General features: G+C 40.3%; 2 protein-coding genes and 1 pseudogene across 6 annotated transcripts; 1 reads left to right on the forward strand and 2 right to left on the reverse strand.

Moving 5' to 3' along the window:
* Nucleotides 1–768: 768 nt before the first annotated feature.
* On the reverse strand, nt 769–142,716 carry ush2a (Usher syndrome 2A (autosomal recessive, mild)). Its single transcript, XM_077624061.1, has 94 exons — nt 142,102–142,716; nt 140,969–141,547; nt 140,039–140,253; nt 139,478–139,708; nt 136,969–137,137; nt 128,875–129,010; nt 126,479–126,542; nt 125,915–126,016; nt 125,644–125,833; nt 125,280–125,488; nt 124,083–124,304; nt 123,267–123,360; nt 114,718–114,913; nt 114,362–114,492; nt 113,394–113,601; nt 110,292–110,575; nt 109,756–109,972; nt 109,527–109,649; nt 109,268–109,448; nt 108,159–108,322; nt 107,886–108,044; nt 107,569–107,797; nt 107,358–107,481; nt 107,107–107,254; nt 105,824–106,105; nt 105,028–105,203; nt 104,798–104,945; nt 100,978–101,084; nt 99,992–100,115; nt 94,670–94,800; nt 91,536–91,662; nt 90,811–90,912; nt 90,484–90,672; nt 89,989–90,119; nt 89,625–89,904; nt 88,773–88,997; nt 86,817–86,897; nt 85,485–85,673; nt 84,263–84,397; nt 83,105–83,180; nt 82,638–82,723; nt 81,112–81,271; nt 77,880–78,042; nt 77,664–77,811; nt 73,906–74,063; nt 72,744–72,891; nt 71,124–71,279; nt 69,503–69,650; nt 68,401–68,543; nt 62,485–63,047; nt 62,237–62,403; nt 61,789–61,955; nt 61,640–61,728; nt 58,313–58,647; nt 57,539–57,694; nt 56,541–56,704; nt 55,794–56,003; nt 54,849–55,051; nt 54,673–54,785; nt 54,356–54,584; nt 54,024–54,192; nt 53,724–53,945; nt 45,212–45,435; nt 44,272–44,572; nt 42,081–42,278; nt 41,832–41,986; nt 38,274–38,472; nt 32,575–32,682; nt 31,399–31,582; nt 27,410–27,567; nt 25,370–25,528; nt 25,110–25,272; nt 24,334–24,551; nt 24,124–24,260; nt 14,250–14,331; nt 14,028–14,173; nt 13,034–13,375; nt 12,154–12,515; nt 11,222–11,591; nt 10,826–11,107; nt 10,490–10,659; nt 9,607–9,937; nt 6,150–6,359; nt 5,959–6,051; nt 5,082–5,227; nt 4,897–5,015; nt 4,511–4,609; nt 4,263–4,439; nt 3,884–3,967; nt 3,487–3,628; nt 3,272–3,359; nt 2,640–2,705; nt 1,435–1,629; nt 769–1,351 (listed from the first exon to the last, which is right to left on the reverse strand). The coding sequence occupies exons 2-94, from the start codon at nt 141,233–141,235 to the stop codon at nt 1,265–1,267; spliced, it is 16,458 nt and encodes a 5,485-aa protein (XP_077480187.1). The 5' UTR covers nt 141,236–141,547; nt 142,102–142,716; the 3' UTR covers nt 769–1,264.
* On the forward strand, nt 138,525–139,340 carry LOC144091579 (myosin light polypeptide 6 pseudogene; annotated as a pseudogene).
* Nucleotides 142,717–155,239: 12,523 nt separating the features above from the next.
* Nucleotides 155,240–220,549, reverse strand: esrrga (estrogen-related receptor gamma a). Of its 5 annotated transcripts, none has more exons than XM_077592927.1 (9): nt 220,189–220,549; nt 211,639–211,797; nt 198,333–198,757; nt 193,406–193,522; nt 183,606–183,716; nt 180,751–180,912; nt 160,278–160,384; nt 160,024–160,186; nt 155,240–156,783 (listed from the first exon to the last, which is right to left on the reverse strand). In XM_077592927.1, the coding sequence occupies exons 1-9, from the start codon at nt 220,242–220,244 to the stop codon at nt 156,539–156,541; spliced, it is 1,545 nt and encodes a 514-aa protein (XP_077449053.1). In that variant the 5' UTR covers nt 220,245–220,549; the 3' UTR covers nt 155,240–156,538. The 5 variants fall into 5 exon arrangements, with proteins under 5 accessions (XP_077449053.1, XP_077449034.1, XP_077449044.1 ...); XM_077592908.1 differs by having other exon boundaries at nt 180,751–180,933; XM_077592918.1 differs by having other exon boundaries at nt 193,394–193,522.
* Between the last annotated feature and the right edge of the window lie 67,809 nt (nt 220,550–288,358).

Consider the following 288,358-nt stretch of genomic DNA (forward strand, 5'->3'; position numbering starts at 1 on the left):
AGTTTAACAACATATAAATTGAATACGTAGATGTGCAAAATTTCTTTTTGCAGATCCTAAAAAAGTAATTCAACAACCATTCCCACTATACAAATGCCATTTTTATTTTGTAACAGATTAATTTAAATGAACTTCATATTACCATGAAATAAGAAAATAAGACTGTGGAGTATTGCCACATGACTTACAGTATATTTGACTTGAACTATAAATACACAAACATAAATAATACTGACACAGTAATAAAATATAGTATCAATACTTTTGTATTTTGTTCGGAATATCAACAATTCCATCTATTAAATACTGAAATCCAGTGTACACTGTATATAATATACGTAACACAAATTAGATTTAACTATGCACACCTTCCATAACTACAAATTCACACATCTGGAAATAAAAAAAAAAAAAAAAGACTTCACTTATACATCAATGAAATCAATGCAATAGTGCAGTTTCCAGTTACTCCATTGTGTGAGTAATAGTTGGCATTACATTAAAAAAACAACATAAGAGGAAGGCCTTTAGAAGTCAGGTCATTCAATTGAATGACTAGTGATTATTTAAATGAGGCACACGGGGAACACCAAGGACATCCATTTAAAACTATTGCTAAAATATACAATTATGTTATTAAGATTAGATTGAAGACCCATACACAATATGGTTATTTTCTACGAGCACTATAGTTCCATGTGTACATAAAAACAACCATTACGTTCTCTATACTGAACAGGTAAAATATTGATAATCTGCCCCTTAGATTGAAGACCCATACACAATATGGTTATTTTCTACGAGCACTATAGTTCCATGTGTACATAAAAACAACCATTACGTTCTCTATACTGAACAGGTAAAATATTGATAATCTGCCCCTCCGATACTGCTTTTACCCTTTAATAACTTTTTGTGTACATGTAATTATTCTCATTATGTCATTAAATGCCTTTAGGTCCCAGTGAGGCATTCATTTACATATTGAACAATGATCTTGTAATATTTTTTGGGGGCGGATTTGCATTGTTTTAACTCCTTAAATAATCTAAAACAATATTGCCTTGATGCAAATGTTAATTTATGAGCTGAATTGGGTAAATAGCTGCCACTTTAAAAAAATAAAAAATAAATAAAGCCTACTGAAAAATATGATGGCAGATTGTAGGCTGCATTTGTATATACCAAATGTTAATATTGTGGACTTCGGGTCTTGATGGGGTTAAGTTTTAACAACCAGAGTAGTCACTTGCCGTATAAAGGGTTAAAGATGTGTATCAGTGAAGGTAGCGTGTTCTTTCCTCACACAGCTTAAAGACTTGATAGTGTCTGCAAAGTCTTCTTCCACATACTGAAACATCAACATGACAAAACATTATGGGAAAAAAAATTCTTAACTTTTTATATTTATATCTGTATTATCTGTCATTTTACCATGGCCGGTTCCAGGGGGTTGTCCCAGCAGCCCTCTTCCGTAACAATAGCCTTCCTGTCAATCAGCTGGGTGAGGCTGTGCTGCAAAGGATGATGGGAGTAGGTCTGGCACAGCTCCGTTTGCCGGGGCACCCTCAGGACCGACATGGGGTTGAATGCAGAACCGCTGCCCACAAGCTTTGTGTCTGACAGACCCTGAAATTTAGGTTTAGATTTGAGTGAGAAGTGAAACTACTGTTATTTAAAGTGTACTGTAGATGTGAAGCAGGGTTTCTCAGTGTTTCACAGAAGAAATCTCACAACAGAGCACCAAACAAAAGCATATCCATCATACTGAAATTATGATAATCCACTCAATATACTCAGGAAAAAACACTACTCATTACTTGTTTATTTGAACAAAAGCTATTCTCCAATGACATAATGCCAATCGGTAAAAAACTTGTTCCATTTAGTATGGTCAATGTACGTTGCTGTTCCAAATAAATAAATAAATGTAGTAAAAGAATCGGCTTTTTAAAAAAAATAAATGGACAGGAACTGGATTATTTCACTCAACATGCCTCACAATAATAACAAAAAGTTTGCGTGATACTTTTTTTTGCGTGACAATGCTTAAACTTAACCACATTTTGAGTCAAAAGTTTTTAGACAGTTTAGCATTCAATAGTAGGAGAAAATATCTCAAAACCTTTGACTGGGGGTGTGGGCTATTTATTTTTAACTTATTTTTTATGAATAAAATAATACATTAATAAAGTGTTAAAATGTTATTTAAAAACTTTGATTAGGGCCCACAATAAAACAAAAGTTTTTTCCCTTTTAATAACTCGTTGCCATTGGTAATGATAGATATAATTTTAACTGGGTGGACTGGCCGCAAATACTCAGTGAAACATGAGCTTGCAGCTTTCCCAGTCCAAAGGAATTAGGACATCTAGTACCGTCAATGGCAGCCAATGAGTCAGCCAATGAAGTCTTGATCAGTGTGTACTTACTGTCTACTTGACACACAAAGCATGCGTACACGCACAGAGAGAGAGATCCAGCATGCTTAATTATTGCACAGTACCTCGGTGAAAATAGTGTAACTTTTAAGCGTTACATTGTTGATCTCGACACGGTCTGCTACCGTGTCAAACTGCAGGGAAGGGAAACAATAAAAGTGGACATTTAGGGTTGCCCAGCAGTGGCAGGGGTCTTACTGTGAGGGGATCGGGATAAAGCACAGAGCCGGAATGATGTTTAGAACACAAGTCGGGATAAGGACTCTGAGGGAGGGGACACAGAAAGAAGAAAATCAAGTGAGAAAAATGAAGGATGAGTGAAAAATGGGATCCACACGACACAGTTAGGATGTTTACAGTCACATGACAATGAAACTAAAAAAGAGGAAACGTGAAAATGTGGGATGAGTAGCACCTTTAAAATTCCAGATTTGAAGGAAAACCACCATTTAAGTACTATGTTTTTTTTTTTTACTTTAAAAAAGAAAGCTACTTCACACCTTAAAATAGATTCTATTCTCATCAACATAAAAATAGTAAACTAATGAATAAATTTAAACAAAAGGGAAATCCAAGCATGGAATGATTGACTAGAAATTTGACTTTTTAGGGGTCATTGTTCTCCAGCTTCCTCTAGTGGCAGGAAAATAAACAGGCTAAAATTTGCTATCCTAATGTGCCATTTTCTATTAAAAAATAAAACTCAAAGAAAGATAACATAAATGCATAAATTCTTTCAACCCTCCAACTATGTGGCTGAGATAAAATTCATCCTTCCATGGATTGTTTTCATTTCATCCTGTCAACATGCCAGTCTGTTTTTCTCTTACCGTGTAAGTCTCTCCTCCAGCCTTCTTGTTCTTCTGAAGCCTGACCAGCGGGGGGCGATCTCTGTCTGATGGAGTTTTCCTTAGAGCTCTGGAGATAATGGAACAAAAAATATATATATCACCGTTGTGTTTTTTCCCACTTGTTATCAAAATTCAATTGGAAACAAATCCTAATGATACACATACACACAAACAGACTGTAATGATGAAAACACCTTTGCAATAGAAGCCCTAAAAGGATGGCCAACAAGAAGAGACCCAGGAGCGCAAAGAGCAGAATAAACCACAATTCCGAGTAGATTGGAGCTGCAGACATGCTTACGCCCTCTTTACTTGCATCCTCTGGTTCAACAGGACCTGAAGCGAGAATGGCAATCTATTTGGAGAGAAGTATTAGGACCCCTGATTGAAACGCAAACTAAACCCTAGACTGGTCGCCAGGCGGTCTTAGGTTAGACATAATAACAGACAACCATGAGTTTTCGCCCTAGTGGGAATCGATCCCACACTGCCTGCACCAAAGTCAGGCAAAAGAACCACTGTAGCGGGTGGCATTTATTAATATATGTTACAAAAAATGAATATTAGTGTGTGTGTGTGTGTGTGTGTTACCAAGGCCTGTAGCAGGGCTATATCTGACAGTAGGAGTGGTGGCACTGCCACTGTCTGTCGTACAAGTCACCTGAAATGACAGCGCTGAGGAGGACAAAGGGAGAGAGACAAAGTCATTTGAAAAGACCGATGAATAAAGTGGTGTTTAACAGGTTTGAGAAATGACACGCAAGGTGGGACAAAGCATCCTTATAAAAAGGGGAGAAAAAAAACAGGCCTATTAATGGTAGCATGGTAAATGGAAACAGTCAGACATATTTTCCATTTTTGTTTAGAAGGAGCAACATCAGTCATATCTAATAAATACAATTGAAAATGTTGAATTGATGCTAACAATAGTCTGATGACTAGGGTTGCACTATCACTTAAATAGCCTCACTTTTCTGAGATGTGCGCGGAACATGCAGGTGGCTGTGGAAGCCGCTGTAGATCCTGAGCTGGCTCTCGGTCACCGTATACTCCCTCAGGTAGTCGTTCAAGGCAAAGGAGCCGGTCCAGTCCAGCCAAATGACGGTCAGGTTGCTGCCCACCAAAAGGGGCGACACGTACTGTGGAGCTGTGACAAAAAAATCAAGAGAATTCAATTTACAATAACGCGAGGGATGAGCGTATAGAGAAGTGAAGAACCTTCAGTGAGAGTGACAACGGCGGTCCAGTTGGAGGCGGTGCTGCCCATGTTGTTAAAGCAGGTTACTTTCAGCTCATAGGCAGAATATGGCTGGAGATCTGTGTATTTAAAAAGTAATTTAAAAAAACACACAAATTATACTCAACATAGAAATTAGGTAAGAATGAGCCCACTGGACAGTATTTTCTCATGTTTTCAAGAGGGTTGTAAATCACCAATTTAACGATGTTACGATCTTCAATCTTTTGTATGACATTTGCCGATATCACAAAGTCTGCCACGATTCGATAAAATGGCATTTGATCAATTAAATATGACATGTACTTAACAGTGATGATTGTTCAAAATAGGCTGTATATCTTAGTGTAATGTTAAGAAAAGTAACCTGTCACATTGTAGCTGCGTCTCTTGCCAAAGAATGTGATGTCTGGTGGGCCTTGAACACAAGGGTGGCTCACAGGCTGGGGGGGCTGCGGGCAGCCTGTTCTGCGATGGAGCTCACAGCTACACACAATGACGACCCACAAAATAAGCCTTCAGTTAAATGTGCAATTTGTGTTCTCCCCTCACCTCTCAATGATCCCATTGGGCTCCAGAGGCTCAAACCAGGCCAGCTGAGCAGAGCGTGAGGTCAGCGTGACGGGGCGAGGAGGCTGCTGGCGGGCTGGGGGGGCGGCCAGGGTCCGCAGCTCTACTGCCGGTCCCTGGCTACAACACTACGAGCACAAGTGGATACACGTACAGGGTTAACATGCTGGTCTTTCCGCAAGTCATTGCTCTAATTTGTTTCAGTTTTAGATTGTTCAACAATTTTTAAAGAGATTTTTTTTTGCATACGTTTGTCCATTTGTCTTCAATCAGCATCACATTACTTTTCTAATATAGTTTTGTTACATTGTGTTAAACGTTTAATGCTATTAAAATCCCATTAAGAATAAATATTTCAGCAATCTCAAACCTTATTTGTGCTGACGTTGATCGTCTTTTCAAGTTATTTCAATGTTCTAAAACACATGTCAAAGTGGCGGCCCGGGGGCCAAATCTGGCCCACCGCATCATTTTGTGTGGCCCGGGAAAGTAAATCATGAGTGCCGACTTTCAGATGAAGAGTATAGATGTATATTAAATTTCCAGATTTCCCCCCTTTTAAATCAATAATTGTCATTTTTAATCATTTTTTTCTGTGTTTTTAGTTCAAAAATCATTTTGTAAAATCTAAAAATATATTTTAAAAAAGCTAAAATAAACATTGTTTTAGATCTATAAAAAAATGAACATTCAGGGTTTTGAATCCAGTTCTTATAATCCATTTATAAAAAAATATCTAAATATTATATCTAAATTGTCCGGCCCACGTGAAATCAAGTTGACGTTAAAGCGGCCCGCAAACCAATCCGAGTCTGACACCCTTGTTCTAAAAGCTTTACTCCCTTGTTACATGTATTACCTGGTAACAGGTGCAGGCCTCTACTCCGATCTTGTACTGCGTGTAAGGCAGTAAACCATGGAGTGTCTGTTGATGGGATGTTCCCTCTGAGAGCTGTGCAAAAAAAACAGAACAGAGGCTGTTTTCATGCCACTTCTGGCCTTCACACCTTTAAGGAAGTAGAGAAAGGAGAGTCGTTAATTTTTTTTTACCAGGGCGACGTCATTGTTGCGGCCCAGCGAGAACACCCGGTAAAGGCTGACGACGCCGTTGGGCCGGTCCGGAGGACGCATGTCCACCACGGCCGTGGTGGCCGAGACTCGCCGGAAAGTGGGCGGAGCGACACCCTCGGGTGGGGCGGGTCCGGTTCTCCCGCCGACCCATTGACTGGGAGAACGGCCGGCTGAGTTCACTGCCCACAGCTGTCCAGTCAAAAACAACAACACATTAAAATTTCAAACACACGTTTTGGGCTCTTAATGAAAGTGTCTCTAAATGAGCGGACATGTAACAGGATATAGAAGTCAATGTATCGGCTCATCCATCAAAACTAGCATCAGGCGTGAGAGCGAAACCTTTTCACCATGCAAGCCAACGCTAACATATCTGCATGACAATTACTTTTCACCTTCATCAAGGAGTTACTCACACACACAGTAATCTTATTTGTGTGCTTGTGTTGGCTATAATTAGAGGGTGTACACAGAGCAGGGTCACGCAGGGTGGAGATTTGCATGTGTAAGTCATCTGTAGCCTGTCACGAAAAGTGCGGCAGGCAGATGGATGGGTCGGAGTGGAGGTGTTCAAAGTGTGTATGTGTTGCTTGCGGCCTGAGATGCCAAAACTCCGGCGTGTATGCAAGCGCGCGCATCATGTTAAGAGTTGAATTAACCTCAATAATAGTCAATTAGGGTGTGATCAATCAGAGTGATTGATCTAAGTGACAGCGCAGATGGACTGAGGAGCATGAGGAGGAGGACGGAGAATGGAGAGACTAGGAATGAGGAAGGGGGAAAAGCGGACGGAAATATTGGAAAATTGTATATACAAAGGATCATGTCATAAAACAATTGTTTTTAGTACTGAAAGAATCAACAAACTTTGCTTTTGGTACAGTGTTCTAGTTTTTCCATTGTGATGCAATTGATAGTTCAATGTATGTTCAATAGGGATTATTATTCGAAAATGCAACAAATCAATTAAAAGTCTTACATTATATATTTTACAGGTAGAGGAAAGAGTAGGAAATAGAAATGTGAATGTACTAATGTTGCGACGCAGTGGTCAAACTCTGTAGAAAGGAATTAACCTTACAATCAGATATAAACTAAAGATAAGACACATTTAATAAGAAAATGAATTCCTTGAGCTTGACAGCAACAGTACCTTTGTGCTCAAATTTGACATCAACCCTAATATCTACAGACTTGCTTGTTGCAAGAACTTGAATCTTAAAGTAAAATAAAAAATAAAATAAAAAATAAATAAATAAGCATGTTGGTGAAATATATATATATTTCAGCAACACATTTATTTATTTATATATTTATTCATGTATTTATTTATTAACTTACTTATTACCTATCTATTTATGTCTAAAATGCCTTTGCTATTTCTGCATCCTCCCCCTCTTGCTACTGTGACAACGAAATAACCCGAATACGGGATGAATAAAGTTATCCAATCCAATCCAAAGCACGGAATCATTTTGTTTTTCAGAATGGCCATCAAATCAGAGCGCCTCAATAGTTTGCCCACCAACAACAATGCTCCAAACAAGCCAGCAACACAGCTAAAATGCCTTAGGCCGCAAAAAGTGATTTAAAAAGCTGGTGTCAAGCGGTCATATCGGAGAGAAAAGTTGGAAACTGAAGCGCGCTGAGATCACATTCACCTTGATCCATCCAGTGGTCCTTAAATCATCCAGACTCTTTACTGCTTTCACTCCTCTCTTGTTCCCTCCCCTCTGATTGGGCCATCATTTGGCTTGTTAGACACAAAATAAAAATACATCCCGTTTGCCGCCATGGCAACACACGACTACAAGGAACTTCCTGGCTGAATTTGCGTGTTTTTATTGGCCCGTGGGACCACACGCGCCCCACAAGTGCTCTGATAGGCCCGCGTGGCGACTTGGCGGGTGCATCGAGTTGGGGTGAAGGGGCTAAGTTGTGTGAAAGTGGGCAGTAATTAAAATGACGCATAAAACTGTCAATAGGAGCTTATGACCCAGTGTAATTAGCCTAATATGATTTCTCTCTCTGGCAGGGCTGAACTGAGGCTGACGTATCGCCCTTGTGTCTGCGGCGGAAACACCGAGACAGAGATGGCAACTGCCAATAAACACAACAACAGGGAACCGATTACAAGTGACAGACAAGTGACGGCGAAGGAAGAGATGCAACATCGAAGACAGAAAAAAAGAAACAAATAAATATTTCATTTGTGTTCAATTTTAAGGTGCCACTCACACACACGCACACGTGGACCATCGTCTATGAGTGCATGTGACCATGGACAACACAAACATAGCAACACCTCAGCCCCCCCGTTGGAAAATCCCCAGGGGACGTGTAGCGGTCACCATTAAAAGGTCTTTCCAATACAAGCACTGTTACCAAGGGGACTAACGGCTAATTCGATTGGCTGGCCGGTAATCAGGAAGTGGCCGCCATGATTAATGGCGCCGTTTCCCACCCGTCATCTACGAAAGCTCCTCCCCAGCCTCCTTCCTCCTGTCATAAATTAGGACCCTCGTAAATAAAAACGGCACCACAATCAGGCAAACTCAATCAATTACACAGGTTCTCTGGCCTCGGCTCGTACGTCTGACAGGTGGGGATGCTAATGTTATTGTTGCTTCCAAAGGGCTTGCCTGTCAATTAATAGATCAACGCGCACCACAACAGGATGAATATGAAGCCTTCTTTGTGCCACCTGTCTGAATAGCTCACTTTTGCATTTGTGTGTGGTCCAGTGTTTCACAACTTTTATGGTGCTAAAGCACACACTTGAAATGAGAAAAATGTCATGACAGACCACAGACAAAAAGAGTTATAATATTCTAAAAAAGCAAAAGACAGAAAAAAAGAAATTAAGGTGAGAATCTGGAGAGCAGTGACAGTCAATTAGAAAACTTCCCTCAAGCATTTCAGTGATTGGCATTTCCTTAACATATACGTATAATATGAATTCACATATAGGCCTGTCACAATTTTGTTTTAGAAAGATATAGCTTCCAAACAACTATCACCATGAACAATAAACATACATATCATTGTTTTTTTTCTGCTGGCAGTAAATTATAACATGCAGCAATAATCACAGAAAATGTAGACTTTGTGATCATCTACCCCAAGTATTAAATCCTACATGTCATATCTGTATTGAGAACAGTCTCGTAATAAGATCGCTGCCAAAATATGCATGCGCATGAGTCCATCTTCAGCTAGGGCAAATTTGCTTCCAGAGGGGGAGAAAGAACAAAGCAACGGGAACGAATTTCGACGACACGTAATTAATCGCACCTCGAAAAGCGAAATCAATGCCCAATTTACGTATATATTGGACGATAAGACGATATTCCAATGAGCTACTTACTACCGAATCTTGAAGATCGCACTAAAGATAAACGAATACAACTGTAGAATAAAACAAAGTACACGGTACCTGGTATTGATAAGCAGTATATGGCAGAAGAGCGTCATCCTTGCAACTTGTGGACGACTGATTGCAGATAAGTGTCGCTGTATCACTCAATTGGACATCAGTGGTGTGTTCTAGTCTGCGGTACACCTGGTAATGAGGAGGCCTCCCATTTGGCTGAGCCGGAGATGACCAGGTGAGCAGGAATGTGGTGTGGAGGCCGGTGTGGTTATCTGGCTGCAGGTCCAACAGCGGTGCCCCCTGTCCGGCGGGGGGCGCCTCCGGTGTGAGAATGGAAGCCCAGTCGCTGGAGGAACAGCCCAGTTCTGTGCATGCCTCCAACCTCACCTCATACCTGTACACAATTGGACATGCACTCATCTGGGTGTTGGAAATTCTGCGATTAATGAGATTATAATGGCCATTTTTAGGGATTGTCCCAGTATGATAAGAGTTTTATTCAACATCCCTTAATTTTACATCAATGTCGACTTTGGGAAAGCCCGTATTAAACTTTGCGAGACAGCCTAATGTTGTGGTCAGTGAGTGTGCTGTACATATATTGCAACATTAAATACTTTATATGGAGAACGGCTATAAAATCCACCCAAACTAAGTAGGCGTTAATGAAAAATTAAGCTTGATTCAGCACTTCTGTATGGTCCACATACTATTTTGCATGACTAATTTCATGTTGTTATCCATATCGTGAAGGGCATTCTGGTCCATGGAATTTTCAGTTTAACTGTAATACTGTGGGGAGCTATAACGAAAGCAACTAACTCTAGTCTTGTAGAGAAACGCGAGACAGCTAAGAGACAGACATCATGTGTACAGTTCAAGCTGAAATTCATGTAGAAACACAGAAATGACTGGTGTAAAATTGTGGAAATAAGTGCATGAAAACCTGCGATAGGGAGCGAGCCCCTGAATAGAAGTGCGTCTCTCAGAGAAGGCGCTGTCCTGTGGAGTGTACACAGTGCTGCTGGCACCGAGTTGGAAGGGCTCTCTGTTATATACTGTGTAACTAATAATATCTCCATTAGGACGGGCAGGAATGTTCCACTCAACTTTCACCTGGAAAGGGCATGGAAAAAAGGTTAAGACTGGCCAATTTATTAGATTGAGAACCTGAAGCGGCTCAAAACATCTAAAAAAAATAACTCCGTATAGCACAATGCAATTCTCTTAACCCTTGCTGACGTAGTTTGAACTTAAAAAAAATCAATTAGTTGTGTTCCACCTGATTGGCTGCCAGAGGAGACAAGAATGGGGGTCCGACACCCGAAGGGGCCGCCGGGTGAGTCTTTGCCGTGATTGGAGCGCTGTTCACCGCCCCTCTGCTATTGTTGGCCCTGACAAAGTAGCTGTACTCAACACTGGGCAGAAGAGTGAAGTCATGGTAATGATTCTCAAGGCCCAGGTAGATGAGTTGACCATCTCTGCGGAGTTCATAGCCTGTGATGATGCCATTGGGATTCTGTGGGGGTCTCCAGCTTACTTCCACTGACTCAGGACCGGTGACCTTAAAAGGACAGACCACACCTAGTATAAATGACCTTCCTGTGACAAACGCTTGCATAACGTACACAAATGGTCAATTTTTTTGTACGGGGCTTGAAAATGCCTTGAAACATACCTTGAGCGTGGGAACCGCCATGTCCGAAGGAGGAGCCTCCTCTGTCACAGTGGTAATCGTTGCGCTGGCAGTGCATCCACCACTGGTACAAGCCAAAAGAACCAGCTTGTAGGACGTGTGAGGATGGAGGTTGACCAGAATGGTCTTCATCTCTCCACCACGGTAAGCTTCTTCACTGTTCACTTTGAGAACATATTCAGTCACCTCTCCATTCTGGGTAGCTGGTTTCATCCAGGTGATATTCATACTGCTGGAGGTGATGGAGTTCGCTGTCGGAGGCTCCACCATGCCTGGGGGAGCCTCTAATGTGGTAATGTTAGAGGGAGGGCTTGTGATACAACCCTCGGAAGTGCAGGCTATGACTGAATAGCTGGAGGGAAATAAGAAAAAAACATTTATTCACCAAAATTTTCAGACTTAAGGTCACACTAGCCAAATAATGTACAGATTGAAGAGGAAAAAAATCGTGCTGGACTAACTATAAGCCAACTTTTTGAGAGAGCAATTTTAAAATTTCATCAAAAACCAAAAACACATACATTAAAGTAATAATAGGAAATGTGCTAAATAGGCATCTGTTAACATAACTGGTTTTCAGATATCCATAGCCTAAAAAACAACACAACAGGCTGTCAGAGAAAGAGAAGAAAAAAACAAAAGTCACACTTGAGTATTAGTCGCAGGCCCAGCCACCCTATGAAAAAAGTGTAATTTATAGTCTGGAAAATACAGTAATGTATTGTAGTTTCTTTCTACAACTCACTCACTGTATATTCAAACATAGCAAGTCAAATTTGACAGTGGCTAAAAAATACCTCACAAATTGTAAAAATCTACCGATCGCTTACCTTATTTTCAAAATGTATTAATGATATCTCTGACATTGATAAACATGATTCATTCTTATTTTTTTTCTAACTTTATTGTCTCACCTATATTCTGCAAAAGGCAGAAGATCCTCGTCAGTGTAGCTGAGCACTGTTGAGTCAAAACTAAAGGGGAAGATCAAATTGTTTCTCTGGATTCTGTAAGACTGAAGCACGCCATTAGGTTCCAGAGGAGGACTCCATGACACCAACACTTCACTGGGTCGACCCTGAAGGTGACTCACAGTCGGTGGGGCGAGGCCACGAGGGGGGGCCTGCCTAGTTGTCACGGTTAACCAGGAGCTCTGGGTAGGCCCTGCGGGGTTGTGAGAACGTACGGCGAACTCGTACTGTGTCCAAGGACGCAAACCAGTCACTGTGTAGGAGAAAGTGTCATTTTCTTGTGGAGATGATTCTCTGAACAGCACCTATTTGGGATGAAGTGTGGGGTAACGAAACATAGTAAATAACATGTTGGTAAAACAAATTAAGGAAGAGAATTTGGGCTACTGACATAAAATAAACATGGCTAAGATTGTGACTTCTTAGAATATACTGACTTTCATTCTCAGAACTTTACTTGAAGAATTATGGCTTTAATCTCAGAATCCTGACTCAAAAATCTAAGATTAGGTCCACTGAAGGTTGTGGATTAAGTCAGAATTCTGAACTAAATCTCAGATTTTGAAACTCCGATTTAAATCTGAATTCAATCTTTAAAGTCAAAATCTTGGCCACCTATTTTTATTCACTCAGAATTCTGACTTCTGACTTTAATTTTAGAAGTCTGACTTTATTCTCACAATTCTGATTTCTAATTAATCTTAGAACTCAGACATTGAAGGCTAAATTCTGAGAATAAAGTCACATTTGATTTCTTCACTGGCCCTAATCCTCTTCCATGAGAAATACGACATATAAACCAGGGAGAAATTTTTCAACGTACTTTGTCTCTTTGAACATCTTCATCCCTCCTCCTTCCCCTGCCCGCCTGATCCACACTCCTTCCCAATAAGTAGTACTCGCCGATGGGCCCGTTCGGTTGAGCGGGTGCTCCCCACGTGAGTGACACTTGGTCCGAACCGATGGAAAGAGCCGTGGGAGGGGGCTGCGAGGCCGACGGGGCGGCAGCAGTGGCCACGCGCTGAGGGTGGCTACGCGTGCATCCCGCTGATGTACAAGCTTCAAGAGTCAGAGTGTATGCGGTCCAAGGCTCCAAGCGCCGAAACAGGAAGTTGCGCAAGAGCCCGCTATACTCCAGGTTTCCATCGCTATACAAACTGTACATCTTGCAGAGAAGAGCAAAAAAAAATGGGGTGTTAGTGGTGTTCATCAGTTGGTGAAGCTTTCTTTCAGTCAGTCAGTATGAAAAGAATATTTAACTCTTTCAGTGACACTAACAATGTTTTTTTTAGATCCATCTTTCGTGATTTTAAATGAGTGTATCCCTTGTAAACGCCTGCCGCTGTCTGTTGTAGCCAATGAGTTTTAAACAACAAGGAGTTACTTTCACACTGAAATAAATAGATCTTCATAATGTACATAGTTGACATCAACCTGACAAAAGTGTTAGATTCGATAATACTAGGAAACGTCTGGCAAACAATAGGAATTGACTACAATCAATAGAACGTGACCCACAAATGCCCCCAAAATCAAGAGTAAGTGATCTGATTTAATAGAAAGTGACCCAAAATAGCCTCAAAATTAACAGAAAGTAGTCTGAATTTAAAATTGAAATTTTCTGGAAATTGTATTTTGTTAGGTGTATGTCAATTATTGAGTTTTTTTTTTTTATTTCTATGCAAAAGTATTTAGTATGTTAAGTACAGTGTTGATCATATTTTGGATTCTGCACCCAAATATTAGTTTCAAAAGCAGCTGTCTGACCTTTACCGACAGAATTTGGGTTCCCCAGTGTAATCTATCATTGTATTTACCGTGATGACTCCATTTGGGGAACTTGGTGGATCCCATTTGAGCAGCAACGATCTGCCCTGCTCTTTTTGCTCCACAGTCAAGTTAGCCAATCCTGAAGGAGAAGCCTCCAGGGTGCTCGTGATGACCCATGAACTTGATACACTACCTAAAGGGATAAAAAAAGAAACAAATTCAATATACAGTGTTTGCAGTGGATCTAAAGCCATTTGTCACTATCAAACCTGCTTTATTTACAGCTTCCACTTGTAGACTATACTCTCTGTCAGGGTCGAGGCCATAGAGGGTTGCTTCTAGAGTTGAACCCTGAAGAAGTAAAAGGAAAGGGGAAAAAAAGTATAACGTGATAGTCATGCACGCACAGCGTGAATATTTTTTTTTCCGAGACACAACAGGGAAACACTGAAACAATGACGAACAAAAATGATGTGACATGGGGATTTGTGGTACTATCAACATTACAACATACTGTACTAGGCAGCGACACACTGGCAAACAGCCGTCCCTTAAGGCTGGGTTCAAAGCCTGCCGAGTGTTTATATCACACGTGCATCCTTTCATGGCGCTCTCTCGTACAAATAGAGGCGCAGGGTGTCTGCCAGTAGCTGTCGGCACCGGGAGACAGCCCAAAATCCTGGCACTCGCTGCGACAGCATGCAGAGCGTATGTAACATCATTAACTAATTGATAATAGACGCACTGTTGTCTGAAGAGGGATGAGATGATAATCGCGGATAGACGTGGGATGGAAAACAACTTTGGCAGGTGTGAACGTGTAGTATGAGGAAAAAACGGTGATTATATTTCAGACGTTAAATGTGCATTTAAAAACCAAAACGCTGTCTGTCTTCAGGCTCTCGTATAAAGAGATTAGCCGTTAGGCCAATTCCATGCAGTGGCAAGGGAATCCAAATGGCTCCAATTCAAACGGAATCAAAGGAAAACCCAGACAAATCAGCATGGCGTGGCACCGAGGATGAAGTGCTTGAACAATAAGCCCGACGCATGTCTTGACTGTCTCCATGTCTGCCAGCCAACGTGTTTGCCATACGCAACGCAATAGGATTAATAAATCCCTGGACACCCCGAGACTCGAGCTAAATCCTCCTGAAAATCGCACAAGTGCACGGTGGAAAGAGAGAGGGAGGGACGAGAAAGACAAACAAAACAAAGTATGATAAGGAGCAGTGGTGTCCAAACTACGACCCGCGGGCCAACTCTGGTGCGCTGCCCAGTTTTTATCGGACCTTAGCAAATGATGAAAACATTATTGAATATGGCACGCACAAGAAGCTTAATGTAGATAACATTGCACCTGAAACCTTAACATTTAAACCGAGGCCTCAAAACCTGACGTCATGTTGAAAGATGGCGCTGTTCAAGTGGCAGCCGGCGGCGGTAGCTCCGTCCACTCTTTCTCGTTTTGGGTTTTTGCTACTTTTCTGTCTTAATGATTTGATTTGGTGATTCTTAATGATCCCATTTACTTTGATTTGCTTTGTACTTTGTGTTTTTGCTTTGTTGTTCTGTCTAATCACCCTCTGCTACTGTCACAATGAAATTTCCCGAACACGTGATGAATAAAGTTATCCAATCCAAATGACGGTAGAAAAATGCGTCAAATTTTGGTCTTTTATCTTGCAGAAATAAATTCTCTTTGTTCTCCAAAGTTTGCTTCAGTACTGTAAATAGAAATATTTTTATTTAATATAGACATCCTCATACTTTTGGATTATTTTGTTGCTTGTAGCTCTTAACTCATTCACATTGGCTGTTATAGACTTTATATCCATTTCAACTTGGAAAGCTGATATTGAATGATCATATCTCACTGCCATTGACAGCGATAGATGTCCAGTCTAATTTGATTGATCGGTCTGGCACCAATCAAACGAGTCAAAATGGATTAGGCATCTATTCCGTCAATGCGTTAAAACTTGAAATACATTTTCAAACACAATCTTTTTTTATTGCCTGATTCAGAGTGTCTATTAATGTAGCAAAAATGGAAGGATTTCAAGTTGGCCCGTGCCTCCTTTGATTTTTTTTTCTTTCTTTAAGCGGCCGTTAGAGAAAAAAAGTTTGGACACCCCTGATACAGAGGGAAAAAAAATAGTCGAGAAGGAATGAAAAAAGGGTAAAAGGTGAGTAGGTAAATAACAGGTGAAGCAACTAAAAAGAGGATCGACAGACGGAGGGAGGGAGACTAAACGACTGAGCCGATAAGAGGCGAGCGAGAGAGAGCGGAGAAAAGAGGGAGATAGATGTTACAAAAGGGAGAGACGGATTAAGTGAGCGCGAATGAGAGATCTCTCCACCTTAAAAGCCAGTGAAATATGTGAGGCATGTGGCCTATAAAGCGCTTAACATATGCACATTGTCAATAGCAGCATCTGGCGCTGGCAGCTTTTATAGGAGCGCAGAGACTCTGCTACACGCCTCTAGATGGCAATACATTCAAAGACTTTATCGCTGCGATGCACCGCATTAACGGCCTCCTCGCCGCACACAGGGGCTCGGAAATTGAGCACATCAGCTTGCTAACTGCTCACACACACAAACAGGCTATAATCAAACGCTTTAACACGGAAGCACACTACTATTACATTCCATTAACGGCCCCCTTCATAATAATTTGGCCTTAACACACACAGGCGCGTGGACTTGGGCGTGCACACGCGCTAGCAATTCCACTAAATGAGGTAACGGAAAGTTTTAGGTGTGTAATGGCACTAGAAAATAAATTGACAGACCAAACTCCGCCGTGAAGGACAGCGTCGTGAATGTTGGGACGATGACAAGATGGGGCAGGGGGAGGAAATTGGGAAACCTGCAGAGTTAAAAAGGATAAGGCGTAAATAAGAGTGAATACAATAATAAAAAGTGGCCAAGATTCTGATAATATGGGTCAAACGTAACCCGCAATTGCCTGCAATGTGTGATTAAAGGCATTAAAGTCAGCACTTTACCTGATATTCCCACTGTATGGTGCTTTTTTTTGTATAAATGGAAATCCCACACTCACACAAGTGCTCTAGGTCGAGGTGAAGGGGACAAACAACACGGGTTTATAGGGTATACATGCTTTCTTAAAGCAGCCCCTGAAGAATTGGATCTTTTCATGAAAAGTAAAAAGGAAGTAATGATCTCTCACCCTGGATAAAATAACATGGGAAATGAAGGTCAGGTCATATTTACCATTAGAAGGGATGTACGTACGTATATATTGTGCATCAAAGGGCATAAGTCCGAATTCTGACATTAAAATTTGAATTCTGACTTTTTCCTTTTTCTAATCACACTGAGTTTATTCTCAAAATTCTGACTTCATTCTCAGACTAAATTTAGTCTCAGAATTTTGTATTCTGAGAAAAAAGTGAGAATTCTGACCTTGTAAGTCTGAATCTTGTCCAACTTTTCTTTATCTTCAGTGGCCCAACCTTCTCCTGTAGAATAATCACATCTCACTAAAACTTTATTTTGTCTGGACCTCCACATTTAAGGCTTTTAATAAACAATTGTGCATGTATTGCCAGATCTGCAACTTGTTTTCACATTTATCTCCAGAAGGGAATCTGTGTGTGTGTGTGTTTGTGCGTGCACATAATATTCAGGTGGACCGGCATGGTGCAGCCGGGGGACCATTGTATGATACTAATTAAGAGTAACCATGTGTATTTGTCAAAAGAATTATGCTGATTATCTCACAGAGGCCCCAGCACCGGACCCTACAGAGACACGGGGACAGAGCAACATTAGCATATGGCCACGCACTCGCCAGTGCGCTCTCCCTTTCTCTTTTGTCTCCCTCACTGACACACGAGCACAGGAAACAGACAAGTGAATGATCATACATGAGAGAGCCGTGTCTAATGAATGGTGAATGCGGACCAACTGGTGGGCCTCAGGTATGTCCCGCTCCACAGGCCACCTCTGCCCTCCCTGCGCCATTATATTAAGTCCCGGAGAGATAACAAAGCACCACGCTGTCCCGCCTCTTCTCACGTGTTGCGTTTCATTGTCTACGGTGCGAAGCACGGAACGCATTCAATTTCTTTTCTTTCCAAGTCAACCGCGTCCTGTAGTCGGGTGTGTAAGTACAAGCTGTGACCTGAGCGGTGCGGGGAGAGCTGTAATTGTTTTTGGAGGTTCCTGAGGTGAGCCAAAGCACTGCATGCTGCTATTTCCTGCCCCATGCCAAGCTGGCAAGCAGGGTTCATTTGTGTGTGTGTGTGTGGGTGTGTGCGTGTTCACATATTTATATGTGCATGCCTAATTCGATGTTGCTGGAACAATTGCCCCATGTTTGTTAGCAAATGCCCTGCATGGGTGTCCCTACCAGTCAGTGTGAGTTAGACAAACTGTGACACACACACACGACGGAACCGAAAGAGCGCCGTTGGGCAAATGTTGTGTGGGTGGCCAGGACTGAGGAAGAGAAGAGCTGCAGGGTCCTGGACCAGGAATGCCCACTTTCACACTGACAGCCATTATTAGCTTTGGCCGCTTCCAACCTCGGGAACATCATATTTAGCGTGTACATGGGATCCTGAGTGTGTCCATTTGCCGGTGACATGTGCTTAACTCGTTTACTGCCATTGACATGGATAGGCGCCCCAATCAATTTAGAGTGGGAAGGCTAACATTGTTTCAGTGTCTGGCCGTATATCAAATAGGCACTCCGTCTCCTAATTGCTCCACGTTAAATCCGACTCATGTTCACCGATGTACTGCTAACAACTGACTGTGATGTTAACCAAACAACATTCACCAAAAACCTCTTACATACAAAAAGGTCTGGGATTTCAGAACTTGCTCAAACGAGTGTGGTCACTTTTTCACATATAGGAAATAGAGACCACCTCTCCGGCAATGTTCCCTCTAAGCTGCGCCGTGCGCAATTGCGCACTACTCTCGTCTTCTCTGCGGACAGCAAATCATATGGAGCGCACAAAATAAAATCCCTTTTTTTTTTTTTGCTTGCTGTGAGGCTGTCGCGCGAACCACTCATCCGCCGGGCCGCCCATTCATAGATATTAAGCTTTACATTTTATTATTACTAAATCATTAATGTGTAGTAGACATACACCTGCTTATGGCAGGTGTGATACTGGTGTGTGCCCATAGCGAGCAATGATGATGTTGCTCACACCGGTACTCAGTGTGCTCAGGGAGGTTGTCTTTCTGCCCAGACAAACAAAAAATTAGAGGGAACCGGTTGTTTGCTCTGCACCAGAGTTTGCAGTTTTTTTTAATGCAAAACAGTCCAAAAGTTGCACACCACAAACATTTTGGGATTAGTCCGAAACAATGTGTAGGTGTGAATATGTTCTTAGTATAACGTAGAAGGTCCAACAGAACCCAAAGACTACACAGTGAAAAATATTACATTAAAACACAACTGAGAATTTTACCATAATACGAGAGAAATGTAAAATGCCGTCTTTATGTCCATGCAAAGTGACAATGAGGACTCATCCAGACCTGACTGTTATTCACAAGTATCAGCTTCTTCAAAAAACAAACACGCTCTCACACTTTGAAGTGATGACCATCATATTGTGGCTGCCATTACGACAAGTGGATGGTGTAGGCGCTTCCACAAAAGACACAATAACACACACCCTGTCATTACTGGGAGTTAGAGAGACAGAGAGCGCTAGTAAGAAGGCGACTAAAACCTCTCTTAAGAAATTATCGCTTGCATGAGTGTGCCAGGGATACGGGAGGGACGAAAGATAACTACTGTTATTTGGAAGTGAGGTATAGAAAAGCCAGACGGAAATGCATTGCTGTAAAAGGAGGAGTGGTGGGAAACATGAGAAGATGGAGATTGCGGCAAAGAGGAGCAGCCTGATTATTTGGCTGCTTATGCAAAACGCTGAGAGCCCTCCAATCAGAGTTGGAGACCTCTAACGAAGGGGTCTGATAGGCCGGAGGCCTTAATGAACTCTGCGCGCTAGTGCTCTTATCCCTCCTTCTCCCGTCACCTGTCTTCATCTTCCTCTTCGCAATCCACTCTCGCCTCGCCACTTCTTCTCTCCCCTCCTTTGCGCCCGTGACTCGTTAAAAAAGTAAAGCAAGGGCAAAGCCTGGTAATTCGTATTGCTGCAGCTAGACATGATCTCTGCATGTCTCGGTGGTTTGGCAGCATGAGGCCGGCATTAGCAGAGGCTGAAAGGGTAAATGCAACAAGTGGATTTTTCTTTAAATTTGCAGTGAACGGAAAGATACTCGATTCCCCTTGTTTCAAAACTTAATTTAAATGTCTAAGGTTAAGTGAATCTTTAGATCTTTGAATATAGTTGGGGCTATTTTTTTAATTGGTAAAATACTTAAGTAGCGCATACCGATTAGGGTTCACCAATCGAAACTGTACTGTGGTGAACTGAACTGGACAGCTTGGTAAAAATGTAAGTCTTTGTTCTTAAGCACCCTTTATAGCAGCAGTGGTCTCAAACATGCAGCTTGAGGCCATTTGACATCAAAATAAAGTAAAGCTCAGGCTAGATTTCAAGTAAATTAGAAAAATTTGACCTCCAATTCCAATGTGACACAAAAGTATGTCCAGTCACGTCTTTCTAACAGCCAATTTAGGGACAATTGTGAGAGTTGTTTTTTTGACCACAGGAGTACAGGTATATTTTGAGTGATTTATTTTTTAAACTGCTTTTTGAAACGTTTAATTCCACATAGCATATGTTTACCACTATAGCGGCCACGTATTCCAAATCTTCCGAGGGCATGTGATTAAGTATACATGTGCCATATCTGAAAGCTCATGTTGGCTTGAAACACAGTTGGCTGGCTGGCCCATGCTCTCTGATGGGCCCTTAATGGTAAACTAACAGATTGTAAACATGCTGCTTGATCTCTCTCTGACTCCGCTCCCTCCATCAATCTCTTCCTCCATTCCTTTCTAATTCTCATTTTCCATCACAACTTACATTTCCTTCCTGATCTTTCACCTCTTCCTTCCGCCTTCCATCCATATTTCCCTCTTTCCCCTTTCCCATCCCTCCCTCTCTCTCTCTACTGCATTTCCTGGAGTGTTTTTTAAACAATGTGTCCTTCATGTACGGTTGGTTACGGGGCGTACAGAAGGACATCATTAGCGCTGGTGGTTAAGCTGTAATTTACACCATTACCGAGGTAGGGGCCATTTTTATTGCCTAGTAAATTTCAGCTCTGAAATATTTAGACCATATGGCTCAATTTGTGTAATAACCTTAATTTCCAAGCACCCTTCAGCTCCCTTCCGCACCGGCTGTTGTTGGCGAATGATGTGTGTGCACGTTGCCCGTGTGTGTGCAAGGAAAGCATACACGGGAACGCGCACATATCGAGGCAGGTGCATCGCGAATATGTAAGCACGTAGACTTACACTTAATCTCTAGCATCCACATTAAACAATGTCTAAGACGCACGCGTTGGTTCATACGGACAAGCACGCACCCGTACACGTATGTATGCATGCCGCTAGCAGATTAATAGGTTGTCAGCTTGTGTTTGGGTGAGGGAGCGTCAGGCGTTGGCCAGATGGTTCTTGGGGATGATGACTGTCAGGGGTCCTGCTCTGATCAATGGCATGTATTAATATGGCACACCGAGAGAAAGACACATCCGCGTACTGATTCACAAACACGTGCATAAAAAATGTAATCTGTGCACACAGGAAACCATAACCGCATGGAGCAAATCCACAAAAAGTCGGCACAAATTCACGCGTACTCGCCCCTACCCCAGGGGTCCCGAGGGCCACAGTGAAGCATCTGGACGAGCCGAGGGAGGGAGGGATTTAAAGGACGGGACGGTAAAGAAGAGATAAAGGGAGGGGATGGGAAAAGCAAAAGAGCAGAGAAGAGTGATGCGACCAGACAAAAATGACAAGTGGTGTGACGGCAACTTGATATGAGGAGCTTGAGCTAAAGAATAATAAAAAAAGGCTGATCAATGGTGTATATGCAGGAAAATGGGTAGAAAAACAGGGAAGGTGTAATGGCGACTAAAATGAAGAACGGCAGAAGAAAGGGCCTAAAGCAAGCTCCACTAAACAAATGTGGGCCTTTTTGTCCTCTAAAGTCTACTCTCAGAATGTGGTGATCAAGCAAAAATAAACCTGAGTAATGAGAATCGGTCTAGTGTGGAAATTAACTATAAAAAAAGGAGGGAGAAAAGCTGAGGAAGAAGCAGAATGGCACGCAGTCGAGCCTAGACCTCCGCCAAGGCGGAACAATCCTAAACCTGTCCGTCTCTTCGGACCAAGTGGCCAGCTATTAAACATGGCGTGTTGTTCTTACTCTGCTGAGCCTTAGTTACACTTTGGGGCATGTCGTGACAGCCTTATTTTTCAAAATTTTGAAAAAGTTGACGCATATAAGAAAACTAATAAGTTCGGTCAAACCGTGGTGGACTTCAATGTTACGTCATATCAGCATCTTGAAACATGAGGATAGTCTGCATTTATTTTGCCAAAATACATCAAAACATCTTGCAGTGCTGACAAAAAAAGAGCATAAATTATGACTTCAGTAGTATTTATCCAATACTGCTATAAGACACACTCCCTGAGTGGAGAAAAGAGCAGATCTTAAATAGAATTGAAGCTCTTAGAGCAAGAAAGAGAAGGACCAAAAATAGAACCAGAATACAAGAAAGTAAGTCTGACAGCCATGTCTGAGTGACTAACAGGTCTGTCACTGAATTGCAGCGCATGGCGAAAGAAAACGTGCAATGTGAGTGTGTGTATGTGTGTGAGAGAGACAGTGCCAAGCAGTGTGTCGGGGTCTAGCAACGCAGGCCGCCTGTGCTCTGTACCCTCATTCCGTCCGATTGCCATGACGACCCCATTAATCAGCCAGGCTGGCACAGAACAAGGTTCCCAACTCAGCTCAAGATCAATACACACACAAATGTCCAATGGATACGCCACAGCACGCACACATTCCTGCAAGAAACTACGGAACGAAATGAATAGAAAAGATATATAAAAGTGAGTGTGGTTCTCGGAAGTCTGGAACCCACTTCTGATATACAATAACTTGTTTAAATCTCATATTTTTCAGTCGCACCAGCCAAAGAACACACAACGAAGAGGAAAAATGTATATATAGGAAGACACACTACAGTAGGGGTTTCAAACCAGGGCTGCAGAGGGTGCAGGTTTTCATTCAATTCGAACAAGTGGTCCTTTGGAATCAGTTGATTGCAGGTTGTAACAAAGACCAGGACCAACTGCGGCCCTTTGCGGAATCGGTTTGACACCCCTGCACTAGAGTACAAACTGTATTCTCAAAATAACACACTGTTGGTGGGTGGTCAGAGAGAAAAAAAAACATATACAAGTCGCAGGGCCAGGCAAACTGTGACAAAAGTGCAACTTATAGTCCAGTAAATACGGCACTGTGTGTAAGAACAACTGTTGGTACAAAAGCAGAGCATCTGTGGTGAAAGCATGTATGTGACAAAGGATCAGCACCAAATAAGTCTTTGTCATGTCAATGAGCTTCTGGCTCACACACATACACACATAAACAGTGTTCCATATAAATGAGAAGGTGAAAGGTCTCCATTTACATCTCGTATTAATTATGAGTGACAAGCCAAAGGTCACGGATGGAGAAGAGGCCATGCATTTGGACTGAATGTAGATCCATACTTGTATCTCTTCTCCTCATTTAACTCTCCTTCCTCTTCCTCCTGATCTATCACCCTGCCTCACCCCGGTATTGGTCTGACACGCCTCTTTCACTCCAAGACTGACATTGCTCCTATTCTCCTTCCCACCTCCCCCCTAAATAACTTGATTTATACTAACAACTGCTCAACAGACTTTTGCTTTTTGTCAATGTGATTCCTACAAAACTGTAACATAATTTTGTTGGAATGAAAATACAAACATGGACATTGAAAACTATTAATGTTTGTTTACTCACTTGGGTTGGGTCCCAAGTAAAACAGCACATTTTAATACGTTCTTATATATTCACATACTACTGCTTGTAATATTTTGTTATTTTCCTACTGAGAGCATTGAAAAAATACATTTGGGAGTATGAATGAAGGAAGGGATGAATACATGCACGTGTGCAATTTTACCTTCACTGTAAGTGCAGTGACTTCAGGTGAGTTCAGTGTTGGGTCCGGCTGGTGCTTTTTGTAAAGCAATTTATAATGTGCAATGACTCCATTGGGCTGTTTTGGGCCACTCCATTTCAAATGAATAGAATATGCACCTGTGCGTGACATGTAGGATTCATCACACGATACAAGAATTAAAATAAATCCTATAAAATTCTGGCCACTCACCAGTAGGCGTGGCAGTAGGTGGGCTCAGATCTTTAGGTTCAGAGGTCAGTGTACAGGCTAACGTGCTGTGACTCAGAACTGAGCCTTTTGAGTTGTAGGCTTGAAGCTTATACTGGTAGTGGGTGAAGGGTTGTAAGGAGGAGCTTGCATCGAAAAACTCTAGCGGTCCACTGGACCAGATGAAAACTAGTAGTTCCTCCTCTTTTTCCACTTGTGACCTAAGACAAATAGAGATGAATTATTCCATTTTATTCCGCAATATACCAAATATGACCAAGGATGAAGTTGACTGGACAAAAAAAAGATGCCATAACGCGTAAAAAAAATCCTCTTTGGCCACTTTAATACAGTAAAACCCAGTTTTTCATGTTTTTTCATCTTTCACGATTTTTGCATTTTTGCGGATTTTTGTGATGCAGATCAATCAACGGTGGATTGAGTAGTGTCGCTGAGAATTTGAGTGTGTGACCAAAAATACAAGTACTACTACTTTTGTCGCTGTCTGGCTAAATCCCATCACACCAGGTGTGTCAGTGGGCGTATGTGTGCTCCTATGCTAATGTATGTTTCCTGAGGATTTAAAGGGCTTAGTCCAATCTGACCCTGCATCCAGATCACACATTCTTTGGTCAACAAGCAGAGCATGACCTTCAATGGCGACTCAAAACACACTGCCGTACATGCGCACACATAACCTAATGATCCACTTGAAGAGAGATTTTACCTGAACTTTGAGGAATTTTCTACAATGTTAACATTTAACTCATGAATGGTACCTGTATATGTGGTATGAGGTGATGACGCCGTTGGGTTGTTCGGGTGGAGACCAGCTGATCTCCAAGAAACTTGCACCAGCCCTTGTTACTATGGGGGGCGATAAATGTTTGGGCACACTTTCCAAAGTCCGGACATTCACACCCTCTCCAACACAACACCCTTCTATGTATAATGGGACACAACAAAAGAGTTTAGTGACATTTCCAGGTACGTAATACTTTCCGATCGCACAGATATTAACTTGGCATTAGACACAAACCATTTTGACAAGCTTGCACGTGCATATTGTAGATGGTGAAAGGCTGAAGACCTTTCACGGTGAGATTCAGATCTTGACCTGTGGGATGCACTGTGGCTCCTTCACTTCCAGGATTCAAAAGGATGTTGTAATTTACAGGCTGACTAACGTTGAAGCGGGCTGTGGAAAAAGGAAAACACACAATAAATACTATCTTCAATACAACATCATAATCTGGATAGTGATTTTTTTGGTAATCAAAAAAATAAAAGAAAGATCTGGCGTCCACAATCGTGCTATCACATTTTGGGTCATGTTGGCCACAATATATTTGCTATACAAGTGTGGTTTACATGTCCCAAAATGTGATGTCCATGGCTGCCAGCGATCCCAGTCAAAATGGATTGGACTTCTAGTGCCGTCAATAGGAAGCAATGAGTTCAATTACTTTCCTATAAAGGGTTAAGTAGATGTGGGAATGTTTTGTCTTTCATCCCCATAACATAAATTTACCCCAGGTATTTTTCAACAATATCAGTTCTATATCTTGTGCTGAAAAGTAACTAACTAAATCTTAACTGTGGATTCACAAACAGGCAGAAATAAATTGATGTAATGTATAAAGAAACGCAGTGACCCCACATATAAATGGACTCTGTCAACTTCCTCCCTGGAGGATTTTCCATAATTCAGGCCAACTGTATTGTGATGGGTAATTCAACATTCATGAACTTTAGATATCTTTGAGAGCGAACTGATTACCAGACAAATGAAAGACTTCAATTATTCACCCCTCATACCAACTTACATAGGCACACATGCGGCTAGATAAACACGCCGCACACACTTGAGCAATTCTGGTACAATGGACTTTAAAAATGAGCACCCTTTGTCACATACCCCACACACAGTAAAATTATAATAAAAACACCTCCTCCTCGTTAAGTCTGATGTGTGATTCAATTTTTTTCTTCTTCAAAAACATACATAGCTTTTTGGACCTGTATGCAAGACATAACCACAATTGATTATGTCATTTTAATAGCCATGCATTTTTTTATTTTTAGTATATGCGTATGAATGATGGATATGCATGCACACACAAACAAGTGCACTTCCAGAGAGCGACCCACACATACACACATGCGCACACAGACCCGCACATCCGTCGGAGACACTCCAGACTCTCGGAGTTAACCAAGCGTGAGAACCCAGACGATATTTCCTCACCTTTAAAATCAAGCCATAATGACAATAGAATAGACCTGCCTATGGAAATATCTCCACAGTGTGCATAAACACACACAGGCACACTCCAGCAAAACTGCACACCAAGCCACAAGCACAACAAAGTGAAGTGTCTGTGCTGGTTGGCCCTATAAGCAGTTCACGAGATAGGAAATCATGCTAATGAGAGCTTAATGAGCAGCGATAGATGGGTTAGGGCAGACAATCACTAGCCCATAAGCATGAAACTCAGCCCAAAGTGTATGGCTGTGTGTGTGTGTGTCTGTGTGTGTGTGATCCAGATCCAGAGAGGCCAGAGGGTGACTAGTAAGCTACTTTGGGATATTGTTTGTTGCTGACCTGAGTAAGAGGCAATTCAAATGGGAAACATCTTCTGCTCAGTGTTGAGTTGAGTTAAAAATGGAAATAAATGTGAGATTACTAATGTTAGAATATTAATATAACTCCTGTGATGGTAAAATCATGAAAAAGGGATCCCATTACCAGCGACAGTAAAACTATAAATCATCAGCAATATAAATATTAGGGAAGTCCTGAATCTCATCACGTGATCAAAAATCTAGAAGGATCACATCATTTTTCAGAGGCTTAGAATTGGGTGAAAAAGATTTTTAAAATGAATGTAAACGGGCACTTCTACAAAAATAAGTGTCATCATACACGTGCATGCACACTTAGCTGTCACGATGAGACAAATATGTATTTTATAGTTAATTGTATCATTAAACACCATGACAATAGTGACTAATCTGCATGTCATTTTGATGAAGACACTGTAAAAATGACCATCCATCTGTTTGGACTGCGACTCACCAGGAGGGGTCCAGGCCAAGGAGATGGAGTGGGGGCCGCTGACTGTCACATTGTGTGGAGTTGGGATCCCAGTGGGACATGAGGAGGGTGTTTTTATAACATGTTTGTCACTCAAACCAGCACCGCCACCAGTGATGGCTTCCAGTTCATAAACATATCTAAAGAGAAGACACAAAAAACATTTATGTCTACTGAAAAGGATTGGCTGGCTACTTTATGTACACGTGAGAGTAGGAAATATTTTTTTTGTTTCGTTCTTGGCTTCATTTTAGTAAGAGGTCCCTCGGGATTCTGGTTTTGAGCCTCTCTTGTATTATTTGAAATATTTAATGATTATAACTGGAATGTGTCTAGCTCCGCTTACATCATCGAGATGCTTATTGTACCCAAATTCTCTAAACGGAAATCTGATTTCAGGCAATGACAGTGAAATGACAAAAAATTGCAAAGTATATTCCATTTAAAATATGTCTCAAGAGTTCCATAAACAAGTATTTCAATATTTTCCTCTAAATACTTACTATTACTGTGCAACACTTCTTCCAATGGGGGAGAGGGACATAACAAAAAAATAATTGAGAAGAACTATGTTAAAGAATACGGGGGTGAGGAGGCTTGCTCTCTTTGCAATGGTTCCATACACACTGCGTATGTCATTGTTGACACTGGTTAATAACAATACTTAAGCAGAAGAGCCAAATATACACTGCAAAATGGGCGATGTGAAGTCTTTATGCAAGGTGACCTTAACCATGATCTCACTTCATGGAGAGAATGCATGCCTTGAGAATAAATGTCTAGAACAATACATTTTACCTCAATATTACAGTTAATACACCATTTATTTATTGTTGCAACAGTGTAGATTTTATGGTATATATTATGTATGGTCACTTACTGTAAAGATAAAAAATGGAGTAAAAATTAAGATATTCTTTTACAGGAATGAAACAACATGAAAAAGTAAGGAGGCAGCCTTTATAAAAAAATACAACAATTAATGCTTGAAATAACGCCTATAATGAAATTTCCTCCTTAGTGTGTTTGGCAGCATGACGATACCTCAGTCAGCATGTGTTAAAATATTCAAGTAAATTGGAGCAAAATATAGTACTTTTAACCCGAAGCAGCCTTAGGTCCCACTTTACAGCTGTCCTTTCTTCACTCCACTCACAGTAGAAGTCAGAGTCAATTAGAAGAGTCTGTTCATTACACTTAAGGCATACGTAACCTCACTCTTGCCAATACGACGGACGTTCAAGTTCCTTGCTTTAATCCATTCATAGAGCAATAATTCTTAAATCCTTGTTTGTTAAGATATTTGACAAAAAACACGAATTTGACCTGAATAATTTACTTCAAGCTATTATTTCCCTAGGTTGCTTTGTGCAATCTCTCTCGTGACGAGCAACGCAAACAAAAATTTCTCTCTCCATCATCCTCATGCACTTTTTCAACGGCACCTCTACCGACACGCTCGCTCATGACATCATAAGATAGATTTCCCTTTTAAGAGTGTGCGGCTGGCTGGCGCTAAAGCCTACATTAGCTGTGTAAGTGGTATGCCATTTAACATTAAAAGCCTTTAATTTGCTATAAACTCGGGCACACATGCATTAATAGGTGGCGGTGCTGGGTTATTGTTCCTGGGCTGAGCATTTTAAACAGGAGGCCATTAGCACCTTGGCGGAGGTTTAGAAGGCAGGCAGGAAAAAAGGTATTAACGGCGACTCATATGTTTATACTGGCATGGACATAAAAATATGGAGGGAAAGGGGAAAAACACTTAAAATGATGAAAAGGAGAAATGGAAAGAAGAGAGGAATTAGAGAATGAATATGAGGACAAATTGCGATTTATTTTACGGTACTCGGACGTTTGGTCGACCGGACGTTTGGTCGACCGGACGTTTGGTCGAACAGACGTTTGGTAGAATGGACATTTAGTAGAACGGACGTTTGGTCGCCGGGTTGTTACTGTTGAAACCAGCTCTCAAAATTATAATCATGAGAGAGAGAGTTTAATATCTAAATATCTAATATCAAAATATCAACAGTAAACTCTGTCATAATTTGACAGCGAGCGAACCCAGCGACCAAACGTCCGTTCGACCAAACGTCCGTTCGACCAAACGTCCGGTCGACCAAATGTCAGGTCGACCAAATGTCAGGTCGACCTTCTTGTGTGCATGCTCTGCCCTGCCTGCGTGGGCTTTTCTTGGGTGTTCTGGTTTCCTCCTGGATCCCAAAAACATGCGCAGTAGGAAGGTTGGACAACAAATTCAGGGCTAGAGGCCCTGGCTACTGCTCATAGTTGGCTGGGAATAGGTTAAAGATGTTCAACTACTACTTTCTAGTTTATGTTTTCATTGACTATTGTGACCAAAAAAAGAAAATGAACTGTTACACACTAAACAAAAGTTAAAAAAACTCAAACATCAAACAATTTATGTGCGAGTGTACTATTTTCAAGTGGTCCCTCGCGGCTATGCATGTGTGTGTGTCCTGTGAGGCTTGCCACGGGGAGTAGGTTAATTCTCTCGTCATCTTAGACACTTCCTGCAGTGCCCAAGGAAAGTGACAGCTAATCAACATTGTCATAAATAATCAATGGCCACTTGGAGCGGACTGGTGCGCACGCACAAAGTCATGCCTGGACACACGAGTCTGTTTAGATAATGAGGCCACGGCTCCGGGTGTAATTCTCGGTTAGGGGGGCAAATTGGGAGAAGGAGGCGACGGGTGGGAAGGAGGTGAGAGCGAGAGGATGGAAAGGAATGAAGTGGATTCTTGGAAAGAAGGTGGTGTGGAGGGAGAGATTCAGGACAGTGATGCCCCGTGGCAGACGGTATAGAATTAAGGAAAATTGAACGTCACATGATGGCGACCCGTCTAAGGCAGGGGTGTCGGACTCGAGTTGGTTCGCGGGCCGCGTTAACGTCAAATCGATTTCATGTGGGCCGGACCATTTTAGATATATTTAGATTTTTTTTAATAAATGGATTAAAAGAACTGGATTAAAAGCCATGAATATTAGTTTTTTTTTAGATCTAAAACAATGTTTATTTTAGCATTTTTATATATTTTTTTAGATTTTACAAAATGATTTTTGAACTAAAAACACAGAAAAAAATTGATTAAAAATTTACAATTATTGATTTAAAAGGGAGAAAATCAGGAAATGTAATATACATCTATACTCTTCATTTTAATTTGATCCTAAAACAGAGAGTCGGCACTCATGATTTACTTTCCCGGGCCACACAAAATGATGCGGCGGGCCAGATTTGGCCCCCGGGCCGCCACTTTGACACATATGGTCTAGGGTGTTTCAGCGACCCTCACGAGGATGCACATAATAAATGAATGAATGTAAAAAGTTTTGACTATGGTCGCACCTAGGCCACAAGGGAAGAGCGCTTTGCAATGAAGCTCTGTCATTGTTAAACTATTAGAAGTAGAAGTGGTCGTAGTAGTAGTTTTGTTACTTTATTGATTTTATACATATGCTATACATATAGTATTTACTTTTGGTATAGTCTTGTTTGAGTCAATCGATGCATCAAAGCAAGGGTATAATTTTACAGCCTCATAAATAAAACAGCAAATCCATCTTGGAAAAAGGCAGATTAATAAAGGTTAAACGAAAATAAACAAATACATAAAATTCTCTGCTCCACTGCTGTCTGTAAGCAAAAGTCAGAGCAGATTTCTGCTTTTGCTGTGTGCGTGTGTCAGGGACGAGTGTGTTTGCATCATTGGCAATTCAAATATTTGCACATTAAATGGCACAAACAGACATATAGAGAGTGAAGTCCTCAGAGGGAGACACGGATAAACTGATAGCTCAGCCTTTAAAGCTGGGTCACCCCGATTAAGACGACACAAACATGCATCCAAATCTGGAATTTAATTAATGATGACGCTACAAGTGCAGTGTTTTTTTTTTTTTTGGAGGTGATGTGTTTATGTTCTGACAAGCTTACACACCTGCGGTCTGGCAAGAGTCCAGCGTCGGTAAAATTCCGGTCATGGTGGTCTCCGGTAAAAATAGTGTGACCGCCTCTGCGTAGTCTGTATTGGGAGATGAGTCCATTGGGCCTGGATGGCTGATCCCAGAACAGTTTCACTACAGATGTGTTGACTATCACATGTCTGGGTTTGGACCACACACCTAGAATTGGACAGACGGAAAGGAAAACTATGAATTGCTGCAGATGAGAAAGCATTTGATCAAGCACAACTACATTCAAAAGCAAAAAAAAACTACACTAAATTTCAGTGAACCAATTGTAAAAAGTCCTCATCATGTGTATTCAATGATAAACATTGCATTATTCAGTTTACTACATTTAAAGGGCCCATGGTAGTAAAAAGTTACCCCACCCGAGTTGAAGATTACTACCGTCTTTCAACTTCAGTAATGAATGATTTTAATGTCACAATAAAAGTCATGTTTGCACATCCAATGGAGACGCAGCCAGATACCATTTTTTATATGAAAATTTCCCCAATTGATTTTATTTGACATTTTCGACTGTGACATTTCATTATATACGAAGTGCAGTTTGTTAAAAGACGCAACCAACCATTCGTTATGTTTCAATGACAGAAAAAGACAAGACATTATTCTCCATGAGCTCCAAAAGACAGCGAGTAAATCAAGTCAGTTCCTGAAGGATTTCTGCACTCTTTCAAAAATATTAATTTATGATATTTTCATGATGTAATTCAACTTTTTCAGCTTCCAATTAAAAATGTTTTCCAATAATCAACCCGCACGCGTTGGGTGGAAAATAGGTTACCGTAAATTGCACGGTTTTAATTAATTTAAGTTGACGTGATTGATTTATTTGGCGGCGCCGTCAGTGACGAGAAGACACTGGAATAAATGGAGGGAGGGGCTTAAGGGGATTAACGAGCCATCGAAGGCAGAACAAAAAGCGCTGGCAGAATAGAAGGGTATATAACTAGATCAAAATTCATTTTAAAATGTTCAAAATTCATCCAATGTTGTGTCAGTGTAATACAAAATAGCCATTAAAAGTGTGTGTAAAATGGGAAATTGATGAGAAAGTAGTATGCATAGTAAACATTTTGTTTTTACTTTTTCCAGCTTTATGCCTCTACATGGAAATTTATTGGTGGGGGTGTATGTGTCTGTACCTGTGGGAGAGGCTTGTAAAGTGCGTCCTGTCGAAGGTGAACTGGCACCGCATCCCACAGCTGTGCAGGCCACCAGCACAAAAGTGTAGTCTGTGAAAGGCTGTAAACCTACAAGGCATAAAGAGGATGATTAAGATGTACAATACACCATTTCATGCATACATTCTTCTTTTAAATTTTACTCTTAACAGGGTAAGTGACAATTTTTGGCAAAACAAAAAGCTGGTGTCCAAATATCTTTGGGTCATGTTGGCTATAACATTATTGCACTTCTATAACATAACATTTATTTACTATGCATGTATCTTTGTAATAGATGAGAGAGGAATACATTAAATCACAAGTTAAGAAAATGGTAATCAAAACAATATCAATATAATGAAAAATATAGTTACAGCACCAAGTAACCCTCTGGAGTTGATGTATTTTATTATAAATTTCTTTTTGCCTGCCATTGGCAACAATGGAAGTCCCCCTCATTCAAACTAGAAAAGGGTTTTTTTCTTAATAAATGTATATGAACAAGTAAAAAAGAATGCAGTTTTCCCAACATATGTATTCTCTTGCATGGAGCTGCCCCCACCCTTCATTCTTGCCACTCTCAACGGATGGATCCATATCTGTCTGTGCTAAATTATGCATGCCATAACTCAATAATGAAACAATGTAAAGACGGGCAGCTGCGGCACTGACACGCAATGGAAGCGGTCCGACGCGGTAATGTCATCAGCTTTTGATCTATGATAATTATGATACCTTGGTATGCGTTTAGGCTACGGCGTCCTGACATGATTTATTTATGGGCCCCCTTGCTATGCAGTCTTAAAGAAATCACAAAGCCACTTGAGTGGATCTTTAAGTGCAGGTGTGATTTATTTGTGGCCAAATCTAAGGGCATTTTTTAAATTCCAGGAAATACACTTGAAAAATCACACTCTTTTAGTACTTCCTAGTTCCTGATACACAAGGGTAAAGTGAAAACTAAAGCAAATGCAAATGCTTCAAGGTGTGATGGGACTTGACTGAATGTTTTATGGCTATTCACTTAGCAGGCAAGTGCATACAACAGCTTGCAAATCAAATTCACGACAAACCAAAAGACGTAAAACAGTTTTACTTCAAATGATGAGTCCGACGATACGCTGAGGCACTGCGGGGAGATGCGCCGTTGAAGTATGTATATTACATAGGTGATACATTTTCATATCAAGCAATAAATAATATTGATAGGTCAGAAAATGTGAATGTATTCTTTATTCCTAGGTGGTCAGAATAATGTCCAAAGTGTACAATGTTTCTCCTCCAATCTATGTAGAATATCTCATAACGCTAAAATATCAAACCTTGAATTATCAGAAAATTAAGCCATTTTAATGTCATAATTTAGTCAATGATCCAAGTCTTCTACTGCTGGTTCCCTCATAGTCTATGTTTAGATGCTAGCTAGAGAGACCCTACTGTGTGTGTCAGCTGCGAGTGGTACTCAACCGGCGCAGACACATGGGACACGTATACGCACACAATAACACACATTATGTACAATGCACAGCGGAGAGCATCACCAGTTTCCCAACGTCGCTCTCCACTGCTTAACATGCCTCGTGGCGGGCCCTCTTCCTTAATTAACCCTTCATGGGGCATTTATTTAAATCCAGACGCCCCAACTGTCGGCTGCCAACCCTCCCAGTCAAAACGGATTGAACGCCAAGTGCTGTCAACGGCATTAAATAAAGACCTTTTGTTGAAGTCTGTCGTTGTCAAAGGCAAGTGATGAAGTACGAATAGACAACAGAAAAACATTGAATTATATCCTTTAGTTTTAATGAACTTTGATTAATTTATGTATTCATATTTGAAAGAAATATTATTAATAATAAATATTATGGAAAATTTGTGTGTGTGTGTGCGTGTGTTCTCACGACTGGTTGTTTGGGTAAAATAAATAAAATGTTTCCTTTTGGCCATGTTGCACCATTTAAAACGAGTAAATAAGGATGTATGCGCGCATTGTAGCATCGTAAATGTCTCTACTATTTGTTACGACGTGGCGCGACAGTGAAGCAACTAGATAGTCAATAAAAAAAATGCAAAGATGGAGAGGGGATTCAATGATGGCCAAAATCTAAATATAAGTCACACCTTTATAGGGTAAAGCAAGGACAAAAATATAGAAAACAAAATCATATTACTGAAGTTAGCCAACTTTAATAAATATTTAAATTGACCAGGTTAATTTCTATGCCTTCAACTCAACGCAAACAGATGAGTGACCTATATCACTGCGCCTAAAGAGGGCAGTGTTGTTCTGTTGGTGAATCACTAGTGTGTGTGTGTGTGTGTGTGTGTGTGTGTGTGTGTGTGTGTGTGTGTGTGTGTGTGTGTGTGTGTATACTTTGGGAGGAATGAATATAGAGATGAGAGAGTGCGCGTACATGCGCTCATACATTCCGCGTGTGCTTATATGCCTGATTATGGAAAGGGAGAGGAAGCTTCAATCATTTTAACAGTGATCACCAGCAAGTGAAAAACAGGTGGAGGACATTGTGATGCCAGCGGAACAAGACAAAACTGTCATTCCAAGGTGTGTGTACATGGCAGAGAAAGAGAGCGATTCAGAACTTTGACAGTAGAGTTTGTATAATTAAGACCCCCCCAAAAAAGTGGTGGCATTTTTAACTTATTTTCTGTATGCCTGTGTTTGTTGTGACGGCAATCAAAGTAACTGAACCAAAATGGAATTTTATTGACAGTTTGCCATTGCTTGTTTGCGTCAGGGAATATGATAAGATGATGGGGTCAACTGTCACCGGATACACGGCGCAATAAGACGCGGCCTGACGACGTGACAGTGAAGGCGGCGTCAATGGAGGGACGAGAGAAAGGACAAACGTATGTAAATACTGGATTTGGATGGAAGTAATAGCAAGAAGGTGAAATTGATGGAATGATGAGGGAAGGAGAAAAAAGGAAGCGAGCGAGGAAGGAGGAGGGTGCTTTGATAACACCTCGTCTAAATAATTAAGAGTTTGACTTCCTATCTGTGGTTTTCTGATGTATCTCCAATGGAATTCTGGGATCAGATTCACATACGCACACAGGAATGAATACACATGAGAAGGGGCAGAATGGAACAGAATCTATATATTCATATACTCAAATAAAAAAATTCTAAAAAATAAAACACCTTGCAGTATGTTTTATGGTTATAATGTATGATTTTATGTAAATGTTGGGTTGAATTTGAGGTGTATACAGGAAATAATATAATTAATTGCATACCATTAGTGAATACAACTTTTCAAGGTCACTATTTATTTTCCCTTCACTTGTACAGGTGCGGTAAAATAAATGGGCAGACACGTTTCCATGTCTTCTGAAATGTTGAAAAAGTATTTTTTTCCTTTTATATATATGTCCGTGGAATGCAAATATCTTAATTGTTTTCATTTTATGTTTTTTTAAATGTGTGCAATTGGGCTTGTTAGTGTTTGGAATAAATGTTATTATTTTCACAAATAGTTACATGTTTTCAAAAGAATGGTCTTATTTTTAATGATTTGAACTGTAACATAACATAAAGAATGCTAGGATATATAGCATATTTTCATTAAAAAGTGTAATCTTTGATTGCAATTTGTTTGCACTCAATTGAATGGAAAAAAATGTCATCGTTCCTGCAGTGAACAAATGAATGCACAGCCTATGAAGAGAGCAAGAAAAATAAACCTGCCAGTCATGAGATTACATTTTTTGCACATGTATCTGACAATGATTGGATAGGACTACAACATGAAAGGAAAAGTTCCCAACTGCTCCCCTCCACGTTCACACACTTGACTCATTTACGCACGCGCCAATCAGAGTGCACAAGACGGCCAGTGTTGAGCGAGGGGAAAAAAGATAGAAAGCATGAATAAATAAAAGAACATACTCTATTCCCTGCCGTTGTGAATTAATAATGAGCCTACAAAAGGCCAATTAAACACATGATTAATGCCATAATCTATATAATTGCAGGCAATCATTCATCGCAAGCTAATGATGGCAATGCTTAATATCGATTCACATGGGGTACCTTTGAACAGCAGTGCTTCATTTTGTCTATTAAGTGTCATCATTCCAAACAGCTAAAAATGCTATTAATAAAGGGCCTATTTGTTGCTTTTCCTGAAGCAAATCATTGATCAACACAAGGAAGAAAGATGTATTTTATTTAAAAAAATAAAGTGAAAGGATTTTTTCCCCTATTTGGGTATTTATTGTTTATTTCAGTTTTATTGAGAAATGCTGAGTTTAAGTACATCCAACTTCAGATAGTAATGAATGTTATTGACAATTTAAAATATTTGTATTATGTGTCTTATTTTTTTTATATGCTGCAATTGAAGGAGAGAAAATCTTTTATAAACATTCCTAATTGATATTGTATGTCCTAAAAAGTCCAGATTTATAAAGAGATAAAACAATGTTGAGTGATGCAAAAAAAAATCTTGTCAAGAATGACTGTATATTACAGTGTTCTGATCCCTCTATTTGAACAGACAACTCAAGGGATTCTTGTATTGAAAACAGTCTATTTAGCAATAAAGTTGATGAATTTTTAACTTTGCTCATGATACTTCAAAATGCCACTTTTTGTGCAAAGACAAATGAAGAAATGCTTTTAACTGGGGATGATTTTGAAATATTGGCTTTGCTTCACACAGGAACAAATGCAACACCCCTCCCCACAAATAAAATAACACACCCTGAACAATCACTGGCACCATGGGAATAGAGTGGTAGCTGCTTGGAAAGCTGATGACTGCGCAGAGCTGTGGCGGGAAAGTTTAACTTTTAAAAGTTAGTGTTAAAAAGTGGCAGTGACTTTATGAATTCAGTTTACATGACTGAAGAAGTTGGCCCGGCGACCGAGTGGTTAGTGCCTCGCCCTCACAGTTCTGAGGTCAGGCCTCACTGTGTGGATTTTGCATGTTCTCCCCGGGCTTGCGTGGGTTTTCTCCGGGTACCCCGGTTTCTCCCACACATCCTCAAAACATGCATGGTAGGCTGTTTTGAACACTCTAAATTGCCTAAATAGCTGGCCATCGATTCAGGGTGTCCCCTGCCTGGTGCCCGTATTTAGCTGGGATAGGCTCCAGCACCCCCAGCGGTTCGGAAAATGAATGACTGAAGAGTTCAAGCACTTTTGGGCCATATAAAGCTTTTCTCCATGTTCATCAAGAGTTGAGTCTTATTTCCGGATTGTGTTACTGCGGTTTCGTTCGGTCGAGCTTTGTGTTCATATAAAGTCGCGTTGTTGTAAGGGGTTGTGCAAGATTGTGGCGGAAATCAGATGTATATTCAGTCATTAGATGGCTTTCGCCAAAGAAGCAGACATACATAAATGCATGGCAAATATAATAGAGGGGAGAGGGAGGACTGGGGAGGGGAGGAGTTGACGGACAAGGAGACGGTTTTGAGATGACAAAGGAAAGAAGGGGAGATGGAAGAGTATTAAGGGGAGTGACGAGAGGGGGAAGTTTGTTTTTGCGGGGGCAAGGTGAAGGTAGGAAAAGAGGCTAAAGAAAACAAATTGGTGAGAGGATGGGTACAAAAGGATGATGATCAAGGAAGGAAGTGACAGAAAAGCAGCAAAACAAGCCAAACCGTAAAAAAAAAAAGAATGAACGCCAAGAATATGATTAACTGTTTCTTACCAGTCACCGTATAATTCCCGGGTGCCTGTGTTTGTGTAAATATGGTGCCAACACCGGTCTGGTTCAGGTGATACCACTGCACTCTTCCGTTGGGACTTGTGGGTCGGACCCAGCTCATGTGAAGAGAGAAGGGGCTCAAAGCTCTTATCGCTGGAGACTGCACCCCCTCTGGGACTCCTTGAACTGTAACTGCCACCATCTGAGCACGGGACATGCACGTGGCAAAGAAAATATACACATTTTTGATTAACATGTGCCTGTGCAGTTTATGCTCAGATGATGCGATGTACGTATATCGGCTAATAAAAATGAACACATCACAAGGTGAGGAATATGTTGACAAACATGCACAACTACTGTTCCAAAAAAAGTACTTTTAGCTATACAACAAGATAAACTTATTAATGGAACGAAAAGATACACTAAAAAAAACATAAAAATTAGTCATAACCTTTACTAGGGCAATTGATTATTTTTGGTAATTAAAAAAACAACAAAGAAAAAAGAAAAAGGAACCCCATCCCAATTATAACATTTAATAAAAAGTTCATTATGAATGATTATTGCATTTGAATTCTATTGTTTTTATTTCATTTTATCAATACAAAAAATGCACACTAATTTTAGTGCTGAATAGCCTTTTAAAAATTGTTCGATCCATTTTTTAGTTTGTTTGACGTCGAGTTCATTTAAAATGGGAGTGCCATTTACGGCACTAGACGTTCAATCCATTTTAACTGGGAGGGTTTATAGTTCCCAGTCAAAATGGCTCGGGAATCTAGTGTGGTCAATGACAATTACATTTGTTAAATGAGCCCACTGTAAAGGATTAATATACAGCAGGTCAGTCGTAGAGGAAAAATGAACGGCTTTTTTTAGGCCTACAAAGGATGAGGCAGTCACGACCGGCGGATGAAAGTGAGACCGTAGAGTCGCTGGGCAATCTGCTGCTCACGGCAACGGGGATATCCTGCCTTAATAGACTGTCACGGACGCTTCCCCCACCTGTCCCGCACAATGCTATGCAATTAGAACACTGCTACTACGGCTAAAGAGACGCTCGGGCGCTCACCCACAAACACACATAGGTAGAAGCGTGGTGAAAAAAAAGAGTAAGTCGTAATAAAGTCTTAAGATTGTAATGAAATTGGAAAAAAGCTCTTAAAATATATGATGGAAATGAGTTGACCCATTTAGCATTGATTGGTGAGGAATTGGCACCCAAAGAAATAAAATTTGTACTGAGGCTATAAAAATAACCGTATAATACATGCTTTTTAAAAAAGCATAATGATTTATTGAATTTAACAGATGAATTTTAATTATTTTTTAATTCTAATCTTTTACACAACTCTTGCTTTTCACTGCTTCTTAATTTAGACTTTACCTTGAAATACTACAATGATTTAAATCACAAATTTTGATTATTTTTATTACCAATTTTTAGTCGGGTATGTACCTGGCACCTATAAAAAATAGAGAACATGATCAATTTGTTCTACTCAATTTTGCCTCATTTAGTTTCTGTCTAGTAATTAATTCAGTTTTGTCCATCTGATGATATATCAACACTGGCTGGTCAAAATCTGACCCAAGATCTGTCATAAATTAACTTTATTATTTTGTCATCATGCGGTTAACACAAAGCAAGTGTCCACAAGAAGAACAACAACAATCAGAATGGCGACTTAACAGGCCTGCTGCCTCAAAAATGAAAATGCCGATTCCGAAATACACTTTTTGAGTAGTTCACATGTTGAGTTATGTTAATTAATGACATGGTAAAAACAAAACAAAAAATCAAAAGATCAGCTTGAGAGAAATACTGCAAGCAAATGGTACCAATTTGTTTGAATGCCCTTGTTTTTATACATTTTTACTCAAGAGATTATACTGTATAATTGTTAGTATAAATATTAATGAAATTAAAACCAATGAAAAGAAGGATGGTCACCACAGAGACAGACACAAGAGTTCCGGCAGTGGACAGGGCATGAATGAGAGAGGAGAAGAAGCAAACGTGAGGACAACAGATGGCAGAGGCTGACGTTCTCATCACAGGAAAGACAGCAGACAAATAGCAGAGGCAACGGGACAAGAGCATCTGAAGACAAAGGTGGACCAATCGCTCTTCCAACCTCTCTAAGTGACCAACCGTATTAGATCAGCACCTTCTGTTGTCGCGATAGGTGTGCACTTGTGTGTGTGTGTTTGTGTGTGTGTGTGTTTTTCTGAGTGTCGGCTGGTCGGCGTTCGGCCGTGTGTGCCGATGCCAGGTAATTGCAGTGGTGTATTGGGTTAGCCCACCTTGTTCCATAATTGGGACTGTTTGGCCAATTTTCACTGGTGTACAAACTAATCCAAGTCACTCCCTTTTCACTCTCTGCTGGGACTCTGCGTTGGGTTTCAAGTTTTGTTTGAGTGTGTGTGTGTGTGTGTGTGTGTGTGTGTGTGTGTGTGTGTGTGTGTGTGTGTGTGTGTGTGTGTGTGTGTGTGTGTGGTGGACAAAGATTTAGATTGTTTAACTGAGCTTGCTTACTGGGGGTGGATAAAGGGCGGTCATATTATGCCTGGGGTGTTAGAATAGTTTCTTTATGTAATAATGGAATGGTTATCATTTATGTTGATGTTTCGGAGAACATTGCATTATTATGTTGTTTTGGAAACATGCTGTTATTTCATTTTCTGGACCCCTAAAATGCATGTGCTCAGGCTGTAATTAAGGTGAATCCCATTTGTGGTGTCTTGATAATCGTGTTCATGCTGAAGGTGACAGCATTTGTAAATATAGCATAGTTGACATTTGCAAAACTACATCACTCCAATACATTCAAAAAAATAAATAAATATTTGCACTCATTAATTTACTGTTGACTTAAAATGTCAACCCTAAAAATACTAGACGAGGGATTAATTGAAACATTTCAGTTGATGTCTTTCACTATTTATCTCTTTAACCATTTATGTTGCTTACGTGTCCATTGATGTTATCATTCTTCAAATTCTTCATTGATTGTCAATATAAATTTGCACACAATTCACCTAGAAACCAAAGTTAACATTCCCAAATGTTCCACAGGACCACCATTCTACTCCTTCCGCCCCTCCTGGTGACGCACGGGCCCTTTTACATAACTTATTGCCAAACAATAATAGGCGTCCAATCAGCTATAAAAGCAAGACAGACACTTTTCAACAGGAGCTTTCATCTGCGCTAAGCCGGCGAAATTAATTGTTGTGTTGATATCAGCTCAGCTACAGCTCGAGAGATAGCAAAGGGGAGTTACTGTGTGAAGCTATTATGGATGCTATCACAAACATCAGGTGGACTCAGCAAATCCACAGACTCACATACCCAGAGAGAGAGAGAGAGCTCACGAGCAGCATGATGTTCTGACATGAAAACGGCAAAAGACCCATAAAATGGCAAAACATACCCTAATAGAAGCAAAAGTTTCAAATAAGATACATGAACCATATTTTTGAGTATAGCAAAGTCAAAATGAGGATTCTACTAATTACATGGCACAAATTCATTGACCAAAAACACAGTCTTACCTGTATGCTATCAGTACATCCAGCGCTGTTGCAGGCCCGTAACTGGTAACTGAATTCCTGGAAAGGGCTGATCAATCCCATGTCTGTGAAACTATTCTCATCACCACGGTAACGCTCTTGTCTATCACGTAGTATCACATAGTGGCTTATGATGCCTGACAGAAAAGAAAACAATGTCAGAAAAGTTAAACACGATCAATAGAAGCCTACTTAATCGTGAATGGTGCCAATTATCTGCATGATGCATACCGTTAGGTCTAGCAGGGGCTTGCCAGTGCCACTGAATGATGTCATTCCGTTCATCTAGGCGTCTCCACCGAGGGGGAGGCACTCCCCATGGTTTGTCTTCAGCGGTGGTCACTGTGCTAACATCACTGGAGGCTCGGCTGAAGCTGTTCCAGCCTGTCATTTTGTACTCGTATGTGGTGAAGGGCTCCAAATTCAAATCTATAGAAAGTGCAATGAATGCAATATCAAAAAGCACTTTCATCTCTGGAAAACAGAACCTGGTTTCTGCTGGTATAATGGCTGTCTATGTGTTAGGTGAACCTAACACTATGCTTGTGGGGTTTATAGCTGCATATAATGTTTTGATCACATCGGCATGGTGCATTTAAGGGACTGGAAATTGCACCCAAGGATGAACCAGATGTGGGTAAATCCAAAACTTGATGACCTTGTGAACTCCTTTTGAGTTTTCCGTGATGTTTGCGAACAAAGAAAATGTGAAAAGTTCATTTGAGTTTCCCCCAATTGTCGGAAGAAAAAAAAAAAAAAAAAAAAAGATAAATCATTATTCTGAAATTTGACAGATAAAACTAACTTTGGTAACCTAATACAACTAAAACACAGTACTATTGTAAACATCTAGTTTCAACTATATCAGCAAAATATTAAAAAAACAAAAACAAAAATTACAAGCCATAAAGTTTTCATAATTTTCAGTGTTGTAAACTAGGATGGGGTCAAATTTTTGGTTTTCAAAATTTCTCAACCAATTTCTTAATTAATTAATTGCTTTATGGTTGATGTTTTCCAAAAATAGTCACTAGTGGTATAATGTGGCATTTCATATCTTGAATACATTGACTGAAATTTCCTTCTCATGTGGCTAATTACATGAACAAAACCACTAGAAATCATGCTTAATATGATCTAATGCAGTATTACGGATTGAAAACTACACTATAATGACAGTATCAAAAAATCTGGCATAACCAGACCTATTGTGTGCTAAAGTATAATAGTGAGAGCGTGTTAATGTGCTGGCTCTAAATATTATGAGGTTAAAATAACAGCAGTTCAATTTGTGTAAACCACTAAGGGAGTGTGGCCAACAGCAGCAGACATTACATGATCGCATAACAAATAGTAAATGCACTGGTCGACAAGCTGTAAACGTGAGTCAGTGACTGGGCCCTTGTTATAGCCCTTCTGCTGGGGCACACATACAAGAGAAGTACATATAAATACCAATGTACTTGCCCACACTCATACACATATGTGACATGCCTTTTAAGAGAGCTAAGGGACTGCTGCTGTAAATGAAAGCATGTTTTAAGCACCAATCTGGGACTATTGTCTTTACTACTGTGAAAGCCCGGCCTGCAAAAACACATGCAGTGACATGAACATGCAAATGGAACAAAAGGTGTAACACTATAAACATACTATGGCCTCAAATCTATTTATGTATTTGATTAAGACGTGACAATGGCATGTGCATATTTATAGCACTGCTTTCTTGTGAGTGGGGATACAGTAGTTCATGCTTCTACCTTCAGGAAGTATAGCATGATAGCTGGTGTGTGCGTGTATGTGAGCATGGGCAACATCTGGTGTATGGCGGGTGGTGACAGCTTTATGTGCCTCTGCCCAGATGGTGTCACAGCATCGCCTAGAAACTTATCTTAACCACTTCATGCACACAAGCACAAACAGACAAAGCGATACAATGAAGCTAAATGTTTTTTTCAGATTTTGCCCATCTTTTTTTAATGAGAAGAAAAGATCTTATTTCAGGCTATTTTAGTTGGTCCTTTTTGCTCGCTCATGCTAACAGTTTGATTATCGTTAATGTATGTGGCTGACTAGATCGAATTTTAAAATGTGTTGTTTAAATTTCAACTATACTCTGATTAGCTGTTGGCGAGTGGGTGTGTCAGTGGGCTAGTTTTTTATTATTATTTTTATTTTATTGTCTGCTTGTTGACCAATTTTATGCTTAAAACAGCGGAAAAAATAAATTCTATACATGATCACCTTAAAATTATCACCCCAATTATACACCCAAAACAAGTGTCCCAAGCCAGCTGACGAGACATTAGAAAACATGCAAATTGTCTTTAGTTTCAGGTTCAAAATGTCCAAAATGTACAATAAAAATGGCAAGAATAGCAAATTGTTATTCACACAAACACAAACAGATAAAGTACAGTACCTGTATATGTCAATTTTCTGGCATCACCACTGTATATCACTTCCTCGTGGGATGGGCACAAACTCCCCCCATTACTGCCACTGCCATTTTTCAAATGACTGATGTTGTTGTGTGGAGAGGATGCTGGGATGAGTACTTGAGATGTGGCGTGGATTGTAGGCGAGGATGTAACGGAGGGAGTGTCAGGATGTGCAGACAGGACCCATGTGCAGGCGGTTGTGGATGGGTCAATGTCACAGGAACCACAGTACGCCGTTGAGGAGGCGGACACAGGGCACACAGTGCCCTGCAAACAGAAACTCTGAAGAAAAAGAGACGGCTTAGTGAATTTAGACTCATTCCTTTCCCTGAAGAAGACCATTTTGTGCTCCAAGTGCACTACGTTAGGTCTATAAAGGCCTTTTAGGATACGGTTTGAGTTGAAGAAGCCACTCAAACAGGGCTGAGATTGTGACCTCAGGCCTTTAACAGGTCAAACCCCATTGATTTTAAACCTCACAATTATTCCCCATTAATAGACAGAAGTTCTCCCCAGAATTGTAAAATTTAAAGGTAAACATTCAATACATTGTTCACTTGTATTACATGCGTAATAACCAAGTGTCCTAATACCTTTGCTACTTCAGTTCAGCAAGGAGCAAGGTGTACGTTTGTGTGAAGTATGTGATACGAGGACCTTAATGACATCATTAGAGCTAATGGGTTGCTACCCTTTGTCCTCTTGTGCACTCGCCATAGTGTGTCTGCGTGTCATGCTGACTTAAGAACCAACTGACACCAATGACCTGAAATGATGAATGGAAGCTGGACCGGCCTCCAACTTCAGGAGACTCTTTCTCCTCTAACTGGGATGGACTGTTAGTCCGGCCATCGCCCATACGAATGCAAGACTTTTACGCACCAGAGAGGAATTTTTGTGGAAGAAAAAGACATCACAAACCTCAATCGAAAGGCCTGGCGTAGGCCTGCTGGCACACACGTGCCGTTGAGGATCAAAACCAACGCCGCTGCAGCATTCTTGTTCTTGAAGAATAACCTTTGACCCACAGCACTGCAGTGTGACTGTCGTGTTGCCCAACGGATGCATTGTTGGAACTCCATCGCTGCCCACGCAGCAAAGAGACGTAGAGGAGTTGATGTAATCTTGACCACAGCAGGAAAAACCTGCATTTACAGAAATAGTGACATAATATTCTTTATACAATAATACAACAATGTTTGCTAGCAGTTAAAGGAAATTGAATAAAGCCCCTAGATCAGGGGTGTCAGACTCAGGTTGGTTTGCGGGCTGCTTTAACGTCAACTTGATTTCACGTGGGCCGGACCATTTTAGATATAATGCGTATTTAGATTTTGTTTTATAAATGGATGAAAAGAACTGGATTAAAAGCCCCGAATATTCAGTTTTTATAGATCTAAAACAATGTTTATTTGAGCTTTTTTTATATATATATTTTATATTTTTCAAAATGATTTTTGAACTAAAAGAAAGCACAGAAAAAAATGATTAAAAAATTAAAATTATTGATTTAAAAGGGGGAAAAAATCAGGAAATTTAATATACATCTATACTCTTCATTTTAATTTGATCCTAAAACAGAAAGTCGGCACTCATGATTTACTTTCTCAGGCCACACAAAACGATGCGGCGGGCCAGATTTGGCCCCTGGGCCGCCACTTTGACACATGTGCCCTAGATGAAGTGTTACCAAGTTTTTCAGTGTTAAATCGCAGTGTATCTGAACTGCTTGCTCACAAAACCAATCAAGTTCTCTCAAATTTAAGGCATATTAATTGCCTCACAACAAAAACTTTCCCATTTTTAGCATGTGAAATAAAACATTGAAAGATGAATCCAAACTATTTTAAAGTGACTTTTTCGCAGGAAAAACAAGTGTGACATTGCTGCACATTCGCTAAAGGTGAGGTCGTGGATGTGAGGGTGAAACAAAAGTCAAAGAGAGCTGAAAGATGGTAAAGCATCTCTCCCGTGGCCCTAGTAATTACCCAGGTTGAGGCAATCAGGTTAGTGAGACATCAACACAGCTTATCTGAAGGGATTGTCATGCTTTGGCCTTTCAGTGGATTAGGGCCATAATATTGTCCTGCTATAAGACTGAGTCAGCAAGTCACCTGCTGTGAGGATGCATTGGAAATTGAAATGAGCAAAGCACAGAACGACTTAAATGGAATTCCTGTGCTTAGGGTAACAAGGACAAATTGTATTTCAACCAGATTCAGATAGTGAAAGCTTCTCATTCGAAATCAGGCTGGGTAAAACTATAAGAACCTCTGGCCTCTGGTCTTTGGTGATTATACAGCTTCTGGTTAAAATAATGCAACCTTCATGAGGTATTTAGGAAGTGTATCCTAACAGTTGATGACATGCTGATCCGTGGTGTCGTCCGCCTCCAGCTGCGGAGCTCATTTTATTTGACAGCAGACATTAAACACATTAAAGTCATTGCTTTGTGTCAGGGTCTTGTCCTCTAATGGGACCGTAGCTAGTTGCAGCATGATAAATAACTTCATGTCTAACGTCATTTTTACACAGTCTTTTTGAGCTGAAGCACACCTTTTCCATTGAAAAAATATCTCAAGGTAAACCATCACCTGAAAATCTCAAAATTCAAAACTCCATGTAATATATTAACATAAAGCAATTCTAATCAAAGTTTTACACACAAAAAACGTATTTCAATATCTATTTTCTTTTACATCAGTCTTACATTGCCAAAATTTGAAGTCTGCGGACCTGAACAACTTCCGCTTCAGTTTATGTATAAATAAGTAATAGAATAATTTTAATCCTGCAATTTTACAACTTTTTTCCCCCCAATATTACCTCCTAATATTACGCGAAAAACAATTTAGTTTTCACACAAACTTTACGTCACCCAAAAATTAAACCCGTGCAACCAAATGTTAATGTGACGTAAAACAAAAAATAACTTTAATGTCGTAATGTAGCAATTTTTCTATGGTGATATTATGATTTTAATTTTGTTTTACAAAATACTACTTAATCTTCATCATATTACGACTTTTCTCACGTAATATTACAATTCTTCTCTGAGTTGCTCCTTCAATGTTAACGCCTTATGTCAATGAAATGCTTCAAAGCCACTGTATTAACGCAAACGATCAGGTAAAGAATCTCCGGTCTCTTGCCGCATCGCCGTGTATTATAACCCGGCTTGCTTGTGTGACAGCACAATGTGCGCGGCCGCGTTTGTGATTGTGTGACATAAAGGCAGTGTGACGGCCGGTAACTCACTTAGCGGCGGCAGCTGTTGCAGAGCAGAGGCTCGCCGGCCAATTCCCTCAGCGCCTTACTTCAGCTTCAATGACGGGCAAATAAACAGCTCAACACTTTTCCAAATAGCTTTTCTACACTCATCGCTTGTCCCCTCGCCATCCTCACCTTTACTCCCGCCTTTCTTCTCAACGCTGTCGTGGAGTGACTCTGGATCTATTGCCAGGTATCAACAGGGGGGCACATAATCATTAGACTAACTAGAAAATTTATAGCCTCCAAGGTGTGTGATGTATCTCACTGGGCATCCTCTGATTGATAGTATATGCATCATAAAGGTAGCTCAAGAAAACAATCAGGTTCCTACAAGAAGGTCAGCGTGAGGGAAAATTAGATCAACCTTATGAAGGGCATTGGATATGTAAGAAAAACATGTCATAACTTCATCAAAATTGAAGATAGTATTTCTGCTCCATATTGCAAAGTACGGTCATAAACAACCAAGCTAGTCCTGCTGACCAAAACTCAATCTGTGCATGCACTTACTATTTGACATTACTGCAACATTTTCCAATTTGGGCCTGATTTGACAAGCAAGTAAGCATTTATTGTCAGGATGCAGAGGGTTTATTATTAGAAAGTATGCGTATTCTCTCTACTTGAGGATGATATTCGATTTTAAAAATACTTTTTTTGTCTGTATCTTTGCCACAGGCCTCATCAAAGTAAGTTTCGAAGGCCATTATGTCTGCCAATTCTAAGATGAATTGACTAATTGGCAACTGCTCAATAATTCAATGAATTAACTAAAAATTTGACTATATATTTATAGACATTGTTCAAATATGGGGGATATTTTATAGTTTTCATTATTTTTTTTCTATTTTATTTTTGATTAAATAAGAGGGAAACTATGTAATTTAGAAAAATATAATTTGTTGCAAATATTACAATTATTTTAGACATATTTTATTTCATCAATGAATGACTATTTTTATTTACCTATTTTAATAAATAAACAAGTGAAGATACAGCATCTATTCTTTTTCCAAGTAAAAAGGATATTTTCTAAATTTATGGTTCTTTGTGATCATGTATTTGACATTTTTTTCACAAAAGGGAAGAAACATCAAATATTCTCAGATTTCTGTAGACCTGGATCATTGATGCAGGCCTACATGTGAAATCTAGAAGTTTCATTTAAAATGTAATTTTAACTAAAGAGCATGAGATTGATGCAAATAATTAATTTTTGCAGGCAACACAAAATGCCGAAACGAGCTGTGAACTTGAAACACAGCAAATCTCATCAGCTGTTAAAATGAAAAAAAGTTGTGAGGCTTTTTCCATCTCTAATCTACATTTAGTAAACATGCGACTATTTTGCATTAAAGTAATACATTCATTCCATAAAGTTCCAAAAGTATGTGGGCATCCACTCTTTGTCTATTGTGCTTCTAAACTGCAGTTTCATATTCTACTCATTTAAACAAAAATCCAATCCCAGCCTTTTGCACGCATTATCTGTGTTATCGTTTTAACATGCAGCTTGTGCTTTGTCCTCCGCATTGTGTGTATTTGTGTTGGTGTTGACAACGATTTATCACACACACCTCTTGTTTTCTCTGTTGCATCGCAGAACGCTCGGGCCCTAATCTTCAGGTTTACGTTGGATTTGCATACATTCATTAACAGCGTCGGGAGCGCTGCATCAACACGAGGTGCTTAGACAACGCAAATTATTATTAGGGTTTCAGTCATTCCGCTTAATGATAAGTCAATATTTAGCCCAGCCAATGAACTACTGATAAAAATGTGTGTTGTGGATTAGGGTTATCCGGGCTCTCTGAGACTAAAACCCCTCTACAACTTTGAACAAATCAAACACTTTAAAATATACCTGAATATATTACAATGGCTTTGGTGGAGCAGGTGAGAAAATATAGAAACAAACTGGTGCAAAACATTGTGTGACAGATTTAAAAGGTCATCACAGATAAGTGATGCTATCATTTCCCATTGACTGTTAACTTTTTATCATGTTAACTTCACAAAACAGGCTTTCTCGATTCTAATGAACAGCAGACTCCAAGTATGAGATAATGTGATTTACAATAGAACTCAATGTTTAAATATCTAATTTTAAAAAAGTCTTGTCATGATTGACACTTTTCTAAAAGAAAAAAATATAAAACTCAAAGTGAAACTAAAAGGGAGAACCAGACCAAAAATACCGGGTTTAGTGTCCTCAACTGCGATTGCAGCTGACAACCTCTGGATTTATCATCACCAGCCATTAAACCCTATGCAATAGAAAATTCATCATCATAAGTACATTAACAGAGAGAGAAATGTCTACCCGTGTTCAAAGAGCACTTTATCTTAAAAAAAAAAAAAAAATCGGCCAGACGCCGCTGTTTGGAATCCACTACTGTTGGCCCTTTGCTACCCATCATTGATGAGGGGGATTTTGGCAATGATTTGCATAGGCAGGCAGGCAGGCGCGGGCACACACACCAACTGATGCATTCATTCAAATTTGTGTCTTTTGGCACGAAGGATAATAAAAAAAAGTTTATCTGTGGGAATAAAGTAGCATGAAACTATTTCAACATATTCCGAAGACGCAGAAACAAATAGTCGAAGCATATGGAAGCCTGCATACAGATGCTCGCAGCCTGTTTGCATCCGCTTTCCCAACTCCACTCGGCTCAGACTGAGCAAGCTTAACTACTAGGATAATTTCCCCCCAGCAAATGGCCACTGTGCCCTTGAAAAACATATTTGATTATTACTTTTTCTCCCCCTCCTCTTTTTTTTCCTTCTTTTCGCATCATCACAGCCATTTTCATCACGCGCTCTGATGATGGCACGGCAAGGCGCGTTAAGATAACACCCCACCACCGCCAGGCTTTTAACACTTAAACGGTGAAAAGGGATATTCAGATTCGTCCTTGAACGTTTGGATGGGGCCTGCTGGGCTGGGACGGAGGGAGGGAGGGAGGGGAGGAAGGAAGGAAGGGAGTCCGCGAAGGAGTTAAAGAAATGCTTACATTTTGTGAAAGGGGAAGACGTGAACTTGGGTGGGGGGCAATTTATGGTGGCATGAACACACTGAGAAATGGGTAAGGTGGGGGCTGAAGGGTCAGCTTATGAGCGCAAAGCATTAAGTGTAATTGCGAAAGGGAAATGATTAGTAGAGCTCACGCTGCGGTGAATACTTTGAGGGTGGGAGTCAAGGAGCAATGGGAGGCCAAAGACCCCACTAATGTGTCTTAAAACATCATCTCACCGGGACATTTAGAATCCAAACTCAGGGAGAGGAAAAAGGGGGAAGATGAAGATGTTAAAAGTTGGTTTTGAACTTGCACGGCACAGTTTAGCAAAAATATTTTGGACGACTTGTATAAACATGAACAAATAACATTGCCAGGAAAGATAAGAAACTGATGCCTGTAAGTCTAATTCAAAATCCTGCATTTTCCCAGTGATTGTGTTGCTTTGCATATATATACCAGTGGCGGGCCGTCAGGGCTTTCAAGGCCTTCTCTGCTGGCCTAAGAAATATCTGAATCATATGTTATATTTTGTCCATCAATACTTATTAAATAATTCCAAATTGTCTGTTAGCTTCCTTTCATTGCTTTTCCCCCTGGTTTCACTGCTTCCAGATGTGTGTTTTCATATTGAAGCATTTAACCAATCACATTTCAGCCATTATTTGTTGCCAGGGTCAGAAATCTGCCTCAAAGCCTTCACAATCAGTTTTGCGGGCTCTGCCACTTTAAACAAGCGTCGATAAGACTGTTGTTTTAACCAATCAGATTTCGAGGTGGCAACACCACAATGTATTGTCGCAAGCGTAGGGATACGTCAGTGCCTTGTCGCAGGCGTAGGGATACGTCATTGCTTTCACCAACTATGATTAGCTACCAAACTGTATCTGGAGCTAGCTGCACAAGCAAATATATTGTTATGTTGATTTAAAGCCATTTTCAAGATGGACTATGCCAGAAATACGACAGGACAGGCTCGACTTTCAGCATTAGCGTCGATGGCGATAGAAAAGAAGGAAGAAAGGAGGATGGATATTGTGTACAGTTAAAAAGGATTTTTGGTGAGTAAAATATGGCTATATTCCTAAATAATATTTCAATTGTGGGCCCGGTTCTGATATCTGAAAAGCTCCAGTGTTTGTATTTAAGCTCCGGTGTTTGTATTTAATCACTAATGCTGCTAGGAAGTGGATTTTACCCCATTTTAGTGCAATTTTTGCCGTTTCGCATATGGACGTATCGATGTTCATCGCTGTCTTTTTCCCGGGGAAATGATACTCCGGGCCCGGTTCTGATGTCTAAAAAGCTCCAGTATTTGTATTTAATCATTAAATGCTGCTAGGAAGTGGAATTTACCCCATTTTTGTGCATTGATTTATCGATTATTTTTATGTGTCGCAGCTGTAGCTGCAGTCGAGGTTTTATAGCCATAAAATAGTTTTTGAGGGTTGGAATGATTCGTTGAAGTCGCTACGAGAAAATGCACGGACCGCCACTGATATATACATACATATAGTAATCAGTGTTATTGTGTGTTTGAGCATCTCTGTGTGCGCACATGTGCATGCAGGCCAGCGTATCTGTTGCCAGACGGCTGTCTCCTGGCATTGGCGTTCCCCTGCAGCGCGTCTGTATGGTTGTTGACAGTGTGGACGGTAATGTGTGATAGATCGCACTTCAGGGACCCCGTAATCACATCAGCCTAACCTAGTCTATCAGCTGGGCACAATGGGATACCCTTCACTCCTCCTTAAATGTGCCCCATCAAGTTCTTCTCTTGCACTTTTGTGGCTTGGATTGGCAATCAGCCGTGCATATTTTCATAAATAATTTTAATTGGCTTTTGAGGACTTCACTTTGGTTTTTTGATTCAGCATTACATTCCAAAATATCTGATTCTTTGTGATATGGACATGTTCCTAAACTTATTTCGTGAATGGATTCCGCCAGATATTTCTGTCATTAACCTGTTATTCTTTTATTATATATTATTTTTGTGACTTACTATTATAATACATCTTTTATTACGTTTTTATAGGCTATTTCTTAAAAAAACTGAAATTATTATTTATTTATTTATTGCAGTGAATTGGGGATACAACTTGTTTATGGCCGTTTATCTTGTGTTTGGGAGTGTCTTGAAGCAGACGTTGGGGGTCGAAGTTCCATCGTCCGCCCCAGGGCTCCCCCCACACCAAGCCGCACCCGGCAAATAGCCCTTAGCCTTGCTAACGCCGCTAGCTCCACGATCCATCATACCATATGCTCTCAATGGGGAAGCTAACGCTAATGACGGATGAGTTGCTGGAAATGGAGAGGGAGGGGAAAGAGCAGGCAGAGAGGAGGAAGAAAAGATGGTTCGATGAGGGCGGAGGAACACAAGGCCAAAGGATAGAAGGGGAGGGTTGAGCAAGTGAAAAAATATAGAATCAAACTTGGTGTTTAAAATACAACAAAATACAGGATCTAATTTTAAAAAGCTGTGCAAAGTGTGAGACTAAACGACAATGGTTTGAAAACATAAAAAAAGTGACAATTCAACATTTTCCATGCTCGTAAAGAACCACAGGCCTGCACATATGGGGCCATTGTTCATTTGTGATGAATAGAATCCATGTGACTGTCTCTGGCACTCAACACTAAGTGAACCCCACAGAGCGCACCCTGTTGACTCTATGTGTGCGCACTTGGGTAATATCTATGTGGCTGAAATTGTCTGCGCTGTGAGGGTGCGAGAATGTGTGTATTTCTCCTGCTGCGTTCTTGGCAATGCCCTCAACTGAGCCATCCAGAGTGTGTTTCATCATCATCTGCCATGACGAAGATGTCCAATGACACACACATTCACCTATACCACACAGACACACATTTACATACCCAAACGCACACACGCACCGTCCCATCTGTGCCATGCTTTCCGGGTGCTTTGGGACACCGCAGGAGGAAAGAAAGGGAAACGACCCCACGTTCCTGCACCATGTGTCTACTTCTTCCTGTGACGCTCAATTCTTCTCTGTCATTTTCCCTAGTCGACCCTCTTTTTTCCCTCCTTTCCAAGTTCAATTAAAAATGCAGAGGGAGCAGTTCTGATGTGGGTCACCACGGAAAGAAACACAGGTATAGACAACTACTTCTCCCACCTGGAATGTAGACATGCACTTGTCCCTGGTTAGCACCACCGCAGCAAACCAGCTTTTCATCTACAATGTGGCCTCCGCAACACTGAGCTCCGTAGCCGTTGTGGAGGCGACCACTGCAGCACAGCTGTCCGCCTGTGGTGGCGTAGGGAGCGCCCCCGCAGCAGCTGTCCCCCGGCCCTACTGAGACACGGCCCTGCGAGTGGTCGGGGCAGCAATATTCATCTAGAAAGACAAGGTCGGATGAAGGGAATTGCTGTAAAGACAAAAGTAGAAAAAAAAAATCCCTTAGAAGACACTCACCAGATTTTAGGTGAACGTAGTATTCTCCGCAGCAGCAGTGCTGTGGGAGACGTGGCAAGAGATTGCCGTTGCAGCAGACTGGATTGGTGGAATTGGTAAAGTTCAGATAGTGTCCTGCACAACAGTAATGATGCTGAAGCTTGTGGTACAAAATTCCATTGCAGCAAATCTGGTAAAAAGATAATTGCAAAATAAAGTGAACTACAGTGTCTTCTCTGTAAAAAAAAGAAGAAAAGAAGGCGGGGCGGTTTGATTGGATATGAAGGTGAAAAAAGCCACTAAGGCTATAGACATTAGCAAAAACAAGGCAAAATAAAATATGAGTAAATCACCTGTTGGTCAGGGTGGAAGCATGACGTCCCACACATGCGATGTGCAGATGGACACTGCAAGTAGGAGCACCTTAAAATTTCGCTGCTACCATCTTCTGACCTTTTCCACACATAGGGTGAGACTCCCATTGACTGAGAGACACATGGCCCAAAGGTCCGTCTTAAGACCTCGTAACCCTTCATGATGCCGTTTGGTCGGCTGGGAGGCGACCATTCCAACTTGACAACCCTGAGCGGAGACAAAAATGGTGAAGAAGAAGGTGATTTGTGGCTCTACTCCAGTCAAACTCTTTCAACTTAAAATAAAATAACACCACCTTGAACTGAGTACTTGCACATGTGGCGGGGCCATGTCAGCGGGTACATCCTCCACAGTCGTCGTCTCAGTAACGTTACTTCGGGCGCATGCATAAACGGTGCACACCTCCACCTGAAATTTACACAACCACATGGAGAAATGCAAATTTCACTTCTTCCGTGTCCGTATTTTTACCTGAAGGCTGTAAACCGTTAAAGGCAACAAATGCTTGAGCAGGTAGGACCCTGAAGTGTTGTCTACGCTGCCGTGGAAGCGGTCATCGACGTAAACATGGTAACCAGTAATGACTCCATTGGGTCGTAGCGGAGGTGACCAGAGAACACGGACAGTGCTGCTGTTAACTGGAACCACTTCTGGGGCGGACATTTCATCTGGTTCTGACGATTAGCACATGCAAAAATATGAGAGTTGATTATCAGTCAAATAAAGAACAGAATACTGAAACATCATTTGTAACATCTTCACTCAACGGTTTTCAATTTTATCATAAACAAAGCTCCAAGTTGCCCACCTACTTCCCAAAGTTGGCTGGGATAGGCTCCAGCACCCCCTCGACCCTGGTGAGGATAAACGGAACAGAAAATGAATGAATAAATGTTACAACGATATGAGAGAATAACTGTGTCAGTGTTATTCTGTGTACTAGTTCTAAACCACAGACCAAGACCCCAATACTAAAGAAGGGTGGTGGTAAACGTAATTTTATTGATTGTTCTTCTCAAATGTATAGACCATAACCTTGACAGAAAGCAAGCGTAATAGTAGCTGGATTGCCATGTTTGTTGTATGGCTCGGTGTGTACTTTGAGTGTTATGTATGGCTTTGTGCTGCTGACAAGCTTTTTACAACACCTTAAATCTGCCTCGCATGCACACTCTGTATTGATTTCATGCCTGGCTACATGTATTTAACATCTCCCGTGAAGCACTGAGACACAGTGAAATGCACATTAACAGAGACACTTAGCAAAAGTGTATTGAATTTACACACTCCATGCAATAGCACCACTCACATTAACACTTGTAAACAACATAACTTTAACATACAATCACATGCAAACGAATAATTAAGTCTTGAGAGCCTTATTTATTATCAATCAGCGTGGATAAATTCACATACCTCCATCCAGCGTAGTTACATTAACGATCGACTTAGTTGTATTATGTGCACCATTAGACACGTGTAATGAGACGGTGTAGGTGGTCCGGGGCCAGAGTTCAGTCACGACGGTGGAGAGTATTTCCGTGGGAAAGACCAGGTTTTGTCTCGAATTAGCAGAGACAATTGTAAGAAAATATGACTCCACTTCACCTTGCAGGCTGTGCAATGCTGAGGAGAGAGAACTTGGTGAAAATGATAATTCAATCTTTTTTTCCTGTTTTGTAATCATATTGGGTTTTGCCCACAGACTACACACAACATTAGGTACAAAAGCACGATATGCGATAAAAGAGCTGCTCATATCATTTACAATAATACAGGCTGAAGGCCTGTTAAGTCAACGGCTATTGTTGTTGGGTGTGTGTACACTATCATTTTTTATCTAAAAACAATTTTGAGGTAAACAATGTTTCTATGTTATTCTTGGACTATAAAATAGTTGGCATTAGTCGATTAATCGTGGTAGTCTTAGTTTCACGGCCATGGACAACACACCACGAGGACCAAACCATTTTGGCTGAGAATTTTGGCAGTAATGATCGCTGCCTCTCTAGTTGTCAATGACAACCAATAATTTAAATATTGATATGGTTTGACTGACTTAATGGAAACCATAACTACAATTAAGCTGAATGAATAGAACGCCCCTCTTTTAGAGCGAGAAAGTGTAATGGATTGTAATGTTTCTGTTAGGGTTATTCTCACATGGTGGCGTCCAGTTGGCATAAAGCGCTGTGTGGTTTACAGCATATGCAGACAGAGATGGACTTTGGAGAGGGATTCCAGCCATGGTGACCGCAGAGACAATCTCTCCTGAAGTAAAGCCCATGTCATTGCGGACCACTAACTGATACTGGTAGTGGGTGAATCTGGTAAAAGATGATGGCAGTATGTTCAAAATTAGGGTTGAACAGATACTGACAGATTAACAAACCCTATCAAACATGACATGTTAAGTGAAAACAAATAGGCTCTTGCGTGATGAAAAGAATGATTTCAATCTTCCTACGACAGTTAGAATTTTAGAATTAGTAGGATTTTCACAGACGTCATTTGAGCAATTCGGTCAATTAGTATACCTTGAAATTAATATCTTTAACATTGGCGTGTACATGGCGTAACACATGGCGGTAGCTCCATCCACTCTTGCTCGTTTTGTGTTTTTGCTGCTTTTCTGTCTTAATGATTTGATTTGGTGATTCTTAATGATCCCATTGACTTTGATCTGCTTTGTACTTTGTGCTTTTGCTTTGTTGTTCTGCGGCCTTTGACTGTACTGTCTAACTTATAACTGTGCCTTTTCTTGCTACCGTCACAATGAAATTTCCAGAATACGGGATGAATAAAGTTATCCAATCCAATTATGAAAGGAACTTTAAAAACAAAAAAAGCAAGCAACCTGATTATTCGTGCTAATAGGTGAAGACTATGCCGCTTGCTTACTAGTAGCAAAGGAGAAGGTAACTCCAAAAATTACATGCGGTCCGAGGCAAAAAAAAACAAAAAAAACAAAAAAGCCTTGCACCAAGTGACAAAGTGAGATTAGAGTGATGTTGCGTGAAAAAACAATTTAATTCTTTGGAATATTTGCTTAATGTATCTTTGAGCAGCATTAAAAAGATCGGCATCAGCTGCAGCTCGCCGATCGGCTCTGCACACACGGCTGGTTGCGTTTGCTCTAGAGCTCATTTCAGTAATCTCACCTGCTTAGGCCTTTATCTTGGTAGAACAATTTGGTGCCGGAGTAAACATGGAGCCAGCGATGGAGATCTTCCGAAGGGTTATGGAATTGGGCTGTTACCATGGGGACCGGAGTGACGGCCAGCGGCTGGTGGCGTTTACGTCGCAGCAACTCATATCTAAAGGGAACATTTGAATAAAGCAAGCAGATGTTGAGAAATGCCTTCATAAACAACGCGTGTACAGCTTTGCTTTGAACACTACTGCCAACACGTACAAAAAATCCCTAACTTTTACACAAATGTTCGTCCTTATCACTAATTTCCACTTCCTGTTTTCAGTGTTCTCCATTCATTCATGTCCACTAGAGCTCATCCCTCCCTCCTTCTGCTATGTTTTTCTGCAGGGTTTGTGTTTTCCTCTCCCCACAGTGATGCTAATTTCTTCTGTAATCAGAAAAGAAGGGCTTAATGCCACCTTTTAACCAAGCCACTTAGACAAACATGCAAAGCTGAGCTGTGCAGAACGCAGAGGAGGGCTCGTGCATTTTAATTGCTTGTAACGAATAACTGACTATTTATTACATTACGATTTGTTGGCAGAGTAGCTTTGGTCAGAACATAAATGGGGAAACCACAATTGGGACGTGGCTCGTGACAGGCGAATTTGACACCCCTGCTTTGAGACAGTACAATAAGAACAGGAAGTTTTTTTTTAAATGATCACTATTATTTTACAAGCATATTTAACACCTCCCCAAAACATCACAGTTACTTGAACTTTTAGGCCAGTTTTACCTGATGTTTGGTCCATTAGGTCTGTGCGGAGGTTGCCAAGAGATAGCAAGAAGGGACTCGCTGACAGACACCACTGTCAGTGGTGCTAGGCCTTGGGGGCTGGCAGGTAAAGTGGTAGCCGGAGTGGGTAGACTTTCTGTGCATCCCCCAACAAATCCACCTCCCTCAGAACACACCAGAACAGTAACGCTGTAGTTTGTGTAAGGAATGAGGTCGGTTATCGTGACGCTAAGCTCAGACGTGATGCCGCCATTGTGGAAGACGCGTGGCTCTGGGAGACGGATGTCGTAACCCTGGATCTCGCCATTGGGAATCAGAGGTGTAGACCACATGACCTGGAAGACAGCAGTTTACGTCTGAATGTCATCTTTTTCAAATGAACGCTGCCAGTTAATCAGTATTCAGGCTGTCCACATCATGAAATTAATGATCATGCTTGTTATCAATCGAACGTTTTGTATCAATGGTGGCAGTTTTAAACCCAATGAAATTCACTTTACATTATATTCTATGGCACCACATGTTTCGAGACGTAGACAAATCAGAGTTGAGGCAGCACTGCATTTTTCGCTTGCTGAGCACAGCAAAAAGCTTTAGGTAGATGAACGTCAGGAACTCACAGCAGAGTGCGCATTAACGTTTTGTCTGTGTGTGAATTTTTATAGACAAACACAAGATCTCCATCAGCGTGGACAGTATGTTGTTGGAATCCAACAAAGTGTTGGCATTTCTGTGCGCATGTGTCATTGCTGGCGTGTGCAATCAAATCTCTCGTGGGGAAAGATAACCTGACTTTGACTTGGGCAGACGATTCCTTTCATCACATTTAAAACGGGGTGTGCACGAACACACGCGCGTGCATGCATGCACAAACGGCATGCTAAAATAATGAAAGGCGGCGGGTAATGGAATTGCCACATGCAAAAACAAAAGCTTGCAGTTGCCGAGCGGTGCATCTGATTTGGAAGCTCTTCAGCCTGTCAGCATTTTAGGGCAAAGGATGAAGGTAACTGGCACGCACAAATGTTAAAACACACTCACTCATCTGCATCTTTGATGCAAATTCGTAGACATGTTTTTAGCTACTTTCAAATAGAACTGCCAATGCGTGCACATTGATTCTTATCACTTAGGACTATGTACATCCACTTAATGCCAAGTGACCGTTTGTGCTAACACACTTATGCACGCAAACTGTCATGTACAATAAGTCGTCAGTTCAAATATGCTCGTGACTTATGAGTGTAGGTGATTAGGTGGTCAAATGTTGATGAGAATATTATGAATGAGTGTCAGGAACAATTATTTCTCATGCAACCTTGATATTCATTTAACAAGTGACACTGCGAGGTGATACAGGACACCCACACACCCACAAAGTTGCACACACACTTTCAAACAGCCGGCTGCATATGCGAAGGGTCATGTTGAGTTAGGTAGCTCATTTCCCAAAGTGCGAGTTGGGTGTGCTTTGTGCTAGAAGTCATTTACAGATTGAATAGCTTGATGTAATCTGGAGATGGTGAAGACAGCGCGGCACCTCGGCTGACACAGACCACCAGGGCTAAGGCCAGTGCAGTTTCAGTGTGTGTGTGTGTGTGTGCGCGCACGCCTGGCCGTGTGTTTATGTGTATTTGAGCGAGAGAGCGCCAAATGATAATGTGGGGAGTAAGGTGTGTGCGGATCACGCTATTATTATATTCAAAAGAAGGCATTGGGAGAGTGCTTTTTAGCTGACAGCACAGTTCTGTCCTTTCAACACAAGCGCTATTGCAATGACTTGAGTATGCAGGTCAAAGAGGAAAAAGAGGAATTGTCTTGCTGATTTTCATGTTAAATGTTAAGCAGATAAACAGGGATGGCAATTTCCCCACAATTCACCATTTTGCAACAGATGCCTGTATTATGCATATGATTTCATAGTACAAAATCAAAACTGTTAACCTTTTGTTTGCCTTTGACAGCGTTAGACATCCAATTCATTTTGACTGGGAGAAAGAAGCTGGCAGCGTCAATGGCACTGACAAATGAGCGTTCACAGACAGTCTTCCTATCTTAAAATGGGCATCTGTCACTGTCAATTAGGTTAATTAATCATATTAATTGTATTTATTCTCTTATTTATTTAAAAAATATTACATTCTATTCTCTTTTTATTTTTATGTCTTATCTTTTTAAAGTATTATTGGAGGGAATGAAGTGTATTTCTGTTTTGGTGATTTCAATTTTGTTTTATAATAATAATAATAATAATAATAATAATAATAATAATCGGACATAGGCCATGTCGTCATTACCACAACACAAAAAGCCTACTTGTCATCACACGCAGAAACTGCGTGTGACGAAATTGATGGTGCTTCTCCATAAGCTACGTTTAATCGGCAAAAGACCTAAATAAGTGTAAGTTACGGACTTGTAATTTGTCATTCCGCTGTTGTGGATACAGGTCGCTTACCTCTCGATTACATACAAATTAACATTTTATGAATGTATTCATTCATTAAGAAAGAAAAAAATAAAATAAAATTTGAAAAACTGACCCTACATATACACACACACGCACACACACATGTACGCCACTTCTATATGAGGGTGAATTTTCAGAAAATATTCACTTGTCTTGTAAGGGTTCTTTTTTCTTTCTAAAAGACAAACTTTAAGCCCTCACTTAGCAATGTGAACAGCAGAAAAATCTAGAACAAGAGCCCATTTACAGAATTAAAAGGAAGCACTGTATTCCAAATCCTTTCTTTTGTCAAGGTCAATTGGTAACCAGGAAGCAGCTTTCCTGCCTGTCCAATTAGCATCAACCAGGAAGAACATTTTCCGTCTTGGAGGTGTGACCCCTAAATCTTTGCAGCTGCAGAGATGACAGGGGTGGTTCTGGAATAATGACAAGCATTAGCATTTTTTGGCTGTTAGCATTAGTGCAGGGCTATGCGTGAAAGCGTGTGTACGTCCTTTGTGCATGCAAAGTTAGTGTCTGCGTAGTTGCTTGATAGGCCTTGATGCGGGATTAGTCGAAGCTGGAATTTAACTCTGGCCCCTCCTTCAAAATGGCCGACAGGAAGGAAGCCGTCTTCGACAGGGTCACAGCCCCACCCATTTTGTGAAGGGGACCTTGAATTGAATGTTTTTGCTTTCTCATTAAATCCCAGGAAGGAAAGACAGACGAATGAGTGTGACATTGCTTTGACTTTTCGACGCTGTCATTTTCAACCGAATAATTTCGCAATTACACTCTATAGTCTTATTGCGTTTAGAGTTAAGACAAAAACAGCTAATGAAGGGCAGATCAAACAAATAAAAAAATAAAAAAATCACCTGTAGTGACTCCGGTCCCAACACTTTCACTCTCGGCGGACGCACACCAGCCGGTCTGGAGGGTCTGGTGGTGATACCCACCCAACGTCCTGCAAGTATGGATGTAGTTGCATGTAAAAAGTAAGGACAGGCAGCTATTATAGTCTTACCTTTCGAACTGCCAGCCTGATTTTGTAGAACAAGCCTGTAGTCGTAACTTGTCCATGGACTAAGTGCCGAGGAAGAGTCCAGAAAGGAGAGGGGAAAGGGGCCTGGAGGGAGATGGCCTACTGTGGAAATTTGATCTGTCCCAGTAACTCTGCGTTCAATCAGCCACCTTGGTCAAGATAAGTTTTGGTGTGAGCCCACAACTTGGTTCCAAACGGTTTATACACAAACACACACAACTTCAATCCTAAAGTACATATTTTCATTTTCTGTAACAGCAACAAACTATGCTATTTTTGTGTTCTCTGTCGACTCATAATTTTAAACAACACTAACATCAGAGCAAATTCAAAATGCTTTTAGCTCTCTCTCTGTAACTTTTGTTTCCACAAAAAAAGTATCCCAGCCCAAAGACGAAATAATTTTATGTAGTATATGATCAGATCTCACCTCTCCAAAACTCCATTGGAGCGCTGTGGTTCACCCCAGGACAAGAGAACTGAGGTAGGGGTGTCGGAATGAAGATGAGGTACTGGGAGGCCTTCAGGAGGGCCTGGCAAGGTTTGAAATTTCACGGTTTTGGACACGGAACAACCTATGCTGGTGCACGCTTCCAGCTAGAGGATTGAGGAATGTTATATTTGTCAAGTTGAATAATTGTACACGTTTGACCATAGTGCAGGAAGACTGATATTTACCTGAACATTGTAGAATTGATATGGCAGGAGGTGAAGGAAGGTGTAGCTTGTGGTAAGGCCTGAAACCCTGACTGATGGAGCGGATGGCCCAAAACCTGACTCTGAGTTTGATAAATTGGTGTAGTGAACACCTTGTTGGATTCGATGTTCAGTATCTGGTTCATTTGAAATGAATCCTTTGTATGAAGGCCTTTGGTTCTGCTCTGTGATTGCAGTAGCTTCTGATGATGGCAAAACGTTTAAACCACTACCTTGATTTTTATTGCTTGCATGAGTAGACTCTGGATTCTGGAGGTCCTTTGAGTGGTTTGCTTCTGATGAGGTTGTGGGAAAATTTCTGGCCGGCTTTGTGTTTTCATGTTCAGTTCTGTCAACGGAACTAAAACTTGAATTGGGGTCCAATTTGGTACCAGCAATATCGTATAAAAAATAGCTCGAGCCAGGTTGTAGATAGAGGCTGTAACTGATTATCATGCCATTTGGTTGGAGGGGTGGGATCCATGTGATGGTCACATTACGAGAATGAAGCGCTGATACAGTGGGATGGTCGAGTGGACCAGGACCTGTGGCGAAAAAGTAGACAAAAATCAAAAGATAAGTGGTTCAACAAAAATGATCAAGGGTCCTTTTTAACCAGTAACTTATTTATCAGAAAACCTGTTGAAATAAATGTCAACAAATACTAAGTGAAGTTTTATAAGACAAAAATGACAGTTCACTTCCGCCATAGGGCCTTACACCATCCTCCTCTGACATTTACATTCCGATGTATCGCACTGTATTAATAGACACGCTTACTACCTACTGTAACACCCTCACATGTTTCCACCCACAGTGATGCAGGAGAGTAGTAATGGGGTTCCGTGAAGGGCAAGCGGATCAAGGTGACTGAGCGGACTAAGGAAGCATGCTGTGTCGCTAAGTGCTACCAGCGCTAACTGCTCACGGCTTTCCCAGATGCAGATGCCGGTGTGTATATACGCACGTGCTTAAGAAGATGAGCGATTAAGAATACATCTGTACAACCGGTTGAGGGCTCAAATGTACTACGTGCATGGCTGTGCCACCGTGTTTGTTATGCGCATAGTCAGTCCCACATTAGATACAGTTTATCAGTAGTATGTCATATTTCTGCTTCACCTGGAATGAACCTGAATTACTTTTTCTCCCCGTTTTAAATAGTGCAAGTTTTTAATATCCTTACTCATCAAACTTTGTACATGAAAGGATTTACAGTCAATAACTTTGATGTGGGTATGTTAACTGCTGCAGTGAAGTATAGAAACACTTGATCCAGAGGTTAAAGCTATTAAATATCTTAGCAACAAAGAAACCCCCCTGCAATAATGAACTCCTTTGGTCAGTACTTAAGCATGTAGATATTGGACTCATACTTATGAATATTCAGAGTGGATCAAAATGCAGCAAATCTACACGGGATATCGTTGTTGACATCCTGGTTGATCGTCTGGTCTACATGAAAGAGCTGTTGTTTTTTTTACTCTGGATTTAAAGTACAGGATGTCTTCTGGGACACCAATCTTTGAACTTTTCTGAAATGCCTTGTTATATGCCTATGCACGATAACGCAAAATCCCTGAATCTGACTATTCTTCTTGTACTCTCTTTCCCTCCATCCCTTCTTTCCTGTCTCTGATTCACTGTCTCTCTCTCTGCTCTCCCTGCTAAATAAACAATGCAGCGAGTCGACCTTTTGGGTTAACAGGTTTTTATGCTAGCTCTACTCAGCACTCACACTGATTCAATTACCACCAAAGGTCCAGCGAACCCCACGAATAAGCAAGGAGCTTCTCTCGCTGTCTGTTTCCTACATCCATGTCCGCCTGTGCGTTCTGGAGCTTTACTTTTAACTCCATCTTTACAAGTTGTGACGCTTCTTTTTCTATCTCACTGCAGTGAAATTAGACCAGTTCTCTGAGTTGAGTTGCTGAGTTATGGTGGATCCGTCTACTTGGGGAACGCTCAAAGTATGGAAGTTAGGAAGAAATTTCTCTCTTGTGTTCATGACAATCACATTAAAAATGTAATCAATTTCAACTTTTATGAGAGAATTCTTATATCAGCGTCTTTCAACCACAACGCGCAAGTCAGTCACCTTGATCCAGCCACACTCACGCACAAAGTAACCCTTGTTGTCACCACCTTCCCCATTCCGTCTCCCCCCAAGTGTTGAGTGTTATTTAAGCTTTACTGGCGCGTGTAAAATTCTGCAATTTGAAGGGCTGTTAAGTTTTTCAATTGAAATTTTCATTTAAGATGCAAGGGATCCTTTTTCCTTTTTTTTCTCTTCCAAATTTTACTGACAGTTTACTGCCTTCTGGATATGAGGAAAAGGAAGTTGAGGGAATGCGTGGTAACCCCCCAACACATGCATTGTCAAGACCTCCTTCCTTGTCTTCTATTTCTCTAACCGTCTCTGTCCTTATCTCTCGACATCCCTGCGTCTTTCCTCCCCCTGCTCTGCACGATTTCTTACAACGCCGCTCTTCCGTAAAACAGGGTAGCAGAAGGCTAAAGCAGAAGCGTGGGGCCACCAAGCCCTAAATCACATTTATAAGGATTTGGTTAGCATAGTAATAACACAATCAAGTGACAAGAGGATTGGAAAGGGGGAGGGTGGAAGGACGGTCTGAGAATGTTTGCATGTGTGTGTGTGTGTGTGTGTATAGTTACTTAACAGTTCTTTGTACGTGTTTGGTGTAAATCTGTCCAAAGCATAAATAAGAGAAAATACACACAAAACCCTTTTGGGTACCATGAGAGCAGGGACAGCTCTTCTGAAGGTGATTGAAGCCACGAAAAGTCAGAATGGAAGCTGAGCTTAAGCGTTATCGGCACACTTACGAAGCCGTGTCAAACCATGACAAGCAATAGTGGTAGAATTTACATTGCATTTCGTATCTTTATTTCCTAATGTCGGCGCTGCTTGAGGAGACGCCAAGATGTCTCGAGACGTAAAAAAGGAGCTAGCGAGTAGGCGCCTGACGTGTTTCCAAGGTCACGAGCTTGATTTCTATCCTTCGCATCAAGAGTATACCTAATGTGCATTAATATTTTTTGAGGAACCACAACCAGGCAAGTAAATCACAGTTGTCAATCATTCAAACTCAGTCCCAAAGAATTTAGACCGGTTGACATTTGGAAGGATTTATATAATTCCGGCTAACCTTCAGACCAATCCATGGGATATAAAAGGGAACTCAACATTAGAAAATCATATAAGGCATTTGAATCAAATCTGTGTCTTGGTCAGGGCATAAAATCCATAACATCAGTGTAGTATTAGGAGTCATATTAGCATAGGAGACTGCTGCAGATCTTCAGAGGCTTTCAAAGTGTGAGCCACTAAAACGACTCCACTGGCAGCACAGTAGCATGTTTTTACCTAATCCTGCTAAAATGAATTCATGTAAAATAACGTCATACTAAATAGTTAACAATGGTAGATATCGGATCCGGTGGGGGCGTCATGTGGTCTGGTGGCTTCCACTTGCTTCACACCACTTTTATAGTACCACATCCACCGTACTCTTTTAGGGGAGCAGTTCTGGCTGCTTCTTAGCAAAATCTCCTATTTTAACGCATACAACCCCCACTCAATCCTGCACGGGTTAATGATTTGTGTTCAATTAAGGAAACAATGATCTTTAAAATGTTCACAATCTTACACAAACCGGTGAGTTGTATGCACACACTTTCAACGACTGCTAGGCTAAGAAAATTTCGTCAAAACGCTGCCTTTTTAATCATGGTCTCCTGAACATGCTCTATAGCACACATATATACACACACAGACAAAGGCACACTTCTGACAGGCCCACAGTCTCTTAGATCACTTAGCTGGTGTGAACATGCGAGTAGACAGAGGAAAGGGAGCTGTCCGACACAGCCAGAGTTTATGTTCACAGGAGCCGTCTGTCTCTTCTGCAGCAGCAGGAATTCATAGGGACCAAATTACATTAAAAAGATGGATATAAAACTTTAATGGAATGATAAAAAGGAAAGGAGGAAACGTGAGTCCCTCCATTTCTCTGTTCTGTCATTAGGCTTCCCCTATTTTCCCTCCCCCATTTTTGTCTGCCATTCCTTATCGTCTTTCTGTATTTTTCACTCCAATGCACTTTTTATTTCTTACCCTACTCCTTCTATCCTGTCCATCCATTCTTCTAACTAGTTAAAAGGGCCGGTCAGTCAAATAGGAGCAGCGAAACACTCTCCTGAAATACAAAGACTGTCTGAAGAGAAAGGAAATGAAGAGGAGAGAAACGTGCAGAGTAAAAAAAAGGAAACCTGTATTACATAGTTTATATGAATACTTTAACCTGTGGAAAGCTGTAAAGTGCAGTGCAGTATATATTATAACAAAAGGGCGCAGGGTCACAGCTCAGAACCGAACTACACTGAACTGGCTGATTGTGAATAAAACATACACACAGGCACACTTGAACACTAAATAAAGCACTTTACACCACAAGAATGTTTATAGCTGTACTTCATTTATCTTTGTTTTATGTGTTATAATTATATGAATCGTAGTTTGATCTAATTGTCATTTTTGAGTACAGAACAAATTATATTTGAGTGCACGAAAACAGCATTCAAAAATGCATGCTGTACAAGCTTTAACTCTGCGGTCAAAGTTTTCTGTTTCAACACTTACCTAGAAATGTGGAGTTTTATTTCACTGTGTTAGTAATTTATTCTAATTTGTGTAAAACATTTAGACCTAAATACTTGCAAATACTGCATTGTGGTCTTACTTTTCTCCCTCTTAATGGAGAACCAAAGCAGTGTAACATCACCATTTCTGCTGCATCCCCCAAAGTGATTAACACCGTTCCTAAATGTTAAAGATATAATGTTTACAGATGTGTGTGTGAGCAACAGTATGAAAGTGCATGTGTTCACGTGAGTGTACATCAACAACACAAAGATGTGTACAAACACATTTCTTGTGGCGTGTACAAGCGTACAGATCAAATGTATGCAAATCTCAGCTGCTTAATGATTATGTATGCTACAATAATGTGCTGCTAATTAATATATAACTTTTCACTGAAGAGGCTGCACCAGTGGCTAATATGATTCTATTACGACAATTAGCCCACAATGACACTGGCTAGGTCACTCACACAGCCACTTACACAAAGAGACACGCACGCTTGCACACATATACACAAACACACGCACTTTGTACAGTATGCCGGTCTTAATCTCTCACAGGCAGGGTGTTTCAGCATGTCGATAAAGCTGGTACCTTCCTCATCTTTGGGTTTTCTATAGTCGGTTATACTGCCTATTTTTAAATTCACATTGTTTTGTGAACGGAGTCAGACACGGATCCCTTCTAACAATGCAGTGAATTCAGAATTAATTTCGTAATTGCAATTCTCTCAGAACATGAAAAAAAAATTCTCCAAGGTGAAATGCAGATAGTTATATAACAATACAAATGTTGATTGTGTTGAAATAGATGTATGTACGCATTTTTTGCACAGAGAGGTGCAAAGATAAGAAAGTCAATAAAAAGCCTTTCAATGGCTTTAAGACCAGGAATCACTATATGTTTGAGCATTTGTACTAATGCTTGGCTTCACTTTGACTATGTTGGGAGATGAGAAATGACCATGTGTTTCCTGTGTCTAAAAATGTTGACAGCATGAAGCCCAATAAATGAAAGTGAGACCTACAAAAACTATGCCTAAATCCCACTCCAAAAACGCTGTAGATTTTTAAATATTGTCATTACAGAGCAGAACAATTTTACACACTTGATGCTCTCAGGTACTCAATACAAAAAAAATCCTTCACAACACAAACCTTCCGATTAATGTATTATTTTTATGTTGGAAAATGTTGCTACACTGTATCTTAAGGTAAAATAAGCGCACTTACGGTCCTCTGCTGTACGAAGGGTTTCCCAGAGGCCTGCTGTCTGTCCATGAGTATGTGAAACCACCAGTTGGAATAGATAGCGAGTGTACGGAGACAAGCCCAGCATATTGTAGAAAAAAGTATCCGTCACATTTTCCAGCAGCCTGAACGAGAACAAGCGCCAATGAACACATTTTATTTAGGCTGCAGTCAACCTGCCCCCCCAAGAAAAATGAAAAAGATCTCAGCTATCGCAAGCATCTTAAATCATATATACAGCAATTGAAAACAAATATGACTGTAAAAATGCCTGAAAGTTTAATAGAATAGATTAACACTTGTGCTGGATAAAGCGGAGCAGAAAATGCAGAGATGAACTCCAGTTTAATACGAGTCCAATCATATAAAAAAAGAGCGTTATTAATCAAATTTTAATTTAAATCCACGAACATTTGTCAGCACTGTTCATTCAATCCACATTTGAGATGGAAAGTACGTGGGGTATCTCCTTGCATTGATTGCCTGGACTACTCCTGACTGCTTTTAATTACATTCCCACATGGTACCTGGTTGGCATTCATGTAATTGCAGACGATGAAGGGAAACTAGGCTAAGGTATGGGACGATTGTCATAAATGAGGGCCCACTGGCCATTTAACATTGGATGGACAGAAGGGATGAATGAATGAATAAATCAGGGAACAATGAGATATCTAAAGCAGGAGAAGAGGCGGGCATGCTTGTCTGATATATAATACATGTACCTAGTCATTTATTTATTACCACAGAATGAGAGCCTCCTCTTCTTGGATTAAATTGCAATTTGTTGTCAGGAAGCATGTAATGAATACATATCAGAGGTGAAGACCATCTCTCTTTATTGCATCACATGTTGGGTACCTGTCTGTCCCCGTATGTCCTCTTTGATTTTCATCTCAAACTTATCCCTTCATCTCATCACTCCTAACCTGATGTTGGACGCATTATGCTTTAGATCTATATACAGATGCAATATGTCTGGATTGTCTCTTTCAGGAATAGGGTGTGTTACGAGTGTATTTTAGATCACTTCACAGGTACGTGCTTTTTTGAAAAGTGTGGGCACATCTGTGCTATATCTTGCCTTATCATTGGCCTCTGGGGTGATGTCCTCATTTGGAGACTGTAGTGAAGAGGGCCCGGAGCATTGGCGCGGGCTGGTCTGGACCAAGACACATTTAGACTTGTGCTGGTGGCACGAGTGAGTCTCAGGGCGGAGAGTCCTTCTGGAGCTAAAGAGAGGAAAATGGTTATGAGTGTAAAGGGAGGGAAAGAAGGAGCAAGTATAGATAAAGAAAGAAAGGGAGAGTAGGCTGCCTATTGGGTTTAGTGTTAAGAGAGGGACGTTTTAGTTCTCCAAGATCCTCACAATCATGTGCGTTTAAAGCAATTGTTGAACAATCTGTTCCAGGTGAAGGCCCAGATGTCAAAACACATTGACCCTTTTTCTGAATGCGGTGGATTCTGATCCGACAAACCAAGGCATGGCTTTTCAAGACAAATACAGATTGAGAGGTGCGGCCAACTTTACGTCCAAAACCAGTGTGAAAAGGCAGCAGGCCACCTTGTGTAGTCTCTTCCCAACCAGCAAAGACACACAAACAGACGAAAGCAAATAACAAACATGTTTAGGGAGCCCCAAGGAAGCACAACTTTTCAGTGGTGACCCTCTTGTATTGTCGAGAGGGATAGCCGTTAAATTACAGCTCGAGTGAGAACGATGACCACTCTTGGAGGAAGTGGAGGAAATGCGGGATGCAAATATGTTAAGGACGACAAAAGGGGAAGAAAATGAGCGCGCCTGTTGTTTTGACGGGGTAAAATAAGAGACGCACTTTGCAAGCGAAGAAGTGACCCTTCAATCAAACACACTGGTCGGACCTGACTACAACTACATTGATTGCACAAGTCATCTTAGCACAAGGATGGCTATTAAGACGCACACATGCATACACGCACACACATTGGTGAGGCTTTGTCTCTCTCATGCTGCGTTAGCAGGTACAATATCAGAGGTGTCACTAATCGTTTTAAACTATGCACTTTTATGTTCACTTCTCTGGGCCTGCTCTCCTCCTGCTCTCCTCCCTCCTCTCCTCTTGTGTCTCCCGCTCTGCTAGCTCGCCTCTGTTCTTTTACGGAACAAGGACGCATCAAGACAGTTTGCCTTAAAGACGTCTAAAGAGATGCCAGAGGCACAGAGGTAGAAAGCCGGTTGGAAAGAGAGGAAACGTCTGCTATTTAAAATTTATACTTTCTCATGTCTTTGTTTTGAACTTGAACAGTGAAACTTTCCCTGAGTGTGTCTTTTGTTGTTTGGGAAATAGACACAGTGCATGTGTTAGTATTGATATGCAATTAATTTACACGTGCATTCATACCGACTTAACAATAAAAAAGACAATATTTCGAGAGTTGAGTTTAGCAAATCAACTCTGTCGTTGCTAGCTTTTGCAAATATATAAATTTAGGATTAGCATATTATTACGTATTTCCTAAACCACTAAAATACTATTTCGTTAAAAATGTGAAGGATATTAAACGAGAACAACATATGTAATGTTTTCCAATTTAGTAGAAAGAATGTTTTTGGCCTATCACTATGCGTAGTTTTCCACTGAATCCAACGAAAATCTAACTGTAATCAGCTTCGAGGACAACCAAAGTCAGAGTGTTGCTGAAGGAGATTTGTACATTTGTGGTACCTGCAGGAGACGTAGTAGCATTAAGCACCGAGCTCTCCACACAGCCTCGTGTGTTGCAACCTTTGACCCAGAAGCTGTAGCTGGTGTACGGATGAAGGTCCGTCAAAGTCAACCACCTGCTGGCTTCCGTGCCACCGTCCAGCACCGCGTCGCCATCTGACAGACGACAGATAAGGGAAGTGCCATAAATCTGACGGAGGAAGTTGCATACATTGAGTGACATTATTGTCACGGTGCAATTCTTTAAAAGCGTCATCAGTGTGATGCCCGGAATGTGATTAATAAAACATATACACGGGGAATGGCGAAACCGAGGCGAGAGAAAGAGAGAGTGAGAGAGATTCGAGGAGCGAGAAACACTAACTGGGAATGATCAAAAGAGAGGTTTCCATATTGAGGTTATGCAAGGATAGTCAAAGAAAAGGGATCAGAAAATCCCACATTCCAAGCCTATCCAATATATTTAGATGGACAGACGCACACAAACACATATCAGGCCTGTGTGAACTGATGAAGGCACAGTGTATCAAAGCACCACTGGCTTATGGGGAACTAGAGCGAGACACCATCTCTCTTTCTTGTGCACCTCTTCTATCCCTCCCTCCACTCGTTTTAATCTGTCTGTTCCTGTGTGAGGCGCAGATCAAACACTCTGACTACAGCGGGTGTGTACGTGCGAGTGACTTGATGAATCTGTGCAAGTTAAAGGACCACTGTGTGAGTTTATATTCAGTCATTCTATACTCATTTTGTTCAATTTTCTTCTTCCCCCTTTTTTGTCGACTTTTCTTGTTTGTCTTGGCTCTATTTCACTCCTGCGTTGTTTGTCATGTGTTGCCTAGTTCAGGCTTGCAATCTTTTCCCAATACTTCTATGGAAGCTGAAATCTCTCATCCTTTTGTTTCAGAGCAGCTTGACTTTATTCTGCATTCGAGCTTGAATCCTCCCCAAGTACACACAGGTGGAATCATTTCTCTAGTTTTTCTCCACTGCTGCGACAATTTGATTATTCATCTTTTTTTTGTCTGACTTTGACACAAAGTTACTGTGTTGGGAGCCAATAGATTTGCAGGCAACTAGTTGTGTTGTACTCATCTTTCACAAACTTACTCCAAAAGGTTGGACCATAATTTGGAGGTATATGACTCAACCTCTAAGGTTAATATAAAAAAAAGTAAGATTACAGTGGATTACCACGGTCAAATGCAATCCATTCAGAGATAAGGGTGAATTTATATTTCAACACCAAAGAAAAATTGCTCTGTGTCAAAATGCTACCATAAAACAATTTGTAAACATTCATGCAAGTGTACAGGTCATGATGATCATCATTTTCCATCTTATGATTAATATGATACTTGTGCCTGGTGGATTCACAAAAAAATCCATAAAATTAAGTCACATGATCTTCTGACTAGTGTTGAATTTTTGATAGACGTTTTGATAGGGCCCTCGACACGGCGCTAAAATGTAAGCTTTGGTTTTGGCGAGGCCTGAGATAGAAGTTAAAAAACTAGTGCTGATTTAATTAAGACACATTGTTTTTTGTTTGTTTGTTCACTTCATGATTCACGAAAAACAGTAAAATGCTACAAATAAAACCATAAATAAATGAGTTACCTTCACTTTTATAGTGTAGCGTGTATCTCATGTAGCCATTGGGGCTGGGGGGAGCAGTCCATCGGGCTCTAAGTGACCGAGAGCTCTGGTTGGCCAATTCTAGCAGGACTGGGCCTGCTGGGGCCATCTCTAATGTGTTTACTTCCACCTGGGGAAGAAAAAAACAACATAAGCAACAAAAAAGTTTAAATGCACGCAGATCCAATTTTTAAGCATAAATCCATTGACTCCCATTGACGTCTACAGACATCAAACCAATTAGAGTGTGGAAGGTTGAAAGCAAATGGACAGTCATTCGTTTGCTTCGAGGCCCCCCAGTTCAAATGTATTGGATGCCTACTCATGACAAACGCATTACAATTCACGACAGAAGGATGAAAAGAACCACAATGATTAGACGGCAATCACTGACAATGGCATTGAAAAGAGGTAAAAGGATATGCATATGACAATTGTGTTAACATAAACGTGGCTCCCCTTAATTTCTATGACGGTAGGTTCCAAATTTTCCCTTTTTCTCTTATTTTTGCCACCAACACAATGCATTTTTCAATCCCTCCGCTCAGCCACTTTCCTTGTTCCTCTGTGTCAGCTGTTTTTGGCATCTTTGACTAAATACGGCATCCTTATTGGAAAAATGCTCCAAAATACGGTCTGGCGTCAGAGGCGTCATTGAGCAAGGAGTGACATTTCCTAGCAAATGTCACCGTCGTCACGCCGACCCTCATTATTGAGCGGAGAGAATTGATTACCTTTATGACACCTGACAGCATTCACATGCACACCAATTCATACTTTTGTAATGCTTGCAATTATACCTATATGTATATTCTTCTTTTTATTTTTTGCTTTGCATTCCGTCTTTTGGGGAAAATTGCCAAACAAAAACACTATTTCCTTTATATGGCCAAGCTATTTGTTACTATATAAATGTGATTTTTTTCCCCTTATAAAAAAAATCTATCTGATAAAGATGATACGAATCTATGACAAATTATATTTGAAATGTTGTAGTCTCCTTATTGAAGGACCATTTAAGGCATATAATTTAAAGACATTTAATTTGCAGTCAATTATTTAGTGGTTTAGGCTTTGGAGAGTTAACTATTAAACTAACTGATACATGAACATTTGTGAATGTGTAACCAATAAAATCACTCACCATTGGTCCCTTGCCACAACCACGTGCTGTGCAGGCCTGCAGCCTGAGTATGTGTTTGCTCCACGGGGATAGCTCCTTCACCACCAAAAAGCTCTGAGAGGAACTGGTGTTTGAAATAAGAACACCATTCATCCAAAGGCCAAAACTGGTTAAGATGCCTAAAAGAAATAGCATTTCATTTTAAAATGCAGGAAATACAAAATGATATCTCAAGCAAAGGTTACATACTGATTTTTTTGTAGTTGGACAAACATATTAGCACAGCTGCTCAGGAAATGGAAAAAGGTTTGCTACCCATTTTTAATTGTAACAACTTCCACTAACTGGAAAGACTTATTAGAAGCATTTCTTATGAGATTTCTGTCCATTCAGCCGGCAAAACAATGTAAAATAACCAATGCACATCCACAAACCTTTTCCTAATTGTCCTTTCAAATGACTAAAACATAAGCAATTAAAGTTAAAGGGACATAAAACACCAATTTTAATGTGGAAAAGGCACAGAATTTCAAAATATCAGAGTTCCAAGAAATGTGCATACTTAAACCTTTTGAGCAAACATCTTTCTAATGAAGGTTATTTATAGAGTACTGGGTGATGTCATAAATAATTATGAACATTTACCCTAGTATTTGTTGAAACTAAAAACACTGTATTCTGAATGTTATCCCAAAAACGTGAGGGAATTCAGTTTTACGGTGAAGAAAAATTCAAAATGAACTAACATACGATACAGTCTTTACAGGTGAAACTCCAAGTGTAAAATTTTGGATCGCTGATGTAGAGATGGACTTTCGGCTTATATATTAAGTAAAAAGTGAAAGTGGGGCCTTCAGACCTGTGTGTTGCAATGATGAAAAACAGTGTTAACACTACCAAAGGCATTAAAGGATATCCCGAGAGAGACCCACAGCACACACAAAAAATGGGTGTCAAGAAGTGCGTGTGCGCACAAAGATGCTCTGCATACAGTGCATACACAGACGCAAACAGCAACAGCCCATGCACGTGCACACACGCCAGCCCAATAATTACATTACATTACCTCCACCTAATAAAAAAGGAAATGGCACCCAAATGTACTTTTCCTTAATAAAAATGCATACTGGGGGGCTCAAAAGATCAGCGGTAAGAACTAAGAGTCTATTCTGCTTTAATCATGTGTGGGTTTTATTATTGCTCAATACAGATACACACACCTATCAGGAAAATGAAGACACAAAAACCCCGTGGACACCAGTTACATCAGGGGAGCTCTTAATGTGGCCCATCGCATGTATGCGTGTGTGTTTGTGTGTGCGGACAGGTGCGCGTGCGAATAAGCCCATATCAGTATAGGCTGTAATAAAGACAGGTTGGGAAATGAAGCAGCGAATGCATAACAGGCTTATTTCCCCTCTTTGTCTGCGTGTTGCCCCGACCTAATCCCCGAGAGGATTATCCCCCACAAATCCCTGCGGAATTGGGGAGAAGGAGGAGAGAGAGAGGCAGGACGAGCAAGGAAAATAATACAAAAATCTCACTCCTCTGTAACCCATCACCATTGTCATTGTCATTTTCTTGACGGAGGGGGGAAAAAAAGAGAATGGAGAAAAGGGCGATGTGCCCCTCTGCCTTTCTTAAGTCAAAAACTCAAAGCTTATTAAGCATAAAGCAATCAGGTAATCATGATTAAGTGTCTCCCTTGTTATACATTTCAGTCATCAGATGAGGAAAGCTTTAAGTCATTTACCCTGGATAATATGCGCACACATCATAGGCTTTATGGAGCAAAATGCACTCATGTGGCATTAAGCGTAAAACACACACAATTGGCACCGCGCACACGTGCCATGTGGAATGACATCCTTTAACGAGCGTGGAAATAACAGTTGATAATATGTGGTAGTCATGTATGTTGGGGAGTGTGAAATTGGCTGGCAAATCCTCAAGGTTTTTTTGCCCCCTCAATTCATTTGGGTTTGTTATCCCACTGTTGTCAGGTCATCACTGACCCTTTATAGGGGATCTGTTTAATTCATTGGCTGCCATTGACAGGGCTAGATGTCCAATTCATTTTGACTAGGGGGATCCACTGACCAAAAATAGTCACTTGACTGTTAAACATGGCAGAATATTGCCTTCTAAGTGGTGTTAGATGAAGCTACAAAATAACTTTAACAACAGAGCAGATCCTTTCCACACCACTAATGTGGATTACAATCAAATTTAAACTTTAATGCTTTTGTATTGCGGTCCAATAAAAAGTCAGCACAGTATGTTCGTGCTCTTTACATTATGCCAAAAATAATACTTTTTTCATTAAGCCTTTTGGTTTGACAGTGACATATACCTAACAAATATTACTGTCATTTTGTCAACATGTGAAGAGAAGTAAATTCATTCATTCATCTTCCGTACATTGCATCCTTGTAAAGGTCGCTGGGGCCTGTCCCAGGTGACTTCGGGCGAAGGCAGACTACACCATAGACTGGTCGCCAGTCAGCCATAAGGTACACAGAGAGACAGACAACCACTCACACTCACAATCATACTACCACCGAGTTGAAATCGAACCCAGACTGCCTGCACTAAAGTCAGGCAGAGGAACCACTGCACCATCGGGTGGCTAAGAAAAGTAAATATTGCACATATTTTTTTGGGCACCCATTATACGTATTAGGGGATTCATCAATAAACTCTTCAGGAACTTTTGGGAAAGTAATTCAAGTCGGTTATTGTGCAATCCTGCTAGTCTGCGCTGCTACCGGCTCGGGTTCAATTCCTGGCATGTGCTTCATAACCTGCTAATGTCAATCTAAACCCCAGATTAAAAAATATATATAAAATAAGAAAATAAAAATAGTGGGTTTAGGTAAGAGCACCTGATATCAAAACAGTGTAACACCAACGTGTGTGTTACTGTTATTGTGTGTTATTGTATTCTGTGCTTTGGTAGCGATGGAAAAGCACTATAAAAATCAAGTTGAATGGAGTGTCTTGTTGTGGTCACCCTTAAGGCGACAAAACGGGCATTGTAGAAACGACATAATGGAATGCTTCTCATAAATAAACAAATGCCCCCCCAAAAAAATATGGAGGAAGTTGAAAAAACAGCTCATAGTTCATAGAGTACTTCCACCTCTCGCCTTATGTGCTAAGATAAATATGGATATTTTGAATTTTGCATTGAAAATGTAAATTAGATTTTCTCCATTAAAAAAAAAATTATACATTCAAGTCAAACGTGCATTCAATTGTAATCTAAAATGCATGAAGTGTATGACATAAATTTTCGCAGTAGGCTACATGGAGATTGGACGGAGTTAAAAAGTAACAAAGAGAGGTGGAAAAAAGGAAAGGCTGATAGGGACGTGCTTCCAGCCTGCAGTTCTCTTCTCAGTCAAAAGGGAGCACTTTTCCTCCACTTAAGGAAGCAAAGATAGGCAGCTCCTTGCGCCCATTTCCTTCCTCACACTGTACGGTGGTCTTTTTTCACAATCCTCTCCCCTTTTCACTTTCCTTACTTCAACCCTGTTGCACATTCTTATGCATCACATTTAACAGATGCCCCTCATTTTGACCCTCTGTGCATTCTACCTGAAGAACATGGCAGTTTTATACTGTGCTTGAGTGTTCTCATGAAATGTACACACACTGAATTTCATTCTGTGAGCCTTATGGAGTCATGCAGATGTTTCTCATTTTAAGAAATATTTTTCCCCCTCCACAATTCCTTATTTAAACTATTGAATGGAATATCAGGGATATGTCCTTACCATTTGGTGTAGCGGGAGCTGTCCAGCTGACATTTAGTGCATGTGGGGATAAAGGGGTGACCAGGGGTGCCGGGACATCCTCTGGAGTGCTTTCTTCAGTAACAACCTGGGCCGAGGGGCTTTGGGTACAGCCCCCACCTGTGCAAGCCTGAGATGAACATATATGTCAGGGGAAGCCAGAAAATAAAGAACCAAAAGAAGGTGCAACAGACTCACAACCACGGTGACGTTGTAGGCCGTGCCAGGAGTAAGGTTGCGGAGCGTGTGCTCTTCAACAAGTACTGAACTGTTGTGGACCACGGCGTGCTTTGCCCCGCCCTCCGATACGAAGATGGAATATGAATTAAGAACGCCATTGACACGAGAGGGTCGAGTCCACCTGGGGATGGAGAGGAAACGACATATTTATAAAGACTGGTACTACCAGTAGGACGGATATTGACATTAAAGGTTAAAATAAAAACAAAACAACACATGCTCAGAGCTTTGTTTTTTGTTTTTGCTAAAATATTGCATGCTGATTTTGATACAATGTTATTGTTAATGAGACACTGACTGGATTAATGTGGTTCACTTTTTAATCAAAATAAACCTTTTGTTTTTCTATATAGTTGCACTACTCGTATTATATCTCTAACACAAAGAAAGTTCCTCTGAAAAGTATCAGTCGATGTAATTATAATGAGCTCAAAACAAAGAATGGATGTAACCCAAGGGGAAAAAAAAATAAAGTACTAAAATCTATTCAATTATGTAACTGATTTTTTTTCTAAGTTGATATTTTCATATCCCAAATAGGAATTGTATCCATTTGGGTAGCCTTTGTTGTGTTGTATCCTGCTAAAAAAAAGCAGCATCTGTTTGCACTGTACCTTTGAAAAGTGCAAAATAGACTTCTATAGCAAATGTATTCAAAATGCTCGATTTTTCTCTTTATGCCCGTTTCTGAAGATTGTTATAAATTCCTACTGTTGTGAGGAGAATGCAGCCAGCAAATAATCTATCATGTTATAATATAAATAGCCCTAAAATTCGTGTAAAGCACTGACAAGGCCAACTCCCTTTGGGTTGTTATCGAGGGGCGGCGATTTTAAAATAAGATGAAAACCTTTCTCGGTTTCTTCTTTTAAATGCAGGTGGTGGGATGACTGATGAGCGTGTGTTAGCACAGAATTAGCCACGCTGACTAATCTATCACCATCTTTATGAGATTTATACGCTGCCGATTGGCACAGTGATGTATGGGCATTTTCGAATAGCTCAATCAAAAGCAAGGTGGAACAATTTGGAGTTTAATTGATTGTACAAACGGTCTTGGAAAACTACTGATTGTAAAGAGTTTTGTGATCGGAAATTGGGCCTGATCATGATATTTCTAGAGCAAGGGTGTCAGACTCGGGTTGGTTCGCGGGCCGCTTTAACGTCAACTTGATTTCACGTGGGCCGGACCATTTTAGATATAATATTTAGATTTTTTTAATATAAATGGATTAAAAGAACTGGTTTAAAATCCCTGAATATTCAGTTTTTATAGATCTAAAACAATGTTTATTTTAGCTTTTTTATATATATTTTTAGATTTTACAAAATGATTTTTGAACTAAAAACACAGAAAAAATGATTTAAAAAATTACAATTATTGATTTAAAAGGGGGAAAATCAGGAAATTTAATATACAGCTATACTCTTCATTTTAATTTGATCCTAAAACAGAAAGTCGGCACTCATGATTTACTTTCCCGGGCCACACAAAATGATGCGGCGGGCCAGATTCGGCCCCCGGGCCGCCACTTTGACACATGTTCTAGAGGATTGGCATTGTGTTTACAATTTTGAGTATGAACTCTCCTAGCTGCTATTGACGGCGAGAGACGTCCCTTCCTTTACATTTTTAAGTATTAACTCTATTGATGGCAAGAGACTAGGAGAGCTAGCAGCGAGGTGGTTAGCACATGGTCCTCACAGCTCTGCGGTCGAGGGTTCGATCCGAGGTCGGTCCTCGCTGTGTGGAGTTTGCATGTTTGGGCTTGTGTGGGTTTTCTCCGGGTACTCCAGTTTTCTCCCACATCCCAAAAACATGCATGGTAGGCTGGTTGAACACTCTAAATTGCCCCTCGGTACGAGCGTGAACGGTTGTGTTTCTCCGGGTGCCCTCCGATTGGCCGGCCACCAATTCGGGGTGTCCCCTGCCTGAACGAATGAATAATTTGAATGTTGCCTTATCTAACAATTCCAAATCACATCCTTCCACGAAGACAAGCATACACGTAGAGTAAGAATATTCAAAATAGCTGCATGTATGTGAGTGTAAAAATGTATTTGTTTCAGGCATTGTGAGCTGAGGGCAGAGGATAAATCTGCTGATATTGCTTCCCCCTTATCCCGGCGCCTCCCTCAACCTTTCTCACAGTCTCTCACCCTCACTTCCTCCCATTTGCATCCTCGTTTTATCCTCCCCAGTCAAGCTCTCAATTAATCGCACCTTTCTTCATTTTTCTCATAGATGCTGCGCAATTCTGTCCTCCTCAGCCTTTCTCATAGACACAATAGGAAGATATTGACCACAGGTGATCTTTCGACCTTCGCCTGTTGCCAGTGTGCTAACAAGGCAATACACACGCCTTCCCACAGCTTGAGAATTTATAGCTGAAAACATTTTGAATACTCATGGCAAAATTACGTTAGACTTTTGAACAGATGGCGGTACTGTCAAGGATAAAATATTTTTAAATTGTTTCTTAAGTCGACACCTCTTTAAAGACAGAAATATTTTTGTAACATTTTATTTATTCATGGAAATAATGATTATATAAACCTCCTAAGACCCAAACTCTTGCAACGCATGCGTTTTTATTTTCTCTTTGATATTTAGGCTAATTGGGACCTGAAGAGTGTAAAAAAATGTTTACATAATGTAGTTTCTGAGAAAAATGATGTCCACATCATAAGTGGACGCCAGGCAAGGCCTTGTAGTCCAAAATTTAACATTGAGGTCTTTGACAACCACAAACGTGATGTCCACACGTCAAAAGTATATGAATATGACATTTTGGGCAATGTATGACACAAATGTTTTAGTATTATTATTATTTTTAAAACACCTAAGGTTATTACGGTAAATATGGCTTGTGTTTGCGCACGCACACATCCTCTCGAACACACACACTCGCAAACAGCGACACAATGTCCAGCGGCATTTTCAAATGGCCAGGACAGTAAAAGGTGTAAGACATTTATCTTCCTACCTCCAGAGAGGAAAGGTCAAGTCAGCGTGTCAAGTGAATATTCTGCATGGTAAACACAACTTTAGAAGGTCACCAGAGCTCTGCTGCCCTTTCCCTTTTTCTGCAGTATATAGTATGGATGCACTAATACAGTCTAAGATATACCATTTTTGTGTGGTATAATATATAATTTTGAGAATGTGTCAACAAGAGTGAATGCTTACTCCACCAGAATGGTCCGTGAGTCGAGCAAGGTCAAGGTGGGCGCCCGTAGCGACCCGGGTGGGAGCTGAGAGGTCAACTTTGTGACCTTTGAACTATTGGTGCATCCTGCAGCAGTGCACGCAGACAGCAGCAGGACGTGTGCCGTATAGATGCCAAGTCCTGAATTGACAGCATGAAATACAAGATGATGGCATTAGTTCACGGAAAAATATTCAAGGCTGAGCAGAAATCTATATTCATGGCTATAACATTAGCTAGAAAAAAAAACAATGAATGTCTGCCTTCAGACTAACACAGCCACCATCATTAACACGCAAAACTTAAATTGTGGTTGTAAATCGGCTTTTTTTAGTTTATTTGGTTTTTTTTTGGTTAAAAGATGATTAGATATTATGAAAACAATAACCAAATTGTATTTGTCATATTTTGTAAGAATTGTACATGTTAAAAATGAAAAAGAACAACTGCAGTATGTCAAGGGCCCCCGTTGATCCATTACCCAAAATATTAGTATTTCGGACTACAAGAGTCAGTCTCATTTGCAACTAGACACAGTCAAGAAACTGCTTTGGTACACGTTTGGAAAAAAAGTAGTACTTTGACACAGTATGAGAAAAAAATATTTGCCTACTGAACCAAAATCAATTGACCAAGCAATCTTTAAATTACAAGTGATAATTTGTTTCTTGGCTAACACACCCACATTTTCCAGTACTGAATTGAATAGCAATTTTATTAACAAACAGATAATCATAAAAAATCATCTTTATTGAAACATTTTCCATGTGTCATTTGCACATATTCATAATAAAGTGTCCAATGAGTGAAAGTATTCTCACCAAAATTGATGACAATAATCAAAATTATTCGATATATAAGAATATTTTTAACCAAAATGTTCCCAAATAGTCCCCGTTTCCTTAACAATTGTTTCTCCGGGTGTCACAGGAAATCCGGTTGTCCTTCTTTGCCATACTGTATAATTACTACGTCCATAATCCTTCAATCAGCGTGAACATCAGACACATGATTAAACTGGCATGAGTAATACATCTCTTGCCTATATTGACCTAAATACACACTGCGCAGTCATATGATGTAAGAATGTGAATGTATTCATTTATTTTGAAATTTGTGGATAATTTCTTCTGTGTTAAACGCATCACTATGAGAGGATACATTCGAGATGGCTTCAATGTGTTTGCATACTTTCTGCGTAATAGAACTTACTTTATTTTTAACTCTCAGGAGGGTAGCATGTCTTTTGTACCCTCTTCAAGTCTCTTTAGTGAACATTTTCAAGGCAAATTGTGTGTTGGCAAATGTGCCATTTTGTAGTATCCTTTGTTTCTGCGCTGTTGCGGTTTCAAGTGTGTGTATTTTAAAGTGCTATAATTCCCATGATAAAAACGGATATGCTCGTTCTGCTCTTTCAAATGCAAATTACCACTTTCTGTCACTCATCCATTTTCTTTTTTTTTTCTTTACATTAAAGCTCCATCGTGTATTATTGCTCACTGCTTACCAGTAATGTTGTGCCGTCTCTCCTTTCCATTGTAGACCATTTGGTTATTTTGATAGAGCCGGTACTGTTTAATAACTCCATTGGGCCTACCAGTGTAAAAAAAAAGTGAGATGAGGGCTCTATAAGAACATAATTCAGTAGTTAATTCTGTTTTATATTGGCTTTTATATGCAATAAAATTATTCTTCATACATTTGGGAAAATGAACCAAAAGTAAAAAAAAGGAAGCTATTCTGCATATAGCATTTAACGTACTGTTAGAGGGTTTCTGTAATTACCACCTTCAATAAAAATATGTAGGAATGTTATTGCTCTTTTTTAATATACGTATTAACCAGAATCCCTTTGATTTTATTAAAGATCCAGATAACAGTTGATATATTGAAATTAAATAATCGAAAACATGAAATGACAAAAAATGTGTGTTCCATTGCTCTAAGTGCAGCGTTTTGTGGTGTATGTATTACCATGCAGGTGGTTTCCAGGTGACAAAAAGAGATGAGGGTAAGGAGAGTGTAGATGGAGCAGACACTCCATCAGGAGCTGAAGATGAAAATAGAAATAACAACATATTCATAAACCCGAAGGTTACGACAATCTAATAACGGCAAAAAATATGAGGGGAAAAAAGAGACTAAACTACACATTTTCCCCTTCAATTTGAGACAGATGATGAAACAACATGTTTACAAACAGATCTTGAGGTACTTGTTTTTCACAAGAAGATGCAGAGGTTGTGGGAAGACACCTCATGTCTGCCTCTTATTAACACACATTCTATGTACTTAGAGCCTAATCGTTACAAATGAAAAATATTGAAAACTGATATAGAGGAAGTGTTTTAAATGATTTTGTGATCTTGTACTTTTGGAGTTGTTCAGTCTCTTCCTAACACTGTACAATATCACAGTCTAGTATCTTAACTCAAGGGTCAGTGTGAATCAATAGTAATCTTTTTTTTTCTCGCTTTTACTTCAAATTGATTTTTGCGAGGTCTATGCTGACCCTGACTGTCACATTACCCCCCCCCCCCAACAAGGCATGTTAAACCCTCACAGATTAATGTAGATGCTAATTCATGAAAGAAAAAAATAATTTGTACCACTCGAGTCCTACTCCAGCCCTTCAATTTGTCCTTATTTGCCTTCTCCTCTTTATATCATTTGGATCTGTCACTCTTTCTTCTCTCACTGCTCTTATTCTTTCCCTTTGTAAGTGCAAATGCCTATATTTCTAAGAAGACCAGTGTATCATGTCTCAGGGTGTATTCACCGCAGAAAGTCCATAATTTGCTTTCGAATGTTCCGACTTTTTGGTGCAGTTCCTTCCTGCAATTTTTGAAAGCGACCCATGAATTTGACACACACCTATACATGTGCAAACATCGCTCAATCATTGGCCAAAATGGGCTGGGCGGGGTAACATTTCAAAACACAGAAGTAAACAATAACAGAGCTCCCGCTTGCAGCATTTGCGCTCATATGGAGATGTTTCATCTAGCTACAGTTGTTTGCAGGACATTTAATGAAGCAGAGGGTATTGATTGTATTTTATGTGTGAATATCTAAAATACATCCCATTGCCTTATTGTTCCATGTGCTGATGTGAGTTTGTCTCACTTGTACCTTCCTCTGGGGTTTTGAAGGCTGATTTTCCATCCGTTATGTCAGCATTGTGTGTACTCTCTGTGCATCCCATTGCAACACAAGCACTTAAAGTGACCACATATTGAGTTGCTGGAGTGAGACCAGATAAAACACCTGGAAGACAGGAATAATGCCTTTGAACTATTTGTCATAATAAAAGGGAATTGAATAGATGAGATTCATTGATTTTATGTCGGCATAATACCTTAGCAAAGGTATAATTTATAGACAAAACTAGGTATCAACAGCAAAAAAAAAACTAAACAAATTACTTCATGTACTATTACACTGTCCCCATGTCTGTGTGTGTTTCCGTCATTTTCTTGAGGCTGATGTCAAAAAGTACAATACTTTGGTCGTCAGCGCTAACTGTGACGCTGTTGCTAAGTAGAAGTACTGCTGTTGGCAAGTGGAGTGTCCTTTTTATTGTTTTTTTTTTCATCCCCATCCACTTTTTCACTGTTATGCCCCCCTCCATCCTCTGTCAACCTCTACTTGTCTGATATAGTCTCGCTCATCCGATCTCCCTCTCTCTGTGCCGCCCATGTCTTTTAATTCAATTAGAGGCCAGGGCCCCACTCCACTGCCATTACACCTTCATTTGCGTTTTGTGTTTTTGAGCCGATGGTGTGATTCCACAGTCAGGTGCTGGGGCCGTCGTAAATTAACGAGAAGCCTTATCACGGTTGGACATTATGTCTGGCAAAGAGTGAGGGGAGGGGACAGGCAGCCGTTCGGGAGACGCCGAGAATGACTAGGACGACCGAGCTCATCTTCATATTTGCCTGGAGACATGAAAGTGTGGCTGAGACGGGGGACGAATGGCAAGAGAGGACAGCTTCATCATCATCGTCAGTTCTGAAGATGAAGCGAGGAAAAGATGGAAAAATGAGAGAGAGAGTCGAAAGAAACGGTGCCAACGTATGACATCATTGGGATCGACTTGAGTGTCTTGCTCCAAATGAAGACGGTCTGCAAATGCTGGGGGGTCGCCAGGGAGACATTAACGGGCTTGCATGGGACCAAGGGTGGGTGTCTGTGTTTGTCAATGGCAATGAGTGAAAAGGACAACAATGATCTGGTTTTACTGTCGGCCCCAATACGACAAAAGTTGAGAAAAGAACATGTGCAGATGCCTAAGAATCAGTCATTAGATATATAATTCATGAACTATTTCATATATGGTTTATCATTTTCTTACCTGTGAAATCTTCATTCGCCAGGTATACGGCTTTGACAGGCGGCATCTCTGGTTGCGCGCTTAGGTAGGCTTTCAACACATAGCTGTCAATCACACCTCTGACATCGGCAGAGGGTGGAGCCCAGCTCACCTTGGCACTGAAGCCATTCAGAATCTGCACTGCGGAGGGTGCTGGAACGGAGCTCGGTACTAAGACGGGAGGGAAAACTGATTTGATTATAGGAGATGATGAAAAATGTCACCAAAGAGTTTTACTTGAAAAATAAAACTTCCATAGACAATATCTACCACACAAAGCAAAACACTACGGTGAAGGTAGGTTAAGCAACTAAAGTGTAAAATAAATATAAAAAAGGCAAAACAACAGGTTGGAAGTACATGAGGTTAAAGCAAAAGCTACCCCCATCTTTACATGGTTTAATAGGCCTACTAAATCATTCCTCCCATTAGCATAAATAGTATTTATGAGAGTAGTAACTTTTTCAGCGCTGATTTAATACAACCACCCATTCATTCTGGGCTATATTTCACAGTAATCAACCTCCCTCCTTCCCAGGCTTCTTTTTCCGGACATGCCAAGCACTGAGAATGGACCGTCTAGCGTCAAACCTCGCTCATCCACTTCACTTTCCGACTCCGTATGAACATGGGCTTCAAACCCTAAAACTTGATTGAAACCCTAATTTGAAACCCTAAAACTTGTTTTGAACCCGACGTCCAAACCCCAACTCTTGATTGAAAATAAACCTACTTTCAAACCCTAGGTGAAATTTCCTCACCATGCCAAACCTTCTTTGACACATTGTCTGCTAGCATGATTACTCTTTCATTTTGTTGCTTTTTCTTCCATTTTCATTGGAGCTGTCCACCCTCCATAAGCTCTCACCTTTGCCTCTCAATCCTCCATTCCCCCATCTTCCCAGGGTTCTTAATGTATTTATTAGCACTTCCTTCCTCCCTCCCCTCCATTTCTCTCTGTGGTCACAGCACAGCAGACCTACCAGTGTATCGTTCAATACTAATGAGCAGCTTTATATTACACAAGGGAGAACCCGGGCCATTCTGGGTTAACAGCCTTTTACTGGGATGCCCTTTATAGTGGCTTTATCAATCTCTCATAGCGTCAGGCCCGTGTAATATCACTTGCACGGGATGAGTCTCACATACTGTACAAGATGTAGTGCTTTTTCATCCAAAATCTCTTGAGAACAAAACGGGAACTGCAACAGGTGGGAGTAGTTCCTGTTTGCTTCAAATTGCAGCGGGCCTTTAATGTTTTTTTTTTGCTTCAAGTATAAATATGTTGCTTATTGACATGAAAATATGTTTTACCTTTACCGTGGCTGCGTCCTCTTTGCCAAGGTGAGGCCGCCCAGCCTCCTGTGCCCAAAGCTATGATCCTATACAAGTATTCTAGTGTTTGAACACACAAGACAAGAAATGTTTAGGATAAGACAACACAAAAAAACAACACTAGTATTTTAGGGTATATTTCACTATCACTGTCTATAACTATAGTCTAGAGTGGAGCTGGGCGATATAAAAAAAAGTATATTCTAATCAAAGTGCATTCAAAGATGTAAGTACAGTTTAAAAATGTTGGCAGTATGCAAACTATTTAGCACATTTAATCAGAAAAGATGCTTTTACATATAAAGTTTGGATTGTGATATATACACTTATGAATGATGCGAAGGAAGAAAAAAAATAAAAAGAGAATCAACCAAAGCATAGTACATCATGTGCCAAATATGATGGATACATTATTATGGTACTATACTGTATGGATCCTAAGTGAATTGGCTTGTTGGTGTTTAATGGATGATGTGAGTGCTGACAGATTAGTACAATGATGAACCCTGATCTAATTTTCTTATAGACAGGGACAAAATTGATCAAACGGAGCAAAAAAATCATTAAACTGCTGGACCTAGCAAAGAACAGTTTAAAGTGAGGAGTACCTGAAAAGTGTTGATTAAAAAAACAGCTTTGACTTGATCATCTTTCATCCAGGAGGCAGAAATGTTTCTAAGTTACTCATAAAAACATCACAATAGCAAACAACATACGACTTGGCATCTAAGGAGAAAATTGAAAAGCCTGTCTTAATAATGCTCTTTACAAGACAGGGAAAAGCTTTTAGATGTTTAAGAGTTAGTCGATGCCAGGATAAATAATATTTATTGAACAATTTGATACTTTCTACCTTGATCCCAATCATCACATCCAAATATTAATGAAAAATGACAGAAAAAGTGCCACATATTTGATTAAAAATTGCTGTGATGACATTTATAAGGCCCTCTGCCGAAAAAAAAACTAAACAAATTAAGCCGGTCCCTTTCGTGTTGCATGACTGGACAGAATTGAGCATCATTCTTATTAATTCACCCGCCGCCACCAGTGGGAGTGGAGCCCGCTCCTACCCACACCGAAGTCAGGCGAATGAACCTCTACAGTCTACAGTCCAGGGGGGTCAAACTGGTCCTCAAAGGGCCGCAGTGGGTGCAGGTTTTCATTCCAACTCAACAAGAGGATACCTTTTGCAAGTGTAATCAGTTAATTAAAGTCAGGTGCTACTTATTTTAGAAGACACCTGATTGGTTAAAATGTCAGCACTGGATCGGTTGGAACAAAGACCAGGACCCACTCCGGCCCTCGGCGGAATCGGTTTGATACATGTGGTCTACACCATCAGGCGGCCTGCAGCATTCTTAGTGAGCCTTATATTCATTTACCTCGACTTTGTTCCACAAATTTGCATTTTCAATTTTAAAACACAGCAAAGTCAAAAGTGCAGTGCTCCGCCTACAGCTCCTGCAAGGTCAAGTGTAATTTTGGAGAACGTGTATACGTGTGTATATGTGTCTGCATAGGCCTGTCTGTGAAAGCCACGTAAATCTCCACTCTCAGTAATGTTTATAGAGCAATGTCATGCTGAAAAAGCCTGATGTTCAGCTATGTTTTTTCAGTGGCGCCCCCCCCAGCTAACCTATAAAGCTACAACATTTATCTGGAGTGCCTACTGCATTTCTCGTATTGAGTTTATTTGTTTACATGTAATACATGTATGAAATGAAAATAAAAGACATCTATCAAAAGAGTTGGTGACCTTGCTGTATGCATGAAACATGCATTCACTGTTCCCCGCAGTAACTTAGATTTCACAGGGGTGACTCTAGTAATTGTGAAGAAACTATGACATCATCCTAACCAAATACACTCATCTCGTGCAGTCTACAGGTCAGACCGAAAGAGTTGATGAAAAAGTTGATTTGCAATTCTTACCAGTGAATGGCTGCAGACTGTAATCAAAGGCGTGTGTCGCTCTACCGGTGAAGGCCAACACGGAATCATTGCCCCTGCAGTTGTAACGACTTTCACCGTTAGGACAGCCATCGAGGTAGACTCTAACAGAGCGTCCAAAGGCGACAAACAGATTAATACGTTGACTGACAAGAGGGTTTGTTTCATCACTTTGAATGGTGAGGCCTCTTATGCAACCACCAAAGCCTGTGAGGGAGGAAGAAAACAATTGAAAGAGAGAGGGAAATTGGATCAGGGTTCATACATTCGGAGTAAACCTTCACCATAGCATGACATATTTAACGAATTGGCTCCGCTTAATATCCAATCTGTTTACACTGAGAGAGGATGGGAGCGAATAATCACTAAAAAAAATTTTTTAAAGTACAGGTCTAGTCCCATCAATGGCACTAAAAGAGAAGCATTCACAGGTAGTCCTCTCAGTTTTAATTACTTGGTTGTCTCCTGTGTTCAAAGTCAACCAACGTATTTTTGAAATTTATATTTTTATTAATTTTAATTATGAAGACAATATTTTTATAAATTGTGATTCAGTACATTTGTAATTGCCTTCATTCATGAGAAAATATTTATTATTAACAACAATAAAATACAAATTAAAATTTGGCATCATTTTAGACCTCACTTGTATAGCAAATGCTAATATTGTGGCCTACAGGAGTAAATATGTTATGTCCACATATGAAGTCTTTAAATAAATTACCAGTTTATTTAAATATGTTTTATTACCAAAAGTGACTACTATTGCCATCAATGCAGCTAATATAATCTAATTTGCCTTCTTCTTTGGTGAATACTAACATAAATTCTCACCATGTCTGTGGCTATGGATGTCCAGAGCCTTGTGTGTGAGTTGAATAGGCACCCCACCCAGGTATAATGGTGAGTCAATCCTAAGCCTTCCCACTGCCTGCGTGCTTTTCGTCTGCTCTGCCCAGTCATCGACAGCAGCTGAGATGTGCGAGCCGCGCTTTGCCAGAGAGAGCTTCTTCCAGTCTCCGTCGCAGTAGCTTAGCCCCGCCCACATGCTTAGCTCTGTCTCGTGACTGTCAGCGGAGAGAACAAATGAGAGGAGGCCGGCCTTAAGCTCCACCTAAAAATACACATTTACAGAAGAAATATTTCAAAGTTGAGAGCTTTTTAATGATATAATCTATTTCGATGAGGCACAACTGACCAGGATAAAATCATCCATCTGTGTGTGGTATGCAAAGAACAAAAGTGTGTTCAGGTGGTCTGTTCTAAACTCCATTGTGATTTCAAAGTTGTTTCCTCCAATAAACACATCTCCATTCAACTCCAGGTAACCTACATATGACCGAAAATAACATGGAAATGTTAGTACTGTATATTATAAGTCGCACCAACCAAATAATACACAATGAAGAGGGCAAAAAAATCATATATAGTATAACCATAAGTCACAGGCCCAGCCAAACGATGGAAAAAAATTGACTTGTAATCCGGAAAATACCGTGTATACTATACACTAAATAATCGTTGAACGATATAAATGCAAAATTCAGTAGTGAATTAAAAGCAACAGTTATCCCTTTTTAATATACTGCACTGCAAATCTTCGCTTCCCAAGTATTAAAATGAAGGGTGCAATAAAATCACCGAAGCTACAAATCTGAACGATGAATATCAACAACAATCAACATTGTCCTACCATGACCCAGAAAATGGGCTCCTTCCACAGTATGAAACGGGCAGCCCTCCCAGCTTTCATAGACTGACATTTTATTCGTGGCTTTAGTCCAGTTCAGAGATCTCCACTCCTCCAAGGGGCTGTCAGTCATCTTGAAATGCACATCTCTCAAGCAACCAGAAAAACCCTGTCGCGTCAACTGGGCAGCCCCTGATGGGCAGAGCGAGAGAGAGAAAAATCTTTATCTTAATTTTTATTTTATTGTGATCATTCATTTACACTACTGGTTTTACACCTGAAATATGCTGTTAAAATTCAACATGCCAGACGGGGTGTGTTTTAACTCACCTGAATCTTTCCGTCGTAGAATGAAATTTTCGGGCAGTCCTCCGATAAACACTCCTGTATTCTCACCAATTATAGTGCTGCCACTGGAAGCTGAAGAACTACCTGGTATAGTACAGTTGTTTTGTCAGTGCAAGGATAGGAGGCTACTTGTGGAGGTCCAAGGTTAGACGAAAGGGGTTATTGTGTAATTTTTCATTAAATGTATATTGGTAAATGGCTTCATTGTGATTATATTATTGTAACTATAAAGCATTAGTGAGTGATATGATGGTAGATGTTGCACAACAATAGTAAAATATGTATCATACAAGCTTTTAACATCAATGTTAACAATTGATGAGTTAAGAATACGTTGAGTTAATATTGCGTGGGTGTGAGCTACCTTGGAAATTTGCGCCTTAATTAAAATTACACTTTTAATTTCTTAGAACAACACTATCTGTAATGTTAATTACTTAGATGAAAAAGTGAAAGGAACAGTAGAAGTAAGTATAAATGTGTGTGAGTAGTTTCCTCCCCAGTTCCTCAAGGAGTAGCTGGGATTAACCTGTTAATACCTCAACAAATGGGAAATTTACACAAAATGAATCAGACAGACATAATTACTTCGACCTCCTACGCTATTTACATTAACAATCTTATATTTACCAAGACTAGCATTAACAGTTACACACCCACACAAGCAGGCCAGAGACGCAGCGCAGCGTTCAGTATGAACGAGTTACCTCTGTATTGATTGTTCACAACGATTGTTCCCACGGCCCCTTGCCTCCTTGCTATGATGTGGTGCCATTTTCCATCATTGTAGAGACGACCCCCGTCCCCTTGTGCACTAATGGCCACCACGGCACCCTGCATAAACCAGAAAAGAGGATAAAATGCGACACTTTTAGATGTGTAGTCCATTAATTAATGTGTAACCTAACTACAGAAAAACACTCAGGAGAGTCTTTTTGTAAAGGTCCATAACACTGGCATGGTAGGAAGCTCTGAGTCGGCAAGCTCATAGCACAACATTTTATGAGGGTAAGAAACATTTGAATACAAGAATACCTACAGGGCTGCCAAATGGGCTGCTTAAATGCGCAACAAGATGTAACTCAGCATTAATATAAGACATAGCATGAATTGGATAATTCGCTAAACACAATAACTCCAATAAATGCACTGTCCAATTACTGAAAAAGAAGTTAACCAGTTAAAGAACTCTGTATAATGTAGATGGTTCCCCGTGTAAACCAGAAGCCAAATCAATCATTTCAGCCACAACAAAACACGTTTGCAAACATTATGAGTGGCATATAGTCAAAATTCCAAACTGGACTAAATCAATTTTGTTCATCATTTGTGACACCAGTTTAAGAAAATAGTGTATAATCACCTTACAATCAATTTTCTTTAGTGTAAAAACATTGTGTATAAACCTTCTCCAGTGTGTCTGAAGAGGGTTGTCTCCATTAAATCTGACATCATTGTTGTGATCAGCTTTTAGCAAGTAAGAGACAAGTAATGTAGTAAAACATGAGCGCCAGATCGGTTAACGCCCAGAAGAACACGCTGACAGCACACTGGCCCACACAAACAGTGATGAAGATTTAATGATGGGATCAATAAGTGTATGAATGCCAAAGTATATCAGCTTTTGGCATCTTTACGGCCAACGCTAGATGGCTCTTCTTAAGAAGACAATGGGGTTGGCGGTTCTCTATCTCACTCTAATTTCCCCTTACTGGGACACACGCAACCAGACCAAACTCAGGCCAATTTAATAATTAACAACTACTTAATAAGTGCCAGCCAGTATTTGTACCCTTGATAAGTCATTCTGAACCATCAATCAACTCCAGACAAAATGCTGTGTGATTGCCGATGTAATGGCTGAAATTTCTAACCAACAACTGATGCGTAACCGCTTGAAACTTCAAATCTCATCATGAAGAACACCACCCTGTATATACGTTGTAGGCTCAGCCAGCCTTTGGAAAAAGTGCACCTTTTAGTCAGAAAACACTTGATTGTACCATAAAAGGCTAATTTTATTAATTCACCCACAGTAAATGGAGTTGTTGATCGCCCAATTGCGTGTGTTGCATCTTGTGTGGTGTCGAGCGTGAAACGTAGAGTAGGACCCAAATTCAGGGAAGCAATCAAGAGTGCGTGGAGTGCTCTAACAAAAACTTTAATGACTGAGGCAGGAGGTGACTCAAGAAAATAACAAAGACTTAGAAATAAATAACAAAACCAACTTGCCGTGGAAGACACAGGAAAATGAGTAGCTTGGAACATGAAATTGCAACTTAGCATTATGCAAACAAAGCAGACGATCCAACAAAGACTCACAAAAACACAGGGTTTAAATAGACAGACAGGGGTTGATTACAAAACACACACCTGATCACACGAAGGAAGGGAAACCATGAGGCACACAATAGGCCAAACGCATTCAATAATCACACGGACAGCACACACAAGGGGAACGCACACACATCCATCCCTAAACCTCAGCTACACAAGTGTGTGACATTGTTTGAAATTCCTTCAGCAGTGCTTTTCTGCTTGTGCAAATTCTGATACCGGTATTTTATACTTAATAGTATGCCGTGTTGTCATGTAGACACTTCATAAGCCCATCACTGTTTCATGCAAAATTACACCCCGTGCACAAGTAATCCCATTAGGCTGGCGCAACAGGCTAATAGGGAGAAGTAATGGGCCGGGTTGGATGTATGCAGGGGAACACCAATAAACCGTGGCACTACTCCCGCTGTTAATTATCTCCAACTAGCCTAAACAAAAAAGTCAGCCGAGTTGCAAAAGACACACAGTTACTTAATCAGTCAGAGAATAGGATATAGCACAGTGTTTAGCAACAATTTGATCGTGATATTGGGCTGCACGTTTTGCATGGATATTGACACTACTCTAATGTATGTGCATTATGTTTTTGTTTGAGAGCCTAATTAGATGGTGACCGCATGGAAATACGTGCAATCATCTGCTATCATTGCTTTCATCATCCAAGTCATTGACTCTTCAACCCCTCTACATGTGTCTGTAAGAATGGATAAGGGGAAAAGGCTGTGTGTGTGCGCGCACGCAAGGGTGCAAAGCTTAATTAGCTTGCAATTGGTATTCACGCATGGTGACTGCAGGGAATGAGTTAATTGCAGTCCAATTCAAACGTTGACACACTTTTAAAGTTTTTTCCCCCCTCTCGCTCCATCTTTCTGACAGAACGCAATGAGCAGGCTACAGATCACATTTATAAGATGAGAGGAGGGGAGAGAGGAAAAGACAGAAGAGTGAAGTAGAGGTGTGTATGGGGGGAAAGAGCCTGTTGAAGGTGAGGTAAGTATGGTAAATGAGCAATTCTTTTTAGATTTATGTTAAACTAAATGCACACAGTGAGTCATAAGACTTGCTATGTTTCAGTTTTGAAGAATTTTGGGAGCAGTCTCAATTTGTTTTGATAATGATGGAGTGCAGTGCAAATTCTGATAAAAATGATAAATAAAATGTTGCATTAAGACTTCTCATTGGTTTGACCTTTGTTACTATTGTTTAGTAAAAGCTGAATGTCTGATTAGATCTCATCAAATTATGCAGGTGATTTTTATATAGATACAAAAATTGCCTCTGTCATAAGGGTTATTTATTTAACTTTCTTTTCTTCATCCACACAAAGCAATAGTGAACATATTCTCATTTCTCAAGATGTTTCAGACAGCAGATTAAATAAAAGATTAATTCAGGTAAGAGCAAATACAAAAAATAAAATGCACAAATGAACATGAATTTTAAAAGACACTCCAGTCTCTTATACTGCCGTTTTCCAGATATTGCTAAAGAGTACACATACCTGAGGGTCAAACAGAAAGTAGGGACGTCCATTTTCAATTTGTATAGCCAGAAATTCTTCCTGCTTTCCAGGTGACATGGCACAGAGCAGCAAGCCATCTGGGGAGTGAGTCTTGAAACTTAATTCAATACCTGAAGCAAAAATAATAATGAACACAGTATGAGTTCAATTATAATAGCAATTGAAAGTCTAGTACAAAACTGCCATTTTATACTGCAATAATTGAACCATATTGAAGCATCTACAGCTATCTAAAAGTGTATTACAACTAAATTAAGACAATTTAAATAAACAATTATCTACTACACAGTGTATTTTACTCACAACACATTCATTTATATTCCTTGTCAGGTCTGTGTCAAATTGATGATATCCCAATTACACCATACTTCTAAGCTGACTTCATTTTCTCTATAAGCCAACTGTCGAGCATAATCTTACCACTAAGATACTTTGGGAAAACAAGAAGCTCAGAGGACGAGCCTCAGAGGACAGACTTGATTCCACTATTTTAACAGATCTCACTTGTAATCTCTTGCTTTTATCTGCAAAACCGAAATCCTCCAAAGATAGTTGGCTTCTTCTCCCTACCTCAAATGCATAACATTACTTTTCCTCCATCTCGTCTCCTTCACAGCTTGCACGGAAAAGCCAACAAGTGCCATTGCTTCGGAACAAACTTTGCCTTTTTTGTGTTTTCAGTTATAGTAACTTTATTATTGGAGGTCTATTGGTATCAATGACAGCATATAAAATTGTAACAACTACAAAACCAACTTTAGACTTGCCTTTTGTGCTTTTAATTTATGTTGTTGTTTTTATAGATAACATTTTATTCATTTTTAAAATGAAATGCAAACCCTTACATAATATAAAAATGTAATTGTAAAATGTTCCTGATTCTTCTTTAAGAAACATTCACACAAGACTTCCTCCAACATGCTTTGCTGTCATGTTCCAATGGATCCAAGATTGAATCTTAATCCACTACCAGATCTACAGATTCATGAGTCTGTCTGTGAGCATGTGTGCATCAGCCCTCTGTTGGGAACAGAAGTGTGGGAAGAAGAGCTGAGGAGTTGAACGTAAAAAGTTCAGGGTTCATCAGAAGCCGTTTTTAGCAAAATAATTAAGAGTGAAATTCACTTAACATGCAGGAAAGTCAGTTAAATGGACTCATCAAGATGAATGCAGATGAAGCATTTCCAGATAAATCCTTTTCACACTTTTCTGAATGCCAACATGCAGATTCTAACTGGTCGCACCATTAGGTTTTATAACACTTATATACCTGATTTTAAAGTTTTAATTAATATTGTTGCAGTCACTTAGTGTCAATAGTGTGATTTGTAATCTGATCTACCAATTACACCTTATGAAAATGACAAGAACAAATATTTTAGTAATGTGCCCTGCCAAAAAGAAGACAATTTTTTCTCACCTTCTTGAGATAAAAAAAACAAAACAAAAAACGGCTGACAACGCAATGTTCTTTCTGACTTGTTTTTGTCTTGAATGTTTTATAACTACGTCTATAAATTGCTCACATGGCACTGAAGACGTGATGGAAATTTCCCTGCATTTGGACATGCATTGTGTACATCAAGAAGGCATGTGTCTTTTACATTGGTGACCTTGTCAATGCAATGAAGAGTGAAGTCAAGACAGATACCTGACATTACATTACCCCCCTTTAACCTTCTCTCCGACATTCTCTTGATCTCTTCCCCTTGCTTTTAACCTTCAGCAATGTTCATCTTTATCTCCTTAGCTTCTCTCTCCCTCATGTCTGCCATTCATATTGCTGATGTCCAATTTTTACATTTCAATAAACATTTTAAACGTTTCAGTTGCAGTCCTGTTCAACATCCATCCATCCATCTTGTTTTCTCTTACTAGTAATAAATAAATGCATTGCAGATCCCAGAGAGGTCATTACTGGTAAGAAAGTACTAATGACCTCCTAATGAAATTGCTTAGTTCATAAATTGATGAATGCTTTTGCACTAGTCATTTCACAAAAAAAACTTTACAAATTGTTAATGTCATCAAACAACTCTCACCCAGAAAAACTAGACATTTCTACTGATTTATGCAGACCAGTTACACTTTCTTTCAAGTTATCTTGTGCATATCTGCTAGATGGGTAGAAATAGACTGTCAACACATGTTCAGGAGGGTGTTTTGTCCAAATGTACAGCAGCTAAGTAACACTCTGGTCATGCTCAGCATTACTTCCCTGGGATTCCCCCCCAGGACTTGTGCTACTTCACGCTGACAACCACTTTGGAGCCATCAACAAACAGACCTGAGTGAGCATGCATTGTGACAGGAGTCTACGCTACACACACACACACACACAAATCAGATGAAGCATCTTCAACGGGGATTCCGCTAATTGGAAAAGACTCATCGCAGTCTTGTCAAAATCATTCGGAAGCGACGTGTTTAAGGGTGCTAGACTATAGTTGCCGTTTTTTGCGGGGGTTACAAATAGTTAATGTATATATGATATGCATTATATAATCCTTCACTAATATCTAGTCTTAATATGGATATAGTGATATACTATTTTAGAATAATCTACGGCAATATCCATTCAGTTCTTTTATCTGTCTACATTGTTTCCTACGTTGTAAAATGTTTGTCTCAGTAAACGGACGAGGTTGTGTACAACAATCATCTAGCCAACATAACCTGAATAACTCTAGTCATGTTAGCGGTCTGCCGGCATTAATCAGAGCTTGGCGTATTAATGAGAGCGCGGCAGCTAGCTAATTACACCCATAGATTCTGCTGCAGCCCATTAAATATACAAATGACAGAATTAAAGAGCCCAGCCTCTTCTGATTAATCTTTAAATGGGGAAAAACTAATGATGTCTGTGCAAACTTTCCTTTCACACATTTCTCCCCCTCTTCTCTCAACATCAATGCCTTGCAATCAATCACATTAATTAGGGAAAAATAATTTGTATCATTTAACATTTCCCTCTTTCCTGCTCAGTCACTCCAATGGTGCTGCAAGACTGTACTGGATTAAACGTGACTGGAAATGATCCAAGTCTATTTGTTCCAGCATCCATTCTTCCTATTTTTTTTTGCCTAACCAATGTTTGTGATGTTTCATTTCTCTTCATTTAATGAAGGCTGAAGAAATACATCTGGATTAGCTGAAATATGAGGATGCATTATAATCAGCCCTTTCAGGCTCAAATACTGAAGAAATACAAATGAGAGAGCACCGCATAATCTGTTTTAGCCAGTGCCCATTTAAATCCATTATTTCGCTCAGTGTAATGTATTCCACATATATTCCTTCCGCGATAAAAGTACACCATGGGACTTTTATGTAGAGATGCATCATAGAAAAGATGAATGGACTAACATGCATTTATGGAAACAAGCACTTAGCGGGTATTCATATCAGTGCACTAATTGCCTATACTTATAATCCTGTTTTAGCTAAAGTAAGATTCAGTGTGGTACAGACTGACCTTAGGTATCCCATCTTCATTCAGGATTAAGGAGCATCGTTAATCACAATTGAACGCACTCATTTTATGGAAGCATGTAGTCCTATCACAATAATAGCTTATGAAAAACAACCTAGTAGGAAAAAACGAAATCATTTGGTGGCCATAAAAGATGGTCAAAGTGGGGGTTCAAACGCATAAAATAAAATGAGTACGTATTTTTAGCCAAGTGTTAGCTTGCATGCAAGTGACCCTACTTAAAGATGCACTCTTAATATGCATGTTTAGGAAAAGGTCATAAAATAAGTGAATAATAAAAGTAAAACAAAAGTGTTGATGTTGTAAAAGTGGGGAACAATCCAAAGAGGACGTCACGGGTTAGGAGTATAAAAACGATGGAAAAAAATAAATAAAATACAGCATTTAAATCCAAATGTGACAGTTGTGAGTGCAAAGAGTTGCTTTGCTTTCCGCAAGGCATCAACGATTGACGACTCTCTCCTCTGTGATCAATTGACTCTCGAGGGGGCATTACACTGCATTACATTCATAATCCAATTTGGCTTTGATTTGTTCGCTGTTCTGTGCGCTTCTATGGGAATAATTGTCTGTAGATGATGCTATTAGTATTGATGGTTGTAAGAGGGCGATGGTTTGAGGACTGCTGACACATTGATGGCACAGAATAGATCCGGCCAGAAAGTTATTGTCTGATCCATTACCTTTTATGAAGAAAAAGAATGGCATAGAAAAGGTTCTACTTAGAGAGAATAACTTGACTTTGTGATCAAAGTGGGTGGTTAAAATCAAATGCAAAGTAAAACAACGCGATGTACTGTAAAAGGTTCTGTTGAAATGGGCTGGGCTTGAAGTACTGCAAGTACAATAATTTTATGTTACTTAAAAAAAAGGGGCAAAGTAGTGATATACAGTATAAACAGTAGTGAATCTTCGGCTGGCACAGCACGGCACTTTTGCCGCTCAAATCGCACTGATTAGTATCAGGACTCATTAATTATGAGCGTCAGACTGGGTGATGTTCTCAGATGAAGCAGAACATGTTTGGCTGAGTAGCTCAACCCTCTAATGATGCCGGTAAACAGAAAGATAATTGTCCTTTAAGATGACTGCAGAAGTCATCTTAAAGGATTGTGACGAGAAGACTGTAATAATGCAGAGTAATTAGTCGGAAAAGAAAAAAAAACAGTAGCGCCAGTGCATCTACCAGTTTTCCTTCTTTACTACACATCCTTTGGTAGTAACTGAGTTAGAAGTTTGTTAGTGCTTCTGAAATATTTTCTGTTATACTCCACTATGAAGAGGGAAATATTTTGCACCACTCTACGCAAAGCATTGTATCATTTATCCATTATCACAATTTAAGCAAAGTGCCACATATGCTGTGCTGTGTGTTGGTGCATAAAAACTTAGACAATGAGAGCATCACAAACATCTGTAGTGGATGTGCCGTTACATTAATTCTGCCACAATATTTGCAAGCGGCTGGTTTGTTATTATATTGAAGACTTATTGTATTTGCCTTGATGTATGTGTACATGTATTATTTCTGTTGTTTGTGGAGACGCACTTGCGTATTTGCCCCATTGATAGGATGGATCTGATCCATCTCTTTACACTGCCATCACAGTGGTAGATTTTACATAAATAATATATTATAAACATTCTGATCTTCCAATATCGGATTTAAAGCTTTATTTTTTACTTTCATGCAGCTAAATATGTTTTCATTTGGGAGGTAAATCATGTATAATGCAATTTTGTAATTTGAACTTTGTAAGAAATATACATTATCAGTATATGGCAAGATTTTGAATATTCTTTCTTACCAGTGAAGTCAGTGTTAACGGGCAGGGTGTTGCTGGGAAACTGGTAGTAACTGTTTCCAGAGAATCTGGTGCCTCTGATGAAAGGACCTCGGGGGTCAGAAAGAGACACGTCAGTCCTCTCCACCTAGAAGTAAAAACACATTAAAGTCCCTTGCCATCAAAATCTTTTTTTCTCCCCACTGAGTCTTTGACAAGGTTTACATATACCAAGTCATCTACAGTACTGTATGTGGTTAAGCAATAATTTGCAGCGGACTTTGAAAGAAGACAGAACGAGTGGATTTTAAAGCACAAGTAATATTCAGGTACCAGGTAAAAAATCGTGCTAGGGTCAACTTCAGGGAATATCCATGTACTGTGTATTAAAAGACTAATCGTGGTTAGGCAGAGTATGAAGTTTTTCCACCTTAAAAGCTTTCATCGACCATGTCTATTGGTGTGCAGGTATGCATCACCATCAATTGATGAAGTTCAACATGGCCACCAAAGACAGCAAGCTATCGCAAAGAACTACCCGTCAGAGGACAGCTATTTTCCAGAATCTATCAGTGAAATCAAGTGACAACAATACCAATCTATTTAGAATCTTAATGGCAAATCAGCATGTTGAAGGTCACAGAGAACAACCCATTTATGTTTTCATTGCGGCAGGATAACTTTAGTGAATGATTACAACCTCAGCAATACTAGGACTAAATATACAACTTTCATCGTATAATCAGATCATGAATGATCGAGTTATGGGACTACAGTAACATAGTTCATGAGGCCATCGTGACCTCCACCTTTAATGATCATTGGGAATAGTTCAAGCTCAATTCTTAAGTGCATGTTTGTGCTGGATGGATTGAAATTCCCACAAGACTTACCTTGGATGTCACGCTATGTATAAGGACGAAAACATCTACCCTTTTGGCACGCTAGACTATTTCCCATAATTGAGGTACACGCCCGCAGTAATTGACAATCTTGACGCATTTGCATACCTGGTATATCGGGTGCGGTCCATTGAGTTGAGCCGGGGTATCCCATTCTATCTGAATAGTGCTTTCATTCACTGGGAACAGTCGAGGTGGGGAAAGTCCCTTTGGAGCTGAGGGGAAAAAAAGTAGTAGTAGTAAAATGCAGTAACGGAGACCAAATTACCTGTTATTTTTCCTCTTTCTGAAACGGCACATGTTTAACAGACTTAATAAAATGATGTTCAATTAGAATAAAATGACTAAATGCTGTGATGTAAAATGAAATTTGTTTTAGGAGGCATTGGACTGGAACTAAACTGTTTTCATTCATGGAAGAATTCCTAACGTTGAAAGGTTTGGGGTCACCCAAAGAATTTTCCTACCCGTACATTGCTCACTTAATCTTGGGTTCTGTGAAAGCATTTGGTTTATCCTCGCCATTGTTCCTGAGGATTTGTGAGAGTCGTTATTGGTAACTTAAACGTGGACAAATGATCCCTAAATGTCTTAGAAGGCCGTGAGACTCTGTAATATAATGAAAGAAATTTATTTCATATCATTATGTTTAATATGTTATCCCTGCTGGGAAGCCATATTTAGGGTTGAGAAAGGTATTCCAGTCATGTTGATTAACTAATAATTTAATTCATACACAAAAAACGTCATTATTTCAAACAGTATAAAATTGTCTTGTTTTCCTTAAAACCTGCTGCATTTGTCAACATACCATCTCAGCGAATGTGACCATTTCATCTAGTGAAAGGCCAATTTAATTTCCTTCCCTCACTTTCGATGTTGAATTAAATATCCCTTTGAAACACACCATGTGCTACTGGAGTCACAACTTCAATAGTTATTATAAATAAATCACGCTAAGAATGGCTGTCACGCTGAGCGGTAATATATTTAAGTGAGGGAATAGTAGTGTACACTTGTGTGTACGCTAAGTGTCGCTCCATTCTTCTGTTTCTCGGAGTGTGTGTCTCCCCTCTAATGGTCTAAATGGGTTCCGGTGGGCGTAAATTAACTCAGTGACACACGTGTGACGATCTTCAGTGTGACTTCTAATAGAGCTCTTAAAAGGGGAGCGACAGCTTCTCATCTTAGCACATCAAACCATAAATTACTGCCAATCAATAGTTTACCAGTCTATTGAAATTGAGCTATGATGACATTAAGAACATTGTCTGCCTCAAACACACACACATGCAAGCATATTGTTGTATTCTGCAATGAACATATGAAAAAAAAAAAATGGTGCTGACAATCTACTGGCATTTAGACATTAGGGGGAAATGAGATGAGAATGAGACAATCTGAAGACTAAATACTGAATTTCACTGTCCAACAGTTGTTTTGCAGTCTTTAACGAAATCATTCAGGGGTGGCATGGCACTTGTTTTTGTTTCAGACTTTAACAGGGAGTGCACAGTTTTCAAAAAGAAAATATAATTAGTATAGTTATAGGCTACAATTCTATTTGAAAAATAAAATAGCCAATACCTGTTTTCCATCAGAGCTCAAGTTTTAGTGCAGTGTTACTGACTGGTGGGCTGCCTTCAGGTGCTTGGCTTGTTAATTCACCAAAGTATGTGTTTTATTCAATGACACATCCCGCTACCTTATCGGCATCGCTTCAAACGTACATCCATACGCACACAAGGTTAACAGTCCCGCAGAAAGGTTAATTTTAGCTGCTGAGATTGTAATGAAGCAGCTAAATCATGGAGCAGCTCCCAGGAGCCAAAGTGCACGTTGGACTTTTCTGTTTTTGCAGCGACTGACATGTCTTAACAGGCTCTTAAGTGTACAGTTCCACCACGAATACAACTTATTGACATGGTCACCCCCTGCCATGCATATTTCTCTCCTCAAGAAGGGCTTTAGGTCAATTATGCGTAAATCAATAAAGTCCCTGTTCTGTTGAGTGGTGCTACAGTGTGTGTGTACGTGTGCAAGTTCCCATGTGTGTATGCGACTTGTACAACAAGTCTTTATGGATGTAGAATACATAAAACATCACCATCAGCCCCTGATTAGCCACTCACTTTACGTTGTGATCGATAACTTCCCGGGGAGACGCGCACATGGAAACAATTGCAAATACTTAAACACATATGGACAGTTTGCATCTGTCTCAGTGTGCACGCTAATGTTTGGTCGTGCTTGCTTGTAGCTCCGCTGGTTTTGCAGATGCTGCCTGCTCACTTCCAACAGATGGTAACAGCCTCTAATGGCTCGGTCATATGTATGCTAGATTTATTAGTGCATCAGTAACACACTCAAGTGCACCTTACTAGCAGTATCGCTTAATGTACCACTTAATGTGGTTTGTAGAATTTCTTCACTCCACCTTTAGTGGAAATCACTAAGTTGCATTTATTTAGGTGGATCTGCAATTGAAAGAAATGCTGGACAGAAGCAAAAGGTTGCCATACAAAAAATAGATTATTAACAACTTAGGTAGTGTGGTACATACCATCTAACAATTGAGGATTAACCAATCATATTAAAACATCTCTAATGGGAATCAATTCCCACTCGAAAAGCTTGTTTATTTCCAGCTGTGTTGAATAGGTTATGCCTTGAATGATGGATATTTAAAATGATACTTTCTGCATACACTGAACCTAAAAATATTCTGAACATTTATCAGCTGTAATATAAGATTTGATAAAAATTGTAATAACCCACTTCAACCACGTGAATTTTTACATTTCAATCATCTTATTATTGACATTTCCGGAGAAGTCTCATTATTGCAGTTTTATACTACTAAGAATAAATTGATACCGTGCAATGCATGCTATGCAAATCCTTTTTGAAAAAAAAATAGAAGGAAAAACGGCATATGTCGCTATCATTTCTTAGGGTTGAAACGAGGGACATCTTTGGCGTTGGATGAAACAAAATGGAGGCAACAGATGTGGCTGTTAAAAATACATTCAAAAAGTCAACTGGGTACAATAAGCCATATTGTATTGTACAGTATTACAGTCAAGAGAAGTCTTTGGAATCGCTTAAAACAAACATTGTGGCTGTGTCAACAGATGTAGCCATTAAAAATACATTTAAAAAGTCCAACGATTACAATACGAGGGACCATTCATCCTCATAAGCGCAGGAAGGACTTTTTAAGAATTGAATGGACTGAAAACATTGCTATGTCGACAGATGTAGCTGTTAAGACTACGTTCAAAAGCTGAAATCCCGAGCTAGTATTTAGACATGAAAGCTTGTTTGTTCCTGCATCAACTATCCATTGTCTACTCACCCAAAACGATAAACAAAACAACGAGAAAGTATAATGGGGAGTAAGATGAGGAAGGAGTGGTGTCCACAAGTGAACAGATGGAAAACTATGTGGATGGATCAATGTTAAGTAAAAATAAAACACATACACACACACATACACATAGTATTATATGCAAATTAGAATGATTCATGTTTCTCGGTTACCGTGTTTCATTTCCTCCAAGAAGGAAGTTGTTATAACATTCTGCAAAAATTTTACGAAAAAAAATGGAAAAGAACAATACGCAATTGATTCTGTCTATCATTCATTCATTTTGTGAAGCATACATAAATAATATGCTGTGCATGCTATATGTTCATATGATGATTGCCAATGTGTACTGTGTTAGTCTCTGTCTTTTCTGATTGAAATGCAACATTGATATGATAACAAAGCACGATTTTCTATTGCCAAAAGCTTACGTGGCAAGCTTATGTCCAAATCACAATGGATTGAACATCCACTGTTGCCAATGTCAGCCAATGCGTGAAATGTAAAATGAGTGGCGTATAAAGAGTTCAAATGAAAGCTACCAGGCTTCAGTGTTACCTGCTGCTTGGGTCCGACCAGATCGTCCAGGGCTGGTGATGCAGCCTTTCTTAGTGCAGACTGTCACGGTGAAGTTGTACACATGGTAAGGCTTCAACCCCTTTGCTATATAAAGGGGCTGGTCCGAGGGTCCAAAACGTTGCAGTACCTGAGGAAAACATATGACAATTAGATTAATGCAGCAAAAGAGAGCTTTGCATCCTTACATATAGTACATGTAAAACACTAACCTGGCTGATAACTGGAGGAGAATAGGTGTTGTTTGTCTGTTCAACCAGCAAATTGACACGATATTCTATGACCTGCCCTCTGGCGATGACCCCTTGACCTTCAGAAGTACTCCATGTGACCTTAAGACTGGTTGAGGACACTGCTGTCACTTCTGGAGGGGCCATCAACTCTGGAACTAAAAATATTGGTCCATTAGCTTACTTCTTCAGCGGCTTTAGCCCAGGTTGATCTGTACTATTGATACCAGTGTTAAACAAGCGTTCACAATGTGTTTTTGTTAACATAGCGTCGCTTGTATACGCGTATGCAACTCATTGACACACACCCAAGATTTAAATGATGTTATCATATGCTTATTACCCAGACATATAGCTCAGAGTGATTTTGGTGGCAATCGCTTAGTCTTAATGAGCCATATCATCTCTTTGAAATTCAAATACTTTAATGAGCACCCCCCTAAGAAAGCACACATGCACATTGCATACACATACACACTTTTCATTTCTTCCCTCATTTCCTCCGTTCCCACTCACATTATGCCTAACAGTCTGCTGTGTTATTTTTAAATAAAAATCAGATTTTATTGCATCCTCTGAAATTGGTTCGTTTTTCCTAGTGAGCTTTTACACAATATGTTCCATTTCATTACTAGTGTACTGAAATAGAAAATGCTACTAAAGACCAACTTCGATAATTACTGAATGACAGATTAAGAGCTACACTACAAATGTATTCCTGTAGCGTTTTTTTTATGTTAATTGGATAAAGCACATGAAGAAAAACAAGTTTACAGACCTCCCTCCATTGTGTGCGTGGTGGTCCACCCTGATGTGACATTTCCTGCCATATTGACACTAACGACTCTCAGCTGATAGTGGGAAAAGGCCTGCAGACTCGCCACAATGGTGCTGCTCTCAGGGGGCAAAACTGTGCTTCTATTGCTGAGAGGTGCTTGAGACGGAATAGTTGGATCCAGCCATCCAGTGCTGACAAATACTTTTTTCCCTCCGGTCGGAGGTGACAGGCTGTGAGGCTTCAGCGGCCCCCGTAAAAAAAGCTCATACCTTGTGATAACTCCTGTAGGGAAAGCGGTTAAAAAGTGACGTGCAGTAGATTAAAAGTGATCCATCGTAAACACAAGAGATGTTCATAAAGTGTTGGACAAGCTGCCACTTGGTGCTCTGGGAATTTATATCATGTAATTGTATCACGCCTAAACATAGAGCATGACAAACTCTGGCATAATATAATCACAAAATTCGCCTTGATTATGAGGGATTGATTTATAGCATGCAGTAGAGAAAGATACTTTGCATCATCTGGTTAAGACTTGAAGCTGTAACAAGCCTATAACAGAGCAGAGCAGATGTGAAGTAGGTGGGGAGCATGTTGAGCGCAACGTTGCATGAACGTGAACTTTATTTCTCTTCAAAAGCAGCCTGTGGATAACTGCACCGCACCCTGAACCTGTCTAGACACTTTATTGCTGAATACTTAACCATCCCTGACAGATTTTTCCAGACCTTTTAGCCATGGTTGCATAATTCTTAAGCCGATAACACTCACTGACACGTAACAAAGTTGCCGTATTTAAAATGATATCAATAATGATGGCGTCAATCAATGTTCTGGATCGAGATTACATTTTTAGATAAAATGGCATTATTGATTATATTGGAGAATCCTAGTTTACTACTCTTTTCTATTGCTGGCAATAACCTGGAATTTGTGTGCTTTTCGCTGTCAACAGGTCAACATGTTTGTGAACATTATTTCTATTTAGGCTTGGACTAGTTATTTCAAAATGTTAGAATGACTTCACTTTGCTGGCGAGTTGTTAAATTCATCCAAACCTTATAGCCTTAAGACTACACATCAAAAACATGTTGGTGTGAATGAGTAAACGACCACAATACCAAATGTTTTATCACGCTCATCCGTAGTGGACTCTACCTCAGGTTAAAGACACTTTAAGAGTCTCTCGGTTTATAGAGTGATTTTGTCACCGGTATAGCATCACAACAGTACAGTGGCGTCGTGAAACTTTACAGTTTTGTAGTTTCGTACAAATGACTCACCGTTTGGCTGAGAGGGAGGCTCCCATGAAGCAAAAAGGGTGTGAGGTCCAGTAGCAGTGACCTTGGGTGGGGATTGGTTTTGTGGGGGGGCGGCAGCTGTCAGGAGTGACAAAGGTAAAGTGGAAGTGCAGCCTCCAGATGAACATGCCTTTTCAAGAGAAAGGGAAGAATCTCAATTAAGTCAAACATCTTTCATAAAGCCCTGAAATTCCTTTTTAAAAAATAAAAACAGTAGTTGTATTCGGATTCACCTCAAGAGTGACTGTGTACTGGGTGAAAGCTTTTAGGCCACTTGCCATGGCTTCAGTCGATAATCCTGTGTAGTGGATGACAGGCTCTGCCCCGCTGGAAGATTCCGTCGAGGACAACACAAACCTGTGGGAAACAAACCAACAAACAAAAGAGGCTTCAACCCTCTTCTAATTTGGACCATCTGCAAAACTCCTCTTGAAAGCATCTTACCTCTTCACCGGGCCGGTCTTATTTGGTGGTGCGCTCCAGTTAAAGCTAGCACTGGTAGAGCCAGGTCGTCCCACAAGGCTTAAATGGAGCTGATCCAATTCAGGTGGTGCGCCTAAAGTTTGGTAGTGAGCGGTCGTGCTGATTGTCTCACCGGCTATGTTAGCCGTAATAAGCCAGTAGGAATAGTTGGTGTATGGAGACAAACCAGTGTCAGGGTACGATTCAGGGCCTTAAGAAAGAAGATATGAGAGAGGTGGGCAAAGGGCTTTAGAAATGATGGAAAGTAGAGAATGGTGCAATCCAGTGTGCACACTTACTGAAAGGATAGCTACGCTGTATGCTGTGCACAGGCTGCGAGTTCCTCATGAGAGTGTAGTTGAGTATGTTTGAGTTTGGGGAGTCAGGCTGATGCCAAGTCAGATTAATGGAAGAAAAGCTGAGAGCAAAAGCTAGAGGGGCAGGTTGCTGAGATGGAGCTGCAAGGACACGAAAAGAGCATTGGATCAAATTTAATAGACAAGACAACAACCAGTGACTGTGACAAACAGTCTGAAATGTGTGTGTAGGTGCGTATATATTGGAAACCAGACCTTTACTGCAGCCATAGACGTTCTCGGCGCGTAAATGGCTTGCACCATGTTGACATGTATCGCATTTGTCCCCAGTAACCAGCATCTTACACTCACACACTCCTGAGTCGGAATTACAGGAGAAACTCAGACTGCCCACTGGGTCACAAGCACACGGGTGGCATCTGGATGAACAGTGAGATGGTGAAATGCAAACAAAGTGAACAAGATCAAAGTGTGCATGTATGAAGAGTAACATTATAGGACACTTGTCTTGGGTGTCATCAGGGGATAATATTAGATGACTATGAACGCCCAGTTATTATACAGTAAAGGTGGACCGGTCGATCAGTTAGTTCGTCGATAGGGGCTGATTTGATTTGATTCTGGGGGGGTTCGTGATCTTGTCCACCGATGACATCTATCGTCAGTAAGCAAAATTCGCCCACTAGTTTTATGTTGTTGGCATTTGGGTTAATTAATATCAGCATATAAGTGCAGTTGTTGGGTATTTTCAGAATTTCACAACCCCAACATAATTCTCAGGATTGTAAAATCTGCTACTCTTTGCTTTATTATTGTGGGGAGTGGAAATTGGAGTGTGTTCATATAGTCACTTTGTGGTAATTGTTTTGGTGCTTTTGCAGTGCTGTCACTTCCTCATGCCTTCCATATGTGCTTCAAAAATACCTGGTTTTGTGGATGATTTTTAGGCTATTGCATGATAAATGCTCACTTCCTTTTTGACAGGCCAGCTGTGTCGTGAAAAGTGCTAACTTAAACACTGTCAGTTTCCCAACATCAATAACTGTGAAAATGGTTTCACACAAACTAGACCGTGCGTGTGCGCGTGGGTGTGTTTGTGTGTGTGCGTGAGAGACTGGAGGGCGGGGGTATGTGTGGCTAACTCTATCAAGTATGTGTCTAGGTCACCGGTGTGGTGTTACCCTTAGTGGAACTGGGCAGTCGGTGATCATCGGGTCAACCATCTCACACATTCATACATGTATACTCATGCACCAGCTACTGGTTGAGTGTTTTATTGGAATACGCCATCCTCAGAAAGACTATACTACACCCTACCTTACAAACCAGAAATAGAGAACGTATTTCTAATTTATTCAAGTTACCTTCCCAGGCCAGGGTTGAATCCAAAGAAGGTCTCCTGACAGCGGTCACAGCGTCGGCCTCCCACCGAGGGGTGGGCGCATATACACCGCCCAGTTTGACTTTCACACTTGCGTTGTACTGCCCCCATGGGATGGCAATCACATTCCACGCACATGCTCTGATCTGGAGAAAGGAAAAACCCTGAAGACAGACAAAGCCAAACATTATAATTTGAATACAAAGACATATGCATCCCTTTCGCATCCAAACAAAACCCACCAGGCCGGCATGCACTGCAGTTTTTTCCATGACGTGTTGGCGTGCACACACATTGCCCTGTACTGCTGTCGCACACGGAGCCAGCCACTGTTCCTCTCGGGTCACATGTGCATGGTATACACCCTAAGAATTACCCATTTGATAAGGACACAGCAAAACAAGGGTCACCTGTAAAATCCTTTCTCTTTTACTGGAAAAAGTAATATTAGACTTTTGTTACTTTGCATACCTGAACTTGTGTTAAAGTAGTTGGGGGCACAGTTAGTACACTGCATCCCCTCCACCCCCTCTCTACACGGGCACTTCCCAGTCAGCTTATCACATACTCCTTCCGGCACAGTGCCAGTGATGTCACATGAGCACGGAAGACAGCCCAAGGAGTTTCGGCGCTCCAAGGTGTGGTAACCATGACCACAAGAGTCACAAAGATGGCCTTCCGCATGTTTCTGAAAAGGGAGAAACAAAAAGATGGAATCTCACGTAAAGACAGTAACAACATGTCATCATGTGTGGCAACCATCACACAACGATAAGGCTGTTCACAGTCTTATCTCTTATCCTGCTGACTGCAAAGCTGTCTTGGGCTATTTGTCATGTTGTGACTGATATCAGCAAAGAGCATGGACATGGGAAAATGTGAATGATACAAATGGAAAAAAAGTACTTTGTTGGCTCTAATCTTAAAATGTCCTTGATATTAACACGATATTATTAAAACAGTTCTTAACTGTGAGTTTTTCCAAAATAAACCATAAAAAAACTTGCCTTGCATAAACACTGGCCTGTGTTTGTATCACAGTCTGTCCCAGCTACTGTTCCTTCTTCTGAGCAATTGCAGTGGGTGCAGGTTCCCTCCAGCCTCAAACCAGTTAAACCCGGGCCACATGAATCACAACGCTGTCCTCCCACCCCAGGTTTACACTCACACTGCCCCCCCTCAGGCTCACAAAATGGACTGAGAGATCCCGAGGGGTCGCAGTCGCACGGGATGCAGCCGTCTGCATTGGATAGGTTCCAATAACCAAATTCACAACGGTCGCAAGACAGGCCTGTGAGAGCAGAAGGAAGGAGTAAAATGATGACAGCAAGACTAACTATGAAACACAAAAATGCATTAAACAGTATATTGTAAACCTCATGCACAAAAGTAGCAGAGTCGCTCTCTGATCTGAATCACTTGTGCATACATAAATGCGTGAGTGTGCGGCCAAGAGAAATGGTGGTTGAGTGTATAAAACTGCCATCATTAGGGCCAGGCCTTTTACATATGATGGATCACTTACCTAAGGCCAAACACTTAATTTCACTGAACAGGAAAATAAATAAATTAAGGAACTACAAAGAATGAAGGGGGGAAAGGCAAGGTGACGGAAGAATACAGAGATGGATGGAGGAGCCTAAAAATACACTCAATTACAATCTACTCCTACTTTTGTGTTGAAACAATAATGGGTGAGGTCATTCTGATATTTAGAGACAATCTAATTTACTTATATTCCAAAACTTTTGCAAACAGTATTATTTATTGTGTAGATGGAATTATTTTCCAAAATGAATTAATGTATTTAAAGTTGTCTAAAGCAATCATTTGTAAAAGAAAAAATGTGCTCGTCATGCTATTTTTCTGTCTTTTTAACATTTAAATGTCTTGAAATTGCCCTTTTTACTTATTGTTTAATTGTTATCTAACGTAATTATAGAGCCTGTAATTGATTGCAAAAGATATTTTTTTAATTGAGTTTCATCCCTAATAACAACACACCGGAACACAGAGTGAATATTAGTAGTTTGGAAGTACTAGATAATATAAAATGTCAACACAGCATTCATAATTCAAAAGTGGTCCTTTGTTTTTTTTTTAGATTTTGCAAATAAGCACCTAATAACAGAGAGCTGAATCATACTAGGGAAGGTTTTAGCACAACCACACAAGTGGGCTAGTTAAAGTGTGATATGTGGTGTGAGTGAGCTGGACTTATTTGAATATGCCATACGTACTCCATGACAGGCAATCTGTCCCTAAATGGCTGCCTGGGGGCAATACAGTTCCCACAGCCGTTTATGAAGGAGCCTGTGTTCATACTGTATGTGGTGTGTGTGCGTGCACATTGTATCTTAGTGAAATTGCATACACCCACAAGTGTGTGTGTGCGTGTGTGTGTGTGTGTGTGTGTGTGTGTGTGTGTGTGTGTGTTGTTCTGCTAAGTGTGTGGCAGACACTTGGCATTACCCCCAGTGCTCCCACTTTAATGACTTTATAGATATGAGTATTTCTCACCATAGATCATATTTCATAGCAGTACAGGCACACTAAACATTTGTGTGTATGTCTATGTGTGCCGTGGTAATGTAAAGAATTGTATCGTACTATACTGCATGGCACCAGACCTTAACAATAAAACGACAATATAATTACAGAACTTAAGACTGGAACTCTATATCACAAAACCATTAAGTCAGTGTCCATGGATCTTATTTTGGCGTTATGCTCAAGTGTTTCTCAAGGGAAGACTGGAACAGGACAACGGACATAATAATCAGAAAAAAGCAAGGACGCTTACTCAGTAAAAAAACAAGAACATGATCTATGTTTTAAGAGAAGCACACTGCCTAACCACTTCTAGTTTTGCATGCGTGCGTGTATTTTCATTATATGACCCAGCCCTTTTATCAGTAGCCAGCTGGTTAACAGGCTCATGCATCACCATTTCAAACACTATTATGTACACACTGCACCTTGGCACCACGCTAAGAGTGTGTGCGTTTGCACGAAGCGTCCCTGCCATCGCTCTGCTCAAAGTATCAGCTTGGCGGTAATAAATTGCCATAATCAAATCTCATTTCTGAAAAATACCTGTGGGAGCGAGCAAACAAACAAGGACAGAAGAAAGGGACGGCGAGGGGGGGTAAATACAAGGGGCTGCAGCAGTTTGTTTTAATCAACTTGGCATTGAATTAGAGAATTAAATAGCAGCTTAGTCCTTGATGGAATGCATTCACATCCACACATGGGCACGAAAAGAAAAAAAAAAATCATACAAAAAAATGGATCTAGCTCAGCAAAAACTAAATTGCATGGGCACATCCACTCACAACCCTCTTTCACATACACTTAGACATTACACACATTAACAACTTTAAACAAACGCTTCTAAACACACACACACTAGCGAAAGGCCCCTGAAAGCGAAGCTTAGCAATAACCACGATGCGTTGACTTGAGGAGCGCTGGCCGGTTTTGCATTTCATAAAAGCGCGTTCTTCAAAGACACACAGGGGAGAGAGTGAAACCATTTATCACAAAGAGACGCGCAACGGCTGCAAGCAATGCCAGCGGAAAAAGCCTGTTTATTTTGGCTGGCATAATACTTTGGGCTATGGATGTGTGTGTTGATGAAAGGGTTACACACATGCCAATAGTAAGGGCACACACACACACTGTATCTACTTTAGTTTGCTCGCACGTGTAGGGAAATGACAGCTCGGAAAGATGTATTAATTGACATTTCAGTCATCTTCTATTAAAGCGCAATAGGTAAATCAGTTCAATGCACTATTCAGACTTTGATGCATCCATTTTCTAAAGCGCATTTGTGAAAACTAATGCAAGGTAATTTTGAGAGCGCAGCAAGGTCGACTGTTGTTGTTGCCTATTTAGTTGTCAATAAACCCGACCAACAGTTTAAGAGGTATCCAGAAAAAAGTCCACTTACACAACAATGAAGACAAGACAGCTTAGCTTCAAACCAGAATAACAATTTATCCCCTAAATTGCCTTTATCTGGTTTTGTAATCTTCGATTGCAATAAGCATGGGCTGCATAATTTCACTGTAAGGGGTGTGGAATGTTCTTGGAAAAAGATGTACCTGTCACATGGGCTTTGCACTGGCACTGTCCTGTATGCCGGTCGCACCTGACAACCTTTCCTGCAGAGGAACTGATGGTGCCCATGCCACTGCAGTTACAGCGAGTGCAGCCTTCTGGATTGGAAGCATCAAGTCCGTACCAGCCAGGTGAGCAGTCTGAACAGCGCCGACCTGTGACAGCAGATTTGCACTGGCACTGGCCTCCAATCTAGAGGTGTGAAATGCAGGGATCGTTGGTGATGACATGCAGCATGGGCCAAAAAATAAAAATCACATATTGTGTCTCTCTTACTCTGAAACACATTTTCCTCTTGAGAACTAAGGGCCCTGATGTTCATTTTTGTCAGGACTTATCATTTTCAATCTATGTTTTGTGCAAAATAATGCCAAAAATAATGTAACCAGTAAATGATAACATGTTTTTTTTAATTAAAATGAGCCATGCTGGTACCTCCTCAAAAATGCTGTTTGAAAAGTTGATGCTCTATTACCATCACCAGTTTCTAAAATGAAATAATCCCACTCAGTGGACAAGTTTGCCTAGTGGTTTGATTTTATTTTTTATTTTTCATTATTTATTATTTTGTTACTTGTAATGTAAACCGTTTCAAAAATGAAACTGATATACCGTATTTTGCTCTTTAATATACCCCCCATTTAATTAACCCGGGTATATTAAACGGCAGGTGTATATTAAATGGCGCACAAACGGGAGGCTCAAAAAAGCAAAAATCATTTATTTTACCCGGGTATATTAAACGGCAAAATACGGTAGTGTGTGCTTCTTAATGAGTACAATTCCCTAAAAATGAACACATTTAAAAGCATAAAGCCATTGAACACAAACAACTACTGGAATCCAGTCTAATTTGATACTGTCCAATACTCCAAAAATAGCCGTATTGTTGTCCAATACCAAGTATTGGATTGGAATACCACTAGTGACAACTGTCGAAAAAAGGTGTTACCTGCAAACACTCAGTGCTACCATTGACTGTTCCAGTAATGTGACAGTTGCAGGGCTGGCAAACATGGAGTGACACAGGATCTGACTGCACCAATCGGTAAAAGCCATTTACACAGAGCTCACAGTTCCTCCCTAACCAAGACAGGGACAAAAATATGTAAAAGCACGGAGTGAAAATCAAGTGACTTGCTAGAAAGACTTTAGGGATTTAGACTATAACCCATTTGCCTTTAAATTTCTCAGTTGGAAGGTTTGTGATAGAAATGCAATCTACATCTAACTTTTTAAAGTAGTATTGAAAACAATATATTTCCATGTCCAATTAATTGGTAAGAATTGATAACAGTCATCCAGTACCCATTGTATTGTGTGTGCAGTTGTCACAGACCCCTCCGCCCCCAAGATACTGTTTTGTAGGTTGGTCATCAGCCTGCGCATCATAGTGGCAGGAGTTGGCATGGCCATGGCATTGGCAGGGCCGGCAGTTCATTGGCTGAAGTTGATCACCTGGTCGGAAGGGTTTGTCATTGAAGAGGGGTGCACAACGCTGGCACTGGACACAAAATACAAAATGCTGGATATTTGAATTAAACCATCAAGTCATTAAAAAAAATAAAGATAGATTTCTATTCACTTTAATCTAAGGCATTGATACTTAAGGAATAACAGTCATTTTCATTCTCAAAAGTAGCCGCACTAACTGCGATAATTGCATAGGTCTCAAGGATCTTTATACTAAAAATAAATGTCATCTTTTTTATAGTCTATCTGCAAATTCTGTAATTTTGGAGCAGGTTTGAAATACATCAAACACACATTGTAAGAATGCGTTCATCAATACACAAGCCACAAACGAAAAGCCTGAAATAAAAACATAGCGAACACCGGTTTGACAGACTTTAAATACATCAAACATTTTAAGAATGTGTTCATCAATACACAAGCCACAAACGAAAAGCATGAAATAAACATTGCTAATAATGAAATAACCACCCCACCCCTACACACACAAAAACCACCCAAAAAACTAGTATGCATGACAAAACTGTGAAGAATGCAAAAGTGAATAGATAACGATGAGATATTGTACAATTAATAATGGGACGTTCGTGCATTAACACACAAAATACTAATTTCTATAGAGCAGGGACATCAGAATATAATGAGGAATGACTTACAACAGCAAGCACATTTTCAGTCACTTTCATGTCAAAATAAACATAGCGAGGTATGTGTGGAGCACAAAGTGGTGTGTGTGTATGTGTGGGGGGGGTGCATTTTAAAAAGCACATTTTTCTATTGTAGGATGTAGTAGCACCACCAAGAAACAGCAAGTACAAGGCCTTTGATTTTGTTCAGCAGTCAGTACAAATTATAGTGGACAAGGGGGGCATCAAATGGGGGGATTAAAAATTTATTAAAAACACAGGAGTTCCTCCCTTATGTGACACATGCAGACTTCCACTGGGCCTATTAGGTATGACACCAGAGGAGGCAAATGAGGGGAGGAGAGGTAAGGAAAATTTGGATAGGGTGGGCCCGCTTTATGTATAATGCAGAGGAGTGAACTGGAGTGTACTGAAATCAGGTAAATAAAAAAGGTAAGTAAGGTTGTTTTGCAAAGTGTAAAAGGAGAAAATGATGAAAATATTAATACATCCACTAAAGAAATCCCCTTGTTACTGTGGGGAAAAACACGTTGACAGAGTATATCCAAAATCGGAATAAAAAAGTATAAATAATTGTGGGAAAACATCCAAGGAATTTCCGTAAGAAATGGGCTGCCAGAAAGTATAACGTAGAAGTTGCGTGTCTTTTTGGCAAAAACTTGATGTGAAAAGTAGGAAAAAAACATGATTAGCCAACATCAAGTCAACTCATTCTCTCCAAAAGACACCAAATCTTAGTCGACTACAAAAAAGTCTAAGATCGTACATCCCCTATTAAATAGATTTTTTATATCCTCCTGGTCTCTCTGGTGTCTCCCAACTTATAGCTCCATGGAGAATGTGAGTGGGAAATATTACCATAGCAAATGACATTGGGGGAGGATCCTTTCCTTTTATTCAGAATTACATTACCCTACCTCTCACAGCCTGCTAATCAGTTGAGGGATTGCTGTTTGGGAGTTAAGAGTGCACATGCCATTCTCTTCATATCAAATGATTTTGAAGGCACTCTTTCTTCCCCCAAAATAATAGGCCATATAAAAATGACACAAGGTTTTTTTTGTCATTTAGTCAGTCCAATGCAGAAAAAAATAGCAATTCTGTTGCTGAATGCTGAGCGGCACAGACAAACAATGCACGGATAGATTCATTCACTCATTTTCCGTACCGCTTATCCTCACAACGGTCGCGAGGGTGCTGGAGCCTATCCCAGCCAACCTTGGGCAGCAGGCAGAGGATACCCTGAGTTGGTGGCCAGCCAATCGCCGGGCACAAGGAGACATAACCATTCGCACTTACTTTCATCACTAGGGGAAATTAAGAATTTTTTTAGATATGGGAGGAAACCGAAGTACCTGTGCAAAACCCACACAAGAACATGCAAACTCCTCACATATTAAACACGTCTCAGTGTAAGTTATAATTTTGAGAAAGGCTCTTGAAATATATTGTATACAGGTGCTTAGTTCATACTTACGTTCTAGTTTACTTAACCTCATTTGCATGCTTCTTGATCGCGAACTGCGTGGTTCACTTTTTATTAAAAATAAAACTTTTGTTTTTCAATAAATGTCAACACCAAGCAAATGTATTCATGCACAACAGGTCATCGATCTTAGGTTTTAAAATTAATTTACTTATGTTCTCTGGATGTTGATTAGTACTTTAGAGAATCTTTTTAATAACCCAACATTTTAACTGGGTGGAAAGATGGTATCATGAAGATAAAAGATTCCAGTCAAGCCAAAATCTAGGAAAGGAAAATAAATCGTATTTACCCGGTGAGCATTCTGCAAAAAACCTGCTGAGTTAGAAGCCTGCTCAAATAGATGTGTGGACATTCAGATGGCCTGTCACAAGCAACCATGTATGTGCTTGTGGGAGCGTGTGTGTGATAATCTGTTGGGGCAACTCATCTTATCCTAAAAGCCATGACCAATTTCACGCTCTCACTAGAAAGGTCGTGCCCCAGGAGTGCATGTGTATGTGCATTTGTGTTTGTGTGCGCACACTCGTCTTGTGCGTATCTTGAAGTTAACCCGGTTAACCCCTGCCTAGGTGCAAATCTGCTGTTGAAGCAGATGTTTGCAGCAGAGATGTTGGCCAGCCCTTCTTAACGTCACTGCCTATCAATATCCGTCACCCCGGGAGGCAAAAATAGCAAGTGGCAAGTTGAAATCAACAGAATACATAAAAATCTAAGCTATGGTAAAACAAAGATATAACTTGATTTATCTTGTTATTGCGGATCTATAAATGCCCAACTCCTTAATACACGGAATCCTTTAGAACAGGGGTCTCAAACTTGCGGCCCGCGGGCCAACTGCGGCCCGCGGGACGATAATTTGCGGCCCCCGTCTTAATATGAAAGATCGATTTTTTTTTTTTTTGATTTTTTTTTTTTTTTTTTTTTTTAATTTTTTTGATTTTTTTTTTTTTACCCCTTTCCCCATGATGGCGCCGTTTAAGTGGCAGCCAGTGGCAGTAGCTCTGTCCACTCATGTTTTTCTTGTTTTACAGCATGTTTTACATGAAAAATTAGAGGGAACATTGACATGCACCTGCTTGTGGCAGGTGTGATACTGGTGTGCCGATAGCGAGCAATGATGATGTCGTGACCGGATGATTCGCCTAAAGACGTTTCGCCGACGGACGTTTGACAGACGGACAGGTCGTACTAGTATTTGTTAGTTTAATGATTAAATACAAATACTAGTATTTGTATTTAATCATTAAACGCTGTTTTCAGCTGGATTTGACCGAATTTGAGAGCATTTTGAGCCGTTTGGCGAATGGACGTCTATAGACGTTTTTTTGCCTCCATCGCGATATCATCCAGTATTTGTATTTAATCATTAAATGCTGTTTTAGGATGGATTTGACCCGATTGCTGTCATTTTACGGCTCGGTTCTGCTACATCTGCCTGCCCAAGAGTGCTTATTCCCGGACTGCCATTGATGGTAGACGAACATTGATTTTTACTATAATTGGATTGGATTGGATTGGATTGGATAACTTTATTCATCCCGTATTCGGGAAAATTCGTTGTTCCAGTGGCAAGAGGGTGAGGATGCAGGAATAGGAAAGGCATTTTAGACATAAATAGATAGGTAATAAGTAGGTCAAGAAATAAATACATGAATAAATATATAATTAAGTAAGCGTGTTGCTTAGGACATATATACATACATACATACACATAAATGTACATGCATGCATACGGTAGGTCTTAACACACAGCCATTTTTTTGTTAAAGAGCCTGACAGCTGATGGGAGGAAGGATCTGCGGAAGCGCTCCTTCCTGCAATGAGGGTGCCGCAGTCTATTGCTAAAGGAGCTTCGGAGGGACTCCACAGACTCATGCAGGGGGTGGGAGGTGCTGTCCATGATGGACATCATCCTGGTCAGCATCCTCCGCTCTCCCACTTCCTCCACAGAGTCCAAAGGACAGCCCAGAACAGAGCTGGCCCTCCTGACCAGCTTATTCAGCCTGTTCCTGTCCCTCTCCGTGCTCCCGCATCCCCAACAAAGCACTGCATAAAACACTGCAGAGGCCACCACAGTGTCGTAGAAAGTCCTCAGCAGTGTCCTGCACACTCCAAAGGACCGTAGACTCCTCTCCTTTGGACAACACCGGCGGCGGGCCGGATTAAAAATCCTAACAGGCCGAATATGGCCCGCGGGCCGAGGTTGAAAAACTTGTACACACACGATCCGGCGGGGCGAGCGTTCGAATCCCGTTTCGGCGAAACCTCCGTTCGGCCGAATGAACGTTCGGTGGAACGTCCATTCGGCGACCTGCCCGTCTGTCAAACGTCCGTCGGCGAAACGTCTTTAGGCGAATCATCCGAGTACCGATGATGTCGCTCACACTGGTACTCAGTGCGCTCAGGGAGGTTGTCTTTCTGCTCAGACCAACAAAAAATTAGAGGGAACTTTGGTTCGGAGCTGAATGAACCAATCACGGTGAGGTATACGGCTCTGGAGGGCGGGACATCGGCCGGGCTGTCCAGTGCCTCGCTCACTCACTCATTCATTCCTCCAATCAGCTGGGCGGAGGAGAAGCCGTGAGGCCGATCACTCCGCTCGGCGCGCACACTCCTCCGCTGCTCTCAGCATAGAACTGAATGAGGCGCTATGATCCGTGATCCAGCCTGTGTCAGTGTCTGTAGCCATCTCCGCGATTGAAACGGAGAGCGAAAGTGCACATGCGCCACAAACCCGCGCGACTGAATGTGAAAGATCAACCCGAGACTCATTCCAAGTGGAAAAACATATTACAGAGCCCCAGAGATGTCTCTTTAAAAGCCTGCCGTGAAGAGAAAGGTCGGTGATGAGCACAGACAGTTTCAAGAAAAGTGGGGAGTGCAATATTTCTTTGTTGAACACAGGGGCACCCCGACGTGTCTCATTTACACTGAAAAAGTTGCGGTGCACAAGGAATACAATTTGAAACGTAATTGTACTATGAGACATGCTGAGGAGTACGAAAAATACCAGGGAGATGAGAGAGCCAACCAGGTTGCCAGTCTTAAAACACGTCTTCTGAGGCAACAGGATCTCTTCAAGAAGGCTACCAAAGACAGTAATGCAGCAGTCAAAGCTAGCTACGCCGTTTGTGAGTTGATTGATCCTGTGCTAAGTGATCCCAAATGGCTCATGGACTTGGCTTTTCTTGTTGATATCACACATGAGCTTAATGTACTGAACAAGAAGCTACAAGGCCAGGGGCAACTTGTCAGTGCTGCCTATGACAACGTGAGAGCATTCTGCACTAAACTTGTGTTATGGAAAGCCCAGCTCTCTCAGACAAACCTTTGCCATTTCCCAGCATGCAAGGCTCTCGTGGATGCAGGCACACCATTCAGTGGTGAGAAGTATGTTGAGGCCATTTCGAAGCTACAGGAGGAATTTGATCACAGATTTGCAGACTTCAAGACACACAAAGCCACATTTCAAATTTTTGCGGACCCCTTCTCCTTTGATGTGCAAGATGCCCCTCCTGAGCTTCAAATGGAGCTCATTGACCTGCAGTGCAACTCTGCACTCAAAGCCAAGTTCAGGGAGGTGAGTGGAGAAGCAGACAAGCTTGGGCAATTTTTGAGAGAGTTGACCCCCAGCTTCCCTGAACTTTCCCGAAGGTTCAAGCGGACCATGTGCCTTTTTGGGTGCACATACTTGTGTGAGAAGCTCTTCTCCACCTTGAACTTCAATAAGTCCAAGTACAGGTCCAGACTTACTGATGAGCATCTTCAAGCTCTACTGAGGGTCTCCACTGCTTCCTCCCTCAAGCCAAATGTGACTATGTGAGAAGAAGCGCTGCCAGGTCTCTAGCAGCAAGGAGTAGGCAAAAGAAGCCGTGTTCAGAATATTTCATGTTCAATGTTCCATTCAAGTTCAGAAATTTAAAGGTTAAAGAGCTGTTAATACAGACATTTGAAACGGAATAAAAATAATTCATTTTCTCTACTTAGCCAGCCAGTGTATATCTACTGTATGCTCATTAGTATTATTTGGTTTTATATTACTGATTGATTTATTTTTTATTCATCTTTAAGTTAATTTATTTAATTCATTATTTTTTGTTAAAAAATAAAGATATTTGATAACGTTGGAAAGTTTTATCAGTGCTTTTCTTGTGGAAATCCTGATGCGGCCCAGTCTCACCCAGACTCGGCCTCTAGCGGCCCCCAGGTAAATTGAGTTCGAGACCCCTGCTTTAGAACAAGTACATTTGGAGCTTTTCAGTAGCTATTAGGTAACTTAGGAAATCAGGTCCATTGTATAGGATGGAAAGGTGCTATATGAAATACAATACATGATATAGTTTTCAGACATGACTAAATCCATCAGATGTGAAGGGATGGAGTGACAGATTAAGTGTGACTCCGAGCGCACATAAGAAAGCATCAAAAGACACAGTGAGGAAGAGGGAGTAAGAGGGGGCTTGGGGAACAGGTTTGAGCTTCTAGGAGTTATAAGTGTGAGTCTTCCGAGGCCCCCGTTGATCATCTTGACACATGTCTGAGCATTTCTGTCACTTTAATGTCACTGTGGAAATTCTGCAGATTAGTTGAACATCCGTCATGGTGCGGGGCCGATTCAAGTCAACAGAATACATGCAATATTAAACGCTAATATTCCCCACAGCCTTTTATTACAGAGGTAGACGAAAGGTCTTGAATATTCACTTTGAGGGATGACACGTAAAGGCTTTGAGAGAAACATGCACAGGGACAGACCAGCACATACACACATGCATACAGACAAACGTGCACATGCTAATGTCTCTCACCGCAAGTTTCAATGGCAGAAACGCACTTGGATCACCTATGCAAATACGTTTTTTTCCACATGAAAGTATTTAAGGTTACAATGGAGACTTGTGGAGACGTGAGAATAGAAATATCGCGATGCATCAATTGGGACATTTAGTCGTCTTGTTTGAAAGTCCAAGCAGGCATACATTTTTATATATACTTTATGTATTTTCCAGAATAGAGGTCACATTTTGTTCGTAGTTTGTTTGGGCCGATGACTTGGACACAAATGTGACTAATATGTTTGTTCTTGGTTTTTGATAAATTAAAAAATGCAACTTAAAATTGAGTTTTTCCTTTTCATTATGGATTCTTTGGGTAGTGCGACTTATACTCAGGTCCAACTGGGGAGATTTTAAAAGTGATTTAGTGTTTTCACCCATCAAAAAAGATACTGTAGCTCAAGAAATATATATTCAAAGATTAACTAGTATGTTAACGATAATAGACTGAAAGCAAATTCTTTGGATAACGCGTCCACGCCTGGGACAGCAGAGAGACTGATTCAAATGAATAAAATGCTTACAAGACGGAATGAGAATTGAGGACCGCTAAGGAAAAAGACAGTGAAATGGAGCAAAAGACAAACAGAAAGAAAGACATCTGATTAGAGATGCATGCTGAGGGAATGTCATTGTTCTACTCGATTTAAGACATTATTTCAACGGAGACCCAGGAGAGACGGCATGAGACAGAGCAGTCGACAAAGGGAGAGGTTGGAGATGGTGGGGGGGTTATGGGGTGAGTGGCAAAGGAGATAACAAAGGTTGGGAAAAAGACACCGTAGCTGAGATTTTTCATGCATATTAGTCAGGATGAATAAATGTAATTGACAAATGTTGAATTAAATGCATGTGTTATGTGACAAATTGCATTTTTGTCTACAGACACAGAGCATGATGTTTGAAAGGATCAAGCAGGAATGTTTGACGTTTCACTCACAACTAAAGCAATGCTTTTTGAGAACTCTTACTAGCTGGAAAAAAACATGTAAAACACACGTGTATGAATGAGACTTCGAGGCAGGGGGGAGGGTCAAAGTCATCTTTGTCCTGGGCTACCTTGTAGTTCAGATTAGTAGTTTGGCCAAGCCATATGAAATATTAACTCATTTGGCTGCCATTTACAGCGCAAGAAGTCCAATCCAGTTTGACTGGGAGGGGCGATTGTTGTGATTGTTGAGTGTTGAACTGCTACTAGTAGATGATGGCCATCTATGTGCTCTGTGTATATGCTATTTATGTGCATAATATGAGCCATTATCAAGTACAAATATTGTGGTACATTCTAGAATATTTCCACAGGTGCTTTTAAAAATCTTACAACTCTTAAGGGGACATTCAAAAACTTCAGTCACAGGATAAATGTATGTATGCTATTTTTTCTAATTCATTGTTAAAAGGTTTGTTACTCACATTGTTTCCCTCAGTGTGGGTTTCAGGCACACACAGGCAGCGGTAGGGGAATAAACTGGTATCACAGTGATCTGCATGGCCATTACACTCGCATCTGTTTTCATGGGAAGAAGTAGGACAATGATTAGAATGACCTGCACCGCAACTTTACAAAACCACTAATAATTCTTACAGTTGTAAATAAGCAAATGGATGAAAAGCCTATTCCTGCTTCTAAGTTTATGCTTTGACCGGGACGTTCATGGAATGATAGAAGAGCCATTAGGAAGTTCCCATTCATCATTTATAAATGTCATCCTGAAAATGATCAGAGCAACATAACATGTAATAGCAGACACTAACACACACGCGCACACACACACAAACACACACGCACGCAAACGTGCATGCACTCAGACAGAACAATTTAATTATTCATTCAGACATTCAGGTGATTTTCTATCTTTCTTGCTTTTGTTCTTCTGTTAATGTTTTTACCTCCTACTTTTGTGTTATTTTTCTGAGTCGAATTGCAGTAAGAAATAATTCTCCTGTATAATCCTATAATTACCACTCACAAAATGAATGTTGTCTAATAGAGAAATGTATTGAAAGTTACTCTCAGAAAAGCTCACATTAAACCGGTTGGAATTTTCTTTCTGATACAAAATGTCTTAGTCGAGAAAAAAACATGTAAAACTTGCATAATCTAAGGTTCATTGGTGTGATAAGCCATGTTTAACTTTAATGATTAAGCTTGTGGCATTTTAAAGGCTTAATCTATCACATAAGCAATTTTTTTTCAGTGAGAATATTCAGAGGATGTCAAATACCCACCTGCCACTGATAGTTATTTCTTTGATAGAATAGTGTCTATGTCGGTGGTCCACCTCAGCTGCCCTGGTGTGGTATTGTCCTCCAAGATGTATACGGACACGAGTGGCATGTACCATCTTCTGAAGGATCGGGGTATTATAGAAATCGTTGTAGCCTGGCCTCTTATTTGGCTCAGGGCTCAGCAGGCTGACTGTAATGTTACCTCCAGAGTAGGGTGTTTCGCTACAATATGACAAAAGCAAAATAATACAAATTAAATAATGGACTGATTTGTCTGAAGTGTTCATCTGTTATCGAAACAATAATACTTTCATCTTCACGTGCAGACATGAGGCAAAGGGGATCCCTAGGAAAAGAGCACGGTGTTATGATCACTTAAAACAATGTGCTCCCATTCATCTTTACAAACACTTGAGAGAACTCACAGGGCACACGGTCTCCTGCTGGATTAAATAAATCTCACAAGATAAGAAACAAATCTTCCAGGATCAAACAAAGCTCTCCGTTATTGATATGATTATCAGCCACTAAGGTCAGAAAATGCTTTATAGTGTTGCCAACCTAAGGTCTAACTGCTCTCATGCCAAATTAACAAATACATGCAAATATTCTAGACACTGTGGTACGTAATATCATCTGTCAGTCAAACATAAAAACAAAAAAAGAGCGATGAGCACACGGTTTCTGATCTCATGCAGGGAGGCAATCCTCGCCAATCTATCTTCTGCCAACTGAGGCCATGATATTGGCAGCCCTGCCAAAATGTAGCCTGCAAGAAACAGTGCAGTTGCGCTAGACGGCGTTCCAAGTTTGGTGTATCTGGTATCAAGGGAGGGCCTGGAACTGGCAACTGTACTGTAGGCTGTTGAAAAAATAGTCACTGGTAGAGAGCCAGAAAAAGGTGTGCCTCCAGATGTTGAATGTTCCTTCATGTAATAAAGTTACTTTTAGAAATACCAGTTCTTTTTAGACGTTTTGCCGCAGGTAATGAATTTGTTCAATGGAAAAAAGCACTGTAAAATAGAATTTTAAACAATATTTAACTGCAGAGCTTCATACCTATACGGCACGATGAAAGAGTTGTTAAAATGTCCGTCTACTGTCTGTAGTTAGCTATGATAGGCTCCAGGACCTCTGCGACCCTCGTGAGTATAAGGGACATGGAAATTGAATGCATGCATGGTCATCGCTAAATACCTGGGCAGTTGGAGACAATTGACCGAGTCTGGGGTCAGCAGTGGCCCATTGTTCTGCATCTTAAACACGCTGCAATCTCTAGCCATGTATTGCCAGTCAAACCAGGGATGCTCTGCGTTGGTGCTGTTCTCTTGATTAGGGAGTATTTGCCTTTGGATCAAAAGTGACTCGGGCAATGGGCCACCAAACTGAATTATGACATAGAACACCTTAGACAAAAAGATTGTTAGAATAAGATAAATATGAAATTCTTAATCTTATTTACCAACTGTTGGCATGCAAAATCGTATTATGTAATACGAGACCCAACAAAGTGAAGAACATACCAATGTTGCATGAAGTCAACACTATATCTACTACTTACTTGATACTGTCCATTTTCCAGATCTACTGTAATAGTGAACCTTTTGTCCAATTCCTGAGTCATCATAAGTTTAGATCTCCACAAGGTGCCCATGTCCTTATCGTTGATGTATGCAAGAGGATGTGCATTGAGGTTTAGTCTTAGGACTCGGTCATTGGTGGTGTCCTCAACAGCATTGGGAATACAATATCTGAAAACAGCAAGAGGAAATGTAGCATTTTAGCTAAGAACACAAATGTAAAACAAACTAAAGTGGGCTTTTTTGATGTACCGTTCTACCAAAGGATGCACTCTGGGATGAGTGGCAGGGCAGCGACACTCCGACTGGGAATGGAGCTGTGGCAGGAGACCTAAATAAATCTCCACTATCTCCCTGTTGAATAAAAAAGTATAGCCGATGCAATGGAGATCCTTGTTGATGGCATGATTTAAATGATTATGGTAAAGTCACTCTTTTCCCCAACTATCCTAATCGAAGTATAACGAAGCAAGGATTACAATACATTAAGTACAATGCAAGTTCATTTATTAATGACCACAAATGTCAGTATTTATTTGTGAATAGAATCTTTAAACACCGATTTAAGTCCTAACTGTGTGCATCATTGCCAAAAGAAACAATCCTGTAATTGTCTTTTATTGACTTTCTTAAGTCAGTATGGATTTTAAGATGCAAGGATTAGGTCTTTCCTTCTTTCCATTAAATGTTTATCATTCCAAACAATTTATCCTCTGCCACAGCCCAGGCCATATAATATATTATTCACTTTCCTACTCGAGGCAGCCTTCTATTCATTCCCAAAAGTCTCCATTGACAAGAGTCTATCCACCTCACCTGTTGGTCAAAGTGCTCGGATAAAATCTAAAGTCCTGCATCCGCCCCATAAACTGATTGGACCCTGGAGAGATGAAAAGAACACCGGAAAAGTGTTAATGGTCTTGTACTGAAGACGAGTGAGAGGATTTGACAGTGTTTAGTAGATTATCTCATCGGTTTCTTGATAACAGCAACTGAAGTCTGCCCAGACATCAGCTCATTTTAGCTTGCTTCATGATCCAGAGCTGACATAGATCACACATGGTTTGCATTCAATTGCACTAAAGAGCACCAAGGCTTTTTAAAGCCCTTCTATTAGCCTGGTAAAATTGTCAAGCATTCTGATTTCACGCAAATCTAGTTAGACTAACATTTCTTATTGTAGACCCAAATTTTCCATCTTCTGTCACCCTCACCTTCTGGAATGCAACAGTTCTTGTAACAAAAAAAAAACAAAAAATTCACAACTTCCACACCACAACAATTAGACACACAGCGGTCAGATTTACTAATGAGTTAGATAAGTTAAGAAAAAAAGGGGGGGGGGGTGTAGGTAGCTCAATATTTTTGGTGTCAATCAGTATGGAATCTATGGAGTAGAAAAGGCTGCCAAGTTCTAGCAGGGATTTTCCTGAGCCTCAAGTTCTCTAAAACCTAGATCCATTTGTGTGAAAAATTTAGCAGCCAAACCAAAGCACTGGTAGATTTGTCAACATTTAAACAAGTAATATTTGCGCGTTACAATTGAGAAAGGTGTTTAAATTCTTTATCACCAGCTCCATAAAGCTCAGAAACACATCAAAAGCTCTAAAGCTTGAAATTTGCTTCAGCCATAAGAAACTGGTAGGAATTAGTCACATAATCAGAACCTATGATGATGTGTGCTGCTGACTGATGCAGAGAGAAAAAAGGTATGCGAGGAAATGACTGGACTCAAGACAAGAGGCACCATCAAACCCGTACCTGAACACACTCCCAAACACAATCCTCCAAAATGTGACAATGCTGGCTTCAACATGAAAGGGCAAAAACACACACCGGCATCGATGTTGATCCAAAGAGAGCCTTGGTGTTTTGTACTGTCCAACAAAGTTGTGTCTAGTTTGACAACAACTCTTAGAAAAAGGATAACGTCTCTAAGCGTTGACAGAACCCCTGCCATGTCTAGCTTTGTCTGAGAGGGAGTGTGTTTAGAAGCTTTACTGTGTGTATTCCAGCTAACTCCAAACGTTAGCCTATGCATGTGCACGCTTCTGTGTGAGCGTATTTGCATTTGAGGGGTGAGCTTTGCTGCATTTGGCTCAAGCACATCGTGCGACCGGGTGTGTGCGCCGAAGTAGTTGTGTGTGTCAAAAACTGAATGATAGTGTGAGAGTGTTATGGGATCTAAGTGTGTTCGAACAGTGTGTGGTTGTGCAGCCCGAGGCTTTGGCTGAGGATTTATTTAGTGTGTGGAAATGGGATTATGGCTGCTGCTGTAAAGCACTCTGCCTATTGTTACTGGGATGATGCAAGGTATAAGCTTTAATTCTCCCTCCTGTGTGTAGGTCTCTGTCTTCCAAATTCTTCGTTTCAGTCATCCGTTGCATTTTCTAAGTGATTTTTTTGTTTGTTTTCGGAGTACGTGTATTTAGAGGTGTTCACAGTAGATAACAGAAACGTGTGTTTCTCAAATTGAAAGATTCTTTTTTTTCTGACAAGCATCATTTTCTACTATATTTCTCTTTTTGGGTTCTTACCTTGTTACGTGTCCTTTTATTAGTGAATTAAAAAAATATATTGGAAGGAGGCATTGGACCAAACCATGATACATAACCCTTGTACTGCTACTCATCAACCATAAAACTCTCCCACCAACAACAGACGTAGTTGTTGATCAATACATCTGATCAGCAGTTGCACAATCAATTCACTGATCAAAATTCCAGACACAGCCCTAAGGGTTTGACGATCAGCCACACATACAAACACGCCACAGAGCCAATCACTTGTATTGATCACAACCTCTGATGTGATCTTCAACTTATCAGATGCTACCTGCAGTGAACCAGGGATCAATGTCTGATAAACGAGAAGAAAAACACTCGTTTATCACTCTAGAGATGAACGGATATCATTTTTCTCTCAATTTCTCTCCTATTGACTCAGAGATGGCTCGCAGGCACCACCAATCAATCACTAAAGTGCCGTTGAAAAGATGGGAGCATAAATGTGGAGTAATCGTTGACATCATATTAGGAAACAGGAAAAGATAGTTTTTTTTTCATCTGCTGCAAAAAAATTCCATTCTGTTCATTTCACATCAACTTTTTGATATAACTGGATGGCAGGTTCATATGTTCATCATAACTGTATGTCTAGTTATTAGCTAGTAATCATCGAGACCTGTTTGCTAATGTTTGCATCACATTTACCTTCTGAGCTGAGTCCCACCCTCATGGTGCTGTCCTCATTGATGTCGTACAATCTGCTGACAAGATACTGGGTGTCAAAAGGTGTTCCATCCTCCTCAAGCCCATTCAGAAAAAGGCTAGCATGTTTGTCATGGACCTGAAAGTAAATTATGGTTATGAATTAGAGATGGGCATCGGAAATGTCTTCATATGACAGAGCGTTTTACAGTCACAGAATCCAAGGCACAAACATGTCCAGAACAAAGAGGTGCACAATAAATACAGTTTAAAGCTTTCAAACGCATTGTGAGTTATATCAGAATAAGTTTATCACAAAAGTCTCTGAAATATTTGCCAAACAAAGCCATGTGCAACCTAAAAGGACTTTGTCTAATTTAATTATGTCTTTCTGATAGTGTCAATCAAGAAGGAACATCGTTCGGGACTTTTATTACTGGACTGAATAGTTTAACACGTGACTACCTCTAACTTTAAGCACAAAATTTAGATCAAAAGATATGCAGCAGTAGCCACATTGCAATTTCATTTCGTCACAGCGTGTCTGTGTGTATTTGAAGTGTGCATCAATCTCTACAAGTGTGCATACATTTTTGGCGTATCTTTGTGTGACCCTGTGTGTGTGTGTGAGTGAGTGAATTATACATACGACTAATCTTCCAACTCATTTCCCCAGTAGTAGGAAAGCCTTGGGCTAAACCAGCGCAAATGAGCTTTCTGTTTGACCAAAAATCTCTTGCCTCTGTCCTTTGCCGATCTGCACCATGAATATGGAAAATGGCACGGCCGACAACATCGTCAAAGCAGCGGCAGCTCCCTTTCAGATCAAACCCAGAGGGGAGGGAGATACCTCCATTAAAAAAAAAGAGTGCTTTTGCTCCCTTTCCAAATCCTGTTTTGGGGAAACACTGTGTGGATACTGATAATCGTGATTCTTAAAGACTCTTTCCCTCCCTTTTCCTCTTTTTTCATGTTTCTATTTGGTCTCTGGTCTTTCCGGCTTTTCTCATCACGGTCGTTTGACTAATTCCCATCAGTATATCATCATTTCTGATTTCCCTCAGTAACTTAATGGCAAAAATGAAACGATATATTTGAAAGCATCATCTCTCTCCTCACAACTTTTCACCGTCATCAATGCCTCTCTGCCCTGTCACTCATTTGTTTTGACTCTTTAGGGAAGTTGAAAAGGTGTGTGAGAAGGGAAATACGTCCAAGTTAAAAAAAAAACGCCTTTAGGGGATGAAGGCAGTCCCAGACAAGTGCCTGCCTCTCAGAGGATGGTTAAGACGTGCAGACAGACACTTTCATGATGGCTGATTGAAGACTGGCAAGCACATGAGAGTGCAGGAGAACGGGAGTAAGAGAGGAAGGCGAGGAGGGGTAAAAGGAAAGTCAGAGAGGGAACCAGAAGAAGGGCCCACTTTAAGAATCTTTAAGCCCGAGCCGTGTGGCTCTTGGAGAGATGTGAGGTGGTTGTCAAGGCTGATGTAAATGAATAGTGAAGCGCTTCATCCTCCTTAGCTGCCACGCGCCTTTCGGAAACACAGCCAAGTCCTCTTTGTTAGCTTTCATAAAGACTTACTTTTTGCTGCACTCCTTTTCCTTTACCTCTCCACCCGAGTAATTTAAAACTCTTTGAGAAAGAAGGAAGTTCCAGCTTTCTGAAGTGTTGATAACTAGTCTCAAATGAAATGTGGACTTTTAGTCCAGGATAAAAACTAAGCAAAACAAATCAATCTATCAAATTCAATATGATCTACTCTTGTCGTTATTTGTAGCATATGATCTCTTTTGTTTCCAAACAAGATAAACATCTACACTCTTCTCCTTTTGTTTACTTTTAATACATTATTATGCAATATTATACTCCATTGAATTATTTTAGATTAAATGGTAAAATAAATTAACGGTAACTGTCAATAAATATATTTTTTTAGTTCACCTTTTCCCCCATCATTATCTCCTTCAGTTTTGATCTGAAAGGATACGTTATTGCAGTTTAAAACAGCCTTTCTTTGTGTTAAAAGAAGACAAAAAAAAACCTGGTAAGCACCTAAGTCTTTGTAAAAGCGAGGGAAGGTAAACGGTGAGAGGAAAGCTTTAGTGATCTGTAGAGGAGCATTTGGACTCAAGCTCTTCTCCCTTTTTACACTTCTGCCAAGCAGTGGCTCAGTAAACAGTGTGGACCACAGTGCTTCCTCTAAGCTCACTTGATAGCAGAGAGCTACAGAATCAAGAGGCGGATGAGAACACTACATACAAAACAGGCCAGCTTTGCTCTGCAGACACCACAAACAAAGCAACCGTGTGGATGTATAAAGAAAAGCACCGACCGTGGTCAAAATTCATTCTTCAATATTGGAAACCTTTTATTGGTCAACACTTGGCCTGTTTAAAGACAGGAAAAGGACTCCGAAAGTTAAAAGCCGTGCGTACATTGATTAATTCTGTCACTCGACGTGATCGTTCTTTTCCCCCATACACCTGCAGGTTTTTGTTCTGCTCAAACATCAAATCTTCCCTTCAAAACATCCTAGCGCAAACTCGATTCGCTTTCTTTCAGCTCCCCCTGAGGCTGTACTACCCAGTGACCGAATGAGTGACAAGCCACTCACTGATAAGACAAATACTAACACAGCCAAGGAAACTGTCAATAAGAAGGAGCGAGCAAGTGAGATAAAAGAAGGGGGATGAATCAGGGATGTTGGAATGAAAGGTCTGCTAAAAATAAGATTTAAGTGTAGGCAAAGCAGAACAACAACCGCATACAACCATGCCCTTTTGGCCATACATTTAAGAAAATTACCGATACATGTGGGTCAATGAGTCTACACTCTTGGTATGACGTTTAATTTATTTGGAGAAATACAAATAGGCTCCGATAAACATTACAATGTTGGCCGGTAAATGGCTAAGTATGACTTTGTTTTCATCAAACCAATAGGGCACACAAACAATAAGAAAAATGCATAGATGTAGCTTCTTTTAAATTGTAAATATTTATTACAACTGCTCAAATCTGAATGTTGGGCCCTGCACTGTAAAGTGGAAGGCAAACTTTAAAAAATAAAAATAAAAAAGTGAACATTTTCTGCTGGCTTGTCTCCATTAAACAGTTAATTTCTCAAGTAAAAACATCTATTTTTAAAGGGTATAATCGCCTTGTGTGTGCTCTGTCGCAATAAGAGAGCAGTGCATTAAAAAAGAAACTCCCCATCATCTTCTGGGTTAAGTGTGTCATCACATTCATGATGTCTGATCGCTAACGACTATAAATTCTGAAAAGGAGGTGTCCCAAGTTTTAAATGCCTGGCCTGCACTTACTTGGTAGGTGGCGAGTACATTAACACATTTTGACATTGTGGTAGGCATGTACTTATTTGACCCGAGTGCTAGGACATTTAAGGCCCTTGAGATCCCAAATAATGAGCACACTGTTGGCAATATATGTAAAAGTGGTGAAGTGTAATACAGTATTTAGAAGAGATTTTTGTATTTTAGGTAGCTCTGATGGTTTTTACCATGAGCATTCTGAGAGTGCCCCGTAAGCACAAACTGAAGTTAGTGAAATTGCAGAGTTACAATAAAATAGGATTTCTAATTTGGAGTAAGCCTTCAACCTTATAAAGTGTGTTTTGTTGGATTTAACCAGTCTTGATTAAATCGGAACTGGCTTTATGTGACCACCCCTTCCAAAGTTTGCATTTAAAACTCGTGACAACACCAGCAAAGCATGATTTGGCAGAGTGCGGAAGTGAGCCAGATGCAGTTTTGCAATGCAATTGGTGATGGCCTTGACTCCTTGACTGACTCCGATCTATGCATGCAACTTTCTAGTACATCAAATTTGCACAAATTGATAGTTAATCAAACCCCGGATGTTAAAAATGGACGTTTTTCAATATGCTGCAGCCGAGCGATCAGCAAAAAGCAAGATGCAAGATGACAAACACATGCCCTGAAGCCCACTGTATAATTCTATAATAACACAGAATGATCTCATCTTAATGGCATTACAATGGAGCTAATCATAATGAACTTAATATCATTTGACAAAGCTCAGGGCACAATTAAAAAGTCCAATGTGATTATAACAATTGCATTGTCTTCACTTTGGAAACTCCAGGCACATTGTCACCTTTCCTACTCCTCTCTCCTCATCCTCTCTCCTTTTATTGCCTTTCCGTTTCTTGTTTTTCACTCTCCGATGTTCTCTCTTGCAACAGCCCCCACCCCCTGACTATGAACTGTTTGCAGCGCTGATGTACAGCCAATATTCACTCTATCGTATTAGGTTGTGTGCAGTGTGCAAGGCAAGAGATAGGAAGCGGAGGTGAGGAGCTAAAGGAATAAAAAGAGAAAAGGAAAGAGAGGGTGAGACACATTTGTTCTACTCATCTCAGTGCTAAAAGACACAATTACCTCTCACAGCATATTATCCATGTTTTATACCAGCCCTGGGCCCCTTGCCTTTGCCTCGTCGCGCTCGCCCTATGTAAGGCCCATATTTTAACACTAGCTATGACAGTTTATTTAAGAAAAGAAAATTGTCCCCAGGGAGATGGAGGGGGGAGTGGGCAGGGTGTGAGGATAAAGAAAATGAGAGAGAGAGGGGAAGGACGAAGAAGGTGGAGGAAAAGAGACAATGAAGGGGTGGTCGGCGGCGGGGTGAGGGTCTTTGAAGAGATAGATGAGGCTGGGGAAGAGAAAAGGAAAGAAGCAGAGAGGAAAAAAGCCAGTGAGGGCATATACTATAAGGTGACATGCCAACCTTTTAATAAAGACCATTAGTCTAGAAGGCTTTTCCCCTGTTAGGAAGCAATGAGGGGGCACACTGAGAAAAAAAAAACAATTAAAAAAAGGCAAATGGAAGAATGCACACATGGAGGGTTTTTTGAGGTGGCGCAGATTATAGTGAAGTCAGCCATGCTCACCCCATACTCCTGGAGCACCACCCATAGGACACCCCGGGGGACACGGTTGAACACTTCCAAGTCTAGAAAACACACAGACTGGTCGGGCGAACTCCCGTGACCCCTCAAGAACCCTCCTGAAAGTATAGAGCTGATCCACTGCTCCATGGGAACACCACACTGCGCCGGCGGAATCCGAGATTGGACTTCCCCAAGGAGCCTCCTCTCCAGTACCCCTGAATAGACCTTCCCAGAGAGGCAGAGGAGGGTGATGCCTTTATAATTGGAACACACCCTCCGGTATGCCAATCCAGAAGCAATGTCCCCGATGTCCACCCGATGTTGCAGAGGCGTGTCAACCAAGACAACCCAACAACATCCGGAGAAACTCCAGGCAGATCTCATCCACCCCGAGGGCTCAGTCACCGAGGAGCTTATTAACCACCTCAATAACCAAGAAAATTGTGAAACAGGAAAACATGGTTGAAGGCATGTGTATCCTACTTAATATTGCTGTTCATTTTAAAATGATATATTGGGTAAATGACTCTGGTTTCCCTCCACAGCCCAAAAACGTGCATGGTAGGCTGATTGAATGCCCCACAATCATTTCTAGATATGAGTGAGAGTATAAATGGTTGTTTTAATCATTGTGTCCTGTGATTGGCTGGGTTAGAGTTCAGGTTGTATCCCACCTCCTGCCCATTCTTGCTGGGAATGGCTCAAAACCGCTGCGGACTCTCGTGAAGATAAGCAGTCGAGAGGATGAATGAATAAATATGATATGAATGTGCTAACTATGAGGTAAATGTGCGAAGGTTGTTTTGAGGATGCAGTTAAGAGACCAAAATTCTCCTTAATTCCAATATTTTTCAGGGAAAATGAGCTTCAAAACAGCATTTTGAAAAAGATTAGGTACTTCAGTATGTCCTCCAGTCTTTGCTCCAGTAACCTAGCACTGCATAAGGGGTCAGCCTTCGTACTTTGAACATACACGTGTCGCTACCTTTCCAAAATCCTGGTACATTGTTCAAATGAACTAGGACTACACTACTCTTCCTACACCTCCCCATTCTTCTTACAGTCCCCTCCCGGCTACTTTTTTCCTCTGCTACTCTGTACATTGTTATCATAATCAGATGGGACAACTACCTTGGGAACAGCAGCCTCCCTACAGCACCTTGCTCCTGGCCCTGAGTGTACACATGTGATCGTGTGTGAGTGTGTGAATTGCTCCCGGCACTTGGAAACCCATATTCCTTTAGACTGTCTTTTTGGTGTTTTGATCTTTTCAAACCGACAGATGACTGGTGTGTGAGAGTGTGTGTGTGCGTGTATGTTACGCGCGAGTATGGGAATGTTTCTAAATTACCCATCTCCTTCATAGGGAAATATCTGAATCATGGCTGACACACCGCTACAAATTATCACTGAACTGCAAGTTACTGCGCGAGTGTGAATTAGTGGGGATATGTGTGTACGCAGAATGGCAGCATGTGAATGGTGTTGAAATGTCAAGGATGATTATGTTACCCCTCGGAATGGTCAAAGCCGATCACATCACCGCGGCATTAAACAAAAGGCAGACCGATCCACAGGAATACACATGCACCATTTTTAAACACCTCCAAGACATAACACTGGCAGCAAATTGGCTATGAAATTACACTACCACATGCCTGTAGATCTGTTAAAAATGCACAGACACCTGAAGGCTGATCTGATCATAAAATATACAAATACTGTTGACCACATAATTCAGTCAAATACTGGTTAAATAAATACTTATTCCCTGCAATTGACGGCCACGAACATAAAATTCATTTTGATTGGGAGGGCTCCAAGTCAAATGCCTTAAACGTTTATCGAAGTCAATGGCAGTGAAAGGTGATCATTTAATAATCAACCCTCTTGTAAATGGATCTGATGAGCATTAAGGCTGAATTCAGAAGAACTTTTGGCACCATTTTGTAAAGCTAGTCACCCAAAACATTCATGTCCATGTTGGCAGCGCTCCTCGCTGGCATAAATGTGACTGGCTTCGGTAATGTGATTATTGTTAACATTATATTGGACTCAATAAATAAGCCACACCATTCTTATCAAACCACATGTTACAACCAAAACCCAACATTAACAGAACATGTTTTCCCCACAGCAGCTTTCATCTTATTCAGAGTTGCTGAAAGAGGGAGATTGTCCAGGAGAGCAATCTGTAAAACGATCCTCTTCAACCAAACACTAACACACCGTGAGAGCCTGTCACGGGTTTGAACATGCTTCCTCTCAAGCATAAAACTAAAGAAAGACTGTTTTTGTTCTTAGAAGATGATGGCTTTGCTATTTCTAGTCATTGTATCCACCTGACTGTATTTTAAAAAAATCCTTATGGTTATTTTTAATTCATATTGTTTGAACGGTGGTAATTCTAGGCAAAATGTTTTACAAACAAGATTGAGATGTTTTGTTCAGTACGACCTTTAAACGGACTGAACAGCTGAGAAACCCAATTGTCCCTTTAATTTTGGTAATGTTCCCCACATTACAAGAAATAATGGGGCGATTGTTTGTCCCGTTGATCCATGTCATAGGCATTTACAGCTGCCAATGGAAGTGGATTGCTTTTGTGTCTGCTGACAAAAGCAGCAGAATAAATATTTCCCGTATTTATTCGAGTATACCGCACAAAATTCTAAAGCAAAATTCGGGTGCGCGTTATGTATGAGTTCTTCGCTTTTGTGACCAAATCCCGGTGAAAAACTGCCCTGCGCAGCCGTTATAATGGGAGACGTAAAACCTGTCTTTGTCCGCCAGATGGCACGCAAGAACCCGTTCTATCAGTGTGTTCATACTGGTATCTTATTTTACCAGGTTTCCGTACCATATGTTGCTTCATAAATGTTTTGTCATGGTGACATATGTTCAGCGGTGCAATCCTTGGTGTGAATTGAGAAAAAGTGGAAGAAAAAAAATTATACCCATTTTTAGTCAGAACTTATGGGTCCGCGTTATACACGGGTGCACGTTATACTCGAATAAATATGGTAAATGTTTTGGGCCATATTAGCTTCAAGCAAATCCTTCAAAACACATTGGATCATCTTTAAACAAATCATCTTATAGTAATGAAGCCTAATGTAAAGTACAATGAGTCTGGATGAGTGTGAGCTTGTGTTCTTACCTGTAAAACAATGTGTGTCCACCTGTCCGTCACAAGTCGTCCCTCTGTTCTGAAGTTGACAGTCATCGGAGTTGAAGTTGTGTCCTGAGAGTACTTCATACTGACAATTTGTTCCGAGACGGTCACAGAAAAAACTAACTGGTCCTTTGACTTTTTCTCGAGCAGCGTCCTGAGAATGACAAACACAAAGGCAAACATCAGTAAGGAATGACATGTGGTGGATGTTTCACCATCAGGAAAATGGCTGAAGGATTCTCAGGAAGATGAGTTGAATCTAAAAACTCATGTTGAGTCAAGTACCACGAGATGCAGTCTCTCATTTTGACATTTATACATGTAATATTAATATTTTACATGACTGCTAGGTTTCTGGAGCTACACGGGTTGCAGACTTGTGCAGGCGAACATGCTCCACGTGTCATATTAACCACTATCAGTGACATTTTATGGCAAATCACGATTTTTATGAACCCGAGGACGCCGTGCGTATAAATCAGTGATGGATGAATGAGACAAGAGCATCTGTGTTAAATGTCTGGACAGGTACGTCTCCATAAGGAATGAAGTACGGGGTATAAAATCAAGTTACAAATGTACCAACCGGGATTTTACTTGAATTTAAAAATTTGAGCGAAACGATACTATAATCCGCTTCATCGTCATACTTCATGAGAATTCAGCACTAGTTCCAACAAAAATGTTAATAGCTCTGTTTAGCTTAAGTTTTTGTTTCTTAAATAACTTATTTGGATTTTTGTTTTGTATATTTCCCTATTATTGAGTAAGAACAGGTGGCTGGATCTGTCTAGCCTATGAAATCACAGCGGCAGAGAAACAAAAGGAAGATGGACAGAGGTCAGGAGAGAGACCTCTTTTCATCTAGATTCTTTGATGGCACTCATGGTTGTATCAACTACAAAAGACTGTGGCCTGACCACAACATTAGAAAGGGGGAGACAGAGAAAGCCAGGTACAGGTGTCATGTTCAGAAAGCAAAACAATCCGAACCTACGTATTTGCTTTCTGAATGGCCACAGAGACAAATTCACAAACAAAGACTCAAAGAGTAATGAGAGATATTATCTTCACCTTAAGGAGAGTTTAACGCAAATGACCATTGAACATCATTTACAAGTGCAACATATGTTACCTGTTGAAAAAAAAACACATTCAACATTTACAATGTGTCTCATCAATATTAACAATAGCCTAAGCGAGCCCTTTGAGGACACATTCCTGACTTGCACGCTTTATCTCCCTTGGACTGACTTACAGAGGTGAGATGACAGTGTTGCCAGATTAGTCAGGTTCCCACCCATTTGGGTTATTTGCAAATCTGTTCATAAAATGCAATAAATACACATAGGACTCTAAAAGGGAAACATATTATCTTGAACACGAGGTCGGAATTTGGGCTGGTCTTTACAGCGCGAGTGGGCCGGGTCCTCTCTTTCCAATCTGGCAACCGTGGATGTGAAGGTCGTCAGAGACAGACCTTATCACAGCCGAGTGTTTCTATTCCTGTGGTTCTCCATCTTGGGTCATGGCAGCATGCACAGAGCCGCCTATAAGAGCAGCTCTGGACCCCGGGGCGCCATTCGCTCGCCTGTTGTCGACATGGCCCCCAAGAAAGTGGAAGCGAAGAAGCCCTTGGAAAGCAAGAAAGCGGCGGAGCCCAAGAAGGAAGAGAGCGCCGCCGCACCCGCCGCACCCGCACCCGCCACCGCACCGCCAGCCAGCGTTCCAGAGCTCGACCCGAAAGTTGTGGCGGTTGAGTTCAGCGCGGAGCAGACGGAGGAGTTTCGCGAAGCCTTCGCGCTGTTTGACGAGACGCCGGCAGGCGAAATGAAGATCACCTACGCGCAGTGTGGCGACGTGATGCGGGCACTGGGTCACAATCCCACCAACGAGGAGGTCCTAAAGCTGCTGGGCCGGCCCAAGGCGGAGGAGATGCACTCCAAGCTGCTGGACTTTGAGGCCTTCCTGCCCATGCTGCGGCACGTGGCCGGCGCACAAGACCGTGGCCATTTTGAGGACTTTGTAGAGGGCCTGAGGGTCTTCGACAAGGAGGGCAACGGTACTGTCATGGGGGCCGAGCTGCGTCACGTGCTTTCCACCCTGGGAGAGAAGATGACTGAGGACGAGGTGGACCGCCTGATGGCCGGCCAGGAGGACGCCAACGGCCACGTCAACTACACCGACTTTGTCAAACACATCATGGCGGGCTAAGCGGAAGTGTGTTCTTGCGTCACACGGTTAAACGATTAAACGTGTCGGCGCCACGCAATAAAGACCACATTCTGCTCTGCTTGTGCCTTTTATTCATCTTCCATGCTTCGGTCTTTGGTCTTATCACTTACGATTTTTGAAAATTTGACTTGATGTTTCTATTCATTTTGCCACGCCTTTGATAAATAAAAGTGTGCCTTTTCATGAACAACCCTTAACATTTGAACAGTAAAGTATGTAGTAAAAAACCCCATTAAAAAACAGAAAATTCCAAACTCACATTTCTCCAAGGGAGCTTGGTTTGATCCATAACGCCAGTGTGAGCGATCCTGAAAGGCCCAGTTTTTGAGAGGGGGGTGACAGCAGACATTCCTGCTGGCCTTGAGGAAACACAACACTACCAGATACAGGTGAACCTCTACTTGACATAGAGGTGGACAAACTGTCCAACGCTGATATCTGATGGCGAATAGGATGAGTGTCTTTAGAGTCCTCTGTAACACAAGCGCCCCTAGCGAGAAGGAAAAATGACCAATTGGTTAATACTGGGTTATAAAAAAACTGTTTATATGTATACATTTTACCTAGGTCTACAATGTCTTCTGTGTCTGTGCTTGCTATTGCCTTGCTACTGCAACCAAGGGAATTTCCTGAATACGGGATGAAATAAAGTTCATCTAATCTAATCTAATGTATTCTAATCTAATTTAATGGCCATAATGCTTCTCGAAAAATAATGTGAAAATGCTAAATTGCGTCGGCATGCCTTGCCAGTGAGTAATTATACATAATGAATATTCTGGTTTTAGTCACAGACAGGTAGTTTTAAATATCCTATTACCTGTATGCAGGCAGTAATAGTGGGGCATAAGGTGGCGTAGAGGATCTATAGGGGCACTCCTGGTTGCAGGAGGCCTTCTGGCACATGAAAAGCTCAGCCTGTGAAAAAGGCGTCTGGCAGTAGACGCTCCGATCCGGAACCCCACAGGTAGAACGAGCTGAGGAGGTTGACACGGGTTTGAAAGCAGCAATGTTCTCCATTGGTGGGAAATGTCCCTGTAATAATAACAAAGGATTGAACAAGTGTGACCATTCCCATTTAATCTGGACCTCATGTCCTATCAGCAGTAACCCGACACACTTGGATACAATAATGACAATCTAGTGGGTTACGTAATTTAACGGACTGTGCGTTAACTAATGTATATTGAACTCTTCCGGTGGATGGCTTGTCTTAACAATCACACCAAGTGAATGCTCACTTACACAAAAATGTGTTAGAAAATGAGATGAGAAATATTATAGCAGTATCAAATACTGCCATTAAAAAAGTCTAAAAGTAAACTGAAACATTTGGGAGGAAAAACAGCTCATTTTTCATTGCATATTTGACATTTGATGAAAGAAAATCCAATCAAAAGCTTGTGAAATGTTCCACTTTGAAAATGTTTATGTTAAGACAGACACTTATTTGGCATTAAGTGGTGTTGCTATATTTATTTTCAGAAATTATGCACAGAAATGATCTCATACTTTGCAAAGCAGACAATATTCTTGACATTGTCTACAAAACAAGCATTGTTTATTTTTTCCCTTTTAGAAAACAGTTATTTTTCATGGATAGTTGTACCATAAAACATTACAGATTGAATTCCTGATCAATGTATTGTTGTTAATTATATGACCAAATCATGATAATGGGGATGACTGGCTTTTTTGTGCATGCACGGAAACCAACGAGTGCATAAAAAGGTGGAAAGGTTGTTCTTACCTGTGATGAAGCAGGTTGACAGAGAGCGATGAAAAGGACACACATGCACAGCAAAATGTGTTGCCACCTCATCACCCACATTATTTTTAAGCATGCCTTGACATCTTCTGAATGAGTTTTCATTGGACTTTCACAGTTTTTGCTCTCTTTCTTGTCCTGCCAGATTGCTTCTCCTATTAAAGGAATACCAGCAGTTTGCGTTTGAACTTTTGTAACTTTCCAGTGATGGTCAGTCCATAATTGAGCTTGCGTTTTTATCATAACCATGATTCTCTTCGCTTTGCTGGCATGTTTAGGGCCGTAAAAGACGATACAAAGAGTTTCTAAAAGAGTTTTTGGAACATTCCACAGGCTGGTAGGATGTTCCAGAATTTGGAGATGCTCTGGAAGCCTTCCTTCAGTGCTTGAATAATTGATAACTGGCCTGGAATCATACTGGTAGCGTAACAGGGATTTTTTTTTTTACAGGCCAGTGCCCCCAAGGGTGAAGGTGCAAAGCTTAGGTCTCGGTTTCACTGCCTCAGTCTGCCGCACACACGGACGACCAAAGCCTCTGCGTGATAGGTAGGATTTCACAACCTGTGGAGGGAAAGAGAGCAGCGGAGAAATGTGGTCAGAGCGAAATCCAAAATGAGACAAATCTGAGGCAAGCCAAATGCCATGCAAGGCTATTCCCGGGCCAAAGCCGACACTATCATGTACAGCTTGATGGAGGCAGGGCTCAACTGATACTGCAACATCACTTTCCCCCCCTTTTCTCCATTCCCCATTGAATTAAACATGCCCTGTTTCCTCCTGGCATGTGGCCTCCAGGTTCTCATACAACTCCACAGCTTTTTTTCGCATTGCTTGGCTGGAAATTGAGGCTTAGGCCAAAATCTCTCTTCATTGCAATGCTTATCAGCTTCAATTTCACATTTTGACACACACACCCACACACAAAAGGAGGCCAGCGGAGCAATCGGGCTCAAGTGTTGAATTACTTGGACCTGCGAACAATAATACGCCTTGGAGAGGATGGACACAGTGTATCTAATAACGGTGGCTATCTGTTGCTATATGCAGTGGCAAATTTGCTGCAAATAATGAGATATACAGGAAGAAACGCCGAGGTTTAATTGCTGCGGGCTCACCTGTTGCTGCGGTGCGAGTCTTCACATTCAGATGCTGAGGAAAAACTCCCAACTTGTTGATTCGACGGGGTTCGATCTTAATTAGCAATTTAGTTCGCTAATGTCACAGTGGTCCTTCGATCAACGTTCTCCCCCCGACTTCTGTTTGTATCGGTGCGATTTTCATTGACAACATGCGACGCACGCGGTCGCTCCTTTAAGAAGATTAGCTGTTAGCAGCCAGTCGCCATCTGCTCAAGTAACGAGGAAGTCACAACAAACTACTCCGATCCAAGTAACGGAACACCAGTGAGAGGAAAACGAAGAACTCGCGAGTACGAGTAGACGACTTATTCCACGATGTTTTGACCACGCCCCCACCTGTGCAGGATGATGCTGTCATCATACAAGGGGCTCTCAAGAGCGAGGGGACAGACGCTACGGCTGTTACTAGGCAACGGTCAGAATTTGCCACTTTGGTGGGGGAAACCTTTCATCACCAGGGGTGGTGAACAAGTTAGACGCAAAGAGCAAACATTTTAAACTGTGAGAGTCCGAAGAACAAGGGTGTCCAACTCCGGTCTCTGAGAGATCCCATCTGGTCTGTTTTCCATATCTCCCTCAACCAACCCAGCTGAATCAAATCATCAGGATCGGCATCAAGCTACTGGACAGCTTGCTGATGAGTTGATCATTTGATTCAGCTGTGGTAGAAGAGGGAGATATGGAAAACAAACCGGATTACGGCTCTCCTGGACCGGAGTTGGCTGCATTTAATACAGCTTTCTTGTAAAATTTGGTGGGTGCCTTATAGTCCAAAAACTACAATACTTTTTCCTTCCAAGGGAATAGACAAGACTTAGTATAATACTTTAATGTGAAATATGGTTGCCCAAGTATTTAATTATGCAAACAGCACATTCCTTCCACCTTTGAATCTGAGGTCTACAAAATACGTGACAGGCTCATTATGAGAGGCTCTCTTAATGGAAAAAGATAATTGAACCCCTTCAAAAATGCAGCAGAAACATAATTTTCCGGCCAGCTTTTCGTGACAATCTTTTTCTTCTTTTAATGAGTAAATTAAGTATAATCCCAACAATTTTGAGAAATTGACCTATCTACAAGAAATGCTTGCACTCGTTGTATAATAGAAGCACAAAGTTATTTCCTGGTTACGTCTGAAGCTCCCGCCTCTTTCTCCTGATTGGCTGGGTCATCCGATGTCCGCAAAGTGGTTAGACCAGGGCTGTCCAAAGTATTCCACAAAGGGCCGCAGCGGGTGCGGGTTTTCATTCCAACTCATCGAAAGTACACCTTTTCACCAATCTGGTGTCCTACAAGTGCAATCAGCAGATTGCAGTCGGGGGCTTCTTGTTTTCTGCAGAAATCTCATTGGTCAAAGTGTCTGTGCTGGATTGGTTGGACCAAAAACCTGCACCCACAGCGGCCCACAAGGACCGGTTTGGCAACCCCTGGGTTAGACAATTATGTCTGATGGTTCCATTAATCCAGTGGTCCCCAAACTATTCCAGAAAGGGCCGCAGTGGGTGCAAGTTTCCGTTCCAACCGGTAAGAGGAAACCTTTCCACCAATCTGGTATCCTAGAAGTGGAATCAGTGGATTGCAGTCAGGTGCTTCTTTTTTTCAGCAGAAACCTCATTGGTTAAACTGTTTGTGTTGGATCGGTTGGAACAAAAACCTGCACCCACAGCGGCCCTCGAGGACCGGTTTGGAGACCTTTGCATTAATCAGAAATGAGCATCTTGCTAGCGAGGCTGTGTAATAAATGAGCAAAAATACAACGTGGTGTTGTCCATGCATCCAGCAACAACAACATTAAACCTAGTCTTTCTCGCTAATATTTTGCCATACTAACAAGTTTTGTTATCATACTAATCTTATTTGAGCAGCTGCAATTTGCTTTGGTTGAACAAAGGCATCCTAACTAGGTTTTAATTAAGTGTTCCTAATGACCTTAAGGAGATTAGAGGTTCGCCGTCTAATCAATAGCAGGCAGAGAGGAGCAATGGGAGGGGAGTAGGAAAGGAATGGGGTGATGGGGGGCTGGGGAAGTGGTGGAGAAAAAGGCAGATGGGGATGGAGGGATGAGGAAGTTAGGGTGAGTGAAAATTGATTGATGGTGGAAAGAAAAATGGAAGGTGCGTGCGGGAGACAGGCGGAACGGAACGTCACTACACACTTGATCTGAAATATTAGCCAAAAGCAATTATGAGAAATATAATTAGAGAAATCAATATTCCAGATATGAAGAATGGTAGACTGTTGCACAGATGGATGACTGGAGGGAAAGAAAAGTGCTACATGGGTGGATCCACGGTTAACTGGTAGGAGGGATCGCCGGAGAATGCTCACCGGATAGTTTCGTGGATAATGAATACTTTTAACTATGAATAGATGTATTTTAGGGAGGGTGTGTGGTCATTGGGCAAATGAAGGAATGCATGGAAGAGAGCTGGAAGGATGGATGTATGGGAAGTTGATTTATGAGTACAATTCTCATTTCATTTTAATGGGTTTTATGAATACCAGTTGGACATGTGGACAATTCGCGCTAAACATGAACCATGGACTAAATGGTCCATAGGAATGGATTACATGGGTGGACAAATGAATACAGTGGTACCTCTACATACGAGCAGCTCTACCTACGAGATGCTCGAGATTCGAGGAAAATTTCGAGCAAATAATTCGCTCTAGATACGAGAAAAATTTCGAGATGCGAGAAAGCCAGGTTTCCATGACATGAGAGGCTGTTTATCATTGTAGTGCACTGTCTTTTTTTGCTGCATCTCTTTCGTGTATAACGAAAGTATGGTTACAAATGTAAGGATGGGTATGGATGCAGTTGGGTAAATGGACGGCATGCTGGATGGATATTTTTGCTGGGGATGGGCAGGCGGATGGAAAAATAAGAAGATACATGGAGGGCATTGAAAGATATCGCTTATGGCCTGCTCTCAAGACATTTGGAGAGAATGTTTCCTCTCATCATACGTTGATGCACTAATTTATTCAGCCAGACGCATTCAATTCCAGAGAAGTGCTATCTCACAAATCGGATTAAAACTGGAAGATGAGCACCCAATTAATAACATCTCATTTTCTAAATTACTTATGTATGACTTACATTTGATTAAATTGTGTTTACTGGTCTAATAACATTAAGCATCATATGGTAATGTGGCTTGTAATTTTTTTGTTTCTTTGGATCTCCACAGCAATTTGAAGAGAGCTGATTGGAGCACACCACAGTGGATTGCTGGATGCAAGAAACATTGTTGGGCTACTTGTTTCCACTTTTTTTCTTTTTTAGTTAATTTTTCATTAATGTGTAAAATAAGATGATCTAACGTTTATTTAACGTTGTGGTGAATTAAGTTAAGGGTATTTTAGTGAGAAAAAAAAAGATCCAAGATGGCCACCGATTCTGTCTTCGTCTTTGTTTTACGAAATGATCATGTTTTTTGGCCCAACAAAAATCTGACATGAACTCTTTACTGTTAGACATCAAGTGTTTGTTGCTATGCTGAGAAGTTCCTGCTCTCTTCAAGCCTTTCAAACCTTACCTCTATCCTTTGCCCCACAAACATCATTCATTCACTCCTCCATTCTCCTGGCCCCTCGCTATGCCCCCAATCCCTCACAATTTTCGAAATGTGCTCCCATTTCCGTCCCTCTTTTATGCATCGTTTTCTTGACATAAATGAATATATTCTAATCCATGTTTATCATTCATACACCTCAACTCTAAATGAAATGCAGCAGAAAGTAGATATAAAAACAATTTGGCTTTTCCTGGGCTTTCATACCCTCAAGTCACAGCGTCCATATTGTGTGTGCACAGTGTGTGCCCCTTATTGGGGCTAGGGCCAGCGGCACCCTCAGGGCTGTGCTGTCCAATCCCCTCCATGCTGCGTGTCTATAGGATTGAATTAACCTCCTGCCTCTCTTGACGACACACATGCGCATAATCATCCCGTCTCTCACGCACGTGCACGAGCACACACAGGCGTATGCACTTTATCATGCCACAATGGTATTTTAAAGCCAATTTTATACTTTTATACTTTGAATGATTGATATGCTGCATTTTTAAACCCCGCCCCCAAGCGATGAATTAGCCTATTTTGTACACTATAAGCCACACTTTTTTTTCAGTTTGGTTTGGCCTGCGACTTGAGTTGTATTGACACCTGCCCTCGTTTAGCACGGACCAAAAGTCTGTGGTGTGCACCTTTTGGGCCGGTTTGAATACAAAATATTCAATTCTAATGTGGACCAAAGAGCACTCTTCATTTTTTGGTTGGTACGAATTACGCTCAGATGCGACTGGATACTCTGTTTGCGAAAACGACAGACATATTTGATCATGGTTTTCCTTTAGTAAAATCTCTTTGTCCATAAAAAAGACTTCAGTCCTTGCACTAGGTGTCAAAGTGCCGGCCCGGGGGCCAAATCTGGCCCACCGCATCATTTTGTGCGGCCCGAGAAAGTAAATCATGAGTGCCGACTTTCTGTTTTAGGATCAAATTAAAATAAAGAGTATAGATATATATTAAATTTCCTGATTTTCCCCCTTTTAAATCAATAATTATAATTTTTTAATCATTTTTTTCTGTGTTTTTAGTTCAAAAATCATTTTATAAAATATATATAAAAAAGCTAAAATAAACACTGTTTTAGATCTATAAAAAACTGAATATTCAGGGCTTTTTATCCATTTATTAAAAACATCTAAATATTATGTCTAAAATAGTCCGGCCCACATAAAATCGAGTTGACGTTAATGCGACCCGCGAACCAACCCAAGTCTGACACCCTTGGTCTATAGCATATTTTCTATCAAACCATTTGGGGGAATAAATAGAAGCTGAAAACACCGAAGTCCCCTTGGCTGAATACTACAGCAAGTCTTTTTACTTGCCCTGTGATTGGCTGGTGACCAATCCAGGGTGTTATGTTTGGTGCTAAATTGTTATATTAATAACATGCAATCCATCAACGGTAAGCTGTAATTGGTTCACTGAGTAAAAGTGGTCTCTGCATACCAAACGCTTTGGCTATCTGTGAACTGCCAGCGGGGTTTTTTAAGTGCCACTAATTCACTAGCCAGTGACACGTCAGACTATTTATTAAAGTACACTAACTTAATGAATGGCCCATAGAATGGAGAGTTAAAACATTTAGTGTCCTTCGAGAGAGATCGAGCGCAATAGACACACAAGGTGGACACGAGGGGGTGTGGGGGGAAGGAAAGAGGAAGCAGAACGCGAGAATAAATGGCCCATCTTGTAGAGTTAAGGCGTTAAAAGTGCAAATAGACAGCTGACCCTCTTATAGTTTGCAAATGCAGTTCAGATACGCAAAGCCGCTGATGCCACTTTGCACCCTGGGAGATGCGGGGATGAATAGTAGGCCGCAAAGGGGAAAGGCATAAGGAATGGTGGGATATGGGCTGATGGAAAAAGTGAAACGGGAGCTGTCATTGGAAACGTGAGTGGATGGAAACTGATAATTTATAGTAACGATGAAAAGAATGGAACAGAGTGAACAGGAAGTGTCAAAAACGCCAGATAAAGGAAGAGAGCAAAGAGCACATCCATCATTAAAGGTTTGCGCAAATGTGTGGACATTAATCGCTAGATAGCATGTAAGCTAATGGACGTTGGGAGTGGCCGGCTATTCATCATGAACGGCTCTATAGTGCTTCAAGAATAAGAGCATCCAGTAAAGCACAGACCTCCTACAAAGCTAAATAACAAAGAGATGTGTGGTAAATATTGATGTTTATTGGATTATGCTGTGGTCGCCAATGTTATCCACTGCTGTAGGTACGAGTCATGACAATTACAACGCATTGAACGAAACATTTAGCATGAAGACTTTGTGAAACTTGACATCTAAACTGGGGTTTAGGTTTGGATATTGTCAATCAAAACACGGTCACTCATCTGGACCATTCAGAACATTGTGTCCTTTTTGGATGGTCAGTCTTGAATTAGTCGTAGTATGTATTTAGCATTACAACTCACTTTATATCAGGGGTCTCGAACTCAATTTACCTGGGGGCCGCTAGAGGCCGAGTCTGGGTGAGACTGGGCCGCATCAGGATTTCCACAAGAAAAGCACTGATAAAACTTTCCAACGTTATCAAATATCTTTATTTTTTAACAAAAAATAATGAATTAAATAAATTAACTTAAAGATGAATAAAAAATAAATCAATCAGTAATATAAAACCAAATAATACTAATGAGCATACAGTAGATATACACTGGCTGGCTAAGTAGAGAAAATGAATTATTTTTATTCCGTTTCAAATGTCTGTATTAACAGCTCTTTAACCTTTAACTTTCTGAACTTGAATGGAACATTGAACATGAAATATTCTGAACACGGCTTCTTTTGCCTACTCCTTGCTGCTAGAGACCTGGCAGCGCTTCTTCTCACATAGTCACATTTGGCTTGAGGGAGGAAGCAGTGGAGACCCTCAGTAGAGCTTGAAGATGCTCATCAGTAAGTCTGGACCTGTACTTGGACTTATTGAAGTTCAAGGTGGAGAAGAGCTTCTCACACAAGTATGTGCTCCCAAAAAGGCACATGGTCCGCTTGAACCTTCGGGAAAGTTCAGGGAAGCTGGGGGTCAACTCTCTCAAAAATTGCCCAAGCTTGTCTGCTTCTCCACTCACCTCCCTGAACTTGGCTTTGAGTGCAGAGTTGCACTGCAGGTCAATGAGCTCCATTTGAAGCTCAGGAGGGGCATCTTGCACATCAAAGGAGAAGGGGTCCGCAAAAATTTGAAATGTGGCTTTGTGTGTCTTGAAGTCTGCAAATCTGTGATCAAATTCCTCCTGTAGCTTCGAAATGGCCTCAACATACTTCTCACCACTGAATGGTGTGCCTGCATCCACGAGAGCCTTGCATGCTGGGAAATGGCAAAGGTTTGCCTGAGAGAGCTGGGCTTTCCATAACACAAGTTTAGTGCAGAATGCTCTCACGTTGTCATAGGCAGCACTGACAAGTTGCCCCTGGCCTTGTAGCTTCTTGTTCAGTACATTAAGCTCATGTGTGATATCAACAAGAAAAACCAAGTCCATGAGCCATTTGGGATCACTTAGCACAGGATCAATCAACTCACAAACGGCGTAGCTAGCTTTGACTGCTGCATTACTGTCTTTGGTAGCCTTCTTGAAGAGATCCTGTTGCCTCAGAAGACGTGTTTTAAGACTGGCAACCTGGTTGGCTCTCTCATCTCCCTGGTATTTTTCGTACTCCTCAGCATGTCTCATAGTACAATTACGTTTCAAATTGTATTCCTTGTGCACCGCAACTTTTTCAGTGTAAATGAGACACGTCGGGGTGCCCCTGTGTTCAACAAAGAAATATTGCACTCCCCACTTTTCTTGAAACTGTCTGTGCTCATCACCGACCTTTCTCTTCACGGCAGGCTTTGAAAGAGACATCTCTGGGGCTCTGTAATATGTTTTTCCACTTGGAATGAGTCTCGGGTTGATCTTTCACATTCAGTCGCGCGGGTTTGTGGCGCATGTGCACTTTCGCTCTCCGTTTCAATCGCGGAGATGGCTACAGACACTGACACAGGCTGGATCACGGATCATAGCGCCTCATTCAGTTCTATGCTGAGAGCAGCGGAGGAGTGTGCGCGCCGAGCGGAGTGATCGGCCTCACGGCTTCTCCTCCGCCCAGCTGATTGGAGGAATGAATGAGTGAGTGAGCGAGGCACTGGACAGCCCGGCCGATGTCCCGCCCTCCAGAGCCGTATACCTCACCGTGATTGGTTCATTCAGCTCCGAACCAAAGTTCCCTCTAATTTTTTGTTGGTCTGAGCAGAAAGACAACCTCCCTGAGCGCACTGAGTACCAGTGTGAGCGACATCATCGGTACTCGGATGATTCGCCTAAAGACGTTTCGCCGACGGACGTTTGACAGACGGGCAGGTCGCCGAATGGACGTTCCACCGAACGTTCATTCGGCCGAACGGAGGTTTCGCCGAAACGGGATTCGAACGCTCGCCCCGCCGGATCGTGTGTGTACAAGTTTTTCAACCTCGGCCCGCGGGCCATATATGGCCCGTTAGGATTTTTAATCCGGCCCGCCGCCGGTGTTGTCCAAATTATAGTAAAAATCAATGTTCGTCTACCTTCAATGGCAGTCCGGGAATAAGCACTCTTGGGCAGGCAGATGTAGCAGAACCGAGCCGTAAAATGACAGCAATCGGGTCAAATCCATCCTAAAACAGCATTTAATGATTAAATACAAATACTGGATGATATCGCGATGGAGGCAAAAAAAACGTCTATAGACGTCCATTCGCCAAACGGCTCAAAATGCTCTCAAATTCGGTCAAATCCAGCTGAAAACAGCGTTTAATGATTAAATACAAATACTAGTATTTGTATTTAATCATTAAACTAACAAATACTAGTACGACCTGTCCGTCTGTCAAACGTCCGTCGGCGAAACGTCTTTAGGCGAATCATCCGGTCACGACATCATCATTGCTCGCTATCGGCACACCAGTATCACACCTGCCACAAGCAGGTGCATGTCAATGTTCCCTCTAATTTTTCATGTAAAACATGCTGTAAAACAAGAAAAACATGAGTGGACAGAGCTACTGCCACTGGCTGCCACTTAAACGGCGCCATCATGGGGAAAGGGTTAAAAAAAAAAAAAAAAAAAAAAAAAATTAAAAAAAATTAAAAAAAAAAAAATCGATCTTTCATATTAAGACGGGGGCCGCAAATTATCGTCCCGCGGGCCGCAGTTGGCCCGCGGGCCGCAAGTTTGAGACCCCTGCTTTATATCAACACCTTCATGGGCAGACATTTTTTTTTCTTCATATTTGGCCTGTTCAAATCAATTCATCTTTGTGTGTGTGTTTCTGCGTCAGTGAATCAGTGGGCTAAGTGATGTGAACCCCACGGGAATTGGCCTACAGATAAAAGGTGACAGAAAGAAACCCACGGGGTGCCAGTGGCACTGTCTTTCGAAAAACGGGGGGCTACTGTGGAAATATTTGTCATAACACTTTCCAGGGGGACTCCAACAAAAAGGATTTCCCGTTGAGACTACCTGGTAAAATATGGCGAGAAAACCCGCAGAAGCAGCAGAAGAATACGCAAAGGCCACACGATTTGAACCTAGAACCTCTGAGGCAGAGTGCACAGTTGAAAATGTGAGAAAATCATTGAGGCCATTAGAGCATTGAGCTGATATCAGACAGACAGATAAGAAAGTGAGATGTGCTCGCAAAGAGACTCAGATTGAAGGAGAGATGTAGATGAAGCCAGAAGGCGGAGGAGGAGGCGAGAGGAGTTTAAGTCGGCCATTAGCGATGCGGCGCGCGGCGCCCACGCTTACGCGCGTTCCACAAGGTTAACGATAAGGGCCCCTCGGCAGCTGAAATGCTCAAGTAGCTTTTATCGTATCATAATAATGAATCAAAGATAAAATAAAATAAACGAACTCCAAACGGTAAGCGAGTAAAATGAGACATATGCGCATGGCTGGCAGACACATTTGTTAGGGAGCGGGGGGAAAAATCTCAGAAAGCTGAAACTAGATAAAGAAAAAAAACATGTTTGGTGAAAATCTTATGTCATCTGCTTGAAAAATATTTGCCTGCAGGTCAGGCCTCCACTTTCAAACCCCCCTGTTAGAAGACGGCTTCTTAAAAGGCTTCATAGCTCTCTGCTACATTAAATATCTGGCCTCTGCATCCCATTTACCGCTGCTGGCTATTAGAGAGGGGAAAAAGGAAGAGAATAAAAAGAGGAGGGGACAACAGACATGGCTGAATGTTATCGTCTGTTTAGCGCCCCACACAGCATGTCTTACATCCCTGAGTGTGTGCGCTGCGTTCATTTGTGTGTGCGGTGCCCTTGGCAAGAGGAGGAGATCTGGCTTTTTCCAAATGGACAGTAGTTAGCCACCCACTGGAGCAAGCTGTTCGCACTTCCTCTCACCTCTTCTCGCCTTCCCCCAAACTCCATCCTGGTGCTCCGTACGTGAGGGCATAGCAACTTTTACGTCTGACTTGTGTTTGAATGTTTGAGGCCCATGTAGAACTATGGCACGTATCTCAACTGCTTATCCTGCCTTTGTCTGTCTGTCTATCTCAGCTCAAAGGGGATTAAAGGTTGATTATAATCAGTGTTAAAACAGCTCTGAGTCTTGGGAGTCAATTGTTCCTTGTTTCAGAAGGCCACAAAGTGAACCTGTTATTAGAAGTAGGGTTTCAATTCCAAAGGCAAGTACAGTGGTGCCTCTACTTACCAGTGTCTCTACATACAACATTTTGGCTCAGGATACTACAAAAGAAATTCAAGTTAAGAAACAAAAAATAAAAAAAATAAAAAACAACCCCTGACGTAAATACACTGTATTATTTGATTATTTTAGTGTTGGTATGTTTCTTTTAAAAAAACTGTAGGAAAAAAAAAAGATTTTTCGCTTAAATCAGTGGGACCAAGTTAATGAGTATTATAATAATAATAATCGGACATAGGCCCTGTCGTCATTATCAACAACAAAAGCCTAATTGTCATCACACCCAGAAACTGCGTATGACGAAATTGGTAGTGCTTCTCCATAAGGTGCGTTTTCTCGGCAAAAGACCCAAATAAGTGAGAATTTCGGACTCGTAATTTGGCATTCTGCCATTACGGATACATCGACAAATATAAAATATAAATAATATAATATATAAATAATATATAATATAGAAAATATAACACATGTGGTGTAATTTAAAGGAGGAGGAGAAGACGATTCAAAACTGGAAGCCTGGTTTTAATCGATATTGCTCTACTGTAATAATCCTGAAAGGCATAGTCTGGAGTAACACATGTAATGTTTCAAACAATAGTCGTTTAACTTACAGAATCATAGGTCTCTCTTTTTGCATTGAACAATATATACAGTGTCAAATAAATACATTTACACAAATGGACATTATCATTGGAGCACACTTGTATGATACACATCACAAAAATATACAGGTAATTGTTTTTTTCTTTTCTTTTTCATTTTATGATGTGAAGCACATCTAAAATCTACGAACATGTTTTTCATAACAATACAAGGTCTGTTTCTCTTTCTCTCTCTCCCTTTCTCCCTCTCCTTTCGTCCAAACTCATCACAAGGCAAGGGTCTTTTTTTTGTTGTGTTTTTTTCTCCAAAGGTTTTTATTCAAACTTTCCCTCACCTACAAATGCAGCCCAAGTGGCAGCTACATTTACATACAATTAAATGACTGTGGAGCTGGGATGGACAATCCTTTTGCTTTGCTGCATCAACTTCACAAGTCAGAGTTGGCTTAAATACAATATTTGCAGCCAATGGGTCTTAATAACATATGAAAGAAAACAATGTGGCGCTTAAAGTGCAACCAGGTCAAAACACTCCACTCTTTTCCCCATTGCACCACATGGAAAATACCACTTTGTCCTTTGTAGGGTTTTCAACGCCAATCATTGATCACAAGTGCAACTCATCAAGAGTTCTGTCCACAAAATATTGCTTCAAAATGAACTTTTACAAAGTCAAAGCATATTGATGCATTTTTAGCTTAAAACAACTGAATCGGCCTACGATACAAGTGTCATTTTTTTCCATTTTAGAATACCGTAGCTATTAAACACGTGAATAAAGTCAAATCAAGTGCACGATTGGGAAACTTGCAACGTAATATTACTGGTTTAACTTGAACAGGTGACAATTTTAACCATTAAATTGCAAAACAAACAAAATCCAAGCACCATTTGAGAAAAAAAGCAATCAGGTCATTTATACATGACATGTATCATTTCAGTAATCTTACAAGTTTTACAGTGTACATTTATAGAATCAGAGACAAAAATGTCCCATCACAATAAATGGAAGATACGAGTTTAGGCCTTTCCCTCTTTCCTGTAAATAATTAAAAACATTAGAAAATGATTTCAAGAAAGTGGACAAAATGATGGAGGGAGGTGTCAAGCTGCGTGGAAGGTAGTTTTTGTATGTACAGCGATCTTATCAAAAGGTTCTCAAATTATTTCAGTCTTTCTTATCGGAACTTAAAAGATATACAGAATATTGTTTCTTCTACAGGAAAGTTACACAAATGACCTTCCACCTTTAAATACTTGTGTTTAGCATTTAGATACTAAATAATTCATTAAGTATGTGTAGACGGTTAGAGATGAGTGCTTCGTTTTTATGAGGGTTTTTTCTTTTTTTGCCTCAGAGCACGGCTCCACCAGCCTCACCCCACGGCGACCAATCTAATGGACGCCAGCTAATAAAGTGGGAAGCCAAAGAAGGAAGACGCGAGGAATCCAAAGTTAAGTTTTCCTCCCTAGAAAAAACTGCCAACGTGAAACTTATGAGGTTGAGCTACATTTTTTGTTGTTTTGTAAAAAATCTGTTGCTTCCGATAAAATGTCTTGTTAGAATTGTAATCTGTCTTTATTTACAATATACAACGTTAACCAAGGCTGAGAAAATAGCCACTAATGATGTTTGCGAGCGATGTCCGAGATGGTCTACACTTCTTTACTCATCAGCTGCCAGTTTCTAGTAGGTTGAATAAACATTTGGCATTCTTATCAATCATTACAAATGACATAGATAATATAGTATGTTTTTTTATTTTTTATTCCAACTATTAAAGCTATAATGAGTGATCAAACCTTGCTGTGGGTTCAGTTAAAATTGATTTGGAAGAAAGAAGGTGAAAAACACAAGTGAGTGAAAATGTCTTAAATTATAGGCTTTAACGTTTGTTTTGATTTTATCACTTACACTGATTGCACTTTAAGAAATTAGATGCTTTAAATGGGCAAAACCAGTGTTGGTGTTTATGAGTGATGACATTTTGTTTTAGTTTTCTTTTTAGAATTTGCTTATTTGTAGCCCATTTCCACCAAACGCTGCAGGTCACCAATGAGAGGTCCTTTTTTAACAGACATACTAACATATTTGTACCAGATGACACATTAAGATGCTTTTGCCTGTTACAAAAGCCAACAAAAACATGATTTTTCTTTATGGGCGTAATTTAAACGCATTTGGATTAGGAGATGACATCAATTCCAACTTTTACAACGAGTAATAATTTTTACTTTTATATTCAATATTTAAAATTCTCATGAAATTACTGGATTTTGATTACACCCAAACCAAATTGTAGTCGACGAAATCCAATTTATAATTGACATGTCGCACTTGACGGAAACTCGGCTCTCATTGGTCCCAGTGTTTGTCTTCTTGGCAGAAATATTGCTTAAAATGTTGTTTTTGGTCACTTTGGAAACAGGATTATTGTAACTTGATAAGTGAAAACAGCTCGCGTTGTCGTCCATCGCGGTGCTCTTCACGCTACAATTCCACGACTGCTACATATGATTAATGATTAATGTCCGACCCACAAGAGAGAAAGAAAAGCTACATTTTCCCCCCCTCAACTTCAACCCTGCACCCTCCTTTTGAATGAACCTCAACTTGGAAGCCCCTCTGATGAACTTCGATTTGTTAATACTTGACAAGTCATTATATTTATACATATGATAACCACTATGTGGTCAAGCTGGTAGAGAAAAGTGAGTTTTAAGTTAAAGGAGAAAGAAAGAAAAGCTGCTGTTATACATCATATACAAGATGACTTATTTACAAGCCTAATATCATCATGTTCTTACCTCTAATTGTTCTGATAAGAGCCAAGAAATAAAAAGAAAGATTCCGTCACCTTGTCTCTTGACACTGGCCCATCACATGTGAGGAACATCTTTTTGGAGCATAAGTTGACCACTTTTGAATCATCAGTCCAGGGCCTCAAATGAAAAGAAAATTAAAGTCAACGAATTTGGGCTGATGGCATAAAGTTGCTGGCATCCGCTGAATGGATGTGTTCCATCTTTTGGCAGGCAAATCCCCTTCCGATCCTCTTCTTTTTCCTTCCAAATGTCAATGTACACAAGTGATTACAAATGTCTTTAATATATCTTTAGGTTTTTTTTTCATTTTATCCTCTTAAACACTTAAAAAATTATATGGGAGGGGGCAAAGGGGGGCAAGTCTCATCGGTCCTCGAAACTTCATCTGAGTGGGTCCTCATTTTCAGCATGTCACTGTTAATATGTCATGATTAAAAGCGTATGCGAGGGTCATTGTCAGTGTTTTTGCAGACAACAACAGGAGAGTCTTTTGTCTTTCCGCTTTCAGAGGGGTCGGGGTCAGAACAACAGGGTCCGCCTCCAAAATCAAAACTGAGCATTTTTGTTCAAATCTTAGACGGTTTAACGCAACGGGAGTAGTTTACTCGTTTAGTCATCGTGGGCGTACTTAAGGGGCGTATTATATTTTGTGTTTTTGGGTGCGTGCGAGTGTGTGCGCGTAAAAGTTGGAGAGTTGTTTGGATTTTCCGCCCTCACACTTTGGCTTCCAGCAGCTCCAGGAAGAGTTTGTGCATGGGCACTTTACCGTCCTGCTTGATGCTGTAGAAGTGCTGCACGGCCTTGGTGGAGATCTGGCGGAGCAAGGGCAGGGTCATCAGCAACTTGCCTGTCCGCCGGGGGTCCTCCTGGTGCTGGGAAGCCTCGTACTCTTGAAGGGCCTCGTGGAGCACGTCCTGAAGTTTTTGCACTGCGTCCACGTCCTCAATATGCATCGAGTCTGGAGAGGACAAGACATGTATTAGGTGTTTATCCGACCCGACAAATGATTATCATGCTTCAGAGTCATTGAGGGCGATAAATAATCTGTAAAACAGTCACAATAGGATGTGTTTTTTTTGTTTTTAAGTATTGTACGTGGTAATATGACAAAGTTGCTTTGGGATCCAAGCAAAAAAAAAGTCATTTTTCGGGCAGATCTGGCTCCAAAGAGTTAAATGGGAAATAATTATAATCATCTAAATCAGGATTCAAGTGTTTGTATAGTTGACATGTGCATATGTATATATATATATATATATATATATATATATATATATATATATATATATATATATATATATATATATATATATTTGCATATATATATATATATATATCAGCAACACGCTTATTTATTTATATATTTATTCATGTATTTATTTTATTTATTAACTTACTTATTACCTATCTATTTATGTCTAAAAGGCCTTTCCTATATCTGCATTCTCACCCTCTTGCTATTGCGACAACGAAATTTCCCGAATACGGGATGAATAAAGTTCATCCAATCCAATCCAAATCATCACTTAGCTGTCCACTGTACTGGCCTCTTTCAAAAAATTGTAAAATAGCCATTTAAATAATAGTTGAGCTTTGCTTTCTTGCTTTATTACTTTTAGCAGTGTAGGCACTTTACATGTATTATATGAAGCTCGCATTTTTTCTTACAATATTTATGTCTTTTTTGGTGTTGTCTCAACATCACCGAATTGTAAGTCATACAAAAGTAGTTGGCTGGGATAGGCACCTGCAGCCAATGACTGAATGAAAATAATATTCAGCAATTATAACCTGTATTAAAAAAACCTTCCAGCTCAACATCTGTAACACGTTTTTAGACAAGTGTTGGCTCGGCTTCATCTTTTACACTTGTCATTTGGCATCCTTTCACGAAAAAAAACAGGAGAGGCCTTTTAGATTCAAAGCTCGTTCCAGTACATGTCTTTAAAGTGTGGAGCGGTGGGCGTGATGAATGAACAGACGCACAGACAGGTGGGCGGAGAAAAAAAAGATGGAGTTGTAGGATGATGGAGAGATTCGGGAACACCTCAAATGTGTGGGTGTGTGTGCACACATGTACAGTAATCCCTCTTGTTGGTGGCATGGGTGCAGGCTGAGAATGTCCCTCAATAATAATGCTCCGTATTGGCCCTTGGGGAGGCCAAGTCTTAATGTGAGCTGGCCTTTAGCTCTCAACCTCTGATCAATGGGTCAGATCAATGGCTACATGCATGTTAAATAATAATCACAAGGCAACCACTGATCCATACACCCACACCTGAGCGCACATTCATAGTGACAATGTAGTATAGCTGGGAAAGACCCCAATATATAGTAAATATTTACAAAGACAAGCAGATTGGATTGATACTGTCAGATAAGAAGACTATGTTTGTTGGTCAGGTTGGAGTGTAAACGCGCATATTTTTGTCTTTGCCTTTGGTGTGCAATACAGTCATGGTTCGATTGCAATAAATAAAGAGGAAGCCACAGATGTCTTACCTATATACACAACGCTGGATCTATATTGTGTAATGCATGTATCAGTATGCAAGGCAGAACACTCAGGTTTGTCTTATGGGGATCAATAGAAAACTCTGCAGTTATCACAGGACATATCTTTGGGTTTATAAAACACTGGGTAGTCGACTCCCATATTTATTGATGACTTTGTTTTTAATTTCATTTCTTTTTGGGGGGGGAATTCGAAAATTCTGTCCAAAATTCCAATGAAGCAGCTGGATTAACTTGTAACTGCCAGCTAAACCACGCAACTGAATCATCTTGGACGTCTTACAGCCCAAAACATAGAAGACATCAGGCGCACGAACACACGTGCACATGTTTCCCATGGCTAGTTAGTGTCTTTACATGTGGGGCACGTTTGCTAACATTTCTTAAGGCTTGCCTTCATTAATGCAGACGATTAGCATCCTGTGAATTAATTAGTGTCAGTGCCCTTCAAAATGCTAATGTTAGCGTTCTGTTGTCTTGACGAACACTAAAAAGGGATTGGAGAAGAGGGTCCACAATGAAAAGTTGTTGTTCTTTATGTACTCTTTCATAATATTGCTCAGCATCCTTATTGTAGTAAAATTAATTGCATGAAACCAAAATAGGATGTTAATTTTACCGATGATATTCCTGCATTTTTAGTTTTGATTAATTTGTCTATTTTGTAAATAATAATCTTGATGTTGATTGTTGATAGGTTTATAAGGATTTTTTGAATTTTGCTACCAATAAGCTAACAAAGATTTGTGGTTTCTTTTCAAAATAGACAGAAAAAAATGGCTGCGCAATAACATTCGAAAGTTTGGTCCCTCATTAGTGGAGCGTACTCAACTATGATCATAACCTGGCCTCATAAACGGATATTCTGATTCTACACATACAGCAGGAATAGCTAACAAATTGATTGCCACATAAACCAACCCAGAATTGATGTCAATATCTCTACATGATTGTACACGTGTCTGGGTATTAATTCAAATTCTCAATTTCAATTAAAAACATGCATCGTCGTCTGGGTCATAGTGATTAAATGGCAATGTTCAAAAGTGTGCTTGTGATGGCAGATTTGAGGTGTCAGTGCATTGATGGTGTCAGGATTAAAACAAAAAAATCCCCTCCCTTGCCTTTCAAAGCTCCCTCCATTGCATCTCCCATTTAAACACATTGTATTGACAGTTCCCCGTTGTAATTAACGAGTACTGAAGAGCTGGCCGACATCCAAGACAAAGTTCAAAAGACGGGTCATTGGAGGGGAGACGCGCATGCGCGTACGTATCGTGCATGTGTGTGGGTGCGTGCGTGTGAGCGAGTCAGCTGTCGATGCAGCCGGACACATCAGAGTGGGGCCTTTATCGACAGACTTTGGGCTCTAATGATTTCACCTTATTTAACAGGCATCTGAAGAGACGACTATGCTAATTGTAAAAAGGACGGACACTTTGTAGAAGGTGGGCTACAGGTCACACAAGCGAGTTTGTACTGTCGAAAAAGTGCGCGAGTAAATGATTTTACTCGCAGGTTTGTGTGTGTGTGTGTGAGACACGCCCGTTTGGATAAAGAATATTGAAACCAGCTCTTTGATGGCTGGGTTTAAATGAGTCTCTCAGGAATGGAGATTCCTGGGATTAACTCTTTCTGCACTTCACAAACACACCGGCATCAAACACATGAAATTGCAACCTACCTGAGTTAGCCAAAGCGATGGCCTTCAGAGTGACGAATTCCTCCTTGTCTAGCTTCATGGTTTTGTACTTCTTGACCAGCTGCAAGATGGCGTTGTTCAGTTCCAGGAGTCCAGCAAGCTTTGACTGCTCCTCGTCCATGATGTAATCCTCAGCATACACCAACTATTCGACATGAACAGATATGAGTTAACATTCATCACTAATCTTTCCTCAACATTTAAAGCCCGGTCAGAATAAACAGAATGATGCAAACCTTGTCTTCGAAGGAAAGCGAGCGGTACACCACGCGCAGGATCAAGATCTCCATCCATGCACTCTGCAGTAGACTCATTTGGTCGGCTAGAGACAGCGTGGAGAAACCTGGCAGAAAAATAAACAGAATTTTAAAAAACATTAAAATGGCTCATGGCTCAGAAAGACACAAACACCAAGGATTACATTTTGTGTGAATGCAAAACTGTGAACTAGTGCCTAGTATCCCTATTGTACAATTTCATCCAAAATCATACAGTACCAATTTTTCCATCTAATTATCAATACTATATTGCGACATGAGTTAGTCATGCAGTAAAAATCTTTTTTTGGGGTGGTGACGAGGATCCAAAATACTCTCTCCGCCTTAACGCCTTCCTGTTTGCATTCATCCAGCTGTCCACAAGAGTCCTCATCCTCCTCTTCATCTGCTTCCTGTCCTTCCTCGTCCCTCCCCCGTGCCCAGGGCTGTACTCTGGGGACAGGTAAGCCTTATCTCCCCCTGACACAACCTGCATGGATCAATGTTGCCCATCGCTGCTGCACCGCTTAAACGTGGCTTCGAAACGCAGCCACGACATCAAATTTCCTCCTTCCTTCGATTCCAATCCACTTAATTTGAAATCGCCTCTTCGCAATGTGGACAAAAATGTTGTGACAACCGGAGAACACCCAAAAGACAAACAACCAATGAATCGCACATTCAAGCCTATGGACAGTTTAGTCCTGGTCGCTCCAATGCAACATTTCACATACCATTTAATGGAAAACATGGCTGCTTGCACCACCTTCACATCTGTCCCTTCCTCACACACCTGTCCATTCCCACCTGCGCCTGAGTGTGCACACTGTGTGTGTGTGTGTGTGTGTGTGTGTGTGCGCATGTCTTCATAAGAGAAGTGGCCCATGTGAGCGCACCTGTCAGACCGCACCGCAGCACTCCGCCATGCGTGTGTATTTTGGATGCACTTCCTGCCAAGAGCAGAGCGCAGATGAGAAGGAAGATATTTCCTCAATAGCATCTGCTGCCGTGTGGCTCCTCCTGAGATGGGAGAGTGCGCCGGTGCGAGTGTGTCTGTGTGTGTTTGGGGCTTCTTATCTCTCTGTATGTTGATGGGTAATGGCAGGCGTCTCATTATGTCCAGGTTGCAGGCTATTGTTGTTTGAAACGTGCTTCAATTCACTCCATCTACAACTACTGACATCACCAGCTCACAGAAACACACACACTGTTGCACACACACGTACACATCTACAATGTTAGATAGACAGTTTCAAGTCCAGGGTCTTCTACTTAATGACAATCTAATGTGATTGTATAGAGGTATATTTGTCCATTGTGAGACAAATATACAAGTCGGTTCTCGAGGGCGTCCTTTCGGACTTCGGCACTCATGATAGATGGCGGAAATAAGTTGTGGCATTACTAATATTAACATACTCGCACATGTGAATCTGTTGACAAGGCTAATATACTTCTTTCCCTCAAGGAGATGGAGATTCAACTGCTAAAACTCTAAAAATTACTTAATCAGACCATCTGTTTAATGAAAAAAGTATTAGCATTAAATCACTTTATCCCAAACTTAAGCAAGAGTCTAAGCTTGATGAATTGAATTGGATATTTTTTACATGTCCAGGCACCATGGGAATGCTGCAGTGAAAGCCTCTAGAACGTTTCATTTTTCAGATTTAACGCCTTAACTTCCTTTTTTTGCTGCCTTTGATAGAAATAGACATCCTATTCAATAGGACTAGGAGTTCTGGCAGCGATTGAATGAGCTATTGCCGTTAATGGAACAGAAACAATCTTTCAATGCCAGAAAATCCTTTGCCTATTACTGTAAATGGGGGAATAACATACTCAAACAAAACTAAAACTAACAATACTAGCTCTATCACTCTGAATATTACAAGAAAAGAAAAATGTGAAACATGCAAGAGAAATCAGCAAAGAAGTAAATGTCTTTAAATCATCTCTCTATGGTACCCCACACTTAAAAAAAATCTCCCACTTAAGTAACAAAGTATTAAAGTTTAATGGTTTGTATTGTCTGTGGTATATACTACTTAGTATACATCCAAGTGGTCCCTGGTGTAAAACTGGGGACACAAACCCACTTGACTGTCAACAAATGTCCCTACTGATTCCATCTGATATGCACAAACACGCACTTACTCCAGAATAAAGGGAAACACCAATAATTAAAAGCCTCATGATTAATTTATGGAGGCCAAGTGCAGCGTTTCTTCTCAAAGTGCATCAATGATTTTTATCTGGTTGAAGCACTTCCTGCGCTTGTTCCTGTGCAACAAAACACATGCCGGCGAGAATGTGCATACTGTGTCGTCTCATCAGCATGTTTTCAATCTGTGGCCGATGCACGCCGTACACTGTGAGCGTGAGCGTGTGTGTGTATTCTGGTTTGCAAATGTGAGCCCAATGCGAGAGCTCCCCACCCCTCGTCCCACCACCATCCCCTCCTCGCTAGCCTGTCTGCGCCGTTCAGCCATCCAATGCCTCTTATCTGTCTGATTAATAGGTGGCCAGCTCCAGGACAAATTAATTAACAGATAACGCCATCTCGCTCCCTCCGCCCCCTTCATAACCCCCCGGCCCCCCCGACCGCCCCCTTCTCATGAAGCGATCGATACGGCAGAAGAAAAGAAACATCAATGGGAATTTAGTGCTGATGATGGAGAGAGAGAATGCGGTATTGATGGCGAGAGAGCTGTGGGATGAGTGAGGCAAGAGAAAGTAAAACTGGGGGTGGGGGGCGCTGGATGAAGGGTGGAGACCCCTTTCTTTTATACCTGTGACTTGACTGGACAAAAGGAGCTTCCTTATTTGCCTCTAATTACATTTGCTTTCTGTTCGTTGTTGATAAGACATCTCGTGCTGCGTTTGTGTACGGTAACCACACGCAATTTGTCTTTTAATTAACCCTTCGCCATGATGTCATCGTCTGCTCTATATATGTTGACTCGGCAGCAAATGGAGTCAAGTTTTTACTAGTCAGCAACCACCAAGATAGGTTGAAAATTTTTCAAAATAAATGATGCCATTAGGTCACACCCTGGGTTTTGCGTGGGATTTCTCCGGGTACTCCGGTTTCTTCCCACATCCCAAAAACATGCATGGCAGGCTTGTTGAACATTCTAAACCAACGGGAATTGAGCCATCTTGCCCACACCAAAGTCAGATGGGTGAACCATTACACCATATGTTGGCACTACATGATAATTTAAAATTAAAAGCAAAAAATTATCATTAGAAAATAATAAAACTAATACTATTTGCAATTAAGAGTCTTAAAAATCTTGGTCCAAAAATTCTCTAAAACAGGGGGGTCAGACTCGGGTTGGTTCCCGGGCCACTTTAACGTCAACTTGATTTCACGCGGGCCGTGATATAATATTTAGATTTTTTTAAATAAATGGATTAAAAGAACTGGATTAAAAGCCCTGAATATTCAGTTTTTTATAGATTTAAAACAATGTTTATTTTAGCTTTTTTATATATATTTTTAGATTTTACAAAATGATTTTTGAACTAAAAACACAGAAAAAATGGATTAAAAAACTACAATTATTGATTCAAAAGGGGGAAAATCAGGAAATTTAATATACATCTATACTCTTCATTTTAATTTGATGCTAAAACAGAAAGTCGGCACTCATGATTTTCTTTCCCGGGCCACACAAAATGATGCAGCGGGCCAGATTTGGCCCCTGGGCCACCACTTTGACACATGTGCTCTAAAAGGTTTATTGATAAAATACACATAAATAATTGTCGATTCATTTGTTCAGAAATGAATAAACCGGGACAGTCCTAATGATTGAACAGAAATAAAGGCCTTCTGAAGGTAACCAAAACTATGATGTGCCCTACTTGAAAGACGAGTTTTACACTCTTGCCCTAAAACATTAGAATCTGGACTTTTGAACGTGTGTCAATGTAAGGGTGAAAAGTTGGACAGTACATGTGTGTAGAATGCTTCTATGTGTGTGTGATGGGTTGACAGAAAGAGGCTGAAGTGCAGTCACGCAGACTTAACCTCCACCAGTCGCTCTGACACGTTCTTTCTTTCTTTCTGCTCTCTCCTCCATCAAATAGAAACACACACACAAAGAAAAACACACAAGTAGATTCCCCAGCCAGCCTGCGGCCTGTTTGTCTGCCAAATGAGTCCTGACTGCACATTTACACCCGAGACCGCACAACAACCTGGCACACACACACACAGGATAGCCCTCTCACATGCCCCAGTTGCGACACAAATTCACCAACATTTGTTTTTCTTGTGGTTTCGGGGCAATGAGAACCAGCGAGGACTGGGTGTGATGCTTCTAAGTACCTATGCGTGTTCACTTGTGTGCTGTGTGGTAGTGTGTACGCTTGTGTGATGTTATGTGCGTACACATTTGTGCATGGGCAATAGCTGATGGCTCCAAGAAGGCGATGGTGTGAGTGAGGAGTAATGTGACAGGTGTGAAAACACGCTGCGATGGTGATCCGCTATCAATTAATAACACATGAATTACGGTCGCCAAATTTGACACTTGGAGGGCAGGCCAATGTATTTGTTCAACGGAAAAGCCTTTGTTTAGGATCAATCTCGCTCAGATACGAATGATCATTTTGCATTTGTCACCCGTCAACTCATTGTGATGCACGGAGGTGATGCCGTATTATTTGCTTGAATCCTAAAGTCAAGGTATATTAATGCATTAAAAATATCTAAAGTTCATTCTAGAGATGAAGCTTTTTTAGTTGACATCCTCTGTTTTAAAGCCTGATATAAAATGGATGTTCCACTATTACAAAAGGAGACATTTGAGTTCCTGATTTGTGTGAATAAAATAGGTAAGAAATATTAATATGTATATAAAGAGATCCTGCCTTAGAGCACATTTTCTGTGCTAACAATGACACCGAGCTCTGTTCTATTAGAGTACAGCCTCAAGATATAATAACACAAAAGTCCATCATACTGTCTGAACAATGTCGCGAAAGAGATTCACACACTTATAAGCCGAGCGGGAATAAGCTTCACATATTGGCATACAAATAAGAAATTCACACTAGAAGCACTATAAAGGAAAAAATATATATAACCATAATTCTTAACCCCTGCAGGTACAATGGTCAGTACAGTGGATATCTATTTCCCAAGTTATCATTAGATTGCCAAAAAACCCTATAACATCTCCTGAACAAAAGACCACTTATCTGAATATATTTTTCCCCAAATTATTACAATTCGTTTTGTTTACAATATTTTATTTAGAATATTTAGCTTTTTTAAATTATATTTAAACTTAGTATATCCATAATTGTTTTTTCCTTTGAAATGTATCCTTTTTGTTATATATTTTAAATAATTGACATTTTTTATTGCCTATCGCAAAATACCCGCGGGCAACACGAAATATTTTTACTGTAAGCCACAATAGGCCCCTGAGCCGCATGTTGTAGACCACTGTCCTATACGAATTGAATAAATGCAAAGTGGACAAACAAAACTTAATTCATGCATTTTTTAAATTCAGTCAAGAGGTTCAACAGCCAGAGTTAGTGCAACATAATATCCTGAACATTTAGAACTAAAGGTTTTATAGGTAAGCTATATCAATAACAAAGAGAGGAATTGCTGTTCTTTCATTCTTTGCACGCTGCATAAAGAGAGTGTTTCCTCGTGCTTGGGTATTTCAGGGCACGTGTGTGTACCTCAAACAGTTTGCTACCATACGACCAGACGCTAACCCAAATGAACACGGGCCCCCCTGTGATGGCTTTGGCCAGGATCAAACAAACATTGTATGTAACCACACAAACACACAAACCACTTGACCCAATTACAAAAAGATGCACAATGAAATGGAGAGAAACCTTCTCAGAGAACTAGTTGATTTGGAGGGCTTATACTAAACACCGACACAAAATGCTGAAATCTGAGCGAGATTGAAAACGATTGTGGGAGTGACTTAAATTTCCCATTGATGAACTTGAGGACATTTAATGACAATCAAATTAATGTTGAATCTATGGATAACAATCCGACATTAGCCGATGTCAAATATTCTGCCATTATTTGATTTGGATTCAATTCAGCGGCATTTATTGATCCCAAAAATATTACACATTCAGTTACATTAATAAATAATACAAAACAATTTTGATGTTTTTGACCATTTTTGTAGAATCATTTCAGATATTTTGACTTTTTTAAAATTAAACAACATAACTAAAAGATTGACGCTTTGCGTTTTGATCAATTTGATTGGATCATTGCTTAACCTGTATCCTTACACACCTACTACTAGAACACATACTATACAAACACCATGAGAAGAGTTAAAAAAAAGGTCCTATTCCCGTGGCGGCCAACATTAGTGTTAAAAAGATGAACCAGGTGATGCTCCGTTCTCCTCGGATGACAAAACGACTTTAGAGGGAACATTGAGAGAAAAGTGACAGCACATCCGTCACTTTTATTGCTTAGGAACACATTAATTATGTACATAATCACCTTCACCACCTTTCACATTGTTGGCTAAAATATCTTTTCTCCATTTCTTTCACCTCCCAACCCCCTCCACCGGCTCTCCTTGGACCGCACCCCCGCTTTCTTCCCGTGTGCGGCCTCAGGGAGAGCGGAGCAGTCATAGGGCTGCGCTAGGCTCTAATCAGTGTGAACAGCCAGCTAATTACCAAACCCTCAGCCCTGGCTGACTGTTAATTGCATACATTAGACACCATCAGCAGCACTGGCAGATTAACACTTAAAATCTTCCCATTGCTTTAGCGGAGATGAGTGTGTGTGAAACAGAGAAGAGCAATGCGTGCGTGCATGTGTGTGTGTGTGTGTGTGAGTGTGTCAAGTGGGCTGCTGCCTCTGTGGTTGCGACCGCTCATATTTAGAACTTAATTAGAGCCAAATTGGAGAAGCGGCCACACCGAGGTGGATGTGGGGCGTCGGCAGGCCCGGGTCGCATTGTGGATGGTCGGGGGCGGGCCCGGGGTCTCCGTGGAGACGCCAGATGGAGTGACATTAAGCGCACTGCAGTGGAGCCATTTCAAATAATAAAATATCAATATTTACATTTTAATTACCCACTTCCAGCTCCACTAGGGCAGTGTCAAATAGTTTGTGAGCGTGTGTGTGTGTGTGTGTGTGTGTGTGTGTGGGTGTGCAGGCATGCGCCACTTGGGTCTTCTTAACTAGATTCAGGCTCGTGTGTTTTGTCTAACTGACAATCATCCACTCTGAGAAGGAAAAGACCAACTATGCTCTTTATCTTGAGGTCTTTCCTTAGCCTTGGTTCATTCCTGCATTCTACACTTTCTTCGTGATTCAATGCTGATGCAGGCAGGAATGACCGTGTCTGCATGTGTGTTGACTTGGATGCGCTAATTCTCGGTGGATGTCCCACACATTGACACTGCTGTCAAACAGTTTGGCAGGAAAACAATCGCTGAAAATATGTCATTAGAGATCAATAATAAAAGGGACAGTAAAAAATATAAATGGGTTGTACAGAAATGGAAGACATGGACTCGACCAAATTACTTATGTCAGGCCACTTTTTGGATTATAGTTGAATTGTGTGTTTTATCTTTTAAATGAAACTTTTTTTTCTCAAAAAATATTCCTATACTTCTTTTTCATGGATTTTCCTATTACAGGTTATTCTGTAGATTACCATTTGGGGCGGAGGGGTTTAGATCAGGGGATATCATCATTGATCTCCTCCCATTATAACACATTTCTTGTCATTTCTTTGTTTCAAAAATTCTCACAAACTTCACTTATATGGTGTATTCAACTTGTTGAAGATAACTTTTTCTGCACACTTAATTTGTTTTAGCTTCTGCTGTTCCCTGACTTGGTCTGTAATCAAAATATGTTTTTTTTTTTCACAACTGTGGACAAGCGAGGAAGCTCGTGACATTTTTCAATCTCCAATTTTAGTTTAAGGAGAGATTCAATCATGGGATGTTCAGAAGGAAAGGCTTTTGCAAAGACTGAACAGCTTTTTGTCCGTTTTGTAGAGCAGAAATGGCCTGGCCTCAAATATTGGGTAATAACTATAATCACAACTGTTGTTTGTTGATACAGTGAAACACAATGCAATTATTGGACGCATTCTACAAGGATTCATTCAGACAACAGGTGAGGCTTCCGAGAGGATTTGAGATCAGGCAAAGGGTTTTAGAGCGACTTGACAATCTATGTATCAATCTGATCTGTAATGAATTCACATTTCCCAGTTTGTTCAATTAACTGTGCTGTGGATGTCTATTGATCGCTAGCTGGATTACCTGCTCTGAACAATTTCCTGTAATAACGTATTTTCCTGAAGAGGCCAAATCCCACAAGTACCTGAATTTTTTTTAACCCAGGCCCATTATATATTATTCGGCAGTCTTGATACTTTATTTACACGTTATGTTCTCTCAGTTTGAAGATAGAAAAGGATAGAAGGAATAAAAGGAAAACAGAGCAGTAGGCACATCGGATGCTATTCTTACAGAAAGATGCGCCTTAGCTGAATTCGAATGGGAACTATTTTCCCAAGAATTCTGTTACAATATTATCTCAAATCCTCAAAAAATGTTAAAATAATGGTGCACTACACCAAAAACATTGAAAATGACAACAATAACCAACAATCATGCTTATTAATGTTTAAAAAGGGTGCTGCGACATAGTCAAGAAATCCGGGATTTTGCGCGCGTGAATAAAAATATGCTCAAAGTAATGCTAATGCCAATATCCTCTTCTCTATTGGTGTGGGGTCCATTTTTTTGAGTTTATGAGTTGGTGATGATTCTATCTTCCTAATCCCCTGTAGCTTCCCATAGAGCCACAAGCACACCAACTCCACAGGGATTAATTTAGCATTCAGAGATTAGAGATATGCCCTCCAATATCATTATCGTCATCATCATCATTCACGACCAGCATGGAGAAAAAAAATCCTCAACAAGGGAGGATGGAAGTCCGACAAAATGAGCGAAGAGATGAAAACCGATGCACGCGGAGGTTTCTAACCGCACTGTAATGTTCTAGCTTGGAGACAAGAACATTAGGATCTCATTCTACATCCTCATCCTGGGCTGGAAAAAAAATCCCGTCTGAAAATCTTAATTAATTGTCCAATAGTGCTGCAGGGTCATTATGCATTGCAATAAAGAAGCGTGTAATTATGAGATTTAACAGCCATTACCACGGCCAGGAACTCATATGTCATCCTCAGCAAGCCGATGCTTTGCTTCGGCTGAGTGTGTGGCTTGATGGACAGCACGAACATACTCGTATGGATTTCTCATGTCCAGATAAAGACGTGTTCTTTCGCATAAAGAATAGTTTTTGTTAGAAACAAACTACTATATGAATGCGCACACAGAGACCCAAATATCCACTGGCTAGCGATAGTTGTCACCATGGGTTTGGGATGGACAATCAGGCACACAGCTGTGATAGCAGCCTGCAGATGAAACATCCCATCAGCATGCTTATAGGGTGTGCTCAGATCGAACAGAAAGAAAATGTAGAAGGTTTATGGTGCGGTATTGTCATAAATTAAAGCGCTGGAGTGTGGCCGGGTGCATTTATTGACACTTGCTGGGGCCCCGCCACTGACCGTGCAACGTTACGTGAGGACCAATGATTTTGACCTGACTTGGCCCCACCCCATGCATGCTGCTTTAGACTATAAAAGCTTTAGGAAGGAAGGGAATATTATTGTATAATTCCATTCTGTAGCGTACATTATGACTGTTTGTTTCATTTCAGTAGTTGATATATCTTGAGAAATTCCGAGGCCATAATATTGTATTAAAGAGACGGCTCCATGAATTGAATACAATCGTGGCAGACTTCTTGCTTATTAGATTAGATTAGATTACTTTATTCGTATTCGGGAAATTTCACATTGATGTTTTTATTTTATTTTATCTCAACAATGGTGATACAATCCCCTATTAATTAGCTCATAAGTATGATTTTTTTCCTTAAAGTTTACTTCTATTAGCTATTTTGTGAGTTTCACCAAAAAGAAGAAATCTAAATTCAACTATTGTGACAGCATAATGAGTCACTGGCCAAGTATTTCTTAAAAATGGATAAAAACATTGGATTAGGGCATAATCTTCAGGATTTTTTTTGCCATAAAGTGAATTTATACTAAACTGAATCAAAATTAATAACTTTAGTGGAACCCATTTTCATTGTTACAGGGGTGTAATGGACATGCATCTAAGTTATCCTTTTGTTTAGACAGACATTACAGAAAAATCCAGATGAACATCAATTGGAGCTGAAGCTGTTATTTGCGCTGCAATTTTTTTATGAAAAATCTTGAAAATGGAAATATGACGTGGTGAACACTGCCAGTAGTGATAAACAATAATGGTGACAATAATCGGTCAGGGGAATGAGCACAACCAACAACAGCATTAAGGTGACACCCATACAATTATTCAAACTGTTCCCCATCAGTAGCTGAGCTCACCCTTGTGTTTGTACGTCTGTAATATTTCGACGATTTCACGGCATGCATGTGTGCGTGTCTTTTATTTGTGCAAGCCATACGTCCTCCTCAGCTGCTGACAGGCACTCTCTAATCCCATTTTACCACCTGCTTATCCCCTGATGGAATGGATGAATCCTCCAGACTGTTATTTAAGAACAATGGATGGAAAATAGGGGATAGGAGATATGACAAAGAGAGGTGAAAGAATATGGACGATGAGGTGGAGTCAAACGGATGCGGTGGTAAACAATAAGCAAAAGTAAACGGATAAAAAGAAAGAAAAGGAGGGAGGGAAGAACTATTTCATGGCTGTCTGTGAACTTTGCATGAACCGACAGAAATAATGTGATGTCATAACAACCTCTTCCATTCTTCCACTACATTTGCTGCATGCATAGGTGAACATTATACCTACTGTATGAGTGAACTTTTTATATGGCTTCAGCAGTGTGTGTGTGTGTGTATGTGTGTGTATGTGTGTTTGTGCTTGCGTGTTTGAGGACAAACTGGAATGAGGATTATTGGAAATGGAGTTTGGCCCATGCGTAATTATGATCATCTATCTTTATGCCCCCGCAGTCATACCATATCACGTCACATCACGTCTTTTTATCACTTGCTCTCACACACACACACGTACACAACAACCAAAAACAAATTGAAAGTACTAAAAGCTGACTGTTTGCAAGTGACAACTCGGATGATGATGATGAGTTCAGATGCTGATTTATTTGTCACTACTCATCGCTTGTCACATATTATAGTGTGAAACTGTAAACCCTGCGCATGCTTGTATGTCGGTATACAGCAGCACAATGGATGTGTGACGGGCATTATTTGATGCAGATTAGCTGGTGTGCTCACAATGCAGGCGTGGCCTCCAAAGGCCGACAGATAAATGGATTTGATTTGCTAATGTAATCAAGATAAAACAGCAATGTGCTGTTGAGTGAAAATCTTCCCTATAGGGTTTTACACACCTACTGACTGTGCTTCTTGACTTTTACAAACAATACAGCTACACTGTATGCACACACATGAAAAGCTCCAATTAATACTCTTTGTTTTCAGTTGTTTTCATTTGTCTTTTCTAAATGAATACTCAACCCATGTAGAAATGTTTAATTGTCATCTCCGGTACTCGGACATTTCGTCGAAAGACGTTTGGTCCCCGGACGTTTGGTCGACCGGATGTTTGGTAGAACGGACGTTTGGTAGAACGGACGTTTGGTAGAACGGACGTTTGGTAGAACGGACATTTGGTCGCCGGGTTGTTACTGTTGAAACCAGCTCTAAAAATTATAATCATGAGAGAGAGTGAGTTTAATATCTAAATATCTAATATCAAAATATCAACAGTAAACTCTGTCATAATTTGACAGCGAGCGAACCCGGCGACCAAACGTCCGTTCTACCAAATGTCTTTCTACCAAACGTCCGTTCTATCAAACGTCCGGTCGACCAAACGTCCGGTCAACCAAACGTCCGGGGACCAAACGTCTTTCGATGAAACGTCCGGTCACGGTCATCTCCACGTATGGGTTTTTCAGTGGTTTTTGGGTGTTAAAAGATGCTCCAAAAGAAAACTGACACGTGCATATATTCAATGAGGCAGCTGGTAGCACGTGTGAAAGTTGAGCGTCATGTGTGCATATGCACGTTGGTGTGAGGTGTCAGGTCGCGTCACTGGAAAGACATTACAGGTGTGACGCCAGCAATGTGTGAGCTGATGAAGGTAAGAGTCATTGCGATGTCCCTCTTTTTCACCTTGTCTAAAAAGTGTGCACATTGTTGCAGATGGAGTGCAGCTGGACACCACTAATACTTTTTAAGAATCAAAACGTAATGTCGTTCCAAAGTACGATTTTGATTTTAGCATGGAATCTCAATTGATTTTGCAACTACATACATAGAGTATGGGCGTGACAAATTATCGATCTGATCGCTATTCTAATTTGTTAACCACCATCAGATAAAATCAATCCAATGGAAAACATTGATTAGCTCATTGTCTGCTGCTTATGTCCAATCATGTGGCTGTAAATTGAAATTCATCCAATCATCCATTTGAACTGGGAAGCTGACATTCAGGAAAATACTACAAAATGCATAAGAATAGGAAGAAACAAAGAATGTGTTTTACATCCTTTGTTTACTTCACATAAATTGGGAAATTTCACAATAAATGTGATTGGACAACATGTTTTTTTCCTGGTAGTCAGGAGGATATTGAAGATGTGCCTTCAATACGTGCAAGCTTTAACCCAATAAAGCCAGCCACACTTAATCCAAACATAAAGATCAGATATCAAATATTCCCACGCTAATTTGATTTTACCAATATTTGTTTTCATCTGCAAACAGGCACGTGTTTGTTTGTGTGGGCCTCAATAAGCCAGAGTCTCCAATGCAAAGATAAGGAGACACAACAAAAAAAAAACAAAAAAAACAGCAAAAACAACCACACACACATACACACACACACATATGCATTTAGAACGGAAGCACCGGTGTCTAAATGTGTTATGTTGGGCAGGGAACAATAGGGATGGAAATCAAACACGCCAAACAGAATTGGAAGAAAAATCAACAGCAAGCCGATAAGCAGTGAAGAGCACATCTGAGACTAAATACAATTTAAAATCCTAATCTGATATATTAAAGATGCATTTGATTGAATATAAGACAGTAGCCACATTTCGCGGCAGTGTCCTGGATATTGCAACTGGTCATACGATTGTAAAGTACTGTATACATAGATATTCGTAAACAGTCGACTCATTTTCTACTTACCTTTGACCACGTGAATATACACTCTAAACACGTCCACCTACAGGAGTGTACGCAGTGTTCGTCAAGGTGAGTGTTTGCGTGTGCGAAAAGGCACTGAGCATGCTGTGATTGTCAAGGTGAACTAGTGTTAGCAGACAGAATGGGGCCATAGCTGCCATGGACTTTATAGTATGTGCATGTCGTGTACAAATCTGACGTATCATTGCGGTCTTAATGGTACTCAGACGGCAGCACCAAACAGTCACAGGTGAGAGGTGTGTGAGAGCACAAAGGAAGATTATAGTAATAATAACAAAAAGTAATTAGGTGTTCTGCTTAGACCCTCATTTAATGCTGATGATAATCGCTTGCAGCCCTTACAGTCAAAACAGAATGGATGTCTAGTGCTATCAATGGGACGCAAATATAAACATTTATAGCCAGTCCTCTCAGTAAACATTAGATATGCAATTCTGGCAATTAGTTAAATACTAGGAAAACAAAATAAGTGTTATTTGAAGTCATTACAAGAGAGTGTTTCTGATGTATATAATCCTACTTTTTTTCCAATGACAAAATTGGTTTGCCCAAATATAAATAAAATAGAAAAGTCAATATTTTTTAGGGCGGCTTGGCGGATGAGTGGTTAGCACGTTGGCCTCAGAGTGGTAGACCTGGGTTCAAATCCAGGTCAGTCCACCTGTGTGGAGTTTGCATGTTCTCCCTGGGCCTGCATGGGTTTTCTACGGGTACTCCGGTTTCCTCCCACATTCCAAAGACATGCATGATAGGCTGATTGGACACTCTAAATTGCCCTTAGGTATGAGTGTGAACGTGAATGGTTGTTTGTCTCCCGGTGCCCTGCGATTGGCTGGCCACCAGTTCAGGGTGTGCCCTGCCTCTGGCCCAAAGTCAGCTGGGATAGGTTCCAGCACCCCTTTTGAGGAAAAAAGGTTCAGAAAATGAGATGAGATGAGAATATTTTTGACAGTTGCAACCGAACCGGACTTTTAAAGACAAAATCTGATACCGTCCCATGCCTAGTGGACACAAGGTCTCTATGAGGTCAGGATTATTATTATTTTTTTCTAAATCACCAAAAACAGTCACTTGCCAATATCATGTGGACAACTTGGGATGGTCAGCATCACCAGACTTAATAGGAAAGTCTGAGAAGCGCAATCACTATCAGAGAGAGACACTCGTGCAATGAGGTGTCATAATGAGTGTCAGAGTTAATTTAGGGGGCTGCACTGTTACAGTCAAGTGCAGTCAAGGATGAAAATGTGTGTGTGTCTTCTGAGACCAAACATTTCATTTGCTAAAAGGAGGACACTTCTGTGAATCAATATTTGCTAAGTGAGTGTATGACTGGCAGTTAACTCACTTGACTGACTGGTTTACTAACACTACCGAGCAAGGTTGATGACCTCGCTACTTGATGAGTGACAAAAAAAAAAAAAAAAGGGAGAAAAAAAAACCTCACTAGCAGTTTAAGTCCATAATAGATTGTGGACATATTGCTAGGCCAGATATATCCAAATATATTAGACAATAGGAAAGGCTGAGCAATGAGGTTTACCTGATACTGCAGTGGGGTAAAAGGTCAAATCAGAGTGGCAGAGGGAGAGAGTGGGAGGGTCAAATGAGAGGTTGGAAGGTTGGCAAAGGGCTACTTAGCCGTCAGGTCAGATTGCTATTGTGTGAAGGTCTCTTTGAGGCGATGGGAGCTAATGTATATGACCCCCCCTCACATTTTATTCACATTTCATACGCCACCCTTTCAGCTTCGCATTCAATGACTGATGCGGTTATATGAGACTACTTTAATTTGCACTTCCCAAATCTTTTATAGTATTGTAGTGGTGGCAAATAATGCAAAGCAAAAGCTATACTACATTTCTTAATTACACAAATATGACCCTGCAATGTTAATCTACAATAAAGTACCAATTCAGTATTACTGAACAAGCAACACTGTCGAACACGACTGAATTTGACAATTACCAGTCTTCGGGTCCAAACGCACATTTGGCGATTGACTATAACCATGTTATTTTGATGAGTTTTGAAGTACTGCAAAGTTAGTTGAAATCCCCAAAAAATGTTGACGTGATGATATTTTTGCCAACAAACTTGAGGCAATTCATGACCAAAAAAATACAAGAAAATTGGCAAAAAAATCCATACTTCCCATTTACCTTTAAAAATGTCCTTATGGCAACTATCCTTAATTCAAATAAAAATAATTTTGACCCTCCTAATCCTTCATGTTGAAAATCGATGCACCCAGCATACTGCATTCAACAGCTGATTAACGAAATTGAATGAAAGCTTCTCCAAGGGGCAACTTTTCCCCCCTGTTTTGTCAACAGTTATGATGGGTCTCCTTACAATAACATACTGAATACAACTTTAAGGTGAAACTTTTTAAGGTGAGAGTTTATTCATTTTTTCCCAAGGGCTAATAACACAAATTGCCACTAGAAGCCATCAAATCTCATTTTGAGATTGAGAGACAAGTGCTTGGTTTCGGAGGAACATTTTACATTTGAATGGAAATTTGGAAGAAAAAAAAAACATCAACATGTAGTGTTCTTATGTGAAAAACATATTTTCTCCTGCATGGGCAATTTATTTTACACTAACCTATTCAGATATCAAACAGATATTCAGATATAAAATCACTTCAGCGCCCCCTGCGACAAATAAGAAAACTTTGTTGATATGAAGATTGAGTTGCTCACGTTCAATGCCACTGACAAACTTTGTAATGGTCAACAATCAGCCAAGACGAAATAAAAGATAGTTGAGGCAAGCGGGGAACCCACTTTAAAGTTAAGAGTTCCCAAATCTTCAAGCAGGTCGATTAAAAGAAGAAGAAAAAAACCCTCCCGTGTTCCCTTGAAACGTTTTTACAGCTCAATCAAAATGAATCACTGCCAACGCGCTAGTCTGCTTATCCAGAATGTCAAAATTGAAATGGAAAGAAAGAAAGTGGAGAATGAGGGGAAGCAAAGTATCGGGAGATAGTGACGCAAGTAAATGGGGGGCGGGTGTAATTTCTTTTCTTGAATAAAGAAAGAGAAGCACTTAGGTTGAAGGCTTCTGGTTTTGGTAAAATAGTGCACTTGAGCTCCTTGTTCACTGATTGGTTCATTTGTTCGTTTCATTGCTCCTTCGTCAAGTCAAGTGCTCGCCTTGGTTGCCTGTCTTGGCCTTTTGTGTGCCCATGTCTAGATAAGAGCTACCAGCATGACTGGGTGCTAGTCATTTAGCTATTATGTAGCGCGTGAGAGAAAGAGAGAGAGAGGATGAAAAGAGAAATTCTCCAGGCAGACAAATGGTCTTTTCTTTTCATTCACACTCTCATTGGCTCCTCTTTAAATATTTGCCAGGGATTCTCTCTCACCTGACTGCTTTTCATTCCTCCTTCATTCACACGCACACTTGACTGTGACATGCGGCTTCAGACCAAACTGCAGTTGTCTCCTGGAAAGCTATTAAAATGAGATCTTCCCAGCACTAATCCATATTATTGGACACCACAGTCCTTCCACACCCCTAGGAATGATAACATTGATGATATTTCCACGTAACATATTTCCTCAAATAGTGGCTTTGACTCTGATTAATCAACACTACACTTGAATAAACACATCTCAACTCGATAACCTCTTTTTATTTTGGTCAATGATAAGAAAACACAGGTGGTTCCAGAACGTGCTTAACCTGTAAAACCTCCATGGTATTTTTAAAACGGAAGTGATCAATCCATCCATCTAGAACAAGGGTGTCAGACTCGGGTTGGTTCGCGGGCCGCTTTAATGTCAACTTGATTTCACGTGGGTCAGACCATTTTAGATATAATATTTAGATTTTTTAAAATTATAAATGGATTAAAAGAACTGGATTAAAAGCCCTGAATATTCAGTTTTTTATAGATCTAAAACAATGTTTATTTTAGCTTTTTATATATATTTTTAGATTTTACAAAATGATTTTTGAACTAAAAACACAGAAAAAATTATTTAAAAATTATAATTATTGATTTAAAAGGGGGAAAAATCAGGAAATTTAATATACATCTATACTCTTCATTTTAATTTGATCCTAAAACGGAAAGTCGGCACTCATGATTTACTTTCCCGGGCCACACAAAATGATGCGACGGGCCAGATTTGGCCCCCGGGCCGCCACTTTGACACATGTGATCTAGAATGTCTCCATCTGGATTTGGGCAAGATGCCCTGATCAATTTTAGGGCATGAAAAGGTTCCTTGAAATATGTTTTTTTTTTAAATTATTATCTTTTAATCTTAGGAAGAGATATTTTCTCTACAAAACTAGTTCAGACATACGTTACTCGACAGCAGCAGCAAATTTCACAACATCTGGATGCCATCATTTTGTATTGGTATCCTCCTATTAGAAGGAGATTATTGGTGGTTCGCAGACGGAATGTCCTCGTATGAAGAGGTTTCACTGTATTTTAATTCATCATCATCCATAAATGAACATATGTTGCTGTCATGAAGACATTTTCATGGTTTTTAACCTTTAAACTACTTCTTGCCCCATAAACAATACCTGGCAATTTCAACCATGACGCGAAAAAAAACCCAAACAAACAAACCCAGCAACAGTACAGTATACGAGGAAATATTTGCTTATATAATACTGCATTTGTGTGCCTGCATGTTCTCCCTCAACAACATTTTCCCCATCCCCGTTACGCTTCTCTCCTCACTCTCTCACGCACTTGTGCGTGCTTTAATATTCTTTGTGGGATATCAAGAGACACACTAGCCGAAACCTCATTTTCCTCCTCTAATGACATATCAAATGTTTGCATATAGGCCATATCAGTATGGAAATGTGCGCAGGCCGTGGAATAAAAGAAGCAATCAAAGTGATGTGTGCGTGCACGCATGCGTGCGCGTCATCACCAGGTTGGACGAGCTGGCGTGTCAAACAGGACTCGCGGCGCGCATAAACACACGCACGGCCGTACACACGCAGCGTGGCCTTGTTATCCGGGGGCCTGTCTTGCAGGCAGCCTCTCTAACGCTGAGTGATGTTTAAATTAGTTTACAATTTAGCCTTCTCGCTATCTGCAGACGGCTCTTAACTCAGCGTACGTGCGGCTCGTGTTGTTGTGTGCGGGCCTTTGTGCATGTGTGAGCGTAACAAATTGTTGCCAGTACGGCAGACATCTAATGACTTCAAATTAGCTGCCTGGCGCTCGCCTTGACACGTTGTTACCACTGTTCCCAGCCTTTGTGAGAGTGTGTGTGTGTGTGCTTGTGTGTGAGCAGCGCAGCGCAACCATATCATGAAGCATAAATTGGCTCCACCTCTCCTCACTCTGCCTCTGTCTTTTTTCACTCCGTCTCTCTCCATCAATTTGATTAAAAAAATTACTGTAGCATAGCAAGCAAAGATGTCCGCACATGGCTGTAGGCACGTATGTTGGCGAGAACCCTTCCCACGCACGACAACAAATGAATAGAATAGAGTAGCGTTTATTCTATTGAAAAGAAAAGACCTGTTAACCTTCTTATCTAACGTGAAAGAGGATAACAAATGTTGAAGTCCAGCATTTTGCTTTGACAATCCTCTCCACTCAACACTAGATCACTTTAGAAGTGTGTGTGTGTGTGTGTGTGTGTGTTGTGTGTGTGAGTATTAGATCAGTGTTCAGTGTTGTAAACAGAGCTGTGGATTGCCTTTCTCGCTCATCTAATCACGCCATCTTCTCTCCACCGCCCAGCAATCGTTTCTCTGCGCGCAGGCTTACACAAACACCAATACAAGCGCCCACACACGAGCCTGGTGGGGATAACCAGGTTGACTTATAAATGGAGAGGCAGAAGAAAAGCCAAACAGGAAAGAGCTTTTGAAAAAAAGAATCAAAAGGGCATTTTTTTTGTAATGAAAAAAGAACTTTTCAAACTGCTAAATTTGGCATGTGGATCAATAGGTATATCTGCACATTATCTAGAAAAAAAGATCAATATATAGCTATGTTAACCCTCATCGCTGTCTCCTTCCATTCAGTTGTTTCCATTTTCCCATTTATTGATAAAAATAATGGACATTGTTCCAAGCGCCACGTAGTGAGTGCCATTGACTGCATCTTATCGATTTAGACAGTTTAGTATTTATTCTAATCTGTGCATTGTTAAAATCTAATGTTCATGTTTTATTGTGATATGCACATTAATGATAAGCAAATCATGAAAGATTTGATTAGCGCAGTTTATAGATCAATGGTAACGAATAATTATCTGATATTTACAGTATTTAGCATTGTCAGTTAGGATTGTGGAATTTTTTTGAGGACGGACATACAATTCCTTTCTTCAGAGACTGCATGTGTAACCATGTAAATTATTTAAAATTGCAATGTTGTCGTAAAATACACCCGCAATTACAGAACTATCCATATAATACTTTCTAAACCACATGTGTCAAAAGTGGCGGTCCGGGGGCCAAATCTGGCCCGCTGCATCATTTTGTGTGGCCCGGGAAAGAAAATCATGAGTGCCGCCTTTCTGTTTTAGGATCAAATTAAAATGAAGAGTATAGATGTATATTAAATTTCCTGATTTCCCCCCTTTTAAATCAATAATTGTAATTTTTTAATCCATTTTTTTCTGTTTTTAGTTCAAAAATCATTTTGTAAAATCTAAAAATATATAAAAAAAGCTAAAATAAACATTGTTTTAGATCTATAAAAAACTGAATATTCAGGGCTTTTAATCCAGTTCTTTTAATCCATTAAAAAAAAATTCTAAATATTATATCTAAAATGGTCAGGCCCACATGAAATCGAGTTGACGTTAATGCGGCCTGCGAACCAACCCGAGTCTGACACCCCTGCTCTAAATGATCTCACTTATTTGTCTGACGTACCAAAGGAAGTGCCTGTACGATCATAGTGTATTTCAGAAGGGATTTCATTCATTGGTACAAAATTTATTTTCACGTATGATGGGCTATGTGAGACCGGTTGGTCAGACTGTTGCAGGCTCAACAGTTCAAACTTTGGCGCAGTGGATTAGGGTGAAATGTCAATTCGCAAATGGAAGCGCAGCAGCACGCATGTTTGGGTGTATTGCGGAATGCTCCAAAGTTTAGCAGGCTTCTCCTACCTGGGATGTGCTTGGCCCAGCCGATGTTGACCACCAACTCTCTGTCGGCCAGGTCGCAAAGCGTAGTCAGGGCCTTAATGTCGCTGTCCGGAACGGTCGGGTCGGGCATGGCGTAGATCTTCTCTGGCTCGGCCACCAGCAGGTGAGAGACAATTTTGTTATCTGCAAGGCAGCCAAAGGCAACTGACATGACCACCAGACGAAGAGAAGAGACACAGAGACAGAAAGAGAGTGAATATCTGAATATATTTGTTGGTCTTTGATGCACCACAGCAAGATATCTCACACCCTTGTGAACTAACAAATAATCAATACAATACAAAGGTCACATAGAAAGTCCTCGCTCATTGGACATTGGACACTGGAAAATAAACAATTCCACATGCAAATGGGTCTTTAATAATACTCCTTGTGATTGCAAGAGCGTCTGATTAGCCATGAAATGTTCAAGCAAAACACTCATTATTTGCTCAAGTCATTTTTATAGACAGTGTAAAATAGACTAATGAGTTTCAATAATGTGAATTGAATGGAGAACAATAAGAATCAGGCCTCAGGAAGAAAATCTGATAACATTGTTTCATATCCTGTGGGAAGATGTCAACAGCAAATGAAGATCAATTCGAACACATTAGACACTTTTTTGAATTCAGTTGCTATTTTCATGAGTATACTTCACTGCTTTTATTTTCTAGTCTTCTATTTGTCATAGGGCGGGAATGTTATAACTGCTTGGCCTTTCATTTGCACAAATCCAAAGTAGCTCTTTTTTTATGCAAGGGCAATAAAGCCACGCTTTTTGTTACCCACCTTAAAGAAGATCACCAATAGACATGTGAGGAGGAGATAATGGTAAAAGCCAAACAGCTCAGATGGTAATAGTGACATGTGGTGATGAGATCTCTATGGCCCAATAGCAACACACTGAAATCCTGCTCCCAAATTAATCCACTGACTAATCAAGTAAAGGAGTAACAACAGACGAGAGAAGAGCTAAGAGGAATCAAAGCAAATAGACAAAAATAACTCTTCCTAACGGTTTATAAATATCCTTTCATATGCACAAATGTTTTGTATCCGGCTTGGGCTGTCCTGAAGAAATACACGTACGCATGAACAGCTGTGTTTGCAAGTAAATCTTATTTAATGTTTCTCTAATTACAATCAATAGAAGTCCATTTTGAAACCCTGAGCTATTGTCTGATTCTCAAAATCAATGTAGACACTGTGGCTTTGGCTACCGATAGCCCACAGAGATGTAGAGAGTAATGTAGCGGGAAATGTTGTATTGTATGGGACAGAAAAATAAAATATGTAAAATATGTATGTGTTTTGATTTTTAAAGCCATGGCTCATTTTTATGTTTTGAGTGGGGGGCAAAAATTTGAGTCAAGCATTTATGTCAAAATATTGGCAGCTGCAGTAAAAAATGGGAAACCTGTAAAACTTGTCATATTAACAACTAAATACCATCAAAAGAACTATATTTTATACATATTAGTGTTAAATGACTTGGTGACAATCAAATCTGTCATCCGTTTTTGTCCTCTCTTGAATGTGGGAGTCAGGTGTGCTGACTACTGAGCCAAAAGCAAAGTCTAGCTTCAATTGCCAGTACAGTCTTTTATGTTCTTAGGGATTATTCTACATGCACTACACTTCCTCCAACTAATCTGATGTGTTTTTGTGATTAGCGACTACCAAAATAATGGTGTAAATTTGAATCCCGACCAAGGTGGGGTAAACCGAGACAATGTGCGACTTGATGACATTACCATCAAGACAGGATTACATAGCAGTGTAGGTTTAAAACTATTCTTCCTTTATATTTAATCTCTCTACTACACTATTGTAGGGGGAAGTTAGTAATTGGGTTAGCAGAAGCTACCCAAAACACTGCATGTGTTTGGGCCAAAACTGAGATTATCCCATCATTTCCATGATTAGTAGTGCAAAAATGGTTCTAATCTGTCGTGCAGCCATTCAGCATATTGGACTAAATCAGAATATGCTCAGGCTTTAAACAAAATGGGCTTTAGGGAGCGAGCTGCTAAACACTGCTCAATCTGGACTGCATGTGTTTGTGTGGGCCGGGGTGATGGAGAGCGAGAAAGAGAGAGTGAGAGAGCAAGAGAGAGCAAGAGAGAGCGAGAGAGAGAGCGAGAGAGAGAGCGAGAGAGAGAGCGAGAGAGAGAGCGAGAGAGAGCGAGAGAGAGAGAGAGAGAGAGAGAGAGAGAGAGAGAGAGAGAGAGAGAGAGAGAGAGAGCAAGAGCGAGATAGAGAGAGAAAGACCAGACAGTTGGCTAGAGAGCTAACTGTAGTTTGATGTGGTTGCCAGATTGGATTTAATCCGGATTAAAATTCTGGCTGGTCCCTCCCTACCTAACACGCCTCCTTCTCTTCTTCTCCATCTCTGTGAGAAAAGCCATCATTTAGCTTCACATCCCATCCTTCACTCTCACTCCATTTTGCTCTTATTCATTTTCCAATCATCCGATTTTGGCTAGGAGTGGATTTGACAGTAAAAAAAACCACAACAGCAAATGAATATCTTTAGAGTAAAATATGACACGTATAAAATGTTATGACCCTAAACTGGAAGCCGTAGAAAGAGGGAAATAAACTATGTCCTAAACAGATGGGCTTCTTACCACACTGTGTCCATTTATGTGTTTGTGTATGCGGGTGTGTAGCCTTGTTTATAATGGTCCAACTGTTGTTGACATGAACAGGCCTGCAGAATATCATGCAATATTACGGAGAAATTGTTGAATCCTGCAGGTGGCTTGCTACTCTGGAACGTCTACATCAATGAGTCTACGCTTTTGTGTGTCTGTGTTTGGATATTTACTTACATGGCTTCTTGGCAGGCAGGGCCAGCTGAGGGTTCAGGTAAGGGCTGTTGTCTGCATCTATCCGGCGTTTATATTTCTGTCTTCCGCCGCGAACCCTGTCCAGACGAACACCTGAAAACAGCGCAGAGACATCAGAAAGTGTGCATCGATCAACGCGTTATCCCGATGTTGAATCTTCAATAGTCAAGTACAATCAAATAATCACTCATTCCTGCGACCTTATCATGTTGCAAAGGATGCTATGTAAATGTTTTGTTTTAGTTCGGGGTTAAAACCATCGTTTCAATACTTTTAATATTAAGTGTACTATCTAAGAACTAAATTTAATATAAACAAGACTCCGTGTATCTTTGGCGAAGGGCCTTATTCTCTCACTACTTCACTTTTGGAGGTCAATTGCTATCTCGGCCTTTCTCCCTTTGTCACCTTAATTAATTGACACAAAGGAGCCCTAATTTAATTAGGCTTGTCTCTTGGGGAATTGGATGTTACCGTGGTTACCACTGGAAGATGGATAAGGAAGACTTAGGTGCCATGTGCTCTGGAGGAAACGAAAACTCCATTTAAGATAATATGATGGCATGATTAACAGTATTATTTGCAAGCGCTATTTAGGAATGCAATCTACAAGTGTTTTTTGACTGATTTTTTAGCTTCAACAGTACAAAGATTTTTATATAAGTGATGGGGAAAAGTGCATCTTGGCTGTTCGTTTTAGAAGACAAAAGGTTTTCCATTTCCGTTTGCTTTTATTCAAGGGCAAACATTTAAAATATAAATACTGTGTGGTAGCCGTGAACTCATATATTACATTAAAGCTCCGTTTTGGGAGCTGTTTGTTGGTTAGGGTGATCAGTTTCTGAGACACAATATTGGCCAGCTAAAGTATCACGAATTAGGTCTCCTGGAAAAAGAAATAAGATGTAATCATTTTAAAAGGACTAACACGAGTTTGTTTAATTAAGACTCTTTTTGTGTGTGCATGTGGAAAAAGTAAGGGGCCAGTAAGAAGCGTAAAGGCATTTTCAAGATAATCCAGCGAAGATTACTTTCTTAGCTTAACAAGCAAAACTAATCTTTGTAAGAGCTGCTCTTGCTAACTTGCAAACACACTCGCACAAGGATCGTTTATTAGTGGTTTAGTGTTACAAAAGGAGTACAAGAAAGCGAGTAGAAAAAAATATTTAACAATGTATCTGGTTTGCAATTAGTGGTTTTATACTGCATGTTAACGAGTATGCATATAGAAAAACACAGCAGCATTTGATAAAATATGGTTTGGTCAGAAAATCATTTAAACGTATCGTACAGTAGTCATTCCGCTGAAACCAAACACGGGTTAAAAAAAACAAAAAAAATCTCTTTTCTGCTCTTGAAGGACTTTCTGCACAATCCAGTTACAACATTAATTTATCAAAGTTATTTTGGTTTCTCCTTCAAATTTCTCTCATCTCATCTCATTTGCTGAAACGCTTTATCCTCATTAGGGTCGCGGGGGGGTGCTGGAGCCAATCCCAGCTGCCTGTCCAGAGGCGGGGGACACCCTGAATCGGTGGCCAGCCAATCGCAGGCCACAAGGAGATGGACAACCACGCACACTCACAGCCATACCTAGGGGCAATTTAGAGTGTCCAATCAGCCACCATGCATGTTTTTGAAATGTGGGAGGAAACCGGAATACCCGGAGGAAACCCACACAGGCCCGGGGAGAACATGCAACATGACCTGGATTTGAACCCAGGACTCCAGAGCTGTGAGGCCGACGCGCTTATGTATACTCAAACAACAACAACAAAAACCTCCGCTTTAGAAAGCAATAAGAGTTGTCATTCTCAACATATTTGTTGATGGAATAGACACAAAACAAGACTCGAACCCACAGCCTTTGGACCATGAGGCAGACCTGTATTTCCATGAAACAAAACAAATCAAAATCATTGAAGCAAATGAAGTGTTGAAAAACATCCTGTATGTGTATACTACTCTTTTGTTAAACTGTTGTAAAGGAGACGCATAACTAAACCACGAATTAACCTCCTTAAAAAGGCCAAGGAGTGTTTTAGTGTTACAGTATTTTGGGAATGCAAGTCCATGTGCCAGGGAGAGAAACAGGTAGACAGAAGGTCTGACAGCCAAGCTCAAGCGGGGGAGCAGTGTCAGCAAACGGTCAAGAAACTCTTAACAGCAGGAGGTAAAAAAACACTTCCCCATCACATGCACTTGCACATGCACTAAGTGTCTAAACTGACCCTTAACACTCCCTGCTCCACCATGAGAAATGTTTGGTCTCACATTGGAATAACGGTTTGTGGATGCTCGCGTAGTCTCCAAGAATGAGAGAATTTCTTCTCACTGGCCATGATGTGCAGAATTCTGCCTTCCATTCCCCTCCGCTCTCCCTTGTAACTTAAAAGAGCAGACAGGCACTTCATAAAGAGCCCTCCCTAACTACCTCATCTATTTTCCACCAAATTAACTCTCCCTTGGTTCTGATTAATGATCAAATCTAAATGAATCAAATTAAAAATTGAAAATTATATTTCCAAAGCCTCCACAAAAAAAGAGAGACAGGAGGAGGACAGGGCGGAGAGTGGAAGAGCTTTAGCTCATCCTAACAAATGAGCCTTCAAATCATAAAGAATGGCGTCGGTCGGGAAAGGGGGCGCAAAGAAAATGTAAGCTAAGAGATGTAAGGATGGAGGAGAGCACAATGAATGAGTTTATGGGAGAGAAATGAAAGTACAATTTTGATAAAAGCTGATAAAGAAGCAAGAGGATTGTGATGGTAGAAATTAAACGGAGACTTCAGCGGAGAAAAGAAGAACACGGTTGAAGGGGTTGTAAAGGATGGGCCAGTAAAAGGGAGTCTGAAATTTAAAGGATGGGGAAAGAAAGTGGCGGCCCGAGTTCTAATAAATGAAATAGGTGGAGAATAATGAGGGAGAATTGAGACTTGATATAAAAAGACAGAAGAAATCCTCAGACAGACAAAGTACAATGCAAGGTGTCTGCTTCACAGATGGGAGTAGGCCTTGAACCACTAAGAATTTCATGACTATAATGTATCAAAGTCAAACAATCGATGATGGATGATATTTCTTTTTTTTTCTGCACAGTGCAGCGGTGCACAACTTTTTTTTTTTTTGGGGGGGGGGGGGGGGGGTTACCTGTAAGTCATTGCCTTCTATTGATAACAATACAAACAACATCCCATTTTTTAAATCCTGAGGATTGGCTGTAAATGTTCATCTTTCAGTACCATGGACAGCGGCATTTGTCCATTCAACTTTCATTCAATCGCACCTTCCCGTCAAATAGAATGGACGTCTAACGGTGTCAATGGCAGTCAATATGATATTAAAAGAAGTGTTATTAATTAATTGATTAACTGATAATTAATCAGTAATCAAATCAATCACATCAACATTTTGAGTCGATCATTTTTTTTTTCCCAGAAACATTGTTGACAGAAAAAGTCTCTAATTTTTTGAGCCTGGTAATAGCTAAGTCTATTAGACATGATATATATATATATATATATATATATATATATATATATATATATATATATATATATATATATATATATATATATATATATTTTATGTATTCATATATTTAATTCATAAAACAAAAAGGAGAAAATTCTTTACTATTATCTATTCTCATTATATCTATTTTAAATAAAAAGGGAAATACTGAAAGCATTTTCTTTTTTCACAAAAATGAATAAAACACTATTTTCTATCACATTACCAATTAAAAAAGAAAAACCGTACGTATTCTCTGACTTCTGTCATCCTGTATCTTTCTTTGAAGAGAAAAACATTTATTTAAATTAAAAATAAAAATGTTGATGCAATTGATTGATTTTAACACGCCACGCCTTTCCTCGGGTTTGAAGACTGTTCACAGTTTGCATTCTTTTTGAATGCTTACAATTTGCAATTGAAAAGTGCTGGAATAAAATGAGAAGAGGATAAAGACAGTGGCTAATTCTCAAGGGACCCATCATGCAAAACAAGAAATGATAGGATTGGGCTTGAAGTCTTGGCAAATCAAGTGGATTGAGAGGTGACAAAAGCCAAATAAGAATATGCTGACAGAGTGAGTGAAGAAGTCCGAGTGGGAGAAGACCTCAGCTAATGCCGAGACACACAAAAAAGAAAGCCTCTGACTTTTGACTGTTAAAAAGACAATAAAAAAATATCTGCCCACACTGCAAGCGAGTGTTATATAAAAAAAATACTTGTTTCCGCTGAGGACATTCAAGAGCACAGAATTTGCATTTTCTTTATTACCGCTGTAGTTTGACGAAAGGTAAAGGAGGACCTGAATTAAAAGATAAAAATAAAGAGGTGATATTGAAATGTTGAGGTTATGGCAGGAAGAAGTGTGTGTGCGTGTGTGTGTTAGTGTGTCCATGTGTGTGTGTGTGTCTAAGTGCCATGCAGTTTTTCATTTATTTATATTTTCCTAAAGATCAGAACAAATATGACAAGGTGTGCCTGAGGCGGCGGGCAGGTGGCTGTGGTCACTCTTGATTGAATATGTATGTGCGCGCATGTAAAAAGACAGTCAATGTGTGTGGGTTCAGTGTCAGGACCCTTGAAGAAATCTTATTTTCCTTTTCCCCCATTTCAAAAGGCCAATTATAAGCAGTGCGTGGATTTATGCCCACATATCGTTAAATTTGTAAAACATACATCCTTATTTTGAACTAACATCTTAAAAATCTACTGAAAATAAGGTGTTTACTGTTGTTTGCACCCTGAGAAGCTCCCCAAAATAAAATGAAGCCTCGGTAGGAGAGAGTGGAGCACTTAGTCTGGGCTCTCGTCACAGTGTTATCACTCCTTTCTGGATGGGCTGCAACCAGATGCTATCCACGCACACTCACATACACATTGGCATGGACATACACTTAGTGGGGATGACACTACAGGCCCGATTTAGCCGCAAGCTTCCCATGAGGAAGCACCAGACGCCATCGGTTGTCTGGCGCTTTTCTCCTCCTTAATTTCCTCATCTTCTCCTGTCTTTCTAACATGACTCTGATCTCCTTTTCCATTCTGTCTCTCACTCTCCCATTCTCAATTGCAGTTTTTCTCAATAAATGTCATTATTAGATGCATTTTTTATTTTTGAAAATATATAAGAACTGAACACATTTGTCATTCATTCAAAATCATTTAGGCTTATATTCCTATGAATGAGGGACAAACATAATTTTAAAGAACATATTTCATATAATTGACCAGAATCTGTCTGTCTGGCTGTATTTGGAAACAACGCAAACGGTCATTAAATTTGTTGGGAAGTTGCACCTTGGGCAGTTAATATTTTAGGGGGTTGGCCACAAAATCGCATCAAAAACTGCTAAAGTGCGGGATGAATAAAGTTTCATCTCATCTAATCTAAAAATATTATGTGGTAATTTAGACAAATAAGTGATTCTACCACACGGGCCCCCTCGATTCGGAGTCAAAAAATAAAAGTAAAATAAATTCTCCAATAAGTGACTAGTGCAGAAAGAAATGACCTCAAACTAATCATATTTGATGGGTTGCCAAGGAAAACTTTACCTGTAACTATACGGAGGATAAATGACATGGCAGCAGGATATGTATTATGTCAGTGCTTGATTTGTATCTGGGGAAAGTGGGGGGTGGGGCTATGCGAATGGGGATAGGTGCGATAATGTATTGTAATGAGAGTAGAAACTTAAAAGCAATTACTCCTGTATATACCACTACAAAAAAAACAACAAATTTGCAGGTGCACCACAAAAGAAAACTGATGGCGGCCAGGATGCTGGATAAATATAGTCTTTTATATGTAGCCCCAAATCCTTATAGTATGAAGTTTGCATGTGGTCATTGAAATAGCTGCAACCTTAAAATATCGGATGTCAGGACCTGAAATGGAAGACTCCTTGACTCTTGAACTATCCAGACAAATACAGTTCTTTACTTGAGAAAACGATAATTGGTAACAGTCAAGATCAAACTGGAGACGGATGACACACACCACCACCTACCTGCATATGGGTAAAAAACACACGCTCACAGAAAGTGTCATACACAGACTATTGCATTCCAACCAATCTCCCTCATTAGGTCTTGGGAAGCTTGGCCAAAGTTGGCACGTGCTGCACTGTGTGTGATTTTGTGTGCGTGTGTGTGCGTGAGGCCACATGCCAAGGTTTATATGAGCGGCGCGTGGTCTGGTGTCCCTGCTAGCGGACCATCTGAATCCAGCTGGCCGTTTACGACTTGATAGAGATGGAGACTTTGGTCCCGGTCCGGACATGTTGTGTCTCTTTAAAGCGGGACGCGTGTGACGTGCCGTCATCAAAGCCACACTGTTGTCAATAGGACCATATGCGTGCTACACATGCACCAGTGGCTCTTGCCAAAACCTTTCATGTTCAATTGTCTGATGTGCGTTTTGTAATTCACATCACAACACTTCACTTCTGATGTGTGACGCCAGTCTTTTGAGGTCCAAATACACATAAAGTGTGTTTAAAAGGGAGCAAATCAAACCTCTAACACGGATTCCCCAGGTGATCGTTTAACTCTCGTCTGCTTCATTATTTCCAGCCAATCTTTTACCTGCAATCATCCCCCCCCCCATCCTCGCAACACCCAAATGCTGCTCTCTAAGCCCCGCCCATGCGACCTTTCGGGCTTCAGCTGACGCATCATTATGACCTCATTAAAAATGGACAGACAGTCATCGCCAGAGGGGAACTTCTCATAATAAAGTCAGGCTTTTTAATTGCCTCGCTCCAGAAATTAGCTGCTTCATATCGGTGGGTGGGTGTCCCCATGTTCTTTCGTACCCTGCCTTCCTCTACTTGCTTACTCCTTTTTCTCCACCACTTTTAGGAGGACTGAATGCGTTCGGAACTTGAATGGTACTGCAGTTTCGGGCCGTATGTTGAGCGCTAAGGTCATCCACGGTGTAGTGGGTCACTTGCCTGACTTCTCGCAGGCTGCGTTGGTTCGTTTCTCACTTATAAATGGTGTGAATATGAGTGTGAATGGTTGTCAGATTCTTTATGTGTACTGCAATCGACCTGCTGACCAGTTTGGTTAGTAGTCTTTTTCTAAGGTCAGTCGGAATTCTGACAATGATGGGAAATAAGTCACATTGACGATTTTTTCTTCAAAAATGGAAATTGACCTTATAAAGGCATACAACAATCATTTACCAATATTCTGGTAGCTGATCATTGTGTATGATTAATGCTAGTCATTTTTTATCTGTAGAAACGGTTTTCACATTCACTGGATAAGTTTAGTTAATAGCTTAAATTTCAAAAATGGGTCAAACATCTGCAAATGGGAATCTTTATCTTGATGCTAATAGTATTCCTAAATTGTAAATTTTCCAAGTGGACCATTACAAAACAAAAATGTAAAAAAAATGAGTGATTGCCATTAAGATCATTTGAGCCGTAAGGTGTTTTCAATGTTTTTTTTCTTGATAATGGAGTTTTGAAGCTATACGAAAAATCTGTTTACGGGCCATTTAATGAGAAAACGCTTAAAACTTCAACTTCATTTTAAATGACGTCATTATTACCACACAATTGCTGTTGTGTTTGCAGTAGATGTCTGCAGATGAAAGAAGAAAAAAAATCACCACTAAAATTCAGCAAACTAGGCTTGCTGTTTAAAAATGATGTTATGTAGAGTGGGCCCCTTTGTATTAAATTCAAACCCACCAATATAAATGGGGTGGCTGTGGTCTGTCAAGTTGATGTATACTGTATATATGTAGGCCTAGTTGTGTGTGTGTGTGTGAATGATGTATGTGCAGCCACTAAAGGCAGCTATTTGTTTTCCTCTTTGCAAACACATGCAAAAACAATACGATGAAAGCATTTAATTGTAAACCTTTCTAGTCGAGTTTGTCACGTCTCAGACAAATATACGTTACGGCCCAAGTGAACACTCAAGCAAGCAGACGCTGCCAATGATAAACCAGCCTGTACGTGTGTATTGGTCTAATACGCGTGCATGAAAGCTGACTTAAGGGACAACAGGAGATGAAACATGGCTTCTGCCAATGTCAGATTGACTGGGAGAACAAACGCCACGGTAGCAGGGAATAGAGCGTGGAGGAACTAAAAAGGAGATGAGTTGGCATTTATAGTGAAGGGAAAGGTTTTGTTGCACTCCTGGGAAAAAATATAGTTTCTTCTGCTTATTTACAACACCATCTACAAGCTGTTTGCTAAGGTTTTGTACTTATTCATGAGTGCCGTATATCAAGTCAAAGAGCCAATACGAAAAGCAGTATCAGAAAATTGCCAGAGAGGTATGCATTTAACAATGTTTATTATTTTGTTTGGTTTGCAGTTTGCAGTGCACTGCATCATCCTGAAAAGTGTTTTGAATGTTTGCTTGCCTTGTTTTGCCTAATAACATGACAAAATGCCACATATTTCACTGGGTTCTATCGAGTGACAATAAAGGAATCTTAGAATTTTTTTGACCGATTTGGAGTACTTTAAATCCTTGCATCAGGATCATAAATCAACTCATTTTGAAGCTATCCATTGACCAACCATTCAATAATAATAATTTAAAAAATATATATATCAATACTTTTTCCTCTGGCCACCCTTGCACCAGATTTGACAAATGTGCAAGTCAAAATCTCCAAATAAAGCAGCAGAAAATACTGCCTGCCAGACATTAACTTGTTAATTATAGTGTGATGTCAGTGTCAATCAAAGAGGCATTATCATATACTTTCATCTATTGAGGCTAATATCTAATGAAGTGTCCGTTCGTCTTACATCACCCCACTGGGATGGAAGCGAGCGCAAATGTAGAAGTGAGTGGATGGATGAAGTGGTAGCGCAAACGTGAGGGCGTAGAGAAGACAAGAATGGATGGCGAGGGGGCTGCCACGCGGCGGGGCCGAGCCACACTCCCTGACCAAGCCGGGGAGAGGGAGGGCGGCAGGCGGCGTCCAGGTCTCCCATCAATTACAACCTTGACCCTCCTTCTCCCTCTGCTTTCTCTCACACACACTTTCTACTTCATTCGGCCAACCTGACCCTCACGCTGGCTCTCATCCTCCCCCGGCCCCTCTCCTTAGTGCCTATAAATCAATCTCTTCTCCCAAGTCTCCTGCATTCCTCCCTCCCAGGCCGTTATTCCCGTTTCTTGGACTTTCTCTATCGGCCGTCCATTTCTTCCTTCCGCGGCAGAAAGTGCGGTGGGAGTGGAAAGGTCGGAGGTGGGAAGACCAAAGGCAGAGAAAGAGCTAGCGCTACCAGGGGAGTGTGAAAAAGAGAAATGAGTGTATTTAATCAAAGTGGTGCGACAGCAGTCATAACAGTTGTTCTTTTTCAGCACTGCTGGAGCAACTAATGTTACCTCATTTAGACATAAAGGTGTAGTGCACATGTTTGCATGTGTGTAGAAAGTGAGTGCAACGCATGATGACAGATAGGAAAAAAGTTAATGAGAGGAACCAAAAAGAAAACCAATCTATTGTGCTACATCGACCAGAACTCAGAATTCAACCGAAATTGGGGTAAAATGTGGTCGTAAGAGATTTCAACCATAACCAAATTAGATCTATAGCTTATATCCTCAGAAAAATTACAAATTCAAGATTGGAAATCCTACGAAATTCTTGTGCCTACATTTATACGAGTCATACAGTAGTTGGTTCTGCAATTAAATGCAGCGTCAGTCGCCATTACTGCTACTGTAATATTGTGTACGCTCACGGCTAACGGAGAAAGATTAGGAAGAGACCTTTTCCCTTACCCTCCCTCAGCATGCCCACAGTCAGACACTTCATGAAGCGGCAGGCCTGGCATGACTTGCGTCTCCTCTTGGTGATTTCACACTCATTGGTGGCTGGACAGCTGTACTCAATGTTACCTTTGGAAGGAAGCACAAAGGAGAGGGTTACATCTGGGAAATGTAGACGCTTTTGCTAAGAGTAGGCACACGTTTGTTTGTTGTTGTTATTTGTGCACTTTGTGGTGAAGCTTTAAAACTCATTATACTTGGATAATGACAATAAAAGCATTCAATTCAATTCACAACAAGTGGAGAGTATCGATATTTGCTGGATTTTGTATGATGAAACAGTTTCAGATTCTGATACTTTAAGGATTCATTCAGCATTTTCTGCAGTTAAGAGTTAAGAGACAATGACATGAAAAATTCATTCTAGTGATTTACAAATTTAATCATTTTTGCGTGAGGAAAATTAAAATGTGTTTCATGAGGACAGGTTTCGATGTTGGTTTTGCACTGTGCAGAATAAAGCCACTGTTGAGTAAAAGAGTTATCTCGTAATGCTGAAGATTTGGAGATACAATTACAAGATTACTTTGCGGCTGAATTTGGACGAAATTGCTATTAATGCACATTCAAAAGCTAGAGAAAAAAAACCCTGTAAGTTCATCTTCTTCCAGAAGGACATCTCCTTAGTACCCGAGTAATCTCATGTGTCTCCCAGAGCAAGAGAATAAACAGTGATTACTATTGACTGCTGCTGTGGAGAGGATGTTTTCTCATTACCCCACTGATTAAGGGGGCTAGTTAGCTTGGGAAAAGGCTAAATGCATAAACTGGTCTTAATGGCTAACAAGAACCTTGTTAATTGGCCGTGTTAGTGAAAGTAACTGGGTAAACATGCTAAACGCTGGGGAAATCTAATAGACACCACTAATGGGACATGTTAACTCGCAATGTGAAAGATACTGGTGGAGCACATTAATTCAGCAATTACTTAGCACTTAGGCTAGTTGTGCTAATGACACCGAACCTTCGTCCGTGATCGGTCTCGTTAGTGCACGTGGGCTAGCTAAATGAATAAGTGCGCTAAAGAGACATTTACAGCTGTTGATATGCAGTGCCTGGACTCAAAACAAGTTCGCATGAAGGATGCTGCATAGTAGATATATTATAATGGCCTGCTTTGGTAGAAGGAGCTTGAAAAGTATGTCGCTTGCAGTCTCTGTATTCTACAACATTCTTCACAGAGAGAGGTTAAAATGTACCAACAAGAACAGCAGGATGTAATAGCGCCACAGGAGCGCGCGTGTCTTTAGTTCTGCCCACCCGCTTCTTACGGACACTGAAGCTGGGCTTATGGGACCCAGTGATTCTTCCAGGAGGATTTTTTTGTATAACGTGCAGACTGTCGGTGTCCGTGAGGGGGGATATATGAGGGCCTCAAATCCCCTCCAATCTCCTTTGAGATGCGTGTTAGTGTCCACCTGCTGCATTACAATTGACAACCTTGGAAGATCTGTCACATTACTGATTGTATCTATGAAGTGTGCTCCTGAGATAATGGATTCATTCAACTTATTTGATACATTAGAGCAGGGGTGCCCAACTCTGGTCCTGGAGGGCCCCTATCCAGTCTGTTTTCCATGTCCTCCTCATATGTTTTATAATATACATATTTGGTTTCAGTGTATTCGTGTGACGCCATCAGTGAAGTCATTAGAATTGTTGTTTCTGTACTTTTAGCTACTTTCAAATGTTTAATCAGGGTGAAAAGTTGGTGGGAATTTAAGGTATAATTCTGACTTTTTCCACCACTTTGGTTTTCTGTATCTCACATCTCATTTCATCCCATCATTCCATCGCCATACTGGCCTTTATGCATCCCCCTCCCTCAATAAGGGGCTGATAGATGCACGTTGTCAGGTGTTGCTGGACTGACGCCACAGAAACAGCAGCTGTCACAGCCACTTCTTCCATGCTGTGACCCAACTGCACACACACCCACTCTGCTCAAAACTAACACAAACGCATGAAATCACAAACTCTGCATTCACATTTCTGGCTACCTAATTTCCATGTCAAAATTCCTCGTCGAAAGTTATTGTTCATCCAAAATCTTGCTCTCCTCTTATCCCCTTCTTTCCCATTCCACTTTTCCCTCCCTGTCCAGCTGGAGATGTTTTTTGGTGATTACCTGCAGTTTTATTGGCTAATGACTTGAAACATACCAATATGGCTGCCAGTGCCCATCTGAGCCGAGCCCTGCTTCCAGCCAAGGCACACAACTTTGACACACATAACTTGTGTATAAACACTGGCACATCTGCACACCTGTATCACTCACATGTTTGTATGCCATTGCACACGGATACTGAGTTTGGCTTGCGTGGTGGCCAAAGATAATGTCATGACCCATTTGTTTCAGTGGTATGCAAGCCAAATGTATCAACTATAATGATGGCTAAGCCAACTGAAAATGATGTTCTTAAGTGGAAAATATCCGGAAATTATATGGCTCAGTAGTCCCTAGTTTTTAGATAAGAGTAAATATTTATTTGGGAAATCAAGGACCTAGAATATGTAGGAAAACTAGAGAAGAACAAAAGTCAAGGTGCTTGAAGTGAGGTTTATTTAGCCATGTCAATTGCTGGCGTGGGTCGATTGTGTTTTATCAAGTTCACAGTGAACACAGTTGTCTCCTGAGAAATTTCACAGCACTTTATGCTTTCTGATGCGGATGAACTATTTTGAGATAGTATTTTGACCTTACGTTGCTTTACTAAAGGAAGATGAAGAAACAGAAATTTCATAGGGGTGCTCATTATGTTGATCGCCAAGGTACTATTGGTAGATTGCCTGAGTAAGATTTGATTCAGTCTGTTAGTTTTCTTTGTGTCTCGTTTGCACCGCGACTTTCCAATGTGCCCAACGCAATACTCACTTTTTTTGAACATGCATATCTGACTCATTTAGCAAGCATTAGATTCTCATCAGGATTTGAAGTGCGGTGCCGACAGTCTCGACCAACATAAATAACCTGTCACAGCTGCGTGTTAAGTCATTGCTTTAACATTGATCAGACAACATTTATAGGACATTTCAGTAGATTTTGGGGTCAAGAGGGCCTCTAAAGTTGAATAAAAATGTTACTCCTGCTATTGTAAAAAATGAACATGCAATTTAAAGTATACAGCTCCCCTCTATTTTTTCCAAAAATATTTTTCTAGAAGTAGCATATCTGAAACTGACCTCTTTCAACAGTGACCTATGACGATGCTCAGGTAATTCGCCTGGTAGCCTACGTGACCCGCAACATACATATATCGATAGAAAACCAAGGCTAGGGATTACAAGTGAGGTGAAAATGATGGAATAAGAGTGAGGCGGACACCCAAGGTCACGCACCCAAATAAGCCGGGCGTCATATCTATACAGTGGCAGCGCTTGTTTTTTAATCTGTAAGCGAGTCCTCACCTATTGAACTTTTAACAAGCTCTCTAAATGAAACGGGCCAGGTGGACAGTTTGGACAGGGCAGCAATCGCGAATGAATTGGGGGTCAAAGCAACACACGGCGTGATTACAAGGTCATGTGTAGGTGCGTGACAGCCTATTTAAGTGCGAGTTTGTGCGTTTATCTCAACACGCGTGGGACCCAATCTCTTTGTCGGGCAGGGACCGTGGCCTGATCTCATCCCATAATAAACACATACAGGTCATCTGCGAGGAGTGAACATCTAGTGGATATAAGACCACCATCCCCCTGTGTCTCTACCCCCTCTTTTGGCCATCTCTCTAGGGTTTTACCAGGAAAGCTGCTTATCAGAAGCAAAAGAAAGCAGTGACAGATAGGTGGATGGATGGAAGGGCAGATAGATGAATCCTGTCTGATATGACTGACTGACTCGATAGATCAATGATGGCCGGACGGTCGACTGCTTGGAAACAGAGTTTTCCTGTAGCAAGATGACTGACAAGCATGCTGAATGGAAAATGGACTGATGGAGCTATCAGTCCTTACTTAACTTACTAACCTTGTTAATAATATACACTCAAAAGCCACCACAATGGAGAAACGATTAAGATTCAATGAATGAATTCTGTCTTCACGCAGTTGTTTTTTCCCCTTCTTTTGTAATTTTTAATGGATGCTACAAAAATGATCATGTGAATATAATGAAGAAAATTGGGTGGTCCAAATACCTGCAAACTCACTTCAAGCTCTAACAAGAGTGGAACAAAGGATTAGCGAGCCTAATTTCCGCTACCAGCGCTCATCATGTGGATTACTGCTCAATCCCCTCTCTCCTCTCAATTTAACGTGAACTCCTCAACCCTAGACATGACCTGTAACCATCGTGTGACTCTTTATGATCACCTAGACAACAGGCTTAATGCCAACATTGCTGCTGTCAAGCATTACGGGTTCGATTTGGTGATGCAAATAGTAGCTGGAATTGCTTTTTGCCCTCAAGACAACAGGTCAAGGTTGAAGGTAACGCTTGTCCGGTCATTTACTTGTCGCTGGATTGTTAGGCTGAGTGTGTTATAAACATAGATAATATAGCGAAACACAATTCTTGAGAATTTTTGGAAATGAAAAAAAATCTATAACATGGAAAATGATATATGGGACCAATTGTTGTTACCAAGGTAACAATTGAAAATCGCTCACATTGTTTAGGAATAAAAATGTCTCTTAAATGCATATTCAGTTATCGATATTTGTAAATTTAAGACTAAGTTTTGCAAATGTTCCCAAATTAGAGTTTGGATTGTGTTTGCCAGTATTTCCAGATAAAATCGATATATCTTTCTTTGGTTGTCAATAGCAGTTAATGGAATTAATTATGAAAATTAACATGTTATAACATTATACAAAATAGACGACTATATATCAGGAATGCATGGATTCTACCAACTATTATATGAAAGTGGAAACCAACCTTGAATGGTGCGTTTGAAGAAGGCCTTGCAGGCCTCACACGACGCCACACCATAGTGGTAGCCAGAAGCGATGTCCCCGCACACCAGACACAGCCTCTTGGGCATGGAATTTAACATATATTCGCACTTGATTTGCGAGTCTTCCCCGATCGTTGACGAACAGTCCTCGTAGCGCTTGGATCCGGGGCCGCTGACGGGACCCAAGGGCCCCGCGCCGGAACCGTAGAGACTCGGGGAGTCCAAACCGTTGGGGTGGCCGTTCATGGTGGACGAATAGGAGCCTGATGCGTCGCTGGAGCCGCCGGGTGAGTGGTGGTTTAGACTGTCTGTCAGGGAGGCGGGGCTGGATGGCTCAGTCTTTATATACGAGGACGGACAGTTTGATTCTAGGTGGCGCTCCTTACTGGACATTCTGCAGAGAAGCCTGAGGGAGATACGGAGGTAAAAAAGAACAAGAGGGGGAGCGTATTAAACCTTTATAGGTGCTGATTTATTTCATTGATTGTCATTGACGGCACTACACTTCAGATTCATTTTGACTGGAACGATCACCGCAAGCCTTCCATGTCAAAATGGATCGGACATCTAATGCCCTCAATGATATGAAAGCAATGAGGATTTACAACCAGTGTTCTTAGTTCAAATGATTTAGAGGCCTAACGTTTTCAATGGCAGACAAACAGTTGAATACAATGAAAAAAAATGAAACAAACACAACTTAAGTGCTTGCTATTAGTCACTTTTCTAGCAGTTCTTAGCACTCCTTCCTCTACTTTTCAACTTGCCTCCTTACTATCAGCTAAACACAGAGACTTGAATAAAGGAAACTTTTTTCCTGACACAAAAACCACATTTTATGAATTAAAACATGCACCTTGTTTGTAGGAAACCAAAAATGAATCCCAGCAAATTAGAACAAATTGGTCGAAAATATCTCCGTAAAATGGAGGATTAAAATTCAAAGAGGACCAAGACAAATCCCGCGATTGATTAATTAATTGATTCTGGACCTTGTCTCTGCTTATGTATGCTTCCTCACAAGCTCTTAAAAATCCATGGTTGTTTTTCCCCCTTGGTTTGTTTGACAATAAGACCATCCGCAGGAAAAAAAAAGAAAAAGTGGGAGCCACTAGGGGCAGCCTGTGTAGGACAGAGCACCACGGTGGCATGTGCACTGTCACACACGCAGCAAGCACATGAGCATGCTTGGGGCCGGTCGCTCATCCGTCACTCGCCAGTCAATAGGCGCTTGTTCAACATGAAGGTAATCAGTAAGCAGCCTCTTTGCTGCTCCATCATCACAAAGACAGCCACACACACGCACCGAACCACGGAGGAAAAATTTAGGAGCTGCGCACAATACTTGGAAACAAGCATAACATTTCCTTTAGTGATCAAACTGCTTCTGCTCGCTTTGCTCTTCTTCTTTTACATACTCCCTAAGGAGAGTGTTGTTAATGTGACTTGTAATTAACAACTATCTTCTTGCTGTCTATATCTTCCCTTCCCATCCTTTGTCCACTTTACTATCTTTCTGCCTGTCTTCCTATCACCTCCTATTCACCGCCATCTACTCCTTTTCTCAGTCTTTGCATTGCCACACTCTTTCTCTCACTCCATCACTAAAGCTCACCCTCCTCTCCCTTTTCCCTTCTCTCTCTCTTCATTGTTAAAGTCAGAAAGCACAAAAGGGGTTTTTAATTAAGGCAGGATGCTACTAAACGAGGGGCTTCTAAAGTCCAGTCGGCCTGTAAAAGATCCCCGTTCTACAGGGACCCATAAAACACAGACACTGTCTTGGTGGAGAATGGAGGCTAGAGTGGGGGTTGGGGAGACAGACAGGGAAAACAGGTAGGCTGACAAGCAAAGAAGGAGATGGGCAATATCATGAAAGAAAATTGGCTATTTGGGAATCAATATTTATTTAATGTAAAATGGAGACAACCCTACAAGGGAATAGAGAAATCCAATGTTTGACTCGATAGTTTTTATGATGAATCTGTAACAATCGTCTTCACTTTTGCAGGGGCTTTACTTTGAAGCTGAGGGTGGACATTTCAATGGCCATTTAATACATTCAGGTGTTGTGGTTCTCAAACAAAAGACAAACTTGAAACATTATGTTAAGCCAAAATTGAGTGAGAAAGGTTACTTCAATGTATGGATGGTGAATAGAACGTAACGGAATGGTGAGAGATGCCTTAAGAGAAGCGATTTTAACCCTCCAGTATTTCTTTCTGCACTTTCCCTTTTAATTCAGCAAGTCCATTAATGGAAGCTTTGTGCTATCCAGTAATGCTCATAAATCCATTTATCTGATGCACAGGCAGGCTTTTGCTTGAGGATGAGAGGAAAAGTTTCCGGATGGAAATCAAGACTGAGGAAGAGGACATGGACAGTATATAGACAGACAGGCAAGGTGTGAGAATGGGTGGCAAAAAAATGAGTGATGGGACGGAGATGGATCACAGCGATTCATCCCCCGAAGGGAGCAAAAACAGCGATGACCGAAAAAAAAGGCAGCGGCCCCATTTAGGCAGATGACGTGATGCCGATGATTTAATCTCGCTCTTTATGCACTTTTGTGTCCCTCCTTTTCCGACGTCAATCCCTCCGAGTGCCATTAAGTGAAAGAGTTTAAGTGCCAAAAGATCCCATTTTTTCTCTTCTACTTCTTTCTCCCTCACTTGCACCTTTTCTCTCTGCTTATAAATGAAAAATAATGGCCCTGGAAGGGGGAGGAATCAAAAAAGAATGGGAGGACATGCAAGGAGGTGGAGGAGAGGAGGAAAGAAGATTAAGAAATCAGTCAGTGCACTGTGCCGAGCGAGAGGTTGAATGCATTTATGTATGTATGTTATCAGTATAATTATGTCGCTATGTAGCGGTGGCTCGCTGCTGAAAGAGCAATCTTATTGTGCCTGTGTGCTGCCCGGATGAGTATTGAAAGAGGAGGAAAAGCTTGGCGCCCATTGCTCTTTTATGTTTTAAGTGTTTAAAAGATTTATATAAAGAAGAGAGGACTGGGGATGTGCGCTCAAAGTTGAGCCTGACCAGACATTTCCAGTGTTTGCCTTTGTTTTGTTTGTGTCGTTTTCAAGGTTTAGCTTTGGTTGATATCTAATAGATAAATTACATGGCTACGCTCACTGATCACCTAGACCAGGGGTGGGCAAACTATTCCACAAAGGGCCGCGGTGGGTGCGGGTTTTCATTCTAACCTATAAAGAGGACACCTTTTTACCATTTCGGTGTCCTACAAGTGCACTCAGTGGATTGAAATCAGGCTGGTGAAATCTCATTGGTCAAAGTGTCTGTGCTTGATCAGTTAGAACAAAAACCTGCACCCACTGGCCCTCGAGGACCGGTTTGCCCACCCCTGACCTATACAATCGAACTAGAACTGAGGTAAAGTCACAAAATCCTGCTTCGGAAATTTTCATTTGGAGCCCACGCTTTGCTTAAGTCTGATTTAAAAACAATTCTAAAAGTGTTTCAAAATTCCTATGGACATTAAATATTCAGAAGGCCAATTTACCTGTCTCTTAGTATGGGACCACACATACACAGAAACTGAAGAGATTACTGCCTTGCCATGTCTGAATTCTCTGTTTTCAAGCTAGTTATTTTCCCCTTCTTGCTTTTCCTTCTGTGTCTGTTTATTATTGTTCTCTTCTTTAAGGAATGACATGTAACAGAGAGACCAGAGCACAGGAAAAAGAGGAAAAAGGGGAAAACAAGTGTTTTGTCTTGGTGTCATGAGTGAAGGTGGTCCAGCTTTCCATGACAAGCTGTCATTAGAGTGGCGGCCTGGTGCAGCGGCCTGACAACTGGCAGGGGCAAACATACAATCATCGTATTAGAGCCGTTCAGCCTCACTCTGTCTCCGTGCGGCTGGCGCTCTATTTTCCCGAGCCCGCTCTTTTATTACATGAAGTCTTTTGACTGCTGTCGAAAAAGGGAGACAAAAAACAACTCCTAACTGTTTTCGATCCGCCTCCAGGAACTGGTGAAATTCCTTGGAGCAAATCCGAGACCCCACTAAAAGCCCATCTTGAGAGCAAATTGCATTTCTTTCAGAAATTGTGCGTGAATGCTGAAAATCGCAGCACTTGAGTGCGAATAGCAAAGGAATGAGTGATTCGGAGGTTAATATATCACAGCATGTCACGGCGATTCACAGATATCATACAAGTGGTACGATAATATGCTGTAGCGGCGGTGGACAGCATGGAAGATGACACGAGTAACTGGGTTGGATTCGCCATTATGTCTTGACATCACAAATTTCTGGGTCATTGATTTCATTTTTCTTTAAAAAATATATATATATATATTTATAAGTAAATATCAACACTATAGTTAAACATTTTAAGCAGGGAAAACAGATTTCCCATATACTTTCATTACTATTAGCATATTTTAATTTTTCTCTCTCTGATTTTTGAGAATACTCATAATAACTGGTAAAAAAAATCTTCAAATAAAATGCTACCAGTCCAAGTTGAGGAGTACTGTCAAAGAAAATATACATGAAAAAAAGTACCCACTCTGCATTTAAAACTCTATATTTTGAGGTGAAGGCTACCAAACAGACTAAAACGCCATGAAGGGACTACCAAATATCATTGGTCTACCGGTATTTGGACTCCTTAAACAAATGGTGGAGTAACTGATATAGACAGACAATATTACCAAACACACATCATGCAAACATGTCACCTGCTCAGTCTCTATGTATATTAGCATGTCTCTACCTTATTCCTACCAGTGGGCACAATGGTCACAGTCAAAATGAATTATTTATAATGTAGAAACTGTTTAATCATTCATTCATGTTCCCTACCGCTTATCCTCACTAGGATCGCGGGATGGCTTGAGCCTATCCCAGCCAACTGTAGGCAGTAGGCGGAGAACACCCCGAATTGGATGTCAGCAATCGCAGGGCAAAATTATGGACGTCGTATCCATTTGACTCCCAGTCAAAGTGGTTTGGACCATCAATGGCAGGAAATCAGTTAACACTTGAATAATAAAATCAATAATAATAATGAATAAAATAAATACATATTAAAAAGCCAATCTTTTTTTACCTGATTTCAACCCTATGAAAATAACAATAACCAATTTCTGATCACGTTATTGGATCCAAAGCATCCCAAAAAAAAGAGAACAATACCATTGAGAATAGATTTGATCTTAAATTGCCCGCCGCAAACCTTTTGTTTAACCATAACTCTAAGTCGATGAAAAGCCACTTGTAGGAAAATGCATCTGACATACATAAGTAGAAAATCCAATCCATACGAAGAGGAGGGGGAGGAGGAAAAGGGAGAAGGAGGACCGAAGGAAAGCAAAAGAGGCTGAAGAAAGCATTAGAGGAAGAGACCGTAGAAGTGCTGACAATGTAGCCACCGCGGGCTGGCTAATACCTTTCCATCACATCGAGCATTGTGCTGGCCATGCTGATAAGAACACACAGTCCAATAAGCAAAAAAAAAGGACAAAAAAATTGTCACAATTCTATCTCTATGATACTGGCATGGAAAGAAGGGTGGAAAATGCATTGAATTAAAGAATGGCTAAGGAGAGGAGTCAAGGGAAAGTCCTTTTATATTTTCATAGTCAAATGAATATAGTGATTTCATCAATAAGCTGAATTGCTTTTTGGGGGGGCTTGTGTTGAGGGGTTGCTGAACTGCTTGTCAGCTGCTTAGTTCAATGCATGTCAGCTTGTGCAGCCTCTACTTGCTGCTTCACAAGGAAGTGCACAATATTTGTGTGTATGTCTGCCTGGAAGGTGCCTCGGGCTAGGCTTGTCATTGGATACACTCTGATAAGAGATTTTCTTCAAAATGAGATAATGATGTCCAACCAAATATTGTGTTTCTGTCACACAATTCTCAAAAACACTTGAGAGTTTTGGAAAGTTGCCACCCTGAGGAGATTTTTATGCAAGGTTGTTTTTTAAGGATAGAAATAATAATAGAAATATAAGTTTAAGGATAAATGGTTTTCGACCACAAAGGAACAGCAACATTTACTTTTCATTACTGTTGCAATTGTTTTATGTGTGAATGTTTTATATCCTCATTTTAATCATGTAAATTGTTTTGATCTGTTGTTACTAAATTGAGTTCAAGAAAAAAATGAATAAATAATATGTTAAACTACTAGTACTGTAGGAGAGATAAGCATCATTGGCTATTAAATGAAGTTAACTTCAAATTTAACGTGAAATACAAAATTTCCAAACATCATTCTAGGAAACGTGCAACAGAATTTCAATATTTCAGAAAGTGGGCAAATTAATCTGTGGCCCAATTTATTAATGAATTAAATTTGTACAATTTAGTCAAAAATGTAAATGAACATAAAAAACAAAAACAAACAAAACAAAAACATTTTGCTGCTGTTACTGTGCAAGATTTAGTTTATTTGCATCACAGTGTGTAGATGATTATGGTTGTTACGTGGCACAAAAGTGAACAGAAGAGAATAAAATCCAACAGCGAGAGTTGATTCCAAACCACTTTCCCACCTACGGAGCTCTTTTCCATCATTTTTTGGGCCTATTCTTATCTTTTCTACATCTCCCATAAACACACTCATTCACCGACACATCAAACACACATCAGGGAGCAGATCAATTGTTACAGTGTTAGGCGTGCAGGAAACCTGTAATTCTCTTCATTGGCTGCAGAGTAAACCCCTGATTACATACAATCAATGCCGTAATGGCCAAAACGCTTTACCCAATGGGCTGTCAGCCTGGAAAAGACAGGGCATGTGACACTATAATCCTGAGTGATAAATATCCATATTGTATAGTATAAGTATATATTTAAAAAAGATACAAAATGACTTTAGAATGCAAGTCTCTGTTCACATGAAAATGCATTTTACCATAAAATAATGCACAACTATTTGGTGGCACTGCATTGTAAAAGAGTAATCCATACCTGTCAACCTCTGCCGATAACTGCCCTTATAAATGATTATGATTCCCCTTACAACCCCCCAAAAAACCTTACAAACACCGTACGACTCGTACGGTGTTTGTAAGGTTTTTGGGGGGTTTGTAAGGGGAATCATAATCATTTATAAGGGCAGTTATCGGCAGAGGTTGACAGGTATGGTAATCATGCTAATTTACAGCTTTGGGTTAGTTTGAGTATTCCTAACTCATTTTATAAAGTTATTGTCACCTTGATTAAATGAGTTGAATTTAACCCCTTACCAATTGCTGGTTGGGGTAAGTGAGGATTCAAAAATGCGTTGAAATGGTATTCCTGCGTGTGGCAAATAGACATACAACAAAGAACATGCACACTGCATACATGTCGACACCCTACGGTGTGATAGGATGAGTGCTAAGACTTACAAGTGGGGCTATTAGGATGCATCCTGGGGTTTGGAAAGTTTACACAACCCCATTGTCCAAAAGTGAATGGGTGAGCGGTCGGGGGTTTGCGCACACATGCAGGGCAAGCTCAGCCAAACACTATTGATTAGGAATTATGAGCTTTCCAAACAGCGACGGAAAATTCCTCCGTCGGTCCCGCGGTGGAGGCGTTAAAACAGAGGGAGATTTTTTTTTCAACATTTCAAATGGAAACATTCCACTCCCAAGTGTGTGTGAGTAGGGAAAGCTATGCTGGTGTTGACAGTATGTGTGTAAACACAAAAGCTGGGGAGCTTGTTTAGGGTTCAAACGTTGTCAGATGAGAATCGTAATGACTTAGTTCATTTTCTGGGGAGCACAAGCTGATAAATGTGTTGCTGTCTGCTGCTATCTTTGTCACCATGTACCCCTCCCCTCTCTCCTTTTCCCTTCACCCCAAATCTTTACCTTGCAAACCCCTCCCTCTGTCTTCTTTATCAGATGGGTGTCATTGTGTGTATCGTCAGGGTGGTTGTCTACTTTTAAGAACAGTGTTGAGTGAAAACCACAAAAAGAGGAGCCACACAATTAGGCAAGAATAATCCAACTGGATTAACATACTGTCTGAAGTTAATATGCAAAAGATTGTGTTTAACATGTAGATTATATCGAATTAAATCAATCTAAGGCCTTTAAATTGAACTAGATCAAATCACATTGTATCATTGTACAAACAATCGACATGGTTTCGAATCATCATTCAATCTGTGATTTAGACCCCTACAATCAAACTAGCTGTCAATTCAATTGATAATTGATTAGTAGTCAGTTACGCCCCCCAAAGGAAAAGATGACTGTGATTTTGCCCAGGACAAAAATGAGTTTAACGTGCCCAATTGACAGAGTCCAATCTTGAATTCCATCCCATCTGAGAGTGATGAACTCTGTTAAATAATGAGCAAATCCCTGTGATAATGAGCAATGGAAGAAACTGTATATAGATCAAACTGATTTAAATGAGTCGGGATTTGATCCAACTCATGTTAAGTGCGTGTTTTAACATACCAGTGGAAGGAAATGTGCATGCATAAAAGAAGGGAAATGGCTTGATCCTTTCAGAAAAGAAAGGTCAGTGATCAAGGTTAGTGTTCGTCTCATGCGCGTGTCTGTGTGTGTGTGTGTGTGTGTGTGTGTGTATTGGAAGTGTTATCATCAAGTATTCACACTGCAACAGCCCTTTTCCACCCACTTGCCGTGACATTTCTCTACCCGCTGCCTCGCGCTAGGACAGATAGCGAGCCGGACAACAGATGAAATTGCACAGAAGTATAATAAAAAGGAGTACTTAAAAAAACAAAATATCCCGAATCGGATTAAAAGCACATTTTTTATTAAGCAGATGGTGAAAGAGGATTTCCACTCTAGTAAATATGACAGGGCTTTCAAATGTGACACGGGAGGGAGCGCGAGGGCAGGATGTGGAGAAGCGACAAGGAGGGGGGGGAAAAAAAGAAAAAAAGGAGAGCGAACCGCCGTAAAAGTGAGGAGCGGACAGTGCGCAGTAAAATGGGAGTACATTTGAGGGATTGAGGAGGGGGCCCCGAGTGCAGGAGAGGATAAGTAGAAATGGAGGCGAGGAGACACAAGTGAGCTGAATTCTTTAAGCAGATCAGATTTGAGGAAATTGGGCTGTCATGACAGGATTGCCTTGATTTACGCCTTTCCATCACGGTGAGAGACGACCACAGGCCCGTTGGACAGTAATGCACAGTGGCCCTCAACTTGAAAATCCTTACTATATATTCATTTAGCCGTTGTTTTGAAGAACCGCAACACAGTCATGTCATAACTGCCACTTGGCTCATTTACTGCCATTGACGGCTGTAGGCTTGAAATTCCATTTTAAACTAGGAGGGGCGGACAGTTATTTTTGGCTCTTGCAGTTCAAATGGATTGGAAATAAATCTTTGTCAAGAGCAACTTTTGAGTTCATCTAGGAATGAGACTTCACTAAAGTTACAAGGCTTTTTTCTCTCTCCAAAAATCAGATTTCAGTGGAAACGTGCTTGAGTCGCATTTCTATTCCCCGAAATGTTTTGAATATTGCTTAGTTGAAGTTTTTCCCATTTAATCAAGAATAATAAAATGACACTATATTTGACTGGTTTATCATCAAGTGTGTAGAATTATTTTACTGGAGAGTATAATTGTGGGTAATACGTCTGAATCACTACCAAATTCATGCTTGCGTCGACATGTTCTTCCCGGGTGTGCAAAGCTTTTCGATGGGAAAAACTATGACAAAAAATGTACGCCACTGTACTAAAATGTTAAATAAAAAGTCCCCTCACTATTGAAAACTGAATATTGAACACATCGAAAATGCGAAAGTGTCAATGCAATAGCTACAGATGGTTCAATTTGTTATGTGACGTAGGAAGTGTTTAAGCTTGACTCTGTCAATCTGGACATTAATATTACTTAATAGGAACAACTGTGCAAATGAAGGTTCACAATAAATTGTTCAGCAGTAATCAACATGCGGCATATTGCATGCAGGAGATTTTACGATAATGGTCATATGCTCCTCTGTGTCCCTGATCTGGTCTCTTTTACCTCCCTTGCAACTCACCTCCTCCCTCCCTCTCTTCTTCCTTCCTTCCTTCCTTCCTTCCTTCCTTCCTCTCACTTTGGCCCCATGCACCTTAGAGCTTGGTGTCTGCACCATCTGTTAAGGAATCTAATTCACATCCACTCATAATCAGGTTTGTTGGAGGACCCGCAGCCTTTGCGACTGTTTGCTGCATCCGCACTTACGCTCAGCATTTTTCTAGGGAGGAATATACATTGACACGTGACCTCCACTGTGTATGTTTGTGTCTGTAGGAGCGTGTGTGTGTGTGTGTCTGTGTCCAAGAGGAGGTGAAGGGGGTGGAAGTTAATGAGAGGTGAGTGTCTGAAAGTCTGTCTCTCTCGTCCCCCCCCACCTCTCTCTCTCTCTCTCCTCCGCCAGTAATCCTCTTCTATAAATCTGCAATCCAATCAGCGTTGTCCACCGACACACACGCACACACAAATACACACGCACACGCATGCTCGCGGAGCTGTTGTGAAGCCCATCTGTGTGTTAAGGCAATCTGCTTTATCATTATGATTACATTGGGCTCAGTTTACAGCAAGTCAAAGTGTGGACGTGTGTGTATGTGTGAGAGTGTGTGTGTGTGTGCGCACCAGCGGTGCATGGCTGGCTAACATTAATCACATTCCCATGGTTTGATGGCCTAAATAAAAATGGGGACTAATATTTTTTGCCGTCCAATGAAAACAGTAGAACTCCAAACCCAAATTAAATGTATCCCCTGAATTAACTTGTCACTCTCTACAGCATCTTCTGAAAAGGAGTTACATTTAATTTAGCAAAGTGAAAGATGTGTTGAAAGGTTTGGTGTTGGATCGTTTTTAACTCTTTACGAAGCACGCAGTTCAGTAATTGGCCGCCACTGACAGTGCTAGACAGCCAATCCGTTTTGACTGGGAGAGATCATTCGCTGACAGCCTTCACAGTTAAAATGGGATGTCAGTGGGACTGAAACATGGGCATTCATGCTCCCAGTACTCCCAGTTTAAGGGAAATGCACTGTGGTCTATTGTGTCGGTGGCAGGCAATGAGTTAAATACCACAAAAATAAGTTAATGGGGGCCATTTCTGTATTTATTCATTTTAATCTAAGAAATTTTGTTTTTGTTCACATTTAATAAATTGAGTCATTTTATTCAGTCAAAAATATTACAAAATAATGATTAATGTAAAATATTAAACATTTGTAATTGACACCTTGGGTCTTCACATTTAGTCATCACATTTTGGGTCACGCTTTTACGCCAAATAGTGATATTGTTGCCTACAGAACTTAAACTTAGATTTCTGTAAGTGCAGATATCATAACGTTAAGATTTTTTTTTCAATGACCAAAAATACCTTTTTGCCAAAAGGGAATCAAGATAAATTGTCCATGGGGTAATTTCAATATTTCCAATTATTTACTAATGTGTGTGTGGACAAGAAACAGTGTATATAATATATATAAAAACTGTTTGAGTTCATGCACCCTGACCTGAGTGATCTGATGCTGATGTAAATGTAGAAAATGATCACCTAATTTGCATCTTTTTTTATATTTAAAAGTGCATTGTCATGGTCTAATATTAACCTGCTTTTTAAATTTGATTGCAAAATATTTAATACAAATATAACTTAACATGATAAAAAAAATTCAAGTGTGCCTGTTGAAGTGTCTACCATAAAACTGGACAGGCTGACACACATGTGCAAACAGAGTGCTTGTAGAGTTCTCCTTAGTGATTGGCTGAGTGATGCGTGAGAAAGGCTTGCCAGACCTCTAATTGGCTTGACCCAGACTAACCCTGGAATCCTATTGGCCTAAGACTGCCAGTCTAAACACAAACAGAACCACACACAGGCAAGCGCGCGCACTGACACACTTAAAACTGAAGGGCTTTACGAGTTTCAGCCTAACATTGCACTCGCTCATCAATAGCCTTTCAACAAGTTGAAAGCAAAATCAACGAAAACAGACAAATGAACATCCATTCATTCATTTTCCGAACCGCTTATTCTCACAAGGGTCTCGCGGGGTGCTGGAGCCCATCCCGGCTAATTATGGGCACCGGGCGGTGAACAGCCAATTGCAGGGCACGAGGAGAGAGACAACCATACATGCTCACACTCACACCTAAGGGCAATTTAGGAGTGTTCAACCAGCCTACCATGCAAGTTTTTGGGATATGGGAAGAAACCGGAGTACCTGAGGAAAACCCACGCCAGCCCGAGAAGAACACGCAAACTCCACACAGACGATCTATCTGGGATCAAACCCTTGACCCCAGAACTGTGAAGCTGACGCGCAATCACTCGTCCAACGGGCCACATGACAAGTGAACAATTATGAAGAAAAAAAATGCAATCAATGTTTAGCTAGATTGAAGAGACAAAAAGCTGGGATAACATACAATATGTTTACATATGAGAACCGAGATAAAACCACAAACTGCTTGATTAAAAGAAAATGGCATACTTACAATGAGAATATCACGTTTCTATGGCTTTTCCATACAGACTCAAAATGATTAAAAGACTGAACGAGAGAGGTGTCAGGAAGGCAGAGAGAAAAAGGAATGTCCTTGCTGTGTTTAGACATGAAACAAGTGCTGTATTTACAGTTGTGCTTCTAAATATGGAAACCAACTGTCTCATTTTACTTGGTTGGAGTTACTTAATGTCTGATTTAAGAGCTTATTTGTATTATTGACTTGTCCTTGAGCCTGAAATGGCACTCACTATATTGCTACGTCCAATATACAATGTAAAAAATGAATAAAATCTAAATTAGAAATTTAAAATCAACCAATTTCACTTATTAAAGTTTTGAAGGAAAATGAAAACAAACAAAGTTTGAACTCAAGATTTTAAATAAATTGCATTTCACCGTATCATATTTTGCTTCAACCGGGGATCTAACCCGGACCACCATTGTGCCAGCACAGCATAAAGGCCTATACACCTGGTCATGTGATTTAATCAAGGTCACAGGATTGACTTAAAAAAATAACAAGAGGAGTATTCAAAAGAAGTTACTTAAGCATACCTTAAGAATTCTTAAGTTAGGATGATTTTAAAAAGTTGTATTTTTTGACAGTGTATAATTTAAACATTTTTGAATTTTGATATATCCCTAGTCACGGTAGTATGGATATTTTTTGACACCTCCTGTATCCTTCCTGCTATGGACAGTTTTACTCTGCCAAAAATGACTACTCTGAAAAGGTCATTTAAACAACAAAGCCAGTGTTGGCCTAACACATTTTCGCAGGAATGAAGATTTTCTTTGAGTGGGTGTTACCTTGGGTTGTAGAGGGCATGTGGGTCTCTCATGTGGTTGGCCTCGAGGGGGTCGTAGCTCTGGTGCATTCTCCAGGCGCCAGCGCCGCATTTAACGTACGTCGTCTTGGAGCTGTCGTCAGTGCTGCTGTTCACAAGTGGGCCCTTCGATAAGTTCATTCTGGAAGACAGCAGCGAAAATGCTGATCAGGGACGGGAAAAGAAACACAACTTTATCTACAAAAAGTCATACATTAACTATACAGTATGCTATTGCTTGCTAAGTACGTTGAAAAAAACTACGGTTACATTTTATTAGCATAAAAGCATATCTCACTGTCATTTTTGAACTTGCAGTCCATATACAAATGTGCTCGCTAAAAATAAAAATAAATATATACATTGGTAAATATGCAAATAGATTATCTAGTAGATTAACTCGTTGGCTGACATTGACCAAAGTATATATATTAGTTTTTTTAGAGTGGATTTTCTACTTTTTGTGAATTTACAGTATCGTTGAAATGATTAGTTTTACTTATGTTTTTAGTATTGGTATTTTTTTTAATATACTTTTGGTTATTTATCAGGTGCAGCATGCATTTGTAGAAAATAAAAGTCAACAAATGACTACATTCTTGAAAAACATTGTGTCATTTTGGTGATAAAAATATTATAAGAGATTAATGTATTTAATTTCAATAGGATTTTGTTAGTTTTGTAAACATTATAGTCAAGAGCACTGAAACATAAGCAGTCTAATCAAAATAGAGTGACCGTATTTCGTAGTCAATGGCAGCCAACGTGTTACAAACACAGAAACGATATTCAAGTTTTTTTAAATAAAATGTACGCTTTAGATTAGTAAACAAAATCTAAACCCAGATATTATGAATGACAGACAGGGTGGTTTGCTTTTGAGGAGGTAAATACAATTTAAAAAAAAACACAATGAAAAAGGGTGACATGACCATGTTCCATAAATATGTCAATATGTGCATTTTTTCAACCAGATTGCCTCGTTGTGGCTGCTCTGTCTGGCAACGAGGCCATCAGATGGAGAGACTAAAAAGCAAAACGCCCTGGAGGGTGACGCACAATGTGTGAAATCAAAGGCAGCGCAGTTTCAGGGGAAAGATTGTTCCTGGAACGATAAGGTCACCGCAGTCCATGCAATTGAATTGTTCCTACGCTAAAAATTCCATTGATTATGACAGAAGAGCCAGAAAAAGACCACGCAAAATACAACACTGCACAATTTTATGCCACTGTAAACTGCAACGATAAACACAAAACTACTACAAATGTATCTCATATTGTGAGGGAAATACAGAGCAATGCAGAAGCACTCTCCCTCGCTCCCACTGTGGAGAGAGTGAGAGGTGGAGGGTGGGGTTGTGTAATTTGTTGGTTTTAGTTCCACTCTGGTGAATAGGACCAATCGATTGCTTGCTACTCCACACTCTTATTGGCTTTGGTTGCCATGTCACAGTGCTAGATAGACAGAAAACACTTCATACGGCTTTTTTTCCATTGGAGAGTGTCCTGATGTCATCGCCAAAGGAGGCTATTCCAGTACAGTAGTGTGATGGTTGACTAGGGAATGATAGACATCCAATCATGTGGCTCTTTATATCAGTATGGCATCAATTTAAATGAGCACGAGCAGACGTCCAATCCATTTGAAGTTGTCCGGCATAAAACGAAGAATTATTATAAAACACGTGCAAAGCACAATATTCGTGTTTGAGTGGCTTTGGTTGATGTTTTAAAAGTTTTCATTCAAAACTGATACATTTAAAATATACATTTCTCTTCATTTAAGATATGTGATTCCATGGAAAAGGTCTTAGCAAGTCAGCCTCACAGATCTAAGATCGAGGGTTTTCTCCGGGTACTATATGGTTTTAAGAGGCTTCTAAAATGAATAAATGATTCTACTCAACCAATTCAAGCCTAGACTATAGAAAACTGCATATGCGCATGTGTGAGATCAAGTGAGTGGCTGTGTGACTCGCTCATGTGTCGCTGCCCCATCTGTGAATAAAATGACCACACCAGTGTGTGTGTGTGTGTGTGTGTGTGTGTGTCAGGGAGATGTTGTGATTGATGAGATAGTTGCCATTCTTACTAATGCAAAAGCCACCTACCCCTGAAGGAAACAAATGCCACTGCACGTGTGCACAAGACTGCCCCATAATTATTTGGCTTGATCATGTGATATCATCACAACACATGGTACAATATTATTCAAGAAGATGTGTTTTTTTTTTTTAAATATTAAGACTATCTCAATGTTAAGAATCTACAATGCACTGGATTTGGTATAAATGCATTAAATGTTTTTTTTTATTGAAACTGTTTAAAATAATGTGCCAATAACATTTTACTAGAGCCTAATAGTGGTTGTTTTGCATGTGATTGTTAGCGAAGGGTGTGCTGTAAGAGTGGATGCAAAGTTTAGTTGTATAAAATGGAGGTGCTTTAAAATTACTTTAAAAAGATGTGTTTAATATTGACATTCAAAATAATTATAAAAACATTTGACAAATTTGTTAGAGGAGTCTGTGCTTTAGGAAGTTCATACAGATCACGCAGAATAATCCATCAACAATTATGAGTAGTTTAAAAGTAGTACTGAGGAACTTGAAATATAATTGTAAATGCTTGTAAATCTTGTTACATGGCCCTTAGCCTAGTGCTTTTTCTTGCCAAATAAATTGAATTGAAATTGAAAAATTGAATTGAAATGCGCTGAAAATACGGCAATAAGTAGAACCTCAGAGGAATGTTTGGTTTTTGGAGTTTAATAAGGAAAGTACGTAGTAATCAGTATAAAACATGTTTTTTGGGTTACTTGAAATGAAGGATTTAAAACATTTAAAGCCTCAAATGTCAGTACTTCTGTTAGTGATCTTTTGGGGAAGTTATTCCATAACACTAAAGATTAGTTGAAAAAGTCTTAGCTGTGTGGCCGGTGAAGAGTGGTTAGTGTGTCGAGCACACAGTTCTGAAGTAGTGGGTTCGATCCCAGGTCACTTCTCACAGTGTGAAGATTGGATGTTCTCCCTGGGCTTGTGTAGGTTTTCTTTGGGTACGCCCCACATTCCAAAAACATGCACGGTAGGCTATTTGAACACTCTAAATTGCCACTAAGTATGAGTTTGAGCGTGAATGGGTTGTGCCCTGCGATTGGCTGGCCATCAATTCAGGTTGTCCCCTACCTGGTGCCCATTGTCAGCTGGGATAGGCTCCAGCACCACCGCAACCCTTGTGAGGATAAGTGGTTCAGAAAATGAATGAATGAACATCTTGGCTGAGCCAAAAACTGTTTTATGTATGGTGTTTACATGTGTTATTATGCTGTGTTGCTGTGTTGTTATTAAGGTATTATGCGCGATCCCAAATTTAAATTTAAAGGTGTGTGCCTGTTTTTCTGGTGTCTGCATCAGGGCAGATGGCGCTCAATGCAGTATCCTGTAGTAGGCATGTGTGTGTATGAGCGGATGCACTTGTGTGTACACGTTAGCGTTAGCGACGGGAGCTGTTAGCGGGGCAGGCAGCAGATGGGCTGTCGTTCTTAATAGGGACTGAGCGGGTGCCGAAAGGTGACAGCTTCGGACGGGAGGGGCCTGTAGGGGGCGTTGGTGGGGGGGAGGGGAGAGTATGGGTGCACGTGTTGGGAGGTAAATGGGGGAGGAAGAACGGGATAACGTGGAGATAAATTATCCGCAGTGAAGAAGAGTGAGGCTCACCTGCACAGAGGCCTCCTGAGGGCACGACATACTAACAGCAGTGGTTGGATAGACATTAGGACCATCATTTCGATGATTCTTTTTTTTTTAGAAAGGCTAATGAACATTTGATGTGTAAATTGCATGTTGAAATGGATTTTAATTCATTGAAATCAATCAATAATCACTTACAAATAAGATCCACGCCACATTTTCAAGCATGTTTCTGAAGTCAAAAGAAAAAGAAACTTGCATTTTTAGTCGTTAATTAAAAAGGGAAAAATATTAGGTTCTTTAATTTAAGAGCTGCATCTTTAACATTCATAGATTAAATACGACCCTAAAGCATTTCAAAGCTAATCAAGTCATTTTATTTTTTGGACACTACAGAATAAGCGCATGGTCCTCTTGGCTGACTAAGTGACCACGGTAATGCATTTCCACTCAACGAGGAAAAACTGAAAAGTGGAAAAGATTTGAGCGAAAAGAAAAATAACCTAAAGTGAGACGTGCATCTGCCACATGAAGCATGATGGCAGGATGAGCGGCGGAATATTTCACTGTCAGTCTGCAGGTGACATGGTCATCCATTTCCTTCCACTCTCCTCCCCTTTTGAATTTGCCCTTATTTTCTGCCCCCATGCTCCGCTTTACTCACCCAGCCCAATGAGCGAATCAGACGAGGGGGACCTTTGAACGTTTCCTCATTCTCTGTCTCACCTGCATTCCCTCACATACGCTACCTCTCCGTCTAAATTTGTTCTATTGTGGCGCGGTCTGTGCTGTCTCCTCCCATTAGGGTTTAGCCTTGCACGCCTTGAACACCAAATGATCCACAAATGCATGTTCTCATATGATGAACAAGATTTTCACATTTTCATGGGGATTTCCCAATTGGGAGAGCGTTCATTGCCAAACCTAAATAACATTGTAGTGTGATGATATGTTTGTGATTTTGTTGCCGTTCACACTTTTTTTTTAGTTCATATATACATCGATAGAGAAAGAGAGAGAATTGTGCGCCATGATTTTCGATTTGAAAGCCTGACAAGGTTTGCGTATTGTAATCCCGAACAGAAAATTTAAATGTGCACTATGGTACATATTTTTGTGCTTCATGTCACAACAAGAGGTGATGGGGATTGCTGTAGTTGAGTCTAGGGGCAGGAGGTTAAGTGCCTTGCTAAAGGGCAATTTGTCAGAAGTAAGCAGATTCTCCCTTTGAAGATAAATTGTCATTTAGGATTTAAAATAAACAAAAATAATCCATCGTATGTACGGGTTGTTTCACACCCTCAAGGTTTTGCGGCAAAAAAAAGATAATTAAAAAGAAGGAAAATCCCAAGGGTTACAATTGAATCTCCCCTTCTGGAAGCGGCAGTTCAATTCTGAAAAAAAAATCACTTTTTTACCCCTCACGTTCTTTTTACTTTTTTATCAGTATACTGTCATATTAAAAAAAAATTGACAAGTTTTACTTATTTCACAATATTAATGTTCTAAAATTTCACCTGACTATTCTGGAATATTGCATTTTACCGTAGGTAATCCGAACTTTAGTGTTGCTAAATTTCTAACACGTGATGAGCGTAGAAAACTGGTTTCTTCCGCATTACTTAAGTGCAAATCACCTTCAAAGCAGTCAATACGTGAAGGTAAGCAGAATCGTTTTAAACGGAGCTGCAAATGACTTGATAGATTGCGATAATAGCGATAATAATGAATGCACATTGTGATGTATAGATCACCCTTACGAGTGGATGTGGAAAAGAGGGAAGGGAATACAAGGGGGGGCGGCATTGGGGTAAAGGGGGGGGATTGCCCCTCACTATACATCACTCTCACGCTCTCTCTTGCTGTGTTCTTTCAATCAGCTCTTTGGCTTTCAATCACACAACACACACACACACACACACACACACACACACACACACACACACGTTTGGCTTGGCTGCGGTCTTACGGCTAATTGCGGTGAGTGTGTGTCACAGCTGGTACAGTCCCCCCGCACTCCTCTTTCAACACATCAAGGCCACCATTGACCCATGACACACACACCCGCGCACACACCGATTGATTGAGGGTAATAGTCAAATTCGCATCATCAAGGCTCGAGTGTTTTGATGGAGCAACAAAAAGTCACTTTTTCCCCCTATTTTTTTTAATAGAGGAAAGCACCTTCTAGAATGTGTGTGCACGCGCTCATGCATCCGGCGGAGAACGGAGAGGGGTGTCAGACAAAAGCGACCACCCCCACCCACCCTCTCCTCTTCTGCTTCTTCCCACCTATCCCTCTGTGTCTGACTCCTTTGCATCCCTCCCTCCCTCTTTATGGGGGGCAAATTACTGCCGGAATGCTCGGACCCTTCACACGAGAGCGAGGCTGCAGCTCGTTTGTGTGTGTTGGGGGGGACGTGAGGACAAACCTGACAGATGAAAAAAATGCCATCAGGACGGAGAGACAGGCAACCGGACATAGGGGGGGAGAAAAAAAAAGGAGGGACACCTCCTCTCACGGGCCAGCAACGGGTCACACATACGACTCACACACACACACACAACACACACACACCCAACAAATCAGCGCGGCACATATTGACATGGCCTGACAGATGAATTAAGTAAATGATTTTATAAGGAGATTAAAAGGATTTTAATTTACGCAATCTCTCTTTGGTCGACCCCCTCCTCCGTTTGCCTCCCGCCAGTCAGATTTTCTCTTTTGCTTTCCGTAGTACTTGCTTTCCCTCATTGAAGAATTAGTGTTAAAATAGAAAATATAGGGAAAGAGGTCAAGATTTCAAATGGTATTTTTTTAGGTTAATTTAATTTTTATTTTAAAATGAGCCTTTTTAAAAAGGCACTCTTCCACCCATTTTGAGCAAGATTGAATTCTTCTAAATCGACACCTATTTGTAAAATTACATATGTATATCAAATAAAAAAAAAAAATTCTGAATAATGATATGTATATAAAATATATTAAATATTCTGAATAATGCGTTCACGTGGGAAAGGTCTTCATAAAATTTTCTAAATTGTCTAAATAAAAAAGAAACAATGAATTGAGAAATCATTTGATGAAAAATACATTTTAAACATTTTATTAGTTTAAATAATTTAGAATTTATACGGAGTGTAAATTTTGCTCCTCCATCACAATTTGCTTGTTGATAATATCCCAAATGAACACAATAAAATAAATTGTATACGAATCTGAAGAGGAAATGATACTAACAGAACTGATTTTATTTTTAAGAAGGTCGCAGTGATGATGTGCACGCACGGCCGGCGTGATGTTTCTATTTCATCACGCTTGGCTCGAAGAAGAATAAAATCTACAAAGTCACTGAAGAAAGTATACTTTAATGATATGCTAATGGTATGTATATGATGTTGGTGGGTGGAGGTGCGGGGTAATTATGTTAACAGCTTAAGCGGCACTTGTTGTTGTTATTATTGTTGTTATTATCAGTATCATCATCACTATTCCTAATACTTTAATTAGTGTTGGAAAGCAGTGCCTGAGAGCACAGCAGGGGAGCAGAATAAGGATGTCGTGATAGGAAAGCATCACTCGAATTTTTAGGATTAGAAATTTTAAGGTCCTCCAATATTTTTGGGGAAAATTATACATTTGTTTCCAAATGTCACAAATCTACTTATTTCCATTGAACATTGCGCGGAAGCTGATGGAAAGTGCTGAAACTTCCATTTTATTGTGTGCGCTTGGCAAACTGGTTCCACTGGTTTGCATTTGAAGGATCAGCAGAGAGAACCACTGTATGTGCTTTTCCAGTCCTGTTTTGGGACAAAATGTAAAGGCTTTGAGGACTTTGCTGTCAATGTCGTGAGGCAATATTGAAAATTGGTTTGCAAACATTGAATGAAAAAGTTATCTGATATCCTATTGTTAATTATTTGTCAACTAATGAGTTCAAATTGGACTTATTCTGTAGGAGCAAAATTTGAAAACGGATTGCATTGTGTTGAAAATACTCTAACCCTAAATTCAGTTTTAAGTCATTCTTTAAAAATGCAAATGAGTAAATCCAACTTTGGCCTCTGATTATTTTCTCCCTTTCCACTTGAAACTTTTTTTTAATATGCATATTAACCTGCTTTCCTATATTCTACTTGAACCTTTTTACCTGGCAAACCTTAAAACACGATTATATATATATAAAGAAGTAAAACTTCTCCTTCCATTTATTAAATGTTTAAATCTTGGCTGGATAAAAACATGTCGCTATTGACCATGACTGACTCGACGCAGTACAATCATTACTCTGGTTCAATCTGCAACACATTTTGACTACTTTTGCATGGAACCCGCACAATAACCATTCATTTCAATTGACTTTTTGTGTTCTCAGACAGAGGAACACACCTAAAAGAGCAAATTGCTTCATGAAAGGAGCAACTTGCAAGCGTATGCGTCTATTTCGTGTGTGTCATTCACACCCAGGGCCACACGCCGAGTTGCCCGTCTGTAATTCTACCTCCTCCGGCATTTAAGAGCGCACTTCCCCAGTTTTCATCCTACTCTGCTCTACTCTGACGGCCCTCGTCCTGCCGTTTGAGCGTGAGGCGTGTAACCTCCGCACCCCGCTGCCTTGCTCGAGCTCAAGAACACGCTCTTAGAAGAAAATAAGGAAATTACCTCCAACTTGGAGTGTGTTAAGACACTAGCAGATGACCTGCACTTAGGTGTGACAGAGGAGAGACATGCACACATACTTTATATTCAACAACCTTCACCGCAACACTGACAGTCAATGGGAGACAATGACAAGTGATGAGTGGACCAATTAGAAGAAAAGGTAAAATTTACCTACTCTTGATCAGAGTGCATTAAAAAACACTCGGAGAGCGGATGTCCTACCAAATCCATCGGCGAAAGCGGGTCATTGTCAATCAACCTCCTCCAGAGAAAAAAAAACAAACAAACAAGTGTTTTGGGAAAAAAAAAGATGCTGAAAAGTTTCAAAATGTGTCCTTCTCTTCTTCTTTCTCCAGACTGACTTGGTCCGTGCCTTCCACTTGGATCGGAGCGACAATTTTGCGGGCTGAGCGCTCGCTGGCTGCACTGATCTGTTCTGCCTGCGCCTGTATGATGGGAGCGAGTGAGTGCGCGCGGGTGTGTTGATGGGGGCGACAGGCACACGCAGTCAACCAGCCGGGCGGGCAGTTGGGACAGAAAGCTGTGCCGCTGTCCTAATCAACGACTTAAAGCCCCCAAAGAAGCTCATGAATATTAAGCGTCGCGTTTGCATATGCGCTCCCTCAAGGCTGCCGCTCCGGCCGCCATTGGTGGACCGTCGGCCAATGGCTGCGGGGAGGGGCGGAGACGGGGACGGGGGACCAAGGGGAGGCTGAGGTGGAGAGGGAGGGACCGGACAAAGAGGGATGCGGGGAAGCAGAGAGGAGGAAGAGACAGGTGAGGAGGAAGATTTAAGGCAAGAGCGATTTTTATTTTTCCCTTTCTGCTGCTTCATTGGCGGCCAAGTGTTCTTACCGCGATGTACGGCCGTGGTAACGAGCTAATAAGGACGTGTTTTGGATTAAAATGATACCTGAAGTGAGCCAAGCCGTTTGAAAGCTCTCATCAGATTGAAGAAATTCAAAGCCTTATAATAATTTGGCACGATGGCCATTCTTCGGACCTTTTGTTCTGGAATGATGCTTTTTGTGTCTCAGATTGAAATAGGGGACACTTCAGAATGGTGGAAGGAAAATTCACAGTCACTAAGAGAAGGAAAATTATTTTTGATATTCTAACCAAATCTGAAAATTTATAATGATCATATTCATATTTTATATAATTTGACAAATACAAAAATGAATATAACACTAAGAAAAACTATAATACTGAAATCAAAATGACTAAAAACAGAAATGAACTCTGGTGTTGGCCTCTAAACACTCAGTTTAATTCCCCTCATAGTATTAAACTACTAACTGGTTACCATTTATGCCACTAGGTGGCCAATCCATTTTAACTGGGAGGCCTGGCAATGATCATTCACTGCTCTCCCAGTCAAAATGAACTGGACATCTAACACTGTCAATGGTAGCTAACGAGTTAAGTAAGACTTTTTCTAACATGAAGTGAACAAATGAAATAAGTAGGCAAAGCTGAAACACACTAAGCTGAATAATTTTCTCTCTCCTGTCTCGGTTTCAATGTTGCTTTAGAAAATACAGACATTTGTGCTCGTCAGACAGCCTCCACTCATTAAAAAGGGGGGAGGGAGCATGAGAATGATGAAGGGAGGAGAGAGGGGATGCGAAGATGAAAGAAACTAGTTGTGATTAGCGGCTTTGGAGGAGCGCTGATAATAAAAACATTTCCTGAAACCAATCTCTGCTTTGATGTCAACGCGTGTCGCCTAAATATTAGTCTGTTTGGGAAAACTGACATATGGAGTCAAATGTTAGTAGGGATTTTAAAAGGTATGCAAAAAGTGAAGTTTTCTTTAATGGCAACTGTGTTTTGTATTGTTGGGGTGGAGCGCTATTCACAATATTGACTACACTTAACAAACCTTGACATCAATTTTAAATGGATAAAGGTCTGAGCTCCGGCTGAGTCGGAACAAAATTTCAATTTTCATCCAACAAAAACTTGTTTTCGCAACTTGGGTATGCTGTCATTTTGGATATTGAAGTAATATATTCATTTCTCTCAAAACAGATATACTACTATAAGGACCATCTGATGGTTACTGCAACGGCAGCATCTGGAGTCTGGAGATTTTTTCTTTTTACATTGGAACCAAAATCTAGGTGCGTTTTGTAAACAAACATACTCAGATCTTCTGCTCCCACACGAGGATACGCAGTTAGACCAAAGTGTGCGCACACAATTGCTGTGAGGTTCATGTACACAAGCACACACTCACAGTTATGATGTATCCAGGGACTTATAAGCATCGACAAAGATGAGTGTGAATCAATGCTGCCGTCACTACTGGGCAAACAAATGCTTTACCAAAAACCTCGGTCTGTTATACACATACGCACACGTGAAAATGACAACAAACACTCACACACCGTACATGCTTTCCTGAACACAGTACAAAGAAAAATGGGAAAAAAATACCCTTTTAAGGAATATCCTTTCACGAAAAGAGGTTTCCTTGAGCATATTTCTTCTAAATCTCAAAATATGCTGTAGATTTCTTTTTTTTTTTTTAAATGGGAATCAATTACAACTAGAAAATAATAAACTGAAACTACTACAATATATCCTATTTAGTCAAAGTCGTCCGAGTTAGTAGTTCAACTCACCTTTTCCAATATTTGAACTTAAAAAAAATGATTGTTTAAAAGCCAATATGAAAAAAATCTGGGCTCATTGTGTCTTTTCCCTCTGGCTTCTCTATCCTCTCAGTGACCCCCATCTTCACCTCTCCCACCCCCACCCAGGTATTGATCGACCCTCAGTCAGTGTGCATGTTGACAGTGACCCCTTTAGGCCACATCTCTGTGGACAAACGGCACAAAGCTCTTAAACAAAAGCCGCCACAATAACAACAAGGAAATAAACATCCATTGTATGTGTACATGTGTTATACCACTTTCCGATTTGTGCGAAACAGAAGAAATATTCACAGACAAAGAACGTAACTCGAACAGTAGACTATTGACATTCTGAAATGTATGTGAGCGGCTGGGTGAATTATTGGGTCAATTTCCCCCCCCCCCGACCCCCAAAAAGGCCTCTCACTCGCCTTTTGTTGTGCCGTGTGTGCGCGTGTTAAAGAATTATCCATCGCAAGTCATAGTGTCATCAATCACACTACTCAATAGGCCACAGAAAGTTCACCGGGGTGCCGTTGGGTCAGGACAGTATTGTAGAAATTCAAGGAGCAGCTCACTTAAGTGCCTGACCGCAGGCCATGCATTGATAAATGCTCGGCACTCATATAAACAACATTACATCTTCATGCAGCCTTGTTTTACAATATGACACAAAATTAATCTAAAGCCAGGAGGGGAAAGGAGAGAGAGGGGACTGTAATTCACTGCTGGCCAACAGAGGGAGCTATGGATTATGACCGTGATGATCTGGTACACACTGCACGGGTGTGTGTGTGTGTGTGTGTGTGTGTGTGTGTGTGTGTGTGTGTGTGTGTGTATGTGTGTGTGTGTGAAGAGAGATTGTACTGTACATGAATGAGTTATTAGTGTACATTGATATTGTATTCAAAATCAAATAGTTCTCCAGCTTTGTTTTAAAAATAGGTGAAGTTGCAAGTCTAAAAAATGCAAGATGATATGCAACTTGACTTTGACTTTTAAAAATGGATCAACAAATCTGACAACTGAAATGTGGCAAATTCTGTAACTCTTTTCAACACTTTGTACACCTATTTGTCCAAGGTTTTAATATGTGTAGTTCTCTTCACCCTAGGTTCGCTAACTGCCAACTGTATGTACAGTAACGCTGTACATGTCCATCGCCAGGGCAGCAAATAAACTGTGAGATGCAGCCAACGTGACTGGCTTCATCTAAGGTAAATGGCTCAATAAAATCAAATAAGGTTTTTCTCATTTTCTAAATGGTAACATTGTTGGACATACAATGTTCCAGCCTGACACCAATGCTTGGAGATACGTCTGGTCTACCTTGTATTAACTCAACTGTGGTCTAAAGCCTGTCAGTGGTCAAATGAAAGGCTGGAAACGTGACCTCATCACAAGTGGACACTGTCGGCACATTTTGAGAGAATGGGGTGGAAAAATGGCCACTTTAAGAAAAAAATCAAGAAGTGTGGACTTCAATCTAAGCCAATAAGTGTGTGATTATCGTATGGAGTACATTCAACTCTCTTGCGTTATTTCATATACCGACTTTCTGCAATCCAAAATTGTCTAATGTAGTGCATCTGTAATTCCAGTTGTCTGATGGTAATGCATGTGTGGGTAAAGAGCAGTTTGCAAGACACACAGAACATAAACACACTCCACTTCATCTGTATTAGTGTCTAATGACGTGTGTGAGTGATTACTTTTGAGCCAATCTGTGTGTGTGTGTTGAGGTGTTGAAGTGAATGCAGAGCAAATGCTCGTCTTTATGTGGGCTTTTGTCTATGTTTGCCCCCAATGAGCAAGTTTAATGGTGTGTGTGGAAATAATCACTTAATGGTCATAACTGCTTTTTCTTTTGAACGCACATTTCTTGGTGGGATGATTTTACTGTAAAATATCTTGTCATTGAAAGCAGAGAGGGAAAAAACAGGATCAGTTGAAATTACTAAAGAGAAAATACGAAGATTAAAAAAAAAAATCAAATAGAGATTGCTGCTCTCTTCTTTATCTCATCTCTAATTCTCCACAATACCCCTCCTTTTCAATGTTGCTCCCCAGACCGTCAGCTTGTGAATTTATTGTTGGGCCAACGATTGCTTCTTGGGCCATGATGGCTGTAAATTGCTTTGCCATTTGGTAAATGCTGGCAGTTAGAAGGTATACAAGTAATTATTTCCGCCCGAGCTGATTGAGACATAATTCCAAGACCAGGCAGTGGAAAAAAAATGACAGCATTTTGAAACAACTATGTTTCAATTTTCTAGCATTTCTAATTAGAATCTGTACGAACATGGCAACTTTTTATACGATTTCCTCCAATGGGGCCAGAAATAATTAAACTGTCAAGAGGAAATAAATGCGTATAAACAAGGTGTAATTTTTACAGTGCACAGCACCTTGTCAGGCCGTGACTTTTGAGAAGAAAAACAATGTGTGGGGAACAAAGCAGGGACATAGAGGGCATGTTTTCTGCCCACACACTCATACAAAGAGAGAATACATAATAAGTACTTTTCAGGACAAACTACATCTGTTTCAAAGTAATTCAAGTACTTCCCAAAACAGTTGCAAAGCTTTTCCAGGACCATATTTTGCAGATGTTTCAATATAAATTAAAATATTTACACATACACACATTTTGAGCTATAAGGAGTACTAGGGTTTTTTGTGCGTTTAATAGGAGCCAAGGATAATTGATTTTGATATGAATGACAATTCATGTAAGATACCTATATGTATGCGGCAAGGGTGTTCAAGATAATTTAGCACAACCCAATCCAACTTCATAAAACAGCTTCTCAGAGTGTCAATAAAAAAAAATACTGTCATTCCACAAAAACAACAACATGTTTTAACCTTTTCCACCAAAAACTAACAGCAAAACTAAAAAGGTTTTGAGTGTCAAAATACCTCTCTATAAACTGTTCCCTATATGTGCAAAACATTTAAACATTTTAAAGGATTTTGTCCTTTCAGCTCAGCATGATGGAACATTTCAACAGTAAAAGGAAATGAATTGTATGATATGTTGTTACATATGTCTGTATGTTTTCTCGAATTCGAGCATTCCAATTTCAACCATTCCAAGTGCCACTATGAGCCCCTCATGTCAACATCTACTACCACTATAGCAGGTCCATAGTACAAAGTATATCACTATTTATTAAGCTCCATATCGAAATGAGTAGGAGAAGTGGGTGTTTCAATAGAGAATGCTGTAAGTCCTCCTGCCATTCCTGGCGCGTTAGTAACGCCTGGTGGATTAGAGGCTGCTATCCACTGAGCGAACGCACTCTGATAGGGAGCGCTGATGGAGATGCATTCGAACTGGGCTTACTCAATTACAATCTGACAACAGCTTGTAGAGCCCAGCTTTGCCTGAGTACACACACATGCGCACACACACCTAAATGAATGGCGGAACACGACAGATATCGCAGACTTCATCAGGCTCTCAATGAAAGCGGTATCAGAGACAAAGTGTTTGAGTGTTACCTGGTAATTCCATTTACTAGGAAGCATTTAGCTGATGTTTTTATCTAGCATGGAAAGCAATAAATTGGAGCTGCAAATTGCTTTAAAAAATGCTTGGCCCCCATAAAAGAACCCAGCTTGAATGAGAAAAATAATAAAAACATTTTTTGAGGCAGGTTGTCGGAAGGTAATTCCTATAGTAGAAGTATGAAGACAAATTAAAAATAGTAGCAGACCTAAAAAAAAACAGGCGTACTCGTTGTGAATAAAATATTGATTTAGATCACATGTGTCAAAGTGGCGGCCCGGGGGCCAAATCTGGTCCCCCGCATCATTTTGTGTGGCCCGGGAAAGTAAATCATGAGTGCCGACTTTTTGTTTTAGGATCAAATTAAAATGAAGAGTATAGATGTATATTAAATTTCCTGATTTTCCCCCTTTTAAATCAATAATTGTAATTTTTTAATCCATTTTTTCTGTGTTTTTAGTTCAAAAATCATTTTGTAAAATCTAAAAATATATGAAAAAGCTAAAATAAACATTGTTTTAGATCTATAAAAAACTGAATATTCAGGGCTTTTAATCCAGTTCTTTTAATCCATTTATTTAAAAAAAATCTAAATATTATATCTAAAATGGTCCGGCCCACGTGAAATCAAGTTGATGTTAAAGCGGCCCGCGAACCAACCCGAGTCTGACACCCTTGATTTAGATACATGCAAAAAAAGTAGGGCCGGTGGTCCACACCTATTAGAACCAAATGCCTTAATTGAAAAAAGGTCAAGAATGCGTTCTAATACAAAAGGAAAAATCTCATTTAATAATAATATAATATGCCAAAGGCTAAAACACTTCTGACTGTACACGCATATTAGATTCTTGTAATGAGTGACAAATGCCAGAGGGGTGGATGTAAAATTCAAGATTCTGTGACGATACATTTGTAGATTACGTATATTAGCGGCTGATGAATGTTCAAGCATGTGAATTTTTACAGGCCACTATAAGCCATTTGCACATATCTGTAACATTAAGTTAATGACCAACACATTCCACTTGCATTGCACGGAATTTGACCTCTGCAATTAACCCATCGCAGTAGTGGGGAAAGCAAGTGCCCACCATTAGTAGGCACTTTTACAGTGCTGCTACTGTGCTTTTATGGTAGTGGGGTTCCTTTCTCAATGACATCACGCTCATTAAGTTGTTGCTTGCCACTGACGGCAATAGACGCTCAATCAGTTTTGACTGGAATGGCTGGGTGAAAATGGAGTGGACGTCTATCGCAATCAGTGGTAGCTAATGAGTAAAGCTAGCAACTTAAAAGCTGTCACATTCCCTAACCTGATGCTCTTTAAACTCTTGATGGTGCCGCTGGGTTTACCCAACTACTTTTCGCAACCATTGTGTGATGAACATGGCGACACGCATGTAAAGTCTTTAAATGCTTGAAACACTCAGCACATAGCTTAGTGGGTAACAAATATCTCATCAGAATATTGTAAGATACAGACATCTGATTGCTTAAGTCAAGGGTGTCAGACTTGGGTTGGTTCGCGGGGCGCTTAAATGTCAACTTGATTTCACGTAGGCCGGACCATTTTAGATATAATATTTAGATTTTTTTAATAAATGGATTAAAAGAACTGGATCAAAAGCCCTGAATATTATGTTTTTTTATAGATCTAAAACAATGTTTTTTTCTTAGTAAGGGAAAATCTCTTTTAATCATTATGTTCCATATTAAAGTGGAAAACAGAAAATATTTGTATATATTTTTAGATTTTACAAAATGATTTTTGAACAAAAAACACAGAAAAAAATGGATTAAAAATTTCAATTGTTGATTTAAAAGGGGGAAATCAGGAAATGTAATATACATCTATAGCTATCATTTTAATTTGATCCCAAAACAGAAAGTCGCCAATGATGATTTACTTTCCCGGGCCACACAAAATGATGCGGCGGGCCAGATTTGGCCCCCGGGCCACCACTTTGACACCGGTGGCTTAAGTAAAGGTGGCATTTTCAATGAAATATTGGATTTTATGTACATTTTTCTCCACTATTACTGCCAAACACACTCACGTGAGTAGAGTCTATCTTTGATAATATAAAGTTATTGTAGGTATTTTTTAGTACAACTACATCATAAACAATGAAAAAAAGATATGTTGACATCTGGAGTTTAGTTGCCTTTTAACAAAAGTTCTTGGTAGACATCAATAATTTCAGTCATGTGTGACAAGAGGGAGAGAAAAGAAGGGGAAAAAAATGAAGGATTCAGGCATTTCGAAGATATTGTGAAGACTTGGGGAGTACTTGTTTCCCTGTGTGTGTATGTGTGTGCGCATGCCCATTGTCCTCTCACATCTCCACACCTCTGTCACCTTTCCTCTAATCAGGAGTTCAAATCAAAACTTTAATTGCCACTCCCTAAACTGCTTTCCTGGCATAATGCTTTCACCAAGAAACCTTTGGGCAGCAGAAATGTGCCTCTCTGCCTGTGTCGGCGTGTGCGCGTGTATAAGGTGGATTAGGAGTATTTTCTCATTACAACGGTGTCTGAATGCGAAGAAAGTGCTTTTCACATTGTTTTACAGCATCCTAGAAGCCCAAAGCTCAGCACTAAGCACCTTAATGCCTGGCAAGTCTTTGCAGGAGCCTAACGGGTCACAAAAAAATCCTCATCATTTATCAAGCTGCTTTGGGAGAATGGCTCCTAATTAGTGGCACTTGTAACTTAGAAAAAAAGTGTATTTTCGGATGTTTATTACCTCATGCTATTTTATAAAATTAATTAATTTGACTGGATCAGCAGTAACAATAATAAAATAAATAAGCACATACACTAAGCTTGAAAAAGAAATGCAAAAATTAATGGAAACAATAAGAACTTTTTTTTAATGGTTTTCTCTAAGCACATCTAGTTTTTGTTTTGTGGGAGTTGTTCCGAAATAATAGCAGTGCTGGAATCATATTCTGCAAGACATATTTTCTCCTTTGACCCACTTTCAATTTCGTATTTAAATTTGTCGCACGATAAAGACTGCAAGTCTCGACCAGTGTTCTTGAATCATATGTCCTTTGCTAAATCCTTTCCTTTGATTACGTCATAGGCAGAGGCAAACCCTTCCATTAATTACTTATATTGTACTATTTCAGTAGTTATGGATCTGAGTGAATCTTGATCATTTATTTTTGAATACTCTCTGACAGGATTCTATAGTTTAATTTGTGAGGAAATACTCGTCATAGTGACACTAAATTGCCCATAATTGCAATCATTAAATTACACTATGAAAATGGTTTAAAAAAGTGAACTAATGTTGTCAATAAACCATATTGAAACATTTCGAGATATAGTCAATAACAAAACAGTCAAGGCATTTTAGTAAGGGGACGAAAGAAAAGGGTGAACAAAAAAATAACACTGAAAAACAGGGACATTTAAAAAGAGATGTCGGGATAGAGAGAACATGCAAGACAGTGACAGAGGAACCGCGCAAGAGAGCTGAAAAGAGCGATGGAAATGGAGATGGAAGGAGAGATGTCTGGTTAACAAGGTGTTGAGCACGACAAGCCCCCGGGAGTGCACGCTCCCTTACCCTCTAAGATTAGACATCTCTCTCGGCTGTGGCCACGCGGGGGGGAAAGTGCCACAATAGAAGGGAGCTGCCTTGGGACCCTTTTTTTGTTTGGCCCACATAGACGGCGTCCATTTCTTACAAATCAATCTAAAGATCGTTTCGAGTGTGGTCATTATTATCAGGTTATTCCGATAGGTTTGCTTGAGTACTAATAACGTTGACTGCACGTTTATATTTTGCCCGCAGCCCCACTCTGCCTCTCAGTTGAAGTTGTTTGACACCTCTCTCCCACCTGAGCATCTCAATGTGTCAGGACAAATTAGCTGAGACTCACATCTGTCTCGCTCCCTCCGTCTGCTCGCCACTCAAGCGCAGAAAGCGAATGGCAGTCAAAGGAGAAAGGGGGGGAGATTGATAATGTGTGTACAATAGGGTGAGGTGGGCGAACAATATGAATCAGGGACAGACTAGCATGGTGTGTAAGGGAAAGGTGGAATGGAATACAGGAGGAAAACACCTACGCTGAATATATAGATAAGCACAATGAAAGTGTTTTAACCCTTGATAGGGCACTCATTGAACTCATTGGCTGCCAATTACAGATATAGCTGTCCAATCAATTTTGACTTCAACCCATTTGAAGTGTCCAAGATCAATGCCTTACTTAACGAGCAGCTGACATAGTTTATGTTTGGCAAGGGTGTCGGCTCCCCATATATGTTGTTGTCAACAGTGAGCCTCATGTGCTCATTAAAAGAACCAGATATGCATATTCCAAAAATAAAAAAATAAAATGCAAGTACTATTATGTCCTGCGATTTGAGCATTCCAGATATGCACATCGCAATGTCGTGAAAAACCTCAAAATTTCCTTGGAGAAAATAGATGTTGCTAGGAAGAGATAAGTTAGGGCTTCCCTCGTAGAGCTGCAACCCGACCTCAGATAGTAGAAGACGGATGACTGGATTGATCCTTACCACCCTTCAACTTCAAATAGATTTGACATCTACCACCATCACCGACAGTGAATGAGTTAATACACACTGTGTGGTCTATACAGGTGCGTCAGCAGATCTTCAAACTTTCAGATATTATCTCAATGGTAACAGAGAAAAGAAACACTGATGACAGTGCATCTGTTGTTTGTTTAACTATAAAGCACAAGGCAAGCTGAAAATCCGCTTGACTGTTTTTCTTTTAAAACAACAGAATGAGTACTCAGCATTATGAAATCCAAAATCAATAGCTAACTACTCCCGGTGTGCCACTTGTGTGAGCATAAAAGGTGTTTCAATTTTTAACGACAGAAATACTTTTAAAGTAAACATTAATACATGTTTTGCCATTTGAAAACGTTAAAAACATGTGCTGTGACTTATTCACACACATGCCCACACAAAGGCCTATAGCAATGCGACAAAGAGATCAGAGAAACGGCCAGAAAATAATAGAATCTTCATCCCAAGTAATCCATATTCATTCCTCTCATCCCTCCCTCGCTGCACGTCACGCTTCCTTCTATCCAACATTCAAATGAGTTGTCTTTTCTCCCTTGTTAGACACACACACACATACACACACACCCAAAGACACCAGTACTCACTTGCCATGTCTCTCACGCGCACATACACACGGACACACTCTTTCTTGGATACTTTCTGCCCCGTTGCACCCGTGATGGCAAATTGAGCGCCTCCCGTCTCTCTTTCTCTCACTCAACCCTCTCTAGTGACTTCTCTCATCTTTGCATCGTGTTCACCCTCCACCACCCATTCTTTCCCTATCTAGGGTGTACGTCTGTCTGTCTGCCGGCCGGTCTGCCTGTCTACCCATTTATCTCATCGTTCTTCATCCTTTCGTCTCTGGTTGTCTGTCGTGATCCTATTAGCGGAAGATGGAGGTGTGATCATGGTTCCTCTGCGCTAACAGGGAGCGTGCTGCCACGGATGACAAATACGCCACACACTCACGTACAGCCATGCAGGGATAAACCACTTGGTAGATTTCATCACCGCTCGTAATTATGATCCTGTCAAGTCCACAACGTGGCAATCCATAACAAGGCGCACGCATATTCTGTTACGTAGCTTCACTCATATACTCAAATAGTAAACATAAAAAAAACAGCTCTTGACAATGTCAAAAAGTCAGATGTAACTCAGTGGTGTAAAATAAAAGTGGGAAAAGATGAACAAAAGTAGAGTACATAAATTTAACAAATGAGTTTTGCATTGACTCATATATCATATTTTCTCAATAGCACTAAACTCATTTGTGTGTGTTATTTGCTTTAAAAAAGCATCTATGTACATTGGCACCAGTTTTTTTGGAATGCTATCTCTCAGCCTCCAGTGTTTACACATCACATGTCAAGGAAACCTATTGCAGACCCTCACATTGAGTGACCCAACTTCTAACTGTCACTCTGATGGGTCTGTCTTTTTTAAGCCACAATATTAAAATGTTGTATAAAAGTCACGAGCCAAAGTGTATATTCACTACTGTGGACAGCAGGTCAATTTTAATTAATTATTACAGTGTTTTTTTTTTACATATTCATTTTGTAGTACCTTCTGAAAAAACAATTACACACAAATAAAATGTCAATAAAACAAATTAATAAAATTGTCCTAAAACATAAATATGCTCCAAAAAGACACTATTTTCTATTACCCGCCCTTTTGCATGATTTTGAATCTGCTCTCTATGCCCCCCCCCACACACACACACCTGTAACACAGTCATGTGGTAACAAACACGCTTGTTTACTCATCCTACCACTCACTAACCTTAATTTCCTCTTCCAAACTACTCTTGTTGTAACCCCTGTTCCTTCTTACTCTTACTCTCTGTCTAACACACACACACACACACACAAATGTCTCCCTCGTTGCCTTCCTTGTCTCTCCAAAGTCGCTCAAGCACAACTAAGCCAGGGGTTTGAGTCCCAATGAGAGTGGTTAGGGCAATCAGTGCTTTTCACACCCTCTGATGTTCTTAAAAGGTGGAGGGATCAGGCGCCCCTGTTGTACCACTGCATCTCACTCTCTCAGCCACACACAGGCTGAGACAAACTATCTCTCACAAAAACAAATTGCGCTTGTATGCACTTATGCCACACATGCTTCGACAGACTCGCAAATTCACACTTTTTGCCCCCTCACAACATGGAAAAAGCAAGAAAGCAAAATTGATAGAAGCAACAGCTATCCAGCTAAGAAATGACAGAAATGGGACTGTCCAGCATTGGAATTTAAACAGAAATAAACAAAATAAAGCTATATCAAGACCAACAAATTTGTTTTTCAGAAACATTTGATGTCATCAAGTTAGGTAAAGTTATGAATTGCACTCAGACAGGCCTAAATGGAGATATGAAGCTGAAACCTCAGAAATGTGAGGAAGACATGTGAAGCGATACTACGTTGTGAAAAACACGAGTATTTGTGGGAATTTCTAAAAAAAAAAAATTAAACAAATTTAGGGATTTTTGCATTATTTTGAGGATCTTGGATTGGATTGGATAATGCTTCATTCCAGTTTTAAATGTAGTTAGGTTTTGTGGTAGGAAAATTATACGTACATCATCAGACTTTGAAGACTTGAAAATATGACGTGACATAAAGCGATGTGTACAAAAATCTTCACTGAGGAAAGATAGATATCGCAATCAATTGACATCATCCTGGAGTTAAAGTCGCCAAGACACACGCAAAGACGCACCATCAGAAAGCTGAGGGAGCGAAGCTCTCTTCACCACACTATCAAAAGTAGCTCACGACGAGACGAGGAATAAGCATTTGAAAAGTAAACACCAGTTTGCCTTGGTCACATTTTCTTTGCATGTCATAACTTACTTCCACTCTCCTATCATCTCTTCATCAAGCCCTCCTCCCTCATCACTGCAGCCTCAGCCAAACGGGCCTTGATGAGTGGAGGCTCTTAGTCACATTGAGGTCAGTCTACACACACACACCAAAGGCGAGGGTCATCCTGGCAGGGTTACGCCGCACAAAGTCAGCTCCCATAATGTGGCTGCTGTCGCCTGCATCACACCCTCATGATCCAATTAGGAGGCTCCCGTCCTCCAATCAGCTACCGTGGCAACCGGCGGGCAGACGAGCAGGCAGAGGCAAGCGGGCAGCGCCAATCTCATAAGTGCTTTTAAGGGATTAGAAGGTGGCGGAAAGTGGGGTAGGGGAAGCGAGGGGGGCACACCTCTCGCTCGCTCAAATTATTGTCGGACTTCCAAATACGAGCGGGAGGAGAACGCGGCGAGGAGGGGTTGGAAATTAGCCGCAGATTGAAATGGAAAGAAGAGACGATGGGACAGTTTGGTCAATTAAGAGAAAATATATTTGCTAACTCTGAAACTTGATGAGAGAACCAGATGAGGTATCAAAGAGTGAAACTTCTAAAAAAGCAGCTAATAGACAAGAAGAACTTGAAAATGTAACAATTAGAGGTTGGAATTTGCTTCAAGGGTTGGTGTAGATTTCAATGAACAGAAACAAATAAATGTTTCTTTATATGATTGGTTAATGTGTCTAAATCACAGTTGTGAGGTTTGGAATTTGACAAGATTAGATAGATACATTTAATACTAAATTCTTCAAATATTTCCTATAAATGCCTAGTGAACAGTCCAGTGTCTGGTTGAATTAAGCTGCATCTCAGCTACCGTGTCACAGAAAATGATTCGATGAATGGGAGTTAACATCACGGGTTAACTCAAATTATACAGCAGGGACCACTCCATATGTGCCTTATAGTAATTGGCTGAAGACCAGTACAGTGACCAGATGGATAAAGCTGCATCTAAAACTCTAAAGAGGAAAGCCCCATAGAAAAGGGATGGAAAAATATTAGCTCCAGGTTGCCCCCCACAGTGGTGGAACAGAGGTGGGGGGGCGTGTTGCAAGTGAATTTGTACCCATAGGCCTTAAAAGACGACTGGCAGAGAGTTGCTGCCAGAGTAATTTTAACAGTGAAAGTAAATGATTGCCCTGCACATCATCTTATGTTTGCTGTATACTCTCTTCCCACCCAACGGTGCCCCCTTTTTGAGTGACTGTGTGAGTTTACATAGTTGAGGTATTTCAGACAGAAAAATCAAGGAACTCCAAATTTAACTTGTAAACCATGCTGCAGGAAAATTACATGATGTAGTATTTATTGATTTTAATCTGAATCTTACCATGTTGAATCTTTACTATGCAAAATTATTAAAACACCCTATTTGTTCAATAATTCCCATTACGTCACTACTTGGTGTTTACCGAGAAACACCTTGTACACATTCACCCGTGTGCGGTCTTTTGGTCGCCGGTCTTTTGGTAGCCCCGACCGCGACAACGGGCGACTAAAAGACCGGCGACCAAAAGACCGATGACCAAAAGACCGGCGACAAAACAAGGTAAAACAACACGGTCTACGCATCAATAAAAGCACACAATGGCCATGAGCAGTTTCACTGAGCCGACGTGTGAGTGTATAAGAGTTTGTATGTACATGCGTTGTCCTTTCAAGAAGGTATGTCCGTCAGGGTCTTAGCAAGTTCGCCAACAAAAAAACAATAAAAGTCCGGGAAATTTGGAGCTTTTCTTTAGCCTAATAATTAATAGGGCATTAAGTATGACTAAATAGTAATTGGCAGTTTGTATTTAGGGAATTTGAGCAACGATTTAAATGGTAATTATCACTTACCTTCCGGGTGACCAAAAGACCGGCGACCAAAAGATCGGCAACCAAAAGAGCGGCGACCAATCGACCGTGTACCCATTCACCTGTGTATCGCTCAGCTAGCTTGAAACATATTAGTACATCTCTTTTAATGCGTGTGTGGTTAGCTTCTCTCTCCGAAGCATTTTGCTGGAGGCAACAGGACCTCAATTAAAGACACACACTCGCAGCACCTCTAAAGTATGAATATTTCACTATATCTAAGTCCTCCTACCTTGGAATGACCTGATTGTCCCACCGTGTGCGTGTATGTGTCTGTGCGTGTGTCACTTCATTACCATAGAGGTGTGTGGAAGTGCATTCAATCTAGTGCTCGGGTAAAGACATGGACACTAATACAGGCACAGAGGACTTAGTCCAATGACACAGAATATTCAGAACATTAACGCCCTTGTTGGCCTTAGAAAGGCATCTCGAGGTCTCAGTGATATAGTTTGTCCTACATTCTCAATGAGCCAAAATGAACACATAAGTCGTAAAAGTAATCATAGCATATTGCATTGGGAATGAGATGTTTTCTTACACGTCTTTGAGCAAAGTTGTCGCATGTGCTATAATTGCTCACTCAAAAAAACTAAAAAACAAACCAAAAATGGATTGGAAATCTTCAAAATTTCAGTTAGAGTGTGATGATGTAAAGGAAAAATTGAACAAAATCTATCCCAAAATTTAATGAAGCATATTCATGTGACCGAGTAAAAACATTTTTAATTTAATAATGTATTTTTCAGACTTTAAAGTGCCCTGAAAATTCTTTATTTATGTTTGTCAATCAATCTACTCGACTACTTCTATTTTATTGCTTTTTGCTCAGATTTCTACATAATTTTGTGAAAATGTAGATTGAATGAGAAAATAAATGAATAAGTCAAGAGTTCACATTTAGTAATTTAGGTATCGACTGACTAAGCTTTTCTCATCGAATTGACTATTTCTTATCGATGACCAATACTTGGGCCACTTAAGCCACAGAAAGGTGACACGGCAAAGCACTGCTGCTATTAATGAATTACGTCTGACTTGAGCCTAAAAAACGGTGGATTTGGGGCAGGTGAATGTGTCTTAAAAATAAGAATAAGACCAAATAGAAAAGTTAAAACAGATGTGTAAACTTTTCATGCTTGCACATACAGGTGCAGTATATAGAATGTATAGGCACATAGACAATGGTGGGAAGGGAAACCCGAGGAGGACCAGAGTGGGATAACGGGAGTCCAGGAATAGTCGCGATCGATGGATGGATACGGATAGAATGGGGGGGTAGAGTGGTCTCCTGGGTGGTGTGATGATAGTCTTCCAGAGGGTATGTGAGACCGAATCCTTTCCAAAACCAGGGAAGGAAGGGGAGAAACGAGAAGAAGAAAGAAAACAAGTGGACACCTGGAATAAAAACTGTGACTTACACAAAATGAAGTGAATTGAATAAAGCAAAGGAGATTTAATGATGAGAAAGTGGGATGTGGAGTACGTCGACAAGCGATTTTACTTTTAAGGGGACACAAAACTCTAAAATAGCTCTGAAAACAAGTATTGATGTGAAGACCAAGTCAATGGCCATCAGAGGAAAACAGAGCCCACCATTAGCCAAGCAGTCAATTGCTAAAGCATTCTGGGTAATTCTAGCACACCAAACACAAGACTAGCAAGATGACACCCTTTGGGGCCCAGTTCAAAGTACGATCCTACCACATGCCATTAGTGTTTTTTATACAAAATCACCCCATTATTAACTTCCTGGTGTCTTATATCTGTTCTGCACATAGGTATGTTTGTCCCACACCTGTTCTCCTGTATAATCAACTCTCATTTGGGGAGAGCCCTAGTATGTGCATGTGTATGTGTGAGCCCGAGAGGTGGGAATAATTCTGCATTATCCAGAGAGCTAATCAATGGAGGAAAACCACTGAGCCTGGGCCCCTGCTTATGTTACCGCCAACGCTATTTATAGGCAGGCATGCACGAGTGTGCGCGTGAGCACATGCATGTACGTACATACATACGCACCAACAGTTGGTGACTGAATTCTACACTGCCTGGCATGATCATATCGGACTCAATAAGATCTATGCGAAACAAGATACCAACATCCAAGTACTGTCTACAAGGGATTTTTAGTAGGCGGAACTGTGGCATATCATGCACTCGTGTGATTATTCCATTGTGGAAAGAGGATTTCCGGGATGAACCAAGCAACGATTGATGTGATGTAGCTAAGCCTATACATTCTTCCATTCATTTTCATAACCGCTTATCCTCACAAGGGTCACTGGGGGTGCTGGAGCCTATCCCAGCTAACTGTAGGCACCAGTGTGGGACACCCTGAATCGATGGCCAGCCAATTGCAGGGCACAGCCGATACATTGTATTATATTATTTTCCTATAACACTTTTTACAGGGGGGTTATAATGTGTTAGGCATTTTAGACATGTTAAAATGGTATACTCAAATAACGATGAATTAAGTTTGGTCTGGTTGATTTGTAATATAACCTGAACAATTATTATCTAATGGGACGTACCCGATCCAAACATATGACCGAAGGTTGGGCATTTTTTTTATATATAACCTTTATTTAACTAGATAGAACCTGTTGTCATATTAAGGACTATTTAAAAAGATCAAAACTGTAAAGGGCTAACATTGGCAGCTACTATTTAGTGTCAACCGTGACGGTCCATTTAGTTTTTGGGCCACTATTTAGTCTTTAGGGAATATTCCACTTATGCATTTTAGGCTGTGAGGAGCATCTCAGATGACACGTGGTCTGCTAAAAAAATCAGGCAGGTGAACCACTACACAATCAGTGACTTACACCAAGTGAATCAAATGTTGCTGCCAAATGCATAACATAACACAACTTCTTTCAACTCCTTCCACTATTGACTCCCCTCGCGTTCTTATCTAACTTTCCTAGTGGGAGTGAGCCAGATTAACGTCATCGCTGGTTTTACTTATCATACTGGTGCCAGCACAACCCTGCAAGGGATAGAGTGGGAGCATAGTGCATCATCACATAGTCTTCTAGAACTGTTGTCACAGTGTATATGGCACGCAATTGCTTTCGACTATTTATTTTGGCTGTTTTTATTAAACAGCAAATAGTGTTTTTAAGCTTTTTTTAATTACACCTGTATTTTTACATGTTGCACGCGGTAACAAAGAAATGGTGCTCAACAGTGTACGCATATCTTTGTTGTGTTACTCACAGCCACTACACAACACAACAGGCACACAAACACAGAGCTTAATGAAGCAGAACTCTGCCTAGTGCCCATTAGCTTGGTAATTAATAATTTCTCCCTGCTTCTTAACACACTTATCATCATGTAGAGGGGGGGTTGATTGAGTATGCGTGAGGTTCACGTGCCGTTTTGTGCCTGCCAGTGCATGTGCACTTTGACAGATAAAAGTATGCGTCTAATGTAACATTTTATTAGGTTCTGCTTTACAACTCTAGACTGATTTAGTCTGTCTGAACATTTTTTATGCATTGAGTGCAATGGTAAAAGCATATTTTGACAGCAATGAGGAAATTTAACCGTCAAAACTAAACCTCCCTTTGCCAAGAGGTCTGATAAGGTTACACCAGAGCAGTAACAAGAATTAAGATATTTATTTCAGTCTTATACAACTCGATTTTGACGAGTTATTGCTCCACCTCTGTTTTTACTTAGACAGAATACCACAATCAAAAACAATAGAACCTGATTATTTTTTTCCTATTGCCAGGTTCCATAGTCATTTTTAAATTTTCTGACATTTGCCTGCCTTTGGATCACTTTGTAAACAACACCAGATAAATCTATGAATAAAGGCAAAACACTTTTTCGGTTTTGCATTAAACTTTCTAAAGGGGTTGCACTCAAAGCATGGACACAATGAGCAGCAATTTCTTTGAAGTCCAACCCAATGTTCAATAGGGTGGAACTGTTCATCACTGATAACCGTTCAGCATGTCATCTCCCCCTTCATTCTCCCGCTTTCAATGTTTAACTCCTCCTCAGTTTCGACACCAATTCTCTCTTATTCATGTTTTTATGCCTAATTTTAACTTCTCTGCCATTCCTCCCACTTCTTACAGAAGGCAGAATCCAGTGTTTTTGTTGTGCTGGTACTGAAGGTGCTCTCAATGGTGAAGCAGTGAGTCTTTTGGTGCCAGAAAAAAAAACGAGTGGAGTTGATTTTGGCGGAGAATGCTAGTAATTCTCTTAAACCAACAAAGCCGTTCCATTAGCCCCCCGCTGGCGTGCTGCAAAACAGACGCTGTGGCGCTCCCAAAACACAACAGTAAAGCTAAACGACAGATACACACCAAAACTCCAATTTCAGACACATATACACATACGCCGGCCTGTACAGGGTGAACAGATGCACACACTTTTATATTTTCTCTCTAGATATAAGCATTGGGATTCAGGGTGTCCCCCAACTCTGGCCCGGAGTCAGCTGGGATAGGCTCCAGCAACCCCCGCAACCCTAATGAGGATAAAGCGGTTCAGAAAAGATGATGAGATGAGACAATGACAAAATATTAGAATTTTCATAAATACTTGCAGGAGTGCTATTAATATTTGACATGCATAGCATTAAAATACGCTTTTAAGTAATACATGAAGGCCGGATGGAACGTGTTCACTTATGTCGAAAGTAATCTTTTGTAATGATTCGTTCAACGTTACATCAAGCAGGTTTGTCATTGATTATTAAGCGTTCTGCCATTTCTTACAAAGCACATCTGTAAATTGCTAAAAATCTGAACACTCCTGATTCTCCACGACATGAGCATGGTAGGACATGTGAGAAAAGAAGGCGCACCGGAAGACAAAATAACCAACGGAAAGAATGGCAGTCAGACACACAGTAGATTTGAGCTCTATGGCGTATGTGCTATGGGATACACAAAAGCACAGATGCGTACCAGCCGGGATATCCAGACCTGCCACTGAACAGGATTACCTCTGTCATGGGAGAACTGGTATCCCCTCATCAGCCCGCAAACACACACACATACACACGCACACAACACATGCTAATGCTTCACTGGGCAGGCTGATAAGAAAGTGTGTGAATGAGTGTGCGAGCACAGAAGTCTCTGATGGCAAGGATTAGAGACTCTTGACTCCCTCAGTCTCAAAGCAAAGAACTAACCAGCGGCAACATGTTCGAAGAACTACACATGCAAACAAACAGGCAGCACGTACCACCAGAATTTTCTCCAGCTAAAAGACAGCGCTGATCAACTATAGGGTAAAAAAAGGGAGAGGTCAAAGATCAGCACTCACCATGGCACAATGCCAATCACAGCTACAAATCAAGCCAGAAATCTTGGTATATTTATTATCTCACACTTAAAATGTAATAGGCATCTAAAGTTCATCACTAAATCTGCTTTTTTCCCCATCTAAAAAAAACCCCAGTGAGTCTTTTTCCCAAACAAGTCATATAAAAATCTTATCCATGCATTTATTTTTAGTAGAATGTACTATTGCAATGGTGTAAATACAGATAAACTCCAGTTACCCAAAATGGGTTTTTTGGTCATCCAAATCAAGTGTGAACAAATCAAGAGTTCAAACAGCAATTTACTTAATGTTAGAGATTCTAAATCAACATTTGTTTTTCTTGTCTTTTCAGTGATGTGTCAGCCATACTTGTAAATCAAAACAATATCAGCTAGTGGGCCTCTCTCACAGTTGAGGCACAGAAAATAAGGCGGAGCAAGAGACCAGTGCACGGATAGGAAAATAGAAACGGGAATAACATGTCAGCGAGGACAAGATAAATGTTAGAGAAAGGGAGAAGGAGCACTTAACCCCTGGTTAGTGGGGGTCAGGTCCCACTGGTAGTGGGGGAAGAAGGCCCTGCGCACACACACATGGAAGAATATTAACACGTGGTGCATCTAGCGGACAACCAATAGCACGACTTGTCAGACCCTAAAATATAACCTTAAAACCTGTTCACTAAAAAAATGTAGTCAATTATTTATGTTACATAGAATTATAACAATGATTGATTTTCTAACTGATGAAGAGAAGTTTGCAGGAAGTAACAATCAATGTGGGAAAATTATGACTGAAATATTAATGATTGTGGGACATCTCCAATGACTGACGCGGAAAGCAGAAGTGTATAATTTTTGTACAAACATATTTAAATGGAAATCGTAAAAACAATGAGACAGACAATTGTAGCAGGTGGACCGAAAACACTTAAATAGGGAGCAAGGTGCGCGACTTAAAGTGAGAAAAAAAGGACAGGGAAAGAGAGCATCAATTATTTAGTAGAGGTAACACGAAGCTTCCTTGGAGGAGGCAAACCGCTGTTTGGTCCCCTGAGACGAGAGAGAATGAATCAGGTTGAATTTATTAGAGGCTCTGTGTGTGTGAGTGTGTGTGTGTGTGTCAGAGAGGCAGGCACCTACCTTGGTTTCTGCTATTATGACACACACGCACACTACACATTGTGAAAATCCCAAGCCTCTTTCTAGTTTCATTAATAAAACAGCAGCTCTTTATACGTGTCTTCCCCTCTCTGTATTTCCTTTCATCCTCTGTTTGTTCACACACACAGAGGGATTTCACTTGGACGTGTGCGTATACGTGTGCGTGTGCGTGTGTGTGCAATGTCCGACTGGGATTTGGGGTTGGCCCAACTGTTTGTTCATCAGTCTGACAATAGTTGGTTCTGTATTTGTACATACAATACAAAACAGTACAGTAATCCCTCGAATATCGCGGTTTCAACTTTCACGGTTTCACTACATCGCAGATTTTTTTCTGGGGGAATTTTTTATTTTTATTTTTTTGAAAGTTCATTAAGATGTGAAAATTGACGCTGAAAATCGCAAGCGGAAGCCACTCCCCTGTCTTCCGCTTGGTAATAGGACTCAGCACTGAAGTAAAAAAGTTTATCGCTGCCATTTCTGGTCTACATTAACCACGATAATTGAGGGATTACTGTATTTCTCTTTCTTAACGACTTAAGGGCCCCTGCCGGATTCTAATTTGAGGGCAATGGATAGCTCAGACCAGCCCAGATTCTCAAAAATATGACACACATTGGATTTGAATCCACACAAGAAATTGGCTCAACGTGGCGAAAGCTAGTACACAAGCAAGTGTAGTATTCAATAATGCAATGTGACAAAATCTCTCAAATGTATGTCTCAATGGAATATTTCATAATGAAACAGTTTGACCAAGAATACATAGTAGTGAAATTAAATTTATATACTTTAGTATGGGGTGAATCTTTAAAAATTCAAATCTGTGAGACCACTGCATTTACTTTTCTTTCACGCACAAACAATAAAATGTCTGTTAAGGTTCTTTTCATGGCTTCTCTTGACTGGCTGCTGAGTTACAGGAGAATAAAATATATCAGAGCCATATGTTGACTCTCTCTGTATAAATTTAGTGATTGTCTCACGACTATGAATGCTTATAGCTGACTCAGTGATTCTGTCTGCAGCACAGCAGCTGCATCTTATCTACACCGCTGTGACGTCTGTGTGCGCGTATGCGTATGGATTGTATCTGGAATAGGAATCTTAACAACACTTTTTCACATTAGAGAGGAAGAAACGTCAGAACGCTATTGTAAGAGATCCACTTCCTGTCTGATAAACAAAATCTGGCACACGCATAGACAAACAGAGAGAAGTCCTGACAAGCAGAATTTCCTCTGCGTGTTTCTGTTTTCTGCCATCATTTCCATCAGTCTCTGTTTCGCTGTCTTTCTCTAATAAGCAGAAGTTTTACTGCGAAAGGCAGATGGGGTAGTGCAAAAGATAGAAGAGAAATTAGGTCTCCACAATGTAAAGACAGAGAGGAAATGCAAGACTGCAAAACTGAGGGCCTTCAGTCGCTTGAGTCATATCGAACGAAAGTCTGTCCATGTTCATAGTGTTGTTTTCCTGCATATTTACTTCTGGGCTTTAATGCCCGGGTTTGACATAAAGACATTTTTTTAACAAAGAGGTACCAAGACCTTTGATGTAAGTGTCTTAAACAATTTGGATAAACCTAAAAAAGGAACAAGTTACATCGGATGGAAGAAATAATTTTCCGGTTGACCCTAAGATTACCCTCAGTGTTTATCATAACTATAACTGCGTGCACTAGATTGTCCCCCTCAGGGTTCACTTGCCATATGTCCCAGTGGAGTATTTTGGCCAAACAAGTGGCTTCAATTTCACACCCACATGAAGATGTATTGTTTCTGGGTTAAAAAAAGGCTGTGTTCATCAGTGTTTTACTCTTACAGCCAAAAAGAAAAAAATAAATGAAATAGAAAAAAGATCTCTGTTGTCTGAGTGTTTGTCCACATTTTCCACATAGACAAGCAACTACTCATCTGGTGAATTGAACATACAGAGAGTCTCTGTCCATGGTCCTGAAAGTGTGTGAAAGGGAATAAGAAGGGGAGGGTCCCTCAGACTAAAATACTTAGAGCAGGATGTAGTGTTTCAAATTTTAGTCTCCACTGACAAGTAAGATGTCACTGTTATGCTGCTATGGCTATGTGATCACAGTGTTCTTGACAGTCACTTGTGTTGCATGGAAACGAATGAATGCCATTTTCTAGGTAGACAGCAAGTAAAACAATCCTGCTATGTAATTTGCACTTGGGGAAAAAAATCTTGCTTCTCTATTGAAGGGATACATTTAAGAAAAGTCAAATTCATGTACCATACAGTAAAATCTAATTCACGAGGGATGGCATATTTTAGGGCGGCCCGGTGGAGCGCGTGGTTAGCGCATCGGCCTCACATCTCGGGGTCCTGGATTCAAATCCATGTCACGTCCATCTGTGTGGAGTTTTCCCGGTTCTCCCCAGCCTGCGTGGGTTTCCTCCGGGTACTCTGGTTTCCTCCCACATTCCAAAAACATGGATGGTAGGCTGATTGGACACTCTAAATTGGGCCTATGTATGAGTGTGAGCGTGAATGATTGTTTGTCTCCTTGTGCCCTGCGATCGGCTGGCCACGGATTCAGGGCCCAGAGTCAGCTGGGATAGGCTCCAGCACCCCCTGTGACCCTAATGAAGATAAAGCAGTTCAGAAAATGAGATGAGATGGTTTATTTTAGGAATTGTTCTGTTTCCAGACTGTTTGCCGCCTATAGTCTGTAAGAAAAGTATAAATATGCATGAAGCGTTCAGCTACATGTAGGCGACTACTTGACTTCACGCATTCTCATTTCTCTCAGGAACAAGGGAGGACGTGAGAGCGATCTCGAGGGAATACTCTGTTGTGCTTTCAAACTCACAGACTAACGATGTAGACTAAAACGCAGTTGAAGCTGGATTTCATAGGATGTGATTATTATTTAAAAAAAACTGTAAGACCAGTTTTCCAATATGTTTGGACTTTTGACCTAAATATGCAAAGACTTTAACAAGATTGACAGATTGATTGAGTTTACCACAGAATATGTGAACACATTTATAAATTCTGACTCAATATTTAAATGGAACAATATCAACCAATGAAATTCATCTCAAGTTTGATAAATTACAGGTGTCCTGTACTTGGCTGGGATAGGCTCCAGAATGAATGAATTATTTAATGTAAACGTGTAAAACTATTTGTATTTGTGTTGAATAAAATGAATCACTCAATAAAAAAATATAAAATTAAAATTAAAACATTTAAAAATATTTTAAAATTCCTTTTTTAACAAAAAATAATTGCAAAAAGGAATCACGGAAGGCAATTTACAATATGTTTCCATATTTTTTTCATAATTTTAACACCTCTTTCTAGTCTGTCCAATTTCAGAAAATGGTTGAACAAAAAGCAAACCTTCTGCCATCTGATGTTCCCTGAATTTTATTTGAGTTCTGAGTGGTATGAAATGATTAACTCCAGTGGAGAAATAACATCTGAAAAGGAAGAGCGGGAGCAAAAAAAAAAGTGAAGGAGGAGGTTCAGAGGGGATTTAGGGAGAGAGCAAAAAAGGGATGACGGAAGACGAGGGAGGTGAGCAGGGTCAGACGGCGGAGGCAAGCTAATGTTTTCATTTCCTGGTGAGGTGGGACCTCACATTTACCCCTGAGGTCAGTGGTCATGGACAGTGTCGCTCTAGGCTGTGAGGATGGGAGATATATCTCAATCTTGAAGACGAGAGTGAATATCTTTATCGCAAACACGAGACGACCAGACAAGTAATGGGAGGAAGATGGGAAGAGAAAGAAGTAGGAGACCCAGTTTCAGTCATGGGGGGATTACGTTTAGGTGGAAAGGTTGTGGTGGGTTGAGGAGGTGAAGCTACTCAAGGGAGAGGGGACAAAATAAGAACACTGTATACACTGTACCTGGGAAATAACTCATAATGGACTGCTCTAGAATCTAAAATGGACATGTTATTTTTTTTAATATCAAAGGTAAAAATGTACATTTTGTGTTAGCTAATATCATTTATGAGGGTATATTATGTTAACCAATTCAGATAGAAACGAGTAACAATAATCAATTTGCTCATGGCAGGTCTTCAAAAAACGTTTGGGGCCAAAAGAAAAGATCTCAAAAGAAATTCAGATATTTCTTTACAGTTATAGTCTCTCATCTCATTTTCTGAACCACTTTATCCTCGCTAGTATCCTTGCTAGGGTTGCGGGGGGTGCTGGAGCTTGTCCCAGCTGACTTTGGGCCAGAGGCGGGGGACACCCTGAACTGGTGGCCATCCAATCGCAGGGCACCAGGAGACAAACAACCATTCATGCTCACACTCATACATAGGGCCAATTTAGAGTGTCCAATCAGCCTACCATGCATGTCTTTGGAATGTGGGAGGAAACCGGAGTACCCAGAGAAAACCCATGCAGGCCCAGGGAGAACATGCAAACTCCACACAGGTGGAGAGACCTGGATTTGAACCCAGGTCCCCCACTGTGAGGCCGACCCGCTAACCACTCAGCCGCCGGGCAGTGCTACAGTTATAGTGTAATCAGTATTATGACTCAAAAGTGCATGTGTTTGGTTTTCTTTAAGACCCACATTTCTATTTTCTTCCTAAGACAGTCAGTCAGTCATTCACATCTCCCAGCATGTAATGGACATCAGTATGACAGAATATGATTCAGTCAGCTAAAAATATGAATGGCCTTTCAGCTCAGCCAGCCACATGGATTAACAACTCTTCCAGCTTTTCCACTAAGCTCAAACTCTGCAGTATGCACTCTTACATACACATTTATTTTGAACATTGGCACTGACCCACACTGGGAGAAAGATGTTGAGTGTGAAAGTGGTAAAACAGAGCTAAAAATGGCCAATGGTTTTCGGGGGTGTTTGACCAGCGGGGATTGGGGCAGGGCGGTGCTAGCGGAGCATCACTTCCTTTAACTTTTACACGATTGTCCAACGGGGGGTTGATTCTCACAAAGCATTCAATGACAAAACACACACGCGACCACGTTCTCCTACAAAAAGAGGTATGCACGTCCACGCACCGTGCTCTTGTTATATTTGATTTATGAACAGTATAAACTATTATAGTGTCACTGAAGGGGGGAGCTTTTTAAAAGCTAGCCTTTCCTTTGCTATCGTATCGGCCAAACTGAATGAATTTTCTGTTTTGTCGGCGAACTTTGAATTGAATTTCCTTTTCCGTAAAATTGCAAATCATACACCAGAAATAGCGTCATTTTACGCACAATCCCTTATATGAAATAATAATAATATAAAGAAAATAAATGGCAAAAAAAAGCATTTTGGCAATATTTAAGAGGCACCTCAAAAAAAAAATCATAAATAATAATTCCAGGGGAGGTCATGACGGCAAGCTATGTTTTCTCTTTGCAGTGGAAAATATCCCTTCTTCTTCTTCTTGGATTATCACTAAACCTATAAGTCATCGCTACTGGTTTTGGTTTTGAAAACATGGAGCTATTGGAATGTGTTGAGAAATTCCATGTAAAGGCTTATCTATCTTTAGTAATTCAATGAAAAGAGAGCTGAGGGGCAAAACATGAAGTCCAACTGGTAATGAAGCTTTCAGCCCTGTGCCATAGCCCCACAGTGGCAGCTGGCAGGGGAGGGGCAGGAACTACATGCCATGAAATAAGAGGGGGTAAAAATTGATTAGCAATTTTCATTTGCGGCAGGCTAAACAAAGGAATGCTGCCGCCGTACTCTCGCTTGATGTCATCGGGGAGGGATGGAAAGTGATCGTTTGAGACCTCGAGGCATTTATTGTTCAGTTACAAAGAATGTGCCTGTGTGTATGTTGGGGGGGGGGGGGGGGGGTATATTGTATAAAGGCAATGGGAATTGCGACGAATGGGAGGATTGAAGTGAGCAATCCCATGAGAGGAGAACTTCAGGCCAAGAGTAACAAGATGGCAGGTGAGGTTAAAAAGTGGAATGAAAGCTGAGTGTGGTGAATACAAACAGAACTATAAAAAGTAGGCCTTTCTAAAATTTCTGTATTTTTAACTAACTCTTTAACAAACTATTTCTCTCAAGACTTTAAACCCTGTACATGTATGTCGGTCTATATTATACTACCCCCAACATGGTAAAGGTGAATATTACAGAAGGAGAAACACAATGTCCATTGAATCAGGGTAAAATAAAAATAAAAGAGAAAAAGCTTCTTTTTTTTGCATTCCATACTGTGTGAAATACAATATATTGAATAATAAAGCTTGCTATTTTTCTCACCAAAAACACACAAAAAATGTCACCTGCTCATTTCATGAGGCTGAAACTACTAATTAGTGACGATTTCTATCATTTCAATGGGGAAGATGAAAAGAGTAAAATTAAATTGCATGGTCACAGAACAAATGAATCTCACATCTGAAGACAACACTGTAACACATGAGAGAAATGCAAAATTGCAGAGTGACAGTAGAAACCACCTATAGGCTGTTTGAGCTTTTAGAATCTAATGCATCTGTTCTACGTTTCTTATGTTGATCATCAGTGCCATTCAAAGGTAGTCAACATCTGCAGTGAAAAAAAAAAGCCAGTCTTTAGTCCATACTGGTGAATTCCCCAGTTTTGACGACTCCATCACAACATTAAAATAAAAGCATTGTGGCAGGAGGGATAAAGACCAAAAACAGCAAAACCATCACTTTGAGCCCAACAAGCACAGAGGCTGAGACAATAGATTTTCCAAGCGCGTCAAGAAAAAAAATGCATAATGTGCGCCAAGTCATGTCGCTCTAGTTTTCCTGAAAATCTTTTCGGACATGGCCAAGATGCATGATGCTTAATTAAGAGTGACATCCATACAGGTCTCTGCAAGTCTACATGAGCTCAAACACAAATGTGCTGACACCCTAATTCATGCAAAAGCAAGACAAAACCCGCAGATGTTAAGTGAGAGGAGGGGCTGAAAGGGGAAAAAAAGAAAGAAAAAAAAATCAACTTTTAAGCAAAACACTACACAACTCAAAATTTAATTTTCTGCAAGATTAAGCACAATAATGACTAGCTTTATAAAAACCCATAACTAATGGCTTCCAATGAGCTAATCTATAGGCATTGATCTGCTGGGTATCTCACAGACTTGCGATGCAAAGTGAATAAATGAAAGAGGGAAGAGAGATGGGATGCCTAGATGGGTGAGATACCAGGAGGGTTGTGGTTTGGTTGTGTTTATGTGCTATACTAGAGTGAAATCTATTTCTAAACTAATTTAAAAAATCAGTAAAGCAAACCAAAAAAATTAAAAACATCAGTAAATTAGGGTTTCAGAAACTACACAAGTAGGAATACTTATTCTGAAGAATATGATACGAGTAAAGTCCCTTTTTTTTCTTGTCCTCATTACCTTTGCCCACCACAGTCTGACATCTCTTCTTGCAAACCAGCACATGTTTGTGATCTGGTTCACTGTTCACTATAAAGCACAGTACAAATTGAATTTTCCCATGAGGCATCGTAATGAATAGATATGGGTTGCGCGAACTAGAAACTCAGCCTACGAATGAAAGTTGGGACAAACCCAGGATTGGTCGCCAATCGTAGAAAACTTGGGACTTATATACGCTAAAGCTACATCTAATCCTGTAACAGCAGTTTTATGTTTAAAAAGAAAAAAGAAAAATAATGCATCAGGAGATGAATTAACAATTTTAGTAAAATGCAAAAGCAATTTGCAAACTAGAGTTTTTCCACATAGCTAATCCTGTACTTGACCATTTTTCAGAGGCTCATTGAAAAAGAACCAAAAGGTGTTAGCAAGTGAGGAGGACAAGGAGGACAAGGAGGAGCAGGAGTGAAATGAAACAATCCTCATCTGGAAATAGACAGAAGCTTTTTAGCAGAGAGGGTTTCTTGTGTTAATCCTTGAGGATTAAGCTTCTAAATACTCCTATTCAAGACAATTAATTCATGCATATATCACTCCCCGGCTCTTTTCATGTCATTTAAGATGATGGAGGGCGACTTCCTAGGAACTCAGGGGGGGGTTGGATATGTATACCGACATTAATGCACACAGCATTCTCACGATGGGTCTCACGCAGCTACGTGTACCGTGATGCAGAATACACACACACTTCAGCGCTGATGTATATATACATTGAGATCTTAAAGACCAAATGAGCCTGCGATGGCGAGGACCGAGAGGGGGCCTCCAAAAAGTTGACTGACGTATTCTGACAGCTGAATACTAATCATGAGATCAACCTCTGGCTAAATCTACAGGATCTCACCAGGGCTTCTGCTTGGGAGAAGCATAAAAAGGATTAGCAGTAAATACAGGAGGCTTAAAGAGAACAGAGAGACAGCAGTGGACAGTCTCAATAATTTGAAACTAAAGGTTGAGGAGATGCATGGAGACGTGAATGACTGTTCAAGATTCCATTGAACAGAGAAAACTGTCCAAAATTTACGACTGAAAGTCCAGGGATATCTTAAAAAAATGTATATGACAGGAGTTATATCAAGATAATATACCACGATTTAGTATAAACTGCATTCTGAAAAAGGGTACGTCACTGTACAAAGTGTGGATCATGTGGGCATGCCAAATTTCAGTATTTAAATGTTTTTTTGTTTAGTTTTTTCAAAATAGAACATAGATTACAAATCTTTAATATGAGACAATGAGATTAGAGAAGCACAAATCCCATATTTCTATTGAAACTATTGAAATTTGGCACTTCCATATTATTGGATTCAGAATTTGTCTTTTGTCCTACTTTAAAAAAAAAAAGAATATTTGGAATTATATGATGGGGAAAGTTACTAAAAGACAAAAAAAAAAGTCATAATTAGTACACAATTGTTTGTGTGTAGCGAAGCATTGATGTTAGGAATTTTTACAGAACCCTTAAAAAAACATATAGTAAGCCTACATGTATTTATAATCTGGGCAGAAAGCCAGAGCATGTGGATACAACATGCAAAGTGCAATGAACTATCACCAAGATGTCACCTTGAACATTAATTACTCAGTCATACCCGTTTTGCTTTTTGCCAGCTGACTGTTGTAATCACTGTCATAAAAGCAGTTACAACAATACGGAAGTTGTTGGTGTGTTTTCTTCGTTTCATTAATGTAACTGATAATATGCCCAAGTTACTGTGTGGTTAATTGTAAAACAGTTGCTGTACGAGCAGATGTGGTATGTTTATGGAAGCCAATGAGTCTTGTTTACAGGCACAGAATGATGGTAGAAAAGTTCAAATGTAAAAGCTACAGAAGCAGCGCCGAGTCGGATAACGCACAACTTTCCAGACTAACTACAAATGGAAATCACTCACCCTTACACTTCATCTCCCTTTCAGCATCTGCAATTTCTGTTCCATCTTTATTGTCCAAGGTATTTTATTATCACTGAAACGGGTCTCCCCTATTGGCCAGCACAGCTCAGAACTAACCAGTGCTACACTTTAATTATTGAGCGTCTGACCTCAATAGGTTGTCAAATGCAGGCTAAAATACACAGCGCTGAACAGGCCACTACATAGTGTGTAGTCAAAACATGCTCACCCTGTAGACACGGGTTTAAAAAGTCTAAAAATAAACGCTAGACTGTCATCTCAGAGAGATCATAGTAGAGTCACGATGCAATTTCATAAATAAAATGGACCAATAATAATTTAGGAGACTGATTGGACATCTGGATAAGCTTTTGATGCTATGATAAACCACTGAAATACTGCTACAGACATGCCATCTATGCAAACAGTATGCTATCATTTGAAATCTAAATATATTTGCTGAATCTGTCGTACTTGTTCCACCACGAATGATCAAACAAGCTGGAAACATGATTCTCGCAAGGCCTCATATGACACGATGCAACCTGGGGATTTTTTCTTGGGGGGGGGATCGGGTGTGATGGTATCCACGCTAGCTTTTGCATTCCCACTGGCTGGACTTCAGAGTCCATGTTGAAAGGATAGAATGTTTCTTTTGCATGCCAAATGTCATGATGTCAGCTATTTGGCACTCCACGCAGTAATCTTCCGCTGTAATGACATATATCTCCTAAACGCTTTCCGAAATATGAGTAACACATTGGCTCATGTTATACACTATGTTCGTGAGTGGAACCCAACCAGATCTATGGTATGCTGTGTGGATTATGTCTGATGACTGCTTACAAATAGTTCAGTGGGACAAGTTGTCTTGCAAACCTCATCCGGTTCAGACACATCCCTTCAACTGCAAGCCCACTGACTGTTAGACTATATACAATGGTGTCTACCATTACTGCGAAAATAGTAGGCACTCCAAAAATGAGATGGTCTCTTACGGTTTCAGGATGTTTGCAATTTATAGATTTGTATTGTACAATTGTACAGAACCGAAAATTCTAATCTGGATGTTCATTGGATTTTGTATTTTATTTTATTGGAAAGCTGTCTGTTTCTTGCCACAGTCCTTGCAATAGCCGCTAGTGTAGTGCTTAACTTTTTGGAATATTTTCGATAAGTGATTGAATCTATCTAGTTTGGTTGGCCCTCTAATATTGTTGACCTTGTTTGTTATTGACGTATCACTATCTACTTTGAGCATTTCAAACGTAAAGACAAAGATGATCAGCATCTAAACACAGTGCTCCCAGTTTGACAACTCAGTAACACACACACACACACACACAAACACAAACACATGCACAAAAAAAACAGATGCACGTTACTCACGCTGTCCTCCGGCTCGCTTCAAAGAGTTGTGTTTCAGTTCTCAAGGACGCGGCCGTCTCACATCTTGCGCCTCTTTGGCATAATTTGTCTCTCTCATTTGCTTCTCAGCTTTAGAACGCTTTAGCTGCCGCTCACCCCTTTCCTCCTGGTTAGCAGCTGGGAGGCAATGCACATTCTCAAACGCCATGGGGCAAGGCTTTGCTCTTTTCTCAAGTGTCTGCTAGTACGAGAAAGAGGAAGTGAGACACAGAGAGGGAGGGAGAAATAGGAGGCGTTGGACCAACTGACCACATGGATTTGCCACTCCAGGACAAGGATCCTCTGAGGACAGCTGGGCAAAATTGCTGAAAGAACAAAAGAACTGTTTTATTGGAGAATTTTTAGGTACTATATATTTTACTGCTGGTTGAGAGAAAAAAACATGATAACATTGCCTTAATGTCAATTTTCAAGTCAGAAATGTATGTACATGTTATTTGTATTTGGTACAATTAAACCGTATTATTCCTTTATATTTTACCCTACCACAAGCTTCATCCAGTATATTTATTTTGGCCCATTCTTCCTAAAAGCAAACAACAGTGGTCACCCATGCCATTGAGAACAGACCTTTGTGGAACTGATTCCTAAACATTGATTGCTCACATTCGTGCCATGCTCAACGTATTGGCTAATGCCGTATGTTGCTTCAGTATTTCCTCAAACCTCCCAAAACAACCCCACAAAATAACACTGCTATCAATTTTTCAATCTAATACTCGTGGTTCCTGGGGGTGAACTTGTTTCCATGGGTACCAAGTTAGTGACCCCTGAAGTACAACCTTGTACCGGGATTCTTTTCATCAATTCCGTTGTCTACCCATATTTAATGTTTTTATACAGTATGCAGTAAATGATCTCAACCCTGCCTTGCTGTTGAGAGGGTCAATGCAAATATACTTGCTTTGCCACAGGTCCAAAGGGGATGCCTTGCTTATGCATTTAGAAAGAGGCAACAATTGATCTGCTGTGGGAAACGCAACACATCAGCACTGGCTTATCACTCATGGAATCAATCGGCATACTTTTAGTTACCGAGACATCACCAGTCTGTGTTTTTCCCCATCTCACACACTGACAACACTGAACAGGTCCAGGCAGAATTTGGACAGATCTGGCCTGTCACCACGAATGAACCAGGCAATACAGCAAATTCTCTAACCCCTCTATTCTCTAAAAAATTACAAGATGAATTGTAGTACATTACATTGTGATTATTGTAATTGTATCATTTTAAACCACATTTTGCTACTCTGAATCCAATCGTATGGCTCAAGGACACGGACAACCATGCACATAACACCCACACATAGGGGCAATTTAGAGTGTCCAATCAGCCTACCATGCATGTTTTTGGAATGTGGGAGGAAAACGGAGTACCCGGAAGAAACCCACGCAGGAGAACATGCAAACTCCACACAGGTGGACCGACCTGGACTTGAACCCAGGACGCCAGAGCTGTGAGGCCGACGCGCTGACCACTCGCCCCACCTGCCTGCCCTATGAACAAATTAGGTTTATGAAATTTTGGGGGCGCGGCTTATAGTGGAGTGTGAATCATAACCTCTGAATTACAGTAACTAAAGAGAGTTCTTATTATTATTTCATTTATTTACAAATGTTAGTCAGCGATATAATGTATCTGTAAACAAACTCAAAGGACTGCCTAAGTCATCAAAATCGTCACTTGGGAAAAATTACAGTTTGATTCATTTTGCTTAGTTCCAATGCTTCAAACAAGTCACTAAAAACAAGTTTATACAAACAGGAGTAAAAGTGAGTGTGGAGCAGGTGAAAAAGGTGGAGGCCAAGGACAGGGGTGAAGGGTGTAACTCACTCCCATCCCCATCACCAAGTCCTAATTTACCCGGAACAATCAATCACATGAGGAGGCAGACACTGATAGAGGACTACTGGGCAACAGGATCCACCGCACACATACACGCATGCAAACACACACACACTGGGAGAGTAAGGATTTGCATGCAACAGAATCTAGTCACACACACACACTTTTTTGCTGACTTGAAGAATTAAAGTTTGCAGCTCATATCTAGAACCTCAACACGGCCTTCCAGCAACTAGGCTGTACCAAAGTCACCTCCACGCTGAGGTCAGGGCACACTGGGACAACTCAACAGCATAGTACACAAATAGGAGAGAAAAAGTGTCATTGTATTTCCTCTTTTTACAGAAAGAACAGTCAATGATGGCAGTCAAACCAGTTTTGCTCCATTTAAAGACTGGAACTGAGTTACCAGAGTGACGGTGAAAGTGGTTTCATTATTTATGACTAATTTGACTTAAAACTAATTGAAGTAGTGCTTCATTTATCCAGAAAAACATCCCAAAGCACTTCTCTGTTTGTATGTTGTGCCAAAAGACATCCCCATTATTTATTGGAGAAGGATGTCACATTTGATTTAAGACCAGAACACTATTAATGAAAATGAAGCACAGACAGGTTAGCAGACAAAATAAAACACAAGACATTTTCCACGGGACGTATCATCACTTTTTAAATAAATGACTTGGAAAAAATGAGACAGTGTTTAGTGGGATTAAGATTGAATGTCGGTTCAACATGTTCCGTAATCCAAGAATAAAGTAGATCTATCTGGAATGTTACAAGATTTTGATGTGACAGAGGTGTGCGATTCAAAGTCATGTTTACCTCAGCAATGTACGAGTCATTGAGGTTGTAAATTGATGTAAATCTTGCCTAATTTTGCTACAGGTTTGCCAATCTCATGCCATTAAACGTATAGCCTGCATAGCACTTCCATTGATTAACAAACGACAACAGCGTCAATGTGTCACAATGTGCACTTGAGGTCAGGGACTTATTGCCTAATTTCAACTCTTTCCCCTCCCTCTCTACGTCTCGCACTCATCCATTCGCCGTTTTCATCCATCCCCCTCCCTCTGTCTAAATAGATATTGAAGTTTTTCTATTTAGGGCAGAAGCTGTTTAACTTCCTCGAGGTGGGACGTGAAAGGCAGGCAGAGGGCCATCCATCTCGCTATCCACCCCCTGACATCTTTAAACGCTATCGACACCCACGGCGAGCATTAACATGCAAAACTGCACTGCATGTTTGATTTGATTAGCTCATTGCGCGCACTTTCTCTTGCGCCGACGACGACATTGGGCTTGTACTCGTGGCTGTGTGGAGTCATTTTCACAAAAACAACTGCCATTGTCAAGTTTTAGGCAAAGAGCTAATTCATTAGTTTTGGCATTTTTGCATGATTGAAAGGTTTATTCTTGAAAAGAGGGGAAAAAAACTATATAAAAAAATACATTAAAACTTGGGTGATAAATTTTCAAAACTTGGATGATTCTAGATTTTGGACTGGAAAAATTGAACACTTTTAAAAAACATTAATTTGCATATTTACATTACATATTTCAGGTAGATTATTTTTAACAAACTTAAGAAAACACAAGTATTAGTTCATGACATTTTCTGTTTTTGGTAGAGTAGAAGACAAAAAGTAAAAGGAAAACTTTTTCTTTTATATTAAAGTAGTAATTTTGACATTACAATAATTAATAATAAATATAATACGTGAGGAAAATCATCTGCCTTCTCTGGTCCCATCTCACCTAATTTGAGAGACAAGGACCAACCATTTACAAATGTCAATTATTCATCTCTCATAACCAAACTAATGCTAGAAATTATATATATATATCTCATCTCTCATAACCAAACTAATGCTAGAAATTATATATATATATATATATATATATATATATATATATATAATTTCTAGCATTAGTTTGGTTATGAGAGATGAATAATAAACTGATTTTATATATATATATATATATATATATATATATATATATATATATATATATATATATATATATATATATATATATATATATAATCAGTTTTTGCAAGGCTGCATTTTTTTACAGATGTGTTAATTGCATACACATGCAAATGTAAACATCATTTTCAAATGTCAACTTCCAATATAATAGTGCAAACTAAAACTATAATCATAATACTATCAATCTAACATGCACAACTCTCTGTGTCCGTCAAAATTGAAAACAATATTTCACCATATTGCGCACGTGTACCTAATGTTGTGTCCTGTGAGTGTACATATTTACACTGATATCGAGTGCACAGAGGCACTGCACGATAGCCTTTTGTCAGAAGAGTACTGTATCTTTGCTGCCACCTAATGCAGCCCTCACACACTCCGTCTCTTTTTTGTCATCAGGTCAAGCCGGGGTCGTTTAAGGATGACCCGTAATACTGAAGAAGAAATGGTAGCAGCCTGCTTAGGAAGCCTAGCATTTTGTTTTCAAAAGAGATGTTTGTGATATGCTAATTTAATCATTTCTGCCAATTTCTACCTTCCTTTCTCTCCTTCTATTTCACTCCCATCAATCTAATCACTTCTTGTGGATTCTTCAACACACACGTATGCTGTCGGAAGCTGCTTTAGCGCCCTATCATCCTATCCTTTCACGCAATGAGTGGACGCAGTCCCCGCCGACACACACATATGCCCACCCGCTCGCGCATGGCCCCGATGCTTTTCATTTTAGTGATGGTTCACTTTAATTATTATGAAAATTAAATCAAATGTAATCAGTGGATTAATGCGAGCGATGAGATAATTCAGCAGCATGGTAATGAGATCAGGGTGGATCATCTATAAATCTCCAGCAAAACACTGTGAACAAGGCAAGCTGGAGGCTACCCGGCCCCACGAGATGGGATGTAAAGTCAAGTCACCCTCATGTCTCGCAAATTAATGCTTAGATCGCTTTCATGCGCTGCCAGAAATGTTTGGAGACGTATTCTCGGCGTGGTAACCCAGGATATCTATCCTACCTCAGTGTTTAAGGGCAAGACATCTAAATTAAATGATCCATATCAGACGAAAAACATGACCTAAATATTTGTTAATATCTATACAGCGTATTACCCAAAGACACCACAAAAAAAGAACAAATACAGCTCTAATGTGTACAAAAATGTTCTCAGGTCAAGACATGTTTTGAATGGCACACAAAATTTAGTGTGTAACAACAATAAAACTTGGGAAATTCTCTCTGATCACGCATCATTTTCGGAAGATCAGAATCGCATGTAAAATATCTTGATTTGAATGTGTGAGTATTTTTTTAAATTTTTTAAAAGTATAAACACAAGGGATGCCATTGACGGTGAAAGACATACTATCCATTTGATTGATCGCCGCCAAAGGGAGAAGTTTAAAATGATTTTATGTCTTTATCTGTCAGTGAAACAGTTGAGCAGTAAAAGAAACAGAATAATGCAGAGTTTTAAGTATATTGCAAGAAAAGAAAAAATGTACATGCAGTTTTATACCAATTCTTTTACAGCCATGTGACCGAAAAAAACAATAAAATTAAGTACTAGATGTGTGCAGTATTATATATTTTGGGAATGAGATACAAGTTTAGCAGTCATTTTGGTTGATTATGTTCGGGTTACTTGGAGAGCTCCATATTTTTTTCATTTAATTTTTGGGAGTTAAATTACATGTAGTTTACAGGATCACTGTTCTATCACGTCCCTCTACTCTTTCTGATTCCTTTCTTTTATACCAGAGCTGGTCTTTCCTTTCACTCAAATGGTTTTGCTCATCTGTCCTCCTTAATCACAGAGTGTGGTGGAATTGATAACCTTCCATTACCATATGTTGCTCCGTGATTAATGTTCTCAGGTCATCCTCGTTGTTTCTCATTCATAGCTCATGTCATGGCCCATAAACGAATACCTAAAAGAGATCCGCAAGATGAATCCCACTCCGAGAGGGAATAGTGAGTGCGGGTGCTCGGCGTTAATCTTGAAGTCTTAAAGAGGGCTGTTAAGAGTACCGTAAGAAAGTAAAAAGAAGACACAAGAGAAGAGAAGGGGGGCTTCTTTCTTTGACACTCAATGAAATATTTAGTTCCATTTTGTCTGGCCGAGCAGGTGTCAGCGTTCTGCCAAATGGAGTTATTAAGGGCATAAATCTGAACCAAGTACTGATTTGTTGCATCCATCACGGCATATTTATTAGCTTCCTTCATTCTGTTATGAATCTGTTGATAACAAGTGACAAGCATTGTGCTAGGAAGGCTCAAAGCTGTCGTCATGGGAGGAAAAGCTATTTTATGTATAATTAAAACACTTCTCAGGAGCAAGGAGTTACCTTTAGAAATTAAAATTCCAAGGAGTAACGAAGAGCAAATCTATTTTACCCAACCTTTAACCCACAGTATAATGATGAAGGATTTAAAAAAATCCTGTTTTGGGTCAAGGGCATTTAGTTTGGGTTATTTTTTTACATTGCTTAGGTTATCACTGACAGCTGTCAGCACATTGAAAAGCTCTCACCTCTTGCTTAGTGTCTGACAGGAAGTACAACAGTGAGCAAATAGCCCTCGCAGTCAGTCAAAATCTTGCATGCCAAAATTGGACAACTTGCTAATGTCGTCTGGTAGATATAAAGTGTCGGGGAGAAATGATTAACCTCAAAAGAAGTATTTTCATCTGCCAAATACTGTATGTATTTAAACGTGATTGAAATGTTCCTGCATCATCACATCAGGTTATTTTCAAGTTACATTTCCATCTCACATACTCACAAATAATGACAATAAGCATTTCATTTTCAGAGCAATACTACTGTACAACTAAACCAAAAACAACGTTTTGGTGAAATTTGTCTCCTGATAAAATATTGTATTTTCTAGTTTTCAGCTGACCATCAGAGGTATATTTTAAGTCGGTGAACATGAAATGCTGCTGCTGTTAGGTTAAATATATTAACGATGTGGTGGTAAAAATCCATTTTTTTTTTGTCTATCGTTTAGGCCACATGTGTCAAAGTGGCGGCCCGGGGGCCAAATCTGGCCCACCGCATCATTTAGTGTGGCCCGGGAAAGTAAATCATGAGTGCCAACTTTCTATTTTAGGATCAAAATAAAATGAAGAGTATAGATATATATTAAATTTCCTGATTTTCCCCCTTTTAAATCAATAATTGTAATTTTTAATCATTTTTTTCTGTGTTTTTAGTTCAAAAATCATTTTGTAAAATCTAAAAGCTAAAATAAACATTGTTTTAGATCTATAAAAAACTGAATATTCAGGGCTTTTAATCCAGTTCTTTTAATCTATTTATTTAAAAAAATCTAAATATCATATCTAAAATGGTCCGGTCCACATGAAATCGAGTTGACGTTAACGTGGCCCGCGAACCAACCTGAATCTGACACCCCTGGTTTAGACCGTCTCCTTACCTGATGGCTATAGACAAGCACACACACTACAATACTTCATGTTCACTCATTAATTTCCATGTATTTAGATGAGCATCCTGTAACGGCTTTCAAAACTAAAACGCAAGCAATATGACGGCTGCGCGAATATTTTGAAATTACGTGTGCTTTATGATTTTTTTTCTTTTCTTTTAGCTTGAACCAAAATTCTCAGGCAAATTACATTCCATTTTTAATTTTAAGTGAGCGCGTGCATTTCCCAACAGGCCGTCTTTCTTCTGCGGGGTCCCGGAGGATTTAAGTCGACTTCAATCACCAAAGACAATTGAGGTCTAATTAAGCCACTTCTGAATCAAATGTCGGTCTGGAAATTATAATAATATTAGCCTTTACTTAAAACGGGCCGACTACGAGACGTGGAGCGGGGTGGGTGATTGATGAGACGAACAGCGAGAGAACACAACAAAGAGTCAAGTGGGAATGAGCGTCCACGAAAAAAACAGCGATGGCGACCAGGCAAAAATGAGAGCAAGGGAATTGGAGAGTGAGTGAGTCAAGTGTGCATAACAATGGACGACTATATTTAAATGGTGCAATCGAGCCGCTTGTTGAAACAGGAGCGTTTCACTGGGCTGGATGTGCCAGTGAAGGGCCGTGCATATATTATTGTGGAGTTGAGATAATTTGTCGACAATTAGCCAGAACAGGCTCCGGCGAGGAGCTGATTAGCATGTTGGTGCCGGTCCGCCACAGGAATAGAGACGCTGGGGCTTTGAAACTAACATGAATTCTACATCGCACACACTCTCCGATATCCTATACCGCCTTCATTTTCATGCTGCCTGTTTTAATATTTATGCAGGAGGTAAATATGAATATGGATGTGCAAGCAAAGTGAAGAAGAAAAATGAGACCCAATGAACACAATCCCACAGGAAAACAAATTGTGGGTACTTTTAGTTAAATTGCCTATTTTTTATTATTTTCCTTTTTTTTAAAAACAATGGAAAGCTAACACAACAGAGACCAAACTGATGTTTTGTCCATTTGCGGCATTCTTTTTGCTACAAGGCAGATTTTAGCTAAGAGTCTTGCTGTCTTCAGATCATGGTGAATATATGTCGGTACTATTGTTTAAAATGACAGGACCTGTGTAGTTATTCGGTCTAAATCTTACAAAAAAGATTTATTTGTTTCTTTATTTGGCAGGGAAAAACTCAGCTGCGCTCTTTATATCAAACGTGATCGATGCAAATTATCCTTGAATGTCATCCAATGACTTGAGTCCGAGAGTCACACGGGAGGAAGCTATAAATTAACCTTTGTTTTGCCAAGTGCTCAGTTGCAGCAGAAGGCGGGAAATTGCATGAGGATGGATGATCACCGTGTTTATTTCTCATTATTCAAAATTTCGGTTGAAGTCAGCTGCATTGCTCAATGTGTGGCAAACTTTAGTCACTTAACTAATCTAATCAAGTGCTGGCACTGTGCAGAACTGTCATTGATTGATTAATCGTGGAACTGATTTTCAGGAAAATCGCTAGTTTTCCAAAGCTAATTTGGTCTCATGATATCCTCTATCATATTCAAATGAAACATCAAGAACAAAATGTGTCAAAGCATCATATAGAATTTCTTTGCAAAGCTCCAACAAGATATGGCAGTAATCAACAACAATGTGAAAGCAAACCTCGGGTGAAAACAATCCCAGCATGCATCTCTTCACCTTTCCTCGCTTCTTTTTGGACAGCAGGCGGCGTTTGAAGCCTTATCGTAGGCGCCGCTGTTTCATGTCCGCCAGACGAATGCGTTTAATGTCGGAGCAAAAGGTAACATCTGAATAATTACGAGGGCGCCAAGCTGCGAACGCAAATTACTGCTACGAGGCAACAGATGTGTATAACACACACACACAGTCACTCTGTCAGAGACTACGCAAACATGACGTGCATACTAACACACAAGTCAGGCACATACGGTACACATTTTGAACTGTGTTACACACAGCTTTTATCTTGTGATTGTAGCACATACCGTATTTTTCAGACATTTTTTTTATTAATAAAGTTAACATTCAAACACGTGATCATTCACCCAGTATTAGTCGCATTCAAATATTCCTCTATTGCCTTAATCTATTCTCCTTTAATGAAAGTACACTAATAAAATGGAACAGAGAATGGCTGCCTATTAACATAGGAAATTATCAGTTATTCCAATAATTATAGTCTATTTACCACAAAAAGTCTCATATATAAAACATACCTTTCTATAGGTTGCTATGAAAAAAATTGATTTATAGTCAGAAAATACCTGATAAAATTGCAACTCAACTAGAAGGCTCTGGAGGAAAAACAGCAAGCAACAAAAAGTGTTAAGTTCTAAGATTTGCTCTTTAAGTTATAACATAAATAGAATATATATGGGAAAAATGGTCCATATTAGGCGATTCACTTTCAAAACGGCAATATTCCCCCTGAACATTCATCACCAAGTTCGCCTCCTGTCATCAAAATTAAGCAGTCGGTATCCTTGGAGACTTCCACCATATAAAATCCATAAAAATATTATATTTTCCACTGAACTTCATATTTATTGCGTAAAGTAGATCGTATGCTGTGAGAGATTCATATTGGTGAATATCCTACATATTTTTACTCGTGTTTGGCAATAATGCCCCATTTTTGATACTTTAAAGACTGTTTGTGATAAGGACACTCATTAGGGTCACAGGTCAGTTGGAGCCTATTTCAACTGAATTTAGGCAAGTGGCTGGGTACACCTTTGAATGGTCGCAGACCAAGAACCACTCAAGCATTTATTCACAATTAACATGGTTACAAATGAATCAGCTCTTGCTCAAGATATTTAATTCATGAAGTGTTGAAGACTGGTTAACTTACTGGCAGCCATTCACTGTGATAAACGATGCAAAGTTGCACTAAAAATGAAGTGTTACATGGACCACACAGTATATTTGACAAATTACCACTTACAATACTCAAACCTTCCTATTCACATAATGGCCTTAAGTTGTCCTTTAGTAATTATTATTTTTAATAAATTAACTCATTGGTTGCCAATGGGAGGGAATCTTTCTGGCAGAGATTTGAGCCCTCCCAGTCCAGATGGATTGGACTCATTTAAAGAGTGAATGTGCAGGAAGACAAACTCTTAAGTCTTAAGTATAGCATTGATGGTCAGGTAAGGACATTTACGACTCCTAACTAGCAGTAAAACACTGGATGTGCCGCTTTCAAAATAAGACATCACCACGCTATGTTTGTGTGTTACCCACTTCCCAGTGCCTTTAATCAGTGTGACAGAGAGACAATACAAAACTCCCTGCCATTTACCTAAAAGGCTGTTCAGTCAACTGTCAGCTCTCTCTCTCTCTGTATGTCTCACATAGTGATGCTTTCATTCCCTCTTTTTCATTCGCAGAGTGTCAATTAATCTTTTTCTTTCCACCCTGCTTGTGCACCTCCCCGCACTATGTATTCACGAGCAATGTCTCCCGCCCTGTGCTAACTACCCGCTTGCCAGCGTAGACACGCTGATGGCTCGACAGACAGGCCTTAAGGGTGAAGCCTGTTTGCCTTGTGTTTTATGGCGTCAGTATTGTGAAGAAGGCATTAAGCATCTGTTGCCGTCATTAGCTGGCCAACACGCCACGTCGGCTACGAGGTCCAGATGAATGACTTTAGGGAAATCCAAATGCTTGCCTTCAATTATTTCAGTTTCGTGAGCGCTTGGTTGCATTTGGGAATCAAAGCAACCAAGAAATTTGCTTTTACGCGGACAGATGGTTCAAATCCTCAAACGATTGTGTTAACTGTAATTATGTATCCACAAGGCTGGAAGTAGAAATCTAACATGAATTTGTCATTATCTGAACCACCAATCCTCACAAGGGTACACCCTGAATTGGTTGCTAGCCAATCGCAGGGCACAAGGACAACCAGTCAGCTGGGATAGGCTCTCGCAGCCCTGCAAACCTTACGAGGATGCGCAGTACGGAAGATGAATAAATGAATTATCTTGTCAATATATACTAGGAAATGTACTGTAATTAGTCAAAGATAATATGCTCTCGTCTTAGAACCCCCAAAGATTACCTGTTAAAAGCTGTTTTTTTCTGTGTTTATCTAATCGAAGCCGCCCCAATTTTGTGGTAACCATCTAAGACAAAAAATAGATGGTAACATTTGCATTTGATTGTCTCTCATTCCGGTTTGTTGTGTGAAAATATAGAAAGTATTTTTGTAAACACATTTAAAGCTACTTAGTTTTGCGAGAAAATATAAAAAGTCAATTTTCCTCATTTCAATTTACACTGACACGGCGCCAGAAAGAACACAACATGACCTTTCAACTTTTAAGCACATTTTGTGACTTTGCACCCTGAATACAAAAAGGTAGAAATTTTCAATTCTGCATCGCTGACACAAATCTCAAATGTCAAGGTGACTGGTTTATTTAAGAATCCTCTCCAAGGCATAGGTGCGAGTCCTTACAGTAAGTACATGCAGCTGTCCACTCACATGTTCTAGTAGATCCGTCTCGGCACGGGTGTGCCTAATGCAACGCCCCAAGCAGAGCTCCCACCGGGACATGATCCTCAGACAGACTTATTCAACAACACAAATAAAAATCAATAAACAATTTGAAGTTTTCGCCCTTAACACTGCTTCTTACTTTAAGCTGTGTTTTTTTTCCAATGAATACATAACATGGATGGACCTCAACACTGTCCCCTTTTAGAGATTACATAGTGGGGGAGAAAGTGGCTTTGTGTTAGTGGAGTGATAACTTGCACACATTCATGTTCCTCCCTGCCATCCCAGCTAGTAAAATGAACACCGTATCACTTCTGAGTAAGATGACACGTACAAGGTGATTTATCAATTCTGTCGGCATATTTGATTTAGCAACTTTCAGTTAACAGTAATGTTAAGTCACTTATCAGTATGGGAGATTGAGTACTGAAACTTTTTTTCTTTTTCAAATTGACAGTTAAAATAAGTACTTGAAATAGTATTTTACATTAGCTGCTTTGGGAATATTCATCATTATATCGTGAGTGGAAGGGAAAAACATTATATTGCTCATTACAAATTATTTTGTGCTTTTAACTGTGTAAAGAAACTGAGGAAAAATAGTCCGTCCAGTCTTTTTACTCTTTAAAAGCTTGCACTGCGCTTGGAAATATTCAGTTGGAAAACAACGACGGTAAAAAAATATATATAGATAATTGTGAATTGTAAAAAGAAAGTAAAAAAATAAAAATGTCAACTTCGATTAATTGCTTCCTTCCCAACAATAGGCGTAATACTGTAATTCCAAATCCACACAGGTACTTAAATGCATCTCACTTTAAATGACGTCATTTTATAAATTACTACAATACAAAATAAATGCCAACATTTTTTATCAGGTTTTGTTTATTTAAAAAAACACGCACTGCAATTTTACTTTAGCAGTGATTTTTTTTTTTTTTTAACATTTTTAGCCTCTAGCACGAGTGTGTTTGGGAGAGTAATTGTGTGTGTGTGTGTCGCCCTACATGTGTTTGTAGGGGGCTACTTTGCCAAGAGTGTTAATTAGAGGTCAGTTCAGGACAGATTGCCTTCTCATCTTTTGATTCGACTACCGGGTCACCAGTAGGCTACCATGTGTGCATGCCTTCACAGCCTCCAAGCCCTAATGTGGCAGAAAGAGGTGAAGGCTGGTGGGTCTTTGGGCCATAAGTCAACGCAGGAAGGGCCCGATCATGAATTTAGGCCTCTGGGTGGCTTGCGTCTATGAATTTCTGTGTACACGCCCGAGAGGTTTTTAGGCCCGTACGCATCTTTAAGGCTACTGTCACATCATATAACAGCAGGCCGTTTGTTTTTCCCTCCTATACAATTATGTTTGGGTTATGTTAATAATTATGTTATTTCTTATTTCTGGATTTTCCAATCTTGGAAGATAATGTTATCCAACTTAAGACACATGTACTGAGTGGATGTCTTTTCTTAATGTGTCAATTCTATCTAGTAATATAATCATTCCAAAGTAACTCAATTTGGTTTCATTATAGTTTAAATTCAGAATTTAACTAAATTTAACATGCTTTTCTTGGGTTACAGCAAATAAATTACAAAAACTAAGTGATCCCACTATAATGGACCACACTAAAATACCGTTGTCCAAACAAAATAAATTGCTCGATCAATCCCAATCTCGAGCCAATAGATCCAATCGGACGGTGAAGATGGCCAACCCACTGCTTAAGCTCCTAGCCATCTAAAATGACAACCAATGCCAATTTACCACCTGGAAACCACGCTCCATCGAATTTAATATTCTAAGCGCTTTACATCAGTGAGCAGTAATATAGCTTTAACCAAAACGAGTAAAACAAACGTCAGAGCGGAGGTATTAAGTAATAAGTGATTTCATTATTAATACTGTAAAGTAAGAAATACTGTGTACATAAAATGCAGTCCATCAAAAGCTGAAGAAAATGCATATTTTGTGCAATTGAAGGTGATTGTATTGTGATGTGCAGAGTCTAGTTTTTCAGACATCTATTTTCACTCTGTCCATCAAGAGAAATCCAACCTGCCTCAGCCACCGGATGGAGGAGAGACCAAACAAACTAGACGACAACAGATACCTGACTTACTTTTGGATGAAGGGAGATAGCTACAGAATAACAGAGGACAGACGGATAGGCAGCACAGAGGTTGGGTGACAAAAAAAAGATCCATCAGGTCAAAGAGGATGGGGAAAGTGAGAAAGTGAGAGAGGGAGGCTCTCTCCAGGAATGGAAAAACTAGCAGAGAATAGATTCGACAGACAACCACAAGAATGGTGCACAATTACACTGGCAGTTTATGGAGTGTAACTGAGATATTAATTGTGACAGACAGGAACTCAGTGGGGAAAAATATTCCCCCAAAATATCTAATAGTCAAAAGAAATATATAGTAAAATTTGGAAAAAAGTGTTCAACTGTTACCCTTTTTTCCCCATCAAGATTTGAGAAAAAAAAACATCAGTTTTGTGGTTGTTGGCTCTCAACATGTGCCACACTCCCATTGAGACTGCTTTGGGCGTCTGTGTTTTCCAATAAAGCGTTGTTTGTGTGCCGCATTTGTTCCCTGTTATGTTCAGGGTATGAAAACTGAAGGAAGCCATTTGATTGAACTGTTGCTAATCCCTTAACAACACAGGGGAGCATGATTGGCTTTAACCATACCAAAGGGGGAGGCCGTCAGCAGGTGCTTAGGACAGATGATTGAATGGTTTCCGACAAGCAGCCACACAGAGGTGGATAATATTTGACAAACATTACACCATAATATGAGAGATATGATGATGTTTTTGTTTGATGGTGTATGTTGGAGCCTTGCATATTTTGTTTAAATGTAAACATTCAAAACCGCAGGTTATTGCTGATTTTTTTTAGTTTATATACTATATATTACAAGCTGAAAGCATGTTAAGTCATCACTCATTTTATTGTTGTTCTTGTGGACACTAACGTTAAGGTCCTACACCTCCATCATTTGTGGCCCACCGAGTCCGATATCGGCGATAACAGGAGCCTTGTGCATCCTCATGCTACAAATCTGATGCAAACATTATTGAAATTCTACAGTTGCCACACCAGAGGCATTAACATGATACACCAGGAAGTGCCCTTTCTATCTATTGAGGCTGCGTGTATGGGTCACATCACAGAGAGAGTTGTGGCTCCATCCATCATCTGGGTTATAGTTAGCCGCCTATGCTAATGTCTGACCCAATGAAAAGTTTACTGAGAGACGGACAAGGACATCGAGGGGGACTCTTGTCATCTGAGAAACACACTAACACTTGTGCACGCACGCGCAAACACACCATGGGCCTGTCATATTTCACAGTACACACTAGCGTGAGGTGAGTTATGGCCATGTCACAGTATAGACGGAGTGTGTGTGTGTGGTTTGTTTATGTGGTCACTTCTGTTTCGTGTGCGAGTGTAAAAATATATATGGTCCACTCTGTATACATTTATTTATAAAACAACCGCCTCACTCCAATTTGACGTTGTCCAAAATGATTCCTACACGTTTAAATGTCAAAATGATTTATGGAAAAATTTCCCAAATGATACCCTGGAATGGAATGGGGTTTGGAATACCCCCAACAGTCCAGTCGAAAATAAATGGTTATAAACACAAACAACTTAGGGAAGCTCATGCGGGAGAGAACATAAACAAATTCATAGTTCCTCACCCACGGAGAGTGCATGCAAAGAGTGAGATCCCTTCTGATAAAACAGCTCTATAGATTTATGACCTGCAAACTAGATGATAGAGGGATGAATGAGCAGACGGATGGATTAATGAAAGAATGTATGCATTGGACAGGGCAGGAGAGTGAAAGGACGGAAGGACAAACCGATGATCGGTACAGAGACAATGAAGGAAGAAGAAGAGAGTGATGACAGCAGCACTTTAAGAAAACACTTTTGGGGATTTATAGCCTCTGAATGGATGGCAGACAAAGAGATGGATGGAAGTGTAGAATTTAAAGAATTACTCGGATGGACACTTGGACTGCAGTCTCAGGAGTCACATTTTTGTTAGCAGACCAATTCATAGCTACTTCAGAAACCAAATTACTAATCTAAAGGGTATCTTATTGTTTTCTGGAGTTGAAAGGATCAGCCAGAAGTGAAAAAAAGAAAAATATATTTCACCCAAAAAATTGTGATTTACTGTATTTTAAGATGCTCTGGGGTAGGAGTCCCACCAGGCAAAAAGTTGTACATGAAAAAAAATGAAATGTCCTTTCATCAGAGATCACAATATCATTAAAATAGAAAACAAGAGGCTGAACAGGTCTATGTTATTGTAAGAGATAGGAAATCAGGTAACAATAGCCTAAACTACACAATTAAGAACCTTACACCAAATTCTCAATCTCACTCTAAATCAGTACTAACTCCGTTTGTCTTCATCTACTAACTGACCTTAATGAACAACCCCACTAATTCTGGAAGAAGGGACCATGCCTAGTACACCTTTAACATATACTATATATATCAATCAAATCTAAGTATTCTTTAGGTCTGAAAAAACTGCAATTTATAGTCCATAATTTACAGTACGTAAAACCCTTTTGGTTAGTAAAATGTGCGAGGATTGCACATTGCAGTAGAACAACTAGAGAAAGACCAAACTTTTCTTTCCATGACCGATACAATTACTAATGGTCGAGGAGGCCTATGATCAGTTGTTTACTGTACAGTATAGTGACATGACTAGAAGAAACATCACTACAGATAGTTTGAATTGAATAAGACGTAAAATTGCAAATACTCAAATGGTATAGCAGAGGTTGTGGAATTGCACCAAAGTAAAAGCCTGCTGAGTATTTAACAAGAAAAGATAGAACAAAGAAATGTCAAGGGAGAGACATAGACCTCACAGAAGTTGTGAACTTCTTTTATTTCCCCTGACAGTAAGAAAGAACGCAACAAATCCTGAAGAGGTCTTCGTTCCTTTGTGCGCCATGACTCCTGGAGGAATTGTCAAAGCATAATATAAGTCCAGCACTGGGAATTGTCTCATTCTGACTGTGAGTGCAGTTATTAATGGTGTTATCACTCTGCGCTGGTAATTACGCTCTCGCAGGGAGCGACTTTGACACGACGAGAGGGAGACGACAAGACAGACACACTTTGATCCTTAATAAGAAGAGAAAAAAAAATGATTTGAGCTCAGACTGAAAATGTGTCCAGTGATTTTGTGGTCATGTTTGGGTTTAAAGCTCTAAATGCAAGCCGGTCCCTCATACTAATATCATTGAAACTTTAATATCTTGTGACAAAACTACAGGTTTACAATTGCAAGAGGTTTCCTATCAGTAACCATTTGTTCCTAAAAATCTTCAGAGAGGTTACACAGTAGTCAATTGACAGAATAGGTTTTTGGGAGACAATTATTGGCACTTTCACAGCATCTAGCAGTTTGAATGGTAGTGAACAATTCTTAAAATTGAATCTCTAAATGTTTTAAGAATATACACACAAACAAATCCACCCATGCAGCCAGCACATCACATTCAGAGCATGAACAATACTAGACCAGGCATATTGAGAAATTATTTTGCACTGGTGAGAGTTCATTAGAGGGGTAGTCAGTTAATACCGACAAAATTCTCCTTAATTATTCCATGTGCAAGTGTTAATTAAACTTTGCATCAGTAATCACATCTTGTCACTGAAACTGAAATATTTGGTATGCATTTCCTATCCACAATGAAAAAAAATCTACTAAAATTAGGTCTATAAGAAAACAACATCAAAAATCGTATTTGATGATATAACATTGACATCTCCCATGCTTTGTTCTTCCGATAACGTATTTGCAACCTCCAATCACTTCTGCTGCCAATCTTGCAGCTTCCCCTCATGTTTTAAGGCCATCTTTCAGTGTCATATTGCCATGTGTGCTGTGGTGTAAATAGGTTGTGTTAAATGCTCTCCTGTCCCCAGTGAGTGTTAACAGTGCGCAGAGAGAAACTGATAATCTTTAAACGGGGCATCTGCTGGCATCTGCTTTATCTTTATTATTCCCTGGACGCAGCGCAGGAAACTATACAAGCTGACACACAAACCCATACACACACGAGCATGGTGACACATAACGTATTAAACACACGCAGTTTGCATGCACAATGCACAATCCTCATAGGCAGAATGCAAACAGAGGCCTAAAAGAAAAGCTTTCTGTATAAAGAAGATTTGTTAATAGAATTTTCTGAAGTACAGAGAAAGCTCCAAAATACAGATTTTTGTACAGCAGTCCATATTTACATATTTTTACAATTGACTGCATGCCTACGCTCAAAGCTGGAAGTTGCTCTGGTGAATCAGAATGTGGTAGACAAATATAGGGGAAGATCAGTATTGTGCAGTGCAGTTCAACACCACTGCAAATTACATGCACACAAATAAGCACGCAGTTTTGTAATGGAAGGTATTTCCGACCTACGAGGGAGCGAGTAGAGTCGTGACTGGAGACAAAGGCAAGCCGAGAATTCCGTGGGGAAGCCGAGCGCTGGCAGACACCTGAGTCACAGCGCCACTGTAAATGTGTGTTCGAGTGCACATCCTTCTGTCTGATTTGGAGATTAATGAAGACATATCAGCGTGGTAATCGTCTCTAATAAGCACCAGTGGAGCAGTCCTTAACCATGTGTTAAAATGATATCACAATCAGTTTAGCCCAGGAGTTACAAATCGTGTGTGCATTTCGTTATTTATGTAACTTATGTGATCTTACGTAAGCACTGTATGCTTGTGTAATATTACTCGGTCGTAGTATGTGTGTTTGCTCATGTACATGTGCTAAATCAATTCTTTCAAAGAATGCCCAGATGCTGATACTGCTTTAATTAACATTTAAACAGCACAGTGTGTGCGTGGGTGAGTTGACAGCTGAAGTACTGTTTAATTACCATTCAAACTGCTAGAGCTGAGTGGATCATTTAAAGACAGAAGATTACCTGCCAGCTAAATGAGCAAAAACACCATTAAACACAGGCACAAAAGCCCAAACCTCAATTACTGTTTCCTACTCTACAGCTAAGCCGAATGTGAGTTTACGTTGAGGTCATCATAAACCAAAATTGCATTTAATATACTTTTAGAAGGCCCAAAGGCATGAGAGAAGTGTGAAAATGCTTTTCCTCATTCGGATAAAGTATAACTGCATAGACACCATATATAATGGCACATCAATGCATGTCAATGGCAGCTACTCGGTTAATGACGCTGTACACAAACATCGTCCAAAAGTTACAATAAAATAGGTATACGAATGATGGGAGTGCTCATACGTGTAACGGATAATCTTAGAATGTTATGATATGCCCTTAGTGATGGATATTTGTGAATAGACTTTGCATGTGTGTGTGTATATGAGAGTTCCGTAGGAGTTGGTCTAACTCACACAGGGTCTCTCAGCTCGAAGCCATATGTTCTGTCAGCACACACAGAAACACACACCCCTACACAGTGACATACACAAGTATTAATCCAACACACTGGCATACCTGCAGGGAAGGGACAGTAAAAACACTAACTTTCCTTGCTTTAGGAAATGCAAAATTCACTTTTTAATAGCCACTGTCTATGCTAAACAGCCAGACATACTCCACATCCTCTCTTTGTGTCACTTGTGACCATTTCAAAGATCACATTAAGAAAGCATATAATGTAATACAAAATAATTTCTCAAAAGATCAGGGCTTATTCCGTCACCACATCATCTCATCGTGACACACATGCAAGAGTCCGTGTACAACTACGTGCTTAGGTATTCTGGCTATGCCCGGATTGCATATGACCAACATAGACTTGCAGACAGACATCCGCACATACAATGTGTGCATCCATGTGGTGCAGCCTGGACGGTGTACGAGCAGCATATCTGTCAGTGTATGACAGGTTGACAGCTCAGGCTCCCAGCACTTTGTCCACTATCATCACGTCAAAAAAACCAAAACATGCACAAACACACTCTTAAACGCACAATGTTGAATGAAAACATTGAAAATATGTAGATCACTTAAAAAAATTAAGACAATAAGTTATTAGAATAGTTGTTTTAGATTTGAAAGCAGAACAATATTAGGTCAAACAAACTGTTAATGCTTGAAATGAGTCTATGCGTTTGATTGATTTATTGATTTATTAATATAGAGCAATTGAGGCAATATTCTGTTAACCTCTTTATGCGAGACATATTGATCTAGCAGCATTATTTTGTAAAACATCATGGGGTTTCCAAAACTTAAAAAAACAAGCAAAATTGAGCAAGTCCGTTCTCAAAAACCTCCGGATGTCATTATTCTGTTCAATTTGACTCAGTCACGGAATGTTTTGAAAATTGTGCTATATGATGAATAAGTTAAGAAAGTTTGACTGTTTTGTCATGCTGCTCACTTGTGTGCCGAGTTCGATTAATGGAGTCTGTGTAGTTTACGGAGAACATTGGTTTTGATTTCATGTTATTTTAGAAAAACCTGGGATATAAATCAATATTGGAACATAAAATGACCTATCTCGCTATTGCATTATTATATAACACTATTCAGAACACTCAAAGGTTTTGCATAGATTTAAAAATGCTGTCAAGTGAGAGCAGTAAAATTTGCATTTGTAACCAAGTGAAGCTATTAAGACAGAAATTCCACATCATTAAAAGATTTGCAATTAAAGAAAAACAATCATTCGAGCCAGCAATGTCAAAACACACAGGCTGATCAAATAAAGTCATATATTAGAGACAGCGCAGAAGGGGAGCGACCTTTTCAGATTGACGCTAGAATGCGCTACCTACATTAGTAGATAGGGTACCATGGAAAAGAAAGTCATATAAATAAGAATGTCAAAAAGACTAACCAAATCTAATGAGCAAAGACAACTCAACCTTCTGGTTTTTCTAATTTTGAAAGCGACCATTATGCGAGTTGATCCGACAGATGCCATAAAAGTGTTTGAAAGCTTTTAAGCGTGTGCCGCTCGGTATGTCATCATATTTCCTGTCACTCTACTTTCAGTGTTGTTTGTCATGCTAAAGATGCAGTAAAAAAAGTCTTGAGAAAACAACAATAATTTAAATTAATTAAGGATATCAGATTCAATGGACTATCAAAAACCAGCAGGCGCATTCATGAGTTTCTTACAGATTCACTGTTCAATGTCACTCCAAAGTTATCAGGTCTTGACTGACTTTCAGGCTCATGGCAATGCTCAATATGAGGGCCAAATGGTATTATCTCGCCATAATAGCTGCTTTTAATGATACACAGGCGAGCCTCGAGTCTCGTTTTTATTTCAGTAGATGGAGTTTGGCTGTTACAAAACCAAGCCAGGTCGGAGAAGATAATTTGACTCCCCGCCACAATCGCGGATCACTGCTCGAGCACATTTCATACAATTAAGGATTGTGGATTTGAAGCCGTCTAAACAATGGGCTCAAATTAAATTTTGACTCTCAGTGAAAGCCGCTGCGAATGCACTCAAAGTACAATCCAACAGAGAGAGAATACAGATGTCGTGTTTAACAGGATTGCAGGCGCATTCACGCCCACAATACAGCGCCATTTTTCCACCCTGATATTCTATTACTCTCTGCCGTCTTCTCTGTGAAGATTCAATGGCTCGTCGGGTGTAGTTTAACTCAACAGTTCTTCTATTCTCCAGTCGCCATGGTGTCAAAGTGTTAAAAAGACCACGAGCTGCAACACAGAGCAGCTATAAGGCATGTGGCGATGGAGACAAATAAAGGTAAATGAAGCATGACAATTCAGCAGTGAAAAGATTCACTGAAATTGATTCTATTCCAAGCAAGCTCGTAAGCGCAAAATGGTCCCTGGGTCAACAGTCTTCACCTCTTGTATCTCGTTAAGGCTATGCACAACAAAAGATGCAACAGGCAATGAATGAGAATGTGGTGGTAGCCATTGGTCAGTTAGTTTATGTATTCCTAAATGTGTGACCCACTTGCATCAGACAGCATTAAGTTCTACATTGATTGGTACTTAAGGCCGACCTCTAAAATCATGCCCTATTTTTTGGAGCGCCAACAGAATTAGAACTTTGTTGAGAAATGGGGAAATGACAAAGATGCGGTATTGTGGTGTTAGAACATTTGAAGCAATGGGTATTTTAACACAAATGAGTGGCAAAGACATTTGGAAAAATGTTAAATCTATAAAGTTAAGAAAAAAAGAACATATTTACATTTAACTCAACCGAGACCGTTTACTTTATATAATATTCATTGATACAATTCTCATTCAATTATTCATTCATATTTTTGACTGCTCATCCTCATGAGGGCCGTGGGGGTGCTAGAGCCTATTCTTGCTCTAACCTAGTGGCAGGATAAGGAACTGATTGCCAGCCAATTGCAGGACAATTCTTCATATGTCTTTAGAAATGACTCCATTATAGTGTTAGCCTTATATAAACATAATTATTCAAATTGTTAGCATTTTCTTCAATTCTGCAGAGAAAGGAGATCCAAGGTGTGTTTTGAGTTATGAGCAGGTCAGAAAATAAGTCAAACTCATATCTCAATACCAGTAGTATAGTTTGAAGGTGTTGAGGCTACTTATGGTTTTAGCAATGTTGAGAAGTGATATAAATGAACACGAACAGAAATATACTGTAGGGTAACGAGAGGACACTCAGAGGTAACAAAAGAATGTAAGTGTCAAAGAAAGGAAAGGGAGATTACAGTGAGACGTGAATTGAAACTAATGAAGACTGAGGGAGAGAAAAGAGAGATTCAACAAAGTTGGAGGAGAACAAAGAATGGAGTGAGAGGAAGAAATTGAATGAAACAAAAAGAGACATTGGCCACTATTTCCTCCCAATAAGTGAAAGAATTCAACTCTCGAGTGGATGGCAGAGTGATTCTCTGTGCATTCATATTAGCAAGACTTCGCACACTGACAAGCAGTGTACTCTGTTCAAGGTCAGGAAGGGGCATACTCTACCAGGGTCTACCACTCGCATGCACGTTCCTATTCAAATCTAGACCAAAATGTGTCTGCACACACTGAAAGCAAACAAATTCAATGAGTGCACTATTGTTTGATTGGCCTGTGTGATTTGTCATTTGCAAAAAAGAAAACAAAAAGTGATTAATCTAATGACATCCATTTGTATCGCTAAATGTTAAGTAGAATTACAGCATATGGAGGAGGCAATAGTGTGTTATTTGGTACAAATACAAATTAGAATTGTGTTGTCTTGGCGGCTAGCCATGGTCTGTTGAGGATACACTTTGCGTTACATCCCCACAGAATAACCCTCCCCTCCTTGCCTGTAGCAACATCAAAACTGTCTATACAAGTTTGGGAAATTGACACCACTCCTCAAACAACACAACATATAACCAAAATTTCAAGCACACACGACTGATTTGAATACCTCACAGTTATTGATTGTAAGTGAATGCCTTGATAATCTCTTGTGTACTCAAGCAAGACAAAATAACAAAACACAGCCAGCGTATCTGCTCCTTGATTGTTTTCTTTTTGGCACAAAATCTCACGTGGTCGCTGGCTAACCAGCTTGCAGAAGGTCATTAAGATGTTATTTACGCAGACAACATTAGCTGTGTTCGCTGTTAATTTGCCCTGGACCACTGAGGAAAATACTATATCATCTGTGCTGTAAAAGGTGGAAGGGAACATTTACTAACTGACTGCTGAGTCAAGATGCCGTAATTACTTGGATTAAGTCACAAATATTCAATTAGGAAAACAAAAATGAATGAAGAGGGAAGGAGAGCGCAGAAGATATCTATGATGTAATTCACAAAAGTGCCTATGGCAATGCAATTCCTGAGACACTGTAGGGTTTGGAGGGGTGCATCAGAATGAATTAAAATGGTTTAAAAAGGTTATTTATCCAATATAGTTCAGTGATTTATGGCTATTCATGTGGATTCATGCATTGCTACCACATATAGATACACAGAACAATATGGTGACACCTGCAAAATCAAACGTTTTCCAGCAGTTTGGAGTTCAACTGAATGTACCTAGAAAAACGATGTCATGAATAAATCATTCTGGGCCACAAAAAATGGTTGGCTGCTTTTGTTAGACAATTAATTAAATACCAATGACATACGCAAATTAGCTATCAAGATGTGAAAGTAAAATATACAAATTTTACAGCAGAGAAAACATTCGTAATTTTACTGTACAGCCATAACTATAAAAAGTCACTACATGAGAGCACTCTGCAAACACCTCAAGTTTGTATTTTACTTACTCCGATTTTAAACAATATTTATTAAAATCGTAGACATTTTCTCATAACTGCAAGACAAAATAGCATTGTTAAATATCAGTTTTGAACATTATTTTCCTTACAACAGCGTTAAGGTATGGCATGCTTGCTTAAATGAACTTATCGTCTAGCAGGTAAGTGCACATTTGAATGTGGTCAATGTATGCGAGTGGATGTGTAAGCAGAGGTGTAGCGGAGTGGGTGTGCTTGTGTATGTGTGTGTGGTAATTACCATCCAGCAGTAGCTAAAGTGACATGTTTGAAGAAGAGATAAGGAGACATAAATTGGCCGGGTATAAAACGGTGATATTTTCTCCACTGCTTTGGAAAAACCCATTTACTCTGCCTCTTTAGCATGTCAAGACCCCTGTCACAGCCCTCTCATCCCCTCGGCCAGAAGGACTCGTATGAACACACGCACACGCGCACACACACACTATGTAGTCAGCAGAGCTTCTTGTGCAAAAGTGCTCATCTGCATTGGGCTATTAACTGGCAGTGACACACACCAAGCACGACAGAAAGCGAGAGTGTGTGTGTAAATCAGTGTAATGGGGCCAGGACCTCGGTAGCTCTAAAAAGAGAGCAGACATGTGGAGGACAAGACATGACTTTTTTTTTCTCCTCCCTTCTTTCATAAAGAAAAGCAGCATTGTAACGTCTGTTAGGCAGACACAATAACTCTGGTAGAGAGGTAGAAAAGATTTTAATGTTTGAAAGACACGTTAGTTTGTAATGTCTTGGCCTGGAGAACAGAGTCAAAAGATCCATACCCATGGTGTATAATCTGAACTAGTTGTGATTTGCGACCTGCTTACACCATATACATGCCAAATTGAAAGTTTGGGAGTGTAGAAGAGTGTAGGACACGTTTGCCTCACAGTTAAAATTGCTCATCTCATCTCATTTTCTCAACCGCTTTATCCTCTTTAGGGTCGCAGGGGGGTGCTGGAGCCAATCCCAGCTGTCTCCGGGCTAAAGGCGGGGGACACCCTGATCGGTGGCCAGCCGATCGCAGGGCACAAGGAGACGCAGTTCAAAGTTTTGGGCTTCAAATTTTTGCCCAGACCACCCTAATGAGGGTAAGTGGTATAAAAAAGCAAAATGTCCCAATATTGTCAGGAAAAAGCTTAACGGAAAAAAAATCAACGGGAAGTGACCCCCCAAAATCTTCATGAGGTGTCCGAACTCAGCAGGAAATGACCAGAATTTGCCCCCAAATCAACAGGACCTCACCCAAAATCACTATCAACAAAAAACCCTACATAAGACAGCCTGAGATATCACTACTATATTTTTGACAGATAAGGGTTTACTTACACCAAGTAAGGCATTAAATACAATACATTCTTTAAAAAAAGATTTTTAGAATGCAAAATGACAATGTTGTGTAAAGTCTCATTTCCTGTCGAGGAAGACCGCTTGCATTGACCAGTTGGTTTTATAACGTAAAAGGTTGACATCCATTTTCGCAAAGTGAAAATCTCCTTGAACTAAGTTGTAAAAGACAAAAGCTTTTTATTCGCGCCACACAGCGAAGATTGGGAGCCATTTCTGTGTGCCATGCACTTTGGGTCGCAGGTTACAGCCCTTGTTGTCTTGCAGAGCAAACACATACCCATGCACACAAAAACACACGCCACGGGGGAAGAGGTTAGCGAAAGGAAGGTATGAAGAGAAAAGAAGTAAAGAGGAGGTGAGGTCAGACCTCTCTTCGCTCTCACAGCTGTGGGCGAGATAAGCCTTTTTCTCAAGAGTAAATAATAGCCACACCCTGGGAGTGCGTGTGTGTTATCTTATATCACTTTGTCTTCAAATATCTGTGTATGAGTGAAAGATCAAGATAAAATGGTCTGACAAGAAGAGGACACCGTGCTGGTCACTACGTATATTTACACCTTTAAAATGCAACAGCAAAATGACCTTATTTCAAAAGAGGTCAGAGGTAGGGCAGCTGAGGTGTGTCTCATTACCAACATAGGACGCCATAAAGAAGTATATAGATGCGGCAAGTCTCTATCTCTTCAATATCATAGGAACGACTTAACAAGCGGCTTTGACAAGTCGTTTATATTAGCCGAGGCAGTCGGCATCATACTTTAGAACTTGATCAGAAGCTCAAGATTGTTAAATGAGTCACATAGCACGATAAAATAAAACACTGGGCACATTGTGATGTCACGATACAAACGAGACATTGTTCAGGGCCAAAGAAAACTAACAAATTCGATCAAATCGCTCAGGTGATCTACCAATAGTACTACCTTGACGATCGACTGGTCGATCTCCATCAACATAATGAGCACCCCTGCTTTACAACATCGTAATGATAACTTTCCATGTATATTACAAGCCGAAGAATAGTTCTCAGGAGGTAAACTAATCTGAAGTTTAAATACTGTGGTATTAAGCAGGTAATCAGTATTCTGCAAAGAAGTAACCTTCTCCAAGCTGATTGAGTCAAATGAACACTAAGTGTGTGCGACAGTGACAATGACTTAAAGCTCGTGTTGCCTGTAAACAAGCAGGCTGGCTGGATTAAGTCACCTGCCAGTATACTTGAATCTGAAGAGGCTTTTTGCTCTGAGGACCGCTTGTATAATTATTTCAAACACAAGGAAAAAGCAAATCACTTTACAACACGGATTTACATATGATTAGTGTCATACAAAGACGGGATTACTCTGGGCAGTGCAGAAAAAAAGTGATTTCCTTTACTTTCTCTACTTTTCAACTTGATTCACGAAGCTTGCAAGTCAGTTGTCACTGCTCGCTTGAGTCACAGGTGACAAAAACTGACAGAGTGCACTTTGTTTCCACACACAACTGATGGTAATTAATATATAAATAGGAAAGACAGAATGTTCTTTAAAAAATAAAAATAATGAAGAACATATTGCACCTATTTCTATTGTCTTCACTTTAATTTAAACTGGATTTTTCTTGATTGAAACAAACAAGACTAATTTACAATCAACACGCAACTGCAATGTTAAAATGCACTCATTTTATTTACTGAACTGTATTCAAGCATCTTTATGAGTCCCTCCCGCTTGAGGCCAAACATCCCAACACGAACGCAGACATGACACAGAATCATATAACCAGCCAGTGGGGGAGTAATTCACCGATGTAATAGGCTTTAGAAAACGACAGCATTGTGAAAAGTGTGTATGTGTATGTATGTTGATCCAGCCAGCTGACTGCAGCCCAACTGGCAGCTTATTAAGCAATTTGGATCCTGCGGGGAATCTGTTGATGTTTGCAGCACACACAGACACTGGTGATGACAATGAACACTTATTTAGGAGGTTATATTTGTAAGTAAGGTTAACTGTTGGATGATTTTCTTTGTGTGCTTGAGCTTCTGCTTTTGTAAAATGGACTGTATAAATGTATATACTTTATTGGCCAGTAGTACAGCATGTGGGAAGGAGATACAGTTTATAGAAAAGGAAGAGGGAAGTCAGGCCAGATTTGAGTATGACTATTAAGTACCTCTGTATGTGATGGGCTGATAAGAAATTAAGAGTGTACCCTGCCTACTCCCCATAGTTAGGCTCGAGTGATCATGGTGAGGATACGCGCAACAGAAGAGGAATGAATATGACTACTGTTTATGTATGGCCTTGCGATTATATCGGTTTGCTTGTATGACACTGTAATTAATCAGTGTTAATCACAAGAATCTCATGCTATTAATGTCTATTAAAATTATTTACCGTTCCCCAGACTTATTAAATAATGTGCATGGTGTTGCTGAGAGATGTTGTGGTTGTCTTGATTATCATTTTTAATACTAGATGCATACAACATTTAATCCAAACATCCCCACTTTTATTTGTTGTATTTGTTTAATAAAATAATAGTGTGTTAAATGAGTGCTCTTATTGATATTTTGATATTAGATATTTAGATATTAAACTCACTCTCCCTCATGATTAACATTTTGAGAGCTGGTTTCAACAGTAAACTCTGTCATAATTTGAACCTATTCTACCAAACGTCCGTTCTACCAAAAGTCCGGGCGACCAAACGTCCGGGCGACCAAACGTCCGGTCACGCATACTTCATATTAGATGATGGATCTAAGAGCCTGGCTTCCAATCTTAATCATAGTTCATCCCAAAATGTTTGATGGGGTTGTGGTCTGGTTTGACAAGTTCTTCCACAGAAAACCTTTTAAGAACTCATTTGCAGACTTCTGCACATTTGATACAGAAAAGGGCCTGCCCCAAACCATTACCACAAGGCTGAGAATTACAATAGAATGCACGCGCACACACACGCACTCAAAGGCCCGGGAAATGGTGATGGACAGAGGGGATTGCTGAAAGTTATTGAGTAAATTGTGGACCAATAACAGAACCATTCACCCAAAGCAACGCATTGGGCCTCACTCCTCACCTGTCTGCCTTATTGCCCTGCATTCTAGACGGAGCGGGAGAGCCGAACGGCGCAGGGGTAGGATGTGAAAGTCGTTTCGCTTGGGCAACCCGCTGATTTGCATTCAACGGCAATAGACAAACACAGGCCAAGCAGGCAGAGTGCGCGGCACACAGAGCATGTTTGAGAGCTCCCGAGATTCAACGACAACAACACGCGCTGGACACACTTGGGGCTAATTATTGACCTCCTTCGTGTTCAGCTGGTGCGAGGAAGGAGACGCGAGAGGCGGCGATGTGAGAGGCAAAAAGAAGAGAACGAGATTAGTGGTCAGAGGCAGTGCAGGCCTCGCTCTCACAATGTCTCTGGCATGTTATTTTTCGCTTTATGATTCTGATAATGATGATATTAGAGCGAAGGGAAAGGGTGAGGAAAGGATGACGGGCACCGCACGAGAACGTTCCTCCTTCCGTTCCTCCATTTTACTGCCGCACACTGCGCAGAGAGGGGGAGAAGACAGAGATAGAGAAAGACAGAGGGGGGATCCTCAATGACTAATTTTCCTTTCTTTTATGGTGGCATAAATTTAAATGGAGGGGGGTTTTGAGGGGTAGAGAAGAAATCCTTTTAGCGGCCTGATTTATGTACGTCTGATGGGGGAATCATAGATCACGGCCTGAAGATGGCAGACACACTGATGATGATAGGGCCCTTCGACGGGGCCCGCTAATGCTTTGCCGAACAAAATGTAACCAATCTGCGGGGGCCCTCAAGCATGCAATGGTCCTCTAATAGAAACTATAGAGAACTGTGCGCCTGTCATCAGTGACAGTGGCCGGGGGAGGAACGCGCCGGCGGAGTTTTAAGAGGAAAAGAAGGAAAACTAAAGCAGCAGCGAGGCAATGAAGCGGCACATTTGGACAATATAAAATTGAGAAAATCACAGAAAATACATGAGCGTAAAGATCAACCACTAAAGGTAAGGGACCTCAGGTAAAGGACAATTTAAAAGTTTAAACACATCACATACAAAGAATACCATAGAAAACAGGTATACAGCAAACAAGTAGTTGAGAGTTTATTTAGTCGCTCACCTTAAAATACCAGATTATACTCATTTCCGCACACTTATACACGCAAAGGAGTGTGCGTGGTGTGGCACATGCAGCCCCACCAATCATCTTTATATCAAAACATCATTATGCTGTCTGACAGCAGCCGAGATTCCGGGGAGGCCTTCTTGTCATAAATCGTCAGCTGTTGCAACGCTGCAAAGAGAGGCTTTTCATTTAGGGATGTCACAGCTCTCTCTCTCTCTCGAGCCTCGTAAAGGTTGTCGGAGACTCGGGAGAAAAAGGAGGAACACTGATAGTCAGAGAGAGTCTTGGGCAAGAAAAGAATGAATGAAGATGTTGTGCCATGGAAGATGGTTCTGGAGGGATTTATGTAGGGGAAGACTAAGGTTCCAAGGGAGGGCAAAAGATATACTCAGGAGGTAACGTTGTTGAGAGTTCATTGTTTTTGTAATGATTCACAAGAGCTGACCATCTTAAACCAAATTTGTAAACAAGTTTTACTGCTAAACCCTTCAGAGGGTCACTAGGACATGACGTTGGCAACCCATAGCAAACAGAACAATCTTGGAAGCAGTGGCATCAGGTTCAGCCTGAAGATCATCAAAATGCTAACAGTTTAAAACAAAGAAGGAAGGACAACATGAAACAAAGGACAAATGCCATGGCATATTTGAACGGAAAATCAGACTAAGGCCTTAAGTACAACCATTTCATTCCTAGGACCAGCCTGGTGAAAGAACATATATAGGTCCATATAAAACAACAAACTCCAAACTGTTCAAGAGGAAAAATATGCATAACAGCCTAACCATTTAGAGAACAGAACAGACAGGGTCCATACCCAAGAGGACAAAGAAAAACCCAGGTAAAAATAAAAACTAATTGAAGCATTTCCACTTCAACCCTGCAGTCTGTTCACTTATATTTTTGGAATATGAAAAGCTACACACCAAAAAAAAACGAATTAACAAAAAAATCCAAACCATCATTCCCTATGGTGCAACACCATGGCTCCGAAATAGGCTTAGACATAGTATCTGGCTCAAACGTTTGCAACATAGAAAGAGCAGATGAAGGCCTAGCCTAGCCACTGCAACAAAAGGATGAGAGAGCCAGAATGAAAACAGAAGGTGTGCACTTCATTGATCAAAATACCAATACCACCTTGAGTATGACCAGCTGACAATGAGACGATCCCTAATTTTACACAGCACATTCATCTCTTTTAGCTACGACTCTTCTGCGAGATCCACTGGGACAGCGGAGAGCAGAATTTCTTGCCACTGGTTAATGGTTATTTTGCACCATTAAGCATCTTGTCAATAAAGTTCAGATGAGGTGCCAGTGAAGAAAAAGCCAACATTTTGTAGTTATTGGAGTGAGAGAAGAGCACCAATGCATATCAAGCAATGAAAAACTATGCATAATTTGTTGATGAGTTCACATGAATTTAAGGAATGAGTGTCCACTGAAATAAGGCTGTCATATGAAAAAGGAGTGAGGGTAAGGAAAAAAAACATTAAAAGTGTGTGTCTCTGTGTGTGTGTGACTAATGTACTGCACCTCCTCACTGGTGCTGACAAAAAGACAAGTTTGCGTAGCTGGTGCTGGAGTGTCCCTTCAGGGCTTCCGTCCGTCCACTGGCACGGGAGATGAACTGAGACAAGATGTCAGAGCAGGAAATGTCAGACCACTGCCAAACCGTCGTGGTGCACAACCCTGACAGGCACACTCATGCGCGGGCGCACACACAAGCACACACACTGAAAACGCTCAGATAATTCATTGGACAAATCTGGTCATCTTCTTGGACATTTTGACTAATTGTCTCCCATTCATTTTTCAGACAAAACTAAAATATCTCATAGATTGACCAAATGGTATTTGAAATTCACACCACATGTAGTACACTTATTATTTAAGTGTGAATTTAGTTTTTGGGGTGGCAAAAAAACCCATATTGCAGCACCAGTGTACGACCGCTAGTCACTTTGTTTTCTTCTGTGGTATGTACACATTACAGATGTCTTGAGTAAGGCCCCCCAACTGTAATCCCTCTTGCCGCACTGTCTCGCTCTCTCCCTCTCTCCCTTCTATACTCTGTTGTCCTCAGGTCTCAGTTTTCCTTAAGTGTGTCAATTTGGGTCTCCTTGCTCAAGTTCAAACATTTAGCCCCCAAACCGCCATTTGTCTCCAACTTAGCAGACAGAGGGACGGAAATAGCAGAAAATACCTCAAGAAATAAAAAGCAGTGAGAGATGAAGAAAAACATCTTGTATGTTTGACGGCACTTTTTGCTGCCTGGTTAGATTGCAAATATGCACGCATGCACAGTCACACACACACACACTCGCACACGCGCACACAAGCGCGCGTACATCAACCTCCGCCCCACCCCCATCTCGTCTGGTTACTGGCTGTGCACTTGCAGTTCCTCCAGGGTGTGTGGGGTCACACTGGGAGTGTGTACGCGCTTGTGGGTGAGGGGAGTTCACCCAATGCCAATCCACGCCTCAACCATCCACACTCAGTCACCCCCCTCCGCCCCTCACGATGCTACAGATGATGTGCCGTCCGGCCGCATCTCCGTCACTGTGACGATGAGTGCTGCTGCCAAATGCCCCGCAACCAGAGTCACATCTGCTCCTGTCTCTGTCGCCACGGCGATACTGCCGAAGTCGGCACGACAATCGGCACACGACCGCGGGGCGACAACGGGTGGCGCAGACGGAGAATAAGAGAGACTCAGTGGGTGATGGAGATGATCATTTAGATTGTTTGAGCTGTTTCTTTACGCACTGCCAATAAATACGGGTGACATTCTGATCAAAAAGAGCAATCACACAGGGCTGATGTTGCAAAAAGACAAGTGGAGTGAGAGAAACATTTAAGGCCTAAGAATGGAATCTAAAACTCTCGATTATAAAGTAGAGATGGCAATTGATTTTTTTGTTGTCTTGGGTCTACAACCTGGTTTTACACATTTCTGGGTGCCAAAACTCTTTCATTTCAATTTTTTAAACTATAGGATCATCGTGACTGCAATATTTATTTAATACCACTTGTGTTTTTACAAAAAAAAATGGCTAGCTGTCTGCATATAGAAACAACATAGTACATGTAGGTAAATCTTCATGTATTAGGAGAAACACTGAGATCACTTTTAAATTCTGTACCTGCAAATTACTGAACGACTGTCATGCCAAAATAACTTAATTGGAAAATTGTTGCCCTGTCATTTTTTTAAACAGAATGTGTTGTTTTATTGAAATTCTAAACATTATGAAGACTAATAAAATGAAGTACATTTGAATGAAAGTAGCCACTAAATCCATTAGACATTTTAGGCTACATACTTACAACAGTATATAGAGAATACATTATTCAATTACATAAGCATAGAAAATATATTTACCATAGCATGACCATTCCAAATTTTAAATATGAATCTTACTTCTTCCTACAATGAATTTAATTCCATCATTTTTCCTTTCCCCTCCTCCCTCCACCGTTGCTAAACAATTCATTTCCTGCCTCCGCCATCTCTCCTGCCAGGGTGTTTATATTTGCTCGCCCCACGGCAGAGTGCCTAACAAGGTGGAAAGAATTAGGGGTGAAAAGACGGTACTGCTGCCAGCTAGGGTCTCTCTCTCTCTCTCTCCCTCCCTCTATCTCTCCGTCCCTCTGTTGCCCAGGCTCTCTTTCTGACAGTAGATACATTTCAGATAATGTACTTATGTCTTCAACTACAATGAAAGACCAACAGTTTAACAACTATTATTATTATTTTTATTTCATTTATATTCTCGAGTAAAATGTTTGACAGCTCTCTTGCAGTTTTCTCTTCCCAAACCCAATCTGACTGCAAAGCTCAATAAAACATAGAAATTGTAGTCAAAGCATAATTGCAACACACCGAAGAATAAAGTATTTGCCCTCTGACTTTTTTAGTATTCCCTATTGAAGTAACAGCTGACTATCCAGAAAGAAAAGCACATTAGAATCGAGTGTGACTTTTATTTGGTATGCATCAACCCTATCTATTCGGTCAGGGTGAGATCCTTTATCCTGCTCCTTTCGCCTCAAAGAAAGGTGTCACATATTCTCTGCATATCAGACACTGAATTATGTACTATGACCCTGCACAGTAAGGAGGCTAGATCACAGTAGAGGCAGTTAGTTAAGGAAGATAGAAGGTAAGTGGGAGGCAAGAGGTCACGGTGGTTTGATTTAAAAGGAAAGACTCGTGTTCCATAAGACATCCTGAGAATATACAAGTAATGTAGGCAAGTTAGTGGGAGTTTTAAATTTAGGGGGAGTTCAATCTAAGTTCCACACGTGAATATTTTCCACAAACGAAATGAGCATCCATGTGCTTGTGCCAGCTCAAATGTACAAAATCCCTACAGCAATACACTCCAAAAACAGTGTCCCCTGTGGCGACACGTGCACTTATGAAAACGGCCTACATTCTAGTATCATGGAGTACTAATACTGCAATATGTTTCCATATTTTTTTAATTCAATCTTGTTTAGATTTAATGTATTTAATACAACAAATGATTTAGCTAATAAAAAAGAAAATGGATCAACTCTTGGACAGCTAATGTTGAGATTTTATTTCCAACAAAATGAGGGAGCACAAGGGCATTTCCTTAAAACAGGTGACATTTTTCATGTTTTGCTTTTGCCTGGAAAAAAATGTCTTATTTTAAAAATTTCAAAGTATAGGTTTGAATGGAATGAATATTTGTGCTACATACCTTTTTATATCAATATTGTGGAAATGCTGTGTACTTTATTACTGCTGTAAAACGAATCATCTTAATGAGTCTCCAACTCGCTTAAGTATTTATGTATTTGCATAGGCATAATTGATGAATAACATTTGAATCATGATTGTAAATTTCTTTTACAAAATTGTCACTGAAGTCACTGTCCATGGTGCTGAAATTGTGTTCGACTTCATGAAGGGCAATGAGGTAACATTTACGATTTCAATATGTTAAAGCAAAGACAGGAATTATTTATTATTCATAATTAAATCATTTTTTTTTTCATTCAATGAGATTGAAACAGCACACAAACTGAGTATGTTTGTTGCAGTCGAAAACTAAAACGAATGCACACTAACAGGAACGTAACTGGTGGTCTTTGCCTGTCATGCTCAGTTCAGGCTCTAACCTTTTACAGAGTCTATCCACTAGCTCTATTTATAATCCAATCAGTCAGACACACATGCATGCACAGGGTTGTTGTGGTACACTTGTGTTGGGGTGTCATGGTGGAGATGGATCCGAGTGTGGGGTTCGAGCAGGGTTTGCTTGAGTGTGATAACAGCCAGTGATTTGTATCTGTAGATGAAGCATCGGCATAATAAATGTTCTCTACTTCTCACCTTCCTCTGTCTCTCTCAGAGGCTCTTTTTCTCTGTCTGCGCTTCACGTTCTTTTTCCTGTCTAAACTTTGTTCCTCTCCTTTCTTTGAATAAAAATAAAAGTTTTGTTTTACTATGTTGTGTTGTTCCCTGAATTATGCAAAGCGGTGGATTAGGCTTTAATCTGTGCTGATATTGGACAAAAAAAGTTAGATTTGCTAATACTTTGGGACTGCAGCTGATTTGCAGTAATTATGGAAGCTTTCGCATTTGATAGATGTAATTTGGTGTATTTCCTTGACATTGCTGCCCTACACTCAAACATAGCAGGTGGCAGTCTACCATGTTGCATGTCAATTGCTACATGCCAATAAATAAAATTGACATATATCAATGTAGTCCGATATGGACCTGTATTGTTTGCTCCTGATAAACTGTCAAGCCATTTATCTACAGTAGTCTCCCCTTCCCATTACCGAATTACTAAAATGCACAAATAAAGAGAAATAAGCCTGAACAGAAAACATAGGTGAGTCACGCAATTACAAACACTGACATGCAGATTCGCTTAGGACGACTAAAATCAAAAGACATCTCTCTTTGACGAACTACGGTAAGTAATTTGCAACAAAAGTTTTACTTTACATATCACACATATGGTGCACTCACACAGGATTAAGATCTCATACTTCCGTGGAATTTGTCACAACTCAGAGGTCTATAGGGAAATATTGATCCAGTGCAAATAGGGCTTCCGTT

The sequence above is a fragment of the Stigmatopora argus genome, chromosome 2 (assembly GCF_051989625.1).
Source record: "Stigmatopora argus isolate UIUO_Sarg chromosome 2, RoL_Sarg_1.0, whole genome shotgun sequence".
NCBI lineage: Eukaryota > Metazoa > Chordata > Actinopteri > Syngnathiformes > Syngnathidae > Stigmatopora > Stigmatopora argus.

Coding starts and splice junctions, on each gene's coding strand:
- ush2a (XM_077624061.1), bottom strand. CDS start 141,235: ATGGTTATGATAAAAACGCAAGCTCAATTATGGACTGACCATCACTGG. Junction 140,254..140,968: donor GTCAACCTGCTTCATCACAG/GTAAGAACAACC, acceptor TTATTATTACAG/GGACATTTCCCACCAATGGA. Junction 90,673..90,810: donor TCTACGACGGAAAGATTCAG/GTGAGTTAAAAC, acceptor TCTGCCCATCAG/GGGCTGCCCAGTTGACGCGA.
- esrrga (XM_077592897.1), bottom strand. CDS start 220,244: ATGGATTTGGTAGGACATCCGCTCTCCGAGTGTTTTTTAATGCACTCT. Junction 193,523..198,332: donor CTTCAAACGCACCATTCAAG/GTTGGTTTCCAC, acceptor TTCCTTCCAAAG/GTAACATTGAGTACAGCTGT. Junction 160,187..160,277: donor CGCTTTCCTTCGAAGACAAG/GTTTGCATCATT, acceptor CATGTCGAATAG/TTGGTGTATGCTGAGGATTA.